Here is a 280,238-nt window from a genome sequence, read left to right on the forward strand (position 1 = left end):
AGCATACTGTCCCGCTGTGAGGGCTGCCTGTGCCTCTGCTCCGCTGTAGCTCTACTACAAGCCTCACTGGCTGGTTATGCCCTGTTTGCCCAGCACATATTCTATGAGCCCAGGGACAATCAGAGCATTATGTGTCTGAATTTGTCCCTTGTCACTTCTGGATGTAACCAAAAAGACTGAGGGTGCACCGTGCAACGTTAACAAACCCTGAAAAACCACATCATGGTAGTAGTGATAATACAAATGTCTGAATACACATGGATACTTACACATCACGATAAACAAAAAAAACAATAGTTTATAATTCTGTGACAAAGTTGACATGTTTTCCCCTCACAGGTACAGTGCTGCCCTCTACTGTCTTGGCAGAATTCTAGAACTCTTTAGTGTAGTGGAACACTAGACCCTCAATAATGTGATTTTATTATCGTAATATACTTCTACCATAGTTTATAGTGATTATCATTAAGATCATTAGGGGTTTAGTGGAGGCTAAAATGCCTGTTACACTTATAGTTAATTGTATGCTTAGACTCAAAATGGTATGAAAGCATGATGATCTGAATTGATGAATATTTGGTGATTGTAAACAGAGTGCAGTGACCCTTCAAAATAAGAGTTCTTACGTATGCAGTCAGGAGAGGGGTCACCTGCCTTGTCAGCCAAATAGTAATAATCACACAATAATCACATCTAAAATAAGAACTATGGCTGAAAGCCTGTAAGCTGAAGCAAAAATGAAATACAAGAAAAGCGAATTATGTTCACATGTGAGTAACTAGAGGCAACATTGCTTTATTTACAATCTGTCTTTTGTTATAATTTCTGCCACTGAAGTTTCAGACCTTAAGGAGCCAGTCCAGGTATGTCCTGTTAAAGCAAGTACAAGCAAGTCCACAGTGACAAAAAGCACTTTACCATGATGCACTACATATTTTTAGTGTGATGACACTTCACCCTCATTCTCAAAGATAACAATGATTCCAATCATCGCCTTTTAAGATCATGTCAGACCATCGTAATGGGGTAAATATGCCTGCTAACATCAACCAAGAATGGATAGGGGATCTAAAACCTGAGCCTATGAATTGATCTACACAGTAAAAAGCTTTTGTCACCCATGACGGAAGAGTCGACATTTTGGTACTTTCTGCCCTTGAATAGAAAATGGAGACACTGAATCCCGTCAAGAGCAAGATAGAAGGCTATTAAAGCTCTCCAGGGAAAATAATGCAAAGTAAAGAGTCTGCTACGCTAAGGGGGAGCGCTGGTGGGAATGTCTGTCAGCGAGCCACAGCCGGGTCACATTAACAACAAGTTTTCCCACAATCTGGCCTTTATTACAGGGACTAATAGCATGCCCAGAATCAGGTCTGAACTGCCCCACAGAGAGAACGGCAAACACAGACTAATTCATGCAGCGTGCCCTAAAAAATCTTCCATGTACAACAAGTCAATGGCAAACATCCTAAACCTGGTGTGACAAGCAGGACAGCCAGGATAATGACACTGCGTGAATAAAATCAAGATTGGGAAGAAATTTGTTCAGTGTGGAGGTAGAAGATGTATTGAATTACAATAAGACTAAGAATGTTGCTTTAAAAATATGACAAAAAATGTGTATAATTTATATATTTTTTGAAGTCTCAAAAAGTACAAAAAGAGCTGGTTACAAATTGAACAGGCGTATGTTGTTTCTGCACTTTTGCCCAAACCAACCTGTCAGTGCCTGATCTTGTCACATTAACTATGGCTTGGAAGAGGGCCTGATGGCAATACCAGGAGCCGCAGTGGCTCTAGTGCCAACTGTGTCCTTAGGCGTGACATTTCGCCCACCTTGGCTGTGTATGAATTTGGTGTGTTCGTGAGTGATTGGTGGAGGTCGGAGGAGCCAATGGTGCAAATTGGCTGCCTCACTTCTGTCAGTCACTTCTGTCAACTCTATATAAAGCTAATGCATTATTATTGTAGGTCATTTTACATGTCATATTTGTCTGACACTTAAACCTCAACTAAAACAGTTAAAGAAACATTTCAGTGTGATTGCAAAAATACAGAAAAAAAGAAATATATAAAATAAAGAAATAAAATGGGCTCAGAGAAGGATCTGTGACTCAACATAATCAGGTGCCAGAGGAAAGCACCGCTCCCACAGCCCCTGCACTTTATTCATGTTGAGTCACGAAGACAAATAGTCTGCGGGGAAGGATATTGAAACAAAATCACTCATTTTGTGTTTGACAGCAGTTGGTATTGCTGACTTTTAGACTAATGAACAATATTTATCTTAAGAAAAAAGAAAAAGAAAAAATGTAAGCTGCAGAGCAGACCTCCACCATGACTTTAGTCCAATCTTGCATTGCTAAAGATATAATACTGCACTGTGCTCGTGGACCTTTTGTTCAGGGTTCAGTGCTTCGCAATGTCAATAGATACTCTATATCAGTTGTTTAGCTGCTACTGTAACTAACAAACAAACACAAAGTATTATAGGTCAAAAATAAAGATTAAAAATAGAAAGTACAATATTTGTCTTCCTTTGCTAATGTTTAAGTCAAACTGAAATTAAATTAGCTGTAGAAAGGCCTAAAGCATGTTTATTTATAATTCCAAGGCTTTTCACAGTGTTATTTAGGAAACCACCCATGGCTGTAAATATACACAACAATAGTTAGGTTTTCACCATCAGGTAAACAAGGGATGTAGCTAATATTATCATCACAAAGTTAGCATTTCCATAATAGAAAAAGCAGATATACATCCTGCAGTGCCCGGAAAGAGAAGTCAGGTATGACGCTGGTGATGAGAAAGTGAAGACTGAAGACTTTTCCAAATGGAACCAGCAAGTGTAAAGTTCAGTGCAAAGGTCAAACGTTTGAAGTGTAGTAGATGTGTTGTGTATGGCTCTTATGAATGTACGTGTGAACTGAGTGCGCAGAGGAAGAAACACAGGATAAACAACGCAGTAACAGTAGCGAGAGGAAATACGCTCAAGAGAACAGGACGTGGCCTGGCTTCCCAGTCAACTTGAGTCAATAAGCAGAAATACATTCACATTCTACAAAATACTATATGTTGAGGAAATGTTTCGCAACTCACTCAATCTCTAATTAGTTCTTACCTATATTATCAACCATATTTGAATAGGTCAATCGAGCAAAATGATACAAATCTGAAATCAGGTGTAACTTGTGAAAATAGTTTGTGTTTGTAATAATCAGTGGTTTGATTGTTTCCCCCACAAAGTTCTGTTTTTATAATGCATTCTTTTTTGACTATGGTATTTTTTGTTCTACCGGTACTTGCACCAGAGTACATAAAGTACAGATAAGAATCATTGAGCTCTGCAAATCATTGAGCTCTCCTGTCACAAGTGGAGTGGTTCAAGTATGTTGGAGAGTTGGTCTATGAAGGAAAGAGGAAGTGGAAGACCGATATCAATTACAACTGTTTATTTGATCATGTGTGACTCTCTTAAAAGTAAAAAACAAATAACTTAACTGTTTGACAGCACTCATCTTAGTTCTTTGTATATCGATTTTCATTGGTCTGATCTTAAATACCTGATGCTCTCACAAGGCCTAAAGTACGTTGCAGTCCTTTGTTTAAGTCAGAGTCCAAGTTCAAGTCACTAGAACTAGTCAGAGTCAAGTCAGGTAAGGTCTAAGGTTTATATTTAAACAACATATTTTCCAAACCTCTTTATAAAATCATACAGTGGTTGGCAGTATAGGGCTTGAGAGGTGTAATTAGTGAAGTCTGAGTCCTTGGTCCAAGTCCGAGTCCTGAACCTCAAGCTGAGTCATGAGTCACTGCCCTGAGAAATGCATCGTCCATAGTCAAGTCACCACTCGAGTCAAGGGACCTGGAATATGAGTCACAATTCTGGGTCCAGGACTCAAGTACATCTCTGGTAAATTGTCTGTACATTTTTTTGTCGGGAAAAATTATTCCAGCAATATCAATCCCATGCATGACTTTGTTAGTGTTAATAAGCTGAATCTAATCATCCCAGTTTCAAGTGGTGCTTGTTAAATACTATGAGATAAGCAACGTCTAATAAAAAATGCATTGGAGATTGTCAGATTGCTTTACTTAAAGTTCAGGCCCGTAAGACCTTTAACAAGAATTTGCATTGATCAGCTTTGCCCCTGTTTGTTTATGCCTTTATCTCATGTCAACCTTGCACACACTTGCGGGCTTGTTTCAAATTGGTTGACTAAGCAAATTGCACAGACAAGGGGGATTTTTGAGTATGACGTGCATCGATGAGCAGTGTTACCTCAAAGAGCCGGCACTGAGAGAGAGCAGTGAAGTAGAAACGTCTGTGAGTCACAGTTTGAGCAGTGGCAGCTTTATGACACTTTACAGTCTACAACGTCTACAAACATCCTCTATAAATTGCCTATGTGACTTTGCCCTGACTCATCCTCAGTGAGACCCCAGATGCACCTGTATATGAACATGCACTCTCAGTAAATACAAATGGATGAGAGCCAATTTCGTTTTTTCTATTAACTCTATTAACAGTTAGCTTCCAATAGAAAAGTCTGCTTGGATATAATATATATTCCTGCATATAACAAACAACATATATACTGTATATCAATTAAAACAAAAACAATAGTTATTTCTGCAAACAGGAAGGTGATCATCCCAGGATCAGCAACCAAAGTGCACTTCCCAAGACCAGAGCTGTTTACAAGCTGAGGAATTTCTTAATGGAAAATATTTAGCCTTGTTGGGCGCATAACAGTCTTTGTTAACCACACAAAATAACATAGGCTTTAGTTTGAACCCAAAATTAGTGCATCTCTTTGGGAGGTATGCATGATGAACATAAAGGAACAATCATTAAATTACCCTGTGTAACTTTACAAACTACATCAAGATGTCTTTGATTTTATACCTTACATTGAAAGAACAAGGCAAAACTTCACTGTAATTGTAAGGGTTGAATGATTTCCAACTTCTTATACAACGGTAAAAGATTTTTAGCCCTGGCACAAGTTTGAAATACTATTTTTTTTTTTAAATTTAGCCGATTAAACCACTCTGCAACCACTAAAGAGAAGGCCAAACTGCCTGCACCACTAATTTGCCTGGGCTGCATATCAAAGCTATTCAAATTAAATACTTTGACATGTTGAACAAGGCCACTGCCACACAATGTATAATTTCAAATTCCAGGGGGAACAATTATTTTGTTCTTGTTATAAACTATAAATAATATAATATGTTGTATTGTCTAAAACTTTAATTAAAAAAAGAACAACACAAAGAAGCACACAATTGTGAAGTGAAAGGAAAATGATACATGATTTCCAATTGTTTTTATTGTTATAAATAACTGAGAAGTGCAGCGTACAGAAATATTCAGGTCCCTGAGTCAATACTATCTTCTCTGCAATTACAGCTTTGGGGTATGTCTCTTTTTTGTAAGCTTTGCTCACCTACACGCTGTGACATTTTTGCCCATTCTTCTTTGCAAAACAGCTCATGCTCAGTCAGATTTGATGGAGAGCATTATGTGAACAGCAGTCTTCAGATCTTGCCACAAATTCTCAATTGGATTTAGGTTTGTACTTTGACTGGGTCGTTCTAACACCTGAATATGTTTTATTTTAAATCATTCCACTGTAGATCTGGCTTTATGTTTAGGGTTGTTGTCCTGCTGAAGGTGAATCACCCCACAGTCTTTTACAGATGCCAACAGGTTTTGTTCCCAGTATTTGGCTCCACACTCCCATCAACTCTGAGCAGCAGTCCCTGCTGGAGAAAAGCAGCTCCACAGCCTGATGCTGCACCACCATGTTTGACAGTGGAGATGATGTGTTCAGAGTTATGTGCTGTGTTAGTTTTCTGCAACACATAATATTTAGCTTTTAGGTAAAAAAAGTTAAATTTTGGACACATCAGATCAGAGCACCTTGTTGCACATGTTTTCTGTGTCTTCCATGTGCCCCCCACAAACTGCAAACAGGACTTCTTATGGCTGTTTTATGAAGGATTGAAGAGTCCTCCGATTCAAAGCTTGGGAATATTTTTTATAATTTAACCTTTCTTTAAACTTTATCCCTGATGTCTGGTGTGTTCCTTGGACTTCATGATAATTTTTGCTCTTCAAACTTCTTTTAACACACAGCTGCATTTACACTGGGATTAAATTACCCACAGGTAAACTCTATTGAATTATTAGGTCAACATTTAATCTTTCAACATCATCAGGCAACTTCTGATAGCCATAAGCTCACCGAAAGGAGCCTGAATACTTTTGCACGCTGCACCTTTCAGGTTTCAGGTAAATCTGTAAATCAATTGTGTTCCACATTGTATTGCTCTTTCACAATAAATGCCAATGCAATTAAGTTTGTAGTTGTGACGTGATAAAATGTCCCCTCTCATTTATATTATAATCATTTTTTTTATTTTATTTTCCAGAATGTATGTATTTTGTAATATTTTAGTTATTCATCTATTTTTTGTGGATGCTATAGACAGATGGATATATTGAGATATTTGTGGTAATCTGGTAGGGTAAAAGCAGTAAGGAAAATGTGACTCGAATCGATTTAATTTATATGAAAAAATATGCTATTTTAAGTCTGCCCACAGTCAGTGTAAAAGAGATGAGTGATAGGAGGAAAAAATAACTCATGTGTATTCTTTGTTGCTGCTGGCGTAATTATCCGTCCAGCTTGTTTTAGCATGATACGTACCATCCGCCCGTGTTTGCACGCACAGAAAGAGTGTCTGACCTCGCCGTGTGTTGACTCTTCCCTTTTGATAACCTTCACTCTGATAAAAGAGTCAGAGGTAAACATTTAGTCAACAGAACAACAGTCTTGTTCAGCAAAGGGAGCTATGCAGCAAAGTGAACAGTGGCTTGCATAGTGAAGTCTGTTCCTTCTTAATTTATAGAAAATAAATATAATTATGTCCTCTCATCAAAAGGTTGACAATCAGATCTGAAGTTTTGTCAACAAAAACATTAAATGTACTTGTAACTGTGTGTTCTCTTTGGTTTATAGTGAAATGCATATCACACATATTGGAGATCCAGCTGCTTCTCAACACCCTGAAAAATGTAAGTAATTCGTTTGTGGATGTGCATAAAAGTATTAATCATCATTTACTCTGCAGTCTCATCCAATGACCACTGACAGACCACTGTGTTGTCCTTTGGCAGGGCACAGCCCTGAGCAGGACTCCAGCACGCACAGAACATCTTCCATGCTCGGGGCCCTTTCTCACTTGTGGCTCACGCTGCCTTTTCACTGTGCCATCGTGTTTTCATTAGTTTATTCACAATTTTCCACTGCTGGGCATCTCCCATCTACCACTGAAAATTTCTGGACAAGCTGCGTTGCATTATGGGCACACTGGTCTTTAACTACAAATCCTCTAACGTTGTCTCTGTGATTAAGAGCAGTTCTCTAGTTAGTTTACTGTTTGAAGTCTTTTAGTTGAAACTGAACAGATCTCTTTCAATTTAAATTCAATGACAACTTGCAAGTGAATAAAAAGTACAACTCATGATAGTTCCATCATATGTTATATGATTACAATTAAGTACACAAGTGAGCTAATGATAAAGTGGAATAAAGAGTGTAATATTGTCGCATGAAGGTGGGTTAAAACGTTCCGGGTCATGGCAGCGCTTTGAGCTGACGCACCTCCCACCGCTGCTGCAAAATCGGCTTTAAAATTATCTTTTGACACACCTAATCCTAAAGAAGAAGAACCAAAAAATAGTAAACAAGGAAGAAACAAGTCTGGTAACACTACGGGGCCCCTCGATCCCACTGGAAAAAACAGCCTGCTCCAGATGGAGATTCTCACGACTTCTTTGCATCGGAAGGGGGAGAGAATATGACGAATCATCAGACGTGAAATGCAGCGTGATATGGCGTCTCTCAGAGTGGAATTGATGGCGGCCATTGCTCTGGCCGTATCTGCTGCAGAATCTCCTGCGGTAGCCACTGAGCTGAAGGCAGCGGGAGTAAGTGGGGCACATATGGGGGAAGTCGAACAGCGTATTTCAGATAATACGGACGATCTGCAGACAGTAAGGGCCGAGATGGAGGCGCTGCAGGCCAGGGTGACAATGCTCGGGTCGGTGAACAATAATATGAAAAATACGATTCTGGATTTGGAGTCCAGATCACGTCGTCCTACCTAACTTGAGTTGTAGACATAGAAGAAGGAGAAGAAAGAAAGGATACAGAAAGCTTTTTGGAAAAGATTATTCCTGAGCTCCTTGATGACTCAGGAGTTGAAGTCCCCACATCACAATCGAAAGAGCTCGTCGGCTGGACAAACCAAGACCAGTTTCTGATAAACTATGAGGTTTGATAATGAGGTTTCTTAATAATTGCGTGAAGGAACGTGTCTTGAAGGCTGCAAGGGTTAAAGGAGACCTCCAGTACAAAGGCAAGCGCGTCTTCTTTGCTCCAGATATTCCATGCGAGCTTCGTCAACAACGGCAAAGGTTCAACCACATCTGTGAGGAGCTCAGGAAGAGAAAACAGAGACATGGGTTCTCTTTCCCTGCAACTCTTCTGGTGACTTTTGAAGGTAAAAAAAACACATGCTCAGAACACCAGGAGAAGCAGAAGTGCTCCTAAGGAAGATGCAAAACCCAGATGATGACCCAGAGATGGAGCCCCCAGCGTGGGATATGAGTTCGGGTTGTGGTCACACTGTGATACACTTGACATTTTTTAATTATTTGTTTTTAACATCAGACTTTATGCCCCATGTTGACTGTCTGCTTTTGTACATAAACTGGCTAAATACATCTACTCATCATGTGCCATCATGAGGTCCAATATCCAGTTCTTTCTGAGGATTGGTGTCAGGAGTTCCTGGGGAGTATTTTTGGGGGGCCCTTCATTAGGATTGGACTTCCTTCCCTTTTCCGATCTTTTTCTTGATCAGGTTTTGGGTTCTATGCCTGTTTCCAGCATTTCCTTTTGTTATCTATTTTACCCTTTCAGTGGTTCTGTGTTCCAATGGTTCTTGTGTATGTTTAAGTTATCAACGGTTAGATCAACCCAAAAAACAATATACCTCTGAGGAGAAATGGGTTCACCTCAGAGCAGCATTAAGCTTTAAAAGACACACTCACTCCTTTCCTTTTGGCAACTTTTAACTGGGCACTTAAGAAAACTCTGAACCCTCCTAATTGGAAAGAAACCATCATATCCCTGAAACCACCTCATACAGACCTATATCTATTCTGAATGTGGACTATCGTATATACACCTCAATTATGTCTAAAAGAATGGAACAGATACTCCCAAACTTAATCCACAATGATCAGACAGGATTGACTACCAAACGACACACACACACACACACACAAAACAAAGCCGTAATAATTAGTTTAGGTGCTGAGAAGGCTTTTGATTCTGATAGTTGGCCATATTTATTTAAAGTGCTAAACACATTTTAAATCAAGAATTTAATTATAACAAATATTGGGGCTCTTTATGATGGTCCAACATCAATAATTAAAATTAATGGTTATCTGACTGGTCCACTGACTCTGGAAATGAGGGCCAGGCATTGTGCCTGGTCACCCCTCCTATTTGTTTTGTATTTGGAACCATTGGCCCAATTTATTAGACAATCAAAAACAATTCATGGTGTTCATGGGACGGAACATAAAATTGCTACGCAGTTGATGTTCTATTGTATTTGACCAAACCAGAAATGTCTATACCTAATGTGATGCATTTTCTCTCAAAAATTAGGCCAATGTTTTCAAATTCAACAAATTGAATGTACAAAAAACTGAAAGTATTTCATTCTGGCATCCCCCTCTGACCTTTAGAAAGACCCATTTAATTTTACCCATTTAATGGCAAACATAATTGGTTAGATATGTAGGTGTGGTACTCAATGGAGACCTATACACACTATATCAAATTATACCCCTCTTTTTATTAATATAAACAAGATCTTGAGAAATGGAACCTTATCCCCTACTTAAATCTAAGTCAAAGGATTGAAACTATAAAAAATATTTTTTTACCCAGATTTCTCTATCTGTTCCAGACTCTTTCCATCCCCAACTGTTTGATGAGTGGAATAAAACAATCTCGAGATTTATATGGTAAGGGGGAAAAAACTGTATCAAAACTTGACTTCTGCCTTACTGACAGATTACAGAGTCATTTGGGGGATGTGGAGAACCCTTGGGTGAAATGTTCATACAACATGGAGCCAATTAAAACATACAAACTAAACAAAGATGTTACAATCTTTGCTTAGTTTGTGTGGTTGGCTTACAATCCAAATGTCACACCTAACCGCACACTCAATATTTAAAGTCTGGACAACAAAAGGTATAAAAATGTTTTAACAGATTGTAAAGAATAATCAACTGAAGAGCTTTGATGAGTTGAAAGAATCCTTTGGCTTGGACAACCAAGAAAGAAGAAAAAGAGTCAGTTGTAGTCATATGTTTCGACACACATCCGAGAGTCATTCTCAATCTGCGAATCAAGACCGGGAATGCAGATATTTATGCCTACTCTGGGTAGGCCCTGCCCATCGGACGGGACCTCCTGATAAAAAGGTATAACCAAGAAATGAAAAAGAATGATGACCATCATAGCCTTTTGAAATATCTATTAAAGCGTATAAATCGGAACTTTCAAGGGGATTAATATCTAAATTTATCCAAATGTATTTACAACCAGGGGAAGCCACTCTACTGATTACATTAAGGGACTGGGGCTAATAATGCACTGCAGACAGTTTTCAACATTGCCATCCCACTTAATCTTAAAACAATGTGTTTGGGCCTCAGAACTCCTGCCATGGGCACAATCATTAGATACTTTTAGCATTGTACTTCTGGTGGCAGGAAAAAAGGCTATCACAAATAAATGACATGGAAAGCACTGAACTGACATTGTGACAGACGTTAGACAAATGGAAAAAAAGACATTTGGACAACATTTTTGGATTTAATTATGGAATTTTAAATGTATTTAGGTTTAGTCGATGTCTGCTTGTGACAGCAATTTTACTTTTATTTTTCATTATACTCTAGTCTTTTTCTATAATTCTGTATAGACGAATGAGGGATTACACCGACTTTTGTTCTGTATATTTGTATATACAAAAAAAGGAAAAAACTAAATATTTTTTAAAAGAAAGTAGGCTAAAACATTCAAACAAGGCTTGAATGATTTGACAAAAAATAAAGCAGAGGCGTGCTGCTGTGGTAATTTGCCTTTAAACGTAAGCGCTGGTGACATGTTTGATGGGGGAACTTTTACGAGGGCTACCACTGTGCAGCTCATGAGATTAAATCAGAAACAGTATTAGCATGCAAATTGAAAGAGGGGTAGTATTTTCTTTGGATTAACTGCCACCGGCTGCACAATGAAGTGAGCGCAACACTGTAGACCTTATCAAGCACTAGCTGTAGCAGTAAGTGCCTATGGGCATCCTGGCTTTGTCATAGAAGTCATTAAAATGTGCTGTTGGTAACAATTTCAAATAGACGCGTGTACAAGCGGCACTATGACACAGCAGTATGCATCAGCGTAAGATACAGTATGGTGAACAGTGGCCATGTTCTGTTTTATACATTTTGTGTGCACCGTTTTATCCATTCACAAAGGAAATGTTTTAAATAGAATATAATTGTATGACTTTAAGACACACTTGGTAAATGTATACTGCACACCAAATATATTTTTATGTTGTATTGCCTGGTAGTTACTGTAGTAGTAGTAGTAGTTAACCTAAAGAAAAACAAATAAAGGTTCTCTAGTAATCTGGTTTGATTGGCTTTTGGAATGGAAAGGGTAAAAGGATACTCTGCAAGCTCACTTCATTGAATATAACTTCTGGATATCGCTAAATAGGTTGCATTATAGATTAGATTAGAATAGAACAGAACAGAATAGCTTTATTGTCTGGCCGTGGCTACAGAGCTGCGAGCGCGGTCAAATAGTCCAGCAGTTTCAGGAGGCACGGCCATTGCCTCATGGCTAACCCTAACCCTAACCCTAACCCTAACCCTAACCCTAACCCTAACCCTAACCCTAACCCTAACCCTAACCCTAACCCTAGCCTTAACCTTAACCTTAACCTTAACCTTAACCTTAACCCTAACCCTAATCCTAACCCTAACCCTAACCCTAACCTTAACCTTAACCTTAACCCTAACCCTAACTCTAACCCTAACCCTAACCCTGACCCTAACCCGGCGGGGTCAAATAGCCCATCAGTTTCAGGAGCCGTGGCACAAAATAGCCTAGCAGTTTCGGCCGCGCGCCGCGATTCTGTAGACACTCCCTTATTGTCTACCAAGGTTGAAATTCATCTTTGGCTCACCACCACATGAAAACCACACAAAACATAAATAGAATAACTAGACTTAGTTATCCAACTATTGTGCCTCATTAAAGTATATACAATTTAGGCGTAGCAAGTGAGTGAGTAGTGTTAACAACTAACATTACTGTCAAAAAACCTCAATCAGTCAGGTGTTGGAAACATAAAAAATGTAATAAGTGAAAACATTTGTCTGTGTGAACGGATGTGGGCACCAATCCAAAATGTATTCCTGAGATGCCTGGGCCTGAGACAGATCCAGATGGGTCTGAACTGAAAACAGATGGCCCAGCGCAGGAAACATAACCAAGGTAACACTACCACATACTCCGACTACCACTGCCCATGTTACTGTTACTATTACTACTACTGCACTACAACAGTCAGCATACATGTGTCTAAATAACAACTCCTGCAGTACAATTGGATACAGTCCTAAAGCTGCAGTCACTTCCACCAATCAATCTGGTCAGTTCTCCTGACACCGGCTCTTCAATATTAAGAGGTACAAATTGGAATCAATGTCTTGCAAAGTGTTTTTTCAGATAATGTTACAACTGGTGGGACTCATTATAATATGTCAAACAGCTAATGGAACGAAACAACATATCAGCTTATGAGATGCTAATGAAAGACATTCATTTTTGTGAATTGCAGTTTTGGGTTTAAACCTGGTGACATTAAAATAAAAATGAATACACATACGTATTGGATGGTATTGTCCATCAAGAAGGTCATTAGTATAAGATTGATCTGATGTGGCCACCATTTGTAATGTTTTGGATTAAACCGCTTCTTGTTGCACTTTTTTCTAACTGTATAATGTATCATAATATGATACATTATACATTATACATATATTAATTATACGTCATAAGCAAAAACACTTAATGCTTGAGAGGTGTGTATAAAACCATTTTTCACTAGCACACAGGTCACGATAGATGTAGGACTTTTGGGTGTCTTTTTTTCCTCTCCTTTTATATGCGCTTGTCTTATACTGAAATATTGCTGAACAAATTCACAATAATAATTTATTTGTATACTATATAGACAAAACCTCTTCGAAAGCTTTGCTTGCACTTGCTAGAGCACTGAGTTTGTATCAAGCAATATGAAGAAGCTTCATGGATTAAAATCTACTGAACAGTGAGGTGTTTTGAGCTCTGAAGAGACCAAATATGCTGCATAACTGAGAATTTTGGGTTAAACAAATGAAAGACCTTCAAACTTAAAAAGTCATGTTTGTAAATGGACCCTTTGTAATGCTATAAGCAGCGTCTCAAAACACCTCTTGCGTTTTGATTGGTTGGCCAAGAACGTGCCAGAGGAAATCAAAGCTCTATGATCTAATTCCTGAAGATCTCTGTATGGAATACAATAACAAAGTCAATCTGGCGTTGTTACTGGATCATGTGGCTACTGGGGTCATGTCCAGGTCTGTTTCCACAGTTTTCAGGCTAAGTGCTAAATAAGCTGCTGATTGCCTTATGTTCACCCACAGCAGGTTAGGGAGTGTAAAAACATGTGCAATGTAATGTTTAGGTCGTTTTGTTGTGGAGCTGCAATGTTTTCATTCCAGCTCCAGATGTATAGCCTGCAATGCTGCTCATGTTGGATACGCATTCAGGAATGGATTTCCCTTGAGTTTTAGTGTTATGTTCAAGTCATACAGCCAGCTGTCTGGACACATCACCCATTCAAGACAATGAGTGATTCTAAGAGAACATTTCAAAGTAGACCACTAGACTCTTTTAAGTATCATGTGATGAACATTTTTCTTCACAAAATAAGTTCAGATTTCAACACACAACACTGATGCATCCTCTGCATTCTCCCCTTTTCACGTACTCAATTTTCAATCCATTACTTTTAAACTTCTTACCTAGCGGCTCATATCTTATTTTAATATAATATTTAATAATAATATTTAATAATATTGTAATATTAACAATTCCTCTTAAATTACCCAAAGACTTGAAATCTTTACTGTTACAGTACCTTTTTTTTTTAAGTGGACATACTAGTGCACATACATCAGATCACAATCAAACTTGAATCATGAACTACAAATATTTAAACCAAACAATACAATCTTATATCTCTTATCAGCAATTAATATAGTCAAACTAATCCATTAAAAGTACAGTATCACATAGGGACATGCAACGTATTCTCTATTCAGAAATCATCCAACAGAATGAAAATGAATGCTCGCTGTGATGTACGCAGCAGGGCTGTCCTCTCCCTGAACTCTGCCCTCCATTTTAGGCTTGCCAGTATTGTTTGTTATAGCTCTAAAAAACAGCGAACCAACTTCTACCTGACAAAGGAATACATTATCCTTCCCGCAAAAGGACACACAACTGGTCTTCTCAAATGTGTTTATGGTATGGCTTCACTCCAAAAAGGGAAGAGCGGTCTGAAATCCTAACAAGGACAAGACAGACTTTCAGACTCATGAATAAAGTCACTTTTAGACAAGTTTACTCCCAAAAAAGCAAAAATAAACGATAAACAAAAGCTGGACAGCAGGCAGAGCATTGAGCACTTAAACCTGAATTATCGGGTGGGGCCTTTCTGCATGGAGTTTGGAGGTCCTCACTCTGACTGCGAGGTTTCCTCTGGATGCTCTCCTCTAACACTAAAAACATGTTCAATAAAGTCCCCTCAAGGGCTTGGACACCCCTGAAAATGATAGTCCAAATCTCAGTGGGACTATAGATAATGAAACACACATAGTAGCCATACCTTCTTGCCAATGGCAGATCTCGTTAGCTCTTGGAAGCTAAACAAGTCAGGGCCTGATTAGTACATGGATGGGAGCCCGCTGGAACTCTAGGTACCACAGTGGGGCAAGAGGATAGGTTTTTGTGTCCATAAGCAAGACACTTCACCTACCCTTGAGCGCATTGAAGGTGGAAAAGAGCTATAAAATTACGCTATAATAATAATAATAATAATAATAATTAAAGCCGCAGTAGAGGCGATGATGGCTCTCGCCACCCTGCAAAAAGTGTTGTTTTGAGCTCGATCGGACAAAAAACCTAGTACGATTTTGAAAAAAAAAGTCAAACGTGGCGGCGCCACTTTGATTCAACATGGCTGACTTCCTAAGAATTAAAGCCGCAAGCGGCAATGATCGGCCCTCGCCATGCCGCCGCCGCTACGCCGCCACGCCGCAAGAGGAGGGGGCGCTAACGCGCCCCAATTGTCCTTTTATTACGCCTACTGCTGAATCTGTGACGCTGTCACATCTTCTCCCCTTTGTTTTACCATCTTGGCAAAATGTGCGGACTTTGCCGCACAGAGACCGTGACTTTTTGAATAAAAATGTGGATAACTTTTGATGGTCCACCCCTGAAGATGAGTCTCACCAAATTTCAGGTTAATAGGGCTAACGCCCTGGGAGGAGTTTGTGAAAGTCTAAAGTGTAAACATGTTCTGGCGATTTCCCCATTTGAATAACGTGGGAGGTTTTGGTCATCGCTACGGCAACACCATAACAATTATGACATGGGTCTCATTGACTTTTTTGATGGGGATGCCAAAATTGAGTTGTGTGTCAAATTTCATATAATTTCGCAAAACTAAACATTTAACCTCCATATAAAATCTGTAGGGGGCGCTGTGGCTCCAAATTAATTTATTTCACTTCAAGTAGGTTTAGGGCAAAGAGTTTAACAACTGATTCTAATTTGACGCAATTCGGACTTTATCTGCGCAGAAGAAATGTTAAATTTGGGAGATTTCTGAAATTCTAGCTAAAGTTTGCGGCTTCGCTGCACAGAGACCGTGACAGGTATCAATGTAATTTGGATAACTTTTGATGTCCCACTCCTCAGTAGCATTTTCACCAAATTTCAGAAGAAGAAGAAGAAGAAGAAGAAGAAGAAGAAGAAGAAAGAATAATATTCCGATGCGAAAACAATGTTTCCCATTTTTCAAATATCATAAACTATACATTTTCGGAAAGCGCTCGTGCTTTCTGAAAATTCGCGGTCGTCATCCCAATGTAAAGTGCTCGTTTAGTGCGCACTTTTGCACGGGCTTCGCCCGTTTACAACTGTAATGTTCCATTTTCCTACTACTAATTAGTATGCACGGGGCGTGCATGAGTGGAGGAGTGCGTTAGTGAGTGTTTGGAAGTGGGCGAGCGCTTCGCGCTCGATTTTGTGCGCACTACGTGCGCACTTTCGCAGCCGTGCTTCGCGCGGCCTTACGAGATTAAAAGGCCTCTCGCCAGCTTGTGGCGCTCGGGCCTAAAAAATTTTTCAAATGTGTAACAAAGAGACAAGCCAAAATCTGCCTTTTTGTAAGATTGCCATATTAAATAATTTGTAATAGTCCTATTGTGTGAAACAGCATTTTAATCCAGGGAGCCTTTCTGATGCAAATCCTTTAATTTTTCTTGGCTTGAGGGTGGTCAGAAAAAAAAGTATACCCTCTTCTGAGCCATGTTGTATGATTCATCAATTCATCTAATTACATGTTTATTCTGTTGGAGCAGTATGTGAACTTGTTGTGTATTTGTTGCAGTCAATTCTCTTTAAAGGACACATATTATGCAAAAAATACTTTTAACCATGTTATAACATTGTTCCCTCATCAAAACATACCTGGAGTTGTTTTTAGCTTCATTCACAAATCCTGTTTAGAAAGTCCTGTCTCCTCCGAAGGTCAAAAACACTCGGAGTATGAATTCCTGAATGAATGAGTAATTTTTTTGTGCAAACTTTTTTTAAGTAATAAGAATGAGATGCCAAAGTAGATGTACTTTAGTACATTTACGAGTATCTTTAAAGGTCGGTATGTTACACCACACATAATTCATAATATTTGTCCTTTTAAGCCACCACAAAATGCCATTTAAATTGCAATGATGTTCATGGTGGAAGTATCAAAACAGCAATGATAGTGGACCATCAAAGGATCTTTCATTAAATTCATGTCTTTTCATTACAGTAGCACATGGTGCAGCTGGCTTCGACCCACATTTGGATCCCCTCAAAGATAGATAAGGTGCCAGCATGACAACAGCTTCTGACAGCTCTCTGGAAAAAACACTTCACCACTGCAAGGGAACAGCCAAAGATAGTAGACAATAGTTCTTTGGTTACAACAAGGCATTAAAGCATAATTATTGGCAAATAACACACACACACACACACACACCCAAACACGCGCACACACACACACACACACACACACACACACACACACACTGAGGTTGGAGCTGAATAGCATGCCAGGATTAATATGACTTTAATGTATGTTGTGGTATACAGACTCAATGGTTGATTTCACATTATCATTGAAATAGCATTAGATGCTACTTTAGATGCAACTTTAAGTAAATGTCCCCCACAAACTGTGCTACATTTTCTTTAAGTTATTTATCATCAATTAGTCAGAGCAAGGACGGCAAACACGTTCCCAAATGCGGCTTTGTGATTGGTCCACGGCAAAACTCGTAACATGCAGCGCTTCCATATAAACCCGGGCAGCCTTGTGACCGCTGCTATCTGTCATGCAAGTCAAAGGATAGTGAGGAGTCCAGTGAAAGACCCTGTAGCCTTCAGTAAATTGGTGCTGTACTCGCTCTCTTCAAGCTCTTTGGAGCGCTGTTGTTCTGTTACGCACGAAGCAAGAGGCACGTCTTCACGCTTACTTCTGACATTCACGTTTACTTCTGTCATCTGTCTTGAGAAGACGATGTCTTTGAGATCCGGACTTCTTCTCCTGATGGTACTGATTGCATCTGCCTATGAACTGGATCAAAACGAGTCCTTTTCGCCCAGGAGAGCCCGCTTTTCTGCTAATAGCCCTTGTAAGTACCGTGGCATCTGTCGGCTGAGCTCAGAGAGTGAAGTGATCGATTTGCTTTTAAACTGCACATCTCATCTTATTCGTATAGCCTACTCCTTAGAAAATATAAATGCATATTTGGTTTAGACCGATTTCCTATGTAAATGTGCGCTATGTTGAGCAGCCGGCGTCCTGCCGGCAACAGATGACACCTGAGGTGCAGACTGCTCGCTCAAAATGTGGTTTTGTATTGCTCATTTTAGACAGCTGGGAGGTTTAGTATGGCTATAGACTACCTACAGCTCCCATCCTACAGAAACAAAATTAAGTTTCAACTGTGTTTATTTTTCAACGAACAAACATGTTAGTATGATCATAAAAATTATCACAAAAGCCTATTTTAACGGGTGAAAAAGTGACATAGACTTCTGATTGCATGAGGTTGTTCTGATATAACTCACTCAAAGACAGATGCCTTCTTTATATATGTTGTGTTCTGCAATAACTGCTTTATCATCATAGGATTTGCAGTTTCCTAAATGTAATTTTAAGAATACTGTTCTAACACAAGAAATATTTAAAAGTTAAATCCCTCCACATTACCAGGGGATATGCTGCTTACCAGATGCATCCTACCAGAGTACAGGAGTATGTTGTGTCTATTATTGTGTGATTATTTTGCAAATTATAATAAATAAGCTTATTTGGCAAATCATAATAATGTAATAAATGATATAAGTGTCTTTGATCTGTGCTTGACATGTTGAGGTGGTTCAATGAAGATGAGTGACATACAGTGTCAATTAACAATAACAATATGCACTAAGTTGGTCAAGTGTCACTGTGCCACAATGTGCATGTATAGTATAAGCCTACATGTATGTGGCATACATTTGTCAGTACTTTGCATTTCTGCTGTTGATTATTCCACTAAATATAGGCCACTGCCACAGGAGTAGAATGCCTTCGTCTTTGTGTTTTTTTGTCTGAAGTCAGTGGTGTAGTGTGCAGTGATTCCGGTGTTGGCTCGTGCTGATGGTTTGCTCTATGCCCACAGCAGATGTGGCGCGCTGTCTTAACAGTGCCCTACAGGTTGGCTGTGGCGCCTTCGCCTGCCTGGAGAACTCTACATGTGACACAGATGGCATGCATGACATCTGCAAGTCCTTCCTGTACAGTGCTGCTAAATTTGACACTCAGGTATGCTCACGTACCATTTTGTAATGTTTAATGAGCCCTGTTGTCGATGCAAACCGTGTGAAGCATTGCCATTGTCTCACAGGGAAAGGCATTTGTGAAAGAGAGCCTTAAGTGCATTGCCAATGGCATCACCTCGAAGGCATTCCCCACCATCCGCCGCTGCTCCACCTTCCAAAGAATGATCTGGGATGTCCAGGAGGAATGCTACAGCAAGCTGGACATCTGCACTGTGGCCCGCTCAAACCCTGACGCCATTGGCGAAGTGGCCCAGCTGCCAAGTCACTTTCCTAATAGGTAGGATTAATCCACTACAGCAGGAATGTTAATGGCAGCTCAACATGCTTGAGCCATTGAAAAACACTCTTTATAGAAGGTGTAAAAATATAGGGTTGTACAAAAACCTTGATTATACTGATTTATTTGTTGGAAAAAACAATAGATTACTAAATTAGTTTTGATTTATGGTTTGGGCTTCCATATTTGGATTTACAGAAAACAACTAAACAGGTATATCAGGTTTGGATTTGCCACTGTATTATTTGCGTCATGGGTGTGGATACAATGGGATTGAAGAGGAACGCCCAGGAATGGTAACAGTCTAACAAGCATCAAATATGAACAAATCCACAGAGACAAGCTGTATGAAGTTTCTCTTTTGTGTGGTGACTGTGTGGGTTAAGCTATGACCCCATGTGCTGTTGTGTTTCAGGTTTTATGGAAAGCTCCTCCAGACCCTGATGGATTGTGATGAGGACACAGTGGACGGCATCAGGACCAGCATGGTGGCGCGTCTGGGCCCAGAGATGAGCATGCTTATTCAGCTGCTGCAGAGCAAGCCCTGTCCATCCACTGCTGTGGCCGCAGCTGCCGCCATCCCCACTGGAGTGGAGGGCCGTAGGAGCTGGCGGTGGGCCATTGGTCCCCATATGTACAAGTTCCAACCTAATCTGCGGAACAGAGACTCTGCCAATCACTATGGCAAAAAACGGTCAGTGGGTGACTCCTAACTTCACTCAGAAGAACTCCCTCCTGCGCAACCATCAACAAGCTCCTCTTTCCTGGAGCAGCCAAACCCATCCTCTGCTAGTCTGGAAGTTTCTTGAATATGCATCACTAGGTAATGCCCATAAAAAGATCAGATTTTGATAGTTGTGATCTTGTATACCCCACCCAAATCTGTCCACCTCAGTTAGTGTTAAACATGTGGCTGTTCAAGTTGTGCTAATGCCTAGTTTTCATTCTTGAAATAACAGCCAAATATGTTGATATTTTCATGTGTTTAAAGTGAAGAACATGATGATTTGGACTTTTGTCCATGAAAAAACATTTTATTAGCATTTTATTATTTATTGATAGTATCTCAACTTAGTGTTAGGTTGATCTAATATTTCAGTGATGCGTCCTGTCAAATTGTGAGCATGTGGAAAGGATTTTCATGTCATTTTGACAATAACTTAATACTTCTAGACTAAATGTACTGTAAATTATATAATCTTAGACAGCCATTGGTAGCCCTCTAGAAGAGTGCGGTCTGTATGTTTGATGATAACCTTTTTAGGGGCTGCTTTAACTGACCAAAAACTCCGAACTGCCCTAAATGCTATTCATGTAATACCAAAATCATTAATAGCTATAGCACTTACAAATGTCTGTTTATTCTGATGCTAGTAGCCATGGTCATGCGTTACAAATCAAAAAACTGCACACATTGATAGACTGAGGCATGGTCAAAGCTATGCATCAGAAAATGTCAATTTTGATGTTTATCCAGGCACTTGTAATGCATAAGACTGTTGAGCTCTTTGCATAATATGTTCGTTGTACTGAAACGATTTGTTTATTGCAGTTGTGTTTGTGCAGTAGCTTGTTAGCATGTTCACCTGTGGGAATAGAGCAGCCATTTCCTGGGACTGTTGACCATCACTCTCTGTGGTGAAGCACATACACATTAAGATAAGGAATGACTATTTTAAAAGCCTTGTTAGGATTATATTTATTTTCTTACTATATTATTTAATGCTTGTTGTTGATTCATTTGGTTTACAGATGCCAAAAATAAGAGCTGACTTTCTGGTGACTGAATGGGACCCATGTCATGACTCTGTGCTGGCCATAGGGGAACACGAATGGTCATTCAAGTCAGTGATCTACTTACAAGATCATAGCTAAACAAAATCCTACTTACTTACACTTATCGAAAAGCAACAGGTCAGATGCCAGGACTGAATCTTTGCAATGCGCACAGCCTCATCAGTAAATGGTCACACAACGCAAACACCAGCATCAGTATTATATTTAGTTACATTACAGTTTTGAAGCACTTTAGTCAGTGAAAATAAGCATTATTCAAAATCAATAATTTTTGTTAATGTGGGTTTAAAAGCAGGTCTCAGGAGAGCTTTGTGCCAGTACAAAAACTTGCAAGTAAGTGCTCAAAAGGAAGAGAGGAGATATTGAAATGGAAAGAAGAATGAAAACTTAATCTTCAACATTTGAGACAATCATTAGAAAATGGTAAAGTCACAGGACTGGTTCTGATGCTGGTGTTTATTTGACACGTTTGGCTTTTGGGGTTTGCCTTCAGCTATTTATCTGATGTGATGCTGCACAAAGAATGCTATACTGATGGTTGGAGTCAGTTCATTTTAAATACTACGTAAAAGAGCCTGAAACCGACCTTCTGAGAAAGTAAGCTCACTTATTGACATGTTATGGCCAGAAAATTGAAAGGACATTTTCTCTCTCAGTGTCTATGGCAATGGGTCTTTAAGCTATGTTAAGAATTACAAACTATGCAATAATCGCACATACAAGGATCACAGTGACACAGAAATGAATTGTTGCTTTTTTGACATGGATGTTTCTCATATAGCATGAAAGCATTTATTTTTCTTCTGATTATCCTAAATGTTTCTTTTTGGCTTTGCTTCATTTGGGTGTATGAAAAGTGACAGCTTTGGAAGGGTTTGAAGCATGAGCTTCAGTGACACTGTTCTGTATTTAGCTTATATTTTTTGTCAAATATGCACTTTGCATCTTAACCACTATATAGGGCATTGATTCATGGAGTGCATGTGCAATTAAAGCCTTTTTTTAATTTGGCAGTGAATGGAAATCCATTAGTATATGTTGCATTCTGAAGGGCCATGGCTGATTGATACAAGTTTGTATGGGATAGTTCATGGGACACTCCTATAGGCCATTAGCTGCTGCTAAGTGTTACTTCTGTATGGTGTTTTATGGATGTCCTGCTGCTGTGGCCACACAGCAAACTCAGAAACCAGTCCACACCATGCTTTGAAACATTTAATGTATACTCATGTTTTGTTTTTGTTTTTTTCTATATGCATTCCTTGTGACAAACATATTTTGGCTAGGGCAAATCGACTGTTTCTCCGCTAAGTCCACTGTAAAAAATTCTCAGAGAATGTATTTGTAAATGAATGTCTGTCTAGGATAAAAGCATGCCCAGATTTATTGAACATGAAGGAAATTAGCAAAAATACACAAAACAACACAAACTTGAACAAAGAGTTGGCTTTGCTTCTGGTGTAGATTTGTGGTACAGGATTGGTAAATTGCCCCCCATAGTGACTTTGGTGAAAGCAGTTAACTAAGATACTGAAGACTGACAAACACTTCTGGCACATATGGTACTCTCTCCTCTCAAGACTTGAAATAGATAAATGTTGTCCTTAAACTAAATCAAAGCTTCAGTGACTAGTAAAGTTTATTTTGTATTCATATGAATATATATAAATCTATATATTATAAGTGACAGTTATTTTATTATGAAGCTTTTCGGGAGACCACAGATGTTCCTGATACAGATGCTATGTAACGCATGATTGATCCTTGTGAATAACTTGCACTTTAATATATGCCCATAGACATATATACCCATACTGTGTATATGTTGGGGTTTTCTCTGTACTGAAAAAGTCATGTGTCTTTTGCTGAACTGAAATAAAATATTTATCTGAACATTTTTATGATTCGTATGTACTTAAAATTAAAGTAAATTAAAGCATTGGTCAGTCAGTACTTTCTGGCACAGAAAGTACAACTTGTTAGCTCTGATATTGATACTAAGTACCAAATGAATATCTGGCAGATACAGGAGCATTGAATGAAAATTAATTCATTAATTAAAACACAAGAATGTAGCTTGTGACAAAACTGATCCAACGGTGTAATGTAACTGTTATTTATACTTTATACTAAAAATACTTTGAATGGATAAAAGCTCCAACATTATGAGCCATTTTTGGCACAGAGCCATCATTCAACAATGGTTTTATCAATTATTTTTCAAGAGTCTGATATAAGTAGTGGACCCCCTCTCTACAAGCAGCACCATCTACCCGAGAGATGACATGTCACATTATCATCGCCAATTTACAGCCTCAACAAGGACATTCAGGATGCCAGCTGTACTTATATCTTGGAACCGATACCTTTGATACTTCCCTTACATAAACATGAAAAGTTCAAATTTGATCTCTCGTGTCATTTTCTTGGGTGACACTGACTAAAAGAAAAGAAAAAGAAAAATCTTCTAAAACTATAACAAACACATTTGCAAATTATAAATGTGCCACTAATTTCTTGATGAATTCTTCCACCTATTGGGACATTCTCATGCACACCCTGGTTACATCACAGACTCAATGTTATGTGGGAATGACACATTCTGCAGGAGTCAGACCCTAAAAATGAGAGATGGAGGCCAGCCAACAGCACCTTCAAATAAAAATGAACTTTGTGCTAAACTTGAGCATAAGGAGCTAAAACTGCAGAGCGACTGTGTGCTGGGAGAGCCTGAGGAAAAGAGGAGGCCGAACGCAAGAGGCTCTATAGACGCCAATCTCAGTCAGAAGAAGATATAATTTCATGCCTATTTAGAGACAAGTCCTGAAGGGCTTTTTCATTCTCTGCACCACACTGCCATCATAGTGGATAGGTGATGCAGCTTCTGTCCTCACACACATCCACTTATCAGTGGAGGATGTAGTCAGAGCTGTAATCTTTCAGCACAGTCAGTCAGCTTTCTGCGTCTTCTCTGTCTTCACTGCCCCCTTGCATATGTCACGTGTCAGCGATGCTCTGGGTAACTTTTCAAAGCAATTCACTGCCTTTGACACAGAGAAACATCTTGTTGCCAGGAAACATAGAAGCACATTTTTGACCGTGCCTCTTCACACAGTTGGACTGAGAGTATGGCAACCCTGACAATGAGAAAACCATTGTACAGTTGCAATCCACACCCTCTGCTTGATGGGTTAAGTCACTGTTGCCACAGACAGGGCCAATCATGAGCTACAGCAGATGATTTGTTTTGTAAAAACTACAAATCAGCCTAAAACGAAACATACAAATGCTTTAAGGTCTCGCTATATCATTGAAGAAATTGTATGGGAGACAGCCAGGACATAATAGATTCTGCATTCACATGTACAATGGGACAAATGAATAATGCATTGTGGTTAGTGTGGTGCGGCTAAAGTCTTATATTAATTACGTCTTCCTCTTCTGAATAGAACTTGTGGCATATTCATCAGTGGTGTGACAAATTAGATGTGCAGTGAAATGGGGTATGAAGCACAGTGAGAGATTAGATCCATTTCTACCAGCATTCACTCTTCCCTCATTTCTGTGGAAAAATACCCAAGAATGGCTCAAGAAAATTAGAATAAAAAAATTGCCGAACAAAGTAGCATGACAGAGATTAAAACAGCAGGTTCTGGATCAACTAAAGAAGCCTGATTTGTCTTTAAATAAATTTCGTTCAGAATATATCCAGTCATCCCTGCATCTAACAGGCCATGGTACATATTATGCTCCACACAATGAGCCTGCTCTGGTGATTCCCACATTTGCACTCCAAGGACTTAATGTAAACAAAAACACACACTTAAGAAAATAGAATTTGTATATGCTAGCACACACGGAATAAACTGGAATAAATATAACAGAAATGTGCACAGAAAGGCTGGTAATAAAGAGGTGGAGTGAGTGAGAGCCAGTGATGCTCTTTGAGTTCCCATAGTGATGCAGAGACATCTAGTGGTGGCCCTATAAAAAAACAACGGGAAATTCAGTGTAATGGAGCCTGTTTTCTATTTTTAGGTTGATTAAACTCATAATACACCATTATAAAGTCAGGAAAGAACAGAATACATATAGACCCATTAAGAATAAACAACAGCATCAAAACAAGAACAAGATATGTTTCATTTTATTTTTTTTAACATTAGGTTAATCTTCATAATGACAAAGAAAAAAAAAAACATAAGTCTGCTGAGACTTTAATTGTCACTCTCAGTTTGATGTACATTTACAGTGTAGCCAAGGGCAGGGTCAGTTACATACTGTGATGTCCTTCTTTCTCCTCTTTCAGGAGCCATCACCCTTCTATTTTCATGCATGATGAATTAGGGGTATTTTGTGGCAAACTTAACTTAACAAGTGTCTTAAATTACAGCGAGGAAACAAATGGTGGAAGCATGCGGGAAAGGTTTTGACAATACATGCAGGAGTAAGTAAAATACACAAGCCATCGCCAAGAGCACTCTCTGAACACTGATGATGATGAAGTCATTTAGCCATCAAACAAGACACCCACAATCCCCCAAGGTGTCAAACAGTTTTCTGGGCCTCCATTTGCCCCTGCTTTTGAAGTTCAGGTTTCAGAGTCCATGACCGGACACTATCTGCTGTTTGTTTGACATAAATTGACAATAGGTGAGCATAGTGTTTTAAAGTTTGGATTCATGAATTTATCAAATGTTAATTCAAAATAAAGATATATGAATAAACATTTTTGCGGCATTTGCGACCACCAAACATAAAAATGAGGCAACCCCCATAATGTTTATAAAGCTAGATACATTCATTTGGAAGGTCAACAAATAATAATTTACATTCACCATTGCATTTGAAGGGTGTCAAGCCTTGTTTAAGACTATTGTATACATTTTAAATGTTTCCCTCATATCGTCTGGGGACCCCCATGAATCATTTTTCATCCAAGGGGGTCCCAACCCCAAGGTGAGAACCACTGGCTTAGATTATTGTAAAAACATTTTACAGAAAATGTAAAATGTTTCGATACATAACTTTTTAGATAAGGGGGGATATTTTGATAATTTGAGCTAAACACGGTTTCAAAATGGGTGACAGATTATATAAAATGTAAATTTTGAATTTTTGGAAGTCAATGGTAGTTATTTTACATTACATGAAAGTTGTGCAATATCTGCAATAATGTATAATCAGTGATTGAAAGAGAACTGATATTTGTAACAATTCACTCAATTACAATTACTGCTGCTAAAATTCTAGAGAAAGTAAAAAATGTGCATGAAACAAAATACTGAAAGCAATGGTTACTTTTAACACGGGTTTAGTATGCTTTTAGAGCAATCGTTTGCACAAAACTTGACTAAACATTTAAACTGAATTAAGTTGTTATAAAGTACAATCCGCAAATTCTTTGAGCTCTAGTCAATCAGAGCAGCTGATACAGTGATGTTTATGTGTTTGTAGGTTTAGAAAGGAGCGGTACCGCGCTGTCCTCATTCATAGTGATTTAAAATGTAACCTATGACAATTGCATGGTTAGAATTTTACTCACAATTAAAAACACATTTATAAATCTACTCCAAAAAATAAAATTACCCAAATAAATGTACTCATGTAACGTGAGTGTTCGTAATTAGTTAGACTTTCTGCTTATAATATCAGTAGCCTTTAGGCCTAATATGGGCAAAATGTAATTGTCAAATGATCTGCCCTAATCTTAAATCCACAGCTGTCAGACAGACAGAAGTCGGTGCTCTCAGGCCTATAGACCTTGGTGTGCGGAGTGGGCCTGGGACAGTCTGTGTCTGGCCTTGTTCCTGTGTGCGGACCCACGCGCGTCTCGGCCTCACTCATGCATTACCGCCTGGCGCCGCGGCCTCTCCACTTCCACAACATCAGGTGTAATGTTACTGTTTGTTGTGGCCTCTAACACTAATAATGAGTCTGGAAAACAATGTTGATGGTAAAGCTGTTCAACATCACCAAAGATCACTCAACCCCTGAGGTAGAGCGCGCTGGTTAAGTGGCTTATGGACTGACCAGACGCCTGTCCGGCTGGACATTAGAGGGATAAATGACTCGTCTTTGAAAATGTCAGTAGCCGACATAGTTATAGTTATACTGAGGGTGTACCTGTTCATATTGCAGAAAGTTTCTGCGTGTTTGAGTAAAACGTAGCCCAATCACTCTGATAAAAAAACATTTTAGTCCAAATGAGGACATAAGTTGATTTTGTTCAGTATGGACTGCGTGATAGCGTGCTGGGAGAGTGGATCTTGAAAGATGAGACGCTGTGCACTGGGTGTTGGCTCGTATTGTTGAAGGAGGGTGACAGACATCTTAACCCTGATCTCTAGTTGGACCCTCGATTCCACTCAAACCCTGACACCAGTCGTGAGTGAAGGACAGCACAGCACGCAGCATCTCACACAGAGTAAAGACGACACTGGTCATTTTTCCAGTGATTGGGATGTATTCAAGTCCAGCAATCTCGACACCTTTTTCCGTAAAGGATATTTTAAATTTACAGCAAGATTTTGAAAATGAGCTTCTGATGACAGACCAAGTCGTTCCAATAAACCGTCACGTGCATCGTTCCTCACCCAATTGTTTTTACGAGCTGCAGCCGAGGCCGTGTCCAATGGAGATGTATGAAAACACAACCTTCCACTCAATATCAGCGCAAGAGGACATGCAGAAATGTGGTAAGAAATGAAGAGCAAGGGGATTTCACTTGCCTTAATGTTTGTTTGTTTTTTCAAATACACTCATTAGTTGCCCATTTACACATAAGGTATAGCACTATACATAATTTGACACACAAGTATACGTTTGAGACGAGATGTGGAAGACAAAGCAAAAGGATACAAACGACATAGAGTGGAGGACATTAAACATGTAGCCTACTTGTAGAATATATATGTTACTTGTCTTTAATAGAAGTAATGTACTAAAAGGTATAGCAACATGTCAAATGTAGGATATACAATAGTTGTTTTCAGTCAACCAGTTAACGCGTAAGAAATATGGGGCTACCGAGTTTAAATTGAATGACTCATTTGGCCTTTCCACAGTCTGAACTTAAACTGATGACTCTTTTATGTTTGACAGATACAACTCCAACCCTGGACCATTCCCTGGACACTGAGCAGACGCTGAAGAGCAAAGGGCGCGCGCGCAGGAAAGCCCGCGTGCTCTTCTCCCAGGCGCAGGTGTCCGAGCTCGAGCGGCGCTTCAGGCAGCAGCGTTACCTGTCCGCTTCGGAGCGCGAGCAGCTGGCGCACGGGCTCAAACTCACGTCCACGCAAGTCAAAATATGGTTCCAGAACCGGAGGTACAAATGCAAGCGCCAGCGCCAGGACCAGTCACTAGAGCTCGCGGGATTCTCCGGCGCACCGAGGAGGGTTGCGGTGCCGGTGCTCGTGAGGGACGGGAAGCTGTGCAGCGATGGACCCGCGGCATTTAACATGGCCCTGGGACATTATAACTCATTGGTGCATTATGGGAACGGCAGCTTTTACGGTTACGCTTACCACGGTGTGCCACAGTGTTCAGGCGCTCTGTCGGTGCCGGGCCCCGGGATGCACGGACAGATCTCAGAGACGGTGAACGTCGAAGGGCCCATCAGCAGCCAGAGACACTTTCACAGCTTAAGAGGATGGTGATGCCGCTCATATCTGACGTTTATGACATTTTTTGACTTCATATAGTGGTGTATTTTTCACGCTTTAAAAAAAATACAATTAAAGGACAAGGTTAACAATGTATGACTGTTGCAATTGTGCAATCTTAAAGGTGAACTTTATAGACAAAATAGACCTACTTTGTGACAGAAATGTAATGGCACATTTTACACAGTTACAATATGTCCATGAAGAAACCTATCGTTTACATTTTAAGTTTTAATTTTTTTTTTATCATTGTTATTTTTTACTTTTACTAGTCTATTAGGCCTACTTTCAGATAGCCTACCACTTCCAGACATAAAAACAAACACAAATTTATAGTAATAATAATAATAATAATAATAATAATAATAATAATATAATAACAAGATGGTATAAAATTAAAACAAAAATCCTCATTTTCACTTTAGGACAGTTGCTCTGTGTAATGCGCCATTCCACTGCAGTTAGTGGGGGAAAACATGTCCTATGACCGAGATCTGGTGGTAATGCAGAAAAAAAATACGTTGCAGAAGCTTTAATAATAATATGGTCGATTAAACAACAACACAACACATTTGCCAGTGATGCCGTGTTTATCCGGGACAGCCATCAAACAGCGTTAATGGACAGTAAAGACAGCTCCAGCAAACCAGCTCATTATTGTCCCATTCACTAATCCTCTGATAAGGCTGAGAGGCTCGCTCTGTCCCAACTTTGCTTAGTAAACAAACCAGCAGACTGAGTGGCTCTCTAACTTTTTCACTTTGCCTTTCAATCAAACAGATGTCAAGACCCATCCAACCCGTCAATCACAAATAATCCAGAGACACATCTGAAAACCAGTGGAAGAAGTGCTCCATTTTGTTGCTACGGATAAGGAGCAAAAAAATACTCAAGTAAAAGCGAAAGTATGGACTGAAAAAAAATAAAAATAAGTAAAAGTATTGAAGTTTAAACTACTTTTAGAGTAAAACGTATTTGAGGACTATTAACGCGGCAAAAGTAGTGATCTTAATTTAAAAAATAAAAAATCGGACTTTTGTTCTGCAGAAACAACATAATTTATATGTATTTTTTTTAGCAGTTTGCATTTTTTTATCCTTGCTTTAGAAACTATGATGGTGGTAAAAATAACCCCTCATCTCAGGTATAAAAGAAACAACTTTTGACTTTTGATCCCGTTTTTTAAAAAATGGAGTAGAAAGTACAGATACAAGCTCTCAGAACTATGAAAGTAAAGGTAAAAAGTATCCACAGTAAAATGTGAAAGTAAAAAAGTAAAATAAAAGATACCTCAATTTTTTTCTAATGTACAGTACTTAACAATACCTTCTACACATGTCCCACCAGGCTCTCCGTGAGTAAATCTTTGTTGGATTTGTCTTTGAACATCTCCAGAAGCTGTTACAACATTATGAATAAGACTTGAGGCAGGCTGAGGAGTGTAATGTCCAGATAAGACACGGGACTGAAGCGACTCTTGAGAAAGACATGATGATGAGCCTCAGAATACGTCATCTGTCAGAATATGGTTTCAGAGTCATTGTAAATGACAGATTTACTAAATTACGCACATCCATGAAAGCCTTTTTATATTTTATTGTAAATGGATGATGTTATGTTCAACAAGATATCGCGTTAGGATTATATCATGTCAATATTTGGTCTAAAATCTTGTGTTTATGATGGACACTGATAGTTCATTCATTTTGTTGGGACATAAACTCTTCTACATGTCATGTGCTTGTAATAAATTAAGATTGTTTTAATGGTGCATTCATTAATTAGAGTACTTTTTATGATTAAACATGTTAAAAGTATGTCTCCATGTGTTATTCATTTTCTCCATATTTGAATAATGAGTTCATGTCAAATTGACTTTAAAATGTGACATCTTCTAAAAGAGGTACATATTTTTTCCTGTTTTAAGCTACTTACAATTACAATTCTGCTGTAATTCTTGAGCTTAGGTTTTACTTTTGTTCACATGAAAGATTTGTGAATGAAAAGTGGGCTCTTTGTTTACATCACAGCTGTGATACTGTGAAACTATTTTTACTGACAACAATCACAATATCGAACGAGACATGCACAGGTGTAAAACGTTGTGTAATAACCAAGTCAAAAGATGCTGCAAGATTGAAGTTTGGCAATCTTCTGAACAATCGCTTGTTGGACATTGTTATGACAGAGAAACAAGGGAGAATTGATAGCACCACAACTATTTCAGCAGCAACACAGAGAAAACATTACAGACACAAATCACATGCCGACAAATACCTTCCGACACTAAAATGTCAGAGCATTTACCACGACACGCCTAATGCCACACAAAGTAACTGTTTGTAAAAAGAGTGACGCATTGAAAATGAGAGTTTTGGATTGTTGATACTGAATGAATGTTGCAAAATAAATTGTAATGTCTTAAATATCTATCAATTAAGAGTTCAAATAGCAGTCAGTACAGTCACAGCCGGGAGAGCCGGATCAACATGATAATCTAAATGCTGTGTTGACAAGACAGCAGCTAATGTCTGAAAAGAGACGTCCAGGTATTTGAAAGAAAGGAGGGAGCTGGAGAACAAAAGAGTTATTTTCATATTACACTTATATAGTAAAAACACATTTAAAATCACAAACTCAAAAACATTGTTAAGAGTACAATCCCTAATAGCTATTGAAATTATGATTACATTCAAAAATAATTATCAATTCAAACCTTTCGGATAATTATGGTAAAATAGAGAGGGGACATAACAAAAACGAAACATAAATGTGGGCATTGTACCACATTCCTGAAGCCTTGTTAAAACATCATTTGAAAAACATTATTGGAGTGGAAAGAGTAAAATCAGATCAAATGAATGTGGATATTACATTTTTATTGTTTGGACAAATCCAATAATCAAAAGTACACTTGAGCTGCCAAAGTTCACCTCCTCCACAGTCAGTGACTGTCCCGCCCCTTCACTTGTATAAATTCAGACTGTGTTGGTTGAGCGGAGACACAGCAGCCTGTAGCACTCTGGATTAGAGCTGGAAATGTCTGCTGAAGTCAAACCTCTGACCTCTTTCCTCATAGAGGACATACTAGCCCTGAAGGACCACACAGACTTAAAAAACAAATGGTGCTCACTAAAGATGGAGAGATGTTCAGAGTGGACAGAAGGGCAGATTTCAGAAGAGTGTAACTTGGACACTACATGTGACATCCAGACAGGTGAGTCACTACACACTACAGTTCTTAAACACACTAACTCAACCTAACATACTACTCTACCAACATGCTCTCATGTAAGTGATAGGTAAGTTTTTTAATCTGTGTCAACCTTCTCACAGACAGTCTGGACGTTCCCTGTCCCAGCTCCTCTGAGGCCTCGGGTCATGACACGAAACAGAAGCGCTCCAGAGCAGCTTTCACTCACCTTCAGGTGATGGAGCTGGAAAAGAAGTTCAACCAACAGAAATACCTGTCCGCCCCAGAGAGGGCTCAGTTAGCCAGTGCTCTGAGACTGACTGAGACTCAGGTGAAAATCTGGTTTCAGAACCGAAGGTATAAGACCAAGCGCAAGCAACAAACTGATTTTTCTAAAGAAATGAGTAAAGTGGACGAGATGATCCTAAGAGACGATTTTGTGAGATCAAGTGTGCTCACATCTTTCTGCAAAACCTATCACTGCAGTCCATATCTTTGGGACTATTGTGGACCGTGGGGCCTAACATTATTGTAATATTAAGGTAACCTCTGGTACAGGAAATGTATTATTACAGTGACATATTTGAAACCCTATAAAGGCTTTAAGCAAAAGATAATAATGTATGTAAATAGTTATTCAAGATTTAAATTATTCTGTATAAATATCGTTTCAAAACAGAGGGTGCTGCAGATTTTAAATAGTTCATGAATGCCTCATTCTTTTCCTTTAGTGCTCTTAAAAAAATATGATGATAAGATTTCAGAATGTGCACTTAGATAACTGTATGTGGGCGCCACAATGATTTAAATTCTTTGAAGAGTTTTGAAAGGCGATTAGATGGACAAGATTTTTGAGAGTTGAGCCTTGTGTGTACTGTAGTAACTGAACCAGTTCTCTAACATGATTCATACTGTTGAAGTGTGTATGTGCTTAATGCTCACCAATAAGAAAATGAATCCTTCTGGGCAAAACGTGAGAGGACAGACCTATAATGCAGAATAAAGTGATCCTATGAACCCTCTATGTGTGCTTTGTCGTTTTACTTCATGACAGTTTAAACAGCCTGAAGCTGGTCATCAGTGACACCTGGTGGACTCACAGGTGCTGATCTGATCTGATCAAACAAGCAAATCAAAAGAAAACCTACACTGAACTTACTTTGACGACATATTTGACAAACTTCACTGAAATAATCAAGGTAAAGCAATAAAGTGTAAAGTGGCTAACACAAAGAAATGGCTGAATTTATGAAGCCAGTAAAAGCAGCTGCTCCTCTGATTTTGGTTTTGGGGCAAAGAGGTAATTAGACATGAAGAGGGCTCAGATAGCATCTGTTTTGACGGCTGTAAGAATCTGACAGTGTCTCTCAGCCATACACAGACAGGCTCATCAGATAAAGGAGAGGCTTAAGGTTACAGGAGGCACAGTTTTTGTACTTAGTATTGTAATACCTGCACTTCCGCCAGCTAAAATGCAGTATGATGATTCAGTACAGCAAAAACACTATAATATAATAATATAAAAACATCTATCTGTTCCATACCAAGATTGGGTTAAATTATTATTTTAGTGAAGTCTTGACCCTTTGATAAAAAGTGTTTGTCTTAGGTTTAACCTTGAGCAGTGAACATATTTCCTTTCACAAGAAGTGATTTGCCTTATAAAAAGGTTGTTATTTTCCTTAATCTTCCTTAAACTTGTTCACTGTGGAACAAACTGCCACTCCTCATAAGAAAAGCCTCCTCACTGCCTCTTTTTAAATCGCTTCTTAAAACGCATCTGTTTTCTCTGGCTTTTAACTCCATGTAGTGTGTTGATTGTATGTTTTATATGTGTTGGGAGGGCAGCACCTTTTATTCATTTTATTTTGTTTATTTTTATTCCATTGATTTTAGTGTGTTTGTTTGATTTCATTTTCTATTTGATTTTGTTTTTATATCTTATTTTATTACTTTTATCCTATTTATGCCTCTGTAGTCTTTTACCTTGCTGTGAAGCACTTTGGAACCCTCTGGTTGTGTAAATCGTGCTATATAAATAAAATGGATTGGATTGGATCTTAAAAATGAACTGGTAAATCCACCATGAGAACTGGTTCTGCCAGCGGCGGGTGGTCAGGGCAATCAAGGCAAACAGTGATTGACCATACAATCTGTTACCATGTGTCACAGCTATATTTAAAGTGCTCAGAAATATATCAAAATAAGCCACTCTCCCCTCACTGCTGCAGAAGCTTGGTGTCTTTTAGTGGCCTCTACAGGCCGCTGAGCTGCACCACACTTGATCAGTCGAGGGAAGCTTGTTTCTTCTTCTGCCGCATCTGCGGAGTCTCTGGTCAGAGGCCTGTTCATGCTCCGCTCTCAAACAGGAGCTTTTACAACCGGAGCAGACAGCAGCTTGTTTTAGAGGTCTGCACATGCGCTCTGAGGACCATACAGCCTCAAACCCATGGATCTATACTCAAACCATGCTGAATAAACCTGTGTGGGAATCTTGGATGTTTGCAGTTTGTGCCTAACTGAGCATGTGCAGAATGTGTAATGAATTGATCAGTGAGTCGCACTAGATCAAGTAGTTTGGCTCCGTAGGTTCGGGTTTTTTTTCTTCACTTTTGCGTGCAAGTGTTAACACCCCAAGTCTGCTTGCTCATCCATAAATGTTATCACACGCTACTGGAATAACATCAGTGTACTCGTGTAGAGGGGAGCTGTTCTTCAAGGTGGTCAATGATGCTTTGAAAAACATCTGGATGTCCAAACAGATAACAGAGAAAACCAAAGCAAACCATAAAGAGCACCTTTGTCATTGACTCAATATGCCATGACTAGCTGACAAACTCAGAGGAGCAGATAAGAAGCAGAGACTTTTCTCCTAAACTCATTTCTAGTGTAATTTGATCTCATACGTTACAATCTTTCCATTGGTATATCTTTTTTAATCAACAGACACACATTACTGCATCCATACTTTGCAACGTTAAACAAGGGTTTTATGCTTGTCCAATCTTCTTATCCGTGGAATCAAAATGAACCAGGACGTTTAACTTGAGATTAAAACATAGGCTGAGGGTCTGTTTATTGCATGTTTTAGATAAACATGCTTTGGGTGGAGCAGGGCTAAAAACAAACATGGCAGAACAGTGACATTACACCATCAGTGTACGTGTCCCGGAGCAGGTTTGAATAGAGTTCAGTCTTCATCTTGCAATCAAATCTGTCTAAATGAGTCCTCATCATGTACTTCTTGAATTTTCAGTGTCACATTTGGGATCTTTATATAAACAACTGAACAAAAAGCAGGAAATTATAACAGTATAAACAGATAAGAACATTTTAGTTCAGTGTGACAGCGGTAGGGAATTACATGTGTTATTGTAGCCAGACTCCCAAATGCCAAACTAAGAATAAATAGACATTTAAGAAGGGCCATTGCGGTACACATTTCTGAAAATAAAACAAAAAGCAAACTCACATTCATTTTACATTGTACTTTGTGGGAATCAAACAAGCACAACTTTTAAGATAAAGATGACAACACATTCAGCAAGAGTCTTGTTAAATCTTCTCTAATTGCACATCTTTTAGGGCGGTCATGAGCCTCTTACTGGTTTAGAAAGATACTGTAATCACAACTGAACCTGAGTTGCCAGAGCCTGAACCTGCAGATAGAAGCCACTCAGTTTCTGGACAGACCATGTCTCATGTTCAGCTCAGAAGCTCTAGATTCCAGGCTCACTGAGCTGCAGAGGCAGCACTAGCACTGATGCCGCGTTCAGACCTGAGCGGCATGAGTCATGACTGGTGCAGGGGTTAGTGAGGGTTCAAACTTCCAACTAAACGTTCAAACTAAACTCGGACAGAAGAGGCATGGCCCTTTGACGGCACAGTCCACAAATGTTGCAAATATCAAAGTTTTAAAATAATAACTTTTAACCACAGGGACTTACAGTAAATGTGCAGTGGTTGTCCACAGTGCTAATTTCACATTTGACGGTGTCTGTATTGTAATGTGGCTCAAACTTACTGCTTTTGCATTTAAGATATGAACTCGCACAGGTAGTTGATATTATTTTTAAACTTTGAATTAAATATTCTACCTATAAGTTTGAATAAAATCAGACAAATTGAGAAAAGATCAATCAACATGCAAGGGTAATTAAGGCCCCAGTACGGAACTTTTAAGACACAAAATAGACTATGACCAGTTTTTATTTTCAATTTGGTCTGTTTAAAAACATGAATATGCATCTCCACAAACCTTTTCTGTGACCCGAGTAGCCTCTACCTGCATGTTTTCCTGGAGATGTCTTTAATTTTCATGGGATCATGTAGGTGACGTGCCATCTCCAAGAAATTACGTACAGTTGCTTTGATGTTATAGTTTACAACTAGGAAAGCAGACTTCGTTGTAAGACCTTTTATTTGTACCTTTTCCAGTGGTCTTGGGTCTCTTCCGGAGCCTTGGGTTTCAGACTAGTCGCGATGGCGAATCATTATGATCTCACCTACAGCTTGATATACCATCATTAACATTATCATTTTGCTGCAAAGTAAGTTTTACACACATTATAAAGAATGTTGCATTATCATCTAAATACAGTATTCTAGGAGTACAAGACCCGTGCAAAGACTCAAACAGGCTCAATACTGCCCTCTAGTGCTCATCTCGCAATACTACATAAATAATCATTTCTTCGCATACACCACAAATGTTAATCTTTGTTTATTTATGCTCCAGTGTCACAAACTCCAAGCTTTTTATGACTTTTTGGATTGCATTATTGTACAGGAAATGGCACTTTTTAGATAAGCTCAAACTTGTGCGTAACTAGCGGTCGATTAATCGATTTTCACACCCATCACATTTAATCTGTGCAGACATAACTTCAGATTATCAAATACATTTAAAGTAGATGGTATTGTACACATTCACAGACTAGTCTCTGCATTTTGATATTTTTGAAAGCAAAGTCAATACCACCATGTGTTGTTTAATAGTCTAAAAGCCCATATATATTTTTTAATTATCCATTTGCTATGAGGAATAATTAAAGAGTTTTGTAAAAGGTAACAGTAGCAACACTAACTTCAGATAATCAAAGCAAAAAAAATATACATTTATGTGTTTTCATACTATGAAATCAAAAACTAGTTGGAATGTTGATATTGTTTTTAAATAGTCCAACAAATGAAAATAAGAGTAAAAATGTTCAAGTTTTTGAGAAGAGAAACTTGATAATGCATAGAATAATAAAACGTGGTGTATTTGGTCCAAATCTGCAGACACAATCTCCGGTGTTTGTATATAAAAACTCTAAATAGATCTGTCCCTTTTCTAAATACCACTTTCAACAGAAATGCTCTCACAACCCAGTGAGAAAAGCTGAAGTTCTGGAAGTGGCTGTGAACACACAGGAAATATGCAAATAAAGCAGAAAGCTCAGCAGCTTGAATGTATACACATAAAACTATGGTGGACAGCGGTAGATGATCTACTTCTTACATGTTCGATGTAGGTGAACACTGTCACAGCTTACTTAGGTTGCTAAGAGGAAGTAAGACTATTAGAAAAGTCAGTATATTTATAATGGAACAGGTGGTGTTGTGTTTCCATCAAACGCACAGTAGTGTCAGCAGGTCAATAAGAGGACACCGTCTTTGAACGTCAGTGCAGAACATGTGTTACAACAGATTCTCAACATAAAGGCAAAGCCACCTCTGTGGCTGATGGAGCACTTTAAAAATTGCCACTGGTCTGGAGTGATCTGGAATGTGTCTATAGTCCATTATAAATACACAATGGAGTCAAACAAGCAAATAGCATTCTTAAAATATAAAATAACTAAATAAAAATAAATAAAACATTCCCCCAAAAGGAAATAAACATTTGTCAAGATTCTCCAGTTTTAACCAAACACAGAAATGGTGTTATCGACATAATGCATTTACTTAGAGAAGGAACAAGATGGCTTTCATCTTTCTGACATATTCTTCTGTGTTGCATAAAGTTAGTTGTGCCACACTAAACACTTCAGGTGTGCACAATAGAGAGCCATTGTAACACACCACCACCACAGGGTGACAATAGCCCAGTCCTTCCTTCTTTCAAAAGATACTTCCTTTTGAAAGGGACCTAGTCCTCCTCCAGGTGCTGCTTTGTTAAGAAATATTTGAAGAACTCGTACACTGACCAGGCGACAGCCGTCGAGGGCATCTGATAAATAACTCTTGCTTGGACCCCTTTAAAGAAGGCTGCCATGCCCCCCAGCCTGTACACTGTCCTGAAAGCATTAGCCATACCTGACAAGTGACCACTAATGTTCATGGAGTCCAGGGCCACATTCTCCTGAGTGTTTAGCAATGTTTTACACACGTCCATAGGAGTGGTCACTGCGGCAGAGATGGCCCCGGCTGCTGCACCGGACACTATGTGAGAGCTTGGATGGTACAGTCGGTCAGGGTTCAGCTGTTCCTGCAATAGCTCATATGTGATGAAATGGACCGCTTGAAAGGGGATGTTCATAGTCAGCTGAGTGCTATAGCTGCGGTAGAAGGCACCAACCCCTTCTGCACGGGTGATAGTCCGGACACAGTCCCAAAGGCCCTGGTAAGGAGAATTATACATCTGCATCCTTTGCTTGACCACTAAACCAAAAAGGGAACATCATTTTGTCAATTCATTTGATTCATAAAAAAAGGTTTTGCAAATCAGGTACCTTCAGCTGGATTCATTACAGCATCATGTAGAACTGTGGCCACACTACCTGCCACACCTGTGAAAAGGGGTATCTTCATTAGGTACACTTTAAAGGGTATCAAGTCACTACAAACCAGTTTTAATATGGTGTCTATGTGGCCTGGGGGTGCGTACAAGAGCAAGGGCTCGCGTACGAGAGCCCGGGGGGCGCGTACGAGAGCCCGGGGGGCGCGTACGAGAGCCCGGGGGGGCAGTGGTTCTTACAGTAGTGTTGTGGATCCACAAACAATAATCAAGGTTAATGTAAACGTGATAAGAAATACAGAATCTCGTACCATTTGCTAAGTGACTGTTGCGCCCGTTCTGAATGACATCACTTAACGGGCGTTTGACCCGTTCGTAGCAGGCGAAGTATAGAGCATGTGCTGGTCCAGCTCCCAACATGGTGATGTTGAGCCCCCTAAATGGTCTCAAGAAGCCCTCAGTCTGGATAATGCGTTTCAAGGCTTCATACACACTTCTGTATTGTGCGTTTGGATCTGGCTGCAGGCTCTGCATCCTTGTCTTAAACAGAAAAGAGACATCAGAAACATTAAATTCATTATTCTTTCGTGATGATGAAGACTCTGTAGACCTTAAAGTGACCACTTGGGAAGAACTATTCACTGTTTATTAAAACAATCACCGACACATGTCTGTGACACTGAGGGCTCTCAAAGCTGCTACAGGAGGTTGTTTGTACAGTGAGTGGACTGGGAATGAATCATCATGACCATCTTAGAGGCAAAAGTAAGTAAGTAATAAAAAAGTACATATAGTTTGTATAGTTGTTTTTTATCTAAATGTCAATATCACAATAAATGTATCACTTTAGCATTGAATAGACCTGGTCACATACTATTGTAATAAAGCATTTCAAATTTTGTTTTATTATGAGTCAACAATCACGAATAATTGTTATACAGGGATATTTCTTTCCCCGGTAATCGTAACGCTAAAATCTGATATCGTGACATCTCAAGTATTAAGCATTGATTCTGTTGTAAATGTTTGTATTGAATATTGCATTTATCAGCTGTGTAGTGTAAACTAACCTACTGTACATTAGTTGCATATTGGAGACCAAAAGAAATAGACAATCATTTTCTGGGATTTAGATCTGGTGAGATCTTGGTGTATCCTTTTACAATGAAGTGGATAAATATTCACACCCACTTACTTAGGGTGGACTCAAAATGTGCAGCCGCAAGATAAGACCACCCAAATGTAACCAACAACTCCCTGATCAACCCAGGACATGTATCTAGCAAATGTATAAGATCATATGTAACTTTGTCAAATACATTGTTGACCTTTAAGTTATGTCTAAATCGATTTGTTTTGTTGTTGTTTTTTTAATGTGAGTTTGTGCATTTTCCCCACAGAGCATTAGAGGTGGGTGAGGCGAGTGCACTTGACCTTCATAAACAAGTTTGCAAGTAATGTTCTTATTCATCTGCAAAAGACAGAAAATACAGTACACTTAACGAGGATGCTTAGTTTGCCTTTGTACACAGCTTTACAATCTATACCGCTCAATGCTGCAGGCCAAGTTAAATAAAGTTCGCAAGGCTCTTAAAGGAAAGCTCTTAAAGTGACTAAACGAGCGCTCGCGTGCCGTTGCCATGACATCTTCCCTCTTTAGCACCTGTGCACGGGGCATGAGGACCCTGTGCGGCGGAGCGTGTGCGTGAAACTGGCTAACGCGGGAGCTAACCGAGGATGGGCAGCAGCGTCGGTGGTTTCCTGTAAACGCCGCCGGAGCACGCGATCGCGGCGGCTACGCGTTGTCGCTGCACTCACGCCCCGACTTTCCCGGAGGACGTTACCTTGACAGAGTCCACGGGGTACATCACGGTGTGCTCCAGGACGCCCGCCACGGCTCCCGCTGTCATGTGTATCGTCACTGGCACATGGGGGGGCAAGCTCTCGTAGTCCACGTCGCCGTTAAAAGCCCCGTGGTGGTCCTGGCTTTTTACCTGCGACATCTCAAGCGTTGCCACCACACGCTCCGTGCGCGCCTCCATGCGTCGTGACCCGCGGGCAGAAGACGGCGTGTTCTGGGCAACTCCGCGCCAGGTTTCATCGACATGTATTTCCACAACATCGTCACTACGGGCTGCGAGCGCTTCCCCTGCGCCCAGCCACGTCACGTGACGAGGGCGTGTCCCGGACAGCGCTCGGCTAATCGCCTCGCGCATACTTGCAGAGGGGGCGTGTGCTTAGCGCGGACCGGCCAATTAGAAGTGCTTCCTTAACGGGACCCATCAAACTTGTAGGCTTGGGACTTCATGAATGGGGTTTCTACAATTAAGCGTAAACTGAGCAAACCCGACAATAAAGTGTAGGCTTATAGTTTTTTACATGCGTGGTGGTTGTTTTAATACTTTTTTTTACGTTTTATTAAAAGCCTACAGGTTAAAAAGTGTGGCATTATGTAAAATATTAACACAGTAACTATGTGGCCTTATCTGTGAAGAATTGCAAAGTCATGGACGGGAGTGCCACAGAATACTAAACACAAAGGAAACAGTTAAACCTTTAATTTTGCATTCTGTGAAAACATGTCGCATAAATAAACTGCTTGTGTTTACCTCAATAAGTTCCACTTAATGAAAGTAGATTCTATAAATGAAGCCCTCCAAAACCCATCTCTAAAGACAGTGACAAGACATACAGTATATTGCACAAGTGACTCACAATTTTAACTTAAAACAAGAACTGCAGTGCAGAAACAGGTTACTACAAGTCCTTCAACACCTTGAATTGCATTTGTTGTTTGTATAAAATATGACAAATTACTGTATTTTACAGTAATAAAAAAGACACAATCATGCAACATACCTAAAAAAGGTAAAAGTAAGCCAAGTACCATACAGATAAATAAACCAGACTTTGCAAAAAGGCTCATTGTGAATTTGTTATACATTAAAATTAAAATAAATCTAAAGTTTGCCACATCATTGAATTTATAATGCTTCAGAAATAATTTATTATCACATCCAACATTGGCTCGGATATGCCAGAGACATCAGCAAATCTCCTTTAGGTGTCTCCATAATCTGTCAAACGTCACAAACCAGCATATATTAGAGGTCGATTTTAAAAGCTTGTCCAACAAGCAAATGAGTCAAGACCAAGAAGAAGGGGCTTCAGAAAGCCAGGCATGCTGTCCAAGCTTTATGCTCTACAAAATTTAGAGGTTAATAGGCAGCGTGGGTGACCCAAGGCCTGCTTCCAGCCACAGTGAGGTAGAAGGGCTGCAATGCTGAGCTGTGCGCCGGTGGATTCGTCGAAGTCGCAGTAAGTACAGCATAATCGAAAGCAACACAATGAAGAAACAGGCCAAGAATAAGTAGTGGTTGTTGAAAAAAGAAAAGCTGTGCCGCCAGTGGGAGTGTAATCCTTTGAGGCTTTCCTGCTGGATATCCCTGAACAGAAACAAGAGTATATACTTATATATAATGCAATAATTAGATCCAGTCATTTGTTAAGACTTAAATGTATTATTGTTATATCCCTAAATAAAATATGTTGCATCGTCAAAAATCTGTTTCATCTGCAAGTTTGATAAAAGCTGAGCCCTATCAAAACATTGTGGTACTTGTACATAGACAGAGCTCACCTCAAAGGTAGGAACCTTGTTCGGTAAAGTATTGCTCCTAAAGTCCATTGGACTTCTTTATCATAAACTAGAAGGGCGGTCTTGAGATGTTGATAGTTGCTTGGGAAAGAGAAGCCTGTGTGCAAAACCTCGTACATCCATGCAGACTTGAAGCACTGGTACCTAGAGAAATAAACACATTTAAAAACTAGTTTAAAAAAAAAAAAAAAAGGGTTTATATTCAAGCTACTTACTTTAGTCTATGAAAATCAGCATGTGAGGCATACAATCCAGCATCAAAGCGCTCTTTCAGTGTCTTCCACTCAGTGGCACAATAATTCTGGAAAAGTAAAACATCTAATATAATAAATCACAATTCAGAATTAAAACAGCTGGTACAGACACCATTTACCTTGGCAGCCTGTGTATACTTGGCAGCATTATAATCTCCACCCATTCGCAGCACATCCTCTGTGCAATAGTAGAATTCAGAGAAGCCATAAAACTGGCTGTTGTTGAAGTCAATAATGGGCTGATAAACACCACTAAGAGACGTTTGAGTCTTGTTGGTGCGGTTTAGGTATGGCTGGAGGAGATGTCTGCACTCGTCAAAGTTCCCAGTCCCTCTTACAAAGAACTTCTTAGTTGAGGACCCAATAGCATCCTCCATTTCAGCAGGTAGACAAGGATCGAGGAATGGAGAGTCCACTGTTTCACCATAATGCTCATCTAAAAGCCTGGGGAATGAGGTCAAAACAAGTAAAACACAGTAATCCGCTAGAGAACAAAAACATGTTTTATGATTTCTATTTCTTACTTGTTACGCGAAATAGAAGTTCTGATTATGTTCTCCTCATATCTTTGACGAGCTGCATTGCCACCAAAACCCAAGAACGTAGAGACATAAACTCTATAAACATGCTCTGTGCGGTGTGCATCACATCCCAAGTTGAATTCAGCCAGTAAATTTTTTGCAACTTCCTCCTAAAAAAATACCGTAGTGTTAATGGAATAGCATTTCAGAGTGCAATAAAAGGCTTTGAATTTAGTTCAGAAACCATCATGCGACAAAAAATGCATTTACAAATGAACAGTTTCTATTGTTGTACAGACTTTGAAAATACAATATCCATAAAAATCCCCTAGTTTCACCAACTTTTTTAATGTAAACATATTAGCTTGCCATGCAGCAATCTCACAGTGATGGAGAGGAATTCATCTCCACAGGACAATAATGGCAGATGTGTTTTAATCAGGAAGTGACAGAGGTTGGAGAAGGACAAGAACAAATAGTGAGTGAGAAAAAAAAAACAGAATTGGTTGTGAATAATAACCTGCTGTGGAGAGGCAAAGCTTACAGTTTTGGGCACTTCATAAGCGATTTGTGTGGAGACTCCACCCATGTCCAGGACACCAGCAGTCCTTTTCCTCACCAGCGCCTCCTGCTGGTCACCACCTGGGACGTTTACCTCAACTACGGCGTCTCCTGAAATATGTCACGAAAAAAGCCTGTAACTTTTGATCCTTAAAAATAATATAAATATATTAATGCTTACCATTATGTACATGATTAAATCTTCCCAGGACAAAGTTGATGCCAATCCATGCATAAACACCTTTATGAAGAAGATAAGTGATGACTTTTCAGTAGCCAAGGTTAATTAATGAACAAATTAAAAACATGCCTTCTTGTTTCCCAGAGATTACTTCCACGTGGGAATCAGAGAAAAGGAAGTTAAAGTCAACTGGAATATCTGTTCGCAAATCCTCAAGAAGTGCTTCTTGTTGGCTAAGTTTGAACAAGAAAAACACATCAGTCAACATATCTGATCTTATCTTATAACTTTTCGCCATTTGAAGGATCTCTTCTAATGTATTTTCAGCCAAAATGAGACATACCTTTCAGGAAGTATTCTCATTCCAGCTGTACACAATATGTACAATGGTGTTTCTTGGTGCTTATGTTTGGGAATGTGTTGGACTGCAAAGTCTAACAGTGGTTTGATGTGATCACTGGCTTTTTCAGGTGTTTTGGACAATTCAGAGATGCCTGGAAAACATTTGTAAAGAAAGATTGAAAATATTGAAATATTGAGTATATTGCAATTGTTCTTTTGGAGTTGCAAAATATACAAAAAAATAGATCTTCTATAGTAAAATTGGTTACTAAAGGCTGACAAAAAGAGCAGAAAGTTTACAGTCTAATCTTCCAAACAAGACCGACATTTCGGCAGTACAGTCACATTTAGTGCAAGAAACAGGAACTCAAACAATGCAACAATATCAAGATTATACAAAAAAATATCACCTGGTTTTATCTTCATGACCACTGGTTTTCGGTGCTCATCTCTCATTTGCCGAATGTCTAACAGCTCATGGGGGTTGCCATTGTGCCGAGGCCAACAATACACAAATATTCTTGAGCCACTGCTGCCACAGTCCACCACCAGACCGTAATTCAGATTTGGGTTGCTTGTGTCAGTTGCATCGATATCAGTCACCCTTGCCAGGTGCCTTTAAAAAAAAAAAAAAAAATCACACAGATAAAGAGCAAATTTAGGAATGCCAATTGTGTCCTTAAAATGTATTAACTAGAACTTATTTATTCTTCTGTATCTCACGTACAGGAGATATTATACAACATTTCGCTTTCAGAATGTTTAGCAGAGAGACCATAATTAAAAGTAGCGATATACCTGTGAAAGTGAGTATCTTTAGAGTGCCAGATGACGGGACCCTTTCCAGTAGCAAGCAGCATGTACAGTAGCCCTACAAGACCAAAAATGACACCTACAACTATCCACTGCCTGAAAGAAGGAATCAGAAGTCGTGGAAGAACTTGTGAGGACAGACTGAAATGCCATGATGCTGGGAAAAGGCATGAGAAACTTATCCTGTCAAAATAAAAAGGCAGAGAGATGGATTAGTAATGCACTGTTCGTGTCAGGGATGATATCAAACAAACAGTGAAGAACACAAACCTTCCCATGTTGCTTACTGTCTTCGATTATATTAACATTGTTGTGAAGGGGTGAAGGGCACAACTTGTCTCCACCACTCGACCAGATTCCTGCTGTTTACGTCCATGTTCTGTAAATAAACAGACAGACAATATTTGATAAACCGAGATTACATGCAGTAATCAAAGCTCTGGCGGAGGTTTGTGATGGCATTATCGTCTAACGATGGAGGCACAGCTACCAGTCCTAGGATGAAGGCTCCGTTAAGACCATCGGGTTTATATTATTTGACAAAAACCAACAACAGCAACAACAGCCCGCTAGAACTTAACGCTCAGCTTTTCCTGCTTTATGACATAATTTGCTGTGAACATCAAAGATATGCATGGCGTGCCAAAAATACCATTGTTATTGTTACAAAATACCAGGAATTTACGTTATCCCTAATCAAACAATACGATTGTTTTATGCTGTAATGTACTTACAAAACAAATTGGCTCTCAATCGTAATCCGAACAATGTTATACAGACATTTTTGGGCCCCGGTATGCTAGATCCATGTATGCTAACCACTGGCTAAAGCGCATATGTGGCAGCTTTACCTTACGCATGGGTTTACGTCACATGGGTTTACGTCACGTGACGTGGTGGATCGCAAGAACATTGAACACAGAACACTAGAAAGGTCTTCACCGTAACCAGCATCCAGAGCCAGCAGCCATGTTCTGATTGTAACGGACGAACGGACCGCAGGACTTTTAAATTACACATTTCTCTGAACGATTCATTAAAAAAGTCCTTTATCTAATGCCCATTTACTACCATACTAATGTGAAAAAAAATCTAGATTGCAAAAAAAAAAAAAAAAAAAAAAAGCAACAACCGCTTTTATAAAAGTAACATATATTAAACAGAATTATTCCTATTTCTAATTATAAATAAATAAATAAAGGCCATTATGTGTCAACTTTACTTTTCGGCCCCATTTGCACATTATTTGCTATTTGAATTAAGCTCTACCTACCATCACAAAATGGCCGCCGCAAATGTGACGGTAATATAATATCATGTTCCTCTAGCCTTTCTCATTACAGTTCAACGCTTCCACACGGGTGCGTTCGGTTTAGGCTCTGGATGGACCGGTTCTATGTACAATACGTAAATGAAACACCGCCCAATCACTGAAGTTCACTTGGATCAGGGCCCGGAGGACAATGTAATCCTCAGTTCAATTTTTGTTTGCTTTCAAAGTTGGCCCAACAAAAAGTAGTACATTTTACTGTAAAATTGGAAAAATTCAAACATGTTTGTTATACCAACCTAATATTAATGTTCCAAGTCTTTGGAACATTAATAAAAGGTGTCGAGGCGCATCAAAACTATGTAAAATGCAACATTTCGAATGGTTGACTTGAGGCCCTCTGCTCCATATAAGTTTCAAAATGCTGCCCTCAGTGAAAAAAGTTTGGACACCCCAGGGTTAGTTCCATGCATCATTGCATTCCCATAGTGAGCCTGGATTTAACACAAATAATTCTTATTGAAAGACATTTTAAATTGTTTTAATATGACAAAAATAAAGCTAAATGAAATGTGATCCATACAATAATGTGGGTCCTTTGCTTACACAAGCATTTTTTTACATTTATGTTATTTTTCATGCTTATAAAACAGGTAGGCCTAGAGGATGCCAGCGAGATGGGGGGAAAGACAGGCAGGCAGATTTTTTGTGTCTGTACAATGTCAAATCTGTATCAAAGCGTAAAAGTGTAAAAGAGTTCTTTGGAGTTGTTACGTGTAATTATTTGTCATGCCTACATCCACACAACTTCTACTTTGCCAGATCTCACTTTGTTTATCCACTCTGACTGACTGATATTCCAGCAGAAACTGATGTTCACAAAATTCAGTCTCTTGCACTGACAAATTAAGTCATTTACGGTGTCCATCCTCACATCAGTTCTCTGTAGGTCGAGGTGCTGCAGACATCTTAGAGGCGACGAGTCAAATTGGTTCCAGTTGACTCGACGTACCAATTCTCGAAAAACACAGTTCAGAGGACAAGGCAAGGAGATCAGTGAAACGTTTTGAAGGCGGGAGGAGTGTGCCAGGAGACACGCGATTATCGTCGTGAGCAACGAGCTCTGTGTGATGTGGGGTTTCATTTGGCTATGGTCATACGAAAACCTACAAAAAGAAATGCATTGTAATGAATAAATTACAGCACAAAACAAAACTCGTGCTGAAAGATAATTTGTAATATTTGTAATTGGATATACAATGTTGTACACTAATATATAAGACTGTATAAAGAGCAAATAACAAACATAGCATGATAATACATTCTTACTGTAGTGATAGCCTGTGAAGGTCTGGCAGATGTAGTCTATTCCAATCTATTGGGCGATTCGGAGCAATGTCAAGTGCGAACGAGTGAAAAGGTTCAAGTGAGAGGGATAATTCTCTCAGCTTAGGACAAGCCTGGAGAATTGTCAGCAGAGAAGAATAAGACGAGCGGTTTGTTTTGACCCCTTCCAGAGTGAGCGAAAGCAGAGAGGAACCTACAACACACACGGTGTCGACCAGATTCAGCAAAAAGTCTGAATATTGTAAAGACAGCCTCTTTAACTGGCCTGAGAAACTCTTCAGGGCTTTAGTTAAATGTGTCACTTCAGCAGTTTGGATAGTGTGAGGATAGTCAGCGTTGATGGATACACTGCTGATTTCTGGGCACAAATGACCAAGACTTTCCAACGACTCACAAGAAAGTATGTTGACATCCTTCAGCCTCAGAGTAAACTGATTATTCTCTTGCAAATAACAGTTTTTCAACCCATCCTCGCCCTTACTGAAGTCGAGGGCATGTCCTTGCATCCAAACCGCTTTCAAAGAGGCGACTTCATGTTTGAGAGAGAACATATCCGTCTGGTCAAATCTTTCATGCAAAATAAGTTGACATGCCTGTGCAATACCTTCAACGGCTAGTTTTTCTAAGCTTGATAGTGTGAGAAGAAGGTACGCTGCGACAGCTACAGCGTCCCCATTTTGCTCCTCAAAACCAATATCTAAAGCCAGCAGGCTGTTGAGAGGTAGAGGAGGACCAGCAGCAATGACTGATGACGAGTTAACGCATGAAGTTGATGTTGAAGGGCAGCTTGTGTGAGACGACACAGAAGTGAGAAGAAGTAAATCAGTAGGAGAAACCAAATGACACTGGGATATGTCCAGTTGGCACAGCAGGGGGAGGTTTTGGACGATCACTCTAAGGACACTTTTATCAGTGTTCGTTCCAGCCAAAGAGAGGAAGCGCACTTTGGTTAAAGAAGAAAAGGTCTGTGACAGGACTTTTGAGGACAGCTGCTGTGCTCCAGAGAAATCCAGAGAGGAGAGAAGCTGCAACATACAGGAGACAAATGGACTGATCATATTTGAGGTACAGGTAATTATGATACAATATTGATTTCATATTTGTTGTGGTTCTTTAAATGTTGTAAATAACCAATGAATAAATAAAGTGAGCTTATTATTCATCTCGTGTGGTAAAAATGAGGTTACTGACCTGGCAACGCGCCGCGATCTGGTCACAAACAGCAGGTGTGACCAGGCCGGGACAGTTTGGAAGAGACAGAGTGCGTAACTGTGGAACCAGCAGCAAATCCAGGGCAGCCCGGGACAATTTCTTTTTCAGACACAGCAGCTTAATTAGATCCTCCACAAGGTCAGCGCCTGGATGCACCACAAAAGACAAAATAAACAAATATACACATACAATCCAGACATATTTAGTGTATAAAAGTGAAAACTAGTCACTGCGAAACATGCAATACTCACACAGCACATTGAACGGTCCCATTATGTGTCTGAATAAGTAGTGATTCAAGTACTTGTCTGCGTAGTCTTTCACCCACACAGTATTCATATTGTCAGCCAGACTGAGAAGACAGAGGCGGGTCAGGGAAAGAGCGCCGCCCTCTTCATCTGTGGTGCTGGAGCCGTTCATCCACCCGGGAGCCTCTTTCTGTCCGGGCGGCGGTTTCTTCTGGTCTCCCTTCGAGGCTCCATACAGAGGCATTCTGCTACTTCCACTGCAAGACATTGATCATAATCAAAGCGTCACTACGAGTTCTACAATCCATCGTCATAGAGACTAAACGATTACCGAGTATGTAACTGAATAATCGTTAACTGGTCAACACGCTCCAAAACATGCCATGATCTGAAAAGAGATAAAAATGACAGGGGGAAATGTGTAAATTTAAAATAATCTCCACCAGGACGTCCTGAGTTCAGCTCTGTGTGGGAAAAATGGAGTCAAAAATGATAATCGCTAGACTAACCGACGAACAAAATAATAGTTAGTTGCAACTCTACTACAATCTTAATGCAGCAGTGTTTTTGCTCATCTTGGATTAGTTTCTGACATTACTGATATGAATACCATAACCCAGCTATTAAAATTGATTACGATCAAAGGTCACTGAGCCTATCCCAGTCACACGCGACCTCTAATGGACAAGCAGTGGAAAATGAAAGCATGAATGAAACTGGTATAAAAATGGCATGCCGTTTACTATCTGCGAGTTATCACAAACTGTAAAGACTCACCACTGTGAACTGCACACGTTTAGTTACTAAAGGTATTGTGTGTCCGCTCCTTCCACATCTCAGCTTGTATTCTACAAAAAACAAAACAAATGTACAGTATTCTCCACGATCTCAAGACTCTGTTACTTACTGTACGGACACTGGTAAAGTGGCATTTGAATATTCTGCTCCCTCAACATGGAACGAGGTAGAAAAGATCGGGAAACTGAAAGGACTGATTTATAAAGTCAGTTTAAGTCCACACTGAAAGATTTGGAACTGGGATCTATTGTTTGTAACTGTTTCTGGGCTACAACTAATGATCATTTTGCTCATCGATTAGTCCAGTGATTATTCCCGCTATCAATCCATTAGTTATTTAGAATTAACTTTGACCCATCCATCCATCCATCCATTTTCTACCGCTTGTTCCCTTTCGGGGTCGCGGGTGACTGGAGCCTATCCCAGTGACTTCGGGCCTTAGGCGGGGTACATCCTGGACAGTGGCCAACTTATCGCAGGGCCAACACAGAGACATTACAGACAGTTCACTCCCACATTCATTCACTAGGGCCAATTTTTTTAGAGTTACCAATTTTTGCCTAACACATGCATGTCTTTGGACGGTGGGAGGAAGCCGGAGAACCCGGAGAGAGCCCACGGTAACACGGGGAGGACATGCAGACTCCACCCAGAGAGATCATGTGATGTTGGTCTGGTCCGGGAATCGAACCCATGATCTCCTTCTTGGGAGGCAAGAGCGCTAACCGCCTAACTTTGACCCAGATGAAGATAAAATGTCGCTACTTGACGTTAGCCTGATGAACTATAGGACAGACAAAATTACACGTATCCTGTGTCATGTTCATGTAATTCCTGTAATTCCTGAGTCATAAAACATCTTCTCTCACACATGGCATGTTTTGGGAATCTGTTTATAGTCCAAATAACAATTATTCAATTTCTAAATTAGTTGAAAATGATCTCAATAATCGATTAGTTTTGATGAAATGATTAACTTGTTGCAGCCCTACTGTTTGTCTAAATGTGTGTTGATGTTATGACTGAATAAAGAAATCAATAATCGAAAGATGAGCCAAATATCCTCAAACTTGTCATCAAAACATTTAACAACATTTTGAACCTTTCTATAAAATGCTCTTCTTTCGTTTTATGAAAAGCTGTGGATTCTACTTTTAAAGGTTCACTGTCACTTTACAGGTGGAGTTTGCCACCTGCTCGTCTCCATGGAGGCGTAATGCTTTGCTCTGACTGTCAGTTTCACAGTAAAATAACACCAGCAGGCCAAGCTTACAGGTCAGGGCTGTGGAGAGGCGACCCGGCTCGGTCAGAATGCAGGATCTTTCATTAAAAATAATAAAATGATATGAATAAAAGCTAAACAGATCAGTTACGTAGGCTACGTAAAATACATAGTGCACATATAAGTAAAGAAATAAAACCTGATACTTTCTTGTGTTACTTTAGGCCTGTAATAACATGGGTCTAAACTTTGCAGAAATGTGGAAGTAAAAAAACAAACTTGTTTCAACCAAATGACCGGTAATGTACCACTTACCTTGAAAGCAACTTATATTCAAAGAGATCGAGCTGTGAACGATATGAAGAAAGTGTAAATCTAAGGCTAATGTCTTTGGTCACGGCCTTTGCTCGACAAAACAAAATAGAAGCTACTTCCTGCTTCTTGTCCTGTTCAACACTGACGCCAATGGAAGGAATTGTAACTGCAATGAAACTGTTTGTGCACAGACATGTCTTTGATTGTGTGATCATCATGACAATAATGTGTGGACTATATCATTATGAGCTTTCATTTGAACTTAAATAGTCTATGGCTCCAAAAGCTGTAACTAAACCCCTTTGTTTAGCAAAAACACCTGCATCAGGAGGTCGAATGAGGATTACACCGTCAATAAAGGTTTATCTTATCTTTTATTTTTACACTTAATCAGAAAAGACACATGAAGAATATCTCCTGTCAAGCACCTGGCGAGCACCACATTTGTACGCTATATTTGAAACACTTTTAGTAGTGACAACATATTTTGTAAAAAACAAACAAAAGAATCAAGAAAGTGATAATGACAATTTATTTTTTTAAATAACAATTTTCTAAGCTATAAACGTGTAGTATATGTCCATACTGCCAGTGGCGACAGTGACTTTTGTCTATTTCTGTTCTTTTTAAAGCTGAGTGGTGTCAGTGGGTTGTGTCATTCCACGTGACAAGTCCATTTTTGAATTCTTTCTGGAATTTAGAGGCTCATATTTATTCTAAATGCTCTGACTATTTCACATTTTAATAAGGGTTAATAAGGTTAAACAATACATGAATTACTAAATGCCTTCCCTTTATTTCCGCTGTGGAACTTAAAACACTAATTACTTACTCCATATAAAGAGAAACTTATAAGCGAGCATAATTATAAATAAGAATGAGAAATGCTTCATGTAATTCAATTCCTGAGTTGAGAGTGAACAGAGCAAAGGAAACTGGTGTAGCAGTTGACACATACATGGTTTCTCACATGCACTTACTTTTGGACTAAGAAATGTGGACATTATTAAAGTCTGTTACAATAGAGATTAAGACAAGGCGACATGTAACAGAAAAAGTGACATAAATTTGCTCCATATGTAATTATTTTTTTCTTATATCAGCCTTGTCAAATTGACTATAAGCGTAGAAATGTTTTTGTGTGCCAGTACTAGGATCATTCTAGTTTAGAATCTGTGAATGGGACGACTCTTCTGCCTGCTACAAAGACCTCCACAATGTTGCGATCATCCCCTGAAAATATTAAAAGAGATGTCAACGATGATTCAAAATCCAAACAAGGGTATTCAACAGTTAAATGACCACACACCCAAATTCAGGAACTTTTCTATCAGGATCTATTTAAAAAAAGAAGCATATTAAAGAAGGAACAGAGGAAATATAATTAGGTCATTTTAATTTCAGTGGCATCAACCTTTGGCTTTTCCTTCTGGATGAGATCAATTGGTCCACCTGGTACAAGCAAATTCACCCGTAGCGCATCAAAGTCTTTGCCAACTTCAAAGTTTCCCGTTTGACTGTCTATTGATAATGCTGAAACAAAGAGAAAATATATTAAACATGGCAAGTTGACATGTAGAACACAATTCAAACACAAAGTCATTAAAAGTACTTAACATAACATGAAAATATGTATTAAAATCACAAGACAATCTGATAAAAACATAATTTATCATTATATGATTTGCTTTAAAAGTGAACTGATGTTTTCAGTCACCTGCACAGCTAAAGTTTGAACTGTTTTAAGACTAGATTTGAACATGTCTCACATGTTTGGAAGTATGGTTTTAACATTCCATGGAACCACCACAAAGACTCATCCTGTAGATTTAAAATTATCAGGTGATAAAGGTACAGACATATATTACAAAGTTGAAATGGATTTTAATTGTTTTATCACCCCAATGTTTTGTACTCTATCCTCAGAACCCTTCGCCGCTGACACTCTGGCTAGATCTTCTTAACAAGCAATCTCCTCTACTTCATGTGTTTACTGCCAGTCGGACACAACACATCATAAAGATAAGAGAACCTTTATTTGTTCCACAATGTGGAAATTCCAGTGTTGTAACACAGATTGTGCACAGAAACACAGATTAGGCACAGAAGTGGAATAATAAAAACAGATCATTTAGAAATAACTTAGAACCATAAAACAAAGCTGATCTCAGCACTGCACACCAAAGGTATCCAAAACAAACAATTTTACAGTACTTTATATACCATATGCATTATGAATTTCTAAACCTACCTTGGCTGCCGCCAAGTGTTGCCAATCTGAAGGCCTCCTCAAACGTTAGGGGGTCCAGGTCTGGATCTTGCAGGGCCAAGACTTTGGATGAGTCCTGTGCTCTCCTTAAAGCATCCAGTAAAGAGGCAGAATATCCACCTGCCACATCTACAAAGAACCATAGAAAACATTTATGGAGCGGTCTGTTCTATTTCTCTGTTATCAAAAAGCAAATGTTACTCCCAGCTATAGCTGCAACCTCTTTTGTGCCTTAAGAATAAACTGTTCAAACCTGTTCCGAGCCCCAGCTTTACATTATGCTTCAGGACGTTCCGTACATTCAATATACCACTACACAACCTATACAAAAGAACAAATACAGCTGTTATTGTTATTAATGTTTTATTATGAAAATCAACAGTGAAACAAAAAACTCACGAGATGTTGGAGTTTGGACAGTGAGACAGGGATGCTCCTGTTTCTCTGAATAAGACCAACTCCTTGTCGCTTAGGTAACAGCCGTGGGCCATTATTGTCTGTTAAATGTACAAAGGTAAAAACATAACATAATAATGATGTTATTACATTATTTAATCTAAATGCATTGAAGCTAACCTTGTCGGTAAGCAAGTTATATTTGTAGTAAACATCAGTGTAGGATCCAGACTCAGGAAAAAGTTCCTTTACCAGCTTCACTTCTTCTGGGTTTTCACTAATGTGACTCTGAAGAAAAAAACTACTATTAACTTTTATATTTCGCAGATAATTTACACACCAATAATCAATTAGGACAATGAATGACAATACATATTGATTTGTGTAGCTCAATTAGTTCTCCTTAAACATTTATAGCTGGCCTTATTATCCTGCATCCTGCATCCTATGAAATGTGTTTCTAATGTGGCGTTAAGAGCACATTTCAGGTCACAGTCTGTTCAGGTACTAGATCTCCTCTACTTTGGAATCACAAATGTATTTGATGTAATATTTTGTGCTTATGTTTCAAATAAAGTTCTGATAGCTAGCCCTTAATTTACAATAGAGTCCCATGTACAGAAGCAGCTGTCTCTGACAACAGGCCCCAGGAGGTTCTGCCAGCTTTGGTTGCTAAAGAAAAGACACCTGAATGTGCAGGTTGTTATTTTTGGCGATGGCTCCCAGCTGTCCAAGTAAGGCTCCTGTACAGGATGGAGCGAAGCGTGGGGTAACGACGGGCTTGACTAGTGGGTACTGAAAAACACATACATTAGATTTAAAGGTAAATCCAACATTTGTTTGCATTATGTACTAATGGTTTTACCTTTTTGTTCAAGAGTTCAGCAATAAACCTATACAGTAGACAAACAATAGATAATTCTTTGCAAATCAAATGAATGAAAACCCTGATTGCACTGACTCACCGACAGGTTTCCTCCTGAGACTCCTGCAGTGTTTCTTTGTATTGTTTGAAAGAATTGTTTCTGTCCATACACACTTTACCAACCAGGGCTCGTTGACCATATTCATCTATAATGAACACAAGATCATAATGCGTTACCATCCTTTTTCTACTTACACAACAATACATCACATATTTAATTAATACAGTTTTGTTTTGTGATTATTTAAACACTTGGAGCCTAAAATATCTAAGTGAAATCGTATTCTTAACACAAGTTTAAACATTGGGAAAAAGGACTCCGTATGTTTTTTCAATGAATAGTGAAAACAGAGTGAGAGTGTATGTCAAGTAAACAAGACCCATGAAGCTCTGGGACAAAGGGCACCCAGATGTCCCAGAGCTATGGAACCAAAGTGTACACAAGCACCGTAAGGCCTTCCACTTCTAATCCTAGAAAATTTGGAGGAAAACCTTGACCTTTCTCTTGACTTTTGATAGTTAGGGTTAGTCTGGACCAGGGGTGGACAATTATACCTGGCTGTATTACAGTCTAGGCCATTTCATACGCCAGGCAACCGCTATTAATCTGTTATTATTAAGCTATCAATCAGTCCTTCTGGTTTAAAAATGCAACACAATATGAAACTGCATGCTATCATACTGAGGACACGTCTTACAATAAATAACTCTTTTGGGGAAGTAAAAATCCCACTACCTGAAATCCTTGACTTAAAACCTATGACTCTAAACAACATACATTTGTATTATTTCCTCCCATAAAATAACTTTTTTGTAACATATTGTTCAATTAACTTGAATGTCCAACATGCAGCTTCACCTTAGATGACAAAACTATTCAAACCTCAGCAGGTCTCGTATTGGTCTTACTTAAAGGTGTGACGACACAAATTGAGGGTGATAAACTGCTGATTTTGTGGAACAATGAAAATGATTTCCCTTAATTATTGCAAAATACTCAGTTACTCCCTATAGCCCACTGCTTTCTGTAAGAAAATCATAAGGAACATAGTATCTATCAGCCTTGTTTCCCTACAAACATCAAACAGTGTATTTAGTGCGGCTACTCCTGATAGGTAACGCTAATTCTGCTCAAATAGATATATTAGTAAACTCATTATTGCCAACATGAGCCTCCATGATCACTGAATATCTGGGGGAAAAGTTGTGCTTCGATTTTAAACTAATTAACATGCCTACTTTTAGGAAAATGTGAAACAAAAGAAATATAGAAGACATAATGGTATTTAGAGGGATATAGTCTAGCCTGGGCATTATACTCAGTTTGGCCTATAGTTCAACTCCTTGGCCTGGACATAACTCCGGTTGAGTCTGAGCCTGCTACACTGGTTTGGGCCTAATCCCCTTATTCATCACACATAAACGTCTCCACACTGGAATAATAGAACATTCTTTCTTTTACAACAACTCAAAAGAGCAACGGTTAAGTTGAGCAACGGTTAAGTTGAGCAACGGTTAAGTTGAGCAACTGTGACATAGACTAAAACACATAAACTGCATGTGTCAGGGGTTTTGGGGTATCTATGCACTGAAAAATTAAAAAATTAAAAAACTTCAGAAAAATATCTAGAAATATTCATTAACAATTAGAAACACTGTCACGCAATAAAAAGTTATATATTGGACATTGTAGTGTAACAAACTGTGACCCATGTAGATTTCAGGTTAGTTTTCTTACTTGCGATGTGCCCCAGCAGCAGAGAGGCGTCTGTATGTATTGTGGCAAAGTAGCACGCTGTTGTTGTTCCATTTCTTAGTGTTCTTTTCTGTCAAAAACAAGTGTCAAATTACAAGGCATTCAGTTTTTAAAGCTGATAATTGCTCATTGTCAATCTTCTAGAATTGCATCCTTTCCCCAGGCATGCAATGGTAAAGGAAGGCTATGTAGACTTAGTTTTTCATTATTGGCTCAAGCCATGGAGTTCCAACGGAACGGAATGCTCGAGACTTTGTTCTTGCCAGGTTTCTTCTTCTTCTTCGTATTATTATTATTCATGATCATTTTTCCACAACTCGAGCATTTTTGACCCCCTGAACATTGATGAATGTCACACATGGGACATAGACGCGATCGGCTCGGCCCGAACTCCAATAAAATTGAGGTTGCGAGAACGCTCGCCGCAACAGTGCCGACTAGTTCATAAAAACATGAAACTCTTAATCTTTGGCCAAGGCAAATGAAACTTGGAACAATGATAGAGCTACCTTTGACCTCTGACCTCTGACGAGTAAAACACACCTGGCAGCATCGCTCTATGATAAATAGGAAATCAGCCATGTTGAATCAAAGTGGCGCCGACCACGTTCAACTTTTTTTTTTCAAAATCTTACTTGTTCTAGGTTTTTTGTCCGATCGAGCTCAAAACAACACCAATATTCAAAAGAATGATGATATTCTTTACGGTCTCCGCGTAACACGTCCTCAAAAAAGGCTTAATTTCCTGTTTTTTCAAGGACAAGTCACGCCTAATGGAATTGATCTACGGAGCTCATATTTCACTCACTAATGCGTTTTTATGGTCTGATTGGAAATAATTAATACCTATATAACAAATTTACTCTATAGCGCCCTCTACCCATTGTGTGAAAAACTCAACATTGTCTGATTTGTTTGAAACTCATGGATTATATTCTCCTCGAGACGCCATGAAAAAAGTGCATTGCAGATAATGTGTATTTTCCAGATTGGCCAGCAGAGGCGCAATTAATGCCTTCACTTCCTCTAACTCTTTTATTTTGATGGAACATTTCCTCTCGTGCCGTGGTCTTAGCATTAGCATTAGCATCTGCATTAGCAGCGGGTCTCTGTTGCTAGGTGACGGAGGTACAGGGAGGAGGGGGTTTAAAGAATAAAGTCTAAAGAATAAAGTCTGAAGAATAAAGTCTGACGAGTAAAGTCTGAAGTCTGAGGAATAGAAGAACTTTTAGGACGAAGAGCTAGTCTCCGGTCTGGAGAGACGGGAGATGGCGGAGGAGAGTGGATCGGTGGTCGAAGACGTTCTGGACGGCGTGGAGGAGCAGCCTTTTCTGGCTGCACGTGCCCGGAAACGTAAAAAGTCCCTTAGCTCATCCGAGCGTTCTGGGAATGAGCAGCAGGATGAGGCTGAAGCTATTGATGTCCGGGGTGAGAGCAGAGACTGTAAGGTGATCATAAAGCTTGCACAGGATAGTGCATCCTTTAAGGAGTGGAATTCAGTGGCATTGTCAAAGAGCCTAACTGTAGCTGTGGGAGTGATCAAGAGTGCGAGTGTCCTTAGAGATGGCTCGCTGCTGGTCGTGTGCAAGGACGCGGCTCAGCAACGGAAGGCGATTGGAACTAAACGTCTGGGTGGAAAGGACATTCTTGTGTCTGATGCTGAAAGAAACACGGTCAGAGGAGTTATCGTAGGTGTCCCTACGGCGACGTCTGTGGATGAAGTTAAGGAGAATTTGACTGGAGCTACGGTGGTGGACGCTAGGCGGTTGAAGGTGACCCGGTCTGGGGTAAGATGTGACAGCTTGTCGGTAATGGTAACACTTGAAGGGAGGTGCCTGCCTGGTAAGGTGTTCATTGGGTTCATGTGCCATGACGTTAGGCCATATGTTCCACCGCCCCTGCGTTGCTTTAAGTGGCAGCGCTTTGGGCATATTGCAGCGGTCTGTAGAGGGAGGCAAAGATGTGGTAAATGTGCAGGAGATCACGAGTATGGGAAGTGTGACGTGGGAGCAAAACTGAAGTGCTGTAACTGTGGGGAAGAACATAGCTCTGCCTATGGGGGATGCAGGTTTAGCAAAAGAGCTGCTGAGGTGCAGAAAATAAAGGTCTCTCAAGGTATATCCTATGCAGATGCAGTCAAGAAAGTTTCAAGTAACGAGTTTAGAGTAAATACAGAGAGAGGAGCCAGTGCTGCTCCCAGCCAGGGCGAAATGAGAAAGGCCAGCGTGGCTCCCAAGAAGTGTGAAGGTTTCAAGAGTGGAGGTCCCAAGTGTGCAGGTTCCAGAATCAATGAGAATTCCCTGGTTGTGGATAGAGAGAATTTTGTACTCTTTATGGTGGATGTTGTAAACTGTGCTGCTCAGACTCAAAGCAGAACTGAAAGGATCAGGATCATTGCTAAAGCTGCAGGGAGATTCCTTGGAACAAAGGAGCTTGATTGGGCAGACATAGAAAACAGGCTAAAGGCGCTAAATGGGAGTCGGAGTGATGGGGGTCTGCTTGTGGGGAGTCAGAGTGATCAGAGTGACGAGATGGGGGTGGGGGTGGTCTCCTGTCCTAGTCCAGTCTCGTAGACGCACGGCTACCAAGCAGCGACATCAGTGGAAATATTAAAGCCTATAGAATGAAGCCTAAAGAATAAAGCTGTACGATGGAAGCACCGAACGTCAAAGAAGGAGAGGAAGATGAAGAAGAGTCTCCCTGGAATAAAGCCGGTCGGTCTCTGAAACAACAACAACTATTCTAGTCACAAAGACATATCATGACCTCATGGGCTTTGTAACACCAAAGCAATGGAAGGAGTACTTTTACGGACTACGACAGTCTGAGGACTACGAAAAGTCTGAGGAATAAAGTCTGGCGGTAATTCAACAATTGGATGCAAACCGCCATAAAACAACAACAACAACAACAACAATAAAGTCTGGCGGTAATGCAACAATTGGATGCCAACCGCCATAAAACAACAACAACAACAAGAAATATAGCCGCAAGCGGCAATGATCGGCCCTCGCCACGCCGCCGCCACGCCGCCGCCACACCGCCGCCACGCCGCAAGAGGAGGGGGCGCTAACGCGCCCCAATTGTCCTTTTATTACGCCTACTGCTGAATCTGTGACGCTGTCACATCTTCTCCCCTTTGTTTTACCATCAAAAAGCAATTTTATTTTGAATTCTTGGCAAAATGTGCGGCTTTGCCGCACAGACACCGTGACTCTTTGAATGAAAATGTGGATAACTTTTGATGGTCTTGAAGATGAGTCTCACCAAATTTCAGGTTAATAGGGCTGACGCCCTGGGAGGAGTTTGTGAAAGTCTAAAGTGTAAACATGTTCTGGCGATTTCCCCATTGGAATAACATGAAAGGTTTCGGTCATCGTTACGGCAACGCCATAACAATTATGACATGAGTCATTGACTTTTTTGATGGGGATGCTAAAATTGAGTTGTGTGTCAAATTTCATATAATTTCGCAAAACTAAACATTTAACCTCCATATAAAATCTGTAGGGGGCGCTGTGGCGCCAAATGAATTTATTTCACTTCAAGTAGGTTTAGGGCAAAGAGTTTAACAACTGATTCTAATTTGACGCAATTCGGACTTTATCTGCGCAAACGGCAGAAATTTTAAATATGGGAGATTTCTGAAATTCTAGCTACAGTTTGCGGCTTCGCCGCACAGAGACCGTGAGAGGTATCAATGTAATTTGGATAACTTTTGATGTCCCACTCCTCAGTAGCATTTTCACCAAATTTCAGCTTTTTAGGGCCAACGCCCTGGGAGGAGTTCGTAAAAGTACGACGTTTGGAAAAACTCCGAAGTCATGTTTAGCCATTTTTGAAGCAATATGGCCGACATTTGGTTGGGCGGACGGCGTTGCCGTAATAATATTTTTTACTTCTCTTGTCACCATCTACCTCTGCGCCAAATTTCATGATTCTACGATCAGATTTTTTTTGGGTCATTTCCCATCTCTCAATGCATTTTTGGTACATTTGGGGGCGCTGACGCGCCAATTTTTTTAATTTTAGAAAAGGGAAATAGCCAGAATGTAGAGAGGCACGATTTTTAGAGGCGTGCAAATTTTTGTGACTTTTCGTCAATGTTCACTGGGTGAAAAATAGGGGGGTTGGTCCCGAGAAGAAGAAGAAGAAGAAAGAAAGAAAGAATAATATTCCGATGCGAAAACAATGTTTCCCATTTTTCAAATATCATAAACTATACATTTTCGGAAAGCGCTCGCGCTTTCCTACCTCATGGTGTGGGTCCCTGGTCACTGACGGGTACTTTCGATAATTTTGAGTGGGCTCCGCCCACTTTGTGTTTTTGGCCCTCTATACAGTAATAATGTTCAATTTTTGCCTTACATGCTTATATGCACGGAACATGCAAGAGATGGGGAACGTATTCGTGAGCTACTTAGCGCAAATGAGTGCTTTATATGGGGATGACGACCGCGAAGCGGTCGTCATCCCAATGTAAAGTGCTCGTTTAGTGCGAACTTTTGCACGGGCTTCGCCCGTTTACAACGGTAATGTTCCATTTTCCTACAACTAATTAGTATGCACGGGGCGTGCATGAGTGGAGGAGTGCGTTAGTGAGTGTTTGGAAGTGGGCGAGCGCTTCGCGCTCGATTTTGTGCGCACTACGTGCGCACTTTCGCAGCCGTGCTTCGCACGGCCTTACGAGATTAATAGGCCTCTCGCCAGCTTGTGGCGCTCGGGCCTAATAAAGTCTGAAGAATAAAGTCGAAGAGAATGCAGTGTCGGGGCAATTGCCATCAAAACGCGGGCGCGCGGGAAGGCGGTTGTGCAGGTGGCGAGAGTCATCATCGCCGCTACCGCGTCTTTAATTGTTATTATTATTATTATTATTATATCTATTATCATTTTCTTTTCTTTTTTTCAAATTTTACAAATATGAACACGCTCAAATCAAATATTGTTTTTACTGAGAACAATTGTAATGTTAATTCTTAATTACAAAACATTGGTCATGATACCAAGTTGTTAATGTTTTCTCATCCAATAGAAAAGCAGAATGAGTCTCACATGAGTCTGGGGTATGAGTTTTAATGCCAAAACCCAGTAAGTTTAAACCTGTGCGTCCTCTCTCTGATGTGAATGGACATCAGAGAGACACCTGCAACAGTCATGACTCAGTGCAGGCACTGCAGCTCAGTGAACCTGGAATTCTGGAGCTTCTGAGCTGAACATGGACTGTGCTTAAACTGAGCATGAAACACTTATGTATCCTCTGTACGCAGGTTAAGACACTGGCAACACTAATTCAGTTGTGACAGTATTTTTTTAAACAGTAAGAGTGCAAACTACATGACCTCTCTTTATGCAATCTGTAGACGGCGTCAAAACATACCACTACTTGTTCATAGACCTTGCGAGCAAAGTCTAAGTCTTTGAACTGTGACTCCACTGGAAACGTGTACGCACTCAGCCACTGCAGCAGAGGCAGGTCCAGAGCGGTACCCGCATAGCTGTACTGCGGGGCATGGATGTGAGTGTCCACAAGTCCTGGCATAAAGAACTCACTAGAGGAAACAGTAATACAGTTTAATTGAGATAGTAAGAATAGTTAATGTACTACTAATACAAATGTCTCCTGTTTGAGGACCAAGAACCAAAAAGAAAATGTTTTTTCCCCACTCAGTTTAAAAAAAAATGGTTTTATTCACCTATGGGACTATTAGAGGGCACAATAAAATAGTTAAGTTGGCCTATATGCAACATGCCTTTGAATTGCCAATGCAGTATACTTCAGAGAATCCACATTCACATAACAGAAATAAACAATAAGAATCATCCTACTGTTGGGAGAGTTGGATGACATCGGATGGTTTGAAGTCTGCAGCCAGTCGGCCCAGGTCCTCACCTTTTTCAAAGAAAGCAATCTGACGAATAAAAATATTTGAAATAGTGTTTCTTTTAAAACGTTTCTTTCAGGACAAATTGCACATTATTTATTACTATCAATAGTGGCAGTATTAATAATACTAATAATAACAAGATTAATAATAACACATTTAGCCCAATTATTGAAACAGCCGATTTCTCCACAAATTCAAAGCGGACTCGTTTTTCAAACTTGAAACTAAATCACTAAAATCCCCTACACAGGCCTGTAGTAGAGAAGGATATACAGTATGTTTGGTCCAATTCAATTAAAGGTTGTAACAAACCTTTCCCTCCGTGTCCACTCCCAAAAGAGCATCTTCCAGGATGTGTAGCGCGCAGTGAGGGGTCGAGTGCACAAACGTCCCCCTGAATACGTGCTTAATGCCGGCTCTGTCACTGGTGCCAGTCGCCATCTCCTCTTTGCGTCGATGTCAGCGGTGACAGTGTAAACACAGTTGTTGTTGTTCTTGGTGGTGTTTTATGGCGGTTGGCATCCGAGTGTTGCATTACCGCCAGACTTTATTCCTCAGTGGGAACACTCCGGAGATTTATTTGCACGAGCTACTGACAAGATACTTAAAGCACAAGCCTCCCTCTAATTGGGAGGACACTGAACAGCCAATCGGAGCGCTCCAATATTGTGCGCGCTCTTGTGCTCGCCTGGCCGTCACCGTGCACATGCTCCATTTCAGCTTTTTAGGGCCAACGCCCTGGGAGGAGTTCGTAAAAGTACGACGTTTGGAAAAACTCCGAAGTCATGTTTAGCCATTTTTGAAGCAATATGGCCGCTTTATCCTGTTGTCTGAAACACTTTGCCTTGTGCTCTATTAATAAACTTACCTTGTCTTGGAGGTAACTGCGGTATGAAGAAAAGTAGCATACCACAGCTACAGGAAGGCCAACTGATTCCACCTAAACGAGGAATGCAGTGAGACATAATTATGTGTTTCATCAAATCTTTTTAGTCACAGAAGAATCACACGCTCCAAATGTTTATTTGCATGGAATGTTTTAGCCTAAAATAAACACATAATGTAGATATTAACGTGGCAGTTGAAGTGTCTTGCCTAAAGACAACACGGCAACGCTGTCAAAGCAAGGACTGAACCACAAACTAACTTTAAAAGTTAAACTGTTTACCATTGCATGACTGCTGTCCCAAGTCCACCTTTATGGACACCAATAAAGTGCCTATAATAAAGACAAGCTACATCGTGGACATTACACTGCAGGCAACAGTGCGAATAGCTTTCCCTCTTTAGTCATCGTTGTTTCACTTATCATAGAATTGCTCTCAGCTTTTGGAAACATGTTAACATCCAATGGAATGAGAGAACATGTGAATAAATTCTAACTTCTTGTGGCGGGTTCGTCATCTTCTTACATCCATGGTGACGTTATTGCTTTGCCAAGAATGCAAAGACCTGATTTATGCAAGATGGATATTTTGAAACACTGCAGGAAAAGCAATAATATCTCCAAGAAGTCAAGCAGGGTGTGGACTCGTCTCCAGAAAACATACAAAGTGAACCTCCAAGGAAAAGTAAAAAAATGTAATTAAAAAAAGCCCAGAATATTTACATGGACTGGGCCATAGACTGTGTTACATACAACTAAAAACAACTCACATACTGGAAAAATCAATGTTTAATATAAAGAGATGACGAGATGCTGCGAGGAGGAGTTGCATAATACGTTGATTTTGTTTTATGCACATAACAAATCCTGTTGAGAGCCTACATTATGTGCTAACTGAACTTTACTTGCATCATATGTATTCTAGTTCATAAATGCTTTATGAAGTATTCATTATAACGTCTTTATTGAATGCAAATCAAACACAGACTTGAATGAGAAACCATGCTTTACTTCACCAAATTGCTGATCAAGTTTTAATCATTTCTTGGCATAACCAGTCTGTAAATGATCTTTGTTTCCAGGCATGTGTGGCTATATGGTTACTTAAGAAAGGTAAGTTCAATAATGTCTACACAAGTCATCATGGTGCTCAAAGTTTAACATGAGGTCGTAATGGTGAATAATAGTCATGAGCATAAAACCTTGTGAGCAATCATCACAGACTAAAAGGGAAATCCGGTGAGTGAACTGAGCTATTATTCATAAAACAGTCCGTGAGGAACTAATGCACTCATATGATTGACAATGCGGAATTAGCAACAAACATGCAATCACCAGTCTAAATCTAATATGGAGAAACGGAACAATTGTCATCGCCTTTTAGACAGAGTTCAGTCAATGATTATTGGAGTAGGTCAACAATTGTAGAGGGAATATATCCAAAATACATGATTGTAAACCAACCATTTATTGCCCAGTAATCAAAAAGTATAATGTTCAAACAGAATACCATGGGACATGTATGACGCCATCATTCATCAATGTGTTTGATGTTGTGATTGATGGTGGCAGATATTGGGGACATTTCATGAAGCAAGAGTAACCCAATTCGGACAATCCAGGTTCATCACATCCTCGGTACAAGCACCCAACCTGGTCAGGACTATTAACTCTACAGATTATTTTAGCTTTGTCTCCAAAAACGTTTTGAAATCATTAGGCTACAACTATTAAATTATTAATATGAAATCCTCTTCGTAGAAAAGGATTCAGTTGTAGGGATCTGGACATTGTTTTTGAAAAACAAGAAGATACTCAATGAGAATAACTCTCGGGTGAGAGTAGAATTGTCTTGTTTTACAAAACAGTGTCCAGATGATTATAACTGTATATTTTTCCACAATGAACACTCCTGGACGAGGGATTACACGGACTTGTTTCTTGCGCATGGACTCTTTTATGATTAATCTAAATATATTTGATCAATATTTGTATCCATTAAAATGTTAAGTCGCATTTACGGCGACAACAGAAAGTATGGACATGTTTTAAGCCTCTTCCTCTCCCTCGTGTCCATCTCTAGGCACGTTGAGGATGAATAAAACCTGCGCAGATTCAATTGGTGTCGGAGATTCCAGTTGAACCCTATTGGTCTGCACGAGGCCGCTGGGCATTTTTTCTACGTCCTCATTGGACACTTCAGCTTTCGATCATCCAGACAGGCGGAGCTAAACCCTAACGTGCCTAATATGGTCCATATCAAAGCTCTCATCCATGAAAGAGCGGCCAATTCTGTTCCATGCTTAAAGGTCCGTTACAGTACGACAGAGTCTGAGGACTACGCTGACGGTGGATTATTGAGCGTTGTTTGGATATTACGGCAACATAGAGGAACGCCTCGGTCCGTATGACGAGGAAGAGGAGGAGTGACCTGGTCGGTGACGATATGAACAGCGGGGAGGACTCCCCTGGAGCCACTGGTCCTGTGCAGCGTAGGGCATCCTCTTGCTCGTCTATGGAGGACTCTCTCAGTGAGGAGCAGGGCGGGGGGGTTGCAGATATCGTGGTTGTGAGTTCAGAGTGTAAGGTGTACATAAAGCTTGCGCAGGATAATGCGTCCTTTAAGGGGTGGGATCCGATGGCGTTGACAAGGAGCCTGACTTTAGCTGTGGGAGTGGTCAAGCATGCGAGTGTCCTTAGGGATGGCTCGCTGCTGGTCGTGTGCAAAGACGTGGCTCAGCAAAGGAAGGCAATTGAAGCTAAGTGTCTGGGTGGGAAGGACATTCTTGTGTCTGATGCTGTAAGAGGCACGGTCAGGGGAGTTATCGTAGGCGTCCCTACGACGACATCTGTGGATGACATAAAGGAGAATTTGACTGGAGCTAAGGTGGTGGATGCTAGGCGGTTGAAGGTGACCCGGGATGGGGTAAGGTGTGACAGCCTGTCGATAATGATTAGATTTGAAGGTGAGATCCTGCCTCGTATGGTGTGCGTTGGGTACATGCGCTATGGCATATGTCCATATGTTCCGCCGCCCCTGCGTTGCTTCAAGTGCCAGCGCTTTGGGCATATTGCAGCGGTCTGTAGAGGGAAGCAGAGGTGTGGTAAATGTGCAGGAGACCACGAGTATGGGAAGTGTGACGAAGGAGCAAAACTCAAGTGCTGTAACTATGGGGGAGAGCATTGCTCTGCCTACGGGGGATGCGTGTTCAGCAAGAGGGCTGCTGAGGTGCAAAAAGTTAGAGCCTCTCAAGGCATATCCTACGCGGATGCGGTCAAGAAGGTGTCTGGTAGTCAGGTGAAGGTGGATGCAGTACGGGCTGCCAGTGCTGCTGGTGACCTAGGCGACAGGGGAGGGGGCAGCGTTGCCCGCGGCCAGGGGGAGGTCCCCACTGGGATCCCTGTGAGTGTAGCTTCCACGGGCAGAGGCCCTGTGGGTGCGGAGGATGAACTGGTTGTGAAGAGGAAAGATTTCTTCCTCTTTATGTTGGAAGTGATTAACTGTACTGGTCAAACCGAGAGGAAATCCGAAAAGACTAGGATCATCGCTAAGGCTGCAGGGAAGTACTTTGGAGCTGGGGGTCCCGAGTGGGCGGAGATAGAGGATGCGCTGCGGGAAGGCACCCTGCCCCATTCTGGCAGTCGGAGTGGGGGGGCTCCCGATGCGCCGTCAGGTTCCGGGGGCTCATAATGGCGGTGGTTGTCTTGCAATGGAATGCGCGTAGTCTTCGTGCTAATGGCCAGGAATTTAAGCATTTTGTCTCTACCTTGTTGAACAAGCCTCACGTTATGTGCGTGCAGGAGACTTGCTTACAACCTAGGTGGGTTTTTGGGATACAAGGGTATGTGTGTGTTAGGAATGATAGGGAGCAGGGTAGAGGCGGAGGTGTGGCTGTGTTTGTCCGAGATGACCTAAATTACGTTGTTGTCAGTGTGAGTAACGCGCTGGAGGCTCTAGCGGTGAGGGTCTGGCTGGGTGGTGAAGCTGTTACTGTGGTTAACCTTTATAATCCGTGTGGTGAGTTAACGTTAGAGTCCTTACATAGTATCGGTAAGGATGTTCGGGGAAAGGCCATGTGGTGTGGGGATTTTAATGCGCATAGCGCTTTATGGGGCGGTAGTGGTACCGATAGGAATGGGCAGGTGGTAGAGGGTTTTATCAATCAAAGGGAGTTGGTTTGTCTGAATGATGGGAGTGGGACCCGCTATGATATGGGGACCGGTACGGAAAGTGCAATAGATCTTACGCTTGTGTCCAAGGAGTTAGCTGGTGTTTGTAGTTGGGAGGTTCTTGGTAATCTTTCGTTTGGTAGCGATCACTATCTAGTCCGCACCGAGATTGGCTTTGGGAGCTGTGTGGTCAGGGGGACGAAGATCCAGAGGTGGCAGTTGGCAAGGGCGAACTGGGGGGCTTTCCTAAGGAAAGCTGATGATGGTTCTAGGGTTCTGCAGGAAGGAGGATTGACTCAGGTGGATGATCTCAATAGTGCAATTGTCTCGCTCATCACGCAGTCAGCGGTAGGCACGATTCCTAAGAGTGGTGGTAGTGGACATAGGAAGCGGGTGCCGTGGTGGAATGAAGCATGTGGTTATGCTGTTAGGGCAAGAAATTCGGCGTTTCGCCGGCTAAGGGTTACCCACACTGAGGGCTCCCTCATTGACTACAAGAGGCCCCGCGCTGTTGTGCGGAAAACTGTAAGAACGGCCAAGAGTGCCTGTTGGAGGCGGTATTGTTCCAAAATTGGGAGAGAAACGCGTCTCTGGGATGTTTGGGGGATGATTAAGCGGATGCATGGAGTTGAGCACCGTCACGGGACCCCAGTCCTAATACAGAATGGTGTTGAAGCAGTCAGCGACGTTGACAAAGCTGAACTGTTGGCCAGCACCTTTGTGTCGGTGCACAGCTCTGACAATCTCTCACCTGCGGAAAGGCACTACAGGGAGAGTACTTTGGCCCAGAATTCTGAGCTGAAGGGGCACCAGCCTTCGACTCAAGATGACCTTGACCTTCCGTTTAGTTTGTTTGAGCTAAGGAGAGCACTTTCTAAGGCGAAACAGACAGCCCCGGGTAAAGATGAGGTGTGCTATGACATGCTCTCTCATTTGACTGATGACACGCTTGGGCTAGTCCTGGGTCTTTTCAACCGTGTTTGGGATTCAGGTTGTGTTCCATCTGCGTGGAAACAGTCTACGGTGGTGCCGGTTCTGAAGCCGGGTAGGCCAGCGTCTGACCCTTCAAGTTATAGGCCGATTGCCTTGACGTCGCAGCTCGGGAAAACGATGGAGCGCATGGTTACCGAGCGGTTGGATTACTTCTTGGAGAGTCAGGGTTTGCTTCCCGCGCACCAGAGTGGTTTCCGTAGGGGCAGGAACACCATGGATTCCGTGTTGTCTTTGGAATCTGATATCCAGCTGGCCAGGGCTCAGAAAGAAAAGGTTATTGCGGTGCTCTTTGATGTGGAGAAGGCGTACGATATGGTTTGGAAGGATGGGCTCCTCATTAAGCTGCGGAAGTGTGGTGTGAAGGGTAAACTGTTTAACTGGGTCCGGAGCTTTCTGTCTGGCCGGCGTATTCAAACCAGAGTGGGCGCTGCTTACTCTGGGATCTATGAGGTAGAGAATGGGATCCCGCAGGGGAGTGTGTGTAGCCCTATCTTGTTCAATGTTATGATTAAGGACATCTTTGACGACGTGGATGGGTCTGTTGGGAGGAGCCTTTATGCTGCTGCTGGCGCTCTATGGGTGAGAGGGAGGAATCTCCGGTTTTACGAGGCGAAACTGCAAAGGGCAATACAGCAGGTGGAGCAGTGGACCCTGAAGTGGGGGTTTAAACTGTCCGTACGAAAGTTTCAAGTGATCTGTTTCTTCAATGGGCATAGGGACGTCTCCCTTCGACTGCATGGGCAGGTACTCGAACAGGTCAGGGAGGTGAGGTTCTTGGGGGTCACCTTTGACGAGAGGCTTAGTTGGCGTCAGCACATTGATGAGGTCAGTGGTAAATGCAAAAGGGTGAATAACTTGCTTCATTGTCTATCCGGCCAGGACTGGGGGGCCAGCAGAAGGTCGCTCCTGGGTATTTATCGGGCCATCATGAGGGCGGCTATTGATTATGGCTGTATAGCCTACATGTCTGCGGCTGAGACTAACTTAAAGAAGCTTGATGTGGAGCAAGCCCAGGCCTTGCGCATCTGCTGTAGGGCTTTTAGGACCTCCCCTGTCTCGGCGCTGCAGGTTGAGTTGGGGGAATTGCCGTTACGGCTCCGGAGGCTAGAACTTCTGTTGGCTTACTGGGTGAATGTGCAAGGTCATACGAGCTCTCACCCGGTGAGGGACTTTCTCAGGGTTGATGGGGGGCAGAATGAGGCTCGCAGTATGGTTTTTAGCCAGGTAGGAAATGCGAAGGCGCGGCTTGCGGGGGTTGGTGATCTGCGTGTGAGCCCGAAGTTTGTCCCGGCTCCTGTTGATGTTAGCTTGCATGGCAAGCTTAGAGGAGTCGCTGTGAGGGCACCGCAGTTTGCCGTTCAAGCGCTCATCGATAAGCACTCCGGTGATGTGTTTATTTATACCGACGGGTCTAGGGATCCTGAGAGTGGGCGTACTGGCGCTGCTTATTTTGTGCCTGACCTGGGGCTGGCGGTCAAGAAGAGGTTGACAGATCGCCTTTCTGTTTTCACGTCGGAACTCGGAGCGATACGGTTGGCATTGGAATGGGCGGAATCTGCTTTGCAGTGTTGCGGCATTGTGGTGGCCTCTGACAGCCTTTCTGCATTGCAAAGCATTAAATCTGGGAAATCGGATTGCAGACAGGATGTGTTGAATGGCATCTTTTGTCTGATGCTCTCCCTGTCCAGGAAGGATGTGAGGGTTTCCTTCATTTGGGTCCCTGCGCATGTGGGGGTGGATGGTAACGAAATGGCTGATACACTGGCTAAACGTTCCCTTAGGCGGCCATCAATTGATGTGGCGGTTGAGTTAAGCAAATCTGAAATCAAGCCCGTTATCAAGAGTCATGTGGTCGGCCTTTGGCAGGAATTTTGGAGCCACTGTGTTACTGGACGGCATCTCTTATCACATACAGGGTAGTGTGGGTCCTTGCAGGTCTATGGGCAGGAACGCGTGGGAGGAAAGGGCCTTCGCCCGCATGAGGATTGGCCATGCTGGACTCAATTGGTCACTGAGTAGGATAGGCAAACATCCGACCGGTCTGTGTGGTCACTGTCGGGTGCCAGAGACTGTCGAGCATGTGCTGATTTGCTGTGAGGCTTATGATAGAGAAAGGGCCGGGTTGGCCTTGTGGTTTCGGAATAATGGGCGGGAGTTCAATCTGCGGAACGTTCTGGCGATCCAGTCACAGGGTTTGTGTCAGGCTGTGGTTGCTTACTTATGTAGCACAGGGCTGGGTAAACGTTTATAGAGTTGGGGGGTGTTGGAGACTGAGCCGAGGATGAGGAGCAAGAGGATGTTCTAACGCGCTTTGACTTCATGTTGTTGTTGTTTTATGGTGGTTGGCATCCAATTGTTGCATTACCGCCAGACTTTTCGTAGTCCTCAGACTTTTCGTAGTCCTCAGACTTTTCGTAGTCCTCAGACTTTTCGTAGTCCTCAGACTTTTCGTAGTCCTCAGACTTTTCGTAGTCCTCAGACTTTTCGTAGTCCTCAGACTTTTCGTAGTCCTCAGACTTTTCGTAGTCCTCAGACTCTGTCGTATGGGCCTAGAAACGCCAAAGTGATGGAAGAAGGACTTCTAAAGGATAAAACGACAAAGACGTCCCATGACCTCATGGGCTTTGTAAAACAACAAAGACGTCCCATGACCTCATGGGCTTTGTACTTCCAAAGCAATGGAATAAGAATTTTTAAGGACTACAACAAAGTCTGAGGGGAGGAAGAACTTCTATAGGATACAATGACAAAGGCATAAAGTCTGGCGGTAATGCAACAATTGGATGCCAACTGCCCATGAGGTTATATCATGACCTCATGGGCTTTGTAACACCAAAGCAATGGAAGGAGTACTTTTACGGACTACGACAGAGTCTGAGGACAAAGCACTGGAAGTCAAGGCACTGGAAGAAGAACTTTTAGGACTACGACAAAGTCTAAGGAATAAAGTCTGGCGGTAATGCAACACTCGGATGTCAACCGCCATAAAACAACAACAACAACAACAACAATGACAAAGACATCTCATGACCTCTTGGGCTTTGCCAAAGCACTGGAAGTCAAAGCACTGGAAGAACAACTTTTAGGACTACGACAAAGTCTGGGGAATAAAGTCTGGCGGTAATGCGACACTCGGCTGTCGACTGCCATAAAACAATAACAACAGTCTAAGGAATAAAGTCTGGCGGTAATGCAACACTCGGATGCCAACCGCCATAAAACAACAACAACAACAACATATTTTTACACACAGAAGAGCTCTAGAGATACATCGGCATCGGGAAAGAGTCTGGCAACTTTATAAGTGCAATAATAAGCCCGTCTCTGTCCTCAGTGAACAGGAGAGAGGAGGCACAGCGTTCCTCTGATCAGAATCAATTGACTGAAAACTTCCGCGTTACAAATCAAACTATTGCGCACTGTCTCCTCTCTCTTTTAGTCAGATCATAAAAATATCACGACTAACTTTCTGAGCTCATTCTCAGTGCATTTATTTGTGGTCGTGGCTACAGACCGCGTCGCGGTCAAATAGCCCTGTAGTTTCAGGGGCCGCGACACGGCCATATAGCCTCATGGCTAACCCTAACCCGGCGCGGTCAAAAAGCCCAGCAGTTTCAGGAGCCGCGGCACAAAAAAAAACAGCGCCGCGGCTCTGTAGACACTCAATTTATTTGTAGAGTGACATCACATCTGGTGCTGGCCGAGAAGGGAGTGTCTACAGAGCCGCAGCGCGCGGCCGAAACTGCTAAGCTATTTTGTGCCGCGGCTCCAGAAACTGATGGGCTATTTGACCGCGCCGCGGCTCTGAGAAATGTGTAGCGGTATTCTGGATCCCATGACACTGTTTGTATGCCATAGTGTCTAAAAATAATTTATGTAAAGACACATCTGGGATGTTATTTGGAAAATTTAAGTATTTTAATTAAATGTCACTTTTCGCCAAAGACAGTGGTATAGTAGCGATAGCTCAGTCAGGTAAATGAAGAAATTAGAAGAAAAATAAGTGAAATTATTCAGTGACACAAAAGTAACATTACTTGTTTGAGATGACAAATTTCGTGTCCAAATCTGACAAAGCTAATTGGGTGAGATTTCTAGTTGACTATGGCTCCATCTAGAGGACAGATGTGCATAAAGGTTTACGTTTCTCAGTTCATTGTGCATACAAATGAAAATGCACAAGCAACCAAAACGTTATCAGCTTAATAGTTCAATCTTTTATATGAATTTTGGAGACATCAAGAGGGCCAGTTTTGTCCTTCACGTTCATTAAATCTGAGTCACTATCAAAGTCTTCCTCACTGCAATTATCTCCAAAGTCAAGGTCATCCTCTTCTTCCCCACTCTTCAGCTCATCTTCTTTCTGTTGTCCGCTCTTTTTCTTTTGACAATCAACTTCTTCTTTTTCTTCTTCTTCATTGTCCAGATGAGAATTTATTCTACAAAAGTAAAGATATTTCAATTACTTAAGTTTGGAGAGTAAAACCTACCAACATAGTGAAAATGAAAGGATACATTTGTATTGTGTGCAGTGTATACAGTCAACTGGAAAAACAGATTAAAACAATTGAAAAATGCCCTCAACTCTGGACCATTGGTTACCAACTCGATACATTCTCCCAAATATCACCCAAGAAAATATTTGGCTTTCTGAGTACCATCAGATTTAAACCAGGTCTAAGACAGAAATACTCTGTTGTAAACAAGGACAAACCAAAAGAGGACCAAATTGACTCTTAAATGCCAATATTTTCCCTGCAGAAGAATCTGTGCACTACATAAAGATACACACTGGGACTCCCCAAGTTCAGCCTTTTGTTACAGGGTGGGACTAGCACGCCATGTCCGTAAGCCATAACCTTAACTTTCCCAAGCCTAAAACCCAAACTGACACTGATTGTGAAATAATAAAATTGTAAAAATAAACATTTGCTAAAATTAAAAAAGGAACTGTGTGTAGACTGCACTCTGGTTTGAAAAATGAACTAGCATTACAACTATACAGTGATGCCAGTGACTTCACTTGAAGACAGAGGAAACAGTGAGGAAAATAAGCATTTGAACACCATGCAAATTTGTAAGTACTCCCACAAAATCTAAAAAATAAGAAAATGTTAATATTTGGTACTGAAGTCTTTATTTACAATTACAGAGGTCAAATATTTCCTGATAATAGTTCTGCAGCAGGGGCTTTGGCCCTCTCCTCTACACAGATCTTCTCTAGATCAGGTTTCAGGGCTATCGCTGAGCAACAGTTTCATGGCCTGTGTCGTTCTTTCATACTCATCGTTCTTCTTCTTTTTCAACACACAGCGAGTTGAGTTAATACGTAAATGTTCTATTTTAGTCTCATCTGACCCCATGATTTTCTCCCATGACTCCTCTGGATCATCGGGATGGTCATTGGCAAACTTCATACCGGCCTGGACATGCGCTGATTTAAGCAGGGGAACCTTCTTTGCAATGCATGATTTAAACCATGACGGCGTAGTGCATTACCTATAGTAACCTTTGAAACTGTGGTCCCAGCTCTCTTCAGGTCATCTTTTTTCACCAAGCTGTTTGACAATTGCCCCGTAGCCCTCTCCAGTTTGTGGAGGTCTACACTTTTGTTTCTGGCATCTTTTGACAGCTCTTTGGATCACACTTTCTCCCCACATAAAGACTGCACCTTCAGTTGATGCTTTTAGTCTTGTTTAAAAACCCAATTTTATTCACTGGCATTTAACCCGACATGAGAATTGCGTGGTCCTCTGACTGTCTTTTATTATTTTATATATTTCATGTTGTTTTTTTTAAATTCGTTTTTATTTGTATGTATGTATGTATGTATGTATGTATGTATGTATGTATGTATGTATGTATATATATATATATATATATATATATATATATATATATATATATATATATATATATATATATATATATATATATATATATATATATATATATATATATATATATATATATATATATATATATATATATATATATATATATATATATATATAATTCAACATATTTTACTTGTGCTTGTTTTGTACTCTGTGCAGAACTTTGGAGACTTTATGTTGGTAAAATGTGCTATACAAATAAAGTTGGATTGTAGTTTGAATCTGACTGTGGCATGGAAAGGCATCTTTAAGCAGCCAACAAGCTCAAACAGGTGCTACTAATTATTTTTGTCTCACAGTGGAAATGCACCTACGATCAAAATTTCAGACCATTCCATAATTTTTAAGTGGGAGAACTGCAAAACTGCTGGGTGTTCAAATATTTATTTTCCTGACGGTATGCAAGGTTTTACAGGTTGAACTGGCATCAAGTAATGATAAGCAACAGGTGCTGGTCAATGGTGGATTTAAACCAACTAGATTAGGCAAAGTTACCACAAATGAGAGCCTTAATCTGCTTTTGTGATTGGATTGAGAATCAAAACATCAAATTACAACATTGGCCATCGGGTCATATGTTCATGTAATTAAGAATAAGTCAGCGTTACAATTGTTACCAGAGAATTCTATATTTTATTTGAACAAGTTTATCTTGTATCAGGGGATGCAGATTGGTCAAATGTATGTAATTTGAAATCCAAATCTCACATTTGGTTCTCTTAAACCCTTCAAATCTGCCCCCATAGCAAAATGGTAAACTTTTGGTGAGTCAGCTTACATACCACTACAGCCCACGGCTACACGTACCACAGTGAGTGGCAAAATTAAAAGGAATAATAGAGGATTTTCCGCCGATTTGAGAATTCAAGCGACTGTTGGTCCCTTTTTAAAAAATGCGAATGCGCACACTCACCCCCCTTCCTCCTGTTGTTTCCAAGACGCTGCCAGCCCCACTGCTACACATGCGTTTGTTTATTGGCCGTGGCTGGAGAGCCGCGGCGCGGTCAAATTGCTGCGCAGTTTCAGGAACCGCGGCATTTCCCTTATAGCCTCATGGCTAACCTTAACGCGGCGCGGTCTAAAACGCGGTCAAATAGCGGCGCAGTTTCAGGAGCCGCGGCGCGCGGCCGACACAAAAATAACATGGCTTTTTTGGCCGCGCGCCGCGACACTGCAGACACTCCCTTGTTTATTAGCGTGACGGATCGCATCGCATTTCTCGTCTCCGCAGATTTCCGTCTCTTCTGAGCCAGTTTGAACGGTCTTTCTCTGTTGTCATTTTTTTACCGTACACTGAAGGAACTCACTAAACATACACCGGCATATCAGCCACGCATGCCCAGCCAGGGAAACATGCTGCAATCCTGGGAACGAGGCTGCAGGTGTGCAGTAGGACGCAGGGAATGATTGACATGTGGCTGCCCACACCACGAGGAATCTATTATTCCTAATTAATTCATTGATTTCAAAGCCTGGAAGCGCTTAAGTGGGCGTATTAAATAAAGACTTGAAATTAACTGGAAGTATATCCATGACTGAGTTGCAGTAACGAGGAAGTAGGCTTTGGTTTGTGTGAAATCAGAAGATCTGCGCAAAGACATTTAATAAATATACTGGTTAAAATCGAAAAACGTTCAGACATTGGTTGGAAACCTTAAAATCATAATTCCCAGTAGATGGCAGTATTTTGAGACTTTTGAGTCTCATAGTTCTGACTTTGTTTCCCATCAATAACAGCAGTTTGAGAACCACAGCCCCAGCCAAGAGACAATGGGTCTCTAGGCTAAAAAATGAGTGAAATACTTACGGAATTACGATTTCTTCTTTCTTGCCACATTTGCAGCAGACCTCTAGTTGAAGGGAGCAAGGTTTGCAGATCACGTGATAAGCGTCCTTTATATTCCTCTGAGAACACTTTACACTATAAACAAACGATGAAAACGTAGGTTTATGCTTTTTTCATGTAGCTGTGCATCAACAGAAAATTAATTAGTCACCCACCATTTGCGAAGCTGTGTTAAAGGTTTGTATTTGCTGTATTTGACTTTCCATTCAAGAACACCTTTACAATGCTGGCAGAGCCCGTCGTGAACCTGTGACTTCGCCTTCTGTAATGAACAATCTTATTTAAACACCGTGGCTGACACAAGCTAACTGTGGTAGCATGTGTCTCACGAGCATACCTTCACTTGTACTGTAGCTCCATACTTGTCATTTCTGAAGGCACTGGCATTTTGGTGTTTTTGAGCACGCGAACGAGAAACATTACCTTTTTGAGAACTCATAGCGCATGCACAGCACTTGGAATCTACCTATAATAAACCTATAATACACCTATAATCGACACATGTGTTGGATCCGGTTTGAACTGCGTGTGGGAGCTGCGACCCGGAAGTACTTCATCCAATTTTGAAACGTCAACATGAGCGTCACATGTAAACGTTCTAAATGTCAATGTCAATTGAAATGCGAACAAGCAACTGAAACATATACATTTTTACCAATTAACATTTTTTTTTCTCATTAACTAATTTTTTTTTAGGACGTCAACAGAGGGGCGTGATCAAGAAAACTAGCCTCAAACACGAGTTTCCTGTTGGTCCACAGCGCTGTCGATCACCGTAGTTCGTCCCGCCTTAGCCAAGATAACAAGCAGCCTGTGTGTTCAGAGACAGCGGTGATGTTCTGTGCCAAAACCATAGTGTATCTTGGCAGAAGCGTTCGCGTGAAAGGAGACGTTTTGCCATAACTAGCCCATGTTGCTCTTTTTGTATTTGAACTCACACTTTGGCGTTGGTCGGGATCGATTTTGGTTATTATTCATGACCGTGTGTTCTCAGTGGAAAGAGGACCAATAACGACACTACTGCAGTGCCTGGACCGTCTCTCTTAACGTACACATTCAACAAGGAGCGGTGGATAATCTGGTCGAAGATAACCTTGTCAACCTTGCGTTGTGGAGAAGACAAGTTTTGTTGGTCGAAGATAGCGCGACCCTACACTACACCGCGACATCCAGACGGTCACGAAGAGAGGCTCAGCAGCGATCCTCCTGGTAATAATAACTTCTATTGGATGCTTGTTATACTCTGGTAGATGTCAACATTGTAGATGGTTTACCTTTGTCTGGCGAATTTAGCTACTCCTATCCTAATTATTACTCCCTGTTTTATGCTGCTAAATCAAGATATGTACCAATATGTAACCACAGTGTTTATTCTGTTTCTCATGTCTTGGTATTTATTCTAATTATTTGAAACCAAAGTAAGTTATGTTCACTATTTTGCCTTTGTCATTGTGGTCATTGCATCTGTGGTGTGTAGCCATACAATTCACATTCACACCACCAGTGATACACCAATCCTTGACATGGTTTTCAAAAGCCTATTTCCTGGTAAAGAAGGACAGATCAAATGAACATTGTTACATTTTTTCTGTGGCAACTTGTGGCAAAAAACTGCTGGATTTTTACTGTCGATATTTTCATTTTGACACCATTTACAATTTAGACTGATCCAGTTTATGCGTGGCTTGCTTACATTTAAACAAATACATGATCTGTTTCTTTCTCAGTTCGTCAGGATGAACCATTTATCAATCAGTGAGCTCTGTTGCCTCTTCTGCTGTCCACCGTGTCCCAGCAAGATCACCTCAAAACTGGCCTTCCTGCCCCCTGAGCCCACCTACAGCCTTATGTGTGATGACAGTGGCAGCCGGTGGACACTGCATCTCTCTGAGCGCGCAGACTGGCAATACTCGTCCCGGGAAAAGGATGCCATCGAGTGCTTCATGACCCGAACCTCAAGGGGGAATCGGATTGCCTGTATGTTTGTGCGGTGCTCGCCCAATGCACGCTACACACTACTGTTTTCTCATGGCAACGCTGTGGACCTGGGCCAAATGAGCAGCTTCTACATCGGCTTGGGGTCTCGCATCAACTGCAATGTCTTCTCCTACGACTATTCGGGTTACGGAGCCAGTTCTGGGAAACCCTCTGAGAAAAATCTCTATGCTGATGTAGATGCCGCCTGGCAGGCATTAAGGTCACGGTGAGTGTAATTGTACTTGTCCACCTTTGGCAGATTTTCCTCCTCTCTGGAATAGAGCCAACAAACATTTTCCCCATTTTGAAATCGACCATATGACCCCGCAAGTTAAAAGTAAATAAAATTATGTAATTGTGTAAAACTAGTCTTTTACAGTCTTCTTCTCTACTTGTTTTATTTGGGAGAATGTCTGCCTTGCGCGGTGTGACCTACAAATTAAGCCGTCAGCTGCGTAATCACATGAAATGCTGCTCCCAGTTCACATCATTTTCTGGCGCTTTTAGAGCTGCTTTTGAGAGATTATACCTTAGTTCAATACAGCATCAGTTTTATAAGGTTTTACTGTCTTTTACCCTGGATGACAAAATGGAAATTGACAACATTTTGAGAAAGATAAGAATATTTTTCAACTGCTTGAACAGTGCGTGTTGCTAAGATTAGGCTATCCATATTACTGAGCTTGTGGACCTTTCATTTTATCCCTACAATATATGAAGAGCCTAAAATGAATTCATTATTTTCATCTTTTATCATTTCAAAAGCTGTAGATGTACTGGTCACAATCACAGTTAGCTGCACATTGCCACAAAAAAACAAAACGAAACAAAAACTTATCTAAAAGGAATTGGGGCGAAAACACACAGTCCACACAGTTAACACAAGCTGGAGATACTGTATATCTCCACTTAATACAATGTTGGGTTAAAATAATGACGTTGGCAAGTTAAATAGTAAATCCTTGCTCAAATATTACACATACAGGAAGTGGTACCTTTCCTGTATGTGTGCGCGTCCTGTATTCTGTTATGAAGAACCTGATTGTCATGTGTCGACTATCCTTTCTTAATATACAAAGTAAAAGTGCACAAGAGGAGCACATTTTCTGCCCTGCTTTAACTCTAATGGCACCAAAAAAAAATGCCAAACACGCAACTAGTTTGACCACTTTAAATCGCTAAATGTTCAGTAAGAACCACAATAACATGCACGCTGACTTTAAATTGAGCCAGTGTTTAACATGCATCTCCTGCAGACAAACCTCAAACTAAAGCTCATTGTCATTGACTTGAGTGATGTTCAGGAGCGATGAATGGCTTGTTTGCTTCATCGTTTCAGGCATTGTCACAAGACCTATTAAAGAAAGGCTTCGCACAAAACACTTCAAGCTACCAGGAAATGACTTGATAATCAAGAAAAGCCACTTTCGAAGATACTGTGTCTTCTTGTACCATATGATGTCATGATTTACAGCCTTTCAACAAAGTCAACTTTTTAATTGCTTTTTAGATATCATGGTTACAATCGGAGGGAATCACATGAGCAACCTCAGGAAACAGAGCTGCTGCTGTTGTTTCTGTGCAGTATCAGTCTTAAACCTGGGGCTGTTTGCTGTATGTGAAGCATATACTTTTATTTATTTTTCTGAAGAAGACTAAAACCTCAAACAGTTTTGAAGTTATGGATGACTTGACTATGAAGACAGTAGTGGCAAGTTGGTGCAGCTATTTACAATTAGTGTTGCATAACTTCTGATATTACCTGTTATTTTCATTTTTGTTTATCATCAGCCACAGCCACACAGTCTATAACCACGGCTGGGCTGATCCGGATGAGGCACTCCTTTTACCTGCACAGGCAGGGAGTGTTGTATGCAGGTGATTCACCTGTCATGAGTCAGCGGGCTTAACCAACACCATTATAAAAGCTGGGACATACCACTGGTGGTCATTGTAGATACAACCTGCTGCAGTGTAAACAGTAATATGTGTTGGCCTTCTTAGGAACATGTCATTTGGGAAGTTTATTCTGCTGTTGTCACTGCCTTTCACCTCCAGTTAAGTCTTGCCAACAATCAAAGCCACCCTATATTTAATTGTAGCCTAGCAACTGTTTTCCAATACATTTTTGAGCTGAGCTCCCACAATTACCCACAATGATGGTAATCGGAATAAACAGGAAAGAGATTACTCCCTGATCGAAGTTATTGATCCAAATTAGAATGCCATTCTTCTTTTATAGAAGAATACTGCAGGCTCTGAAGACGAGGACTGAACTGTTTAGTTGGTGAACTGTGCTACTTCATATACTCATGTCACTATATCACATTATATGAGTGAATGTGTACTATTTTCTACAAAAATGTGAATAGTTAAAGTGGCACTGAAATTACAGGGCCGAGATCCCCCTCTGAACCGCAGATGGTACAATCATCTGTTTAAATGCCTGTGCAATATGTTCAGAATATCCTATAGTATCTTAGGATTGGAAATATTTTGATCTCGAGCTAGAGGTGGGCACTGAAGAGGCGGCTGTGGGAGCCGGAACAAGGGAAGGAAAGAGGATGTGATGCATAATACATTGGATTTGTGTCAGGAGGCTAAATTGATGAACATTTGGGGGAGGGTTTGTAACCATGGAGCATCTCTGGGCCATGGCTTGATGGGTCTATTCAGGCTGAAATGCAATGGAGGAAATTGTAGCCTTGTTGTTGGTGGGGGGTTTGGTCAGTGAGTGTGATGGTGTCTACAACATCTTTACCTCCCGGGAGCGTGTACGATGCGAGCTATAGTTTGATTAGTGTGACCTAGCTGCTCGCAGAGTCCTGTGAATGGTGTTATTATGTGTGTTCAGTCATATATTAATTACCTAGTCGCCATGAGAACCTAATCATACTTTTTAGAATTTCATATGTACAAAATCGCAACAATGGTTTATTTGCCATCTCTGAAATGTCATCATTCTATTTCACCAGAAGCTGTGAAACGCTTCAGCGATTGCACACCTGCTAGCTTTTAATGGCATGACAGGAAGTGGAAAGACCAGAGTGGTGAGACAATGAGATAACAACAACAACAAGGTTTTTACTGATACCAGATAATTGTTCTGGGGTTTTTTAAAGATTTTATTTCCTGTAGGCGTGATTTGACAGGAGAGGACAGGTTGAAATTGGGAATGAATGAGAGAGAGAGAGAGAGAGGGGGGAAAGACATGAAGGGATTCGAACTCGCGACTCTCACGACTGTGACTTAACCTCTCAACCACTAGGCAGTGCACAGCTAATTGTTTTTAAATGGCTAGAATGGAAGAATGGAGTCATCTGTAAGGGAACAGGAGGAAAACATAAGCACTTCCTCATGCCGTGCCACAGTATTATTGTCACCACTATTTATACTTTGCATATGTCAGCTGGTGAGAACTCTGTGTTGTTAGAGTTAAGTCGGAAAATATAGAAGTACCTGCCGGGTGTAGTTGCAGTAGTTGTTGCGACTGCGATGGTGTGTAATCAAGTTTATTTTGGGCTTTAGTCACAGATCCTTTAATAGCAGGGCTTAAACATATATAAAAGACAGGCTGTGGGGCTCTGCTTTCTTACTGCACAGTTGCACACACAGCGACGCCATGTTGTTTGACTTGGTTTCTATCGGTCAGCTGACGGCTTTCCAGAGTGGGTCACATTCTCCATAATCAGCTGCGGAATGTAGTCCCTTCCCTTTTTTCTTCTGCAACGTTTCTTTAATCCAACCTCAAACTAGTCCTTCTATCACTTTGTTCTACTTTTGTTTCCCCTCTGTCGTCACGGGACACCACTATTTTTCATATTGCTTTGAATAGCACAGACTCCAGCGCTTATGCAGAGTGAGAGGCTGGGATGTGGTTTCAGAAAATATATCAGCTGATCGCAGTGGTGGAAGAAGTATTCAATTTAGTCAAGTAAAATTAAAGATACAGAAGCAAAACAATGATATCACGTCGGTTTTGAAGTACCGTACCAAATATATGTGTGAAATGCTTTTGCTTTTTCCCCGTAAAGACTTTTTTTGGATGATCAATTGTGCTGATCTTCAGTCAGCAAGTCAGAAGTGAAACTTTAGAATTCTTGTACTGTACTGTTCAAAGTTATTGAGGAACTATTTTTGATGTGTAAGAAAAAACAACAACTCTAATACTGAAAAATGTTTTTACTCACAGCAAATCCATTACCTTCCAGTATTACTGTGTAACCACTACTGCTACTACACTGTGTACACTTTAGTGACATTTGCCATGGACAGAATCTAGTTACGCGGTGTATTTATGTCATGTTTGTGTTCCAGGTACGGCATTCGGCCTGAGAACGTGATCGTGTACGGCCAGAGCATTGGCACTGTACCCTCGGTGGACCTGGCCTCTCGCTACGAAAGCGCTGCGGTCGTCCTCCACTCCCCGCTTACCTCGGGAATGAGAGTGGCCTTCCCCGACACGAAGAAGACCTACTGCTTCGACGCCTTTCCCAAGTGAGCGAACGTGACATACAGCCGGCACGTGTGAAAGCCAGTCTTGAAGTGTGACATACTGATCATGGCACTAGTCCACATTCACACAGACGTACTTGTCGGTGCCTCCATGAGCACGTAGTCGTTTATAGCTGTTGATATGTAAACTATGAGGAGGGGCCCGAGTGTTTGTTTTTTTGAGCTGACACTGTAATCTGATATTTGGCTTTCTGATGCGGCTGATATCAATATTTACATTTTGAAATCCATAAAGACAATAACAGGATGTATTTTTGTGGGATGTGAAATAATGTGCGGCACGGCTGTGTAAACGTATGTCCATATTTGTGGCCTAATTGCTCTTCTATGTTCATTTTTACTCATTAGTCTGTTTAAGAGGACAAATCTGATGCACTGAGGAAAAACTGAGAAAAATATCTGTGCTTAAATCGATAGATACTGCAAATGATATATTGCCTGTCCCAAGTAAAATGTTTAACATGGACTTGTTTTTTTCCTGTTGTGACTCACTTGTGCCCTCTGGTGGTCAGAATGGCGTCTCCGCCCTCTTCCACAGTCTTTACTGTGTAAAGCATTTCCTGATAATGCATGACTAACTACTCCTTTTCTCTGTCTCCAAAGCATTGATAAGATTTCAAAGGTCACGTCACCGGTCCTGGTGATCCATGGCACAGAGGATGAGATCATAGACTTCTCCCATGGGCTGGCCCTGTACGAGCGCTGTCAACGTCCTGTGGAGCCCCTGTGGGTGGAGGGGGCGGGACACAACGACGTGGAGCTCTACGGACAGTATCTGGAGAGACTTAAACGGTTTGTTTCAAATGAACTTGTCAACTTAGGTTCCTGAGTGACTTGGAGCTGAAGAAGCACTGGCTTTTTGAAGAACTTGAAGAACTTTAATACAAGTAATTTTGTTGGACAGTTTGTCAAAATAGTTGTGAGTTTTTGGTGGTAAACATTCATATCAATGACCTCTTTTTAAGCTCTGGTTCGCCTCAATATATTGTTCATTCCATCTCCGGCAGTTGTAAGATGCGAAACTCGCACAAATGGGTTGCGTTCACAGTAATCTGTAGTTTCAAATTGAGCTGGGAACGGATAAGAAAGTGCTATGGGATAATTATTATTATTATTTTTTCTAACTGTCAGATTCTGCATTTGTTGGCCTGGATTATTGTTCATATCTCTGTACAAGTTTAGTTTATTGTGGAGAGGCCCAGTAATTCCAACGTTGAACATCTTATCTGTCAATATAAATAAACAAAAGTCACATTTTGTCACGTCTTCAGTGAGTGGTAATACTATCCAACCCCCAAAACCTGATTGTTGTCAGTTAAAAGGACTTTAAGCCATACATTTAACATGACAGGTTTTTGGAGCCAATTTGCCCCTGCCCTCCTCCATTTGAAATTATGACAATTATAGAATGTGAACGCAGCCTATTTAGTTTTATATTTTATTTGCACATATTTAAATGCTGTGTAATTGTGAGTAAGTTGGTGAAAGATTATAAAGCCAACCTAAAAATTGTGTAGTTGTTGAAAAGAGTGAGTACATTTTGTCTGCCTTAAAAAAAAAAAAAGATCTGGTCCATGTCTCAGGTCCCGGTCTTGAACCAGAGTGTGAAGTTTTAAAACGGCATTGGTGGTTTCGTATGTGAACTAGACAGTTTTGGTCATGCACACTGTACTTTTTTCATTATTATACACGAAAGCTTTTATGACTCTTATTTGCACATACCAGTTGTCAAAAAAATAAAAAAATACATTCTTTACTATGCCAGTGATGCCAAATGTGTGAGGCCGTTACATGCGAGTGATTTGTCACACAGCTTTCAACAAATACAATGCAGACTCATTGATAGCGCTATAATTTAGTATCGATGAGTACATTTGACAAATATCGAAGGAAAAATACAAATTCAAACAAAAGTGATGCAGGAGAGAGATTTGTGAATAAATGAGTTACCTCACTTTGAAAGTATTGCCTTGATAAAGTACCAGAAAAGCCCTGAGTCTGATATGAAGACGTTACATGTTTGTCAATGTGAACATTCACTGCTGTGTCAATCTACAGTCGTACAACTACTGTCATGCCATTTGGGACTGAAGTTCAAAATGATTTAGTAACTATTTTGAGCTGAAATGTTCATTGTTGCTTATATACTGTGTGTGCAAAGATAATTAGTCCACAGATGAGTGGATAAGTGCCACTGTAACACCTCAAAGACATGTCTTTATGTTTTTGTGTTATCTGTGTTGTTTTTGACTGTCTCTTCATGCTGACAGAGGGTTTGGCGAGCTGCATTCAGTGCATGACAATGGGCTTGATTTCCTTGTCCATGTCCATGTTAGGCTTTTTGAGACCTCATCATACTTGAGCTTGTTTACAGGTTAAGTGATGTTAACAGTAATCACTGTAGTCAGTCGGTGCTATTATACACCTTGAGGTCTGATTTCTGACAGGTTTCCCATGTTCCAACTCTGTCTAAACATTTGTTTTACAACTTTTTTTTTTGTTCCCACTTGACTACTTGTAGATCAGGGCAAGCCACTATTTAGGCTTTTCACTTATGTCCTCTTTGATTTAATTGTATGTATATCCTATTTAAATGATATAAAACATCTACGTCCTAACAATATTTACTAATCTGTTGGTACTTTTAACATGATTAAAGGAAAATAAAATATCAAAGCGTCTTTATATTTGTACTTTATATTTGTATATAAATTGACCTGTTTAAATGGCCTTTTGTTGTTGATTGTTGATATTTTCTTACGGTCTCCGCATAACACGCCCTCAAAAAAGGCTTATTTTCATGTTTTTTCAATGGAATTGATCTACAGAGCTCATATTTCACTCACTAATGCGTATTTATGGTTTGATTGGAAATAATTAATACCCATGTAACAAATTTACTCTATAGCGCCCCCTACCCATTGTGTGAAAAACTCAACATTGTCTGATTTGTTTAAAACTCATGGATGATATTCTCCTCGAGACGCCATGTAAAAAGTGCATTGCAGATATTGTGTATTTTCACAAGTGGCCAGCAGAGGCGCAATTAATGCCTTCACTTCCTCTTCCTCTTTTATTTTGATGGAACATTTCCTCTCGGGTCGCGGTCTTAGCATTAGAATTGGCATTAGCTGCGGCATAAAAAGTCTAAAGGCATAAAAGTCTAAAGGCATAAAGTGAATGCAGTTTCGTGGATCTGTAGACACTCCCAATAATAATAGTCCAGTAGGCCCTTTTCACGAAGGGAGTGTCTACAGAGCCGGTGCTGGACTATTTGACCGCGCTGGGTTAGACCGCGCCGTAGGGTTAGCCATGAGGCTATATGGCCGTGCCTCCTGAAACTTCTGGGCTATTTGACCGCGCCGCAGCTCTGCAGCCACGGCCTTTCACGAAACCGACCAGAACACCCTATTAGTATGTCACTGAAAAGTACATGCAAATACTTTTTACAGAAATTCAAAGAGTTCTCAAAATTGTAATATTCAAATAAAAGTATGCGTTTATTTTCAAAGGCAATACATTTCAAAGTCTTGACTGAGAATTAAGTCACATTTTTGCCTTTCACGCGATGATGTGTCTGAAACCAGCTCATGCCGCGGTGTTCTTACTGCATTTGTCAAGTTTCCTACACCCAGCGCTTTCAGCAGAGAGCCCGTCCCCTACAGGGCCCCTTTACCACTCAACATTACCTGTAGCCTCGATTTAAGTCTCTTTTTACTGAACTGTTCGACAAATATCGGTCCATAACTTCTCATTAAGTTGTTTTTAGCGCAAGCATCTTTTGGTAATTTGGCTACATGCAGTGCCATTTTGACGCTTGCCACTTGCTGCACAGACTGCCAAATCTGCCCTGTGTTTGAAGCCTAAATAAACCTAATACGTTTTATATATTCTGTACTTGTGTTATGAAATTATGTGTATTATTTCAACATTAGAAGGAGTACTATAGTTGAATCGTTATTTTAATTACAGGCCAATAATGACATGCTACAAACCTATACAGGTGGTGAAAAAGGTTAGTTAATTGGACTTTAAGGGCTCTTAAAAATAAGTACAACTGAGACGGCTGCATTATCACATCAAAACGACACTTCCCTGAATAATACACTTTATTTGTGCATATTCTCTATCTAGAAGTTGACATATTTCAACCTTTATCTGGTAGCTTGTGTTTATAAGTCTCAGTGTACAATAGTTGACTAGTCGACTTCTACAAAGATACATGGAAGCTCTAGTTAAAATCGAGTGCTTTTGCCAGAGGGGGGCGCTGTTTGCAAACAATCAACACTTCTTATGGTACGTTCTCGTTACCTCCAAAATTACACTATCCAAACAATCACAATCACTGCTACCGCTACTGGTAACCACCATGAATCTATAATAGGAGCTTAATATACGTCCACGCTGATAACTGCACGTAAAATTATCCAAACTACAACACAATACGGTAAATTCAACTGAATAACTTAAAAATGAAACAAAAAAATAAGGTTGTCACTGAGAGGAAATGGAGCAAGAATCGAATAATTGTTCTGCAAAATGTAGCATGTTGGCGGATTTATTTGAGACAATGTTTAGAGTTTGAAGGTAATAGTTCATTTCCAACTATTAATACGTCGAAGCATTTAATTGTCGCGTTTAATGGTGTGAGCGGACTTTTCCCGGTGACCCAGAACGCCTGTCTGCCCGCCCCCCGGTCTGAAGCCTCGCCCCCCGGTCTGAAGCCTCGCTCCTCGCCCCTCCGGTTCCTCCTCGCCGTGACTGAACGACAGCTTTCCCTGCGAAGAAACACCATGTGAAGAACAAAAACCGAGCACAAGAGATCCTGAGAGGTTTAGAGTGCGGGCGCACACGTCGTCCGTCTCGCCACAACCGCGGGGATTCGACGGAAAGTGGATGGAAATATCACGGACGCGGAGCAGCACAGCGCGAGTGTGAGCAGCGGTACGTCCGTGGGCTGTGGGCTGTGTGCATTATGTGTATGTGTGTGTGAGATGAGTTTGCATGTCTGCCGCAAGAAAAGTTTAGGATGAAGGAAATGCACATCAAATGCAACTTCTGTAAAATGTGCATGTTGTAATTGCACACATGACGTCGCAGATGCCACTTCTGTGTCTGAAGTGGCAGCTGCGTGTGTGATTGTGCCACTTTGACAATGATTTGACTTTTTAATTTAAAAAATGTGTTTCCTCGTATTAAGTAAGCTACTATTCTGATTTCCCACAGGGTTATTCAAGACTATGATAGCTCAAGCAATCCTTTATTGAATCATTTATTTAAATAATAACTCTACCAATCAACAAAGGACTGATTTTAAATGTAAATAAAGTTCTTTATAAATATGTATGATGACACAACAAGCAAAAAGCGTAATTCTTAACTCAAATGTATTGCTTTGCATGTTTTAGACTAAATGGCCAGACTATGGGGAGCCTCCAGTCTCATATTCTAATGGGAAACACTGGATTTGCATTGTCAGAAGTATTTAGTCATGAAGCTGGTAACCGTAAATGATGATTCACCGGTCCAGATGATAGTAATAATAATGTAATGATAAATTGTGTTCAGTTACTTGTGTCTGTAAAAGAAACGACAACCTGGGTTTTAAAGGAACTGCTGCTTGTCATTTCCAGTGTATTGCGTTGTGAAATACCCTGCTTGACTCATTTAAGCTGATCGATTCACACAATGTTTGTGTCTGTGCCAGCATCGTTTAAGTCAGACCTTTGGGTTCCCTCACATCTGTTTGATATTCAGTAGCCCAATATTTAGGAAAGTTGACATGCTTGCCTATGAGGTCCAGAGCAGCCCAGTGATTATGGTCATTTCCAGATGTTGAATAGCCCCTTCGGTGTGTAGGTTCAGTCAGTGCACTTCAGCCTTCACATGACAGGCAGTAGAAGAGAGCAGGACTTTTCTGGCCACGAATGAGCGTCAAACCTGGACAGCGGTCGGATTAGGACAGGAAAGGAAACGTGTCAAATGTGTCAAAATAATCCTTTGGATGGCAACACTGCATTAATAAGACCTCATGGCATAAGTGAGTCTTTGTTGCACAGTCATTATTACATCAAGTGCTTTCTGCTTCAGGCTGAAGCAATGGCCTATTGCCTTGATAAGACAATGGTCATTTGTGACCTTGGGGCATTGTTGGATATCAAGAATGTGATCGCATTGACACAGAAAACGGTCTACGAGAAGAATAAACAACATTTCTAACGCAACTCATCATGATACTTAAGTGGACATGTTTTTCTTTCTATTATTGACTGTGAAAACATCGGACAGAAATGTGGCGCATGCTGTTCTGATTTTAAAAGTGCTTTCAAAGCCCTTTTTGTGCCGTGTCATTTCCTTCAGCCCCATGTGCAGGTGTTCCCTAACATGACCTCTGCCTGTGTCCACTGCCGGAGTGACTGTTTTACATTCCTCACGGGTGAAAATATCAAACCCTGGCACTCTTCTTCTATTACACCCTTATTGTAATTGATGGGTACCACCTGTTTTAGCTTTGTTTACGTAGTTGGAAGTACCAAGTGACTGAGAACTCTGGCGGTTACAAAAGTAGCCAGTGTCACTGTATCCAATTGAAAACTGCCCAAGGGTAAGTGGCTTGTTTAGGAGGAAGTAGTTTAATAGAGTTTTTAACAACTCCCAGGATTGTTAGCTGGAGGTACTGACGTGAGATAAGTGTTTTTGTGTTTCGCAGTCAGCCCTTTTTTTCCTCTTTTGCTTCCATTGTTTCACCCTCTTTAACAGGCACTCATAGTGTCGTCTTCTTTCTTTCAAACTTTGCTGGTTCATTTATTTTCTCAAACTCTACAGGTGGCAGACACATAGACAATGCCGACGATCGATGGCCAAGGCAGATACCCAGTTTTTGTGGCCCCGCCCCCTGGCACCCACCCAAGATCGCCTGGTTACGTGCCCGGACGGGTGGCACCGGTCCGGGCTCCGCCACCGACCAAAGCGCCACCGCCTCCACCAATAAAGCCTCATGGCCCACCCCCACAAAGACCGGCCCCGTACAGCCAGGCGGAGGACAAACATCGTGTGGAGCGTGCCCAGAGTCTGCAGAGAAGAAAGAACACGCTCATTTGTTTTGGGGCCTCCATGTGCACTTTCGTCTTGTCACTTATTCTCATCTTTAGCTTCTCAAAGCATGATGTTCTGGATGGTGAGTATTGCAACATATGAAACAATCATCACGACTAAAAGGCAGTGCTGAAGTCCCATCAATGTTAAATATGAGAAATTATGAAAAGCTTCTGGAATGCATAGAAATGTAAATAAAGTCCCTGGTATCTTGCAATAAACTATATACAAATATAAGCCAAGCTTCAAGATTGTCAGTGTGTTTTACACATTACTGTATGCTGTGTGTGAGAAACTCCACTCCAATTGTGTGCATTTCTTCACAGAAAATTGTCCAGATCATCATCCTTCTCTGAGCAGCTGGAATCCAGGTCATCAACCAGACAAGTCCATTGTCGTGAGAAAGGGACATTTATTTAGACTGGAAACCTCGGCTACATTTCTTTCCCTAACAATCCAATCAGGAGGTAGGAAAATGACCAGCTACCAATTACTGTTACACTGTTTTCTTTGTAATGTCCATTCAATCAAGGGTTTCACAATTCCAAAGGGGAAATTGATTAAACAGAAAATGTCATCAATTCAATTTGATTTATTTTTGTAGCGCCTGAAATCACACCTGCAGTTGCCTTGAGGGGCAACGGTGAAAAAACAGATTATAGGGACTTGGTAATGTCCCAGTGCCCCATGTCCTAAAAAATCAGATTAAACCCATGTTTGAAGTGGGTCATTCTTAATAACATTTGAAATTGTGCCATTGCATATGGATTGAAACAATTTTTTGTCTTTCTGTCCTTTATTGGCAAGTTTTGACATTGCAGCACTTTTTTCCTAGAATTGTAGCACTTTGCAACCTGTTACTGTTAAATATCTAATCTACTTATTTTACTGCAGGCCGGGTAGTTTTTGCAGACAGCCCTGATGGTGCCAAAAACATAACGCTGAGAACTGGATACATCCTCATAGAAGACGGTGGAGCCCTGCACATCGGTGGCCCCAAATGTCGCTATCGCTCTAGAGTATCTATCGCACTCATGGGTCGCTCTGACAGCCAAACGCTCGCCGATGTCCCCATCTTTGGTCGCAAATTCATTGGCGTCAAGTGTGGTGCAACACTGGAAATGCATGGCATTGAAAGCGTCTCCTGGTCTCTGCTAACACGCACCGTCCCAGCCTCTGGTTTATCCACTGGAGGTCATGCTTTTCAGCGGAACTTTATCCGGGGCATAAACCTGCGTGTTGTGGACCAGGACACTTCTGATGTTCTGTTGTCAGAGCGATATGACACTCATGAATCCATGAATGACAGTCGCCGCCTGACCCAGTTGCTCCGGACGCTGCCAGATGGACGCATCGTGGCACTGGCTGTGGGGGATTCGGCTGTAAAGAGTTTACTGGATGAGACTAAGAAGGCCATTGAAGAGAGGCTGGGGAGCAGCTATGTCTACGACCTCAAGTACAGGTAAATAATCCCTTTGCCTAATGCGGGGATCTTGTATCATCTGCAGTGCAGTTTTTCTTCATGTTCTGTAATACTATATTATGTTGTCATGGGTCATCCACTTCATCCGGGCTTTGTGTGCGCTGTCAAAGCCCTTTTGAAGTTCCAAGTTTGTTATGTTCTTGAGGCCTTGAGTGTTAGTTTATTTGAGATCCTTTGGGATAGATTAAGACTATTATAGTTCATTATGGGATAGAGCATTTCCCCACCTCCATACTTGCCTTAAGTGCATTTTCTTTAATCTGAAAAGCCTCCACAAGGACTAGATGTTTGTCTTCCTGTTTTTGCAGAAATACAGTCTGCCAGGACGGGAAGCACGCACTGGGTTACGGGGTTATGGACTGGGAGTATCCAGGATTTGCGCAAAATATGGCTGTTTTTTTACACACACTGGAAACAGTTGCAAAATATATATATATTTTTTTTTTTTTTTTTTTTTTTTTTATAATGGAAACCAGTTTATATGCTACTCTTAGGTTAGTTATGTAAAAGCCGAAGCTAGATTCTCCAATATCATGTTGCGCTATTGCGGGCTGGTTTCAAATCAGTACAGCGGTCTTCTTATATAGTCTAATAAGACAAACTAAGAATAATATCTATTTTTCTATCCGAGTTGTAGAAATGGTAAGACTCACGGCTCATTCATCACTTCATTTCAATGAGAGGTTTTAGTCTTTTCTCACCGTCTGTTGTCGAGCAAAGACGGCAACAAAACACATTGTTAGAATCCAATTGTTTTTGTAGATCAAGGACAAAATATGACACTGAATATAATTTTTGACAACACCCTTTTATCTTGTGCCTTGAATGTTTTGCTTAAACACTTTATGGTTTAACCCCGCGGCAAGCGGGCCCCTGTCCAGGGTGTAGGCCCAAAGTCCGTGGGATAGGCTCCAGTCACCCGTGACCCCTAACGAGAACAAGCGGTAGAAAATGAATGAACTTTATGGTCTCCAATGACACTGGCAGCAAACAAACATTTCCTGTAGTTGAATCAGCAGTGATATCGTCCCTTCCTGACCAGCCCTGTGTGATTTGACCCTCTGTTACAAATTATGAAGCCTCACTTTGATAATGTCACATGCATTTCTTGTCTTTTGACTACTTAACCATTTCTGATCTAATCAATAAATGTTTGCTTTATGTTGTCAGATGATACTTTGGTGTATAGTATTTATTGTATTTTAAACCAGTCTCTGTTTTCAGAGTGGTAAAATGTAACTTAAGATGTATGCTGTGTGTATTGCGGATATTATTTGCTTTGTAAAGTGTGGAATAATACCAGCAAAGGTCAGGAATGTGAGGACACAATGTGTTCTTGAAGGTCATTCATGTCAGGGTTTAAATAATTGCTTCAAAAACAAAAGTTTGCTCCCACGACTTCAACTGAATTATTTAAAGACTTTTGACATTTAAAATGTGAATGGCATCCTACCCACACCCAGTCCCTCTTGGCACCACCAGGCTCCTCCTAAACAATGTTAGTATGTTTTACTTGAAAGTAGAAGGGGAAAGTGAGCTGGAAACAATTAGGATTGCATTTATTTACAATTTATCATTGCAAAAAAGAAAAAAACACATTTGACCCCATAATGTCCATTGTATTTGCAGGCAGGCCTGGGCCCTGGTGTCAGTTGTTGGTGGTGGTAATGCTTCTTGTTCAGAGGATGTAAAGGAACATGAAAACCATGAGACTGTGGGTCAAGCTTGGGCAATGCGCAACTTCACAACAGTCAATGGAGTGGGCTTTTCCGTCAGTGCTTACAGCGAATGGAAAAATGGTAAGAATCAAAATAATTTGATCAAAGTCAATTCTTGACTCGTGTTTATATCCATAACAATACCTTCTGTTTTGTTCAGGTGTCGCCATCTCAGGCTTCCAGATCGACGCTCTTGACCAGGTTGTGTTGAATCTCCAGGATGAAGTACAGAAGAGTTGGAAACCCGGGGATCAAGTGGTTGTGGCCAGTACTGACTACTCCATGTACCAAGCGGAGCAGTTCACCCTGCTGCCCTGTCCTCACTGCAACAGCAGACAGGTCAGGATACAAGGTGAGAGAGGTCATTCTCCCATTCAGTGCTTCTAATACTGGTTTTTCCCTTCACATATTTACACATACAGTTGGAGATCATTTCAGTCAACTCCTTTTTTATAAATGTTTCCATTACATACTTGTGGTCACTCCTTATCCAAATTCATATTGCTTCCTGACCTCAGGGAGTTCTTGTCAACAGACAACTCCCTCTCTGCAGAGAAGATGGAACTGTGTTTTAGCTTAAACTATACACCTATTAGTGTGTCTCTCCAAGGGAACATCCTTCTCATTTCTATCTCAATTTGTATTTTCTTATGCACAGTGTAAATGTTCAATTATGTTTTTGCACATCTAGTTTTGATATACTTTTTGGCAGGATGCCTTTTCAGTATTTGAAATTTGACCTAAATATGGTTCTGATCTGTGTGGTCATTCGTCTCCTAATATAAAAAAGTTTGTCAAAGCAAAGATATTTACTAGTTACTAGTTAGTTATAAGACTTATTGGTTGACTGGTATTGGTTCCCTTTCTCGTTTTTTAAGATTTTGTGGCCCATAGGCGTTATTGAAATGGGGGACGAGCTCACGACTTGGCCGGCTGCACTTGGAGCTGTGTCTTAACCGCTCGACCACCGGGCAGCACGTTATTAGTTCCCTTTCATCTCCTGACCGGATCAAAATAAACTTTTTACAAATCTCGGCTGACCCACCCACATATAGACCTACTGGATGGCCAAATTAGGCCTGGGGGCCCCACTGTGCTCATCCCTACTTTAGTCATCACTTGCAAGTCGAATTGGGTTATGTTTTTATTCCTGGAGTCTGTGTAATATTTTTAACTGTATGTTTTCTAGGAAAACCACAATATAACCATGTGGGAGAGATTATAGATGGGATTGATATGCGGGCTGAGGTGGCTCTACTCTCCAGAAATATTCAGATTTCTGGAGAAATGGAAAACTTCTGTTATGGAGACAATCTGTGCCAATTCTTTAACTATGATACATTTGGAGGCCACATCAAGGTTTGTTCTGTGTTTATTCTATTTTATTTCAACTTTTCCGTCCTTAGTCCTTTAGTAATTTGGTAACTCCATGTAAGTCAACTGAACTGTTTCAATATATCCAATTACTAGCTAATGCAAAATCTATGCTCTTCTTTTCAGATATGTATTGTATATAACAAATATATATATTATATAATATGTATGTATATTATATGTATATAATATGTGTGTACACACACACACTGTAGATTTCATGTGCTGCTGCAGAGAAAATAAATACAATTTAGGGCAGTGGAGCAAGGACTTTGCCAATATCTTCTTAACAGGAACCAGACTGTGTATATTCCATATCCTTAAAAGACCTTGTTCTCAGCATTGTTAGATATGAAATACAATCTTCATTTTTGCATTTATCTTTGTGAGCATTTTTTTGTTGGCTTGTTTACATCTCCCAAAGATCTATGGTTTGGTTATTTCATGTAACAAATGCCACTGCCAAGTAAACTGATTAATTATCTACAAATGATTTAAAGAATTCATAGTCGACCCATATACAGTATGCATCTGAAGCTGTGACTCAGCCAGTGCAATTACTATACAGTTTGGTTTTAGTAAAGTGATTTATTATTTGCTCCCTTTTCCCTCTGATAGATCCTTGGCAATTTTTCTTCAGTCCATCTTTCCCATGTGGAGCTCAAGAACATGGGCCAGCAGCGAGAGAGGGGCCGTTACCCACTGCACTTCCACATGTGTGGAGACGTGGACCGGAAAGGAGGCTACTGGGAGCCCACATACGTAGACGGACTCTCCATACACCACTCTTTCTCACGCTGTATTTCTATTCATGCCACCAATGGTTTGTTGGTTAGTAGCATTTTGTCTTTTCAATTTGTGTATGTTTTTATATACACGAATAGTACTCAAGTGAAGCTGTCATTAGCGGTTTGAATTGTACCATCTTCATTTGAACAGACATCTTCAACATCTACAAATTGATGATACTGGCCTAGGGTAAATATTCAGATATGATTCCTTGTAGATGTGGTTATTTGGCAGTTGTACCTTTAGGGTTCATAACTTTCCCTGGTTTAATCCTAGCTTAGACCCAGTTTAGTCCTGATATAGACTCTGTTCTAGTCCTGTTCTAGTCTACCCAATTTTCATGGTGGTATGTGCTAATGTGAGCACAGCCTTAAACGTCCTGTTGAGATAAAGCAGTGAAAGGTCAAATACTGACCTTGAAGAACCGTAATCTTCCTTAAACCATTTTGAAGTGTGATCTGTCAATTGTCAGATAACATTGTTTAAGACTGTTGACTTCAGCAGTTCGGTTTCTGCTTGCCCCTCTGTTTTTGTGCTCCTTATACTGTTCTTACAACTCAGAATGGAGGATATGAAGAATGTTGAGTTTGTAACTTTTTTTAAAACTTTTTTTAGGTGAAAAACACTGTAGGTTATGACACTCTGGGACACTGCTTCTTTCTGGAGGATGGTATTGAACAACGAAACACTTTCTACCATAACCTTGGCATGCTCACACGACCTGGGACTCTGCTGCCTACTGACCGCAACGAGACGCTCTGCACAAGCATACGGGACAAAGTCTATAAGGGATATACTCCATCTCCCAGCACAGAATGCAAGTAAGTGATTTACAAAGTACTATTTCTTATTATTTAAATATTTCTTGACAAGCTGTAGTTTTAGGGATCACATGCTATATATCGGCCCATTGTAAATCATGGCAACAGACAAATAAACGTTTTCTTTATTTAGTTGGGTCGGTGTAATCCCTCATTCGTCCAGGCGTGTTCCATAGTAGAAAAAGCTTCAGTTCTTATTTAGTTGGAACAGTTCGTGTCAATGAACATTAGATCCTTGACAAGATACAAGAACACACTGGATTAAAGCTGGGGTCAGATCCATCGGCCTCTTTCCTCAGAAATGTAATTACAATACACCAGGGTAGTGTACAGATACTGGTCATTTACATTAGAGTGAGAGCGTTTGATATGATTGGAACATGTTTTTCTTGGACTGCCATCTGTTGAATTGGTTTTATTAGTGTAGCTTCCTTAGGTGTTTTTGTTGGGACAGTCTGAATGTGGTTAAATCTTCAAAAGCTCTCATCTTTGTTCTTCTGTATTTTTTGTTCTACGGTATTTTTCTTTAATCAATCTCAAATGTGTATAAAATGTGTTTTTCATGCATGTTTTTGACTTGTCTGGGGGTTGTTTACAGGGCAGTCTCAACATTCTGGATTGCCAACCCAAACAACAACCTCATAAGTAATGCAGCTGCTGGTTCACAGGTAATAAAAGCAGAGTTACAAATAACACCTTGTTTGGGTTCCACAAAATGACAAGTAAGGCCCATGTGATTTGGAATAAGCTGTGTGTCCTGTACTGCTCATACATCATTAAAATGGGATTTAACATTGGAGTCTTTAGTTTTAGTCCTGACAGGGTACTGGCTCTGCTTATCCAGTCGGGGCATGTCTGAGGTATTTGGGTTGACTCCAGGTTATAACTATAGAATTAGACTTTTATGAGCTGTTAAGCTCCTATAAATATTCTATCTTAGCTTCATTTTCTGTGATTATGTGCATGTTCTGTCCTTGGGTAATGTTAAACCCTTGTTGTTGCAGGATGCAGGCATATGGTTTGTGTTCCATAGCACTTCCACTGGTGACTCTCACAGACTGGTACCAGAAACCAAAGCAGAGCTCACTCCTCTTGGTGTTTTCTACAACAATCGGGTACACTCCAACTTTAAGGTATGCGCCCACCTATTCTGAACAAGCAATAAACACGCCAATTAGCTGTCATATAAATTGAGTAACAGTGTTTGTATCAGTGCACCATTTACCAACTTACATAAGTATTTCTCCCTGTGCTTACTACTAAGAGGAGAAAAGTAGTATTTTGGCTTACTTGCACATCTGGGTTGCACAATAGCACCTTGTTGTGTAATGACAGACGTCAGACAGGTAAACTGTAGTTCTTTGTGAAGTCTTAGCAGCTCGGAGTGAAGCTATGACCAGCTTATACCACTGGCCAACTTAGAGCACAGTGTTCAATACGAGCGTATGTGCTATTTCTGTTCCACATTGAATGCAGTATTTTCTTCTCCGTTAGTTTTATAGATTATTCACAGATGTTTCCCACTTCCTCATTTTCAACAGTCATTCTGCAGCTATGTTAGCTAAAGATTTGAGTGTAGTTGTTTATTAGTATGTCTTAAACCAAAATAAACTCCTGGTCATCATTCGTGGTGCAAGAGTTAAATGTTTGTCCTCCGTCTTCAATCTCGGTCTCTAATATTATGAATATTTGCATAACTTGCTTGTAGGCTGGCCTCTTCATTGATAAAGGAGTGAAGACCACCAATGCGAGCGCTGCGGACCCTAGAGAATATCTGTGTCTGGATAACAATGCTAGGTTTGTACTATATACCTTATGTACATTATGTACACAAGTCCACTGGACCACAAACAATACTTCCATTGAATTGATATTGCTAACTTACAAACATGCCTATGCTTCATCCAGTGTCTGTTTACATTTCCTTCATATGCATAAGCATTTCCTCTGTTTTATGTTACACTCTGCAAATATTTAGGTATTTGTGGTTTACTAATGTATTTGTGTAAGCCACTGCCAATAAATAAAAAAAATACATCGAGCAATAGTTATGCATTCCAGAACGTCCAATCCATTAAACGGGCTTAGAGTAGATACTACTACATTTAAAGGGAACCTCCTTCGGTTTTGTGTTGACAGAGAAAACAAGGCTTCACAGATAGTTTCCAGTCTTCGGCACCTTACCCAAACATTGCTCTGTGCTAGACGGAAAAAATCTTATGTGTCCACTGAGACTGCTGACTGTGTGTGTGTGTGTGTCAGTGTAAATGTGTAGTTGATGTGAGCAGAGTGAGAGAAAGAGTGGCCTTATTGTGGCCCAATAGATATACATTTAATACTTTCCTTTTTATAGATTTCGTCCTCATGAAAATGCTGATCCAAGTCGACCTCGAGTGTCAGCTGTGATTGACACACTAATCTCCTTCAAGAACAATGACTTGGGTGCATGGATCAGAGGTGGTGACATTGTCATTAAGAACTCTGGGTAAGATGAACAGACAGGACACATAATAAAATAATATAAATTGGAGATTAATGTCTTTGTTTTCCTATGTACAGTTTTGCAGACAATGGAGTGGGACTATCCTTTGCTAGGTAAAAAAACAATTAAGTCTTTTTGTTGTCAGCATAATAAGTCATTTGAATTTTACAGTGATGGAAGTTACCCTAAAGATGAAGGCTCTAGTCAGGAGGTGACACAGTCCCTATTTGTTGGTGAAAGTCCAAACAGGGGGACCCACGGGGGACAGAATAAATACTGGGGCCAAGGAGGAGTGGATGGAAAGAATAGGACGTTGCCCAAAAACAGGTGAGAGTCGACGGGGAGCAGCAAGTCAAACTATTTTAAAACATATTTATGTTAGTGGATCAGTATCTAATGTCTGGCTCATACAGTTAAGGTAAACGCAGACATCCAATCTGTAGGAGGGTGTTTGTACTCAGGGAAGTGTTTATGCTGCAGTACGTCATTTAAAGTGGTACTTTTTACCATTATATTGTAGCCAACATACAGCTTTATCGCTTTCATCATACATAATTTATTTTTACCTTTTAGTTTAAAATAGTTTGTGGTTTCTGTCAATATATATTTGTCATTTAAATGTATCTTCAAGAACACTGCATTTAGTTGGACTTTCTCACATCAATTTTTCATCTTTTTTTCAGGACATTTCCGATACGGGGATTCCAGATTTATGATGGCCCTGTGCGGGTAACACAGAGTACTTTTCGGGGCTTTGTGCCCACAGCTGAGCGCTTCACCAGTGCTGTGGGATTTAACCTGAAGAATACTTGGCAACTAACTCCACGCAACAACTTGTCTCACCTGGCATTTCACAACACTGTAAGCACACAGACACATTCATTGGTTCTCTTTGTTTTGTATTTGAGATTGCAGCTCTAATCAAGTCTGACTTTGAACACATTCACTATTGTGTTAACAAAAAACTGTCAATAGTTACTGAGGTGGCCCTGGATTGTGTGCTTGATGGAAGTAGTGAGGGTCACCCCAAACAGACTTTAAGCAATTATGTTGGTAAAGCAGTGAGGCCCTCTAGTTACTACCATATTCCCATAATCTTTGGACTTTCTTTTTTCAATTACTATTTAATGTTTGTTTTAATTTTTTTAATGTATTTTGTACATCCAAATTTCCCACAGGTGAGTCTGCGAGCATTCTTTGGGCACCCAGGTCAGTGGTTTGAGGAGAATGACCTGGATGGAGACAAGAACTCAATTTTTCACGATTTGGATGGTTCGGTAACGGGCTACAGAGACACATACGTGGGAAGAGCAGACAACTACCTAATCCAGCATCCGGACTGCATCAGCACACTACAGTGGAACGCAGTGATTTGTAGCGGCCGATACTCTCAGGTACAGTTTCTATGTGCAGCATGTTCGGTTTGCTTTTGTGCATGTATCTTGCTACACAAGTCTATATTTTTCAGGTGTACATACAAACTCAGGGGGCCCCCAGTCTTACCTTGTCCATCAGCCGTGATGAATATCCAAATTCACCTTTGGTACTGAGAGGGATTAACAGCCAGGGGGCACTGTCACAGCAATACCAGCCAATCCTGATGATGAGCAAGAGCTACACACTGCACTGGAGCGGACCTGCTCCCAGAGAGGTGGTCCTTTCTCTGATCAACTTTGACAAGTGAGATTTTCAACACTATTGGAAGAATAATTTTATCTTCAACCAAGGAATTGAAACCATTTTCAATTTAAAATGTTTAGCTAAATGCTAGTGGACTTTGTTGATTTTCCTCCTTAATGTCATTTGTTTTATGATGCCAGTTTCGTATCTCTATATGTCCCATACAAAATTCTTCTTCTTTGTTTGTCTTCTAGAGATGATTGGGTTCTTGTGGGTTTGTGTTATCAACCTGACACGGCCTTTCAGATTATGGCTGACATCAACGACCGACAAAGCAACACATTTGATGACCTTACAGACTATGGCACGGTGTCATCCCTTGAGGTTCTGCAAAAGAGACCAACAGAAAGAAAATATTTCTTTGATCAAAATGTGGGGTCGGTAATTGAAATAAATTGTGTACTTGATTTAGATTTTAAGTATATATTTCCAATGTCTTATTACTGTTCCTTCCACTGTATGCAGCTTGTTATGGCTTTACCTTCGGGCACAGCACATCAGAGACGGTCACAGCTATTGTTCTGTAAAAGGCTGTGAGAGAGTAAAAGTTCTGGCCACCACAAGCTCCAAACAAACCTGCAACTGTACAGCCAAGGCCTACCCCAAGTATGCAAAGCCAGCCTCAGCTACAGTGACCATGCCAGCTCTCGACGTGCAACCATGCCAGAACTGTGGAGCGACACAGGTATCTGCTGTTCAGTGGAGTAGAGCTTGTGTAGATCTCCCATTTACATTTTTAAAATGTTTGTATCTCAGGCAGTTTTTACCAGTGAGCCATGGACAGCCTATCTCCAGACCCAAGTCAAGTCTCTCAGCAGCAGTGAGCAGCAGATGGGGGACAACAGCTCTTTCATCACAGTAAGCAGACCTGGTAGTCACGTATAGTAAAAATCCAGCCACATAAGGTTTGCCTGGAAGACTTAAGCATTTTTGGATTCAGTCTGTGTCAACAATTATTAATTTTCCCTGCCAGGTGAACAAGGTGACTTTGCCCTTCTCTCAGCCTGGCTATTTTGTGGTCGCTGTGGATGCCTGTTCCGGTAAAGTGATCAAGAACACCTTGTTCGGAAAAATAGATACAAAGATGGAACAGTATCTAAAAACAGGAATACCAAAGAGGTAACGAGAAAAAGTTCTAATTTGTGTCCTAGTTTGATCAGAACTAACGTCCGGTTCACCCTCCAGGTCAATTGTACTTATGGCTACAAGAGGGCAATTAGATGACATGGCAAGGCTTGCACAACATCTAGTCTCACTTGGTTTAGCTAAAGCTGCTCATCTACACAATAAAGGTGTGGTACACAGATTTATGCAATTAAATATAGATGTTTTATACATTTTTAATTGTCTTTCATTCCTCCACAGAGAGCGTGGCGTTCTGGGCTTTTCAAGGCGGTTCTACACGACCTCCGTGGGTTTGTCTTCAGGCCAGTCAGGGAAATGATTTCCTGGGCGTGCAGCAGCGATATTTGCCTCTTGCCTTGGAGTCGTACGGCTGTCCACAGTCTGCAGCCCCGACACGCAAAGACCTGGAACTACTCAAAGCAGCCACAGAAACGCAATAACCAATGTGAACTACAGATACTGTCGCACAGACGAAAACTACCCCAACACACAACCAGCTGATGAATGTGAACTTCTGAACCCTTAATTTATTATTTAAAAAAGAGGAAGGCATTTATAACAACAATTATTTTTGTGTTATGATTGAGTTTTTTGTATCTTTGAGCCTCAGCGCAAATAACTTGATGCACTTTCTTTTTTAGAACAACTTACCCTTTACAAACCAAAGCAATCACATTATTTATTAAATGCAACAAAGTCTGCAGTAGAATACTTGTTTCCAGTCCAGCAAAATTGGATTCAAAACAAAACCAGCTATTCAGAAATTGTATTTATTATGAAAGAGATTTTGGGCTGATGAAAAGGACTAGTACCACTACAAAAGTGTTGTTTTACTCTGTCTTTCCTTTAACAAGTGATACATTTGTAGTTGTAGTCAATGACTAACCGCAAAATGTTGGAACTGGAAACCTAATCATTGTGTAGCTGCAAACTTTGTTAAAGCACCTTTATGGATTCCTACATGGATTTACTGGATCTCAAGATTATTGCAAAAAATGTTTGTTTACAGTGCTGGCCACATAGATGCAACACTGGTGAACACACTGGCGTACTCACTTTGTTTTAAACAATAAGTGAATGTTTTTCCTTTCAGCTGCCTCATTCTTTTTATTTATGTGCCAAACCATTGTGATGTAATATAACTGAATCAAGCAGGAACTTAATACTTAATGTTTTAACACAAACTGTATATCATTGTAAATGCTTTTACTTGCAGAGCATTGCAGTGTGTCCGGATGTGAGCAGGGCTCCCCCACTGAGCAGTGATACGCACCATATGTGTAGCTGAAGGTGTCTGAACGTCAGTCAGCAGTTGCTCTGGTGGACAGTAACCTTTTGCCTTATAACCACTCTACCCTTAAATGCAGCAAAATGATGAAATCCAAAGACCTATTTAGATATCGTGGCAGTCCTATCCAAATGTACTTTGTAAATTGTTAGGATAAAGTTGATATGTATAGTCTTGTTTTTAAAAGTTTCATTTGCCAGTTCAATAAATATACTTAAAAACATGTGATTTGAAATTATTTCCCAAAGTTCTGTCACCACTGGGGGGCAGTCAAGTCTTTGATTCTTTCCATAGCTAATTTATCTCTTGAGATACTTATTAATAATGTAAAAATCTATGTTTGCAAACCAAGACCTTAAAACACGTGTCTCATTAAACAGCCCAAAAGTAAAATTACAACCATGTCATGTTATATATTGACACAGATGTATCATATACATTTGCTCATCTCCTACATTGGCAAGTGGCCAAAAGGAGTCACTACTTTTGAGAACATAAAATATATATATGGATCCATTTTTAACCTCTATATCATATACAAAGGGGCTGTTTGCGGTCTGTCTTCATAAATCATAAATACTCCAGCATACACTTTTAGGATTGACATGGTGGAGTCTGGTCATTTTAGAGCGCTCATGTATGACAGGATCTCTGACATGGAGGTTGCAAAAACTGTCAACTTCTCAGAAAATGGATGGCCCTCACAGACAGCAGTCCTCACATGCCTCACAGAGGATTTATTTACCATAATGTGCTCTGTCCATGAAGACTGAATGTTCCTCCACACTTGGCACAGTTCTGGAAATTAAATGTGACAGATTGGTGGGGCACCTCTTGCCAGAGGTTCTGCTGCTTGTGAGAACACAAAACCCCTTCACATGACAGCATCTGCTGTCAAGATGCTGTCTACCACTGAATATCAGTCATCCAGTATATTTGATTTGATGGCAGTGTGCTTTTTTTGTTTTTTTTACAGCTGAGCTTTAATTGTGTAATAGGTAGAGTTTTGAACTGTGCAAATACAATTAGATAAATGCCAAGGCTAAAAATATGACACTGTATCTCACTGTAGGAGAGCAGGCGGGAGCTCTTAGCAATACATTATCTCAACAATTGTTAAAAGGCAAAGCTATAGCATGTGGTTAATGTGAACATATGGCCTTTTTTGTAATTCGTATGAGCTGCTTAATTACAAAAAGAATGAAATAGTGGTAAATGGTGTAAAATTATATTTTCAACATTATCTTTATATCTTTCTATGTTTATATGTTCAAGAAATCAATTTGGTAAATGTTGAATACCATTATGTAAAATAGAACATGTTTTATGCTCTACTGCAGATTTGTTTATTACTGGGAGAGTTCAGAATTGTACTGCACATACATAGTTTTATCGCTCACCACAGGCCAAAGTTGATCATAATTCTCCACCTCTGCATATTTTTTTTAATCTCCGTTCACACCCTCTTTTATCGGTGCCAGTTGAATCCCTGCTGATGCTCCGTGATGGTGGTCCTGAATAATTAAACAATCCTGACAGCCTTGTAGGGGTCCGTTTCCATGACAACCCTTCTCCCGGTGTCCTCTTTGCCCTGAGGAGTAACGTAAATCCCCTGTCTACTTAATGTCACTGGATAACTGCGCAGCAAAGTGGAGCGCAACAAAACGCAGGTGGAAGTCAAGGAGAGATTTTAAATGACATCGTACTGCTACTAATGCCCTCCATCAATGATGTCATAGGGGAAGGTACTGGTGCATCATGGGCTCCTCAGCTGCAGACCATTCAATCTCGATGAAATAAGAATAGGTAGCGTAAATTCATTATCTGGCGGCAAATGAACGGTATAGATTTGTAATAATCTTATCAAGTACAATCTGGTTATGAACATAAAAAAACAGGACATTTCTTTTCATTAGATGCTTTCTAAAGAAGCAAAACAATTGTATAGAATGATATATTTGCACATCAGATCACGATGTACATAATCACAATAAGTAAATAAATCTAATTTGGTAAATAATGTCATCATGGAAACGATATTGATATTACAAATGATATACAGAGGGGTCTGGTGTAAAAGTCAAATCAGCATACAAATCATACAGCAAGTCAGGAAGTCCTAGGACTAGAAGATTTATAATAACAAATATAAGACATATAAGTTACAAATGAGCCACTTGTGAGAAGGAATACTTTTTTCTCTCCTATTGAACGCTAACAAGCATTAAAATGACATGGTACACAGAAGATGGAGCGCAGAAGGGGCGGTGCCACATTAAGGTCACTGCAGAATCACTTGACTGATGCCTATAATGATTCCCGATGGTTTATGGACGTGTTATGCTCCATAGAGTGACTGATTCTCTGTCTCTGGACCAACACAAAGTCAATTACTCTTTGACATCAAATGATTCCTTCCTCCCCTGCCTATTAGACACTGAATTAACCTTCTACCTGTAGATGAGGAGGCATGAGGGGACAGTTATAGCCCCGCTGTACTAAAAAATTGGTCTTGTACTTTCCACACACCACCAACTGAGCTAATGACTCCTCAGAAATGTAATAAAAAGAGGATTAGCAAGTAGCTGTTTTGTCAGAGGTGCTTATGCTCTGCTTTAGTACAAGGACTCACTGGCTCACATGTTTATTGGCAGAACACAGCATGCCATTTTCAACTCTGGTTCAGAAATAATTCAGTTATTTTTGTTTTTGAAGGAAGTTAGATGTCAGACTTTCTAGAGGTCATTGTAGGCCAAACCAGCTTAAACAGGACATTTATAGCGTAGTGCTTTTGCCATTTCAACAAATTGCAGCTGATATGCATAAATATGGCACCTCTGAGGCCGTATGTTGTTGGATGGCCGTTATGGAATAATATTCATGATTACAGCTACAATGATGATGTTTGCACCGATATGCTCTAAGTGAATTCTCGCTCTTGAATAAACATTGTGCTAAGACCTGGACCACAAGAGAAGCTTTAAATTCAGACTTTATTGAACAGCTGTAAAGCTGCCCAAATCAGGTATTATAGCTACAGCCCCACATCAGATATAACATCAGATATAATATCTGACATGGAAACACTGTCCTCTCCATCTTTCACTAAAGCCCAGGTAGATCTTTACGTAAATCTTCATGGAATAATTATCATGTTTAGCAAAATAACCCTCCAAAACAGGCTGTAGACACACTACATTTAATTTTACTACTGTTTAATGTGACATTAGCTTAAACAATATAGTATGTGGATCTGGTTCTGATCAGATTAGATTGTTTGTGCACCTCTTAATGTAAATTGTAGTTATAAGTCCTTGTTCTGAAACAGTCCAATCTCAAGCTTGTTTGGAGTATTCTTGTTCAAACTGATTACAAATCCTTTGTGATGGCAAACCCTTGTGCAGATTCAGTTCCAAGCTACAACAACGCCCATACCATACCACAACACTTCATTTTACACACACAAGTGCAGCAATCAATACTTCACATCCCAGGTTTTTGTAACGAGTCATCACGAGTTTCATTAGAGCATTGTTCTGAGGCAGAGAAAGCTAAAAATAACTCTCAACTCAACAGAGTGTTTAAAATTCTAATATATTTCACATTAACATTTTTAATTTATTGTACAGAGGTTTCTTTTCAAACCTGAGTGGTTTTGTAGACATAGAATATCTAAACAAAGATATGTGATGATCAAGACACTTTAACTTTAAACCTTTTGTTTTAAATATAGGGACCACAGAATTTAATTGATTTATTTGTATCCCTCAAACAGAAAAACAAATGTTCAGATTCAGATAAATAAATACATTTAATGTTGGACCAAGAACTAAATTTGTTCTTGTGAACAGAATGTTGGTAAAACAGACTATCCAGCAGCATAGATTCCCACTTCACAGGGAAACATAATGACTAATAATTATGAAGATGAAGCAACTTTCAAGTGAAACCATTTCATGAAAAAAATGTTGGCACTAAAATGTAGACTGCCTTTCATCTCATCTGGCCATCCTTGTTTTAACTGTAGCTGATGATGACGCGGGCAGTGTGCAAATCGATGAGAGTCAAACCTGAGCCAGGCTGAACCTGACGTGACAGACTGCAATTAGGCCAGTCATTTCACAATCTGGGCATCACACCATGGCCGACAGACTCTGACAAAACTGTTAAGAGGTTGACAGAGGTGCAGAGAGAGTCCACAGTAAAACCCCCGCTGAGATTGAGCATAAGGAAGTGAGTAAGAGAGTCAAGACATATAGTGGATCATTTTACATTATGTCATCATAGCCATGTTTCCAGACAACAGAAAGCCCTAAAATGATTACAAGCTCTTAGGGGCCTCTCTCAAGTCAGTTCCGCCTCACTGTTGCTGTGGCATCCAAGTGATCTCTTCATTAATTCATAACGGAGCAGCGGACCAAATTAGCACTCGTTAGCCGCCCGCTGTTTACTTTTCTTTATTTGCTATCATTAACTCCAAGCCTCCCTTTTAAAACTGTGTGTGGACATGTGCAAGATGGGGTGGCGCTGCAGGCATTTAAGGTGGGTCGCCATTGCGCGCTCACCTAGCAACCTGTGGCCTAGGACAATTCTCAAAGGCAGGGCATCACTGGGGGGTCACACACACACACACACACCTCCCCTACTCCACAACCTTACCACATGGCGATCTGGGGCTCAGGTGCATTTGCTCATGACGTTTTGCTTGGCAGAAGATCCACCGGCTGGAGTTTAATGGACAACTGCTACCGCCATTAATTGAACTTGGACACGGTCAACGGAGACGGGAAACGAGAAATTCAAGACGTCAAATGGCTCATTGACCTGTCATAGGTTTTTATAACTTATTTGCGTTCAACTAACTTTAGCTTGTTCTGAAGTGACGATAATTTTCTTTGCCCGTCTCGCTATCATCCAAGCTTGAGACTCAAGTGGCTGTGTGTCACATTGCCTTCTACCCACCATATATCTTTGGACAAACAGATGTATTGCCATTATGTGCTGGTGACTGTGACATGAAGACCTACCCTGGCTGCGTCATGCCCTGTCGTCCAACACGCCTCCACAGACAGAGGGACGTCTTGCCCACCTGTGGCTTCTGACTCCTGGAGGCTGCCATCCCCTTTCACACATCATCTGCCTCCTTCCTCTGTCCTCATCTGGGTAAAATAACAAAAGAAGCGGTCCATCTGAAGGCGAGGTCAACGTGGGGAGAGGACCCATACCAAAGGACCAACTTGAACAGGGGTAAGATATTGTATTTGTGTTTGTTTCTGTCTGACTCCTCATGCCCATATTGCAGTCCAGATTTACATTAGACCAGGCGTAGAAGTGGTCAGCTATTGAAGGGTTTAATAAAGCAATTTAATTTTGTTTTTCGCCTTGTTCCATCTGTCAATGCTGGATGCCCAAAGAAACATATGCTCCTTATGTATTAATCATCCACAAAAGCCTGTTTTGATGGAATAAAACATGGCTACTGAAGAAAGCCTTCTAGGGCTGTCCTCAACTTCCTCCAATTCTCTCACCTTTAGTTTGAGTTTTAGCAAAACTCATACTTGCATTTGGATTGACAACTTCAACTTCTTTTATTTTCCAACTAAGAACAATTCTATATATCAATTGTATTTCATTTTTATTTTATTTTCCTGGTTAGCTCGATGGGCGCGCAGACTGTGTTTAGACCCTGATTAAATGGCCTTTTAATAGAGGCAGATGTCTGGATTGATAAAATTGAACATGTTGAAAACATCATCGTTGTGCTGACTGTTGTCAAACAGTGAGTGTTTGTGTGGGAGGTACAGCAGAAGAGAAGACAGTTTTTGTGACACATTTCAGTAGATCCAACAGAAGGTGGCTTGGTTTTTGGCACACGTTCTTCTTGTGAGGTAGTTTTTCATCTGAGTACGACAAGAAAATGTAATAAAATATGGTCTCTAACAAACACTTTCTCTGCTATTTTGTCAAAGAGAAAAAGCTTACATTTTGTACGTCTAAATATTTGATTACAATAATGTGAATTATTCCGGCTGACATATGACATAACTTTATTCTGGCAAAAGGAATGACACATATTATTGGTGGATTCTGACGTTGAATTATTGATGGCTTCAGCCTGCTTAAAAATGCATCCCCAACCTTTCTGTCACTGAGAGAGGAAGTCATAATTAGTGTTTGAACATAAGAGGAAACAAACGCTAATAATGAAAGGTGTAGTTTAGTGGCTCCCTACTTTTTTCTTCCAGTGACCCCTATTTTAGCCCTCATCATCACTCTCCTATGAAGCTATTGTCTGAATGGAACAGAAATGACTATACAATACTTGCCATACAGTACAAGTCATTCCTTCATTAAAAATCCCTGGGGACCAATTGAGAATATTCGGGTACTAAAATGTGGGTTCCGAGTGGACTCCCAGAGAATGTGTAGAATATGCTTCAAATCTTTATTTCACCCTCACGTGAAAACATACATCAAAATACAAATAAATACAACTAATTGGAGTATTAATAGAGGTGGGAGACATATCAAAACATTTATATTTGATGAATATTGCAATTGTTGTTTTGGAGATTTGCAAAATGTGAAAATTGAGTATAATGAACAAAAAAACAGGAAAAAAATAAAATGATAATAACCTTGCCATGTAATCTTTAAAACAAAGATAATGTGATGTTTCTGCACTATTGGGGTAATTTTATTCTTGTTTCATGTGATACTTAAACTCCAAAAAAGAAAGGCAAAGGCGGTTAGCGCTCTTGCCTCCCAAGAAGGAGATCATGAGTTCGATTCCCGGACCAGACCAACATCACATGATCTCTCTGGGTGGAGTCTGCATGTTGTTACTGTGGGTTCTCTCCGGGTTCTCCGGCTTCCTCCCACCGTCCAAAGACATGCATGTGTTAGGTAAAATTGGTAACTCTAAATTGGCCCTAGTGAATGAATGTGAGAGTGAACTGTCTGTAATGTCTATGTCTCTGGCTCTGCGACAAGTTGGCCACTGTCCAGGGTGTACCCCGCCTAAGGCCCGAAGTCACTGGGATAGGCTCCAGTCACCTGCGACCCCAAAAGGGAACAAGCGGTAGAAAATGGATGGATGGATATTGTGTGTATAATCATCATCATGGTGATAATCCTAAAAATATATATATATTGAGATATTATTTTTTTGCCAATATTGCCCACCCCTGAATACTAATTTGGTGGATCTTATTCCCTCAAGACTGCTAATGATAAAATGATTAAATCAACACAAACCTCATGATTATACCAATTTCCACACTGTTCTGCTCATTTGAACAAGCTGGCTCCCTGACAAACAGTGAGACAGACACAGACCAGATCAAATACTGTGGGGGAATGAATGGGTGACAAACGGTAATAGCTGCAAATGGGCATCCACAAATCTGAGATGTACTGCACTGTCACTCATGATAACTAAACCAAAAAAAAAAAGACTCTTGCAGTGCACAGCTCTCCCACAACAGCACGTTCCACAATCTTATTGAATACATTACATACATCTTTTTGGCTTTCCTTCCATTACTCTAAAACCAAAGGAAACAATGAGTGGATGTTTTGTCAATTGCATCATACTTAGAAAGATTTTTCCTGTAAAAACATCTAAAAATGTCACACGTTTCTCTTTTTGTTTGACCCATAAAGGAGGATGACACGGAAAGCCCATGCAAGAAGAGCCCTTGTCCCTCTGTGCACAGAAATTAAGGTAGGACAATGAGCTTTTTTGGGCTATGTTTACTATTGTACAATGGTACTGGTAAATGTTCGAAATCAGAGGTGGGTTGAGTATATCTTTAATAAAACGGTACTTCTCAGTGTAGTTCTTTCATACTTTCACTTCTACTTGAGTAATATATTTTCACAGTAGTGTCACAGTACTCTGACTTGTGTGTTGGTTACTTTTTCCAGAGTGAAAGACAAAAGCTTTATGTGAACAATATTATTTATTTTTAGGGGATATAAAATATGATTTGGTGTTTTTCATTTTTGAGCGCTATATTTTGAAAATACCTCATTTTAAGATTTAATGTCAATTACATTAACTTAAAATTATAGATCAGCAGGCTAGTTATTTACTGTAGTATTATTACAAACCTTTATTTAACCAGATAAGAACCCATTGAGATCGAGATCTCTTTTCCAGAGGCAACCTAAGCCAAAGTGCAAAATGTGCAGCGCACGGTATACAAACATTTAAACACCTGCAATAAACAAGATTTGTAGTATGAAAAGATTAAAAACATCATTTGCACTGCATTTAGAAGCACTGATAATTTTCACATGATTTATGCTCTCAGGGGTCACGCTGAAAAATCTTGATTGATTCAGGGATTGCATTTGGGACTGCACTAAGGAGAAAGCAGGCAGTATTGACTCGATGGCCGTTCCAGTGAGATTGAGCAACAATGAACAGCACCCTATCATCAGCATGAAACTGGAATATGACATTTGACAGTTCAACACAAAGATGATTTATTATACATGGAAAATAAAATGGAACCTTGATGTACTCCTTTGGACACATCCAGAAATGTAACACATTGTTATCTATTTCACAATCCAGCACTTTCCCCAAATGATTTATTGACTATTTACTACTATTTGAGTAATATCGATTTGACTACTCTAAACATGCCTTAGCCTTACATTAGCCTTACAATGCTAATCCAAGCCATTATCATTACTATCATGATCTACTGTTTAGTGATTGTTGGCTAACCTAAGACATCCAGTATTTTTTCAAGACCATAATAGCATGTTTTTCTTCTGTTGCTACATCTTAGTTCTTGACCCCCTTCTAACCCAGAAGGAATGTTCTCCTAATCAGATGGCTAGTTAAAATCCTTAACAGGGAAAATACACAAAAAGGAAATCACTTTAATTGGCTGCTATAATAACTGTTGTACCATCTTGATCACCTTATGACTGGTGATGGTGCAGTGCAACGTAAACCAGAGCAATCTATGTGTGGGCTTCTCTGGCAGAGCAGTGTGTGTGTGTGTGTGTGTGTGTGTGTGTGTGTGTATGCGTGTGTGTGTGTGCGTGTGTGTGTGTGCGTGTGTGTGTATGCGTGTGTGTGTGTGCGTGCGTGTGTGTGTGTGTGCGTGTGTGTGTGTGTGTATGCGTGTGTGTGTGTATGCGTGTGTGTGCGTGTGCGTGTGTGTGTGTGCGTGTGTGTATGCGTGTGTGTGTGTGCGTGTGTGTGTGCGTGTGTGTGTGTGTGCGCGTGTGTGCGTGTGTGTGTGTGTATGCGTGTGTGTGTGTGTGTATGCGTGTGTGTGTGTGTGTATGCGTGTGTGCGTGTGTGCGTGTGTGTGTGTGTATGCGTGTGTGTGTGTGAGTGCGTGTGTGTGTGTGTGAGTGTGTGTGTGTGTATGCGTGTGTGTGTGTGTGTATGCGTGTGTGCGTGTGTGCGTGTGTGTGTGTGTATGCGTGTGTGTGTGTGTGTATGCGTGTGTGTGTGTGTGTGTGTGCGTGTGTGAGTGCGTGTGTGTGTGTGTGTGTGCGTGTGTGTGTGTGTGTGTGTGTGTGAGTGCGTGTGTGTGTGTGTGAGTGTGAATGGGCAAGTGGATGTAAATAGTGTGAAATGAGCGCACACCGCGGTACAAGGGAGGATTATAATGAAGCAGGGATGATGCAACATCTAAGTTTTCGGGTTAGTAACCATAGCAACTACACGACCCTGTGTGGGTGAGTATTTGATGTTGTTAAAAGGGGTGGCGTTGGGAGAAAGGAGGGAGACAGATGTCAGACACTGCAGGAACTACAGCCCCAAAAACATAAGGCATGTTGTCAACTTTTTTCCAGACTATTTCTCTGCTGGAGTGGGGTTTTGGTGTCTTACCCTCAGATGAAGTTGCGGTTGTTTTTGTTTTTTACTTACACAAAAAGAAAGTTAGTTATTGTCTCCTTATGCCACCATCTGACGCCCCGCCCCTCCTACCCCTCTTCCGGTTGTATTAGTGAACTACGGCTGCCAACGCCTAGAGAAAATACGTTTTACGCAGACTAAAAAGTCGTTTTGGGCCTCAAATGGAATTGTTGCATTGTTGACTTGTTGGTCACATGAACATTGGATATTTTACACAATTCTACGTTATTTACCTTATTCCGCCCCGCCCACTTTTGGCACGGATCGGCTCTTCCGTTGTAATCGCGCGGGAACTCTGTGGAGAACGAGGCCAAGGTCTCGCTGCTAACATATGCTCTAAAGTAGACTGACAAACTTCTAATGTATGGAAATTATATTCTATCAATTGTTTATAAACGTTGGCACTTTTGGAAACGAGAAGTTTGCAAAATGTCAAAATCTTTCTGGGAGGCTATCCAAGGACCAACTGTGACTCGGCCCCAAAGCTGACAGTCACTCTTCCAAGTCCCAAGCATGGAATAATAGGCTATAATAGAGTCATGGTGCATATTATAGATTTGTGGTTGTATGAGGGAATGGCATATTCACTCATTAAACATTTTGAGCCGCTCCGTCCATGAGGGTCCTGGTCATGGGTCCTGGTTGTGGGTTCTGGCACCAACATGAGCGCAGAGGAACTGTCCCAAAACTCCTTGAACTTAAACTGACAGTCATCTTAGGTAAGTTGGAGATGGTAAGATTTTCAATAGTTTGGGCATAATAACGCTTTGGTGTCATGCGACTGTAAGCCACAAAACGTATGCGCAAGCGCTGTAACCTCTGAACCTGGTGCCTGGTGTGTTCCCGCTCTCGCTCGAGGTTGTTCACGTCACAATAAACGGGGTCGGGCCTTACCTGTGTCTCCCAAAGACACCTGTCTGGTTCCTTTTACCTCGCCTGCTTGGTAGCCACACTATAAATGAGTTGGCAACAAAATTGATTTACATTTAACCCAGACATCTGCACAACAGCTAAGCTATAGTTTTGTACTTTTTGTATGTAGTTTATTTAGGTCATAACTTTTAGCTTTGTTGTGTCATTTTCTCTTATAGCATATGCTAACAACTACATTTGAAGCTGGTCTGGTCATGGTAAATGCTTTTATTCCTGCCAGTCTCTTTGCTCAGTGTGCACTTACATTGGTCTGTGATATACTCATGGATCTAGAACACATCCATGATCTAGACTGTAGAACTGTTAGTGAAGAGGCTAATGATATAATCATCCTCACGTTTACCTATGAGCTAATCCCCAAACGGTGATCCTGTGTTGTGTTGTGGCCGATGGGAAAAAAGTCCCTGGTGTTGACTGAGGAGAAATATTTTTACTACTAACATTCTATTCTAATAGCCTACTATTTGTCTAATATTAGGAATATTATATATATATATATATATATATATATATATATATATATATATATATATATGTACTATAAGAATGTTGGCTATTATTTGATTAAATCAAATTATTTGCCATAATTTTACTTGCACAGAAAACTATTAAACACTACACTACTACTGAGGAGAAAACCAAAGAGAGCCAAAGACGATACAGAAGTAAATAAAAGCACCCTTCAGTCTCACCCAGTCTCACCCTTCAGTCTGACCACAGAAGCAGCGGCTCAGATGGCTTAACTCATGAACTGTGAACCATGTCCATCAAAGCAGAGAAAATCAGTGGCTCACCAAGGAGCTGTATGAACCCAACTGAGGTTTAGTGGCTGTGGGGATTCTTACTTAACCATGTCTGTCATTGTGGCTGTTTCATCATTTTACATGTCTGGGCGCCTTTTCATTCATCCTTACTTTACCTGTTACAAGTCATAAATATGAGAGTCATTTATGTATTATTTTTTCTGTGCCACACAGCCCCTTTCACCCAGATTTTAATGTCAGTCCCTCCACCCTCCCCATCCGCGCGTGCCTTGTTTGCCTCCCTCACACTCACTTGCTCGCTCTCATTGTGAAGAGGGGAACGGCATCCACAGCCAAGCCACAGTAACAGCACATGCAACAGGGTGCAGACGGCACCTTCTGCTTCAGCACCTCTCCTCCAACTCTCATCTCTCTCCGAGGACGCCTCCAGGGAAAGAAGACAGAAGTCCAGCCAAAGCGTAAGATTTGTCATCCTTCTAATTCTCATCATATACAGACGAAAGAAGAAAGGAAAAGTTCAAGGATTAACCGGAAAAGTAAAAAATTATTTGCTGGACTAGACAAAGTGAAGAAAAAATTCAGCCAAGACACACAAATATAGTGTGTTGTGGAAAGTAGAGTGAAGATGCCACCTGTGGCTCCAGTTTATTTGTAAAACAACTTCTCTTAAATCCACACCAATGACTTCCAAGAAGAAGTGGGCTGAAAGGAGGGAGCTGCGCAGAGACAGGCCATTCTCCACCCGAGATGAAGCTTCTGCTGCGCCTGGGACATCTGGCCCCGGCCGCTCCACCACCAGGGGGCGCTTCTCAGAGTCCTGGAAAAGGCTGAGTTCCAGAGGGGGGTCCACCAAGAGGGGAGGGCTCAACTCTCAGCAACCACCGGTAAGATGTTTCACGACACACGCATCACCAAAATGAACCTTTTGGTTGAGACAAGACAAACGGGACAGAGCACAGTTACAATTAGACTTTAATCAGTCAGAAGGCCTCTATGATTGGCTACTGTACGAGCACAGGAACACCTCCTGCACTAATAAAAACATTCAATATTCCATACAAGTGGAATGCTAGTAATAATGACTTAATTAAATGTGCTACAAAAATAATGAATTGCATCACATCTGTGTGTGAGTTTGCTTTGGTTTGTGTCACGATGACTCCCCAAATTACATTTATACAGAAAACATATACCAACATGTAAGATTGCAGAATGTATTTAAAAAATATTGATATTGCAGTATTGGCTCACACAATAGTCAATATCCCCAAAACACAAAAGGTACTGCATCTGACAGAAAGTTACTACTTTTAAATTAAAACATAGAGTTCGATAAAATAAAAATAAAAAAGACGCTGTATATGTGAAATTAAGGATTTACCTTTTTATTTTACTGAAGTTATTATGTTGAAAAGTGTTACCACAAATAATAGTGGACATAGTTATCAAATATCCCATTCCTCTCTTACATTGTGCAGCTCTATCAGAATGTGCGTGGAATCACAATCTCATCATGCCTTTAAAATTATTAACAATAACAATTAACAATATTGTGATTGTGTATTTTTGGTTCAAAAAGGTTTTTATCATCCTGAATTCATAATGCAAGTAAGACAACGATGGACTGAGCTCTCGTTTCCTCTCTCTCCTTCTAAAATATGGTGTTAGTGAATCTGCCCTTTAGCACTCTAGACTGATGGACCATTGCACACGGCCAATTTTTGTGATATGCTGTGACATTGGCTGAGAGTTCTGAGAGCCATTTTGCACACATGACGAGTCACATGTCATACCTCCCATTTTTACCTGTAATAGCTGTGCTGAATTTCAACTAGTGCACGTTGAAGTGTAGGCTACGTGTCTCCTCCAATGTGAACTCCTCTGATCTGCCATTTTGGTGTTTACATTTCTCCATGACCTGCTCCATCCTCTGGGGTTTGTGTCGCTTGGATATCAACATCAGTGAAGGGACCACAACAACACACGCAACATGAGACTTTGTATTATTAGTTGTATGAAATTATCATGGGGTTTTGTGTTGGTTGGGAAACAGTGAAAGGAATAAATTGGAAAACAAATTCAGGAACTGAAGCAGATCTATTTCAATTGTGTTTTGACACCGATTCGTGACAGAATCCTACTCTGAGCTGAGGCAAATGGGTTTGATGACCACCCACACTGACCAATGTGTGGGCTTCTTATTTCATTTGAACGCAAAAAGCAGATAAATCAATGCTTTTGTAAATAAAAAAGTTAGAAATAAATCAGTCCTTTAATTTACGTGTGATTTTTTTTCAACCAGTTTGTTTTGAGTATTGGGACAGCTTTCATACTTTTCTGAATCTATTGACAAGATGTGACAAGACGGGGCTCTTCTGACATGGGATGGCATTATACTACTGGTGTTTTCTATAATGAGCCACATCAGATCACCATAGGGACCACAACCCTCCCAGAAACACACTTTCACTTACACTACTTGTGGCTAAAATGTACATATTTAAACTCTTCAGTTGTTTTGACTGTACTTGGTGTATATGTCTTTTTAACATTAATGAGCTAGTTTCTTGCCATATTTTACATGTCTGTGCTGTGCAGGTAATAAACCTCTCTCTGCACATGGCGTGTTTTAGTCTGTGTATTCAATAATGATTATTGATAAGTTTGTAATGAAGCAAGCTTAATCAGATTAGTTGACATAGCCCTGATTCAAATCATACAGCCCTGTCAATGGAATAGTCGTTATTACATTTTTAAATGTTTCTGAAAATAGTTTACACACCAATTCTTCAAACAGCCAGAATCCCCCTGACAACCAGCTCATTGTATCTTCATAAACAGAAGCCGTTGATCTGCAAGAGCAACAAATTAGCTCTAAACACGCGCAATATAAATAACAGCTGGCTACATTCATACCTCTATAGTTATCTTCTTTACATGTACTTGTTTGCAATTAAAAGTGTTATAAAACAATTGCAAAGTAAAGTTGTTGTTTTTTCCATAGAAACTCTTCCACAGTTTCTATGGTGTTTAATACAGTTTAATATTTCATGTTGTTTTGTAAAGCTGCTTATCTTATCTACTGAAAAAGTCTATTCTTTCTTATGATTAAACATAGGTCTTCTCATTTTCATGAATACATCCCAGCTTTCTTCCGTCAGCAGAATTACTTTGGACGTGCTCTCTAATTGTGTTCACCTGCACATTTAATAGGCTGATGTCAGTGTTGTGTTTGTGACTGACGTGCGACCGCTGCATGACCAGGTGACACTGCGAATCAAATGCCCCAAATGGTTTTGTTTTTTTTACATTTTTAATGGGTCTGTTTTGTTCACACATGAGCAAAAATAATTGACTTGTTTGATGCGATTCCTCTATGACATATTATTGTATTACGTTGGAAATAGGCTACAACTATTCTTTCTTTTGGAGACATGGTATGCGTCAATGTGTGTGACAGTAAAATCTTATTCTTCAAAAGGTTCATTAAGCACAATGGCTGATAATAAAAGAATTGTCTGCAAAGTTTAGACAGAAGCTTTAAACCTACATTATACATTATAGATTCAGGGACAGAAAGGGAATGAGAATGTATACAATTAGTAATGTTTCCTCTGAGTTATAAAATATTGTAATACTTAAAAGTGACATTTCCATCTCTATCTTATGTTTAGAGTTGAGATTATTTGGTTAATCTATAATCATGATTATTCAGGTCACAATATAATCGTAAAATTAGAATTGTGTTCATTTTAGAAGCAACATTTTGTCTTTTTTATTCCAAGTTACATCTAAATACAAATAAGACTGTTTTTGTCTATTTGTTTTTGTCATTCAGAATGTTCAGGTCCATAAAGCTGACCACAAATTTGAGGAAAAGTGACGTGTTAAAATTGTCAATCCTAATTCAGAGATGCTGGCAGATTGTAAGTGCACGCTGCATCAATGCACATTTAAATTTTTTGGCAGGTTGACTAACAATATACCTTGGCACAACAAAGCCCTAAATCCCAGCATTAATCTGCTTAACACAGGTTTGAGTGGCAGAGCGGCTGCATTGTATAACTCAGCTGGTAATTAGACGGTATTGATAGAGTTTGTGAGTATGGGTGATGACTGTCACTCGCAGCAACAGTAACTTGGAAACAGTGTGAAGTCTAAAGTGAAGTTAGTTTAAGCTGCAATAGTGGTAGGAGGTGTTAAGCGGTGGGTGAATGTGCAGGGGGAACAAAGGCGACGGAGATAATAAGCAAATCTGAGAGTGTGAAGTACGTGTGACACAGATGGAAAGTGAGAGGAAGATCTCTTTTGGCATTACAAGCTAAAGTGCTGCATTTGTGTCTTCTCCTATGTGGTGCGGCGGTAGATGCCGGGCTTAGATACTATTCACAGCAATGATGTGACTGACTGAACCGACAGAGGCACAAAAAGCGCGAGACATGAACAGACAAGAGGCAGGGAAATGGAAAAAGCAGGTAAACCGGGTTTGATTTGGGCGCTTTTTGGCGGTGTCGATGAAGCAGGGAATCTCAAACTCAAAGTGGATTAATGCTATAGAACCAGACAGACTCTAATTATGCCTGTGGAAAAGTGGTCAATCTGAAAATAATTTTGACTTTAAAAGCCACGCTCTCCATTTGTCCATTTGAGCACTCACTGACTCCATGGGCATCAGTGGCCTGTTTGTATTGGACAATGCCAAAAATAAGTCCACCTCAATGTTTATTTAATATATAACGACATAAAGACAAATTCCTATATTTAAATTTGACTTGTACCAACCTGAATACACTAGAACTGAATATTGATAGATCTCATTATCATTATTTGGCTATGGCGTTTGCATTGTCATTAAATACATTTATTTTTATATTTGTTTCAAGTTGTTCATACATGTCAAGTGTATCAACATAATTAGCTTGCTTATCTTATGCACGTTATTCATTGTTTCATTGAATAAAATAGTTAAAAATAAGTACAAACACATAAGTTAAGTTGAGTTTCTCCACTACTGAGTTTCTCAGATTACTGGCATGGGTTCTGATCAAAGCTTTGGAAAGCCGTCTTTAAACTGCTTTCCCCTGATTTCCTTGGACTAATTTATTCTCAGTCAGAGTCAGGCAGTGAGGAAACAGACAGAGAGGTTTTGGTGATGCTCAGTCATGCCTCGGTCCAAACACTTCCATTAGACACAGATGAGATTTTGACACTCACCAGTGATTTCTGTTTCATTACTCTAAAATGAAAAAGTTGATTACATATTTCCCATGTACTTAATTGAATGAGAAAACACTTTTGTGGCATATTTTCACGATGAAACATACTTTATTCATGTCACACAGGTGGATGAGACCAGTTCCCGGGTAGAAGAGATATGTTTGTATGCGTTGTTTGTTTCTGAATATGTTGTTGCTTTTAATGGCGGCTGGCAGCCAACTGCAAAGGTGCATTTACCGGCATCTACTTTATTCTTTAGACTTTATTCTTTTGTTTCTGAATAGACCTGTGTTGATCACAAACCTCTGTTGTCTTCTTTGAACTACAGCTTTGAAGTGCTGCTGTCTGATGCCATGTACTCTGTGCTTTGAGGTCAATCGTACCATTGTAAGTATTTCCAGGAGTAACGGTGTGGCAATAAAAGCCATTACCAGGGGCCTGGGGCCAGTGGGCTGAGGCGTCCAAATTATTACAGCGACTCGGGACTGCGGTACACATCACCATAGTAACATCTGAAAAATATTGTTTTCTATTTAATATTTTCATCACTCTCCATGTGACCAGCTTCAATCTGCTTTGGAGCTTTTTCGTCAGTGGTGATGTGGTGAGATGATGTGCACATCTAAAACACATTCAAAAACTATAAGACAAAGCAATCAGTGTTTTTTAATCACACTATTACAGTATCCAAAGTAAAATCAGTAACTGTTATTGCTGTTGCTTCTGGCACAAGGCCATGTCTGCGTTGCTCTGTTGATTTGTCAAGATTAGATTGGCAATTGCTAATCTGCCGTTTATGGATTTGTGTGTTGTTGGATTTGTGTGTGTGGAGACTGAGCTGGCAGGGACAGCTGGACTTCAGGTGAAGCTGAATAGAAGAGTAATATTATTTGTAAGATTTCATTTATGTGTTACATTTTAGAGTTATCTATTGTCTTATCTTATCTTATTGGTTTTATAAAATGTGACCTGAGCTGCGCATGCCGCAGGGACAAGACATTTTCACTATCATAACAGATAGACAAACTCAAAACATGTTCTTGGTGGTACAGTGGATTTGTGTCTGAGTGAATGTGCACGTGTGGTAGCCCTTGACCATTTGCCAAATGTCCCTCTTTCTCCTCATTTCATGCTAAATCTGTCCTATCAAAGCTTTCAGGCCAAAAAAAAGACCGGGTCAAAATACATAAAGTATAAGAAAGCAAATAGGGAGAAAGTTTTACAGCAATAGCAAGTTTTGTTTCTCTTTTGCCTGTCCTGATTCTTGATGGGCCTCTTTAATCTGTGAATATATCTACCGTATTTTCAGGACTATAAGTACCTTTTTTCATAGTTTTGGTTACTACTACTACTAACTTACTTATATTTATACTTATATACTTATACTCCGGAGTGACTTATATGTGATATTATTTGTTATTTTCACACTTGCAACCGCATTTCATACTCCAGTGCAACTTATATATGTTTTTTTTCTTCTCTATTATGCATTTTTTGGCTGGTGTGACTTATACTCTCCGGTGCGACTTATGGTCATACTTATAGTCCGGAAAATACAGTACAATGCATCTGTGCTTTTGCTGCATACTTTTCTCTATGAGACGGGGACATTTATTAGTAAAACTTGATATGATATGTTTGGCATGATATTTTTAGTTCATCAAGGATCCTGAAGGATAAGTTTTGCATTTACATAATAATGTCCAATTCATGCTAACATTATACATATAGAGCATTTTTCTGCTCAGAACAAAGTCAAGGCCAAAGTTAAGTTTTTTTGTAGAGCACAATTTGAATGCAAGGCAATTCAAAGTGCTTTACGCAACAAGAAAACATGGATTAATATCACAAAACAGTTAAAGGCATGAAAGAGAAGAGTACAAATAAAATAAATTCATTCATATGCACAGCTAATCAAAAGAGTTTTAGTGTCTCACATCTTCAGGAAGTCTGTTCCACATTTTAGCGGCATAAAACTGAAACGCAGATTCCCCATGTTTAGTCCTGACTCTGGCACCAGCAGGAGGCCGGTCCCTGAGGTCCTCAGAGTCAGAGATGGTTCATATGGCACTAACATATCCGAGATGTACTTTGGTGCTAGGCCATGGAGAGACTTGCACACAAGCAGAGCTGCTTTAAAGTCTATTCTCTGAGCCACAGGAGCCAGTGCAGAGACCTGAGAACAGGACTAATGTGATCCTGGTTCTAGTCAGGACCCGAGCAGCAGCGTTCTGGATGTACTGCAGCTAATCTACTGGAGACAAACGCATAGATAAATAGATAAGTCTCTCCAAGTCTGGTTAAGACACCATACTTTTGATTTTGGCAATGTTTTTTAGAGGTATAAAGCTGCTGATTTGATTGATTTGACGTGGCTGTTAAAATTCAAGTCTGAGTCCATTATTACCCCCAGATTTCTAAGGTTTTAGAGTGAGACTCTGGTGGTGATTGCAAACACTTTCTCTTTGCTTCTGTGGGTCAAAGACGATTATTTCAGTCTTGTCTGAGTTCAGCTGGAGAAAGTTGTTTTGCATCCACACACTGATCTGTTGGATGCAGTGACAGAGTGAATCTACCGGTCCATAGTCACCTGCCGACAGTGAAACATAGATCTGAGTGTCGTCTGCATATTTGTGATAGGACACATTTTTGCTGCGTATCAACTGACCTAACGGCAGCATGTAGCGGGTCCCAGAATTGACCCTTGGGGCATCCCACAGGTCAGGGGCATGTGGTCTGAGACACAGTTACCATTTTCAACAGAATACTTCCTGTCTTCCAGATAGGACCTTAACCAATTTAGAGCAGTGCCAGTGATGCCCACCCAGTCCTCTAGTCTCTGTAAGATCAACAGTGTCAAAAGCAGATCTCAGATCTAACAGAATTTAGACCGTGTCAGTGTTCAGGCGGATGTCATTTCTCACCTTGACAAGAGCCGTCTCACTGCTGTGATTCTGTTGATTAGTATTTCAGTATAAAACATTTTTAACAACAAACTACATTTCTGTTGTACCGTAATTGCTTATATTTTAACTTTATGGTTGAGTTATTTTGTGCCTTGTTCTTTTGATGAGATTTTTAGCTCTCTATCATCAACACAACGTCACGGCTGACATTGTTGCTTTAATTTGATGCTTTGGCTGATCTGTGTGGGATTCACTTCTTTGGGCCCTTGTGATTCAGATGGAGCAGTGTTCCTCAGCAGAGGTTTTCCTGCTTCCTCGGGGCGAAGGTTGTGGGGGGTAACACTGAGAGTGAGTGTGTATTACACTTGCATATGGAGCTGCATATGGAGCCAGATATTGAGCTGTAACATTGGTTGGAGCCTCTGGGGATCACTTAGTTCAGACCAAAGGAACGGAACCAAGATAGACCCAAGCTTTAGTTCCCACTTTTTACACAGCAAATGAATACACAGGGAACTCGTGGATGAATAATCCGATAGGACACCACAAAGCACGAAGGGTGTTTATTGTTACAATTTTGAAGAGAGTGTGTCACGTACCTTTCTGTTGAGCAGTGCTGCTTGAAAAAAAGAAAAGAAAACAAGAATAAATTCAGTTTCTATACAATAATTTGGTTGTATTGTTTTAGATTTTGAGAGTATATTATGGCTTCCCCAGTATTATTATAATCAAATAATTATATTTGATATGTATAATTACAATTAATTGCAAAATCAAGTACAGCAACCACAGTTTATCCTATTTGCTGGTACCATGTTTCTATTGTCCTGTGAAATGCTTTTTTATGCATTACTTTGATAAAGAACACAATTATACTGTAATAACTGAATTAACTGAAATAACTGAACTCAATAGAAGCATGATGAGTTGAGTAATTTGCTGTAAGTAGTTTCTTTAGTTTTGATAACTTAAGCTCCAACTGTGAGGAATGAATCAGTGAGAGAGAATAAAATCCCATCTTGTCGAGTCTTGTTCTTTACCAATGCTTTTATTGGCGTGGTAATTAGGGCGGCCAAGCTGGGTGAGAAGAGAAAATAAACAGCGTGGGAAGCAGGTGTGGGGACCTGGTGCCCTCTGGTGGATGCACTATATATAAGCAGTACAACATATTTATTAATCATTATTACATATAAAACCGTGAATGCATGAAATTAGGTCAATTTTGTTTTGGGGGATTTTACTGGCAGTTGAATAGGGACTCAGATTAGAGAGGATGCCCCAGATAAGATGTGCGCAAAGCAGGTTATTGTGCATTTGAATGTTGCCATCTAGAGTCAAAATGGAGGTAGTGCACTAAAAGCCAAGAGGAACCGCAGAAAATCAATGTTGTTTGAGGGATTGTGAAGCCACCATGACGTGCAGTGGAGGTGAGTCAATTGGATACGTTGATATCACTGTTTACTTTGCTTCTTCATTTTTTCAATGTCTTGTATCTATTGTATGCACGTATATACGTTTTTGTTAAACGTGTGCTTCTCATTTAATTTGATAAATTTGTGCTGTTATGTACTGTTTATTTTTTTACACACATAATACTTTTTGTATTTGATATATTTTATTATTCAGTTTTAAACCAATCTATATAGAAAAAAGTGCTGAGGTTTTGATGACTGTCTCCTTTTCAGACATGTCCAAACAAGCCTAACCAATCATGTGGCAAACTGCTTCAAAAGCACAACTATACATAACATAACACGTACTGTACACAGACAATATTTACTATTGGGTTGAAAGAGCTGAGAAAATTATTAGGTTTGATAAGAGCTTTTTAAAATTATGCTACAGTTTACAGTGCCCATTTGGAACATGCCCACATTGTCTAGGGACATTAGCATGGAACATCAGAAGATTACTTAAATATCAATTGCTAAACTAATCAAAGAACCACATTTATTTATTTGAAAGAGTTTGAAGGTTCACAAGTCCTAACCCTAACCATAACCCAACCCAACCCTTACCCTTACCCCTAACCTTCGGGCTTGTGAACCTTCGGGCTTGTGAACCTTCGGGCTTGTGAACCTTCGGGCTTGTGAACCTTCGGACCTGTGGGCAGCCACCATCAGAAAACCCCTTAGAAACTGCATATTTAGTTATTTGCAGAGGACATAATTACCTAAAAATGCAGCATTTAATCTTGCAGCTCTAATATATTTCTCACACCCTTCATCTGGTTAAGAGTGCTAAAATACCTTCGATAAACATTTTAAGCATTGTTGTCAAATAGTCAAATATATCATTCCGACATAGTTTTCTGCCTCTTGATAAGCAGACAACAATCCATTGGGACCAAGTCACAGGAAACCCCCTCTTCTCATTTACTTATGTATTTACCATCCTGTTCTTCTCTCTTTTACTTATTTTAGCTGTAATTTTATCAGCTTCATCCATTGTACTGTGGGTGTATCTTAGTTGAGGCTTGTGTGTCTCTTTCTCTCCTCCTCCTCTCATCTCAGAGACTCCAGTGTTCTCAAATGTGAGCCGCTGCCTGACTGCTCCGTTTATGCGCTCCGCTCTGCGCACTGCCGCTCTGCGCTATACCGCACTGCATTGCTCTCTACAGCAGCTCTCCTCTCTGTCTCTCTCCTCTCCTCTCTCTGTCCTTCCTTTTCTTTTGTCTTTCTGTCAAAGTGTATCTTCTTCTGTGCGTTGCTTTGTTGTTTTGGGACCTCTGTAGATTTCTTTTCCTCACTAAAGCGGAGTGCGCTCCTGGAACTGGATGTGGAGATGCTCTGGGTGCTCCACGCTGGGATTGCCTCAGACTTTGTGGATCTGAGTGAGTGGTAGTCGAAGGGACAACGGCTGCCCAGGTGAAAGCTGGAGGGGGGGAAGTGGAGGTGGGTGTTCTGATCTACAATCGTCCGTTGAGGGTCATGCCCTGGGACCTGTACATTTGTCACCAGTTGGAGACACTCTCCTTTTTTTGCCCCCCCTGTGGGGCAACACTGATCCTGGAGCCACTAAAAGCTGCTGGAGATCAGTGGCTGCACCGTGAAGAGCGGGCAACATGAACCAGTTGGAAGCACCACGGCCACTCAACTGGACCATCAGAAAACTCTGCCATGCAGCCTTCCTGCCATCTGTGCGCCTGCTCAAGGTAAAGCAACTCTCAAAAGAGAACTTATCACAAGCATTCAGGCCATGGCTCTGTAAAATGTGACAGCACCTCCTCATCTTCTTAGCACTTTCACAGGAACAATAGAGGGTCTGAGGGGGTGTGATGGAGAAGACCGCTCCAAAAGTGCACTTGCCTTTAATTGAGCTATAGTTGGATTGTGTGTTTTGCTCATCATCATAGCTGAATATAATGCACAGGTAACATTAACATAAGGAGGCCAACTTAATGAAATTCACAAGACAAATTCATATTCGATAAAACTGAGGAGATGGCACAGCAGAATATAAAATGGGATTTGTCATATGGGCTAAATTATATTTTTGAAATAGGAGACTATGTAACATCAAGTGACAGATATGGAAATAGATTCCCCATTGCTCTCACATATTTCTATATCTAGGGGGAATATTGGGATGAAGATGATGAGAGCAAGAAATGTTACCATTCATTTGCTTTCATAATCCAGTTGCTGGCACTGTGTGAAGTAGGCTATTGTTGGAGGTCGTCAGTGGCTCTTCTTTACTCCACTTTGATGTGGCTTTATCAAAGTGACTAGCAGTGAAGATGCTCCTCACAATCATTATGAGCATTTGCATTTGTAAAGCCTGTTTAAATGAACGCTATTGTAAGAAGTGATTGAACAATCCGCTTTTTCGCTTCGGCTGTTGTTTAGTGGCTATGGGTCTGGAACATATGCTCCACTGTGTAAATTATCACTGAAATTTCATTAAACCTTGGGACTCACTTATTTTTACATGACACCAAGCTCTAACTCTCGCAGTTTTTTGAAGGGTATTTTTCTGTGTAGGACCACTGAGCTTCTGAAGTTAGCTGGAGGGTTGCATAAGACTTGGAGTGGTGCAGTGATGTTACTTCCACCAGGAGCTAATAGAATTTGTTTGCAGCAGTGACTCAGGAGGTACAGAGGTAGGCTTATAACTGTATGGTCGCTGGTTCAATCACCATCCCAATCTTCATCTGAGATGGATGGCCTAAGGAAGAATGTGGACTCTTTCCCAGAGTATTTATGGCTACAGAAGTAGATTGAATGAATAATGCAATGTTAAACAACTTTAAGTGTCAAGAAAGTTCCACACAGTATGTTAATATTGACGCCTGAGCCTGTAATACTTTTGCAATGGCTCACATCTGATATCTTAATGGACAGTTGTCACATCAGCAGTTACATATAGCTGTGCCTCTGTGCACAGTTGAAACATTGTTGGATGTATGAATGTTAGACATCCCATGTTGATATTAGAGTGTGTGGATTATCAAGTGTTTGTGAGTACACTTAGTAAATCTCAACTGTAAGATTTTTTTTTTCCTTTGCTGCAGGTAGTTAAATGTGTATTACTCCACTGCCACCTCTGTGTGTTTGATGGCATATTGTGTACATAACTGGAGCTGCACATATACGCTTTTTGTGACCAACGGCATCCAGAATACAGTCACATATGGGCACAATTCTTAGTGTCATTTGCAGTATTGTGCATGGTGACAGAGCTCTCACCTCCCAATGAGGAGATCATGGGTTCAATTCCCGGACTAGACCAACATCACATGCATGTCCTTCCTGCGTGACCTTCCCGTGTAACGGTGGGTTCTATCCATCTTCTCCGGCTTCTCCCACCGTCCAAAGACACTCTAAATTGCCCCTAATGAATGAATGCGAGAGTGAATGGTTGTCTATGTCCCTGTGTTAACCTTGTGACGAGCGGGAAGAAACACAGTAAAATAACTAATCATCAGTCATCGTAGTGTTCAACAGTAATTGAATCCATTACAACTGATGCAACTGATCAACCTTTCAAAAAGCTGGCCATTGGTTAAGTGCCTATTTGCTCAAGACTGAAGAGTAATGTTCCTGTAGTTTTAGGTTCTCCTGAGGTGTGCCCTGCTCTATGAGGTGTGTAATTTGCCAATGCCGCCCACTTCAGTGCTGTGGCTCAGCTTGTGTTTTATTCTCATTTTAGTGGGTTTGATTGAACAGAATAACAGAAATAGGATCCCGAAAAGTCAGTATTTGGGCTGTTTTTGTACACTAACAGACTCCATGAATGTGTATTAATTTCCTATTAGGATTTTGAAAGGATTATCTTCACAAAATGTGAACGCTCACATCTGTATCACTACAGCTGGCATTTCCTTTGTATTTTTTTTATCAATGATCTTATTTCACACATATTCTGCTCTTACTTTTTCTGTCCAGTATTTTCCCCCTGTATCTCCACACCCATCTTTATAGCCAATTTTCTCGTACTTTTTTTTTATTTAATGCAGCCAGCCATAATCACAAACACTCCATCTTATGCAAAATTCATTGGGGCCGGATGTGACGACTTAAAAATAAATATATCACTCTAAAGCTAAAAATAAATGAGTTACATAAAAGACACAGTGTTGTAGCACTTTATCTCCACATTTTAGAGAAGGGTAGCTGCACCTATTTAAATAAACTTATACTACCGATTGTTGCTTATTACTGACAATATACACAGCTGTAGCCAACATCAGAGTGCGTTCAGTGTCCTATAGGGGGAGCCACCCAGTTTTTAATCAACAGCTGTTCTTCAGTAAAACTTTTACAGATTCAAAATATGAGCAACTGTACAATTAAAATTAACATTAATGTTCAGGCCTAAATGTGAGTGATCGGCTTTGACATCAGTGTCTCTTGAAGAGCAAACAGATGGATCCTGTAATGAGAAAGCTTAGATGTGGTAGAAATGGGAAGAGAGACCTCAGGCTCCAAGAGTGTCACTGCTTTATGTCTCAATTAAGCAGAAAATACGGCATTTATGAGATTTCAATTAAACCATTATCTTACTAATGAGGCAAAGCAAGAACATAAGCTGCCAATTATCACCTCATTCCTTTATTTAGGCACACAAAATCTTTGCAATTATTCATTTGGCAATTGTTCAAGCAATATTGTGATATTTTTTCAGTGGTTTCTCTGTAGATATTTTGTGTTCCACTTATAATAGTGACATTGATGGTTGTATATTGCACGACTGTGACAATTCGTGATTGTAGAGCGTAGCAAAAGCCCATAGTTGTGAGTGCAGGCTGCAGCCATAAGCCGCCTGTAACAAGGTCAAGCAGAAAACAATTATAAACGGAAAAAAGCGTTCCAGCTTGTGCAGTGTCCCTCTGACAGTAGCAGTTAAGTCAGCGTGACATACTCTGCACATGTTTGTTGGATGTATAACTTACTCTCCTCATAAATAAATGACTTGCACCATCACGAGCGTCCAAAGCCCCTCTGGCCGTTTGCAGGTCATAGGTTAGAGGCCGCTGCCTGCGCTTGAGCAGATACAGATTTATAGAGGAATTTGTAATTGCAGTTGTAAAAACAGTGTAAAAACAGTTTTCGATAGTTGTGTACTGCATATATCCAGGGCCATGTTATGGGCATGAGGATGGAATATTGGACAATGAGGACGGGGTGGACAAGATGTATAGTTTTGAATAATATTGTGAATGTTGTTTGATATGCCAAATTTGAAATATTGAATATATCGTTTATAGTAAAAAATGCTACAAAAAATGCTAATAAAGAAAGGCATGTTTTAACGTAAAATTTGAGTTGTCACGATAGTCAATTTTAAAACTTGATTTCAAAACTCAAAATAATACTCAATTCTCAATATAGATTTTGATACAAAGATCAGCATAAAATGTTCATATTCATGTCAAGGTTTAAAACAATAGACATTTTCAGCACAAAATAATAGTCGTTTGTATGTTTTTTTTTAACTATTGATACTTCTACTACAAATAAGTATCTAGTTTCAAGACTAGTATGAGTATTGATAGTATCTGACTTTTGATACTTTTGACAACCCAATTTCAAGAGTATAATTTGTGATATTTCTGAACTTTTGTGATTCATTTTACTGGCATTTCACATTTGTTTGATAATTAAACCTCAATTAATACATTTAAAGGCATGTTTCAACACATTTGTTATAAAGTTACTCAAAATATTATCTTGATTGTAATTTTTCTCAATATCGCCCAGCCTTACAATGAAGCAAAAGATCTAATGGTAACTCTCTATCATAAAACTAAACAAGTCTATAATTTCATTCAGAAGATTACAATTACATAAATTGTCAAGGTTTCCATAAATCCCAGTGAGCCGTGGAGAGTGAGCGGTGCAACTATTTGAATAACATACGGTAGACAGGCTTAAATATAAGGCAGGTGATATGGTAAAAGAGGCACATGTAATCAATCAGGCAGTTGCCCTTATGTCACACACCCAATCACAGAGCATGTGGTGAAATGCAGAAATCAGCACCATGGACAGTGACAGCACAATCAGCTCCACAACTCTACCCTTAGCAATTATTTAACATATTTACCATTTACCAACCATTTTACGCCAATATTCACATCCGTTGGTTTACTGTTTTAATTATTAATTTGGCCTTGGTGCTGTTTTTTTGCACTGCTGCCTTAGTGAATGCTGGATGTGCACTGATATAATTTCTCTAGACTCAAACATAACATGCTATAAAGGTTTCTAGTTGACTGCAGTCTGCTTACCCGCACCCCCACTGACCCAGTTTGACACTTCACTTGGTGTAAATTTGTTATTTTGTCTGGCATGCTTTGGAAATCCATCCTGCAGTGAAGGCAATATTCTTTGTATGTATATTTTCCAATAAAAATGTGCGCATTTTCTTTTGTAAACATTAGCTGCCAAGAGTGATTCTCCAAGATCTTCTATTTTTTAATGTTTGTACTATAAAATACTTGAAGTCTGTTTTGTAAGGATTTTGTTAGACTAGTTTCTGGATTTACTTGATAAATTCAAACTGTTTATGTCATTTGAAAACGTACTATTTGTTTGTATGGGTTTTCAAAGTGCACTATCATGTAGTAAAAAATAAAAAGAGTCACGTTGATGTAGCTCATTCGATCTCTCAAAGCCATTTATCAAGGAACCAAACACTTACACATTCAATGACAAATGTTCCCAGGCGATGAAGGCAAGTTAAAGTGCCCAAGGACACAACAGCTCTCTGCTTTTGCCATATACTCTAGTTTTCCGGCAGTAAGTATTAATATCTGATAAATAAAACATCTTTGTTAATCTTTTTTTAATGAAGATTTTTGGCAGGTTATTTAAACGATTCAATGTTGCAGTGTTTGAAAGAGTGTTGTTACATTCACCAGATTAACACTGTCAGCTTTATTTTGGCAGCACTGTGCTTCATGTGACATCTATGAGAACGCATTTGTTTAAAAAAGTGTGGTGACTTCAAGAGCTTTGATCTCATTGGAGCTGCTGCAGAACATGGTGCTGTCTATTTCTCTGTAAAATATAGTTTCATTATCGCACACCTTTCTGTCCGTTTTTGTAAATTCATGAAGGTTCCTGGGTTAAAGTTGTAGTATTGTGGTTTTTATCTTCACGTGTAATCAGGAATGTAATGTGCAAGAACAGTCCATGTTATTTGCTGAATACACCGTGATTATAGGTAGGACCGGTGATTGGTGATTGGCCGCGTGTTCTCTCATGTCGATATGTTAATGATTGTGTCACAACTCGTCACAACAAGGCGTGTGTGTTATTGTGTGGATATAAATCAATAGAAGAGGATTTGCTGTCATGACTTGAGAATTAAAAAAACACAGAGAAAAATGACAGAAATGTTACAATTCAAAACAGCGCATCAGGTTACTGAATGTTAATAACCACTTCGTCATGCTGCGGTCTTAAAAAGTCTTATGTTCTTGTCTCTTTGTCTATAGAAGCTCCTCCCTATATTCTGTGCGTCATGTTGGCTCAACCTGGTCATTAGCTCAAGAGAGGTGGCATCTTAAATCAGACAGCTTTATTCCCCACAAATGTCACCTTCAGTATGCTCCTCACAAAGAAACAAGCTAGACTGGCTTACACGCTACAATCATGCATTGACTTTATATAAAGAATTATGACACACACTTTCCTCCATCAAGTGGACCACGAGGACTGTGCGGCTGCAATTTTGTGAGATGAGCTGTCTTTATTGCTTGAACTTGGAATGATCTTTTAATAGACATGACTTCCTTCAGAACAATGGGGGAAATGGATAGAAGAACCCAGTGGGGATCTTCCCTCCGCTGAAATGCATTTTTGCGCACACAGAGTGATGACGAGTGTGAAGGGTCTTTGAAGATCAGTTGTAGCATAAAGGCTCAGATCCTAAGCTGTGGAGAAACAGAGGATTGTGCCGTGTTCAATGGGCCACATAGACAGAGAGTGTTGGCAGATTCATTTAGCTCTTTAGAGACACACTTTTTATGACACATCCTATGATACAATGTTACCACAGAAACTAAAGACACATGATGGGAAATAACTTGTTACAAATGCTACAATTATATAATTATTGTTGTATGGAGCCTTCCAGGAGTGATGTGCTAAGAACTGGCACTAATTTAAGCATTATTCTATCCCATTAACTTTAATGACACAGTGGTTGTTGTTGTTTATATGTTCATTACAATAGACTCAATAGTCAATATCTAATTTCCAGATCAATTTTCTCGAGGTTCACTAAGTGAGTGTCTGCGTGATGTCACGCAGGCACTATATGTCCTATATGACCTCCTGTCCGGTACCTGTGCCTAAGACACAGCGCGCCAAAGACCTCAACAGCTTCAGGCCAGTGGCTCTCACGTCCCACCTGATGAAGACACTGGAGCGGCTGGTCCTGGACCACCTCCGCTCCACCGTGAGCTCAGCCATGGACCCGCTGCAGTTTGCATATCGGCCTGGCATCGGAGTGGAGGACGCCGTCATCTCCCTGCTGCACCGCTCTCTCTCTCACCTGGAAAAGCCTTGCAGCTCTGTGAGGATCCTGTTCTTCGATCTTTCCAGCGCCTTCAACACCATCCAGCCGCTGCTCCTGAGGGACAAGCTGGAGACGGCTGGTTTGGATTATGACCTGGCAGAGTGGATCCTGGACTACCTCACAGACCGACCCCAGTTTGTGAGAGCACGGGACTGTGTGTCTGACACTCGGACCTGCAGTGTGGGGGCGCCCCAGGGCACTGTCCTCGCGCCCTTTCTCTTCACCCTTTACACTGCAGACTTCAGACATGACACGGACAGCTGTGTCCTGCAGAAGTTCTCTGATGACTCTGCCATCATTGGACTCATCACGGACGACGATGATGCGGAGTACAGAGGACTGGCGCAGGACTTTGTGGACTGGTGTCAGCGGAACCACCTCCTCATCAACGCGGGGAAGACCAAGGAGATGGTGGTGGATTTCCGCAGACGCCACCCCACTGCCCCCTCACCAGTGAACATCCAGGGAAGGGACATTGAGAGCGTGGACTCATACAAGTACCTGGGTGTTCATCTGAACCACAAACTGGATTGGACTCACATAACACAGACGCACTGCACAGGAAGAGCCAGAGTCGGCTCTACCTCCTGAGGAGACTCAAGTCTTTTGGAGTGACAGGGCCACTCCTGAAGACCTTCTACGACTCTGTGGTGGCATCAGCTCCTGTACGGTGTGGCCTGTTGGAGCAGCAGCATCACAGAGAGGGAGAGGAAGAGACTGGACAAAGTCATCAAGAAGTCCAGCTCCGTCCTGGGCTGTGCTCTGGACTCGGTGCAGGAGGTGGGGGACAGAAGGGTCCTGGCTAGATTCACATCTATGCTGGACCATGAGTGTCACCCCCTGCAGGACACTGTCCACTCTGGAGAGCAGCTTCATTGAGAGACTGATCCACCCTCGCTGTGTGAAGAAGAGGTTTCGTAGGTCTTTCCTTCCTGCTGCTGTCAGACTTTATAACAAACACTGTTAGTCCTAAACACTCGCAATACTGACCTAACCAATGTGCAATTCCGTCATATGTGCAATTACTGTTGTGATTCATGTGCAATTACTGTGAAAATCATGTGCAATCCATGTGCCGTCGTGACACATATTCATGTGCAATTACTGTTGTGATCACATGCAATGGTATTTATGTATTTATTTATTTATTTGTCTATGGGAGTTTTTATTTATTTATAGGAGATCTTCTACTGAAAGTGTTTTTTCAGACTTCCTATAAGTGATCTGTTCTTTTCTTCTGTATCTACCTCTGTATCTTCCTGCGTTGCACCAATGAAATTTCCCCATGTGGGACAATAAAGGATTATCTTATCTTACTTTTTCCCCATTTGTTGTTGTTATTGTTGTTGTTTTATGGCGGTTGGCATCCAAGTGTTGCATTACCGCCAGACTTTATTCCTCAGACTTTGTCGTAGTCCTCAGACTCTGTCGTAGTCCGTAAAAGTTCTCCTTCCATTGCTTTGGTGTTACAAAGCCCATGAGGTCATGATATGTCGTAGAATAGTTGTTGTTGTTTCAGAGACCGACCGGCTTTATTCCAGGGAGACTCCTCTTCATCTTCCTCTCCTCCCTTGACGCTCGGTGCCTCCACCGCACAGCTCCATTCTTTAGGCTTCACCCTATAGGCTTTAATATGTCCACTGACGTCGCTGCTTGGCAGCCGTGCGTCTACGAGACTGGGCGAGGACAGGAGATCACCCCCACCCCCATCTCGTCACTCTGATCACTCTGACTCCCCAAAAGCAGACCCCCATCACTCCGACTCCCACTTAGCGCCTCCAGCCCGTTTTCTATATCTGCCCAATCAAGCTCCTCTGTTCCAAGGAATCTCCCTGCAGCTCCAGCAATGATCCTGATCCTTTCAGTTCTGCTTTGAGTCTGAGCAGCACAGTTTACAACATCCACCATAAAGAGTACAAAATCCTCTCTATCCACAACCAGGGTATTCTCATTAATTCTGGAACCTGCACACTTGGGACCTCCACTCTTGAAACCTTCACACTTCTTGGGAGCCACGCTGGCCTCTCTCATTTCGCCCTGGCTGGGAGCAGCACTGGCTCCTCTCTCTGTATTTACTCTAAACTCGTTACTTGAAACTTTCTTGACTGCATCTGCATAGGATATACCTTGAGAGACCTTTATTTTATGCACCTCAGCAGCTCTTTTGCTAAACCTGCATCCCCCGTAGGCAGAGCTATGTTCTTCCCCACAGTTACAGCACTTCAGTTTTGCTCCCACGTCACACTTCCCATACTCGTGATCTCCTGCACATTTACCACATCTTTGCCTCCCTCTACAGACCGCTGCAATATGCCCAAAGCGCTGCCACTTAAAGCAACGCAGGAGCGGTGGAACATATGGCCTAACGTCATGGCACATGAACCCAATGAACACCTTACCAGGCAGGCACCTCCCTTCAAGTGTTACCATTACCGACAAGCTGTCACATCTTACCCCAGACCGGGTCACCTTCAACCGCCTAGCGTCCACCACCTTAGCTCCAGTCAAATTCTCCTTAACTTCATCCACAGACGTCGCCGTAGGGACACCTACGATAACTCCTCTGACCGTGTTTCTTTCAGCATCAGACACAAGAATGTCCTTTCCACCCAGACGTTTAGTTCCAATCGCCTTCCGTTGCTGAGCCGCGTCCTTGCACACGACCAGCAGCGAGCCATCTCTAAGGACACTCGCACTCTTGATCACTCCCACAGCTACAGTTAGGCTCTTTGACAATGCCACTGAATTCCATTCCTTAAAGGATGCACTATCGGGCATTATGAGTGTCCGACAGAGTCTGAGGACTACGAAAAGTCTGAGGAATAAAGTCTGGCGGTAATGCAACACTCGGATGCCAACCGCCATAAAACAACAACAACAACAACAACAACAACAACAACAACAACAACAACAGTGTCTGCGGAATTCTTTAGGCTTTATTCTTTAGGCTTTATTCTTTAGGCTTTATTCTTTAGGCTTTATTCTTTAGGCTTTATTCTTTAGAATTTTGTGACAGAGCCAGTCGAGTGAGAGAGAGAGAGAGAGAGAGAGGGGGGGGGGGAGGGGGAGAGAGAGGGAGGGAGAGAGAGGGGGGAGAGGGAGAGAGACGCAGACACTCCAGCAGTGGCTTCAGCCATTGCAGATTTTCTAGTTGATGTTGGATTTGTTTTGCTTGATGATTTTGTCTGTTGTGGCCTGTACTTTTGTCTGTACTTTTGGTGCATTACTGTCCAGGAAAACGTTTGATATAAGAAATGCTTATTACAAAGTCATTAGCCTTTCATGCTAATTTCTGCACTAATTGCAACGTCAATAAACTAAGCTAAACACTTGCAACACGTGCATGCGGAAATGTTTTCTAATGAGGCTCTAGTTACTTGTGTGTGGTCGAGTCACTGTCATTCGCCAAACAGCCCTTGTTTTACACAGTTAAGGACACTAATTATCCCATTGAAAATGAATCAGTTCTGTTTACATACACTGGAAGACTCTATAGCACAGGGTAGAATGGTGGAATGTTTGTTAGACCGGTTCCATCTGTGAATTCAGCCTTTTTGGAAAATAATAGCTCAGAAACCCACACAAGGAAAGCTTCATTCATCAACGGCAGCTGTTATTTTGTAGCGCACAACTTATCACATAAAGCGTTCTATAAAAAGTCTTTAAAAAGACTTGATTTCAGTACTGTCAGTCAGTAAAACTTATGTTCCAAATATACAACCGTGGGTTTGTTAAACTGTGTAGCTGCACAAACATGCAAAAACATTGGTAGAATAAATTGTAATATTACCGCTTGAACTTCACATCTTAGTGGAAGGGCAAGAAAGTGTTTGTATTGTGTGTGAAGAAAGATGGACAAAGTATGGTTGTACAGTGCACTCAAGTCTTGTGTTTAATGCATAAAAATGAATAGTTAACCATTTTTGGCAGATGCTATAAAAAGGTGTGAAATACATGACAGAGAAGGTTTATTAATAGAAACGATTAAATTGCCTCGCGACTGTGCACATGTGAAAAACAATCTAGCAAGATTTTATCTGTCATCTTTACATTTGGCCTGGGCATGGAATAAAAGGCTTAAGTTATGTATCTTTGAGCTGCTGCTGTTAATAGACACCTACACAGAGAGACTTGTAGCAATTAACTAACTCATTTTGTCCTTCAGAAATTAATTGTCTGTATTTTTAAATTCACGTAGCTTGATGCATTTCCTATTAATATTAATAAGGTTAAGGTAAATGATTGTGGCCTTGTGTACTGGGTTGTGCACATTTTCAGTGTCAGAGTGCGTGAATATGTGGCTGTATGGGGCCGGCTGTAAATTGGATATTGGGACATGGATAATAAAAGTGAACTGCATGGTCACAAACAGCTTTTTGTCCTCTCTAAGTACAGTACCTTCCTTGTTGCCACAATCTTTGGTGTGATCTTTCTGTCAGTACGTCTAGATTATGCCCAGTCCAGCCAGTCCTCGCTCTCCATCACATTTCACACTTTTAAAACTGTCATTACAGCTCCAGCCCTGAAGGAATGGCTGCCATTTTATGTGGCGTTTATAGCACTGCTCCACTTTCGCTCCTAAAGTGGATTTTTTTTTTTCCTAAAGTAAATCTAAAATTATCTTGGCACTCTCCTCCTATAAATCATTTTCACATGGCGCCAGTTTAAATGTCTGTCGGTGCTGTCATCAAAAGTAAGAATTTTAGTCTTGCATCCCAAAGTGTGTTGCATAATGTTTATATTTGAATCAAAATGAGAATTGAAATCCTCTCACAGTATTAAGAGTCACACTCTTTTTGTAGCCCCAGGGAAAACTTACAATGTTCGGGAAATCCCCCCTCCGCTTTTCATCTGCAGTGGACAGCTTTATGGCGTATTAAAGCTGCAGTGTAAAAGTGCAACCTCAGCCAAAAACCTTTTGACAAGTGACGGGGGAAATTAAATATATCATCTGTTAATGGGTGGAGAGTGTGGATTAGTAGTGAACACTTTGTCCTCAAAGTTGATGTTGAAGGAACACTGTTTGTCCTTTCATCTAGTCACTCTTTATTCCTACTCCTTTTACAATTACCACGACTTCTTAAGGCTTATGCATGATTTTGCATGAAAATGAAAAAATATTCAATTGCGTTTTTTCTGAGATTGTGATTAGATTTATGTCTGTTCAAGCTTCACATTTTAAACATATACATGGTTTGCAGTTTTTATGGAGAATAAGGCAGTATATTTTGTTGTTTGCACTCTGTGATGTATACATAGTCTTGGTCCCGTTCTCTTGTTCAAATAGGCCCTTGAAAACAGAATGGTATAGTGACGATTGTTGACGCATGTTTACATTGAACAACTCAATATGTTGAAGAAGCTTGCGTCAGAATACATGGATTATTTGGATATACTGCTGGACACATGCAATAAGGTCCAGATAAATTACAATTAAAACAGACTTAACACAGACGGTGTATGTAGAGTACAAATATAAGGCTACAAAACTCAATATGGTTGACATCCTGTGTTGACCTCCATCTGAGGCTTAAGAAAATGTATGTTAAATACAACATTTTATAAAGAAGTATCTTCTTTATGTCTTGCATTCCATTCAAAGATACATTTCTGTACATTTAGAAAGGTTGGTTCCTCCCTCTTGTGTCTTGAGTGGGGAATAACAGACTGCAGCAGAACATCAAGAGGATTATAAACTCCATGAAGCTGGGATTTAGACATTTGCTCTGTGCTCGTGCCTTTCAGCCCTATTCCAAATGCTAAAGAAGGTGCACTATTTCCTGGAGATAAAAAAAATGTAGGCATAGCATTTAAATATGGTTAAAAGGTTTCTTAGAGACTGAATAAACGAGAGTAAAAATAGAGTGCTGGGCAGCACCATAGTGATAAATGTGTGTCCATTTCTCTGTGGGACTGTTGGCAGGTGCTGTGTGCGGAGTCTTGCCAACAACCTTATGTAATGGAGCTTTATCCCTGTCTGTCGGAAGGTGAGGAGTAAACCACACTTCATCTGTTTCCGAGCCGGCGCAGCGAGCAGGAGATCATTACTGCAGAGAACATGAATGGCTCATGCCGACTCAGCACTTCATTTTCAGCTCTCACTAACTTTCAGTCTGGTCTCATAGTTAATAAATCGGGGGTGACTAAATGTTGGCGAGCTCTAAAGGGAACACTCAGAGATGGGAGTGATTGGATCTTATTATTGTGTTCAACAAATACTGCAGTGGAAACTATGAACTGATGAAAGTCATATTAATTTAATTTAGTTATTTTTCTTACTTAAAAAGATACACAAATGGTAAATCAAATTTATACAGCTCTTTTCTACCTTCAATGCACTCAAAGCACAGCTTACTTTACTTCAAGGAAGCACTCACCCGCTCGCACATACGTTCATACACCAGTGTGTACAGACATTAGGGGTGAGACTCAGTGTCTCGCCCAAGGACACAACAACAGAATTGGCTTGTTGGAACTGAGCCCCAACCACCAACCCTGGGCCAGTGGATGCACACTCAAAACTGACTGAGCTGCTTCATTTCCAATTGCTCGGTCAATAGAGCGTTCCAGCCGCGATGTGTTTAGAACATATGTGCATGCAGCCTGGTGCTTGCCAGAACATTCACATTAATTTGAATGGGACAGCAAATAAAAACTAATTGTCTTGTGTTTGTAGACAACGCAGGCATGTGGTCGCTGTTTATATGTACATGTTAACTCCCCCATTGAAATTGTATTAGTGTTTGCTCCTGGAATAGTACTGGACTTAAAGAATGCAGCATTTTGTTTACACACACTAGTCACAAGTCTCTATTGCAGGGCAATTCAGTTATATTTTCCATGGGACCAGATTTTTCGGAGGACTATTGTCTGGGGGCAGGACTACAAAACTACTCCACAATTTTATTATTAAATCCAATATCCACAAACAACTCACCTTGGTACTATTCAGCAGAAATCTATTGAAGTAAAAGAATAGAAGAATATTGCTCTGTCCCATAAAAACGGGACCAAAGCAGGACTTAGCAAAGACCAACTCAGTGTCAATCAATAATCAAATCATTGAAGCAGATATTGTAGATTACATCAGGTTTAAACAACATCTTGAGCAGAACTAGACCACAGAACCTGAACCAGGACTGTACGGTATAATAAATATATGAATATAAATGTCATTACAACATCTGATTCAGTTGATATTAAAAGCATTTTACAGTTTTACTGAATAACAGAGCAAACCTAGTGGACTAAAGCCAAACTCATCTCTCCTTCACATATTTATCCCCAAGTTTACACCCAAATCGTAATTTATAATTTCCCTCGACATCTATTACTGACTGTGACTGAAAATCACCCTCACCTTTAAAATGATATTAAAACACATGACAAAATAGGGACCCAGAAACCTAGCATTTTGTATAACTGTTCAACGTTAAGAGTTCTTCCATGAACCAGGTCATGGGCAGCGTCAGTAATGGCACAGTGCTGTTGTTGTAGATGGACTCTTGTACTTGTTGACCACCAGAAAAAGGTCATGTTCCATTGGATTGATTGAAAAAGGCGTTCCACTTCCCTGGCGGTCACCACAGCAAATACAGCCTGCCATTACTTTTCTCTCTTGAAGCCTTTCTACACTGTCTCTTTAAAATAACTTTGTATGCTTTTATTTGTTTGAATTGTGGTTTTATATTGAATTGTGATTGTAATGCTTTTCATACAAATTGTGCTCTACAAATACATTTGATTTATTGATTTATCTTGGCTTTGACACAAAACATGCAAGCCTGTGAGCTTAGGGACAGGATTATATTAGTTTGTGTGTCTCATGTCTATGTATGACTGCTCGCTGTAGGTATATAGAGGGTCAGGTGTTGGGCTGTTGCTGCTGTAACGGCTGCCACTGCGGGCTGACAAAGACAGGCGAGACCACAGAGGCTGCAAATGAGACAGGCTATTTGAGGAAACCATACTCTGCAGCTCTGTACCACAGGTGCACAAAACCACACTGTCATTTTAGGCCCCTTCACCTAGGGCTGGGCTATACGGTGATGAAAATTGAATCGTGATCTCATCCTTGTGACTATTGCAATTTTGATTATATTGTCAACTTATTTAACGTTGTTTGTTTGCTCAAACACACCCACCCATTTCACCTAATGATTGGACTTGGCTCTGAGAGAGTGACAGTTGGATTTAGCCATTCACAGTGAAGTGTGAACTTTCAGAAGAGGGGGATGATTTCATTTACCTCTTAAAGGCAATTGAAAGATTCAAGATCGTGAAGGGCTCGACAATTATTTAGGCAATTAGTCAAGTGTTGAAACAAGTGTTAAATTTATTAGTTGAGGTTTAATGGTGCTTATAAAAAGTAATCTCAAAAGTGCAGAAATATCACATAATATCTTGAATTAATGTACATTTCTAATTTGTATTATTTATCAGATTTGATTGTAGTATTTTTTACTATAAACAATGTACTTGATATCAAAATTCTGCATATCTTCCAAACAACATTTACAATATTATCTACATTTCAAATATATTGTCCATCGATAATCGGGACAAAATCAAAATTGTGATGTAGCTGCAAGAAAACTGTGATATTGCCCACTACATTCACCCGCTCATAAGCATGCAAGTAAGCCAGCATATTTATATGAAGTTGATTTAATGTAGTTATGTCTGCGTGTATACAGCATGTGCACTCACACATCAATACACAACTGGGAACTGGGATTCTCAAAACACACAAACAATCAGTTATTGAAACCAAATTTGCTTGTTGGTATGAAGACACGGTCCCCATGGAATAGTTGAAATTGATCAAATAGCGCTACAGAGTGTGGTGGGAATAGGTGGACAAAAAGCAATTAAAGTGGCAGTCAGATGGTTGCAGCGCAGCAGAGCATCGGCTTGAGTAAGTCCCTAGTTTAATTACGCTTAGCCGTCACCATGAGAGGTGTCATCACCAACACAAAAATGAGAACATGTGGTCAGACTTTATGTTAATGAGCTATTTGACTGCACTGCCACCCATGTGCGAAAGTGTCAATATTCATGAAAATGAATATGAATATTTGAATATATTTCTAGACCAGACCAACCAGCCAATGTGAGGGTCATATTTAAAGACAAAGACATAATAAAAATATTCAGTTTTTTCTTGTGTTTTTGTGTGCTATCATATTTTCTTCTTTTTTAGAGCGATGTGATAATATATATATATAAAAAAAAAAACGTAATTGAATTATTTTTTACATTTCTTTTCTCCTGTTGCCTCTCGCCAAAACATCATGCCCACTGCATTACTCATTTATTAAAGGGGTCTTATTATCAGATCAAGAACATATAGTCCTCAGTCATAACACTGTTTTAAGATTTTTGGCATGCACCAATTTATTTCTTATTAAGTGGAAGTGTTCTTCCAGGAAAGATCACTGAATTTGTCCAGTTCTAGTTTGATCCTTTAAATAGATTGTTAAACTGTAAAAGTGCATTTCACAGCTCACTCCTGTTTAGCTCGTCCTCTCATGACCTTCTACGAGAATTTAAAGAGCAATATTTTTACATAGATGCAAAGCCATGTTAAAGACAAGGGCAGTGTTTGATGTAATTTTTGGCTTTATACCTTAAATACTCCAGCACCTGGAATGATCACTCTGTAATTTCTACAGCAAATGGAGCTACCACTTTCCCCTGGATCCCCAGATCAATCGCTGTTGCCTTGTGACAACTGTAGGTTTTATAAGAGCATGTCTGTGGGCTGAGAGAAGGAAACCAAAGGTGGACAGCTCAGAGGCAGGTGGTGGAAAGGTGCTCAAGTGCTTCATGCAAAGAGAGAAAGTTACATTTACAGTGAAACAAACGCAGGCTGAAAGCTTATGGCAGTAACGAGGCACTAAATATAAAGATGGCTATCAGCAAAGAGAATGGAGTGAATAGGCGCTATTGTAAAGCATGGGGTTAGAAAGAGATCCTGAGCACTGCAGTTCAGTCCAAAAGAGATGAAAATATGTCAAAAAGGAAGAGTGAAACCCGGTAATGAATGAGAGGCTGAAAAAGGCGCACTGTGAAACTACAGACTGACACTGAGGTTTCACTGGCTCGGAGCCTTTGCCAGCTCTCTGCCTTATCAGGGCATTCCAGATACACAGGAAAAATCATGTACTCACAATGCACTTTGGCTTTTACCAAACCCAGCTGCAGTGGCTCTTCATCTTGGCTTTAAAAGTGTGTTTTATCAGGTCGAGGCTTTATCAGATGCTAATCAAAATTAGCAGCAAGTGTCAATACTAAAATAATCACTTGAACAGGACTAAATTTGACCTTTCCTTAAAAATTTTAGAATGATCTTGATCATGATCCGAGTTAGTATAAAGCCACACTGTTTAATACAGAAATTATTATTATTTTGTATTAAAATGGCAGTCTTATGTCTAAACCTTGTCCCACCTCTGACAATTGACTGCATTTACTCCCTTCTCTTTCACCCCCACTTCACACTCAACTGTCCTGTCTAATAAAGCCTACAGCCTACAGAAACAAAGAAACTGGTTCAGAGAATGAAGTATGTTCCTTAGTATGAAAATAGAGTTTGAAATCATAGTGTCGTGACAACACTAATCAGGTCACACGATAAATGACTCTATATTACACAGAATCAACTTGTTTCATGTCTCAAACACTCGCCTATGTTAGAGTAATTCCACATATTTAGACTATTCCTCTTGAGAACACAATAATATTGCTTCACTTCACAGTAACCGGTGCCCACTGCTGTTTTGCTTGACATACATGTGTTTTTGATAGAAGTTATTTTTGTAGAGCTTGATGGACGTGTGCACCAGTTGTTGTGACTCAGCTACTCGTCTCAGGGCTGAGAGAGCAGGGTTTCAGTGTTAATGAAGGGCCTAAAATGACTCCGTGAGAGGCTAGTCAAACAGTTCACTTTCACGCTCCAGTTGTAAATATTGAGATAAAGGTATGTTTTATTATGTGTGACCCTAACTGATGAGCCCGTGATGAGTTTGCAAATCCATTTCCTCATCTGATAGGTACAAGCCGGCAGACTATGTGTCATTTCAAGTCGACCTGGGCTTGAAAAATCAACATGAAGGCATTGCAAATAATTTTTGATTTTGGATCCAGAGCATTGGGGTATAATGGATAGAAAAAACACGAGGTAATGAGAGGAATACCTTTGCACCTCTCTGAGGAAATTACAATCAGATTAAGATAGAAGAATAAACAGAGTCAAGTGAATAATCTCTCAAGGAGAATCATAATTCATGTGTAACTACGTCTGTACATCTTATGCATTATGAACAATGTTATTCTCTGCTTCTAAAACCAGTGGGTTTTCTGTTGGTGTCATGCTGTTGCAATTTTAGTAAAGTCAGCCATTTATCAGGCCTGTTGGCTGTCCATCTGTTAGATTAACTTCATGTCTGGTGGATGCCATACACAGGTTTCATGATGAGTAGACTTCAATGTGAACATTAGTGACACTCCTTTGAATGTAGAATAGACTCATGTTAATTAACGTCACAAGGAACTGTTTTACGTAACTATTCATTTATATAAATCTTGACCCAAAGGGGCAATTCCTAGTCTCCAAAGTCTCTAGCCGAGTCCTCGTGTCATGTTGCCTTCAGCGGAAATGTTAGAAAAAATAGTTTGTAGGTGATTTATGTCAAATAAGAACTAAATAAATTAGTATTTGTTTTATTGCAAAATAGAATTATATTTCCTGTACATAAAAAGCAATTGGTAACACTTAGACAATTATTAGCATTTTTAGATGGCTTATAATACCACATATGTTAATAAGGCATTAACCATAAACTATGTACAAAATTTTGTTCAGTGTGAATAAGCTGCTTATAAAGCTGTTTTCAAAAACCAAGCGATAAATGTAAGTATATGTCTTAAAAGTGCCTATAAACAAATAACTAGTACTTAGTAATGAATTATACGTTTTTTACAAAGGATTTATTTTAAAGTGCGAATCATGAGCTGTTCGTCACACATGGTGCAGGTACTGGACTTTAAAAGTGAACGTAGTGGATTGTCTGCACATGAGCACTGCTGTGGCTCGCAGTTCAGTGATAACTCCCACTCCAACGACACACATTTGAGTAAATATGGATCTGCTGACCTCAAATGTAAATGTAGGTCAATTCGATCCTACCATATATAATACGTTTAATATAAATATTCATAATATAGTGATTTATTTTTGTAACGCCCAAAATCACAACAACAGTTTCCTCTGAGGGCGACACTGAAAAATGAATCAAGTTTATATATATATATATATATATATATATATATATATATATATATATATATATATATATATATATATACATCCTATTTTCCCCCTCCATCCCTTGTTGGGAAATGTGAGGTTTTGTCTATAGGAGTTTAAGATAAGAGTGTTTTTTAAACTTCCTATAATCTGTTATCTGTCTTTTTCCTCTGTATCTACCTGCGTTGTATCAATGAAATTTCCCCATGTGTGGACAATAAAGGATTATCCTATCTTATCTTATCTTATAATATATATATATAACGTGTCTCATATAACGTGTGTTATTTCCCTTTCCTTTTAGCGGCTTCTCCAACTCTGTAGCTTTTAATTACAAAACATTTGTATATTTTGACTGCGGGAGATTTTTCTTGCTGAAGTAATGATGCATACACACAGGCCATTTACTGTAACATTCACTTCCTCGTTGTCCAATTAAAGGGCATGGCTCAAATCCCCACAGAGCAAAAACAAACAACTGCAAAATGTTCATTATTTATAAAGGAGGTCAGGATTCTGCTGGTGAGATTTTTGTCTGAATTAAATGGAAAAAGCATTATTTATTAAACTAATATGCTTCCAGATCAATGCGGTCCTCTTCTTTTCAGAATCAGTTTTACAAATGTACTTGTTGGTTGGCACCATATGAGTCACAGCCAATATATAAAAGATAAGCACTGTGTTAAAGAGTGAAAGAAAAACAGGACGTCCTGCTTTAGTCCTGCTTTCCATTATCGTTTGTGGTTGAACAAGCCATTGACCTTGTCCCTTCAATTAGAGTCCACAACAGTGGCACATGGGAAGACACTATTAATAATATCGATGGCTGGGGTGAAGTCAAAGGGAACACATTTGTTCACCCTGTGATGAGTCTTTTCTCAAAGCTACCTTGGAAGCAGTGGCGGCTGGTGGTACAAATTATAGGGGGGGGGCTATTTGACATGACCGCGCGCACGTGTCTGTGTCTCTAGCGTAAAAAGTGTAGCTCCATGGCGTAACTACTACGTTCAAAAGGGCGCTTTCTGGAGCGCCCATCAGTCGCTATTTTCCTATAGAGAAAGCCATAGTGACGTAGTCACTTTTGATTGTGATTTGATTTGATTTGGCTAAAAATCCCCATTGATTTTCTATGGGGCTCTGAGGCGCTTTTCAAACCGCCCCACGGCTACGTAGAAAAGTGGGCAGGCTGCGCCAGGCAGCAGTGCACAGTTTCATCACATCATCATTTTATAGCATTACAACCTCAACATTTTACTCTTACTTTAGCTGGCTGGACCACATTAAAATGCACCAGAAGACCCAAAAAAGGTCTGAAAATCTCTAGGGGAGGGCCCCCAGACCCCCCCCTGTTCATTAATTTAAACTGCTAATGTGGCTGTAGACCCTTAACGCCCACAAATATGCCCAAAAACATATCTGGGACGTGTGTTATTTGTTCAGGGAGTAGAGGTGATGTCAGCGGAATACCAAGTTGCATTGTGGGATTTAAGTTAGCAATATTTGAGTTTGTGAGGTGTTGAGAATAAACTAACTGGCAAACGGATGCCCTGGCGTTTTGGTGCGCTTTGTTTGCGTTGAAGAAAGTTCCCATATGTGAATTGTTTACTGACAATGGCAATAAAACTGATTCTGATGACGTGGTGAGGGGCCCCCAAAAAAAATTTCGCTTAGGGCCCCCTGAAGGCTTGGGCCGGCCCTGGGTGTAAATGTTAAGCTTATTATCTTTCATTCAGACATATTATGCGCGGGGCAGAGCTCTCTTCGCCTCCAGCCTGAGCGAACTAACTTGACAGAATCGTGTTGTTTCAAACAGCAGCATTAACCGTCTCTTTGTAAGAGAAGTTCAATACCTGGAAAGTGTTGTTGAGTTTGCAGTTTCTTTACATCGTCAAGAAGTTTCTTCTTTCGTTTTTCGGCACCAGGAGATATATTCTTCTGGACATGAGGACCACGTTCTGTTGTGTTTATGTTTTGCTCTCGTTCTGCTCGCGCACAATGAAGTTGCCCAATCAGCGCAGGTTTGGTGTCTTGGTTGCCAGATTGTCATTATAAATAAATGCGGTTTGTGCGTTATGTTACCGCTGTGTGCGCTGCCGCGCCAGCAGCGCTACTACACTAGTGGCGCACGCTGCGCTTGCACTTCGCATAAGACTGGTTGCCAGATTGGGGGCCCTATTAACGCCTCGGGGCCCTACGCGGCTGCTTAGTTCGCTTATAGGCTGGGCCGGCCCTGTATACACCTATATCTATTTATAGATATATATATGGATATGTAATATTATTTTACACATTTACACTAATAAGAATATAAGATATCTTTGAACAAATTATATTGTTTTTAGACACAAAAGAAATTGACGTAGTTGGCGGATTGACAGGGGGGGCGGCGCCCCAGCGCCCTTAATGGACCAGCCGCTGCTGCTTTGAAGGCATCATTAGCACACAAATGATCGCTCAAAAAGTTAAGCATTTCCCAGAATATTTCAGGATTTGACCAACATTGGTCTGTGCTTTCCTAAATTTCTCATTCTTGAATAGATTTAATGTTTCCTGATGCTCATCGCATTTACGCATTTACCATTAGTGATGTTCAAATGAAGGCCTTGGCTTAAAGTTTGTGAGGTGCGTGTGAATTTATTATATGAGAGAAGTGACAGGATTACTGTCACAGAGTTAACTTTTTATCAGTGTCTTGCAATTATACTGACAGTGGATTTTGACTTTTAAACCGTTTTATTAGACTTGCATATTTAATCCCTCCATGGCTGTCGTCTGCTGCAGGAGGCGGGTTCAGAAGCATTAGGGTTAAACTCACATCTATGTTGGACAATGAGTGTTGCCCCCTGCAGGATGCTCTGTCTGCTCTGGAGAGGTTCTGCAGGTCTTTCCTTCTGCTGCTGTCAGACTGTACAGTGAACCCTGCAACTAACACTGTACATGTGTCATCCTCCTGTAGAAATATGTACAATACTGTGACATAATGTGAATCATCACTGGCATTACCTGCTATTTATTCTTGCACATTGTTGCGTTAGATTTAAGTCAATTAAATTAATTAAATCATTTTTTTATCGCATGTTCCTAGTCTCCTGCTGCTCTTCAACGTTGTGTTGCAACACTGTAATTTCCACGTTGTGGAACAAATAGAAGTTCTCTATCCCTGCAAATCCACTAAGAGCCTGACGCACCTACCCACTGATCAAAAGTGAGTTTAAACATTGAAAGCTTTGGTCAAGTTTTGTCTGTTAGTTTAGCAAAATCTAAATCTAGGGAGGAGCAGGCGAGACTAGGTCCGTTGTTAAAGATACAAAAGCTCCACACATAAGATGGAGGCGTCAATGAGACAGTCATCGTAAAAGATACATACGCTCAGCACAGGCGCGCGCAGAGGCAGATAGCGTGTTGACGTCTTGGGACGGTCATGGGAAAGAATCAATCTAAAAGCAGAGACACCTGCCACTCTGGCAATGTCATGAATGTGGGAAGGAGTGTCTGGAGTGTCTGCCAGTGTGGTCCAATAGATTTGGTTTTGAATCTGGCGGATCACTAAGCACGGACAAAATGTATGATTCATGCCAGCAAAATTGTTGAATTGAATGAATAGAAATTAAGGTTTTGTGATTTCTGTCATGTCTTTGTGATTTTACAGAATTTTTTCCTGTTTGATTTGCCTTGTGTACGAATTGTGCTCTACAAATAAACTTGCCTTGCCTTCTCTTATCTTCTGTTAAAACTGGTAACTTTTTTGTCTTTGGTTGAAACCATCTCCAGCTAATTCCGCCTGTAACATTTGGCAGAATAATAAGATCCTGTGGAGAATCCTCTATTGTTTTTGAAGAGAGCCTTCTAGAAGGTGAAACTTTTTTGGAAGCTGTAACATAACAATCATACTTTTTATTTTTATACTCTCTGCAGTATAGTGCCAACTTCCTGTCTGGGAGATGTGCTCGTGGGCATTGGCTGAGACTTGGAAAGAGATTGTGTGGATTTTGAACTTAGCAAAATAGACAAGGACATGTAAATGAAGTTTACCAGGACTGTTGTTGAATTGTTATTTTACATATGCTATGTGTCTTCACTAAATGTATAATCCTGCATTATAAACGTTTGTAAAATCTATTTTGTTTCTATCCAACTTAGCAGAGTCTTGATTCTTCTAAAAGGTTTAATATATCATAAAAAAGATTGAGAGAAATGTTGTGGAGGGAAATGAGATCAGTGCAGGTTTAAAATGAGCTTTGTGCTTTAGGGTCTTTTACCACTTGTGTGTATCACTGCTGTAGCCCAGACCAAAGAGATTCATCCATGGGTCAGTCAAGGGAATGCTCTGTTTTATAGTCCGCCTATTCCAAATGTATTTAATAAATCTTCTCAGCAAATATGACAACCAACCTGGTTGTGTGGCTTATATAGGCAGCGCATATTTATTGTTTCAATTTTGTCCAGAAGCACCCTGCATAACAAAAGATCAGCATAGATGCAGCAAAGATGCATATTTGCATCTGTTGTAAGTGAAGATAGAGCTACATTGCTATAGGCAGATGATAATGTCTCTGCAGCGCGTCCATATTGAGGCTGATCCTTGTGCACAGGTGACAGACAGAGCGCCATTACTGATCCAACAGCTCAATCGACAGGCTCATAACAAATGGCTACACTGGGACACTTTTTGGAAAAGGGCATTGCTCAGAAATGTCAACAAAGAATAATTTGTTAGTCTATGTGACATGAAGGAGGAGTACGTAGGTAACAATGTGTGCACACCCAAAACCAATTCTGTGCATGTTTTATACTATTCTATAGAAATGTGTGATTCGGTGATATCGGGAATGTTTTCATATATATATATATATATATATATATATATATATATATATATATATATATATATGTGGCCAGGTGGTAAAATGATGGACACAGACACCAGCAGCTCCAAAAAATAATGTGGGTCTTTTATTTCCCGACTGTCCTCAGGAGGAGAACAGCATTAATTTTGGTTTGATTTGGCTTACTCAAAAAATATACTTTACACTTTAATATCTGTGTCAGGAACAAAATAAAATCAACAAAAAAAAGACAACAGTAGTGGGCTTAAAGTCCTATGAAAACGCAAAGAATAAATACATCTTACTTTATACATTCGACTGTGGATACAATGAAAATAAAATTACCTTAGAATCCCACAGTATGACAATGAACCTAACTCACTTGAAAAAAAAGCAAACAGACTGCTCGGACCACACTCAGCACAGAAGGACCACGAGCAGTACTGTCTCCCCTCTGCATTAACCACAAATACAAACTTGGTCAACAACCAAAAACACAATATTAAACATTAATAAACATGACAATCAATCAATATTGCAACTCACGCCGTCACGCTGTTTCAAACTACCCTTACGTCAGTAGTAACACGCTTCACATGGCTAGTAGTCGATCTACATCGATCCTTGTTCTCTACAAAATTAGAGGAAAATAATCTTAAAATATGATGCAGTTTAAAGCATTGTCTAACGATATCAAAGATTATTTTTGCACTAAAAGCTCATTTTAAAGAAAGATTCACAATATACGAACCAAATTCTGGTTTCTCTCAACGAGGCACTCGGCTGTCGCGCTGTGGTGACGTCACAGGTGCGCAAGTGTGACTGTGCTCACATTTGACCACAGTGACATCTGCTGGCTAAACGGAGACTTGCAACTAGCTTTTAAACTATTATATGACCCGGCTACATTCTCCCCTGCCAGAAGTCAATGTCTCGGTGACTTCCTAACCATCAGCCATAGCTTTTGATGTGTAAAGGACCATACCAGCTAACACCTGAGACAGCACATCTGGTGTGAAAGATACTGCATTATTGCAGGCACTCACAAGTAAGTTAAATGGGTTTCTGTTTTGACCAGCGGTTGCCCTTGCACTTTTGCGTGGGGGTGGCATAGGCGTGACTATCTTGGATGGTGCCGCCCTCCGCCGCGGAGCAGGTACTTGTCTTTCTTTAGACAAACCCGGACTTCCCACAACTGATCCTGAGTGAGGAGAATCTTCACCGGGCTCATCCATCATGTCAACATCCAACAGTTGGTCACTTCCAGTTTTACTCCTGCTTTCGCCCTCAGAATTACTTTCTAGGTCTTCCAACCTTGGACCAATGGGTTCATCAACTTGTTCCACTAGCAGGTAGTCAGGTTCCGAGGCTGTGGATTCAGTTTCTGAGTCTATATCAACTTCAGGCTCACGAACAAGGGGAATCATTTGATCTTCCTGACTTGGAGGTGGCAAAGGCCCTACACAAAGACGAAGATTAGACCTATGCACTCTTTTTAGTGGACCACCATTCACTGGGACTACTGTGTGTGTTGTCCCCTGGACATCAATGACTTTATGCACTTTTGATGACCATGAATCTTGAATCTTATTTCTGCCAATAGGACGATGGCGAAGGTACACGTACTGCCCTATTTCCACAGCTGGACAATAAGCTTTAGCATTCTGACGAGCCATTCTTTCTGCCGCTTTTCTTTCAGAAAACTCTCTGGCTCTCTCATGTGCATTCTGAAGACGTTCTCTGTGTGCCCTGAGCCAGTGTGTGTTCTCATCTTTGGTTGTCTCCTGCCCAAGCAGAGCATCAACAGGTAGATGAGGGTGTACTCCAAACAACATGTAGTAAGGAGAGTACCCAGTCGAGGAGTGTGGAGTCACATTATAAGCGTACACAAGTTCAGCTAGATGTTCAGGCCAGCGGCGCTTTTTCTCAGGGGGAAGTGTCTTCAGAAGGTCATGTAAAGTTCTATTAAACCTCTCACACTGAGGGTTTCCCTGCGGGTGATGAGGTGTGGTGCGGCTCTTCTTCACCCCATACAAACTGCATAATTCTGCAATCACAGCACTCTCGAAATTTCTGCCCTGATCTGAGTGCAAGCGCTCAGGCACCCCATATTTCAAGAACCACTCTTTCAATATGACCTTAGCAGTTGTGTCTGCCCTCTGGTTTCTAGTGGGGAAGGCTTGGCTGAACTTTGTGAAAACATCGGTGAGCACAAGAACATTTTCACACCCATCACTTGCTCGGTCAAGTATAGTGTAGTCAGCTGCAACAACTTCAAGAGGACGGGTAGCTAGAAATGGAGTTTGGGGTGCACGAACTTTGGGTTGTGGCATCTTTGTTAACACGCACCGTTGACAGTTTTTGATCCATTTTTCTACATCCTCATGCATTCCTCCCCAAAAACACCTTTGTCTCAACAGCCCAAGAGTTCGTTCTATCCCTTGGTGTCCCATCTGATTGTGCACACTGGTGAAAACTTTTTCTTTAAGGCAGGAAGGCAATAATAGCTGGTAGCATTTTCTAAGATTTACATCTTCAATCTCACGATACAAGAGTCCATCTTTTACTCTGAGACGGTGCCATTGTTTCAGTAGGGACCGTACTGGGATGGGCAGAGTTTGTCTTTCCTGTATAGAAGGTTTTTGTCTCCTATCCCAGAGCTCTTTCAAAACTTTAAGTGTTGGATCCGAAGCTTGGAATGTCTGGAGCTCAGCCTTTGTGTAACTGGGAAGAGTTGGTGTGTTGCTCTGCACTGAATCTATCTCCTCACTGTCTATGTGTAAAACACTTAGCTGCCTCACTCTGCAGTGCTCAACCCCTGCAGCAGTTAACTCAGAACCCAAAGCAATGCCTACCCTAACAAGTTGCATATAGCTACACAACCGTCAAACTCTGCATCCTCTGAATCTGGATCCAACTCTGTTAAAGCCGGCTGTCTGGAAAGGGCATCGGCTGCTGAGTAACATCAAAGTCAAACACTGCTAACTGCGCTACCCAACGCTGTTGGATAGCCCCCAACTTGGCTGTAGACAGGTGACAAAGTGGGTTATTGTCAGTTAGGACTGTGAACCTGGACCCAAGGAGGTAGCTGCGAAACTTTTCCGTTACCGCCCATTTCAACGCAAGAAGCTCCAGCTTCATACTACTGTAGTTCCTGTCGTTCCTCTTAGCCCCTCTAAGCCTGCGACTCGCATAAGCTATGACCTTTTTCTTCCCACCCTGAACCTGATACAGAACTGCACCTAAACCAAGGTTGCTAGCATCTGTCTCTAGGATAAATGGTAACTGAAAGTCTGCATAACCTAGCATAGGCGCATCTGTCAACTTGGCTTTTAGAACTTCAAACGCCACAGAGCATGCTGGAGTCCAGTTCAACTGGAACAATTGTTTGGCCTTAGCAGGACTACTCTCCTTGATACAGCCATTTACAACGTCGTGAAGTGGCCCTGCAACCTGTGAAAACCCCTCAATAAACCGCCTATAATAACTACAGAAACCCAGAAAGGGCCGGAGATCTTTAACTGAGCTTGGCTGAGGCCAGGTTTTCACAGCACTTATCTTCTCAGGATCAGTGCCTACACCCTGAGCGGAAACTTGATGACCTAAGAACTTGACTTCAGATTGAAGAAGTCGACATTTTTCAACTTTAACTTTTAGACCTGTTTCTTTCAGCCTCTGGAGGACAGTTTCAAGTCTCAAGATGTTCTTCAAAGGTTTTGGAATACACAAGCAGGTCGTCCAAGTAAACGAGAACAATCTGGAAGGCAAGGTCACTCATTGTTGCTTGCATTAATCTCTGAAACGTTGCAGGCGCGTTGCATAATCCAAACGGCATGCGTAGATATTCATATAGGCCGAAAGGTGTTGTAAAGGCCGTTTTGTTGTCTTTTTCATGGACTGCAACTTGATGGTACCCGCTGGCAAGGTCAATGCTTGAGAAGAATTCTGCACCACTTAAAGCATCTAGACTTTCATCAATACGTGGTAGCGGAAATGCATCACGCCTAGTCTTTAAGTTCAACTTCCTGTAGTCTACGCATAGTCTCAGACTACCATCGGGCTTACGGACCAAGACTATTGGTGATGCATATGAGCTTGAACTTTCTTTGGAAAATGTCATGTAATTAGACATACACCGATGCTATTCCGTAACACATCGAGAACACAATTCAACCTAGAATATGAAACGACACAGAAACATCAGACATTTGTGTGGCATGCATGGGAGAAAACGCGGGGACTGTGTCAGCCAAGCCGTTGTAAGGAGCCTGGCTGACCCTCCTGCGTCTCACCCCCGCGTCTCACCCCCGCGTCTCACCCTCTTTTTTCCCATGCTGGTTGGTTTTATTAGATATTCTGGAATAGGCGGGTCACATTTCTCATTGGTCAGCCTCACATCAAGTGTTGGTATTTGGTATTTTTCCGTAGAGATCAAGCCTTGGGTAAACATTACCCAGACTCCTCTGGGTTATCACCCCCCCTAGGGTAAACATCCTTTGGCCCATCTTTACGACCCCTTCACAAATGCAGTTTGTCACACACCCGTTCTTCTCTTAGACTAATGATGCAGATAAAATATCACTATTATGCAGATAAAATACATCACAGAAATATAATCATATATTCACATTTTATCACATTTCCCTCCTGTTTATCAAAGCATTAGTCTACTGTCTCATATGCCAAACATATTATTCTTTTCAGTTTTCAACATGTCTTTCATATAGGTGTTAAAATGACACTTTTACACTCAAAAAGTTTATGCACATTTCTCAACATTGAACACACTCCTTTTCTCTCGGCCCACAACATGTCTACAGCATTACTGTCCTAAATTTTGAGTCAGATTGGTTAATCTCTGTAATTTGACAAACAGACAATTTATCTTGTCTATAATTTGTGCGGTGTGATGGGAAATATAGAAGTACAAGCGGAAAGCCCTTAAACCCGCTGCTCTCTGGTCAGTCAGTTTGACTCGTCAGGGACCTCTCTGGACACCCCAATAGAATCAAATACGTAGTATCAGGTGCTACTGGAACCAGATTGTCCACTAACTTCTCGACCTTGACCCTGCGGTATGGTTCTGGGTGATGCTGATCTGTAATGACCATGGCTGGCCACAAAAGGGATACATAGGCACAACGTCCCACAAGTGTCCCCACATCACCATACGTCCTCGCTTGGTTTCTTAAGAGACCTTCTTCCGCTGCTCGCTTCGGTCACACCTATGACACATATGAACTGGTACATTTCCCATCTCATTTCATAATCTCATTAACATTACATGTAGTTATGTTGTAGCAGATAAAAAACTCTCTTAGTTAGTGTAAACAACTGTGGCTGTATAATAGGCCATTGTGTTTCTTCAGCTACTGTCATGTCAATTATACATTGTACAGCGCAGGACTCAGCCCCAGGCTCCTTAAGTCCTGCGCAGATGAACTGTGTGGAGTTATGGAGCATGTCTTCAACATGAGCCTGAAGCTGAGGGTGGTACCACAGGTCTGGAAGACCTCCTGTCTGGTACCTGTGCCTAAGACACCGCGCCCCAAAGACCTCAACAGCTTCAGGCCAGTGGCTCTCACGTCCCACCTGATGAAGACACTGGAGCGGCTAGTCCTGGACCACCTCCGCTCCACCGTGAGCTCAGCCATGGACCCGCTGCAGTTTGCATATCGGTCTGGCATCGGAGTGGAGGACGCCGTCATCTCCCTGCTGCACCGCTCTCTCTCTCACCTGGAAAAGCCTGGCAGCTCTGTGAGGATCCTGTTCTTCGATCTCTCCAGTGCCTTCAACACCATCCAGCCGCTGCTCCTGAGGGACAAGCTGGAGACGGCTGGTGTGGAGTATGACCTGGCAGAGTGGATCCTGGACTACCTCACAGACCGACCCCAGTTTGTGAGAGCCCGGAACTGTGTGTCTGACACTCGGACCTGCAGTGTGGGGGCGCCCCAGGGCACTGTCCTCGCGCCCTTTCCTTTACACTGCAGACTTCAGACATGACACGGACAGCTGTGTCCTGCAGAAGTTCTCTGACGACTCTGCCATCATCGGACTCATCACGGACGACGATGACGCGGAATACAGAGGACTGGCGCAGGACTTTGTGGACTGGTGTCAGCGGAACCACCTCCTCATCAACGCGGGGAAGACCAAGGAGATGGTGGTGGATTTCCGCAGACGCCACCCCACTGCCCCCTCACCAGTGAACATCCAGGGACGGGACATTGAGAGAGTGGACTCATACAAGTACCTGGGTGTTCATCTGAACCACAAACTGGACTGGACTCATAACACAGACGCACTGTACAGGAAGAGCCAGAGTCGGCTCTACCTCCTGAGGAGACTCAGGTCTTTTGGAGTGACAGGGCCACTCCTGAAGACCTTCTACGACTCTGTGGTGGCATCAGCCCTCCTGTACGGTGTGGCCTGCTGGAGCAGCAGCATCACAGAGAGGGAGAGGAGGAAGCTGGACAGAGTCATCAAGAAGTCCAGCTCCGTCCTGGGCTGTGCTCTGGACTCGGTGCAGGAGGTGGGGGACAGGAGGGTCCTGGCTAGATTCACATCTATGCTGGACCATGAGTGTCACCCCCTGCAGGACACTCTCTCTGCTCTGGAGAGCAGCTTCAGTGAGAGACTGATCCACCCTCGATGTGCGAAGGAAAGGTTCCGTAGGTCTTTCCTTCCTGCTGCTGTCAGACTTTATAACAAAAACTGTTAGTACTGAACACTCGCAATACTGACCTAACCTAATACTGATGTGCAACTCTGTCATATGTGCAATTGCTGTTGGAATTCATGTGCAATTCATGTGAAATTCATGTGCAATCTATGTGCTGTCGTGACACATATTCATGTGCAATTACTGTCGTGATCACATGCAATGGTATTTATGTATTTATTTATTTATTTGTCTATGGGAGTTTTTATTTATTTATAGGAGATCTTCTACTGAAAGTGTTTTTCAGACTTCCTATAAGTGATCTGTTCTTCTGTATCTACCTCTGTATCTACCTGCGTTGCACCAATGAAATTTCCCCATGTGGGACAATAAAGGAATATCTTATCTTTACATTATACATTATGCATTTCATAACCTTTCAAGTTGATCACTTATTTTCTTCCCTCTATATTCCATTAACCGGTATACACAGTTGTGTATGTTGATCGATTGTCCCGATTGTCCCGATTGTATAATACAGGTGTTCAGCACCCATATTACCGTCATCACTTGATGATGATAACTCGTTGATTCTTTTTCACAGAGTATGGTACTCTGCGCACCGTAGCCTCTGGCTCTCGTTCATCGTAGCAGAGTATCGTACTCTACCGTAGACTCTGGACAAAACTCATACAAACGAAGTCCTGCGTCTGCGATGTTATGGATCTGCCGCTGTGTTGTCCAGACATTTCTCTCACTTTCCCATGAGAGCACCCATGTTCTCGTCCTCCCCTGGTCGGTGTGAGGACGACACGGTGTGGCTCCGTCCACTTTGCTCCGTCCACCTGGCTCGTCTCTGTAAACACCATATCTCCAACACGTTCTCTGCGGTGATAACCAAAGTCTTTTCGACAATTCAGTGCATTTCAAACAGTTTTCTTGTTTACATTTTTTTTTTAGTAATTATTGATTCAGAATATTTGTTTACACGTACATCCCCCCTTTTGATAAATGGCCTTGCCCATTTGTCAACCTTCTACATTTAAACAAAATTCAATAATCCAGATAGTTTACAACGTTCACTAATCCAAGATGTAATCAAGGAAGAGATGGAATTGCGTCTGTCACTCCAACTCCGCAATGTCACCTCTTGACCTTTCTCAGTTCAGTGGTCACATCCCTGGCTGAGCCCCCCCTTCCACGGCGCTGGGCTCCCACCCTGTGTGTCTGTAATCCGACACTGCCAAACCTATCTGTTTTACCACCATTTGTTTCAAACTCCAAATGTTTCAAACTCTAAATGTTTCAAACTCAAAAAGTCTCAAACTCTAAATGTTTCAACCTCTAAAAGTCTGGTGTCCACGTGTGTGCGCGCATATGTATGTATGTATGTATGTATGTATGTATGTATGTATGTATGTATGTGTGTGTGGGTGATTCAAATACATCAAACAATAATAATTATCTCAATAATTCCCCCGTTGAGCTGGCCATAAGGGTCAGTTCACAACTTAGAATTCTTCACATAATTAATAATTTCACATCTCCTCTGTTTGTGTGGCCTGAACAAAATCACCCATCTAATGTAATATGTTCTAATCTTCTATATGTGCTTCAGGTGAGTTTCAAACTCGATCTCTCACACCTGCTCATGTGGTGCTTTACAAACATTGTGTATTAGTTTGTTCTAGCAAGTCTATATGTGTATTAACAAATCAAAACGATCCTAAACCTTCCCCTTGGTTATAAGGCACATAATTTTGTATCAACCCTTTTTTCCCCTTGTCTCTCTCTCTGTCTTCCTCTCGCAACGGAGGAAACACCCATTTCCAAATTTCTAAACCTGCTTTTTCTTTCTCTCTTTTCACTTACTCTTACCCTCACTTGTAACCTGCTTTTACTTTCTAATTGCTTCTGATATAACTATCAGACACTGCATCCCCTGGGATTCCCCTGTTATCCTTCATAATGTCCCTGTCATTCTGCTTCTAAACTCATGTATTGATTACCCATCCCCCTGTTTAGTTTTCACTATCTTCAGGTAATCTGCGGGTCTCATAAAATGTATTCTTCTCCTGCATTACGCTGCTCTACACTCCTCCAGAGTCTTTGCCAGTCAATAGCCCCTTATCTCTGACTATCTTTATGACCCATATCCTCCCATGTCCCCCCACTTCTGCATCAATTGCCTTAGTTAATGACACATTCATGTCTTTCCTGGGAGGGCATTGGACGTCACTATTTAACTTATTCCCTCACTTACGTCTACATGCAATACGAGGTTTCCTCATGATAATACAAATAAATAAGTTACTGATATACTTTTACTATCACTTTACTTACTACCCATTCTACTCCTATGTCCAAAAACTTCAGCAGTCACCCATTTACCCATATTATCACTTCCAGGCCTGTGCCTGCATTTGATCCTAAATTTAAAAACACTTCTGTCTTTTCGTCCTGTACTTTCATCTAGTCATGCATTATGGTTACATAATAAGTCCAAAAGATAATTTTGTCAAGTCCAAAAATAAAACAAAACAAAACGTGGCTTTGTTTGGTGCACACAAAAAACACGATACCGTAAAAACACAACTTTTGTCTTCTATGTCGGGGACAGGAAGTGTCCTGTCTGTGATCACATTCCCCAAAAAATTGGCCATCTATAAAAATCTGACTTCATCTTCATCTCTTATCAAGTTGAATAAAATCTTTATAATTGATTGTTGTCAATCAAACAAAACCCTAAATTTGTTGAAATACAGAGCTCTCAAATACTAAAATTTAAAACCAGCTGGGTTTAATTCCTAATTTCATCAGTTCAGAGCGTCCTCTGAACTGCTTTCTTCCCTTTCTCCTGCCTTGTTGACCCCCCTTATCTCCCCCTCTCTGCCACGTCATCTGAGCACACTGGAAGTCTCCCTCCAAAATCCTCTTATGACCTTTCCTTTGTCTTTTTACAGTTTGGGGTGATAATTTTGGCATTATTTGGTCTCGGTCGTCTGAGAGAAATGCTACTTGCTTTACAGTCACGGTTAATGTCAAGGTTCTAGAGAAATTCCTTATTAGATTCCTCCGGACATAAACGTGGTGTTTAAGATTCACCCGTGACTGCAAATTTTAGATCTCTCAGAATAACGCCTTGTGACCCTTGTATGATTAATTGTGATTCACACTTGTTAGTTAATCACTTATTAATCCTCATTCACACATTCATACTTCTCTCTTACTTACTTCGCTCGTGCACAGCGCTTACATTCACTCATCTTTATGTCTGTAACAACTCGGCATAAGGCTTCATGACTTTCTTTCGGTGAGAAACTTAACTCATGGTGAGCAAATTTAACTCCTTTATGTGAGAAACTTATCTACACAAAGCCACCCAATATTTTTCTTTTTTAATGAGTAAATATTAAACTCCTGTATTTTTGACTGAGAAATATTAAACTCCTGTATTTTTGACTGAGAAATATTAAACTCCTGTATTTTTGACTGAGAAATATTAAACTCCTGTATTTTTTGTCAATGAGAAATATTAAACTCCTGTATTTTTGACTGAGAAATATTAAACTCCTGTATTTTTGACTGAGAAATATTAAACTCCTCTTTATGCGAGTAACTAAACTCCTGCATAAAGCCTATGCATAAAACGTTTCATGGCTAACTCTTTCACACACAAAGTTTTGTCTGACCTTCTTCGTCGCCTGTGTTCTCCTGCTGCTTCGAAACGACGCGCTCTCCTCGCGGAGAATGAGGTGCGATGGGCGGCCACGGAAAAAGTGGACTTCCTTTAGCTGTGCAAAGACTTCACCGATTCACCCGTCAATCTCCGCGAAGGGCAGCTGGTCGTCCGGCTCGATAGGACCAGAAAATGTCATGGAATTAGACATACACCGATGCTATTCCTTAACACAATTCAACCTAGAATATGAAACGACACAGAAACATCAGACATTTGTGTGGCATGCATGGGAGAAAACGCGGGGACTGTGTCAGCCAAGCCGTTGTAAGGAGCCTGGCTGACCCTCCTGCGTCTCACCCCCGCGTCTCACCCTGTTTTTTCCCATGCTGGTTGGTTTTATTAGATATTCTGGAATAGGCGGGTCACATTTCTCATTGGTCAGCCTCACATCAAGGCACTTGGTATTTTTCCGTAGAGATCAAGCCTTGGGTAAACATTACCCAGACTCCTCTGGGTTATCACCCCCCCTAGGGTAAACATCCTTTGGCCCATCTTTACGACCCCTTCACAAATGCAGTTTGTCACACACCCGTTCTTCTCTTAGACTAATGATGCAGATAAAATATCACTATTATGCAGATAAAATACATCACAGAAATATAATCATATATTCACATTTTATCACAATAACACCCTTTCTTAACAGTTCTGAAATGTGATCCCTCACCTCTTTGTACTGATTTGGTGGGATCCGTCTGTATGGCTGGTTAACAGGCGTCTCGTCTAATACTGGGATCTCATGTTGGACATGGTCAGTGTATCCCAGGTCTTCGTCCTGCACTGCAAAAACATCAGCATACTTAAGTAATAGCGCCTTTAACTCTGTTTGCTGCTCACTGGTGCCACCTAAGTGTAACCGATCAAACAGGGCCTGCATGTCTTTGTCAGGATTCTCTTCACTCTTCTGACTAACAGTGACCTCCTCGTGTGTAGCCGATATGCGCTGAAACTTAACTTCATAAGGGTCACCTTCAATGCACTCACATGGGGTAAGAACACCTAATCTGGCTTTCCCTGGGAGCCACACATCATTTTGAGAGAAGTTGATCACTTGGACTGGACACATGTGACTTTTAGCAAATACAACAGTGGGCATAACAATAACACCACCAGGTAGAGGAGTATTGCCTGGTTCTAGCACCATAACAGAGGTGTCACTAGAGTCTCTCTTTGGGCCCCTTACATAAACTGTGGACACTGAAAGGGCAGGCAGGTGACATTTATTTTTCTGTGCAACACGAGCCAAGGCCGTCTTTTCCAACAGTTCCGCCTTCTGTACTCTTTGAAAAGCCTCTCTCCACTCTGAATCCAGTTCTCCTCCAAGTGCTGCATCAAATTCTGTTAGTATCAACTCTTTGCACCGTTTTGCAATGTTCATTCCAATTATGCCAGGTGGAGATGGATCATATTCATTTTTGTCTGTTTTACTGCCATCTCTGTCTCGTGTTATCAAAAATCCACATTCAGGTAGTGTCACCCCCATGACTTGAATATCTTGCTCTACATAACCCAGGTACGGTAGTGGTAGCTTGTTAGCCGCAGTGATTTTCAGCCATTTTGATGTACAGTGCATGTCCTCATCCTCCCCATGGAGATGGTCCCTGAAAAATCTCTGTTAAAGTGCTAACATTGCTTCCTGAGTCTATGAGGCATTGCAGGGAAACACCACCAATTTGAATGTCGACAATGGGGCATTTACCTACTGCATTTCTCAAAAAGCGCTCTTTGGTCAAAGTTTGTGGGGAGCCTTCGGACTTACCTCGCATTGCCTGGCTCATAGCAATGGAGGGACCCCGTTTCCCTGTACAGAAGAGGTAGTTGTGCTTGTCTGGGTTGGAGCTCTACATGCAGGACATTGTCTAGCCATGTGTCCAACTCCTTCACACCTTAGACAAATAGGCTGACCATCTTCAGTATATCTGGGAGTTACTTTTGGCCTATTGGTCATGTTTGGTACAGTTGACTGTCTTTTGAGCGTTAAGATCACGCACAGCAGTTGTTAACTCTCCAATAGCTTTACCTTGCTGAGCTATTATTTTCACAACTTCCTGGAGTGTTGAGGCCAATTCACTTTCTGTGTTGCTGTTGGACTTAGCATTTACAAAATATCCATCCAGACTCTCTCCCACAAGGTTTCTGTTCCTCGCCACATTGGAAGTTCTGTTACGGTCTTCGAGGCTCCACATAATGGCTTCTTCACGAACATCAAACAGGCTGGACTGTGGTTTCTCTCTGATCAGCCGTCTGAGCTCGCGGCGGAGGGCAGAATCACGCACCCCCTCAATAAACTGGTCTCTTACTGCAAGTTGCGGGTCATTAACAACATTAGGAGAAGTTAATAGAGCAGAGTTTAACAACTGTGAAAGAGCATGCGAATAGTCCCTCAAATCTTCTCCATCTGGCTGTCTACGTGCATAGAATGCATGTAACAACTGTGGTGTTGTACGTTTCTCTAAAAGCTTCACGTAAGAAAGAAAACAATTATTGGGTGCAACCGTGTGTCCATGTGTACGTAGCTTGATCTCATCTAATGCAGAACCCTTTAAATGTGACAAAATAAAGTCTATTTGGTCCCTTTCCCTTAGACCCCTTAGACTCATAGCCCGCTCAATCTCTTCAATAAACTCGTCCACAGAGTGAGCGTCTTTACCCGGATCACCATTAAAAAGGTACAATCTGTTTCTCTCTTGGCACATACACAACGGACCTCGGTTGTACTCAAAGAAGCAATACTGGACATTACAGCATCATGTTTTCGACTCAGTTCATTAAGCTGTAACTGTAACCCTAATAACTGGTTACCACTCTCGGTTAGAGGTGTAGAGGAAGCACCTCCTGCCGATTCACCTCCTGCATGGCTTGGTCCAGGAATTGAACCGCCTGGTCCGTCCTCTCCGTCTGACATCTTGCAATGTCTTTCTTTAAGTTGCAGTTTCTTGTAGTCCTCAAGTCCTTTGGAACCGTTCCAGTGGATACTCTTCCTCACAGCAGCAGTGTCTTCAGCTGAGCGGAACACCTCTTCACCACTACTGTTGTCTTAAAATTAAAAATGTTCAAAAACAGCCAAATTTACCAGGAAATCCCACTCCTGACACCAAAAAGAGGGGTGTGTGGCCAGGTGGTAAAATGATGTATGTACAGTACAGTAGTGGGCTTAAAGTCCTATGAAAACGCAAAGAATAAATACATCTTACTTTATACATTCGACTGTGGATACAATGAAAATAAAATTACATTAGAATCCCACAGTATGACAATGAACCTTAACTCACTTAAAAAAAAAGCAAACAGACTGCTCGGACCACACTCAGCACAGAAGGACCACGAGCAGTACTGTCTCCCCTCTGCATTAACCACAAATACAAACTTGGTCAACAACCAAAAACACAATATTAAACATTAATAAACATGACAATCAATCAATATTGCAACTCACGCCGTCACGCTGTTTCAAACTACCCTTACATCAGTAGTAACACGCTTCACATGGCTAGTAGTCGATCTACATCGATCCTTGTTCTCTACAAAATTAGAGGAAAATAATCTTAAAATATGATGCAGTTTAAAGCATTGTCTAACAATATCAAAGATTATTTTTGTACTAAAAGCTCATTTTAAAGAAAGATTCACAATATACGAACCAAATTCTGCTTTCTCTCAACGAGGCACTCGGCTGTCGCGCTGTGGTGACGTCACAGGTGCGCAAGTGTGACTGTGCTCACATTTGACCACAGTGACATTTGCTGGCTAAACGGAGACTTGCAACTAGCTTTTAAACTATTATATGACCCGGCTACATATATATATATATGTATATACAGACCATATTTTCCAGACTATAAGTCGCACAGGAGTATAACTGGAGTATGAAATACGGTTACAAGTGTGAAAATAACAAATAATATCACATATCAGTATAAGTTTAAGTATATAAGTATAAATATAAGTATAAGTTGCACCCCGGCCAAAACTGCGAAAAAAGGTGCGACTTAAAGTCCAGAAAATACGGTGAATGTAAACATTCCCCGATATCACCGAATCACACATTTCAATAGAATAGAATAAAACAGGCAGAGCATTGGTTTTGGGTGTGCACACACGGTTACATTTATTTATTTTCTCTAAACTGCTCTTTTTACAGAACATTAAAAAAATAAATTACAAAGCATTTGATATAATTATTGGCTATGGATAAATCGATTCTTTTTTAACCTTTGGTTCAAGCCGGGCGCTCTCTCGACATCAGTGCTTGTTATACTCTAAATGCTGGGACATGGTGTGATGGGCTTGCATTCCTGTGAGGCCTGTCACTTTTCACCTGACACACACTATCATGGATGATGGACAGAGAGGAGGCTGGCTGCACCTGTCCCCTCATGAAGTCTCGCTGCCACACTCCTCACACATTTCCTGCATAATCCTCCTCTTTGGTCTTTGGGGTTCTTCTGTGAGTTTGAGTGTTTGCTTGCTGTTGTGCACACTGCTGCACTTGCCATGCTCCAGAGATCACCACTCCAGTTTGCAGTTAGACCTAAGGGGGTTACGGCAGGGGGCAAAGACAGCACGGAAAGGGGGGTTCCTTCTGGTTTCCCGTCACCATGGTAACTGCAGCCGGCTCTGGCTCGACTGGGATGTGTGTCAGGAGTGCTGACACATAGGAATGCACAGGAAAAGGAAAAAAAGAAAAGCAGAAAATGGTGCCAAACGAAGTGGCTGAGAGAATAATAAAATGTATATAGAATTTATGGTGATGTGTTCAGCTGACTAATGAAAAGACTGTAATGACATGGAAATTAATTTAGTTTATTGTGAAAAAAGAATGTGCCCCCACTTTCAAGAAATCTTTTAATATGCCACTCAATATGCTAACACTGAACTACGTCAACAATTATAATTTTTGAATACATTATGTTATATTAAACGCCATCTATTTATGGCTCAGAATGGTTTGAATAAATTGAATGTAGCAAAGCGTTATTGTCAGACCATTTGTTGTTGCTGTAGAAATATCATAATGATTTTAATATCTCTTTGTTGTTGTTGTTGTTTTGGTTTCTGGTTTTGTGTGTTTTCCCTTGTGGAGTGTAAACTTCCTCAGTCCTCTTTTTCCCCATTATGATCTCTGGGGACACTTTCTCTTTCTCACTAATGTATAATTCATGCTTCTTTCAGGAGACATCTCAAATGCTTATTGATTGGTTACCAAGGGACAACAGCTGTAAATAAGAATATTTTAGATTTTTCAGTATTATTTTTGTATTGCAGTGCCATACTTTGATTTCATTACAGTTTAAATACCAGTTACTTATCTCAAAAACACTGACAAATATTTTACACTTTATGTTGTCAAACTCAAATACATCTATGCTTGCACCACACATAAAGATAATTATACATATTTTTTTTATTTTGGCTCTAATAATAAGCATGTGCAGCTGTGTTTACTGTGGCCCCTGCACTCCTCTGTACATCTGGCTTTGTAGGGTCCTTGAGAGCCAATTGACATTTTGTGGTATTTCTCTGCTTCTTCAGGCAAATCTCTCACACGTGAAGTGTGAGCAGCATAAGTGGCACCGCATCACAGTCTCAGTGTGACCGCTGCGCTGCTTACAATATTAAAAAATGGATCATTGACCATGTGCACTTGGCCTGACAGCTACACTGGAGCAATGGGAGAGTGAGAAGAGGCTGAAGGATTGAGAAGGACAAAGTGAGCTATGAAGCTCAGTGTCAGTGTCAGTCATTTAAAGACTCCATGACAGACATCAAGTTCCCAATACTGACGGACCCTCCTCTAGTGCTGGACAGTACCATCAATATTTCTTTTTGTCGTTATTGAGTACATGCCAAATTGACTATGTTTACTTCTTCTATGTAAATTGCTTCTGAAGTACAACCAAGTGTTTGAGTATGTTAATCTTTGTTTAGTCTATCTGTCTTCTTGCCAGTCTTCTGTAGCCCTCAGTGCAGCGGTTGCACAAACAGCAGTTTCACAGCCCTTGGCTCAACTTGCTTCAGCCCAAATACAAATTCACAGCTGTAGCGAACTCAACCGCATGCAGGGAACCAGGGCCCACAGCTTCTCTTGTGGCCTTGAATGCACTTCTTCTTGTGGATTCAGACGGCAGTCTTCACAGTGAAGCCACTGGTCTGGCAAATAGATACTGCAACAACCGCCTTTTGGTAATTGTGGCCTAGTGGTTTTCAATAGATGAAACTTTAAATACACTGGGTAAACCATGACTTTGTCCCATACACTTTCTGTGTGGCATTCATCTATTGACTTTTAACACATTCATTTACCACATTTCTAATACATTCTATATTTTATTCTGTTGTAACCAAGTTGTAATGCTGTTAAATCATCAAAAGATAACTGGATTTGTTTTTTCTTTCATCACTCAGTAATCCTGCACTAGGTCATCACTAGGAAAACCCTCTTTTCCACCTTATGCAGGGAAGTGAATTGTCCCCCATTCATTTATCTTTTATCCACCCACCTTTATCAGACTCATTCTGATCATTTCAACACTCACATTGCCTTCACTAAGATGATTTTCAAATTTAAAGCTGGCAGTTGTGTTTTTTAACCACATCTATGCATCACGCTTAAGGGCTTGGTATATTTAAATTAGGGCTGAATCCGGTGCCCAACTGAGGCTGTCTGCACACTATACGTACAAGACAATGGGTGCCTGGCGCAGATCGACAGTTCAGATTGGCGGTTGAAAAGTTGGATAGAAAGCCACAATCGTAAATATCCTACATTTATAGAAACCTTTTGATCAAAGGCACATTGTGAAGCACTACTCAGGTCATGCCTTCCTGAACTTGTGGAGAGGCAATTTGGGTTAAAATACGTTTGTGTGCAGATACAGTGGGCCTTATCTTTTCAGTCAGGGCCCTGTGTCTGCCAAGTGTGTGATGGCAATTTCTCTTCTATCTCTTAAAGGTAAAGGCTTAAGTGCATAGTTCTGTCCAGCTCATAGACCGTGTATCCGCAGCATTCCCCTCACCTGTGTTTACTCTCCCTACTGTCACCAGCCTTTTATATACCCCTGCTCTAACCCACACCCTCCTGGCCCCCCATGGCCGCCCGCCACCGACAGAATGGCCATGCCACTGTTGATTAACACTCGCATGGCCAGACGCTCAGCTAGGCTTAGGGAAGGCCTGTGGGAAAGGGAGATGCTTATTCTAGCCCCAGGAGATGGATTGGAAATGACGGCGGCTAAAACAAGCTAGCATTCTCTCATTACTGCAAGTCGTTCAGCACAGTAACGCCTGCGCATACGACATAAACACCAGAGTACATGGCGCAGGGGATAAACTGCTTGCTGTATGTATCAGTATGCTGCAGAAAGGCCATCACTTCAATACATTCTTGAAAACAAGTCGATCTTTATTTATTTCATCCTAATTTATATTTTGCATTGACAGATATTTGATAACTGTTAATAACTATTTCAGTAATATGATTTAAAAACAAAACAGTATAGTGAAAAGTAAATTGAATATTTAAACAGAGAAAACTGGCTAAACAGTATAGCAAAATGTATGTTAGATATTCACAAAGACAAATATCCAAGGCAGAAAATCAAGAGCCTTTATTCCAGCATGATTATTGCAAAGTGAGCGCATTTCAGCCCAGCATGGCCTTTGCAAAATGTGCAAATATTAAACTATTCTCATTTCTTGACATGATGTGTGCACGATTAGAATGTAATAGAATGCTTAACTCGGATTTAATGCACGTATGCAATAGATGAATCACAGTAAATATAGAAAGGAGTGAAGTGAACCTGAGCTGTTGAGAACAAATTACACTTTATAGGACACAAAACATGAATTTGATATAAGTCCTGCTATAAGTGCATGGGCAGCCAGCCATGAAGTTTGCCATCAGAATCTCATAGATCTCATTCTCCATCATTTTGTTGAAGGTTCTGTGAAGAGCAGCAACAGCAGCAGCAGATGCTCGACGGGCTCGACACAGGGAGCAGTGATAGGAGCTTTGTGTCGTTAAATGCTTGTAGATCCTTACTGATCAGAGCAGACTTGACACAGTCACATACATCATAGAAACAGCCTGTAATTTTGAGCCCCTCCATGTGCCATAACTCTACACCTTCATGTCAAGGCCAGGACTGCACCAACTGTGCCGCCAATGGAAACATGACTTTTTGTACAATAGTGTGTGCATTTTAAAGTGATAAATAATGTCAGATGCATGTGTTGTGCTTGTAGCCTTGTTGCTCATGTAATTGCTTTTAGCATTGATGTATGGGGAACTACGGCTGCTGCTGATGAGCAGTGACCGTTGACACCATTTGCGATAATGTGCTGCAGCCAAGGGCACTGACTGAAGTATTATAAAGATTTATGTTTTTTCTGCTGACTTCTTTGAGCAGACAGGTGACTACAGTTGTATTGGCTGAGTCCTACCCACCACTTATGCATTCAGTGACCTAGAGACACAATAGGATTATCATGCTCCAGGGAAGTGGCATGCACAAATACTAAGGCACAACACCCACGCTCTGTCTCTGCAGCAAACACTCAAAAATGAAGTTTATACTTGTTTTACCAGTTTACAGCCATTCCAGTCTTAACCTTTGTCCCTGAAGAACACCACGGTACCAGAGTTCATTAACAGACTCACTTAAAATGCACTGCTCATTGTAACTTGTACTGTCAGTGTTGTCTTGGCCAGGATAGAGGGATCAAGGTTATTTTTCTTGTATATGCCAAGTTCATATTTTTGGAAAGCAATCCAATACAATAGCAAAACAAACAATTGCATGACAACAGATGGAAATGAGCTCATGGCTAAAGTTCAGTATGTTTATTCCATCATGTATCTTGTGTAGTGCTGGGCAATGATTAAAATTTTTAATCACGATTAATCGCATTTTTACGTACAAAATTCAAAATGAATTCAAAAGAAGTGTAAAGAGCATCAGCATTTTTATTCAGCAGCAGTTAAATAAAATATGAAGTATTCACTTGCCACAAAATCCTGAGCCACAATCATTAAAGTTGAAGAGGCCACTTCAGAGGTAACGTCAGAAACAACAGAGACATTAGACACTCATAACACATTAGGAGCAGCATAACCAGTCTAGTACCAAATGTCCCTAAACCAGAAAACACTTCAGTACAGTTTGTACATTCTTAGAACTTGACACTAAAGCATCATAACATTAGTTGTGCAAACAAACTCTTAACCAGTTAAATACAAATAAATACATTGTGTACATTTTAACTTAAACAATGTTATCAAACACAAAACTAAAGCTTATTGCCACTGCCAGGGCATTGAAGAGAACCAGAAAAGTTTGTAGATTCCTAAAACTGGGTGTTTTTTTTTACTCCTCTGCACTAAGCCAGTTGCTAAGGCGCCAGATTATTCACGTTTTTGCGGATCTCCCCAGCTACAGCGCCCGTCGAGACCTGCTCACGCGGGCCCCCGGCGGGACCTGCTCACGCGGGACCTGCTCACGCGGGCCCCCGGCGGGACCTGCTCACGCGGGACCTGCTCACGCGGGCCCCCGGCGGGTCCCGCGGGCCCCCGGCGGGACCTGCTCACGCGGGCCCCGGGCCCCCGGCAGGACTTGCTCACGCGGGCCCCCGGCGGGTTGCCTCGGCTGGCGCCTATAGCCGCTGACTTTGTAAAGTTAATAAACCAAAGCCATGGTCCAACATTAAAATCCATTTACACTACGAGAAAAGCAGCACAGCACAACTCCTCCACTGAGCATGTGCAGGACGACTCAGACGCACGTCTTTTGCTGAGTGTATTCTACGGACGTGAGTCCGGCGCGTCGAGAACGCGCGTCCGGTGCGTTTCTTTCTAATGTTCACGCGCTCAAATTCTGCGTCGGACGCGATTTGTCCGCAGCGGTTTGTACGAGGCTTTAGAACTGGTGCGGACCAGGGGAATCCGACCTGCGTTAATGCGCGTTAAAATAATTGATTGTGTTAAATAAATGATTGTGTTAAATAAGTGATGAGTTATAACGCGATAATAACGCGTTAACTTGCCCAGCCCTAATCTCGTGTGTATTCATTAACATGCATTGTCCCCCACTAAATGCTAAACAAATAATAGTATATAGTTTGATTTATTTATTTTATTTTTTATTTTTATTGAAGCCTCATGCAACTTCTCCCAATGGGAAATTGATTTACAGCAGTTTTATCGAACATAATGATGAACATGTAATACAGTACAGCAATAAACAGCTTGAGCTCATGCCTGAAGATGCAGAAATATATAACTCAACAATACTCAGGTCAAGAAAAGTCACATTGTACCACCAATGCTTAAGCTTGCTTGTGTGTTTCAGTGAAGGTAAATTGCAGACGAGACCAATAAAGTCCATAATAGGCATTTACATCGACTCATTATACTCATTTCATTGGTTAGAGTCAAGAAGAGATTTGTGGGGTCAAACATCTAAGTTGGTCATCAGATGAATCCAACAGAACCAACAGAAATAATAGAATGAAAAAGTTATTTATGTAAATGTTGAATTTATGTTTGTTTTTTCATTTAACTGAAAAGGCTCTTTGCAACTGTAATCTTATGTGTTGGTAATTGAAACAAATTATGGTTTTATATTGGTCTAAAAGATAAGACTTCTATACCTCTGCTTCTATCATCAATTCGCTGCACATAATGCATCTGTCCTAGCGATAAAACCAGTTCAACCAGTTTTCGAGAAGAGTCGAAACTGACTAGTAAATAAACAAACAAGTCTGAAAAAAGGACCTTACAAATACATTCAGAACAGTTTTTTGCCCTTAGTGAATAGTTTTGCTTTCAGATTTATTTACATTTCCAGGAATTGTGCCAAAAAGATAGAAAATTGTAGTTTGGCTTCTCATGTCTCTCAGCCTAATTTATTTGCTAAACGGAAGTGGAAAGTATTATAGTTTCAAATGCATTTCAACATTCTCTAATATTACCCGTGTGACGCTGCTGTGTGTCTTTTAGGCCAAAATAATGGGGCATGCTCCAGACGACTGTCACTGTGTTTCACCTAATAGGCTCCTGTGCCATTCACACAGACTACCTGGTCTTGATCTCTGACAGAAATACGCCCCGAACACATGACAATCGGACAGCTTGACGGGACTCTCTCTGATTTGAATCCCAAATAAAACTTTTGTTATTAAGTCAAGGGCAAAAGTTTTAATTTGCTCAGTTTTTAATAGACTGCTTCGTTGTGGGTCAGAAAAAAGGGGAGGAGACATCGGCATGGAAAGCCTGTCTAGTTTAGTTATCGGGGCGGCTCTGTCTGTGTCTTCTGTAGCATGAGCCCCCACACATTGTAGTACCAACAGGCATTTGAACAACTGCTTTGAGATAATTAAGTTTTTAGCGTCAGTTTTTGTATTGAAGGCAAGAGAAACGATGCTAGAGGAAACAGGTAAGTTGCTGTCGTTTATAGTTCAACAAAAATCTAGAGCACTATTATTTAAGTGGCGTTAAGATATTGCTGACAATTTGTTCTTACGTCATCACCATTGTATTTATCGTTTTTAATAGACAAAGTTTGATTCATGGATTGATTGTGAGATTGCTTATTTCAACTACCAAATGCATTGTTGATTGTGATCAGTTTGTGAACTGCAGCTGCCGGGTCATTTGTGTTGAGGAGAAGATGTGGAAAAGGTAAAGGATGAGACAGAGAGCTGGGAGATTAGGTTGCTGATTGGATATGGTTCTCGATTCAGCTCTCTGCCAGTGTCAATAACAAAGAGGAGATACAATTGTAAAGGCTGGGAGAAGGGGTGAGACAGAGTACTTGAGGTTTGGGTGTAATGGAGTCAAGACCCCTAACAGGCTGTCAGATGCTGCTCACTCTTCTGTCTCCACACTGCCCAGTCTGTCCCTGTTTGTGTGCTACAGTAAACAGTGTGCCCTGCTGATAAATCTTAATTACCCAATGGAAGGCAGGCTGTGTGCCATCTCTTCATGAAATGTCCAATCTCACTGTGTAACTTTTCTGTTTCCAAAGGTAAAGCATGGAGATAAGCCCTCCACCAGAGAAACTATGCAGTGCCTCTTTAAATACAGTACCTATTGTAGATATCAGAGAAAGCCAAGATTTGTATACCTCAGGTATTGTTACTGTGATATTGAGGTAATATTGGTAAATGCAAAAACTATAGAGCAAGAATTAGATTATTATTTATTTTCATTTAGTCATTTTTATTTTAATTGCGGGCAATTGTCCAGAAGCCCCATCCCTGTTAGGGAAAGTGGAAGAAAAGGAATATTTTCAGGTTGCCCTTGAAAAAGACATTTAGATCTTCTTTTTTTCCCCTGGTTAAATATTTTTTTTTTATAAATTTAAGAAAATATGAATGCTAATAATTCAAACTGATTTTTAATGCCATACCTGTTTGATCTTGTCAAATTTCTGAAGCTCAGCCAGACCAGGCCTGACTATTACTTGGACGGTAGACCGCTGGGATCTATCTTCGCCTATATATTCATTATTTATTTATACAGGGGAAAACCCAATGAGAAATTGTCTCTTTTTCATGGGTCCCTGTTAAAACACAACACAAAGTAAACAACAAACAATCACAAAACAAATTAACAGATACATAAAAACACATTTACACATACATTGTGAGAAAAAATTATACAAAACATACGTGCATCAGCACCAGTGCTTTAAAATCATTAAATTATTTTAAAAGTCTCTATGTTCCACAGAGAGGGAGCAAAGTTGTTTTTAACACTGTTTAACACTGTTGCTGTAGAATGGATATATATATAATATCATCATAATCTAGAACTGAAAGAAATATAGCCTGGATTAACTGTTTTCTACAATTAAGAGGAAAACACATTTTATTTCTAAAGAAGAATGACAATCTGGCTTTAAGATTGTTTGTCAGCTCTTGATAGTGTTTGTTGAAGGAGAGTTTATCATCGATCCAGAGGCCCAAGTATTTGTAATGGGATACTTGTTCAATCACATTACCATCGAGCATAAGAATAGATATATTTTTGGGGTTACTAGAGTGTCTTTTAGAGAACAACATACATTTTAGTATTAATGAATTCAAATTTTGAATTCCTTAATAATTTTAAATTAACAGAGTTTTGTTGGATGGAGTGAAACGCCTCTTGAATATTTTGAATACAGATGTGCCTTAGCACACAGAATTGCATCATCTGCATACAAGTGGATGCTACTGTCTTTTTGATTATGGCCAGTTGAGTTTATATAAATTGTAAATAACAGTGGTCTACGGACAGGGCCTTGAGGAACACCTTTATTAAGGTAAGAAAGCCATCAGCAGAAGGTAATCTGCAAACCATTTTTTAGAATGTGTATCAAACCCAATCACATCCAGACGATCCAAGAGAACACAGTGACCCACTGAATAAAAGGCCTTTGACAAATCAACAAAAACAGCAGCACATTCTTCATCATTATCCAATGCAATAGCAATATCATTTATAACTTTGGTAGCAGCTTTGATAGTGCTATGCCCTGGTCTGAATATGTAGTTAAGAAAGCACTCACCTGGTTACTTATTAGCCTCTCCAAGAGTTTTGCTTGGCAGGATAGTTTTGAGATTGGAAGGAAATTATTCAAATAATATTTCTGGCCTCCTTTGTTCAAAGGGAGAACAAAAGCAGTTTTCCATTGTAATGGGATATATTCAGTGTGAATTGTGAGATAAAAAAGGTAACATTGGTTCAAGGGTATCTATTATTGTTATTAAAACATAAAAAACTAAAGCCTCTGTACAGATTGATTGATTTATTTGTTGATTGATGATGCAGGAGGAACTAGTTTGTGCCCGGATGTACAAGCGGATGGATACAGTGTTTTGGTGTCACCAGGAGAATGGGGCTGGGGGCGCTGGTGTGGCCTGCCATGTGATAGTGGTGTTCTCTAAAAGCAGCCCCTAGCCCCAGAGTAATGGTTAATCATCGTGGGAAGTGTGGAGGCAGGGTAAGTGTGCTCCTGGCCTGGTCCTTGTGCTGGGTTTTGCCGTGCCGTAGTGTGACAGGGCAGTCAGGCGGATGCGGCGTGTGTTGTTGTAGCGATGTTGGTGGAGAAAGTCCTGTACAAGCACTCTGGCTGGGAGATGAGCCTGGGCAGCTCTCCCAGATTGGACAGCAGGCGTAAATGCAGTCAGTTTTGTTTTAACGGCTTTGTGTTTCCTTTGTTGTGGGTTTGAAGTCTGTTCTAAAAGTCGCTGCTGTTTCCGGGTACAAGCTTGATGGGACGTTCTCTTGTTCTGTTCTACACAAGTCTGCTCTCTCAACGCATGGCCCCACTCAAATAATCCACTTCCCGGGACTGTAGTGTCAATGTCAAAAGTACACATGAGTGAACTGCTTTTAGATTCAAGAATTTAAATCTGGGGAAAAGGCCACAATGAGAGCAGAAAACTACAGGAGAAGCACATTATAAAGGCATACCTCCACCAAGGCATTGACATTATAGTGAATTATATACTCCTGTTAAGTCTAATGAACTTGTTATTTGATTCAGCATTTAGTCAGTCACTTAACCCAATTAGGTCCTGAAAAACAGTTTTACACACATTTTAAAGTGTAAAATGACTATTTATGTATGACCTGGCCATACCTGCTTGCCAATGTCCAATCTCGTCAGTTCTCAGTTAGTACGTGGTGTTGTGTATGTTGTTGTGTTCTTAGGCAAGACACTTCACCCATACATTGCCTAGTGAAGTGCTTTGAAGTGCTATATAAATACACTATAGTTATAAAAATGATAAAACACTCAATTCCCCTGAATCAAATACTGACCACAACTGTGAATTATACTAGTATTCACTTTTATTTCCTTAGTTACAATTAGAAATATTGCTTCCTACGTTGGCTTGCTAACAGTCAGACAAATCAATCAGTTATTGCTGTCTTTCCACCTTTGAGTTACAACAGAAAGTGTTTTAAGATATCTTAATAAAACCAATGATGGGGCACTTACACTGTTTGATGTTCAAGGACATTAAAATACATCAACGTCATTATAAACCTCTTTCCTCCCAAAAGTATTATGCAAATCTAGAAGAGAAAGAAAAAGCTGTGCCTTTAGAGACAGCTTCCAACACATTTAACAGCACGATACAGTGTACCGCAGGCCCTGCGACAAGTTGGCCACTGTCCAGGGTGTAGCCCGCCTAAGGCCCGAAGTCACTGGGATAAGCTCCAGTCACCCGCGACCCCGAAAGGGAACAAGCGGTAGAAAATGGATGGATGGATGGATACAGTGTACTGTTTGCAGTGACTGGTCTGGTACTATGTGCAGCACTAGCCTAAGATTGTTCATTACAGAAGACACTGAAGTGCTACCAAATCTATTTTGTGTATTGTATTTATTTTAGTGAGTTTGATGGTTTAATTTCCTTTCCTTATTGTCAAAGGGAAAAGTTTGTTAATTGATTTGCAAGCTATTAATTGATTTGATTTAGTTCTAGTCTGCATTGTTATTCAACTATTCCTGTGCCAATTTAAATTTTTATGCATGGACTTGGTTAGACAGATGCTTATCCATGTTCAGTGCAGCCCTGTTTATGTAACTCAAATTGAATCCATGGCTCTTGACTGTCTCACTGGATGTAACCATAGTGAGATAATTGGCTCTAGTCAGTCGCTCTGTCACTCAGACCTGCGACAGAACTAGAGACCCACCATCTGACAGAGGCCCTATTAAACTCTGCGCATTTCAGTGCGCAAGTCATTTTCATTTATACCTATATTTTTAAATCCCTTACCTTCCGTAGGTGGACTCATCTTTTCAAGCTCGGTTCCTCCACCAGAGGGACATTTCTGGACTGAGATGATCAAGTACATAACTGCAGGGTGAAAGGTGCTGGCAGAGAAAGCATAACCAAGTGGCTGGCATAGTGTACAGGAACATCAGTCCAGAGTACGGGCTGGAGACCCCAAGGTCAAAGTGGGAAACACCCCAAAGGTGGTGCAAAATGACCGAGCCAAGATCCTGTGGGACTTCCAGATACAGACAGACACAATGGTAATGATAAACCAACCAGACATTGTGGTGGTGGATAAGCAGCAGAGGAAAGCCATTGTGGTTGACGTGGCAACCAAGTGCTGGCAACACCAGGAAAATACCAGAGAAGTTTTCCCATAAAAACATCAGAAAAACGCAGTTCTGGGAGGATTATGTTTTTTTGTTTGTTTTTTCAAATAGAAACATTAGGTATGTTTTTGTCATTGAGTTAGTGCCTGTGTTTAAGTACTATGAGAACATTACAGCTAATAGAGATGAATGTGTTCATTTATTGACTTTTTAGTGAGACAATGTACATAAATGTGGTATACATGGTTTAAGTTCAGGTCTAAGCTCCTTCACTGAAACACAGATTGGACCAATGCGCCTTGTGTAGTGTGTAATTAAAAACAAATATTTACAACAGTGTTGTTTTTGTGTTTTGCAGGCACAGAAATCATGGATCGAAAGAGCATTCAGCAAGAGAGAATGTGTTCACATCATTGTAAGCGCCAAAGACCCCCATAGGTGAGTAACATTTCCACAAATTTAAGTACATTAATTCTAATAATCACTGAGTTCTTCTTGACCTTTCTAATCAGATCTAATATACATAATACAAACCATTTACATCAATACAAATGAGGAACATTCCTGGTCATTGACAGTCACACGCTATCATAATAATACTAATCTGGTTTTAAAAATCTTAAGAATGACATTTGCATCCAAGCACATTTAAAAACAGTTACATGTTATAGTTTATCTATTTTCAAAGGCAATTCCATTCCTGTGTGTCAATTGACATTATAAGACCCCTTTTAGATAATGAAATTACACTTTCCGCCTTGCCTCCTCAGCCTTCAGTCTTATACTGCTCCAGAGCGGCTGGTGCTGTGATCTTATTAAAATCTGTACATGAGCTAATGCTACACCTCAGGGTGACACATTCAGAAAGTCAAGTCCAATTCAGGCCACTGCCGGTGTGAGTAAGCACATTAGCATAATTGCCAGAATGTAAATGTAAATGAAGACCAGGTAAGTTTATTTTTAGTCAGTATATTTAATGTAACTGTTCAAGTGAATTTAACATACAACTGAAGCATCCTAAAGGCATTGTCTTTTCTCTCTCCTTGTGTGAAGGTTAGAAAAGACAAAATATTAAAGTCATGTTGGGTCCATTAGAGTTAGTCAGGCATTTTTACAATCTTCATGCTATTCATTCTGCAACTCCAAAAGAGAGAGTGAAAAGGAAACATTGATAGCATTGAGTGGTTTTCAATTCTGTGTTGTACTGAAGAGACCCTATAGATTCCTGTCTGTTCCTTTCACAATGATGAGATTAGAGTCATGTGATGAAATGTCAGTTCAGGATCAAATACAAAGTACAGCTGCATGTGCTGCTACAGTCACGATTATACTACCGGTACATGTATGGTACAAAAAATGACTTTCAAGTAAAGTATGTGCAGTAACAAACCCTTCTCCAGGTACTGTGTACATATTCTGTATGGATTGCCCAAGGGCACAGTTGTATTTTGGTCTTTATGCAAGGGACAGGAGGTGAAGAAAACTCAATGAAAGGATGTACTGCTAAAAGAGCCCGAGGTAGATCTGTATCAGGTCGGACAATACTATGTACCCGAGTCCCGAGTGGGCCTTGGGCTGACAGCCAAAACGTATTTATTTTTTTACACTCTGCCCACATTCGCTCACTTATGGATTGTCACAGTCAGACCTTGCACTAAAAGTTATCCTGTTTCCCAGGTGTTGTTGTGGTCGTCTGATTGGTCAGCATGTGGGTCTGCCCCCGGGCATCTCCTCCAGTCAGAATGACAAGGCAGAGCGCTTGGCCAAAAATGACAGCTTGTCAGAGAAGTGGTCAATCAGCAAGCACACCCAGCTCAGCCCCACCGATGCCTTCGGCACCATCGAGTTCCAGGGAGGAGGACACTCCAACAAAGCCATGGTGACTGTTATTAGCATTATTTTATTCACTTTTATTTAACCAGGTAAGAACCCATTCGAGATCGAGACCTCTTTTTCAAGGGTGACCTGGGGAATGTAGTTTAGTTGTAGGAATATAGTGGTTGAATTATCATAGTAGTGTTGATAATTTGATAACATTAAAATTTGGGGGAAAATATAGCACCAAATGATTCTGTTCAGATAAGTTAGAGAAATCAATTGACCAACTGATCCGTTGAGTTGGAGATCACAGACAGTTGCAGCACTGGGATTATTAGGCTGAATTCAGAGTGTTTAATTATTCAGTCTGACACATGTCATGTTGGGTGACTATGTGTGAACTAGACAGATAAACAGATGCTCCACAACGCATGTGGCTCAGCAATCATAGGAAGCATCTGCTGATTACCTTATGCAAAGAATCTCTCCTACCACATTAGATCATGATTTTATTGGTTCTTTTACTCACCTGCTTTTTCAATTGTAATACACAAGTTCTATGGTCAGTGACGTTTCCCCTCTCGTGTCCTACAGTATGTGCGGGTGTCATACGACACAAAGCCTGACTTGCTGCTTCATCTGATGACCAAGGAGTGGCAGCTGGATCTGCCAAAGTTGCTCATCTCAGTTCATGGAGGCCTGCAGAACTTTGAACTACAGCCCAAACTCAAGCAGGTCTTTGGGAAAGGGCTCATCAAGGCTGCCATGACAACTGGAGCCTGGATCTTCACTGGAGGGGTCAACACAGGTATATCCATATGCTCTGTGTGTTCTCAAGTACATATGGGAGGCAGCTGGTTGTCATCGATGTGCGTCTTGGGAGAAATCCATTGATGGTTAAAGAGAGAGCTGTAAAAAAATTTGCATTTCCAGGTGTCGAGAGGAAATGACGAACTTTTGAAATCAACAACAAAGTTAGTTGTTGAGCACTGGTCATGACAGAAACTGATGGCTATTAAACTAAATCACAAACAGTGTGATTTTGGAAAAGAAAAAAATGTTCAAGGCCAGTTTATCTTCTTTTAAGTTTATAACAAAAGGACAATAATAATTAATAGACGAGATAAGTTCTCCCAAAACAACTCAACTCTCTCTAGTCTTCACATAGTAAGCAATAGAAAGTAAGTTTTTGTGACAGAATGAGTCCAGAGTCAAAAGCTTGTGAGTGCTAAATAATAAATGGTTAGATGAATTGGAGGCATAGTTAAGGATGAACAAAGAGGAGGGGTGAGTGTCAGTAGGAGAGATGTGATTCAGTGGTCTTCACATATATTTTCAGCGTCTGCAAGCCACAGACGCTGGCAAAAGTGTTCGTAACCCTGGAATTTTCCCACATTTTGTCATGTCACTATCACAAATGTAAAGACATTGGATTGGCACATGATTGTGACCATACGATTGTGAAGTGAAGGAAAATTGTACGTGATTTGCAGATTTTAAAAAAAGTGCACTATGCAAAAGTAATTCAGGCTCTTTTCCTACCTAATAATTCAATAGAGTTCACCTGTGGGTCATGTAATCCCAGTGTAAATGCAGCTGTTCTGTGAAGGCCACAAAAGTGTGTTAAGAGAAGGTTGAGGAGCAAAAACTATCATGAAGCCCAAGGAACACACCAGACAGGTCAGATGAAGTTTAAAGAAGGTTTGCATTATAAATAGATTTCCCAAGCTTTAAATATCTCACGGAGCACTGTTGACAACAACAATGGAAACAACAAATTATAAACCCACCAAGACGTGGCCCAGTGTCCGCACACAGTGGTGTGTGAATGGGTGAGTGGTCCCTTGATGCCTTAAAGGTAGAAACGTGCTATATAAATGAGACAATTTTAGTTGTGCACTACACAAATCTGGCCTTAATGGAAGAGTGGCAAAAAGAAGCCATTATTTGAAAAACACCCATAGAACTTCTGTTTGCAGTTTGCCGGTAGCCATGTAGGGGGTGCAAAATGGAACTCTTTACCTAAAAGAAAAACGTTATTCGTGGCGGAAAACTAACACGTCACCTGTTGGCGTCTGTAAAATACTTGAGACTGGGGTGATTCACCTTCAGCAGGACAACAACCCTAAACATAAAGCCAGATCTACAGTGGAATGATTTAAAACAAAACATATTCAGGTGTTAGAACGACCCAGTCAAAGTCCAAACCTAAATCCAATTGAGAATTTTTGGCAAGATCTGAAAGACTTGCAGCTTTAATTGCATGGAAAGGCGGTTCAATAAATGATTGACTCGGGGCCTGAATACTGTTGCACGCTGCACTTTTCAGTTTTTAATTACTTTTTTTTTTTTAATCTGGAAATCATGTACAATTTTCCTTCCACTTCACAATTGTTTGCCATTTTGTGTTGCTCTTTCACAAAAAATGCAGATACAATTTATTTAATTTTGTGGTTGTTGCAAGCCACTGTGTATCATCTACTCAAATCGTTGTCACATGTATCAACAAGAGAGAACAAAATACAATGCTTTTTGACTTGTGTCTAAAAGCCTTGTATTTTGAGCACATGCCTGATCTGTCTTTATGTTCACACAGGGGTTATCCGCCATGTGGGCGATGCACTCAAAGACCATGCCTCCAAGTCAAGAGGCAAGATCTGCACCATTGGGATCGCTCCTTGGGGTATTGTCGAAAATCAGGAGGATCTTGTCGGCAAAGATGTAAGTGTCAGATTGTACAAAATGAGCAACAATATGGCCTCTGGTACAAATAAGCTGCCTCTGCACTTTGCAGGTTGTTTGCAGGGTTTTCATGTACCATGCACCGCACAGTTGGTTACAGAGAGAGTAAATTGCTATTGACAGTTTATTAACTGAGATGCTGAGTTTGCCAATTCAATCAGAGACAGTCTTCAAAGTCTTCAAACAGTCCTTCAAAGTCAGCTGGATCATGTGTGACGGAGCGCCGCACACGGACTCGAATCAACGGGAACTCACTACACTTAATAGTTCATCACATTGTGTCCGAGTGAACGAGTCAAGCAGAGACGATTAATGCTTGGTAGCTCGAACAAGATGATGAAGTACTCAAACTCTTTTCGATGCTTGATTGGTTTTTACATTGAGCCTAATGAACGAATGCCACACTGAGCCCCAGTAGCCTGCACTATATCGAAGCAAACATTACATTACTGCCAGATTGTCATTATTTTAAACGCATAATACCAATTTCAAGTATATTGTGTTTGAATTTGGATTTTTTTAATATTCATGCGTTTCAGAGTTATGGAACACGAGTACTGATTGAAATGAACAATGAATATTATATTCTTTGAATGGTGAAAAGTACTCCAATGGCAACTATAAACAGGAAGGTGAAAGCCATGAAAAGCAAAGCAACTCCTCCTTTCTTGCCAGACAGATTAGACGAAACATTTCACTAAAACATAATTAGATGCAATTTGACTAAACATTTTGCCTATTTTGCCCAGTTTGATATTTTTTGTGATGTTTATAATTGTACTTCCTGGTGGGCCAAGAGCTGCAGTCAGGTAAGTCCATAACAGTTACCCAGCAACCATATGGCAATCAGGGGCCACAATCAATATCAATTACACATTAGTTATGATTGACAAACAATAATGAGGACAACACCTTTATTTTGTTAAATGATTGTTTAAACTTTCAGAAAAATATGTCGGAATTGCTTGTGAGCAGTTTTGATGGAATCTTGCTCATTGATGACACAAAGAGGGATTCAACTTTAGAACTCAGCTCTACTTCCTTTACTTTCAACTTGTATTTTTCCATTTTATTTCACAAACTACAACTTGACTGATGTAAAATTTATAATAAAAGAACATGAGGACCTGTCAAATGTACTTTAAAAGCAGAAATTCATACCACATGAAATAGTTACAGCAAATTATGTGATCTAACTTGTGCTTTAATACAGATACAGCTCCAGCAGATTTAAGTCAATGGTACTAATACTAATTAACTAACTAATCGTAATCACTGTTCATGTTTTTTTATGTTCTGATCAGGTGGTGCGTCCATACCAGACAATGTCCAACCCAATGAGCAAACTGACTGTCCTCAACAGCCTTCATTCCCATTTCATCCTGGCAGACAACGGCACGACAGGGAAATATGGTGCTGAGGTTAAACTTCGACGCCAGCTTGAGAAACACATCTCCCTGCAAAAGATTAATACACGTGAGTAAGAGTGTGTGTACCATGACAACGCTAACTGCCCCAGTCATTTCAGATGTATTATCTGATAGTGATAATGATGAAACTTCAGCTCTTGTTTTTCCAACACTTCCGCGGGTTAATTGAGTTCACATTCTATTTTAAAACCGCAAACAGACTAAAATTATTGTGATTTGGCTTGTACCGAACACATGTTCTGAGTATTCCTGACTATAACACAGTAATACATCTCATAAAGCCTTTGAAATGGTCCTATCCTTCAGAAAATTAAGTTTTTTAACCAAACTCTCCAGTAGCTCAGATGAATTATTGTTTTATGTGACACTGTTATAATTATTATTGATTTGGCTTTTTAATAGTAAACGTAATAACACAATATTACATAATTAGCACATTAGTCAGGTCATTGTGTACTTCACTGCATGTAAGTCGTCTTTGAGTTACCTTCAAAAGCGTTATATAAAAAAACAATGTATGATTATTATTATGACAGTGCTAATCTATTGTTATTTGTATTTGGGAGCGTCTTAGTTTCACATAAACTGGGCAAACCACTAGTTGTTGAGGTCTGAGGTCTTTAAAGATTGGCAAATAACAGATAAGTTATACGGTATTTGATTAGATATTTTCATTCTCTTTTTTTAACCCAGTGATGTGACCATTGAGCTTCCCTTTGTCATCCTATGCCTGGATTCAAACAGAAGGGGCTGGGAGGGCAGAGGGGCACTCAGTCGTCTCACAAGCGTCTGACAAGTTACTCAGGAGTCTCACACATCCCATGAAATCCCATTATACCCCGTATTTAACGTTTAGCATTTTTACCCACTGACAATGAATGCATAATCAACCAGCAATGTTTCTTGTGCATAAGAGGACACGACGCTTGGGCAAATCGAAATGCTTTCTATTTGTTTGAAGTAGCATCCGCAAAATTGATTGTCTGTCTAAGGTCTGTCAAACGGCTGGTCAGGGGAGATTTGAAATGTTGTCAGAGTGATAAAAAGAGATGACAGGACTTCAGAGGTTAAAACTCCAGCTCATGCATGGCCACTATTTTAATATTGAATTTAGTTTTTTGGTTTAGCTTTTTACTCATCGTACAGTCTCTCGCTTTCCCCAGAAACATGAAAGACGTGTGCTGGGTAGATATGCGTAATCTCCCCCTGTGGTGGTTTTGTGATGACTGGGCAATCCTGCAGCTAATCCTGCTGTGCCACCATGTGATTTTCTATGAAGCGGGAAACACTGTAAGTCTGTTAAAGCTATTCTCCCCGTCATTTAAAGGACATTTTTAGGTAGGAAGGAAGCAAGTAATTTTGGTCACGGACGTCTGGCATTCTTAAGGTTGTTAGGTTTGTAATTTGGTATTCTTGTAGCCACTGCTCTCATGTCCCACATAACACCTTTTCATTTCACATTAGCCAGAGTGTTTCCCACCTGTCAGATCTCATACTGGGATTACACTTGTGAGTGTCCCCTCCCATTGTGCCCTACTGTGTTTTCTCCACACAAGACAAACAAGTTGAAGGACAGCTATCAGGGTAAAGCATTTACACTTTAATTACCACTATTGATACGCCATTGTTTACATACTGAAGTATTGCAGACTGTGCAGGTTGACAATCTACTACCTGTACTGCATCTGTATTGATTGGTTGATGCTCTAATGCAGGAGTGTCCACTTTTTTCACTGAGAGGCGCATTTTTAAACTTACACGGAGCAGAGGACCACAGACATCTCAACAATGAAGTGAACCATTCTAAATTTTGCATTTGACATAGTTTTGATCCTCCACACCTTTGATAAGACTTGAAACATTAATATTAGGTTGGTGTAAAGTAAATTGCATTTTTCCAATTTTACAGTAAAAAGTTCTACATTTTGTTGTTCAGGCCAACTTAACAGGAAGCTTGAGGGCCAACAAAAAGTTGGTCTGAGGACCACATGTGGCCCCCAGGCCACAGTTTTAACCAGTGTTGGGAAAGTTCACTTTCTACATGAACTAGTTCAGTTCATAGTTCACACATTTTGAAATGAACTAGTTCAGTTCATAGTTCATAGTTCAAAATTTTGAATTTTGAATTTGAAATTTTGAAGTTCAAAGCTCCAAAAAATGAACTGGTTCAGTTATTTTTTTCAATATTAAGCTATAATGTTTCTAAATCATTTCCACAGCCCATGTACAACCACAGGCAGCAATTATTTTATTAGTTTAAAGCTGAAACTGTGTGTCAGATTTCGTCTTCATATCCAATTTTGAATCCTTACCCAGGATTTACATTCACATTGAAGGGACAGACGTCCCCAGAGGCAAAGTTTGCACAGAAATTTTACATTGTTCCCATCCTCACCAACCATATCATAAAACTCACGTTACTGGTCATAGGGCAACTCGTGCTGCTCTGTTGCTGTCGCATCCATGCTGCTTTTTGTTTTGATGCGCATGTGCAGTGCCGTGCGTGCGACACTTGAAATCTCTCTCTGTCTGCAATAGCGCTATCGGCCTCTACAACTTCAGAGCTCTCACACTTGCCAGGCTCTGGTTGGGCAACATAACGGTGTGTTTTTCGCCTGGAAGTCTCTAGAAATCTGACACCTTATTGAGCAAAATTAAAAAGAATAAACGTGGCGTTCACAGACACCAGAATGAACGCGTTCACAGTATCGTTTGTCGCAGTAATACAGTGCGTTCAGTTCACGTTCACCAAAATTATGAACGCGTTCATGAACTTTCGTTCAATGAACATGTTTAGGCACAACACTGGTTTTGATACCCCTGCTTTAATGTAGACACTTAATACTTTAAGACAGTAAAATCTGTCCATGAACATTTTTGTCTTTTCTACCTCTCAGTCATAAAAGGTGAAAATCAGTTATTATCTTTGATAGTTATTTAAATGCATCAGTCATTTGAAAGCACACATTAATAGATAAGTCTATTCAAATGAAAGTGCCATCTTGAGTGTCGTGTCCCACAGTCCGTTTAACTTAAGAGACATAACTACTTCATGTATGAATGTGCTATTTAAATGCCTATATTTACTGTGTGACCTTCACTGACCTTTGTATAGAAGTGATTTCATTAATCACCCCATAGGTAAAAGATGAAGGGACTGCGCAGTAATTGAATCCAGGAGCCGTAAGGTCCATTGCAGATTAACTGTGACATTGTGACCTCCACTGTGGAGCCTATAGACAAGAGATTATATCAGTTGTTAAGCAATGGACAGGAGCTGTTTTCAATTTGGGGATAAAGCCTATATACATAACTTACTTTTTATAAACCTATTGTAAAAATATACCAGGTGCAAACAAACATTGTTTTTTGCAATTCATTGGGCTCATGAGGTCCAGTATCGACAAAAAAAATAAGCAAACCAAGTGTAGGACTTACCTCAAATAAATTCATATTTGACATCTGAACAAGAATTGGAAGAGAATGTCTGTTCATGCACCAATAGTCTGAAAAAAACAATGTCAAGATGATCAGCATGAACTTGTGGATTGTTTGCCCTGTGGAACATTGGTAAGTGACGTTGCTCCCAGAGTTAGCCCAGGTTCTGCCTTTGCATGAATGACAACGTGCTATCTAGTGTGGAAAGAATACAGATGCATGTCCATAAATTAAAACAAGAACGTTTTCAGAGGTCAAAGCCAGTGATTTTTTGTGGTTAATATCTCTCTGTGATTACGTGGGCTTATCATTATAAAACTAAAAAGGTTAAATGTCTGAGAAGATTTATTTCCACCAAAACTCAAATCCAAAATTGGAATCATCACATCGAGCTTCAAGTTTAAAATGGCAAGTTTGTGGACTCAATATTTAGCAAATAATAATCTGGTTCAATGTTTGTATATTTTCTCTTTTGGGGTTATTTTATTTCAAAACTGTTCAACTTCCAGCTGATTTAAGGTCTTGCAGGATGAGCCCATGCGATTGTTTTAATTAGATGTACCATCCTCCTCCTTTCATTCTCCTTCTGTTTGTTTTTAATAGAGAATGTACATTATAGATAGAAATGTATGGCCTTGGGTTCTGATTAAACACCTCGTCTTGAGTCCAGGCTTTTGTTGTTTTGTGCATGGATAAATTGAAAACAGAAAAGCTTCAGAGAAAAGGCTTACTTTATAATGTCGAGGTTTGCGGCTGCTCTGTTCTCTCTTATCTCCATCTTGGGCGTCCAGTGTGTTGGCGCTGAATGCTCCGATGTCACCTTGAGCTCTGAGGGGGGCAACTGACATTTCACAGACTAAATGATCAATCAAGAAAGTTATGACTGTTTGAAAATGAAAATAACGATTAATCCCTGACATTGAAAGGTCATCTTCTGTACAGTTGCTAAAATTACTTTTCCAACCCACATTTCTGAAAGTTTTAATTTAAAAATCTCAACAATGTTGCTTTTCATTGAGCAACTATGCAATTGTGCAGGGACAAATAGAGGGCATCTTGAAAATTAAAAAAAAATCACTGAAGGCTAATTTTTAGGGTCAACACAGTAAGTATTTATTGTATTGTCTAGCACTGTAGCATATAGTATTAAATGTGTTAAAGTCATTATTTATTACAAATATTCAATGCCATTCAGATCAAATTGTGAATCATAACAGGACTTCTGCATACATGTGGCCAACAGTGACATTTTGCTTTTTGTTTTAATTTGATTTTGTACCGCTAGATTTGATTCCCTACATTGCAGTTTGTTTACATGTGTGTGCGCCCTTCTGTATGGGATGATTTTGCTCCAAAAAAGAGCTCTTAAACCAATCAACCATGGCACAGCTGTGCTCTCCCCCCTTATCCGCTCCTCTGCAGGCTTCCATTGGACTAAATTCTGCTTTAGATCGTACACTGTGAACCTCATAAGTCATCAATATCAATTCTTCATCTGACATATACACAGATTGTGACAGAAAATACAGAAGAAGGAAAAAAGAGAAAATGCATTTCTTTAACCTGCTTCTTTCACTCAGCACTCTCCTGATTTGAGGTTGTGAGATGTGTTGTGGCACAGTGTTTTACCTCTTTGAAGTATACAAGGCCCCTAAAATATTTGCCTTATGTAACTGTCCCTGTTCCACGGCTGCACAAGGCTGTGTGAGGCAAAGCGTAATGGTCCTGCTGCGGATGCGCCTCCAATTCTGTGTGTATTGTATGCCACTTTAACACAGCTTTTGAATTAGGAGACTCACAGCACCTAGCAGGAAAGCAGGAAAAAACAATGTCGGGTTAAAAGGTTTAGGCTATAAATTGGGCCAGCATAAGGCTTTGGAGGTACAGTAGCTCAGTGAGAATGGCTTAATTGGAAAAAGAGAGGAAAAAGAAAAAGAGGAGTTGAGCCAGGAATGTAAAACATTGATAACTCCATTGAGGATTTAGAAAATGATGTTAAAATCTACAGTAGCTTCTCCTGTGTGTAGTCCTATGTGCTGCTAACCCACCTGCTAATTATGCACAATTATCCTAAAGAGTCTGTGATTAGCAGGCGCAGTGCCAGAGTCAGGTTTATTCGTGCAGCGCACACAGCAGAGCCACAGGAACGACACACAAAGTAGGCTGGTTATTTTTGGTCCAGGTGCTTTATAAAAAAGACTGGCTGCCATAATTAGCAGCATTTTTTTAACAAGTGATGACAGCTGTCACATTTACTGTTTCTATTTATGCACCAATTGTAGCCTTTTTGTGACTCTTTGCTGTCAGTTTTATATAATCCTGTTATTGTTATGTATGTGTGTGATGGCAAGTACATGTTTTTCTCACTCTCACTGTGTCTTTGTGCAGGTATTGGACAGGGTGTGCCTGTAGTGGCGCTGATCGTTGAAGGAGGACCTAATGTGATCTCAATAGTGCTGGAGTACCTCAGGGACACACCTCCAGTCCCGGTGGTCGTTTGTGATGGCAGTGGCCGAGCCTCAGACATCTTGGCCTTTGGACACAAATACTCAGAGGAGGGAGGGTATGGATTCTCCATAATTCATGGGAGTACCAAAAGTGAATGGCATTTCATTATACAGTGCATCCGAAAAGTATTCACATCAGAATCAAAATCAGAAAGGGGTTTATTGTCATTGTCAGTGAACTTGTCAGTGACTTGCTTTGGCATTAAGGTGCATCATACAACAATGAATACTGGTAATAATAGTAGCAAAACATATACGAAAAATGACCTGTAAAACATGTCATGTTAGAATTTACAAATAAAATAGAATAGACTTCTGAATATATACATAATTTACAGTTGGTTGGAATCATGCAAAAAAAATGTGCAGTGCAATAATTGGTTATTGGTTTGAATAATCGTAAAAGTGGCAGGTGTTCATGAGTCCAACGGACTCTTTCAGAGGGAAAGAAACTGTTCTTGTGGCGGGAGGTTCTGATCTGGATGGACTGTAGCCTCCTGCCTGAGGGGAGTGGCCTCCTGCCTGAGGGGAGTGGCCTCCTGCCTGAGGGGAGTGGCTCAAATAGTCCGTGTCCAGGGTGAGAAGGGTCGACTGTGATCAGACCTGCTCGTCCCAGAGCCCTGGAGATGTACAGGAGGAAGTCCGCTGCCGATCACCTTCTCAGCAGAACGCACAATGCGCTGTAGTCTCTGTTTGTCCCTGGCTGTGGCTCCAGTGTACCACATGGTGATGGAGGAGGTGAGGATGGACCCAATGATGGCCGTGTAGAACTGCACCATCATAGGCGCTGGCAGCTTGGCTTTCCTCAGTTGCCGCAGGAAGTAAATCCTCTGCTGGACCTTCTTGATGAGGGAGCTGATGGTGGGCTCCCAGTGATGCTGGTGCTGAGGAAGCGGAAGAAGTTTACGGTGGAGATTGGGGAGTCTGTTATAGAGAGGGAGGTCTGGGGGGCTGTTGCTTTCCTGAAGTCCACAATCATCTCGCACTGCACCAGGACACCAGCCGGTCCACCTCCCTTCTGTAGACAGACTCATCCTTGTCCGAGATGAGCTCGCTGAGTCTGCAAACTTGATCAGTTTTACGGAGGCGTGGCTGGAGATGCAGCAGTCTGTGTACAGGGAGAAGAGCAGGGGAGACAGTACCCAGCCCTGTGGAGCTCCTGTGCTGATAGTCCGAGTGTCTGTCCAGTCGCACGCACTGCCTCTGATCCGTCAGGAAGTCAGTGATCCACCTGCAGGTGGAGTCAGGCACGTTGAGCTGGGAGCAGAGCAGGGAGGATAGTGTTGAGAGCAGAGCTGAAGTCCACAAACAGGATCCTGGTCTAGGTTCTCGGGGAGTCCAGATGCTGCAAGATGAAGTGGAGTGCCAGGTTGATGGCGTCATTTTTCCCCCCACATTTTGTTATGTTACAGTCTTATCCCCAAAATGTATTAAATGTATTATTTTACTCAAAATTCTATAAACAATACCCCATAAAGACAACGCTAAAGAAGGTTTTTGGAATTCTTCAAGTTATTTAAATTGAAAGCAACTTTTTTTTTGATAGCACTGTCCATTTAATTTGATCCTCTTTTGACTTATTCATTGTTTTATGTTGCACCTAATTACCAAGACAAGTTCCTATGTTTGTGAATTTTGTTCATTGACAATGGTAATAAACACTTTCTGATAGTTATTTACAGCCTTTGCTGAATATTTGTTGAAGCACCTCTGGCACAAAATACAGCCTCAAATCTTTTTGAGTATAACGCTACAAGCTTGGCTTTATGGGCAGTTTCTCGCATTCTTCTTTGCAGAACCTCCCAACCCCAATAGGTTTGGTTGGTGAGCGTCGGTGCTGTCCAGAAATGCTCAATAGGGTTCAAGTCTGTGCTCTGGCTGGGCCACTCAAGGTCTGAGAGTCCTTCAGATGCCTTGTCATGTCATGTGCCTTTCACTTTTACCGTCTGGCCACTCTACCACAGGCCTGATTGGTGGAGTGCTGCAGAGATGGCTTTTCTTCTAGAAGGGTCTCTTCTCTCCACAGAGACACCCTGGGGATCTGTCCATCGGGTTCTTGGTCACCTCCCTGACTAGGGCCCCCTCCCCCGATTGCTCAGTTTGGCCAGGTGGCCATTCCAAGGAAGAGTCTTAGTGGTTCCAAATCTGTTCACGGATGATGGAGGACACTGTGCTCATAGGAACCTTCAATGCTGCAGAAATGTTCCTGTACCCTTCCCCAGATCAGTGCCCTGATACAATCCTGTCTCAGAGGTCTACAGACGTGTGCTTTTCCAAATCATGTCCAACCAACTGAATTTACCACAAGTGGACTCAAGACAAGGTGTAGAAGCATCTCAAGGATGATCAGTGTAAAAACAAATGTACCTGAGCTCAATTTTGACAGTGACATGGCAACCACTGTGAATGTTTCTGTACAAGTGCTTCTTTTTTTAAACAATCTTCTTTCAAGTTGTCCTTATGGGGTATTGTTTGTAGAATATTGAGGCAAATAATGTATTTAATGCTTTTGGGAATAAGGCAGTAACTTGGAGTTTATGTGTAATGTGGAAAAAGTGAAGCGCTGTGAATAGATTTCTGATGCACCGTATACTTTTATTATTCTGTTGGTTTAGTGCCAAAAGCTTATAGTTCTTCAATGTTTTATAATTCATTTGATTGCCAATCAGATGTGTATTGTGTTCACTCAGAATGTATAGTCAAGTGTAGTACTTTCATCAGTTTGAGTACAATTGAATTAATGAAACTAGTTTCCACTGTGAAAACAAGATCAAGAAAACCAACTTAAATGTGGTCATCATACATTAGATGCAGTGGTCCTGGACAAACTCTTTTTTCTCTAAACTTTGTTTCTATTTCTGGTTCCTGGCTTATCTGGCTCCCGGGCTCTGGTTTCATCTTCTCACATCTCTACTGCTCCAGGATAATTAACGAATCTCTAAGAGACCAGTTACTGGTGACCATCCAGAAGACTTTCACCTACAGCCGCACACAGGCACAGCATCTGTTCATCATCCTCATGGAGTGCATGAAGAAGAAGGAGTTGGTGAGTGTGCACTCGTATGTGATGCTAATTAACAAGACACTACTCCATTGTAGATTATTTGATATGAAAGAAACATATTCAAGATTATACATACTATTACTGACTACAGTAGGCTCTATAAATATGCTGTTTGTGTTTTTATTCCCTTAATGAATTGATTGTCAAAATGGAGCTTTGTCATAATTATATTTATATTGAACCAACTACTAAACCATCTCATGAATAATATATGATGTTAACTCCATGTAAATGTATTGAGGTGACCTTCACCTTGAGATTGTGCAATCAAAAAAGAGGACTCATGTCGTTCCAAACACAGCACTGACACACGTGTTCCTCAGGGACTAGACCCAAGGCTTTTAAGTAACAACCAGCATCTTATGGTGGAAGTGGATGTTTTATATGTCACCATGTGTGCATTTTCATAAATGTGTTTGCCGTTTACTCTGCATGAGTTAATCACGCTTCACAGATTACTCTAGTATAGGCTGTCGACACATTTGTGGACATGAGACTGAAAGTGCCATTTCAGCATGCAATCTGCACATAAAACGCTCTGCCCTAGAGATGAGGAACACGTCTCTGTTACGCTCACCACGTTAGCCAGATAAACAGCTTGCTGCAGTAATTGCTTCTTAGCTCTTCTGCTAACCAGCACTGTTTTTTAAAATGAGTTTTGCCTTTTGGCCATTTGTTGTACATTTAATAGATGATAGCTTGTTCCTCTGGAGTGGACAAGGTTTTCCTCCTCTTCTTTTAGAGAACACTGCTCTTCAAATGGAGATCTATTCTATGATAACAATCTATTATACAGTTTGAAAGCATTTATTTTCTCATTATCGTGTCCATGTAGACAAGCACACTGTTTGGACCCTGCAGGGCTGTTCTAAAGACAAGATGATGGTGACTGAAGCGCTGTCCACAATTGTTTTGACATTTTTATTCTTTACTTTGAGTTTTCTGAAAAGCACCATAGGAGCTTGCACCCAGAAACAAACAATGGTTCATTTGGAGAAGTGGTAAAACTGACAGTGTTTAAATTGCCTCCTTTTGCCTGTGCACATTTATGGCGAAAAGGCAAAAAACCTGATGTGCAATGTCATGTCATGGCTATTTTTTTTTCCCTCAAACATTTGTCACCATTCTTAGGGGAGTTTGTATTCCTCTTTACATTATTATTTTGATACAACAGAACAAATGTTAATATATACACTACATAATTGTGCGTGTAAATGTGTTTTTGCCACTATATTCTTATCAATATTGATGATATTGATCAATGAGGGTTGTGTCTATTGACAAGGCTCAAATTGTTAGCATCAGTTTGTTTTAACAGAAGTAGTTGTAGAAAGACATACATATTACTTATTACTATTTGTCAAATCATAACTGTTGTGTAATTGATATGGGTTTTTGCCCTTGTTTACAGTATGGTTGCTAGGTAACAGTTGTGGAATTACCTCTGCTTCTGCCACATCTATCGATTTAGTGGATTTTTCCATGTGATTGTTTTGTTTTACTTGAGTAATTTTATTGTTACTGTATCTGTACTTTTTACTCAAGTAACAGAATTGAGCTCTTCTTCCACCCCTGGATTATGACCTACAATTAGCAACTAGCTGAACACAGTCTGCTTATTATGTACAGAACATTTAGACAAATTAGATGAACATGACTTGTTTGTTTTAAACCACATAATTATTTTGCAGTGAATGTTTTTGAAGATTATCCAAGGGCTGGTATATCTTAAATCACCTGAGCTCATGAAAAGAAGAGTGAAGAGGAGAAGTGTTGTGTTTATCTGTGTTCTTGAGAGGCAAAGTGGAGGAGCTGGTGGCTTTATTTCCTTATTTTCAGCATGTTGGTTTATTCATGCAGACGTGTTGCGCTTCAGTTATTTTCCTGCTTCCTTTTCTGTGTTTGTCATACTCGCAACTGTTTATTCCCATGGGACACAATATGACCACCGTTAACGTTAAACTTTATTTGTGCAGCCCATCTCTTAATTTCCTCACGTTGCTTCACCTTGTGACAGGATCCCCCATTTGTGTTTGAATTATTCAGCTGGCAATTGTCTTTATGTGTTTAATTTGGATTAAATATGGAGGAGGTACTGCAGACCCACTGTGTTCCCCCGCCTCCCGTCAACAGAGACTAAGAAGGAGTAGGAGGAAGATGAGGAAGAGAACAAGTGACTTAAATGGACCATGAGCGAAGGAGGGCTGGGAAGGAGGGCGCAGCGTAAAAGAACCAAGATAAAGCAGATTATTTGGATTTAAACAACACATTTCAGCACAAGAGTTACAGGAAGAAAAAGAAGGGGCACATTTATTCTCCAACATCTTCTTAATATTTAATGGTCATATCTATTTCATGCACACGACATGATTAGCACTGTGTTTTTTTTAATTATAGCATTCACGGCACTCAACACTTGGACCACAGAAGCTGCTCCCCTGCGTGTAGAAGACGTGTGCCTTGTGTACGCGCATGTCGCAGCATGAGTCCACGCCTGTTAAATGAAGATGAATGTTTTCTAATCTGTGTGGCTCATTGCTGCGTGAAGACCACTTTCCCATTCCTTTAAGCATGGAGTTCCTTCTTTCTGGCAAATGTGCACATGATCTGACTTTCCCTTCCACCTCCTTCCTGCTCTGTTTTCCATTGGTTAAACAGGCACAGTATGGTGACATTAAATCCTGCTGTGTTTTTGGTCTTCCGTTGCTAAATGGGGTTGTAAAAGTGCAAGTCCTGATATAGAATAGGCCTTCGAACACTCGTGATGAGCATCTTGCATGTTTGCTGGGACAAAAGCGATGGCGCACAAGCTCAGTGTTTGCTCTCTCTGGTAATGAGTCCCTGAACGGTCATTGGGATTAAATTAGTAGCCCTTTATTGTCATAGTGATTTGGTTGCTCTGCCTATGCTGCTGTAGAGGCTCGTTCAAAACAGGTTGCACTATTCCAAAGGGTCACCTTGGGGATACGGCTTAGGAAGAGAGGAAGTGGGGGAGGACAAGGCGGTGATGCATGTAGCAGTGGGAGGCTGTTGCTAGATTAGCGTCTGGAGGCGGGAGTGAGGCTGTGGGATGAGGTGCAAACGGATAGTGCTGGAGGTAAAGGTGAGCGGACCTGAAGGGAGAGAGAGAAACAAAAGACAACACCTGCTGTAATCATTACTCTCCTCCACTGCATCTCCATCCATCTTGTCCTGATACAGCCAAGACCTCAGTCGATGTGGAAGCGTACTGTATGCTGTACTATAGAGTGTATCTAATTGTAAGGGCTGTTTTCTGTAGGTAGCTATATCACTATACTATTTTAAATACCGTTTACTAGGATACAAAAAGGATATGTGACTTACAATTAACCTCTTCTAGCCCATATGGCTCGATCTGACATATACACATGTAATCATGTTAAATGATATGCTCTGGTCCATTTCAAATAAAAAAATAAATAAACGTTCACTGATAAATCACATGTAGTAAAGATTATTGTGTCTGCTCCAAAACTATTGTAAAGTTGGCATTTGCTTTGCATTTGAAATGACATCAATGACATCATCTTAGTCATATGATATTTTGTGTAGCTTTTGTATTATAGTTAACGTCTTATTTATTTATGGTTTTCTTGCTAAAACATTTAAGACATCTCAGCTCAAATTCATTTTACTCTCCAAAGCTGAGTCATTTACTCATGCTTGAAAGCACATGGACTTGGTTAGATCATGTTATTGCACGAGTGCTAAACAGATGCCTCCCTAAATGTGTTGTTAACATCAATTAGAATGAAAGCCGAGGCATTCTACCAAAGACTAATCTAGCCACTGGCACAGTGTGACTAAAGTCCAAAATACAGAAGAAATTACCCACTGCACAATACACTTATTGGTCTGTGTGCTCATAAGAAATCTCAGTCGATATTTTCATATCCCATCGCACCTCTATTTCACCTGGGGAAAGACCGCCTTATTACACACGTGGCTACACACACATCTAACTCCACACACCCGATGCTATTAGTGATTGATTTTGCAATGCATGAAACTGAAGGAAGATATGAGATGATCTCGTGGTCTCGTTAATCTGTGGGGGCGGAGCCAATGTATCATCGACATATGATTTACAACAGATGAATGAGCATCATGACAGAGACTGAATCATCAGTGGAAACTATAACACTTTTACATTGTGATGTAAGGAATGTGTGGAAGAGGAGGGTTATCCCACAATGTTGCAACATTCCCGAGGGCGCATGCAGCTGCAGCAAATCCCACAGATTCCTGGAGTTACACAAAATGAAGCCATTTAGAGGGAAAGATGAGCTGCAGGGAGGAGAGGAAGGTGGGAGTAGATGGATGTGTGGATGTTAAGATTAGAGAAGTGCTCGTTGGGCATTCAGAACACGCATCCTCCGTACACGGTTCTCACAAGGTGCCCTTCGCGCATGCACGAGCGTACAAGCCTTTGTGCTCATGTATACATATGTCACTTCTGCAATGCCACACAAGCTTCTTTACATCAGAAAGATTATCCACCAAAGCTGTGCCATAGCTCACGGTGCCCTCCTTGCTCTGTGGCTTTGATCCTCAAGAGCCATTACACACATGGCACAAATTACATCCAAAATGTCAGTCTGCGTGCTGTCTTAACCGGCTTTGGAATTATACAGCCTAATGAAATATATATTTTCTAACTCGTAGTGGTGTATTAATTGGATGCGTTTGTCCACATTTGTGCAGATCCCAATGTTTGCACCTTTGGACTGATCAAATAGTGTGCACACATTTTTACAACTTTTCTGTACTTTTTTTTGGAGGGACATTCAATCAATATTGTGCATATGCATATTCAGGAAAGACTAATTTCCTGCATAATTTTCTTTTTTTGAATGAAACATCCCATTGAGACAGAGGTACAAATACTGTATTGTTTAATTTGTTTCAATTGGTCTTTCTGTTTGTCTTACAATGTGTCAGATAACAGTTTTCCGAATGGGGTCAGAAGGTCATCAGGACATCGACCTGGCCATCCTTACTGCATTACTCAAAGGTGAGTGTGTATGTGTGTGTCTGTTTGAGGACTGCCACATGGCTGCAATGGCTCCCATATCGCTATATCTCCAGGGATGTTGTTATTTAGTTCTGTAGATTTGAAACTTTTACTGGCCCACGTTCAGTATCGAGCACAAAGGCGGTATGTATTTTTGGTCCAACTTTAGTGCTTTGCAAATAACATCAAGGAATACATATACAATAGATCTAAGCCAACCATTAAACAGTCCCATGTGACATCGGAAGGATGATACAAAGTCTGGGGACAATCCAACCCGGATACAACAATTTTTTTCTGTAACTAATTGGTTTAGTTCATGCTAATGCTGTTCTGTCTTTGGGATTGCTGCTGTGATATTAGGCCATACAAATACAGTCACAAATGCCAATGACATGGCAACCCTGGTACACTATATATATATTCTACACAACATTTTAACACCTATTTCAAGTTCACTTTTGTCAAGTTTGAAATCAGGTAAGTGTTTGAGTATGCATCAAGCTCGCAACAGCACCTGGAGCATTTTCATTTCGCATCAGGAACACAGCTGCTCATTAAATCTGTTTCTACAGATGACTGATTACTGACTAGCGGTAACAAATAAAACATGTCGCTCATTTTATCACATCAACTTTTATTTAGCGTTATATTATGTACGCAACCATTTTCAAAAACAAAATGTGAACCTGGTTCTGCAATACAATAAATTATTTAGGTTTTGTAGCTTTTTAAATGTCATTGTGAAAGTTTGAAATCCGTCACACTGTAGATAGTTTTAATACAATTTGGAAACCTAATCCATCATTTTTTTTCATCTAAAGCAGAACACTATGAATCTTCTTACATGACAAATTGATATATAGTCCCCCATATTGAACTAGTTTAAAAGTTTAGACATTGTAATTAAACTCGACCAATGCTTCCTGCGATGTTACGCTTCACTGTTCCCCTTTCATCTCCGGCCCTGCCCAAGATCCATTCCTTTGATTGGTTTTTCAGTGGCTCATATTGACCACTATTGCATTTAGCTCTTCAGGCAATGCCGCGTTCAACCCGGCGCTTTCAAACGTCCACCACACATACCTGTGCATGTGGACAGAAAGCCAGACTAGACAGTGACATTGATCTTGTGTTAATGCTTAACAAGAATTATTGCCTGACAGGTCTTTCTAGCATTTGTAAACACTCACAGTGACACTTTTGAAAGTATGAGAAATTACTATTAACTACAAAATGCGGTTGAATTAGCAGTTTTATATTATCTTGCCATGAAGTATCGAAATCAATGAGGAAAAAAGCTGCTTCGTCTTCAAACTGCGCACATCTGTCACTTGTGGAAGAGTGCTGCAGTTATGCTCATTTTCTGTGGGGAAAGGGCAACTCTTGTGCCTACTTAGAGAGTAACATTTCCTTGCATTATGTATGTGCAGCAGCCTGTCTGCCTGACTTAATTGCCCTTTTGTACAACAATGTCTTTTTTGAAGAAACTGTTTCTGTTGCGTAGTCTGTACATTCTTATTTCTATCTCATTGGTCATGTGACTTCCAGGGTCTTTTTCGCACTCTGTTTTTCTTGCCCTTTTTGATTTTTGCCTGGCATGACATTTAGATAAATGAGGGGAGGAAGAAGAAGCTGAATGCAGTTGAGGCGGAGAAAAGGGAAGATAAATGTTTCTTTTAAACGTAAACTGCATGAGGCCTTCTCTGACTGCCTCAATGAGACACTTTAAGGCTTTTAGTGTAGAATAAAATCAGTAGCATCCTGCCTGAGAGCCTTTTAAAACACTGGATTAGACTTCTTTGCTGAAGAACCAAGCCACTGCCTGCAGCTCAACGTTGCAGAGCAGAATAGAACTCGGAGAGGAGGCAGTGTAAGAGCAGGAAGGAAACAAACTACCAACACGCAAAGCTAATTAATGGCCCGTCATAGGTAGTCAATAAGATGAGAACAGCTGCCGCATAAAGTCCCCACCCTCAGTCCCTAAACGAGCTCACAGCACGCCCCGAATGTAAGATAACACAAGACCACACTCTCCTTTTAATAGAGCGCTGTATATCTATCTACACAGCTCTTATTAGTTCGTTCTCAATCTTTCCAACGTGGCTGTCTGAACTCACACCATTAAGCCACATTAATGTTGAGGGCCTAAGAGAGGAAGTGATACCAGGGCACTTATTAAAATGTCTACTACTAAGGATTATTCTACTTCACATTAGTCCAGATTTCTCTAAAGGCAAAGACAAACCTCTTCCCCCTCCCACATACTTTTTGCACTCCTCCTAGTGGGTGTCTGATTAGTTTTTGTTGGCAGCAGAGCATGTTTTCTTCTTCTTGCACATGATTTTAACACGTTTAAGAGTCTAATCACACTATTGATGGCCTTATCTTTCCCAGGTGCCAATGCCTCCGCGCCTGATCAGTTGAGTTTAGCTTTGGCTTGGAACCGGGTGGACATCGCTCGCAGTCAAATCTTCATCTATGGACAGCAATGGCCTGTAAGGAAAAGAATGAACTTGTTGAGTCCAAATTGTTCTCTACACTATTTGCCTTTTGCGACGTTACAGTTGATCATGAAATTGTATCTTATGATCTGTATGATTTGGATTTTAATGCATGGAATCTACAATATAATAAGTTATCTAACAATCTGTTCGGCAATGACAGATATGATCATAATAAGGTTGGCAGGTTATGTATTGATCAACGTGTAACAAAGTAGAATTGTTGTGATATTACCAAATAAAGAAGTGAAAAAAATCCTGTTCCCATAGCCCTCTCCTCTACTGTATGAATTATGAAAACCTCTGCAGAGACTGTGTTCACTGTGCATTATTTACCGTGTCTTTTATTCTATTCATACAGGTTGGATCTCTGGAGCAAGCGATGCTGGATGCCTTAGTTCTTGACAGAGTGGACTTTGTCAAACTCTTAATTGAAAATGGAGTCAGTGTGCACCGTTTTCTAACCCTTTCCAGACTAGAGGAGCTTTACAACACGGTAATGACATAACAATATTGTTCCCTTACACGTATCAGCAAACCTATATACTGAGATAAAATAAACAGAAAACTGTATATAACGACTGTCATCACAACAAATGTTAGTGCTACCATTATTGTGTGAAGAAATATCAATGTTTTTTGAATATTCACGATAGACATTCCTCGATTTTGCTCGATACAAGCAACACATTTCAATTACACAAGATTATTTGGTAATTAATTAATTGATTATTGTGATTCATAAGCATCAACATAAAAATAATTGTGACTATACTTGAACTTGTAATTCACTATCCCATCAAGTTTCCTGTATTGTAAGCTGGTCACATACTAGAAACATGTAGATCTAAACATAGAAAATGTTATGCTTAATATATTGCTACAAAAAAAATCTCGATAAACAGCAATATTTAAAAGATTGTATGCCACTGACACAAAGCTGGATTAGGCCTGTAAACCTTTTATTAAAATGTACAGTAACGCTGAAAGGCATGAGTTGCAACAAATAAAAAGCAGACTGAAAGCCTCTACACTTCCTTCCCCACTAGTGTAAAGACAATTTAAATATCATGCCCCAAAGTATAGTGTTCCCACTGTTATGTTGCCCCTTCGAGGCAACTACTGTTGTGATTTTGGGCGTTACAAAAATAAATTGAATTGAATTATTTATTCAACGAAGTCAATATAGTAGTTATCGTGACAGGCTTGATATTGTTTAAAGAAGAGGATATATTTTTCTGTCATTCTTCCGTTACTGCCTCTCTTTGTTGGTTGAATAAGGAATGGCTTCTCACCATTCATGGCCCTGAGGGGATTTGTGTCTATGGTGTGAAAATTTCACACAATCGAAAGTGGGTTGCCCTGAAGCATGAAATAAATAAAATAAGTCTTAGTCAAATATACATGCACAGATCTTACTGTGTTGATAAACGCTAACGGCTAACCATTTGTGTTGTATTGTTTTGTGTTTTACCAGAGACACGGGCCATCCAACACGCTGTACCACCTTGTCAGGGATGTCAAAAAGGTATGTACATTAGTGTTGTCAGTCTGGGAATGATAACTTCTGCGTGTGTTATAGTGGCATAACACAGTAGAGTTGATGTTGCTTTGTTGCTGTGGGTTTTATTTTGTTGGTGTAAGTGCAGTAGAAGCTCGCTTTTCTTTTTCAGCTGGAGTTACAGGCTGCAGTGGCTGTTTAAAGCTGTGCACGACCCTCATCTGTAGAGCTGCTGCAAATTACCCCATTCTTTCTGTACATTGTTTTTGTTACACTGTTTCCTTCACAGAGTACCATATTAAGTGAACTAATGGATCTGTTGTGAGGTTGATGTTGTTCTCACAAACAACATAAATTTGCCTCAATTTGAAAATTGCTATCGTCCGGTTCTTTCTTGAGATTGATACAAAAATACATACACTAAAAACATTTGGTATTGCATGGCGTAGCAGCACCATCCTCAGAGCTTTGTGTACTTGCTATAGTAAGTCTATAGCTGATTGTGTTGCGTAGATGGCTAATTTGATTTACCCATGTTCATGTCATCTTACATTGCCTCTTGGTTTTTTGAGTTATAGTTGATGTGGTTCAAACACAAAGGTGTTCGCTGCAAGCAGGTTTGGAGGGTAACATCCAGGTCTTATCAGATCTTGCTCAATACAAATGCTGAGTAGGAAATACCCAGAGATTGGATTGTAGACTGCTGCAAAACAAAAATAGCTTTTCTGAAAAAATAAGACTCAGCTTTATTGACAAAAATTCGGCGCAACTTTCTGTAGTTATTTAATCTGAAACAAAAGTAATTCTTGACTCACCAGTCGGACACTGCACTCACACAGCTGCCTGTTGCTTTAATATAATTGGTTTGTGTTTTGTATGTGAGTAACTTGTTTTCTTTTTTTCTTTTTTCTTTTCAAAATAGTGAGTAAGCTAAAACTTTGTTTTAGAATTAAAAGGGTTTATTTTCCCTCAAAAGTTGTAAACATTTATTAGCCCCTTTTTACTGTCAAATGGAGTTTAAAAGGACTATGCTGACTACAACGCATTGTCTTTGAACGTGTTTATCGAGGCAATTAACAATAAGAAATGGCTATCTTGGCAAGAAATGTAGACCCTTTTCCTTTCCAACTGCATTATTTTTCACAGTTACTATACCTGCAAACGGCTGATGAAAGCCATGTTTCTTTACAGAATCAAAGGAAAAATCTAAGTCAAATTCCATTACAATTCTTTCTATGTTTTATCATTCTCTTGTTCTTTCACATAAAAGGTCATAGGACCTTGGGGTTTGTGGACAGATCAAAGTATTATATATACTGCATGAGGGAATAGAAGGATGTACAGAGGTGACGTAATGATAATATGAGTTAGAATCAGAATCAGAATTACTTACCCAGGGGGAAATTATTTTTGTCACAGACATGCAGCCGACTAGAAGAACAAATACAGTTATAAAAAATAATAATACCGGTAAACTAGATTTATATCAGTATTACGGTAAAATAAAATACAATAGATCTGTTTTTTTTATCTACTAAACCTGTGGTTTAAAATTGTATGTTTTATAACTTAACTTTTAAAACAACATGTTGAAATACTTTTTAAAACTCAATAATACAACCACAAAAAAGACATGCCATAATCAATAAGTCAAGAACATCTAAAATAAGGATATACTCAATCTCTTCATATTGACGGTCTTACAAACTTTTGACTTTAGAAACTTGTGTGAGACTTTCTGCACATAGTTCAGTAACATAACAAGTTTTGAAAAAACTTGAGTCTGGAAAAGAGTGATATTGGTAAATCTGGGTGTGGTCCATCTCCCTCACGATCTTCCTTATACTGTCTCATTTATTCACTGATATTGTGTGTTTTTTTCAAGCGGGAATATCCAGGGTTCAGTTGGATCTACTTCAAGGTGAATGCGATAATGATGTTTTCTTTCATAGCCAAGAACAGTTTGATTTGGATTTGTATCTGTGTATAACTGTTCGTTCCTCTTTGGCTTTCCTGAGTTTAATCCCTTGCCTGAGACTGCTGTCAGTAATATTCTCCTTATTATTTTTTTTTTTCCAGGGAAACCTGCCTCCAGACTACCGCATCAGCCTCATCGACATTGGATTGGTCATTGAATATCTGATGGGCGGGGCTTATCGTTGTAATTACACCAGGAAGAGGTTCAGGACGCTATACCACAACCTGTTTGGCCCAAAAAGAGTAAGTGGAAGGATAATAATGAGCAGATCATTTCTAGCTGGCATTTTGATTTTATTTCAGCATTTAGTCACATTTTGTTCAGGTGCTTAAGGCTTGATAAAGTCAGCTCATGCAACATGAGATCACATGTAGAGACCTGAAGACTATATGCCGTTTGTGCCGTGTGTGCACATATGTTTTCTTGCACACAGACACACGTTAACTATGAACAAAGCCTTGCAATAGATGCAGATATCCAAATCCCCACAGGAGGCCTGGGCTATTTTTACCATCTCAGATGATGGCTCATGAATGCATAATTCATACATGCCCTGCTTTAATATAGATACACAGTACCAGTACAAATGTGCTTTTCCTTAATACGTGTGCACATGCAAACATATTAATGTATGTATGAATGCCATCATTGCATTATACCTTCAATAGGAAACACACACAAAATGCTGCTTGGAGTTTGTGGTGTAAACTGTAAAATGTTATATATTTCCGTGTGTCAACGTCCCAGTTTTCAAAGATTACATTACTCTACACGTTGTCTGTATTCTTGTCTTTTCAGCCTAAAGCCCTAAAGCTGCTAGGAATGGAGGTAAGTTGTTTTTTTCTGTGTCCTAGTTACACTTGTATTTATACTAGTAACTATAATTGAACTAAACAATGTACTTCAGAAAATAGTAGAATTTGATTTAAAGAGTTGTCAAATTACGTCATGTCAACTCTTGCTAAATAAAAACTGTTGTTAGGAAGTATTCTTAAATTGTTTATTCATGAAGATTTCAACATCCCTTGTGTTTTTCACTATGGATTAGGAACTCTCTATTCCCTGAGAACATACAGTATATGTACATCTCAATGGAGGGCCACAAAATCACATTTTTGGAAAGGATTCTGTTCTGTGTGTTACTATATTTGATAACACCATGTCAGAAAGCGCTCAGAGCAGTACTAACCTGGCTCACTTCAGATTGATATTTGTGGCACTCAAATGAGTTCCATAAAAATCACGATAATTCCTCTTGCTGACAAGGTTAGGGAATTACTTGTTGCTGGAGAAACTGTGGCTGCCAAGTGGCCCAGCATTTCCATGTGTTTTGGGACTGACTGTTCAGAATCATTGGTGCTGAGATTATTAAAGCCCTGCGCATTGTTTTTGGCATTAGCATCCCACTTGACTTCAGAACTTTGGGCTTTTGTATTTGGGCCTCAAAACTCCTGCCATCGAGTCTATAAATGGGTTCCTTTGGAGCATACTTCAGGCATCAGCCCACCATCAAAAAAATAGATGACACAAACTGAACCAACAATCAAAGCCTGGACCGACATAGTAATAGACATTAGAAAAATGTAAAGAAACTCTATTGTCCCAAAATAAATCCACACACTTATATATTTAGCACCGTCTGTGTCATAACTGATATTATGCTACAGATTAATGTCAGATGGAAAACTATGTCTTAATGGCTTCAGACAGTGACGCGAGGCTACATGCCAGAGTAGCTCAGTTCTAGTTGAGTGAATAGGTAATGACTGACCTAAAGGGACTACATAGAAGATGTTATGTGTACGCTCCTTGAAGCATCCACATCATAAAGCTTTTATCACAGTGTGGCTCCTCAGTCCACCGCAGTATTTATATCTAACATCCAAAGATATCAGTCCCTTTATGAGCAAGTCTTTTGAAATACAGCCCACGTTTTTTGTTCCGCTTTTTTTTCCTTGGTGTCATATACTATATTGTTGTCACGTCTGCTGTGTTACTGGTGCTAAATGTAGGGTACATTGTGACAGTTTGAAAATAAAAAGTTTGTATTTATGTGTAAAAATAAGGCGGTGCTAGTGAAATTAAATAATTAACGGTAGCGATCTGTGAATTAAAAATCAATTAAATGCCAAGTAAATACAATGGCAAGTATTGCGTTATCGATATTATTATCTATATAGTAAATGCATTTAAATTCTTCCTACTATATCTTACTATAAATGTTAATCTTTTTACATTTGCTATGATTATTTTCTTTTATTTAAAATGTATTTAAAAAAAAAGGAGGCATTTTCAGTCTCAATGTTTTGCACAAATATCGATAGTGTTCGATATATATATGGTCAGACTTTATGTATTGATATTTGGTATCGATACGCCCATCACAAATAGGAATATTGTTTAGTTGTCACACAGTGTATACTCATCATTATACTTTATCATGACATGAAAAGAGTAGGAATATTTATTGTCCTACATTTTTCTTCAGTGTACTAAAAACAAAATTAGGTAGTTATTGTAAAATATCATAAAAAGGAGGCTGATATCTAATTTAGTTTACATAAGCCTATTTTTCAATTCATACTGTGTGTTCATCAGGATGACATGCCCATTCGTAGAGGCCGACAGAAAACAACGCGAAAGCGCGAGGAAGAGGTGGACATTGATTTGGACGACCCTGAAATCAATCACTTCCCATTCCCCTTTCATGAGCTTATGGTGTGGGCAGTGCTCATGAAGAGACAGAAGATGGCGCTGTTCTTCTGGCAGCATGGGGAAGAGGCAATGGCCAAGGCTCTGGTAGCGTGCAAGTTGTGTAAAGCTATGGCACATGAGGCGTCCGAGAACGATATGGTGGATGACATCTCCCAAGAACTGAACCACAACTCCAGGTGGGACACAACTGAGCCGGTCCATTGACATTTTGCATTTACTAATTAATGGCAGCTTTTCAGAACACAAGCTTTGATTTGTGCATAAATACTCCACAAGTTACTTTAATATACCACAAATGTTGTGTAGCAGTAACTGAGTTTTGATGATGTGACCATATTTCCCTAACACAGCGACAGATATTTGAACTGACAAACAAACCACTTTTAAATAAAGAGTCACAGTGTGAAGTCGCTAGCGTCAGCGGCTTACCTTAGCTTGTTAAAGAGTTTCAATCACGGATAAAGAGCTTAATATTTCAGTCCGTTTTCTTCCTTAACATGAGATCCCTGTTAAATAATCACATCCACTCACTGTTCGTACTTGTTCATAAATACTGCAGTGTCACTACTAGTGCTATAAATCCATTATAACAAGTTCAGCAAACTTTCTTTTTCACTGAGAGTTGTATAGGGGCACTTGTGCACTCTCTGGTGGTGCAATTGTGTATTCCAAGTAGCGGTATACATAGAAGACAAGCCATATGAAATGGTCTGTTAATGGGGTAAAATCTTTTCTTTTCTTTTTTTTAATGACCCATAGGCTTTATTAGAATGGACAGTTTTTGCGTGAAATGGGGAAAGAGTGGGTATAGACATTCAATACATGGCCGAGCCTGCGATGGCATTATTAACCACACATGTGCAATCCCTTACCCACTGTACCAACACGTAAATTGTTTTTAATGGCGGTTAATGGGTTAACCACTAACACCAACGATGAAGATGCCGTACCTTGCGATGTTATACAGTTACATCCTTATCGAAGTCATACTGTCACCTAGAGATGTGAGCGCTGGCAACTGAAATGTTATAAAGAAGTTAATTATTCACACACAACTGATGCTGTATAAATAGCTGCGCATCGTGACACACATTTTCCACAGAGTGTAACATCTGTTTATCTCCAGTTAGATGGTGGTAGACTTCTGATATGATACAAAACATTGGATATGGTTAATTGCACTTATCAGAAATGTTTAAATAGTGGTTCAACTTAAGCTGTATAATTACAGTTGAGTACAATAGTATCTTATTTCCCAGCGTGTGTATATCGTTTCTTGTTAATCTCTTTGAGAATCTCACCAGATGGCTAGTAATGCCTTAACAAGTGTAAGCACATCTATCCATGGATGATTATCATAATGTTGATATAGTTAGTATTTATAATAACACATTGCGCTGCTGTGTGTGTCCCCGCGTATGCCCTGTGTCACATTGACAGAGAGTTCGCCCAGCTGGCAGTAGAGCTCCTTGACCAGTCCTATAAACAGGACGAGCAGATGGCCATGAAGCTGTTGACTTACGAGCTGAAGAACTGGAGCAATGCCACGTGTCTGCAGCTGGCGGTGGCGGCCAAACACCGAGACTTCATCGCTCACACCTGCAGTCAGATGCTGCTGACGGACATGTGGATGGGACGGCTCCGTATGCGCAAGAATTCAGGCCTGAAGGTAAAGGACGTTTGTCAGGTTCTTTCAATGGCTCTTGGGTAAAGTAGACTCATAAAGCACATTATTCAAAGGCTGAGCATCTTGCAGCACTTATGGCTTTTGAAATTTATGTTTTTTTCAAATGCTTTGGATCTCAAGCATCCTTGGAATAGTTGAGTGTAAAATGAAATAGGAAACATCTAACCTTTCTCTAAGGACAGAAAGTACTCCTGGACATTTGCTGCGTAAATACTAGAATTGACTGGTGGTACATGGACTTTTATATGCAGAGACGGTAGACTGGGAAGGATTGTAAGATAAGATATTAAGATAAGATATTCCTTTATTGTCCCACATGGGGAAATTTCATTGGTGCAACGCAGGTAGATACAGAGGTAGATACAGAAGAACAGATCACTTATAGGAAGTCTGAAAAACACTTTCAGAAGAAGATCTCCTATAAATAAATAAAAACTCCCATAGACAAATAAATAAATACATAAATACCATTGCATGTGATCACGACAGTAATTGCACATGAATATGTGTCACGACAGCACATAGATTGCACATGAATTTCACAGTAATTGCACAGTAATTGCACCTGAATTCCAACAGCAATTGTGGTTAACCTTTTGTCAGTAGACACTGTTACACTCAATACACAGAGGGAGACTGGCTGTAAGATCGATGTGCTGCACTTAGGAAATATTTTCTCAAACATATCCCTCTACGGTTAAGTCAAATCATAGGATTTCTTTAACACAAACGTCAAACTTACATATTATGATCAAATATAGTGAGAGTACTCTCTGTGTCAGTTCTTAGGGTGGCTGGTTCAAAAAAGCCATCCAGTCAGACTTACAGTTGGGACTTGTTAACCTCAAAGAATAGGACCTTAGAAGTAAAAACATAGTGATTTATAGACTTTTGTATATTGCCTGTTGCATTTACAAGTGGTTTTTAGACAAGAGGATGACCAAAAACTCAGACGTGTTGGGTTTCTGTGCTTTTTGACATTACTTTGACTTTCATTCATTTCCTGGAGACCGATTTTAACCTTAAGCATGGTGCCTAAAGGGTAAATGGTCACATTTATATAGAGCTTTTTTACTAACAAACCCATATAAATTAGACAATAGTTATAATTTGACAAATAATAATACCCGATAACACATTTATTTTGTTAAATGATTGTGTAAATTGTCCCTGCATTTTCAAATTTAATGTTGCTTATTGATGACAGAGGGATTCTGTTTCGGCTCTACTTCCTGTAATTTAAATGTTTGTTTTTTTCAATTTTCATATTTTTAATTTGCCACTTGATTGATGTAAAACTATGATAGATATTTACCATGAAGACTATCCCACCAAACTAAGTCATAATTGGAAAAACATGAGAACCTGTCATTTGAACTTTAACCAGCGCATATCAAGGATTTACATCCTGGAGTCTTCAGTTTTGGCTCCATAAGGATGGCAGGTCAGGAGCACAGATTTTAGTCCCAACAATGTGATAAATACACACATTGGTTGAGTTTCTATATCTGATAGTGGACTGTGTTTTGGGTAAAGTCCGGCCTCTGCAGGTGGGGAAAAGAGAGCAGCCAATGCAAGTAAAGTGAAGTAAACTGGAGTAGAAATAAGAGTGTCTCCGCAAGTGTAACAAACAAGATTCTGTTCCCTCAGGGCTGATGACATACACCAAATAACATTGTCAGAATAATATGTTTTCCCTAAAGTTACTACAGCTGCCAGCTTGTACTGCCACAGTCCACCCCATAGGAACAATCCCTCTGCACTACATGTTTTCCTTTTTTTCTAAGCTCTCAGTAAATGTCACTTAACTTCCCTCTGTACACTGAAATATATGTTATTCTATACTGTTATTCTGCTGTTCTCACGTGTTAATTTTGCCCATGAAATCACCTCATTGTCATGGCTTATTTAACCATGAATTGGTTAAATAAGCTCTAGTTTCAGCTGCTTGTTGAGATATGGGTGACAGTTCTCTACACTTCTCTCTTTACCCGTCTTTGTTCTTGTCCATTGAGGTAATGTTTCTGCCTGTTTAACTATTATGTGTTTGAAGTCTTTCCTGCACACTTGCCCTCTTTATCTGCTGCAGCTGTGCCCCTCTCATGCTTTGTAGCACCTCACTTCACTTACTCCATTTTCACACTGATGCTTTCATAATGGACTTGGCTCTGTGTGAGTTGTCACAGGGACCACAATTATAGATAATCTGCCTGCACGAGCCAAACAGTAATGGCCACTATCAAGTTACTTTAGTTTTGCAGGTGACCCATTTGGCATTACATGACGACACACTTCTGGGAAGCAACACAATGCACTATTCAACACCTTTCTATTGGACTGCATAAGACTGATTTCAATCCCTTGTGGCCTAACATGCTAGGGTGTGCTTCAATTCCTTTCTCTGACCACTATTAAGAGGTACCACTGTCTAACAAAGACTCAACTGTAAATGCAGTTTTAAATGATACTTTGATCAGGTGGAATACGCCTAGTTTCCTGGTTAATTACAGACATAATGTTCACTTTGCTATTACTGATTGCTGTTATGTTTTGGCACTACCAACACTTTAATCTGTATTTTAAACAAGGTGATACTGGGTCTGCTTCTACCACCATCTATCTTGAGCCTGGAGTTCAAGAACAAGGATGAGATGTCGTACATGCCTCAGGAACAGGAAGAGTATCTGCAGGAGAAAGAGGAGGAGGAGCCTGAGAAGCCTGTGAAGGAGAAGGAGGAGGAGGACATGGAGTTCACAGTAAGATCTTACTGTGAGACGCAGTACAACTCCGTGGTGAGAAAACCCACCCTCCTATCGCAGAAGTCACTTTTAACACATTTTCAGATTTGACTAACACTTTGTGGGCCAAATGTTTAATGTTGTTTGTGTCCACAGTCAGACCGTAGAACACACACATTGACATAGTTGATCTTATACACAGACCCATACATGTGTTCACTTTGTTGGACATCTCCAGACAATAGGCCTTTCCTGTTCCCTGTCATCGTAGCAGAGACATTGGTGTGGAGTTGTAGCGTCTCGTAGTCTGTCGCCGCCTGTGGGTTTCCCCCCTGTTCGTCCCTCTCCCCTCTTTGGCTTTCATCACTATTGTTCTGTACCCCATTCCTGCCTGTTTTTCTTTTGCTTTCAAATTTTCCCCTCAAACTTCCCTCGAAACCTCTTTCCTCCCTCTCTCTCTGAGCTCACTACTGATTGAGGTACAGTACTGAATGCCCAGCCGATTGCTTCCCCATACACTCTCCCATCAGTGATGGCTTGCTGCAGCATACCACTCAGCATGAAGGCCATGAGCATGGGACGCTTATGCGTTTGCATTATATAACCATGTCCGCCTGCTGCAGAGCTTAAATCAAGCAGCGTCGGAGCACCTACCTCCAGCTCGCCCTGTGAGTTGGGACTAGTCCATCTTTATAGAGGTACAGCAGGATTAGGACACGTTCCATTTCACTCCAATCAATTTGGGAGAAGACACCTGGATCCAGCAAGTGTACTATAACATTGACCGTTTAAATGCAATTTCTACAAACACACAGGATCCAAGGTTGTCTCTTTTATTGATTGAATTGAGATTGAATGCCCTTCAGCCCCAGTGTACATAATCTTCATCCGCATTGAGTACAGCCAGCAAGCCAGTGCAAAGACTCACAAAATGGGCCCTTTTACACATGTAGTCATTTAGGTGGACTGTTGGCTGCTGCTTGATGACACATTTGAAATGGGCCCTATCATTCACTGGCTTGCAGCTGTACAAATGCACTCACCGATACATACAAGTTTCACCAAAATCATACAAGACTCACAGTGTGCTATATCCCAAAGGGAAGATGACCTGCTGTAAATGCTGATAATTTAGACAAAAGCATTTTTAAACAAATACTTACGTTTAAACTAGGGCAGTGAAGTGCAGTTACAGCATTGTTTGCACACTCCTGTCCGTATCCCTTAATCTCAGTCAGATATCTGTTATAGGCTGCTCGACAATCAAGGAATCAATTACAACATGGCACAAACCATAGGGACTTTTTATTGTACATATCTTAAAAATCATATATTATATATATAGGCATATTTATTGTTATTGTATATACTACTGCTACATTTTTTATATTTTAGGAAATACAATTCAATAGAAAATCTTTAAAGAAAGACATTAAACCATGATCATACAATGGGCTTTTCCAAACCCGCTCTCATGGATAAACACGTGTCCCAGATAGAATCAAATATCTGTGTCTCTTTCTTTCCCTTCCCTCCTTCTGTCTGTCTATCTATTCTACCTCTTAACTGTTGTCTGAGACACAATCCATGAGCGTCTGCGTCCACATCATCTGTTTTACAACCTCCACCTCACACACACATTTTGACATTTTGGAATGATGCTTGTGCTTGCTTCTTATTATAACATTGGACCATTTTGTACCCTGCAATTTAATAATCACCACATTTCACTTCTCCTGTTCCCTCCCTCCCTCTCTCCGCAATTCTACCTCTAAAACTCAACCACTGCTGCACTGTTGATGTGGCCAATTCCTGTCTCTCCACATCTCATCTTTGGCTACTACTTTGCTCCTGTGGGGTTCTCCCTCTGCCCCAGGCCATGTTGGGTAAAGTGTCCACAGAGACGGCCAGGAAGAAGGACGTAAAGGAGGTGCAGAGCCGCCATCGACTCATCCTCATGGGACGAAAGATCTATGAGTTCTACAACGCACCCATAGTCAAATTCTGGTTTCATACGGTCAGTGTTATCACCCCAATGGCTCTTTTCAGTTAATCATTAGCTCTTATATTATGTTTGTAAGCACAAAATGTATAGCCTCTAAAGAAAAAAATATATATCTAAAGTTATGTATTTCAATTACATTGTGTCTTTGTGAGCCCATTAATTAATATACATAGAATACATGGTACAATTTTAGTTACTGATAGGTGTTCGCACTCATAGTAATTAATCCCCCCATTTAGTCAGAGGAACCTTCCAGTTCCCCTTGCTTGTGTTCACATAGCAACAGTACTGGTAGTTACCTGTGCTTGTAAACGTTGTCAGTGGCTATAAACGGCTCTGACTGGCTTTAACAAAGCCACTCTCACCAGAAAAAAACCAAAGTGTGGCTCCAATCCCTAATTTCTACTCTGTGTGAACACGTGCATTCAATGGGGACTGGTGATTTAAAAAATAAAATACAGTGGGAAAAAACAACATAAAGACACATATCTTCTTTAAGAAGATTATTTACCATGATTATTATTATGGAAATTTGTTGAAGCATGTGTTTTGAGTGTATGTATATTCACCGACAATGCACAAAAACATTAAAGTTATATAAAAAAATATGTTGTGACAGGTTTTAGCAAAAATGTTAGTTTCTGGACAGGTTGATGAGAGTATCATAAATAAATCCTCGCCTGTCCTGTCTGTGTTTACCCTGAGGAGAACACATGGCCCTTTGCATCTGTTGGTACAACTCTAGATCCATTTTTTTTGTGTGTATCATAAACTTGTACGTGTAATATTTGATATAAAATGATCTTTTGTTTGCCTGCCTTGTATTGGGTTGCTTCAATTTGCGTGCTTAGAGAATCATCTTGTTTGATCACCGGCAGGGATTTTTCAGTTTGTTTATGCTGAGAAAATATTTTCTCTGGTTTTGTTTCATCACCTCTCATGCTATTTACTGTTCCCCTCCTGCTCCTTATTCTTTGAGCCCTGGAGTTTAAAGGGAAATGTTCGACTGTGAATTTCATTATTGAGCTCTCTGAATACAGTGGGGAATTTCTCCGGGTGAAAATGTGCATTTTACCTCATTAGCAGATTAGCATTTATTTGCTGTACACTGTTATAGTTCAGCGGCACTGTTAGTGTAGGATTAGATATGTGTGTACCCCTCCTCCTTTGTGCTGTGGAGGTCATTTCTTTGGTAGAATCATTTAGCCATCTGTTCTATTATTTACTGTGTTCTTTTAATAAGACGAGTGTTTGAAGATTTTAGTATGTAAGGAGTACTTCTGCCTTTATGCCTGTCCATAATCATAAATCAAATTGAAAGACAATTGACCATACTGAATATAATCATTACAAACATGCACAACATGTAAAGTGCCAGAGGTTTATAAATCATGCTTGATATACCTGACCTGGGCATTAATGCGATGCATAGATTGTTCAGGCTTTCTCTCTTTTATTTAATCACATACAAGTTTCAATTTAATTAGATTTGTACCAAGGTGAAATGTACAAAAGACTGCTGACATTTATGTTAAGATGAAGCCAGGCTTCAGATTTAAATACGTATTCAAATTAGATTAAATATATAATCCTTATTTGTCCATTTGAATTCATAAAGAAAGATTATTTTAATATATATTGTAAAAATAAAACATTTATTCCAGTTTTTCTATTAACAATGTTTCAAGGTCCTTAAATGTATTAACTTGAAAATACTAATGGTTTGACTGAATGTTTGTTATAACAAAATTCTACTAATAAACGCCTCTTTAGATAAGAGGAAAAAACCTGAGAGCCAGGTTCCATCCAGATGTGTATCTGAAATACAGATTACGGTTTGCATCAAAAATGGCAACATAAAAATATTGAAAGGATTAATGCAACTTGCTACACACTTGGGGGCAGATTTTGCAGTATTACTCTAATGGCACATCATTTTCTTTTGTGGATAGCGTACACTATAAGCTTAAAGGCATCTAACAAAGCTTACTTTCCTCTTTGTGCACTGCAGTTGGCGTATGTGGGCTACCTAATGCTGTTCAACTATATAGTCCTGGTTAAAATGGATCTGTGGCCATCCCCTCAGGAGTGGTTCGTCATTGCTTACATCTTCACCAACGGCATTGAGAAAATGAGAGAGGTACAGTAAAGCCTTGTGCAAGGCATACATACAATAATCAATACTTCACCATCAGATTGTAAATCATGTGCAAATCAGAAATGGGCCATAGTGTTTATGTTGTGAAGCAGCGGAATAAATTGTGTATTGGTGGGATCTGTTCTGTGGACGCCAAATAAATTAGATTTGGCAGTCGGATTGAGGCAAAAAAGACAAAAATGTGTTCCAAAAGCATAAATATAGAAACTGGTATTTTTTGTACGGCATGTGTATCAAAGCCATTAATCATAGTGTCAGGGGCATTTTTAGCTGCACAACAATGCTGTCTGTAATATCCACTAGAAAATGTGAACTCATACTGCCCTCTAATGGGAGACTTGAAATATTGTCACTCGTACTGTGTATTTTATGATTGACATCTCTCTCTCTCTGTATTACTCCGACCCTATTGCAGATTTTGATGTCTGAGCCTGGGAAGTTGTTGCAGAAAGTGAAGGTGTGGTTACAGGAGTATTGGAATATCACAGACCTTATGGCCATCCTCATATTCTCGGTCGGGATGGTCCTAAGACTTCAGGAGCCACCTTTCATGAGCTACGGCCGCGTCATCTACTGTGTCAACATCATCTACTGGTACATCCGCCTGCTCGACATATTCGGGGTCAACAAATACCTGGGTCCTTATGTCATGATGATTGGAAAGATGGTGAGAAATGTGTTTTTTCAATTTTCTATTCTATTTTCATATTGCGCTTGGTTATTATAATTGTGTTGTTGTTATTGTTAATATAGTGTTAATAACTATATCCATGATCAATTAATTTGGCTAAGGCTAGCTGTTGTAAAAGGTTATTTTTACTAAATTAAATCCATGTTAAAGTGCACTACATCTACAAAACATGAAGGGCACATGAGGGATCAAAAGCCCTAACTCTGTCTTTTGCCTGTCTTTGAGATAGACAATCATTCTACTTTGATATGTAAATCAGCTGTTAATTAGTGCTGGGAAGGATTTCGATTAACATCTAGTGAGTCAGGCAATTACATGAGGCCAGCATCATGACGTGGCCCTCTTGGTTCAAGATATGAAAAAGTACCAGCAAGTCGAATGAAAATAATAATAATGATTGAGTACCCTGGTGAGCCCACCCCTCCTACTTTGTCCCAGACCCCCGTGCATTTGATGGAAAGTAGAATTACTCACGAGGTTGTTATATTTATTTCCATTCATATTTCTTTGAACTAAAAGTAACCAGGTAAACCATTGAGAACTAAGATGTCTGTGTAGTCCCTCATTGAGAACACATTTTCATTTACAATGGAGATCTGGCAGTGGTTGTAAATTGTGCATTTACATTGTTTGTCCACTTGTTTTATTTCTGTTTGTCTTGTTCTGTCTTATTTTTGCTCACCCTCCTTATTCTGTCAGATGATTGACATGATGTACTTCGTGATCATAATGCTGGTGGTGCTCATGAGCTTTGGTGTGGCACGCCAAGCCATCCTCAACCCAAATGAAGATCCATCCTGGATGCTGGCGAGGAACATCTTCTTTATGCCTTATTGGATGATCTATGGTGAAGTGTTTGCTGACGAGATTGACCGTAAGTTCGACCAAGAATTGTTAAAGCCAATCATACTGAAAGACAATCATTGAGAATATTGTTTTCATATTTTAACATATGAGTAAACAGATCCACATGGAGTTCTTTTATTTGCAGTATATATTGAGTAAATCCTTATTTTATGTATTTGTTCGAATCAAGTGTCTGTTGTTATTATGTACAGCAGTATAAACATTATCTTAATGTGCACACTGCGAGGAGGGGCCCAAAGAGAAGAGATCTGAAATAATGTTTTCATTCTTTGTTTCAGATATGCATAGTAGGAAGTTTCAGCAAAGGCAGAATGAAAAAGTCTGGTCTGGTCTGGCCATAAATAACATGCGAACTCATGGAGGCTGGCGTAGTAGTGGCCCATCCCACTTTCCCCAGAGCAGTCATACCCCCAGTAAATCATTAACTATCTTAGCGCTGAGATTAACTGCATCCACAACCCCCATCTCTCCTTCCTCATGACCTTGTCATGCCCACTGTTAACACGGAGGCTACTTGAGACCCAAGTGTGCATGCGGCTTCATTTGACTAAATCCAAGGATAAAGTTGCTCTCCCTCGTTTGGTATCTTGGGTCAGCTGCTGCAGTTTAAACTTTCAAAATACATAAGATAGTAGCTGTATTCTATTTCACATTTTTGTTTGAGAATATCAGTAGCCTGACTGAAGAAAAAGCAACTTTACCCTAGTCAGTTTAGACATTGTTTGGTAAATGGCACTGTAAACATGGCGGCAGCATTTTTCAAATGTATTAACTTGATGTCCTCATTTTGTACCTCAAACAAAGATAACCTTCATTTGGAGAAATGGCTGAGCCATGTGGACAATGTTTCATAAATCTATCACCATCCCCTTGATACTGGTCAGACTGTCACGGTATGCACAAGATATCTAGACATGAAGCAACATGAACATGCAAAAACATGCTGTACTGCCACATTCATCAGGTGAAAGTTGTTTTTTCATGTGGTTCAGTTGTCAGAGTTTTATCTTTTAAAAATTATGTTAACAGAAAAATTATTTCAGTTCTCTTTCCTTGGGCTGCATTGTGTGAAAAATTGAAAAATGTGCATGAAATGATTGCATTTAAAAGGCAAACAAACCAAGAAAAATATAAAATGTCCTTCACTAAGCTTCAGCAACTGAACCATCACAGATGGAAAAAACATACGACATATGCTAATGACATTTCACATGACTCCACCATGGCTGAACTTGGCTTTGGTACAAATTAGTGTTGATATATTTAAAACATCAGAGATGTGTTTAAATATATTGGAAACACAACTACGGATGAATGTGTTTTTGTTGTAAATTATATTTTCTCATTCATTAAAAACGAAAGTGGCTACAGTAACTATAGCCATTTTTAAAAGAAGCATAGAAAAAATGCTTCTTCTTTGTTTGCTGATTTTGCTGATTCCTTTTTCCCCCTCTTACTCTCTGTATTGTTTGTCTATTGAGTTGTTTAAGTGGCATTTTGAATTTTGTTTTGTTTTTTGTGTAATGATGTGTGGCATATCACTCATTGTTGTGCAATATTTTATCATTTATTTTATAGGGGTAAACTTGTTTAGCTTTGTACCCGCTGATAACCTGTGTATATTTTCTGTGTGTGGTAAAACAGCGCCCTGTGGGCAGAATGTCACGACTGGGGATGGGGTGGTGGTGACACTGCCTCCTTGTAAGACAGGTGCCTGGATTATCCCTGCTATTATGGCTTGTTATCTTTTGGTAGCCAACATACTACTGGTCAACCTTCTCATAGCAGTGTTCAAGTATGTCATTTCTTTTTATGTAGAATTGTAGTTATTGCTGTTTAACAGATACATTAATCTGTCTTGATGTTGTTGTAGTAACACATTCTTTGAGGTGAAGTCCATCTCTAATCAGGTGTGGAAGTTCCAGAGATACCAGCTAATCATGACCTTTCATGAACGTCCAGTGCTTCCTCCACCCCTCATCATCTTCAGCCACATCACCATGGTTCTCAAGCATTTGTGCTGTCGCTGGCGCAAGCCCGACGATGATGAGAGGGATTATGGATTGAGTGAGTCTGTTCTTGATTTTTGTATATGTATCACACATTAGACAACCCATGTTAGTCTATAAAATACAAATTGTATAATTTTGTGGCATTATTATTGAACACTTTATTAAATATTATTACCCTCAGAGCTTTTCATCACTGAGGACGAGCTGAAGAAAGTACATGACTTTGAAGAGCAGTGCATCGAGGAGTATTTCAGAGAGAAGGACGACCACTTTCACTCCTCAAATGATGAACGCATCAGAGTCACCTCCGAGAGGTGTGCTTTTCAAAACCTTGTATTCACGCATTGTTTCTTTGCAATGTTACTCTTTGTTTGATTCTATTTTGTGCCTTGTTAGAGTGGAGAATATGGCAATGCGTCTGGAGGAAGTTAATGAAAGGGAACACTTCATGAAAGCCTCACTACAGACTGTGGACATCCGTCTTGCTCAGATGGAAGACTTGATTGGACGCATCACTGTAGCTCTAGAGAGAGTGACAGGTGTAGAGCGTGGGGAGGTGAATAAAGCTCGCTCCCGGACTTCCTCTGACTGCACGGACTCTGCGTACATGCTGCGCCAGGTTGAGTGCCCGGACCCTTCATACATTCTACGTCAAAGCAGCTTCAACAGTACAGAGGGCAACGCCTACCGACTACCAGAGGAGCTGGAGGGAGCTGTGGGCTCCATGTCCCCCCCCTCTCCCACCACCATTTCCACTCGTGTCAGGAGTCACTCTTTCTATGTGGGAGGGACCCGTGCAGTGGAGCGCCCTAGTGGAGCAGAGCGGGGTGAGCGTTTTTTTAAAGAGCGCTCCTTCAGTCTCCATCGTGCCAACAGCTCACAGTCAGTGTCTTCAGCCGCCGCCCCCAAGGAGTCTAAGCCCCTCCCACTGGCCACACTGGCAGTCTCCCAGCAGCACCGTCCATCTTCATGCATAGACATTTATGTGTCCACATCTGAGGAGGTGGGGCCTACAGAGGTCTTCCTTGATCCTCTTCGTGTGGTCCCACCTCTCTATAGGGGCCTGTCACTGCAGTCGGATACAGTGGAGATGGTGCTGCCAGGAGGCCGGGACTTCAGCAGTGCTACAACCAGCGGATTGGGCGACAGGCCTTCGGAGGGCGGCACTGGCTGCACTGGGACAGGAGCCATGTATGATAGTGCAGCAGCAGATCTGTCCCTGTGCTCGGCACACCTCTTACCAGACACAAGCTTACCTCCCTGGGACACAGACCCGTCACCCCCGCCCTCTGCTGGGCTGCTGGAGCGCTCCAAGAGCAGCCGCTACCTCTCAACTGTTGGCACAGCGTTCCTGGATGAGCCCCCTCTAGTTAAATCTCACAGTCTAATGTTCACACCACGAGGCTGCTATGGCGGGCTGGGGCCGGGCGTCCAAGTCAAAGCTGCAGAGTACACCAGCATCACTGACTGCATTGACACGCGTTATGTGTCAGCCCCGTACACTCCTATAGAGCGCGCCAACTCTCCTGGAGCCTCCACCTCTTTCCCTTTTGATAAGCCACCAGAGATTGTTGCATCTCACCCTGAGAGAGAGGCCGAGCTCAGCCACACAGAATCAGACCCTGAGGACCCGGATGAGCTGATCCTGGCCCCAGGCGCACCTCGTGTGGGCTTTAGTGGACCGAGTGGGGCCCCCCTCTGCACCCCCTCCAGGCTGGAGCGGGCCAATAGCTGCTCCTCAGATGACTCCCATCCTTCGCTCACACTGGCTCCTCCGCACAGGAAGAGCCTGTCAGTGAGTGAACGGATGGAGAGGGGCCCAGCTCTGGGGGCAGACAGGGGGGCTATGGTCGGGCCTGTGCCTGAGGGCCGGGGTCTGGCGGGATCCAGAAACCCTTTCCTCAGGAGCAAGCCTGGCTCTCGGCCTGAAGCAGCTAAGACTGACAGCCTCTCCATGAGGAAGCTGGCTCATCCCTCAACCTTCCGCAGCTTTGATAGACAGAACTACACATGACACGATGTGAGGGGGCCACGGAGGACAAGTCCGTAAGTACTAGTTACCACAGGGAAATGTTGCCTGTAAACTACTCTTCTATTGTGAAAGAGGCCTAGAGTAAAACCCTGCACCAGGAGCTGTTAATAGAAGAGTCAAGCTCCTGCTGTTCTAAAAAACAAAGAGCTATGAATCTAGACTAGTCTGTACCTCCTCTTGTAGCTAAAACACTCTCAGTGGTGTCATGGCAATGGAAGGTGTTCCTGTACTGTGTCTTCCTTTCACCACTTTTACACAAAGTAGACATTTGTCCCTCATAAATAACCTTTTGTTTCACTTCAAACACAGCTGTTTCTTCTTGATTCTATATGGTAGAGAAATATGATCCCTGCACTGTCTTGTTTGGTAAACATCTCTGATCACAAACTTACAACAACTTACCTCGGGACATGTAATACACATTTTAAAAATTCATATTGTTCGTTGTCAACAGTTTTCTCACTTATACTGTTTTGATCAACTTAGTTGAGGGTGTTGGGTACTTGAGGTCCAGTGCAAAAACTACTGTTTTATCATGTTAGTAAGCACCTGAAATAAATTCTTAGTTGCAGGCATGTACTTTGTCTACTACTTGACCTATACATGCATTTTAAAATATATACATTGGGATGCACATATCATGATATATAGTGCAATTGTTAGAAAAGAACACTAGAGGGAACCATAGTCATAACAAAATGATCCCTGATGACCTTAAAGTGAACCTGCTTTAGACCCCAAAATCATAGTCGTATAGTTCAGCCTCTTTACAGTCATTTATTGAACACCTACACATCAAGCATCCGTCCGACATATGTTTTGGGTATTTACAATTGTGAATAAAATTAGACTCTAGAAGAATTTTAAAAACTCATGTTAGGCTCATCCCCTTTCTAATTGGATAATAATTTAAATACCAAAACACCAAATGGAAACACCAACAATATGGCCATTGTACCCTATGTTTTTGTAAGAATAAATCTACATTACAATTGTTAATATTTTACCTTGTATTTGGGGACAAAGGAAGGTCATGTTTACATATCCAACCTTCAACAAATGCAGTTTATTATAGAACCCACATATTCAACCACATGATGCACAAATCAAAAGAGAACAACAAAAATTTAAACACAGACATGTGCGTGATTAAATAAAATAATAATAATACAGCATTGTAAAGCAATGCCCTTTGCCAGCTTTGTAAAAACACATTTACAAACCTTGGAAAGTATTACTTTTATTTAATGCATCGGTCATTCAGTTGACTCATGTTGTATTTATTTTCAGATTGATTTTGATGATTATTTTATTTTTAAAAAATGCCTGTTCAATCTATGAAATGGATATGTATATCTTCTCAGTAATATTTTTGTCAATAATAAGTATTTTCTAATTACTCTTTTAGATTTAATAAAATATTATCACATACATGCACTAAATACTGATGTATTATATTATTTATTACATTTAATATTGTTGAATTTACTGTACATTTTAATCATATTTAAATTACTTTTTATTGTATGTTTTATCTGAGATTTTTCTAATGTATGGTTGTCACGGCAGGACTATGCCAATATACCAAACAAAGGGTGCCTTCTGGGCATGGATGGTGTATGTAGTTATGAAGCTCTTTGAAATTTACATTTTTTTCCCTTTCCCTGGTTTTACGCTCATTCACTCATTACATACTTTGTACAAGAGTATGTATAATTGTCTTTTTTAAATACATTGGATGTACAGAAGGGGGTTTAGTGCAATTACTGGATTGTAATATATGCCTGTATAATTATAATATAATTGTACCAAAAATTCTAAGATAATTTACTCACTAAAATATTTGCTGGAATAAAATGTTTGCACATAGAAAATGCAGATCATCTGCATATTTATTAAAAAATAATAGTCCCAAGTTTATTCTGTCCGACAATCCAAAAGCTTAAGCATGTTAAGTTGACAGTTTGTTCTTTGCTTTGATCAGACGTAAAAGAGCACAGAGTTTATGGAGCGGTTGACCCAAGTTCATACTCAGGGACAACATTACCTATTGATGCACGAGGGAGCAGAAAAGGGACCGGCAGTTTACCAGTAATATCACTGTGCTTTAAGAGTCTAGCCACATTGTTTGTGGGATTGTGGGATTGTGTGAAGTATCCGGTGTATTGGTTTTATAGCAATAGAATATTTAACAATTAAGTTGTGTGAAAAAATACAAAATTCTTCAAAATGTGTTTAAAGTCACCATGTTGAACACGTTGACCCGCTCAAAAGATAGAATGATCTGTTTTGAATTGTTAAACACAGTCAAACATTTTGTGGGATCTACACAGCTATCACTGAGGGAGAAACTGATTGGACAAAGAGATGTCCTTATATATATAAGATTATAATTATTTTTTTCAGCAACACATTTAAATTATTGTGTGATGATTTACATATCTGTCCTGCCTCAATACTCTTTTTAACTCTTTTTATTTATCCATGCTTAAAACTAGCCCAACATGAAGCTTTTTGATCAGTGATCAATCCGCTGTGTAGTATTTTCATTATAGTTTATTTTTCAATACCATCCATGACCAACATTTTACATTATTGATGAGCATTGCCAGCATGGGAACACTTTTGCAACGGGAAATTTGCAGATTTTGCTCCCTCTTATACATATCCGGGACAAAAAATTTCACGCACACGTTTTTCTGCAATAATAGCTGATTAAGTGCTTTTTACAACTAAAAGGGAAGATAACTCCTTTGACAGATCTTACTTTTGTTAATGTTACTTAAATGCATGTGGTTCTTCCACTCAGCGTGTACAGAGGTGACCTGCAAAGAGACTGAGAGAGAGAGATTGATTTTGAGTGCGTACCAATCAAAGTAGTGAGTATTTGGATGCAAATACAAACCCTGTATTGTTTAGTGTGTATAGGATCATGTCTGGCATGCATTGTTAAATAAACAATTCCATAGATTGGTAAACAGTGTCTCATGCCTGCTTTACTTACCCATGTATTGTCAAGTTATTCAAATGAAAATGTATAAAATATATTTGAAACACCAGAATCCGATGAATGGTGTCAAAACATACTTTGCAATCAATCCGTACATCCCTAAAAGCAACTTAAGACAGTTTCATATTGATATCTCAAACTTTATTATTTTTAAAAATTCTCCTGCAGTGGTTTGTCTTAAAGGTACATTATGTAACTTTTGGGGTGAGGCTCCACCCCCTGCTTGTCTTTGGGAATGTTTTTGCGGTGTCTGGAATGTTCCACAGTGTGGCTTTCTCCATCTATCTCCACGGAAACTTGCAGGTGTCACCACCAGGCATTACTTGTCTGATTTCAGTCGACCGCGCTCACAGCAAAAATTCTCAAGGTATTTTGAGCAATAAATACACCTGTAATTGAATAAGATAAGTTAATGTCATACAGTGAAAAATGTCATCAGTTGGCGGACCCACCCTCCAGAAAAGTCACATAATGCACCTTTAAGGCAAACCACTGCAGATGAGTTTTTTAAAATGAATATGTTTTGTGGTATAAATCTGAAACTTTCTTAAGTTGCTTTTAGGGATGTACAAATGATTGTAAAGTTTGTTTTGACACCATTCATCTGATTCTGGTCTCCATCTTTTGGTCAATACAAAACAGAAAGTGTTTCTTCTTTTGAATTGTTCAAATGTGGACTTCTGTGGCTTCAGAAGTATCAAATTAATTCAGAAAATGACATGATAATTTACCAAAAAATGTATAACACAAACACCTCATTAGGCCGCAGTTATTTTATTACTTGGTTACGGATTTTTAAATGAAATATATTGAACAGGCGGACGAAATAATATAATTTCAATTTCAAAAGATTTTTTTTTTGCCCAAAACGCACCACGGGAGGAGTAGGTGAGTAGATTTAGCGTGTTTTGCATTGGTAGAACTGACACTTCTAAGTGTGCACCCGTAGTCACAGCAAAACGTGCTGGAGAAAATTTGGTAAACGGGTTTAAAATGTGTATTTGCGATATAAGGAATTTGGCGCGGCGCGCAGCAGACAGGGAAACGGGCGCGCGCGTCTTCACATGCTCTCCCCGGGATGCGCTGGGACGGACCCGCTCCGTCACAGACTCCCGCAGGATTTTGGAGAAAAATTGCTTCACGCGCTCTTATCTTTTGACTTAATACCGCTTTTTTAAATTTAATTTAATGCTATTTTGCGTTGTCGGCAGTAAAAAAAAAAAAAAAAGATAATAATTAATTTTATTTATATTGTAGAAATCAATAATCTAAGTGCGGCGGATCCGTAAACCAAGTAATAAAATAACCGTGGCCCTACTCAAAAGTGTTAGCCATCTCAAACCAAATAGCTTGACCCTTAAATATGAATAATTGATAGAGCTACATTTCAAATTCTTGGTTCATATCTTTGACATAATACATAAGCTACCAAACTTTTTACAAAAGGTATTTTCAATATCCAGTTATCTGGATATTTCTAAAAAAATGTGTATAAAGTCAAAATTCTTGTCTTGTAATAATGAGGAATGTATATATATGACCAAATCAAAATGTTCTACAAGAATTAAAAATGTGGTTTGCACCTTATTTTAGTAGATCCGTACTTATTTCATAAATATTTCCCCACATAAATCTATGGATAAAAGTTAAAAAAAAAAAAACAGCTTTCTGTTTTTCGAAATGAAATTTGGTTGTGGTTAGATCTTTAGTTTTTCCGTTTTAAACCCATAGCCAAAATTACACAAAAATTACATTAAAAAATGTTCAATTCAGTTTGGTTTATTCCATATGATTATATAACATTATCAGCCAATTGATATTACTTGGGACTGGTGCACTTCTGGTCACAGATTCAATAATATTTCAATTCAAATCATTTTTGTAAAGCCCAAAATCAGTTGTTGCTGACAGCTTTTTTATTTTACCAACAGAACATTTCTATTTCTGATGCACAATGTGTTGTGTTGTTGTCCAGAAGGCCCATGATACATTTCTTGTGCTGTGGATTCTGTGTGGGGTTTGATATGATGATGATAAGCGTGTACGTCATTGATCCATGTCTCTATGGAAAGGATGATGGATTTGTCAGGGTGAGAATAATATTAATCAAAGCCGCGGTAGCGGCGATGATGGCTCTTGCCACCAGCGTGACCATGTTTTGATCGCGATTGCCCCGACACTGCATTCTCTTAGACTTTATTCTTTAGACCCACTTCTCCCTGTACCTCCGTTACCTAGCAACAGAGACTCACCGCTAATGCTGATGCTAACGCTAATGCTAAGACCACGGCACGAGAGGAAATGTTCCATCAAAATAAAAGAGGAAGAGGAAGTGAAGGCATTCATTGCGCCCCTGCTGGCCAATTGTGAAAATACACAATATCTGCAGTGCACTTTTTTTCATGGCGTCTCGAGGAGAATATAACCCATGAGTTTCAAACAAATCAGACAATGTTGAGTTTTTCACACAATGGATAGGGGGCGCTATAGAGTAAATTTGTTACATGATTTTAATCATTTTTAATCAGACCATAAAAACGCATTAGTGAGTGAAATATGAGCCCCTTAGATCAATTCCATTAGTGACTTGTCCTTGAAAAAACTGGAAATTAAGCCGTGTTACACGAAGACCATAAGGAATATCAATTTTTTTGTGAATATTTATTGATTTACAATGTCTTTAGAATTTAGTCTTTAGCAAAAAGTGTTGTTGTGAGCACGATTTTGACAAAAAAAAGTCAAAAATGGCAGTGCCACTTTTGATTCAACATGGCTGTCTTCCTGTTTATCATAGAGCGATGCTGCCAGGTGTGTTTTACTCGTCAGAGGTCAAAGGTCAAAGGTAGCTCTATCATTGTTCCAAGTTTCATTTGCCTTGGCCAAAGATTAAGAGTTTCATGTTTTTATGAACTAGTCGGCACTGTTGCGACGGGCGTTCTCGCAACCTCAATTTTATTGGAGTTCGGGCCGAGCCGATCGCGTCTATGTCCCATGTGTGACATTCATCAATGTTCAGGGGGTCAATAAAGCCAATAAATCTAATCTGGGGGCTTTTAGTAGTTTAAGTTTGGAAATGAATGGTGATGTGTTGTCATGAAGTTTGTTTATGGATATTTTCTGTTTACTTAGTTGATTTAACTGTATTGGAAAATAGACTAAGGTTATACCTGTGTTTGAGGAGGTTCATGAAGGCTCAGGGAGGTTGCTCCCCTCTCAATGTCTTAATACAGAATGTGATTTTTTGTATTTTGAACATTGGGGTTGAACTCAGTTGTGACCGAGGATTTGATTGACTTTCCACGATGCAGAAAGGGTGGTAATAATTGGGGGTAATGTGGAATATTGTTCTGTGCAGATTGATTGTCTTTAAAGGGGAGTGTAAGAGTGAGAGACGGCCACATGCTGTATGTGATATGTCAAGGTGGGATTATAGTTTAGGAGCCATTGTACTCAAACTGGTTTGAGATTTGCTGCACCTTGTTCGCTGTATTTGGATTTTTGAAGGGTTGACTGTTTAATTCTGACTTTTTTTGCCTTTCCAGTGGATTGCTTGATTTCAGAGTGAGCCCTGGGGTGGAAGAATGCAGATCATTAAAAATATCTAGTAAAAATAAATAAATAAATAAATAAAATATATATATATATATATATATATATATATATATATATATATATTATATTATATATATATATATATATATATATATATATATATTATATATATTATATATATATATATATATATATATATATATATATATATATATATATATATATATATATATATATATATATATATATATATATATATATATATATATATATATATATATATATATATATATATTTGTAGTGTCCAATGAGTGATAAGAGTAATCATGTGGTATTGTTAAGTAGTGAGATGAAGTTGAGATTGAAAAGGTCTTTGAGGTTGTTTGAGATGAGGATTCCTGGGTGTTTAATGGGATTAGATGTACATTTTTACATCCCTGATCTCAGCATCCCAGTTTAAATTTGACAGGGACAGACAGATTTTGGCCGGTTTATGGAGTAACCAGATACCTTATCAAAGTTCTCAAACAGTCTGGACTGGCGGGAGAGAGGGTGAAAGGTTGGTTATGTAGAATAGTATGTTGTCAGCGTATAATGATATGTTGTGGTGGTATGATATGGTTTAAAACAATTTGTTTTAATCATAGGAACTAGCAACCCAAATGTGAAGCTCAAATGAAAGTCATTATGCTTGTTTATTGGATAATTGACTGTTACCTTGCAACCATTCTGTAACACTGGCCAAAACTAATTTACATTTACAAATTTGATGAATAATGATAAATTACAAAACCTTTATTTTGCTAAATAAAGGTTAAAACGCAAAATGTGTTACTATTTGCATAAACTGTGTTTTTGGATAGACTTGTGTAGGCTATGGGTGTCGTAGATCGGAGTCCTTTGTAGGACCCAGTGCTACTTCCTGCTATTTGTATTCCCAACTTTTCTTCACAAACTGCCAAACTTGAATACCTGTAATATGCACAATCCCACATAACCCTAATACAACTGTGGTCAATTGTTACGGTAATTTATGAGTGAAAGGGAAACATTTCTTGGTATCTCTTTAGACCATCCAGAGTACACCGTTTCAACATGAAGAAATATCTAAAGCAGGCCAAGCTGTAGTTTCAAATGCAGAAGGATTTGCAGCAGAACTCTGAAACCTTCACATTTTAAATTACTGCAACATCAAGAACATCTGCATTTGTGCTTTTGATCGTGACAGTGTAACGCCATAAAAGTCAAGTGTAACTTCAAACACACTTGCAGAGAAGAGTGATGGACAGAGCACAGAGACTGGAGCCTCACAGTGACTGAGCTCAGGGGCACTTAAGGAGAGCGACTGGTGTTTTTGGACTTCATTTCTCATGTTTAGAAATGCATCTTTTATTCTTCTGAGAGTTTAGGAGGTAATATTACCCATTGAATGTATTCAATGCACGTGTAAGTTATGAATGCATTTTCAGGCTAATCAGTTTATCAGCATCATCTTGTCAGATTGTTATTCTGGACAGAGCTCTCCACCACGTGGCCTGAGTGTTCTTGAACAGCTGTCTTTACTCTTTGGGCTCTCAGTATCAGGACTGCAATCTGCCACTGCAGAGGATTTTTCACAGGACGTCATCAGTACAATGTACACCGTAGATCAGGGGACAGCCTCGGCACGTAAAGAGAACATTCAGTTCTGGTGTAACAGATCCATGGTGTAATCTCACATGTAGACGCGATTCCAAACACAATTCACTCACGATGAGGGGAAATGGTACAAATGTTCCGATCAAACTATTTGTGTTCTGAAGTAGCGGCTAACCTACTTTTAACCGGATATGTTTTCCAAGTAATTTAGGGGTCTGCTGCCACTTAGTGGCGGTGAGTTTCCAGGAGGGACGATGAGCAGTGAGTTCAAATGTGGGTGAGGCGGGGTGAGGGCTTTCCACGCGAGGATGCCACGGTTTAGAGAGCGATTTCAAACACAGGCTCAACCACAGGTTACACACTTTCAGTGACCCACATTACTCTGTACGTCTCTGTTCTATGTTATAAGAATGTTATAAACAACTGCACAGTTGTTTGTCTGGTAAGGACCGCCCACATGACTCGGACCCGCCCCCACATCAGTGCTTTTCTAGGAACTGCAGAACTGCACCATGAATGAACCACCCACCGAGCTGTTTAAGGCGCGTGTTCTATTTAAGCAGCCTCTGCACAAAAACATTTGGCTTTGTGTGTGTCAACGTCGATTCAATATTTAGTGCGCATGCACTTTACAAAGTTTAAAGATCGTGGAAACATTTCCACCAGTTTGTTATACTCTTCTCATGTGTTACGTCACAGGCTCACGCTTTAACTCATTTAGCTGCGTTTTCAGCAGTTCTTAAACTGTTCTGGGCTAAACTAGGAGATAGTATTGAGTATTGTTTACTGAACTGCTGCAATCCAGAGCGGTGTCAGGTGCAGTTCAAGTATAACCCGAGGACAGTCTTCTGTTAAGGCCACGCTGCAGTGTGGAAGTGTGAACCTTGTGCACATGCGTCATACAGGCTCGGTCCATTCACTTCTCTTTAAACTTGTATTAGTTTAGTAAACCTGTCAAAAGATTGGCGATTGATGTGTAAATAGTTCATTTTAGTTTGGATGCATTAAGTGCATGTGTCTTTATTTGAAAGAAGAGACATGACGCACATGTGTTTTCCTATTTCCTTCGAGTCTTTGAAGGCACCATATCCAGACCCGCCCAGTTTTCCCCATCGAGTTTTTGATTGGACGAGCTTTTGCCAAGGCAAAAGTAACAATCATTGTTCACGTTTGGTTCTAGCCAATGACAGAGCAGCTTTTTGATGACGACGTGGGATTCCGCGAAAGCGTTTCTTGGGATTTGGGAGAAGTGTCTCACAAATGAGGACAAACTGAGGCGCGCGGCAGACAGAAGACTCTGGCGCAGTGACGGGAGTGACTCAGTCACAACGACACAAACTGCGTTAGTGACATAAATAAGGTGGCTCAGGTCTTCAGGCTGTCTCTCCCGGAGGGTGTTTATTTACTCTCCTCACCTTAGCGGACCCGTCACATCGAAGACGACACGTGTGGAGCCGTAACCGCGTGTTTACCGTGAAGCCTCCTTTAGTGTGAAGCCTCCTTTAGTGTGAAGCCTCCTTTAGTGTGAAGCCTCCTTTACCGTGAAGCCTCCTTTAGTGTGAAGCCTCCTTTAGTGTGAAGCCTCCTTTAGTGTGAAGCCTCCTTTAGTGTGAAGCCTCCTTTAGTGTGGGCAGTAGCTTTACTGTTATAGCTGCTTCAATCTGTTTGTGTGACCGTGATGTCCGAGTTCTCCACAGACTGCGTGTCCTTCCGTCCAATGGGCTGCGCAGAGGACACGCTCAAGGAAAACCAAGAGAACCGGACTTTGTTGATGGTGGCAATGATTTTACTGGACTTGAAAAAGTGTAACCCCGTCGTGAAGGGCGCGTCCGGTGAGGTTTCGTCACTCGGCCTTACAGAGAGGAGAGAATGCCGAGTAAAGGCACCCAAACTGTCCCAGGCAAAGAGGAGCGAACCTCGGCACGAAACTCTGGAGAAGAGGCACAGCTGTCCCTTCCCCGGCTGTGCCAAAATGTATGGCAAGTCGTCCCACCTCAAAGCCCACTTAAGGGTCCACACTGGTAAGACACAAACACTCACAGAACACATGGAGTGTGTGGTGCACTGAAGCTCTGCTAACATGACCCATGAGATGTTTTCTTTACAAATGTCCAACGTGTGCATGCTGTGGGTGGCGCAATAACACATTATTGGCTCTCTCAGGACTTCAGCCTGAGTAACGTGCTCTTCAGCCCACGGCGCGTGCCTGACTCCACCATTAGAGCAGAGTTTTGTGCGTTTGCTTCATATTGAACCAATTTACACATTTGACCTAATTACGCTTAATGCACATTAATGCACATTAATGCGCATTAATGCACATTAATGCACATTAATGCGCATTAATGCACATTAATGCACATTAATGCGCATTAATGCACATTAATGCACAATGCGCATTAATGCACATGAATGCACATTAATGCACATTAATGCGCATTAATGCGCATTAATGCACATTAATGCGCATTAATGCACGTAGGGCCCCAGCCACGCACTGTTGCACACATCACTTATAGTCGAGTATCAGATCCAAATGTCAACGTGACATATTGGCTTCTGATTAACATCGGTCACTGCGACACGTTCTTGTCCGGGCATAACCTTGTAACAGCTTCCTCACACGTCACCGCTGCCACTTCCCCTCGCGACGGTTGTAAACACGAGCAGACACGTGGCTCAGTGGCGCACGTGGAGGGCTGGAAGGAGGAGGCTCGCCGTGGACTCAGACCAATCTCATGGTCTGTTTCTTAAAGCCCGAGTCAGTCATGACGAGTGCTTTCCCATGTGTATTTCTTTTTTCCAAGATAAAAAACATGTGCTCATACAGTGCAATGCCCATGAATGGATGCACAATGTCCTAATGTGGCTTATGGCTGCAGAGGTGTAATAGAGATTTGCTTTCATGTTTTCAGGTGAACGTCCATTTGAATGCACCTGGCCCAGCTGTGGTAAGAAGTTCTCCCGGTCAGATGAGCTGACCCGTCACTTCCGCACCCACACAGGAGAGAAGCGCTTCCATTGTCCCCTGTGCGACAAGTGCTTCATGAGGAGTGACCACCTGACCAAACACGCCCGCAGACACGAAGGCTTCCAACCCAGCATGCTCCAGGGTTCAGGAGTGGCGAAAAGTCGACGCAGCTCTGTGTCAGTGTGTTCCTGAGTCTGGAGACCGAAGCCCCACTCGACCTGAGTGAAGTGCATCATACACTTGTATACACTTAATCCACAGGCACATGAAGAGACAGGTTTACACAATGCACACCTCCTGGGTGTGTGCACTTGACTAACGTCCAGACTAGTCGAGCTTGACCACTATGAGTTTGTATGCATGACAAACATTGTGCACACAAACTCTAAATTCCTCCTCAACTTCCTTTACAGTTTGTGTGTATTCATTGTAAAAACACCATACTTCTTGTTCAGTTACATGTTACTAACATGTGCCATAAGGACATAAGTAATAGATCAATAATTTGGAATGGCTTTTTGAATTTTTTTTAGATAAATGCACTGAGAAAACTGATGTAATGGAAGCAGTTTGTCAGTGAAGCTCGTTGCATATTTGTACAGTCCCGTCCAGGTTCATGTAGAATAGTGTTATGTAAAGACCCAATAGATTACCAGAATACCTAATATACTAACAGATAGTCTAGATTAATTCTGTTCATTATATATATATATATATATATATATATATATATATATATATATATATATATATATATATATATTTGGCTAAAAGCATGTGGGTAGGTTTAATGAAGATGTGGTAACTTCATAATAATGGTAAATTATAGGGATTTATTCAAATGTTTACAGTGTGCTTGACTTTGACTAACAAAGCAGGGCTAAGAACACATTTTATAATTCTCAGTTGCTCTAGGAGTGTAAACCGGAGCGAGACAGTTTGTGCCTTTCTATGGGACCTGGAAATCTAGCTTATATAAACCTGTTATGCAGAAAGTTGTTACACAAAAAGACTGGTCTTAAACACCAATAGTGCCATTTATGAAGCGTCTACCATTAAAGCAGAGCATACTTGATCATTGTAGCTGTTCTTGCGCCCCCATGTGGTAACACAGGAGAACTTTATTATAGCCTATCTGAAACATTCTTTGTTTGCTTTCAAAATGACTGTAATCTATGTCTCTTATACATTTTGTCATGGAATATTTTGTGTTAAACAGATATTTAACATTCACAAATGTGGAATATAGTTTAATAAAGCATTTTATGGTTGAACTGACTTTTGAACATAGTGAAACTGTGATACATGTGTTGCTGGTTTCTTTCAGGTCAAAGTTCTTATTTTACTGAACTAAGGCTGCCAGCACAGAGTTCATATTATTGCAATATAATATTTTATCAGATTTATTTTATTTTGATGCAGATATTTGAATAATAAAACTATTTTCCTTTTAATGTTCTATCTTGTATTACTCTTATATTGACTATAATTATGTGTAACGATACTGTTATCACATGTTTTATAAACAGAAAATGGGCAGTTTACACATTATGGAGTAAGAAATAACTTTAAAAAGCACAGTTTAGACCAATGAAAAGGGAACAAACGGCAACACAAACTAAAGACAAATACATTTTTAGCAATGCATTTATTATGTTTCATACACTCTCAATTTTAATAATAACATTATTAAATGATTTAATAGTGGAAGAGGTTACATCACAGTTAAGTCAATAATATTATTAAAATGTTGAGAAACATGTGTAGTAACAACATAACTAAAAAGAAATAGATGGCAACATCTCAATAGTTAAGGCATTCTGCAAATGCAATTATTCAAAAATGAGTGCTTTAAGTCAGCCACATTTTGTTAAATTGCTAAACAACTGAAACAAACTGAATCTTCATCTGGACATTGTACCACTCTGTGCATGCATGTGCATACGTGTTTGATACGTGAGAACATTCTCCCACAAGAATCATTGTTAAAGAGGTAAACCTGGGAAGAGGGAAACATTGCCGGGGAGAACACAACAGTGGACTTTGGCCTTGTTAATATCATTTACTATTAGGTGACATAGTTTGTGCAACAATTCACTTTTCCGTTTGACACAGTATAGATTAGATAAGGTACTTTTATTGTTTTGCCTGAAAATGTGCAAAAAAGAACCAAAACAAAACATGGGCTTCCGAGTAACAGCATTCTCTCTTCTCTTATTCAGGTTGTGTCTTCGCCCCACTAACTTGTATATACGCATCCCTCACCATAGCAACAACTGTAGGCATGAGCAGAAAGAAAGTATGACATAAAGAGTGAAGATGATATGAAGTGTAATGGTCAAGCCTGTGCTACATTACAGATTGCGTGCCATTCTCTTTTTGTCCTCAAATGTTATCGCATACACTCAAACTAATACATATGATATAAAGAGTTAAATAAATACTAAAAAAAAGTTATGAGTGAGATATGCTTTCACTTAAGCCTCAGTTACAGTTCTATTCCCAAATAATAACAGCGGAAGGGTTTAAAACAGTGTTGTCCTGCCATAGGAGGAAACCCCACTCAAACACAATTAATGTAATATTATGATCTCTCTGTGTTTCTTGTCCCGCACTCAAACAAATGTTACAACTTAATCATTATTTTTTCATTGTCGTTATTATCATAGCACTGAACTGTTTTTACAATATTCTACTGACGCTCTGCTGCGGCTCCTCCAGCAACAGACCGAGTTATATTATGTATTTATGTGTCTATTCAAAGTGTGTGTTACTGCTTGTGGTTATGTCGCTTCGGGTTTGTAATTAGAGGTCGACCAATATGTTTGTTTTTGGAGTAGTTTTCAGACTCTCACAGATACTGGAGCGATATACAGTGTAACAGTGTACTTACTCGAGTAACAGTTGTGGTTCCTCTTCCCAATGACAAGTGACAAAAGCCCTATGTTGACAATATGGAATGGTTTGAACATTTGTGTTTCTCGCACCGCCCCGTCAGATATGATTCACTTTTTCTCATTTTTGTTTCTAACCCTTGAAAGTACCACATTTTGTCCCATTATTATTATTATTGTTATTGTTATTATTATTATTATTATTATTATTATTATTATTATTATCAACTTCAAAATCAAATGTTACCAGACAGTTACTCTTACTTGAGTCATCTCTTTGACCTCTACTTTGTGCTTTGACTAATACTATTTTGAAGTAGTCACTCTCACTTGAGTAACATTTTTGGCAACTCTACCCATAATGCAATGATGATTAGACTTAGCCTGATTGGCACAAACCCATATACGTATTGGTCCATCTCTAATCGTAATGATGTGAGTCTGTATTTATGTTAGTGTGGTGTCTGACATGGCTGTTACTGTATGTGGCAGGTGGTGGAGGAGGTGGCCTGACAGCACATGCACGTGGGGTTCACAGATTTGGGCGGGATCAGGTCTAAGTCCTCATCGTCCGGGATCTCATCGAGGCGGTAACCGTCTTTCAGCAGCTGGATGTTCAGATCCTGGTTGATTTGCTGGCGAGAAGAGCAAAACTGTATTTGAAATGACAACTATTGATTTCAAAAGGTATACTGTAACTTTTTTCTGGTGGAGGGTCCATCATCTGCTCTTCTCCATGGAGATGTTATCACTGTGCTTACAATATTTCACAGTACGGCATTATAAGTGCCTGGAGACAAAGAGGTGACGCTATCAGGCCACTTTAACGTTAAGGTTAAGGTTAAGGTGTACTTTTTTAATCCCTTGTGAATGAACTTAATCCTCAGCGCGTACAGCGCTCGCTTCTCCAGATTTTGAGTTCAACATGTTCAGGACCACTGTAGCTGGAGGTTTTTCCCTATTGTACATGGAAACTGGCGCCACCCACCCAGCCCACCTCCCAGATCCGGGGAGAAACATACAAACTCCGCACAGTGAGGCCCAATCCGGCCCGGGACTCAAACCAAGGACCTCCTTACTGTGAGGCATTCTAGCCACTCTGCCACCGTGCCTTTACAGGTCAGATCTATGAAGAGGTTTCACTGTAAAAATGCATTTGTATTGTAATGGTCCAGCTATAAGTGCAAGATGGATACGTTTAATGCCGTACTGTGGAACATGCAGGGCACACACGCTCTTCACATACGCTACATAGCATATGTTAAAAGCTCTTGTATTTTAATAATGATTTACTTTCTTTGCTGTATATTGCAAATGAAGTATGTATGACCTTGAAAAACATGCAATTTGTTCAAATCCAAAAAGTGAAGCAACTATAAAGCCAACAGGAACCACACTTAAAGAATAAAGAATAAAGAAAGGGGCATAAGAGCAACTACACCATTATGCAAATCTACAGTTTGATCGAATGTGAGTTGCTGTGGCGACCTCAGATTAAAAACGTCAGTGGGGAATTACACAATATTTGAGTTGGGTGAAAATTGCCAGCAAATGATTTCTATTGTTATATGTAGTTGAAGTTGTATCCATAATTATGGAAATGAGCTTTCATGGCTATAATCTGATACGAGCATATTTGCCCTTGGGCGTCATGTAACTGTACGCTGTCCTGTTAAATAAATAAATACTAATACAAGTAAAGATAATTATCAGATGAAATACATTATGCATATGTTGGGTTCAAGAGCAGTTATTGTATGCGTCCTGAATCGATCTAATACAATACTTACTTCAGCAGATGAGTACCCCGATGAGGAGTATCTTGACATGTCAAAATCATCATCACTGAAAAAGAAAATGCATGTTAGCAGTATTCAGTTATATTCAGTCTATCTGCACAGAATGCTTCTTATTACCTGTCTGTGTCTAAGGCCACCAAAGGCTTTTCATCTGGGCTCTGGTCTAAAGAAGAATATCCTTTATTTGGCACTACCAACCTGTGAAGGAGCAGAAATAACAGAAGATTATATCAGACCCAACCCAACTTCTCATTCACACCTCTAGTTGAGCAGGAACATGGCACATATTACATTAAAACAATCATGATTATTATTATTATTTGTTTATTTGGTCAGGACAGTGCATGTAGATTTATTTTAAATGTAAAAATAGTCAAATTTTTGCTTCGAAGTCTAAACTCTGCTCCAAACCACAAGCCTTTACTGGCACAGGATTGGCTGTGGACAATAGAAAAGACCCAAGGACATTGTTTAAAATTTAGACATTTGTTTTATTTATTGCTTTTTGCCCACCATCTAATAAAAGGGAACGATGAAGCTCCAGGGCATTTAAGGTATAAAACGTCTCAAACATTTTTTTTATTCAGGTTTTTATTTTTGCTTTACAGCGGATTCCAAAAAGTCCTTTTAACAGGAAGACTTGAATGATGTTAAAGGATTCTCTCTGGGCTGGAAGAGTACAACACGCCACTACTCTAACAATATTTTGGGTCGCAATAAATATTCCCAACACTGTAGAAAAAGAACAAGATTCAGTTGTAGTCATCTGAGTCCAGATGACTACATCTGAGTCTTTTTCTACAATGGAACACTCCTGGACGAATGAGGGATTACACCGACATATTCCCAACACGCCTCTGTCTCCTGTGTAGAAACACATATACTTGAGTATTTTGTGGATCGTATAATAAACGTCGACATTGGGCTGTTTCCTTTGAGGACACCCTCTAGCGGGTCAATATAGACTGAGTTGTGAGCCTTGGAGGGCCTGATTTGACCTTATGTTGAATAGCATTGCTTTATAGCAAGTCCCTAAATCTCAACTTTAGTGAAATGGGCTTCAGGTTTAAAAAAGGAATTGTGAAAACCCAGCAACAATCAATTGTACTCCAAAGCTTTCAGAAACTGTGTTTAATGCCACTGTAACGTGTAATTATGTTGAAGTTGTCTCAGTACATCCTGCATGGGCTAAAGGTGAATCAGCTCTTGACAGGAAAGCAGAGTTTCTCACCGTGTTCTGGCCATGACGTTGTTCTTCTTGGGCTGCTGGTTGACTGGACTTCCCACAGTGTTTGTGTTCTTCAGTGAACCCTTTCTCCCAAGTTCTCTCTGTTTCTCTACACAAGAGATCAAACTCGAGTTAGCCAAGTGAGGAAGACCAGTGGTGCCAGTTGTATTAGCCTTTTATGAAGCCTGGGGATATGGCTTTTTCCTTGTAATGATCAACCACAATTTAATTTATTTTTTCTTATCAAATACATATATGGCATTCAACTTTTAACATCATAAACAAGGCCTAATGAGTGCCATTTAACTCCAACGACAGTATTATGTTGTAAGTAAGCTGCAAGCCACTAGGGCTGTGCTCAATATATCAATAGTGTGATATATTGTGATGGACTTCTTGGCAATACGTGTATCGATACAGAGATGGGTATTGTGGTACTTTTAAACAACGTAAAGTCAGTAGAAATTGCCGCATTCTACACTTCTGAACTACAGACTGCTGCATCAAGGCCAAATCTGAGGAGCTGAACATGTGACTTCATCATAGGAAAATTGTTATTCTACTTAATCAAAACACAATTTTAGTAAACTTTTAACACCAGTTTTAAGGGATATCCATGAATCAGGAGGCGTATCGTATCAAGTTCCGTGTAACAGTATTTGTATCGTATTGTGGACTCTGTATCGGGATACGTATTGTATCGTGAGGTACTAGGCAATACTCAGCCCTACAAGCAACCCTTTCATTCATTGTTTTGTCTTGAGACACATTTACTGTCTGTCGATCAAAACTGGGAATGAGCGAGTTCATTTTATTTGATATTGGTGCAGATTTCAATATAAATGTTTTGAGCCTAAACAATACAGACTTTTATTCATTGCCATATACTTCCCAAACTACAATAAGATGGCACCGCTTGATTAAAAAGAGTTACAAAGTAGAACAAAAGTATTGTTCCTTTTTGACTCTGTCCAAGGTGCTGAAATAAGTTACAGATAGTTATAAGAGTCATAGAGAGAAGATCAACTCTAAATTAGTTTGATCAAAGACTTTGCCCCCCTTAACTAGGCTTTTGCTCATATGTGGAGTTTAAACATGTTTTTCTAACCTATTTTCATCTGCAGAGGGGAGGGCTTGTAGTTGATGGTGACAGGTTCACCCTCCCTGGGGTCCGAGTCTGCCTCTGAGGCGGTGGAGGAGGCTGGGTCCTGGAAGAATGGCATACAACGTGGCACACGCATTACAAAAACATAGCATTCATATTTTATGTAAGCTTTGGATTTTGGCTATGAGACACAGACCTGAACACATGCAATGAAAACGAACAGATAAACAATACTGAATAGCACAGAAACAGCCATGACAATTAGTTCGCTATCTCCGTGGTTCCCGCACAGTGCCTGAGTGTTAAGTGTGACGCTGGGACTAAGAAGATGCAGTCCTGCTCTGGCCCCCGCAAAGGCCACATCCAGCCTCCTTTCTCGGGTCATCTGTTCATCCATAATAACGGTCATATCTCAGTGCGGAGTTTATGACATCAAAGTCGAAATCCGCTGCGTAAGTCCAGGCCTTGATGCTGACGTGGAGGTGGAGGCGACAGACATGATGCAGCTCTACACAAACACCACTGATGCATCACTGGCCCGATCACAACTGTGCACACAAACAACCATTGACAAATCATGTCTCCACCAGCGCAAATGTAACGTGAGTAACGCCAGGCCAGAGGATGCGAAAACAGGCGATGACCGTGTCAAAATCACAGTTCGGAGCTGGACGCTAACGGACGTATCGCGAGGCCCTAGACACGGGATAAGATTCAAACTAACATCGGCCTAAACAAACGGCAGACTCGGTGTCAGATGGTCCACAGAAGCTCTGCTCACCAGCGGCTGCATCTCCTGCATCTCCGCATCCTGCACGACGCTGGGCACTTGGAATCTGTCTATTTCTTCCATCATTTTGGCGGTGGCTCCTCGACCAACCGACCACGAGACGCGTTACGGACGATCAGGAGGCTCGAGGTTTGGGTGGTAACTCTTCACTATGGGATTCAACTATGGAGCCTTCAGATTCATAACAGTCTCATCCAGGCAGTCGATGATGTGACCACAGTGCGCGGTGACGGCGACTCCCACTTCCGGGTAACGGGTCCCAAGCTGAGGTACGCGCCCCAGAGGTCCCACTTTATGTGTTTGTGATGTGACAATATGACATTTTATAGGACCAAACGCTAAAGACTGTGTGGAAGTCTTCTGGGACCAATAAACAGGACTATATGTAAGCTTTATTATGCTTCTACACATTAGCACGATGGGTCCAGTTAGGTTTGATATCAGATTTCCACATACATGTCATTACACTGTTATGTATCATACCATATAAACAATAGGGGAAATTATCAAATTATCAGTATTGTAACCCACTGAACAATTGTGTATCCCTCATCTAAATATTAATTAACTGTTTATCCTTGTAGTTGTAGTGGAAAAGTAGAACCAGTGTGGGGCTTTACCATATTAAAATACAGTTGGCTATAAGGTTACATTTCATTATAAGTGAGGCCATCTGCACCACCATGTCCCACCAAACCATCCATGACCTGTCCAACTTCTTCCACTTTTTGAGGGGATCACCTTTTAAGTCATTGCATTAGTGGTTTCCCTGCAATACTCACAGTCTCCAGCAGGGGGCAGCCGTGCACCGCTGAGCAGAGCACAACAGACAGTGTGTTGTGCTCTGAGTCCTGGTCATAACATGGGTCAGAGTGAAACAATCAGCAGTGACACGTTCTTGTTTAGAGACTTTCCCTGGAAGAGGACGACCATTGTACAAACATGTTATAATACAGGTTTATGTTAACGATACTAAATATAAATGCAAGTTATTAGGATTAGTGCGTTTGTTACTTTACCTTTAGAAGAAGAAAAAAATAACGTTTCTATTTGTCAATAATTTATCTCTTCAGTTTGAATACAATTTGAATAATAATAATTCCTCTTTATCTAAATTGGTCAGGTGTTAAAATCACTGTAATTGTAAACCCATGTTCTTTTTATACTTGTGTTTTGGTGTTCATGATTCAGAAATTGATTGCAGAGGATTTTAAACTGCCCAGCTTGTTACAATCATGTAGTGTCCGGATTAACATTGGATCCATGGTTGACACAAAACAACTGCTAGTGAGTGTGATGTGTGTTATGTAACTCCTCCAGCGGTGCAGATGGACTGGCAGATTGACAAACTCTTATGTTTGTACTAGTAATCTCCCTGTGAGCAATATTTGACCTGATTTTACACACATTTGCATTTGAGTTTTCTGATCATTTAACCACAATTTAGACATTTTAAAATATGTGTTGTCTGAATGTTCAAAATTCCCAAAAAATAATGGAGACTTATTGCCATGTTGCCATTATGGAGGCAAACGTGAAATACCATTTAAAATTATTTTAAGTCGATTAAAAAAGTTGATTAAAAAAGAAAATAGCAACCATTTTTAATTTCCATGGTAGAAATGTCAAATACTTTGCATATCTATCACAAATGATGGAGAAAATATATATTTATGGACTAAACATTGATAAAATTATGGGGTCCAAAATCAGGATTCTATCATAATCTCCTATTAATTAAGAAGTGGTCAATGAATGAGTAAGAGTCATCTCAGTGCATTGTGGACAATTAGATTTTAAAATTGTTGTAACAAATGTTTCAAAAAGATGTTTCAGATTAAGACATTTTGGTTTCCATCCAGATGCTTTTCAGTCCTGAAACCATTGCTGTGATGGGACTTCAATCTGATGAAAATTTTTTGAAAATGTACCTTTCTGATTTAAGTCATTTTACATACTGCATGTTGCATGCTTTATAGCTTGAACTTAAAACATCACCCACCTGACACACCATTTCCTTTTAAATACATGACCAAATGAGCTGGAATGGGGGATCAGAAGAAGACAAATGCTCATGGATTGTGTGAGGCAGATTACACTGACCCTCTCACACAGGCCTCTCAGAGGAGCAGCTCGTGTTTCTGTGCTGGACACTTTTCACAGCTCTGGCATCGGTGTGGGGGGGATCCAGAACACACATGACAAAGATGCTGAGAGAGAAAACTGGCATGAAGATAAATAGAAGTTGATAAAGAGTAGACAGCCAAAGCAGCCTCTCTGACCAAATCAGCAGCTCACCAAGGGCCCCAACCATCTGCCTCCACAGCATGATTACACATGCACTGCACACAACTGCTTTATCAACACACATAAACACTCCAGATGTATTTGAAGTGTAAGGACTTACACCCGCCTCTACAGGCAAACCTTTTTCTTGAGGGACAAGTTGGATGTGACTACGCGGTTAATAAAGATAACTTTCAAAATATGAATAATAATAATTGAATTAATAAGCATTTATTTCTTAAAGCTGGTTATGTACTTGAAGATTATTTCACATGATTAAAATCATTCCCATTTCAGAGGTCGTTGGTGGTTGTCCGTGAGCAGTAGCTGACAACCACAGCAGAGAGTAAATGTGTATTGCAAATCACCTTTAAGAGTCCAAAAACCTGTACCAGTTAAATTCATATAATTATTAGAGCTTATTTGATGAGTACTTCTAGTTATATCCATTTAAATGTGTGCTTCTTACACAAAGCACAAAGTTCCAAAGCTGTTGTTAAAAACAGGAAACTGTTCATTGCTGCGGCCATATGTTCAGCACTGATAACTCCTGAGTCACAAACATCTTAAATGTTAAAATAAATGCAAATATAGATATATATTTTTAAAAAATGTGCAGAGAAAGCATTAGACTTAGAAAAGAGTATAATGTATTTGTCAGTATAACAAAATTGTATTACTAAACACACAAAGTTCTAGTTATTACAAATAAAAAAATAACTGCTTTGAAAAACATGTACTGAAAATGTCATTAGTTTCTTTTGCTTGTCAAAGCAGGATTGTTTGTCTTGATGTTTCTTGAGGCACCTGTGGAAGTCAATTTACATAACATACAACTGGAAAAAGTGAGAGATTGATTTACAATCTAAGAGCTACTTCATTATTTTCAATCCTCTTTGTTACAGCCTAAAGTATTCCAGTGTCATTGAACCTGTGGGGTAGTATCAGCTTGTGCCTCTGTGCGACTTGAGTTCTCGCGTCTGTCATCTCTTCTGACCCACATGTGGCCTATTCCTCAACTCCAATTCACTGTGCGTTCACTACTCCACCACTTTCACTCGGCTGCTACATCTGAAGCGATCTGAGGAGGAGTCAAGAGGATCAGTTCTTCCATGTGAGCCGCAAAGCAAACAGACTGACAGATGGACAGTCACACAGCGGAGATAAGAGGATTCAGCTGCGTGATGCCGTTGTCAGTCCTGCCACAGTCCTCATACTTCTAACAAATATGCAGTGTGCATTTATAAGTGTCTCAATCAGGCCGCAGACAGCAGGTACTTTTCTTCGACTGTCCGGATGTGCGACTCAAGTGACGGAACAGGCTGTTTTTCTTGCTGTGAAGGCACCTTGCAGGCTTTGTACAGAATAACAAACAGGATCAGAATGAGGACGCCCACCGCGGCGTTGCACACAATGGCGGCGATGGCCCACACGGACAGCCCCATCCGGAGTTCATGCTCCATGGTCCAGTGGATCAGCTCCAGTCATTCAGATAGAGTATACATCATCAATTTATATAACGCTTTAGTTTATCAACCAGAGACTTGTCGGTCCCCCCAGTCCAAAACTGTGGCCTCGACAAATGCTTTACTTGATAACAATGATTGTTAATAAGGATTTATTCCAAACAAATAAACAGCAATTGGTGTGTATATGATCCAACACCCGATCAATTTTGGGGGATTTTTACTGTTTAATTTCATTTTTTGATGACCTGACCCTCTGACCAGACACAGCTCTGAGGACCCCCTGCAAGCAAAACAGTTTTTGTGTGTCTTATTTGTGGAAAAAATAGGCTAAATCCATGAATGAAATCAAAGTTAAGTTTCTCACTCACAATAGCCTTTATGTTATGTTAGATTTATTTTTAGCCACAAACATTTCACTACCAATATGACAAACAAAATGCATGATATCCATTTGAAGGTTTTGTGCTGACATGGCACATCCTGAGTTAAGCTGCTGTTGTCACAGGTTACTCTCAGAGCCAAAGTGGCCCTCTGAACCAGATTGTCACATACACTGTATTTACTACTTATGTGTGGGAAATTATACAATGATAGACAACTATCGTATGGGAATGCCTATTACAAATAAGGAAACCATGATTGGCTTGTTCCCTAACTTTATAAATGACTTGTTTTAAGCCAAAATCAATCGTATCCAGACATGGCAAAACCTTTACATTTAAAAATGTAATGTGCATTATATTATAAATGATATTGTGTATAGAATGAGTGTTAGAATGGGTGGTAGACGTGGGGTGCTGTGCATGTGTTCTGTTGTGTTGGCAGAGACAGAGATAGAGAGGACACAGAACATTCCTCATGCTCTCCAGTTTCTTCAAATCGATTGCTAATGAGATTGCACACTTCCACTTCCCTCCCAGTTAGAGCCAGGGTAACACTTAAACTCAGCTCTTAAGATCTCTTAAACTGTGGTTTCCTTTTCCTACAACTTATGAATAATGAGAAAAACATGTTTTAATATTCATCTGTTGTACTTTGGTCTGCTCACAATCACATGCATTGTCTGGGAATGATTTGGATTGCATTAGGATGCATCATGCTGGTAAAATCACTGTGAAGACAACTACCCCATCATTATTAATCAGGATAGCTGTCGATGCCCTTTAAGCTTTGCAAACCACGTTCTGGGAAAAGGTTTCTGATTGTAACATGGTGTGGCTACTGTCAATTTTTACGGCCTATTCAATAAATGTTTATTGGATAAACGGTTTCAAACTAGAAACCATTGCAAGCTCAATGAGAAAGTAAATTACATTAATCAACTTTCAATGGAAGACACAACTTTGTGTTGTAATTGTTTCAGCCAATTCTTATCAATATATGTATTTAAATTATAGCATTGTTACAATGTATTCCAACATCCAGTTTTAAAGGTTCAAAGTTTGAAACATTGTCGCACAAAAAGGAAATATAGTTAATATTTTCTAGAGTACATTCAAAGCAAACACGTGTGTAGATTATGCATAATGTGACCACAAATAGACTGTCTGACCGATTGAGTCACAGCTCCTGAGGTGGAAATGTCTCCACTGACTCATCTGTAGCAATAATGGCAGAGAAGTCAGATCTTGCAGAAGCAAAGCTCTGTACGCTTGTGTTTGTAGCAGCAGGTGTCATCAGTTTGACCACAGAGGAAAGTCTACTCCCATGCAAATACAAGCAAATGATGCACAAGCAAATCACACAGCAGAACGCCAAAAAAACATTCATTATTTACTTATTTAAGAGGACAAATGCACATGAATGAACAACAGTATTGGGCAAATGTAAATATGTTCTATTGCATCTTAAAAACTGAATAGTATATAAATAATGTTCTCTTATTTTGTGCAAAGATTGGTGTTTAGTTTAGGCAAGACTTTAATTTAAACTTTAAAGAAAGCGTCACATACCTTTCCAACTGGGGTCCATGCACTTGGCAGTAAATGGCGTGAATGAATTATGAAAGAAGTAACTTTAAAAAAAAAAGAATAATAATTGCAGAATGGTTGGTGAGCGCACGCGGAAACTTTGGTGCTGAAAAGTGGGTCACACGGACACGTCTCCGGGAATGCGACCCGCGGGAGCCGCCAAAACCCCCCGCGGTGATTGATCAACGGACACTGTAATTCTGAAATAAGTTGAGCTGGTTCTGTCCCGGCTAGTTCTCCGGCTCGGTCCGTCCCAGCCTCGACTGTGCGTGGTCTGACGGGACAGAGACGATCATCTGTCACTCCACAGTCCCCTCCTCTTTCAGCCGGGCGCGCGCTCTCTCACTGAGCTATAGAGAGAGAGGCCAAGCGTCAAATCCATAACAAAGACATCTCATGACCTCATGGGCTTTATAACACCAAAGCAATGGAATAAAGTCTGGCGGTTATGCAACACTCGGATGCCAACCGCCATAAAACACCACCAACAACAACAACAACAACAAATCCCATCAGCGCATCTTGGTCGCAAATTGAAATCCCCAAACAACTATAATCAGCAGGCATACAAACTGTGAGAGCTGCAGTCCTGCTCTGAAAAATGAGCACCCTCTTTCTGCAGCCTAGTCCTGAAAATAATTGGGACCAGCAGGATGAAAGTGGCAGAGTAAAGCAGGACATTGTAGGTCTTTGTCAAAGAGGGACAGGACTAAAAGGTGAGATTTGGCTCGTCATTTTGTTAAAGAAAGGAAAAGATGAAGAAACAAACAAAAACATCTTTGATTCATATTGCTCACGGCAAAACCCACTGTGTGGATCAAGTTAGCTAAGTCAAAACACCTAAAGTATTCTTGATGTCTCGATGTGGAGCCGCTGTTGGACATAAGTCTATACTTGTTGATGCAGGCTAGGCCCATTAAGCTAGTGTGCAAGGAAATGATCCAAAACTACTTCATTCTTGTAAAATAATCACGAACACAGTATTTAAACAAACAAACAAACAAAACACATTATAAGAAGGACATCCATTAAAACGTATCCTGGTTTTGTGTGAGTGTGAGTGATGAGAGAAAAAAGTGACTACAAAGCTCAAGTTTATTCCTTGAGAGAGGATTATTTTCCAGACTGCTTAATTCAATAAACGCCTTAGTGGTAGAGCTGCAGCTCAGTGTGCGTCACCTATAGCTTTGTGACGTGGGAGTGTATCTATCCTAAATATCTTTCCCTGTTATGCAATGAATGACTTTGAGTGATGCTTTGAAAAGTGACTTTGCAGTTGTGCATCTGCCTCTTTAACACTTGATATTCCTGCTGCAGCCGGACTTGGCAGAAGTCTCTGTGAAGCCCATGTGTGGAGGGATCAGGGGTTACCCTGTGCCTCAGAGCTCACATACAGACAAAGCATTCTTTTAGCCCTCTCACCCCCCTCACACTCTGTGCTGGACAAAAGTCTCCCAGAATGCATTGCTCCAAGCAACATCTCAAGCTTTAATAGAACTCATTCATTGTATGCATCTCTGCTCTGAGTGAGAATTGTAAGATGCGGTCCTTAAATCTTAAAAACTAATAAACATAAACATCATTGATTAACCCATCATCATTGATCAACCCATCATTTCATCTTTTTCAATCAGCTGTATCTTTTTGGCCTTGATTTTTAACTGACCCATTGTGATCTCATGTGATTTCAAGGGCATTTTAAGGGCAACATTTATATTCAAGGCAATTCACAACTTTAGCACATCATTTCCCTTCAAAAGACTACTGGTGGTGACTTCCAAATTAGCTGGGAGTGTAGTTAGTTACCAACAAAAAGCTCAGAGGGCATGAGCGTCCAAGGGACACGTGACAATGTAAAAGGTGAACACCAGTCAGTAAATGGGTACATATTGACTCGAATGGAAGATAGTTGTTGTCTTAGATTGACACAGAGGTATGATGCAAGTCAATATATAAAATGAGAGAATGGTGACATCTGCTGGACATTCTTTGACACTCTTTATATTTGACTCAGAATGCAGTAATGCAGTTCCTTCATCTTTATATAGTACACAGAAACATAAGAACAGCCTTTAATTGCGTTCCTCCTTAGTTGGTCATCATAACCTGCAAAAAAGACATAGTTTGGTGTCAGATCAAACTTTCTAATCTTATGTTTTGTTTGTTGTTTGTTGCCCTCTCTCACCTCATCAATCCATTCGTTAAAAGCAGAGACGCGGGTGAACACGGTGGGCTTCCGGATGAAGTTGCAGCCAAGACCGGAGACAAAGCTGGCGATACCATGGACCTCCCAGGAACCATCAGGGTTCTTACAGTTCAGGGGACCACCAGAGTCACCCTGTACAAGGAGAGTACCTCTTTTATTAATCATACATTCAGCTAAGTATACTTTCAGTAAATGTGTGTGTCTGGCAAGAGCTGTTGTAAGTAGGAATAGGCCCAAAGGAAAAAAATGCAGATGATGAAACCTGGAGCTGCAACATGCTCTGGAGCGGTTTGCAGCTGAGTGTGAAGCAGCTGGGATGAGAATCAGAACCTCCAAATCCGAGGCCATGGTTCTTAATCGGAGAAAGGAGCCTTGCCCTCTTCAGGTGGGTGGGGTGTCCTTACCCTAAGTGGAGGAGTTCAAGTATCTCGGGGTCTTGTTCACGAGTGAGGGAAGGATGGAGCGTGAGATCGACAGGCGGATCGGTGCAGCGGCTGCAGTGATGCAGTCGCCGCATCGGACTGTTGTGGTGAAGAGGGAGCTGAGCCGAAAGGCAAAGCTCTCGATTTACCGGAATCTATGTTCCTACCCTCACCTATGGTCATGAGCTTTGGGTAATGACCGAAAGAACAAGATCGCGGATACAAGAGGTGGAAATGAGTTTCCTCTGTCGGTAGCTAGGCGCTCCCTTAGAGATAAGGTGAGGAGCTCAGTCACACAAGAGGAGCTCGGAGTAGAGCCGCTGCTCTTCCAGCTGAGGTGGCTCGGGCATCTGTTCCGGATGCTCCTGGGCGCCTCCCTCGGGAGGTGTTTCGGGCATGTCCCACCAGGAAGAGGCCCCGGGGAAGCCCCAGGACACGCTGGAGGGACTCTGTCTCTCGGCTGGCCTGGGAACGCCTCAAAACCCCCTCGGAGGAGCTGGAGGAAGTGTCTGGGGTGAGGGAAGTCTGGGGATCCCTGAAGTTCAAACATGGCTCTGTCAGGGTGATCAGAGTCCTGAACGATACAAAGAGCTCCAGAGCAGGCAATTCAGTTTTTTAACATTGTTTAAAGCTTTTCTCTCTTTGGATGTGATACTACTGAACCACACAGTGAAACAGCTTTCAATGGTGCAGAAATACAAGTTTTTGTGCACAAAATAAAATACGCTGATGAGCTTTCTTCACAATGTGTCTTATGTCTTTCACTATTTGTGCTTCGGAGTCATTTCGACATGTTCAAATCAAAGACAAGTTCACACGTTTTAGAAGTAGGTTGTTTTCTTTAACAACAACCTTTTGTACTTCTGCTACAAAAGAATTCATCGTTTTCACAGATGAGACCAATGATAGCATTTCAGCATATGTAACAATCAGATTACTACCATGGGCAGCAACACAGTCATATGTATATAGAGTGAAAAGTATTGGACATAAAATGCACTCTTGAGTACGAGAATTCATTTTATTTGTCTTGTATGTTGCTGTTTATTCAATTCAATTTATTTTTGTAATGCCCTCGGATTATATAAGTTCCTTTGGTTAATAAGGATAAATGTAAGATTTTCCGGACTTACATTACATCCACCCACGATGCCATCTCCTCCGGCACACACCATGGAGGCCCTGATAGCGACGCCCCACCAGTCATTCTGAGAGCAGGTCTCGTGGTCGGCTACGGGCATCAGAGCCTGCTGCAGCTTGTCCGCAATGGGCCCTCCAGCTGGAACACACACACACACACACACACACACACACACACACACACAGTCTATTACTCGCCTCCACATACTGTACAAACTACTACCAAACCTTGCACATTCTAATTACCAGTAATCCCTGAGAAGAAAGCCAGGCCCAACAGCTTTCTTTGAATTTGATTTCTTTTGCGCAGCAGCCACTAAGCCGCGTCCAGCTTTCTACAGGGCATTTGAGATGAAACTACTGCTGAGATGCTGTGATAGGCTTTTAAAAGACAGATACTTTGGACTTACTGTAGACCCTGCCCCAGCCGGTGATGTAGCAGGGGTAGAGGTTGGGCAGCAGGGTCTCGGCAGCGGGGATGCACGCCAGCTGAACGTGATCACTCAAAGTCACAGGGTTTGACAGTTTGATCATGGCAATGTCGTTACTGGACAGAGTCAGATAGAGATCTACAGTGAGGGGTAATTTAAACAACCTTTATCTGGACACAGTGAGATCACAAAACACTATTGCCTTTTCATGGAGATTTATCATAAATACTGAAAGACACTTTTCATAAATGACATACTTGTCACAAAGGAGAGATGTGCACTGTTACTTCTAAATAACTTACTCATTCACTGTATGTATGTATGTATGTATGTATGTATGTATGTATGTATGTATGTATGTATGTATGTATGTATGTATATATATATATATATATATATATATATATATATATATATATATATATATATATATATATACTGTTACTTCAGTTCAATTTCAATATAAACCTAATTATTGCGCTTTTGCTTCAGACACAGAAATGTTTCTCCTGCGCTGTCTTCTATATGACCACTAGATGGTGGTAGAGGACTGCAGCTTGCCTTTGAACTGCACGCAATGCATAGTGCCAATGTTAAACATCTTAATCTATTGACCAATAATTATGGCTTATTCACCAGATTAGTACTCAAAGGTCTTTACCCGATGGCCACAAGGATGGGGTTCCACTGTCTGTGGACGATGATTTTCTCTGGTAAAATAGCCATGGCGCCGGATTCCTCCTCCACCAGGTTGTGTTTTCCCACCACCACTCTGTAGGACAGTTTGGTGCTGGAATGACAGGAAACATTATTAGCGGCCAACACCGCAGATTTTATTTTGGCAACAAAGAACTAAATGTAATATAATGTGATCGCAGTATATGAATATTATCCTTTGTGTTTCAGGTCTCAGTGCTGTTCCTACTTGATGCAGTGAGCCGCTGTCATGACCCAGTTGGCAGCAACTAGAGACCCTCCACAAGTGTGCCTCCATTCTCCATCCCTTTCGTATTGCAGGGAAATCTGTTGGTGCAGAAAAGACAGATAAAAATATACAGTAGAGGGGGCTACAGATGGAAAGGAGCCAATAGGCTAATTCTGGCATATTTACATGATCATATGTACTCTGTGTTCATTGATATGCTCTGTCCCTTTTAAATAAATAAACCTTAAATACATCTTAGTAGACCCACTGCTGTAGAGTGCTGATTATTTAGTAGTTAGTCAGCTATTGGTTTTCTCAGTAATTGATATCCGGTGGGCCTGACTCCTAAGAAGCAGATGTTGTGTCCTCAAGGTTTGCCAGAAACATGAAAAACATTGACAGGTGTGTTGGCATCAGCAGACCTGCCAGGGCCAGCTGTGGGGTATGGCATCTTCTCCGTTGACCACACGAGAAGTCAGAGGTTGGATGGGTGGGCTACCGCACCCAAGGGCTAGAGGTAAAGAAAGGTAAAATGTTGTTTTGTTATGTGCACGGCGTAAACTATGGAAATGTGCTCATTCCCTGTTTGGAGACACCCATATTGTCTCAGTCAAATCAGTGCAGAAAACAATAACATACTGAATTAGACTCAGCCAGATGTTCTTACCGCTAGCGATGAGCACGGAGACCAGCACAATGGGGATCATGTTGATGGATGCGTCTGCTGAGGGACGCCGGACACTCTCAGTCTTTTTAACTCGTCCACCTCGAGCAAGACCATCCTCGAATATGGAAACACACTCTGTAATTGGTTTAGAACGTCCTAGGGCCACCAATGGAGTCACTGCAGCTTTAGAACGCTAGTGCAACAGGTGAGCAGCAGGGGACATTTCCCATGCACTCTGAGAACATTGTGAGCATTTAAAGTAGTGCTCAGATGTGGACAATATGTGATATAACGGTCTTTACATTTACAAGGTTTTGCCACCTGCTTGCCTCTATGGAGATGTTTTTGCTTGGCCTGGAATGTTTCAGAGTATGGCTTTAAACTTGTTTATGTCTATGGAGACAAGTAGGTGACACCAGCAGGAAAAAATACAGGTTAATCGTGGAGAGCCTCTTTTTCAATGTATTTTTGAGGAATAAAAACACCTGTAATTAAATAAATACGAGATGTGTTTATTTAATTCTATACTGTGGAATATTTCAGGGAAAGCAATTACATGGAGACAAGCAGGTGGCGGCCATTTCTTAGGAAAAGTTACATAGTACACCTTATTTTATTCTGCACAACATTCACTGCAGAGTTTCACTGTAATTACAGAACCTTAAAGGTCAGCTACTGGAGCTAGACAAAAGTTTGATAAACATGATTCAGACTTCATGACTGACTTGAATCAAACTCTAACTTTGAATTGAGCACTCTTCATTCAATCTTTATTTTTACTCTGGAGAGGGGGCTGCGGCAAAAGGGAATTTCAGCCTTTCACCTTCATGTCTTGCCTTATCTCAGACTTAAGATTAAACATAACCTAAACTTGAACTGCTCATAACTCAACTGTCTCAACAACAATCGCAAAAACATGGATATTTGTCTATAATTCTTTTTTGAAACTGTAATGTACCTCTCTGTTTGCATACAAGCATGGGAAGCCAGCATCTGGTTAGGTTCTGGAAAGTCGGATTATAAAGTCTCAACTGTCACTATGATAAATAAACATCTTTATTAACAGCAGATGGTGAAATTGGTTGTGAATTATGTGACTGTTAAACATAAGATCTCACTGCTGCAGTGAAGCCAACCAATCGGATGAGAATGTGTTAATTGCTCCCAGATAAGTTGGGGCACCTCACTTGTCTTCGCCTGATAAGACAGTCCTGTTGCTCCATAGCACAAGGTTGCACTCAAACAAAGTTATGTGGAATAGAAAGGTTATGAGCATCGGAGGTGTGAGAGTGTGAATACATGTCAGGGAGAGGCCCAGAGTGACTCAGCACGCACACATTATCAATCCGTCAAATGATGAATAATGTGGTTTAAAATGTAGGTGTATGAGCTGTGAACTGCCAGTGGTAAGATGCAAAACTAGGACATGTGTGTGTTTTTATCAAATCGTTTGTGACTATGAGTCGACCTTGCAGGTGCTCTGTGTATTTAAGTTAGACTCAGGCTGACAGGACTCTTAATATCATTTTAGAGGTGACTGCCTGGTTGGGCTTTCTACTGGGACGCCACATTTGGATACATTCTGCAGTGAAATGTTTTTTAGTTTGTAAAAACACATATATGCATGTTTTAGGTGTCGGTTTTTTACTGAGGTACATTTCCAGTGGGCACTTAGTACATTTATAGGTATCTGTTCTTTCTACTACACAGTTTTGAACTAGACTAAAAAAATAGGCTATACGGAGAAAAATTACCTGAAAAATTGCTTCTGATGATGAAAATATTACTGAATTACTTTGACTTTTTACTCTTAAAGTTAATTTTTAAAGGTGTACTTTATACTTTTACTGAAGTAACAATATGGAGCATCTTCCACTACTGTTAGAATCATGAATATGGATGAGGCACTATCACCAGACATTCGATTTACCTGTGACAAGAACAATGTTCAGAACATTTACTTGAACATTTCTATCTTTACCATTGAGACACTGGGCCAGGGCCTTGGAGTGTGCGGTTACTACTATTTTGTGTGCTGAAAGACGATACAAACCACTCAAAAGCCAAAGCAAAATAAAAAGCATATATGTGTGTGTGTGCATTCCTTCTACAAAAGCCTCTCACTATTGTGAAACGCAATTAATTGGAAGCTAATTAAAATGACTCTTCAAACTCTGTCAAACATTATTAAACTTATTACTGGCTAGTTTCTTGAATGAATGCGTAGCTTTTTCCATTTTCTGATTAAACCTCTTGTATTCATTAATTCCATATGAGGCCAGATGACAGAAGATAATGAACAGAGGTGCTCTTCGAATGGAGGCAACAAAGAAGCGAAGAAATAGATTAAGTAAATTAAATCAGTTAATGGCTATTTCGGGCCACACCACATTTGGACGGTGGGGCGGTTCATCCAGTGCCCCAGTGTGATGTGTTAGTTTTCACTTGAGTGCAGTCTGTCATGTTGCTACAGTTTCAGAGCAGAACAAAGCTGTGCACCTCATTTAGTGAAACTCCCTCCAGGCCTTGTAACATCTAACTCTGGAGCATGTTTCTGTGCCTGCGCCGAGTGCCACTCTGTGTGAGCTTTATGCGAGCGTTGAAGCACTTTGAGTCAGTAAACACTCCTCTGCCCATTACCATCTCGAGTGCGGCGCAAAACAGAGACATTTTTGTAATATGTAATTGTTACTCTGGAGGATCTGCCATCTGTGTCAGGACTGAATTCATTCATCTACATAATTTGGAGTTATAAATGCAGACGACTTTGTGGAAAATATTTTTATTTTTGTTTGGTCCATGATGCCAAAGATGATGCGTTTCAAATCTATACCTTGCTAGTAGCTATATTTCTTATTGTTATGATTCAAGAAAATAGTCCCTGCCCGCGACCTCTAAGTGGTAGAAAATTAATGAATGACAATTATAGAAGCAAAATTATGATTCTAGTTCAAACTGTAGTCCAACATTTTCTTTATTACTTTTTAATCTGTCCTTTTTTGTCACATTAACACTGCTTTATTATTCCGAAAGTTCAATTTTGTGAAGCTTGTCTCAAACTTGAAGAAATGAATGAAAGAAATTTAAAAGATTTTTGGAGAGTTTTTGGTGGCGCTCTCAGTTATTGTGAATAATCCTGAAATGTGATATTGTGAAATTCCTCACATTAATACAGCCACTCTACTGTATAACGTTTACAAAAGCATGTCCTTCTCCAGTACAAATAGTAATAGTCGTATGCTTTGTATTTTAGCAGAAATGAAATGTAATCGTCTTGTTCCGAAAATACATCCCAACATTTTTCAGGCAGGCACAAACAATTACAGTAGGACACAAAATCTGATTTAATTAGATCTTGAGAGCACTTCATGACTCGACTGGTTTTCCTCTGCCCTGTATCAACATGTCAGGTTCACATTTTTGAGCGCAGAGTTTGACTGAGGAAGGTTTGGGGTCTGATCGACATCGTCTGATTCTGTGTCTAAATGAACACGTTTCACAATCATGTTTAAATATTAATGACGCACAGAAAAGGGTCATCATCACAATCCATTTGATTAATGTTTGAGTTGAATATTTAGTTAGTAGTATTAGTGGTGAATTGTTTATTATACAACAAATTTTGAGTTTTTTTTGTAGGTGCATTGTTTTGTGACTATTGTATAAAGATTAAAGAAAAAACACAGTGATTTAACACAAACGTTCACAATTATTAAGGCCTTGACCAAACCGCAATGAAATCTTACGTTTTCTTTGATTCCCATTGTCTAGCACCTTTGTCTGACATGTTTGTGTCTTATTGTGAATGTCAAAATAAAGTTAATGTGACAAAAACAACCAGATATTTTTTATTAGAAATTGAACTAAAAACAAAACAAATCTTGCTTCCAAAACTGTGATTATATTATATTTAGGTTCTTTGTTATTGTGACTTGAATTATCACGATTATCGATTAACCTAATAATCTTGACATCCATAACCGTAGATGAAATGAGAGGAATAATATTTTTAATGCACCCAAATTTGGCTTTTGAATTCACTGCAAATTTTCAATCGCGGAACACAAATGATTGCTTCCTTCGTATGTTATCATGTCACGCCATTGTGCAGCACCTTTCCATTTGTATTTGGATCCTTAATTGAATTATATTTAATAGTTAATTGAATCAGCCAAAACGTTTCAGCAGCAACATTACTTTGACTGAATTACTTTTGTGCCATTACCGATAGGAGAGATTAGATAGAAGAGGTTGAGGGACTCAGATAAGTGCTAAAAACAATCTAGTGATCATGTCCTACGTTATCACATACAAACTGTCCTCAAATACTGCATGAAATCACATTTAAGGTCAATCACATGATAAGGATATAATCGCAGTAAATGTGCTACTGCTTTTGTGTTTTGAAACAGACCGCCTTTCTTCAACTTCCTGAACTTGTGGCCCAGGGTTCAAAGTTCTCAAAAGATTGTGTATAAATCCTGCACTTGCTTGATCACATGCACAGAGCTCCGCCATGTCCAAGGCCACAAAGATTGCAACTCAGAGTAAGTAGAGAGCATTTTCTAATATTTGTTTGCCTTGAAGGCTTTTTGAGACAGGACAGTTGTGGCGTGAAATGAGGTGAGAGACATTATAGAAATGATGATTGATACAAATGATTGAGGAAGTGTCTCCAATATGCCATAGTGGTGCAAGTGCCATGCCTTTAACCACTGCACCACCCCCAGGACAGGGGGACAGGACAGAGAGTTAGACATTACCAGAAACATACTATACAGCAACAAGTGATAGACTACTTTTAAAAAATATATATATTATTAGAAAAACAAAACAGAAAGAACAAACAAAACAAGACCAGACGGTGAAAAGATAATAAAACAATACAATGTTTGAATTGCCTTATGTATAAATTGTGCAAAGAAATGTGCCTTTCCTCAAAGTTACATGGAATATCGGAGTCGAAGCCAGTGTGCAGTGGCTCATTGATCTCAGTCCAGTATTGATGAATAAGAGAACAGTCCCAAAACACATAATGGTCATGAGACACTTAACAACAGCACTTTCTCCATCCATTACCTTCTCTTTCTCATTTTATTATGTCCAGATTATTTATGTATTTGTATAGTTTATTTATTATTCCCCTTGAAAGTTCTACTTTATATGCCATAATAACAATTACTGGTAGAGGATTATAGTGGTCATGTGTTGCTTTGTTTAATTTAGTTTAACTCCTTATGTCTAAATAAATACTTATAAAAGTTTCTCCAAACCAAAGGATTCCTTCAACACATCAAAGCCTTTCATTCCAAATCTCTCAGGTCAATGATATTTGTTGCAAAACTTTGGTCATAAGCCATAATGACAAAGTTATTTTATTTAGCTTGCATGTTTTGAATAGTTCTTTCTAGGTCGTAAGCACAGATTTCACCCATGGATTCTCTATTCCCTCCAGCTGACCCAACTGTTTGTCGTCTGCCAGTAAGGCCTGCACAGGGACCTCCAGCATCACATAACTTTCAGTATTTTAATCTGAAATGAAACATTTTTCAACTCCAACCTCCTTTTTCTTTTGATAGTTGTAGAGTTTTGAATTGGATACAAGGTTTTTTGCAGTGTCATACACCTCTTGAGATTTTATTTCCCCACTCATCAAACAACCGATTGTTGATGGAAATTGGGGAAATTTGGAATAGATGGAAAAAGCATACATTTTGATAGTTTAAATCTTGATTTAGACTTAAGAATAGAATAAGATTCAACTTTTCAAGGTCTTTTATACAAAAAAGAAGGATACGATTTTTCTCTAAAATTGTTGACAGATCTACACCCAAATATTTAAGAGATTCTGTTTGTCATTTGAATAGGTGGGTGTTTGTCAGTAAGAAAGCATCCACATAGCAGGCAATGTTATGTTCCATTCCATCAGTTGTGACCCACTGATTACAAAACATACATACCAGTATATGCTATTGCAAATGTAGCCCTTTCCCCCATTCACTGCTAACATGCAACTGGAATAACATTTCAAATTATACAAACAAGCTGCTTTAAAATCTATCAAAAGAACATGGATGGCATTAGGATTTGGCTACATTTGAACAGCAATGTTTTAACAGCATCCTCAAAGCCTCAGCTGGCCGTACACATGCCAGAACAGAGACGTGCAGAGCTTTTGTTTTAAACCCAATGCTTTTCTTACTCATTTGCCTTCAGATCTACAAAAGAGACATGTTGGCGTTTCCTTTTGTCCCCCGTCCTCCCGTATTTTTCCTGTTGAATATGAGCTTTCTGAAAGAAAATGTACAATGTCTCATTAATAGCTTTTAGTCTGACTCAGCTGGTTCCAATGACAGCCAACTGGCATATTTCTAAGATAGAAAAAATAATTGCAATACAACGATAATGAATCTACCAAGGTCATGTAATTTTTATTGATGCTGGGCTGAACCACAAAAATATGTTAAAACCACAGTGCTCTCACACAAACTGTGTTTTCAATTGCTACTGCCAGAAAATAAAAATATACAGCATGGAGCAATTCATCGGAACATGATGTTTTAGTTTTGGCCAAATAACACAAAACAAATGTTCAAGGTTCATTTGCCATAAACACTATAAAATACAGAAACAACACACTGAAGCCTGGAGTGGTTATCTTTTATGGCACACTGTCCACTTTATTGTCTGTTTCACTGGTGTCATGGGAGAGAACATTTCTTCTGCCTCGTTGATTGGCTGCAATAACTATTCATCCACAGTCAAAATATGGCCTGTGGTGTTATAACCATCTCAGCTTGTGGCTGCCATCATTTGATTTAGTTAATCATGCCTGGCTCATATATATTTTACAACCCCCATTACGTGTGCAGATATAAGGTAATGAACACAGACTGGTTATTGGATAAACGTTAAGGCAGCAGATAGTACGGGTGTCATCCACAGGCTATGACCCCTGAGAGCCCCCAGACCAAAAGGGTGGTTCTCTTATTATTATTATTATTATTATTATTATTATTATTGTTATTATTATTATTATTATTATTATTATTATTATTATTATTATTATTATTATTATATATCTATATAGTATAATATATATATATATATATATATATATATATATATATATATATATATATATATATATATATATATTATAATAACAGGTTCATTGGGGCATCATCTTTTCTCGCCGAAGCCTAAACACAGAGACAGGATTTGGCAACCATGAAAGGAAAAAGACAAAAGAAAAGGAGATTTACAAAGATAAAGTCACTTTTACACTCACGTCTGTGTTAAAAGAGTCCAAAGTTGCGATCTTACACAGGAGTAAAGCTCCTCTTATAGAGTGTAGTGAGAATGTGCACTACCTCTGAGCAGAGGGGTGTGTTACCGCAGGATGATGGGGTCAAAAGTTCAGTCATCGCTCTGGTTCACTGCTGGATCGAGATAGTATCTAACAAGTTCCTCTTTTATCTATAGGATTACATGATGTTGTTTTTGAATGTAGCTTATCAATGACTGTTCTTGTGTTCTTTGCTCAGTCCCCAGCAGGCTGCGGTGCCCACAGGGCAGTGGGCTGGAGAGCCTGGCACCCCTCGTGACCTCTGTGGAAGAAACACCCAACCCCATCCCCACCACAGTCAGTGGCAACATTCCCTCATGGATCAATGGGAGCTTCCTCAGGAATGGCCCTGCAAAGTTTGAGTTTGGAAATGACAGGTAAAATGTGATATAAATACAAGCAATCAGCGCAGCAAGACGGTTAACTCAACTCAATTAAACCAAGTTTTGAACATTAATTTAAACTTACTTTAGTTCACTTAATTCAGGCTTTTTTGCATGGATCCAACCTGGAAGACTGAGAGATTAAACAAAAGTTGCATTTAATTATTTTGTATTTTAAGGCTGCCTATGCAACCACCTCCATTAATTTGTTGCCCTCCGAGACAACCTCTGTTGTGATTTTAAGTTATTATTATTTTGGGCAAAAATAAATTGAAGTCAATTGTAGCTATAAATGATCTAAACTGCTTTTTCCTTGTGTATTCTCAGATATGTGCACTGGTTTGACGGCATGGCAATGATGCACAGGTTCCATTTAAACGATGGAGATGTCACATACTGCAGCCGCTTCCTCAGGAGTGACTCCTACGTCCAGAACTCAGAAAAGAACCGTATTGTGATGTCAGAGTTTGGGACGTTAGCTATGCCTGACCCATGCAAAAACATCTTTGCTCGCTTCTTTTCACGGTTCCAGATGCCCAGTATGTATATCTCCATGACTCCATTTATGACTGTACATCAGACTATATGCAATACACAGCCATACTGTTTCATATCAGAGTAAAACAACAGTATTTACTTTGTCCATTGAACTTAATCCAAAGGTTCTTATACATTTCTTTTGAGGCCTAATGGAAGGCAAAGTCCCATTATAGCATGGTATTATTTAAGTGAAGGAAACACAAGTCAATAAGTGTGTTTGTGGGTGCATTTGAACAACAACGTGCATCAGTTGTCTGAAAGGGAAAGATCAATTCCAAGCAAGACTCTGCATCTGAGAAATAACGGGGGAAGGAACGAATGTAAAATACATTTCACTTATATCTATAAGATGGATGGGCAAAGGTTAATTTAACATATTTCTGCTGCCATCTAAATGTGTGAGCAGAGACTACAGATAACGCCAGTGTGAACTTTGTCAAGTACAAGGGAGACTATTATGTCAGCACTGAAACCAACTACATGAGACGGATTGACCCACAAAGTCTGGAGACAAAGGAGAAGGTGAGACAGTAACACCTGACTCAACATCAATATAACTCTAATAATAAGAACAAGAAGAAGACCAAACTGTCCTCTCTATCCATTTAAGGTGGACTGGACCCAGTTCATTGCTGTCAACTCTGCCACAGCCCATCCCCACTATGACCAAGAGGGGGCTTCATACAACATGGGTAACTCCTATGGCAAGCAAGGTATATTCCTAAAACAGAATAAATATGTATAGTGCATGTTTTACTGTATTATATTTTGGCACATGCATTACTTGCTTTTCTACCTGTATCTAAAACCCGTAGGTAATGTTTATGAGGACCAATAAAGTTTATTTATTGCATGTACTTATATTCTATGGCAGTACAGTATAGTTAGAAATAGTTAGTGAGTCATTATTATAGTCAAAATATCTTTCTGATGTTTGGTTTGAACCATGTTGCTTGAATAAATACACAGAGCTTCTGCTGTCTTAGATCACCCACTGTGCCTAATAAAGTGGCCTGTTTATATTGACTTGCCATCCAGTGCACAGCCTGAATATTTCACACAGTAAAATGACAAGTTTGGCTGTAAATTACCCAGTACTATAGTGAATTTAACTATAGTTCTATAGGATTTAGTATTGTCTGTTTTTGGTCCAATCAGGCTTTTTCTACAACATCATTCGCGTGCCTCCTCCGGATGAGACAGCAGCAAAGACAGACTGTGCAGACCTGAGTGGGGCCAAAGTAATCTGCTCCATCCCTGCCGCTGAAGCCAGGAAACCTTCCTATTACCACAGCTTTGGTGAGATAAACAGCACATAGGCTATCTCAGGCCGCACAAAATTTAAATGGACTGCATGCTGCTCCTTTTGCTGTAAATGTGTAACATTTCATAAGATAGTTTCTCAATCCCTACTTTTAATTACTCATGTGAATTCTTCTGAAGCGCATGCTCTTACTAAACCTGGCTTGTTCACCTACTTTCAAATGAAAGCTCGTATCATAAAAGCAGGGCAGTAGCATTCCTGCTGAAACATCTCCAAATCTAATCGAAGTGGAGAGATACAATATCTTTGATTGTGAATAAAACTCAAGTTCATGGAGATTGGTTTCCATTTTACCCCATGATGTAATCATAGACAAAACACTTACATCGATTTCATTTTAATGTTTTCTTTTCTGGCATGGCAGATGATTCATATAAATGTTTAATTAAATCTAGAGGCGACATATGGATTCTTCAGGGCCATAATGCTGTTTAGATGTGGCTAATTGTTTTCAGGGAGTGCCCAATATTAACTCAAAGGGACAGAGCTTCTGCCAATCAGCACATGCGACTTCCAGGCTCAGGCTAAATGAGCTTGTTTTCATTCTGGCCCAGTATCCTGATTATATCACTGTTTTTATTTCCAACAGACCCTACTCACTTCCAGACAGTCTGGCTGCATGAAATCTTACAAGTGATGGAACATTGAAATGCTCATAGAAGAAACAACGTCACCTGTATCAGTCAGAGCAGGAGACGCACCCGAACCTATATGTTTTCTTCTTTCATAGATGGTCCATGTTCAGAATATATATAGAATATATATATATATATATATATATATATATATATATATATATATATATATATATATATATATATATATATATATATATATATATATATATAATTTCATCATTTTGAAAGACCCTCAGATAGAAGTCTGTTGCCCTATTCAAACTAACTTTATACAACCTCAAAGCCCCAAATGAACTGGGAGTAAATGCCTGGAGTAATAGCTTAACTTTAATGGTTTGTTTGTGGTATGATTTATGATTTTTACTAAGATCTAGAAGATTATTAACGTCATGTAAGACTTGGATGTCTAACCACATGATGCAATCTTTTTGCCATTGCCTCGTACTTACATTGTGCTTTTCATGCTTGAAAAGCTTCTCTAAGCACTTGACAGAACTCCAATAATTCTCTACACTTGGTTAGCCACAGCTGCCCTCGGTCTAACTGACAGGAACATGGCTGCATTTTTTTTTGCCAGCGTCTGTGATTACCTGCACATTCCTTTGTTGAGCCAACCTTCTGTTGCACCATAAGATAAAAGATTATAAGATAAGATAAGCCTTTATTGAAATCTGTCTCGGACATCAAGAGCATTCAAACACAGTTTCATACATAAAACAACACTCAGTACGTCCAATCCTCTGACCAAAAGCACATCAAATATATATACACATTACACACAAAACACACCCCTATATGGCCTTAAAGTGCAGTTTCTATTGCACTCTCCCATGTACCATGTTAAATTACTAACATTAGCAATCTGATGTCAGTATAGAAACAAAGTATTAACCTTTGGTGTGGACAATTGTAAAATATATAGTAGAAAAAGATTAAACACAGGAAGCAGAAATAACATTGCTTTTGAAGTACTGTCTAATCTTCATTATGGTTGATTATTACTTCTGTATAATTATACCAGCGCCATTGAGCTTTGATAACACATGCAGACGAGTGCTGACACGTATGGCTTAACATCTTTTACATTATACACCTACTGTAGTGTAAAACATTGCGTGTGAACTCCACTTGTTCTTGTACAGTAAGTCTTTGTTTGTTCTGTCTTATAGTCATGTCCGAGAACTACATTGTTTTTGTGGAGCAGCCAATCAAACTGGACCTGCTCAAGTTCATGTTGTACCGGATCCAGGGCAAAAGCTTCCATAAAGTCATGACCTGGGAGCCCAAACACAACACTATCTTCCACCTGGTCAACAGACATACAGGCAAGGTGAGTCGGAACAAAGAGAGCTTTGCTGTATATACAATATCTGGGATGTGTAGGGGGCTAATAAATGGGAAAAACCAGAAAGAAAAAATTGCAAGCTAATCTATTTACACACCCTTATTTATTTTGATGAAACTGCACTTTGTTGTTGTGGCCTTTCCTCGTGCATTGTTACTCACATCTCATTACACAGCAGACCCATTAGGTGCACAATGGCTAAATATGGATGCACAAAATAAAGGCTCAATCAGGGAGGAATTGATTTTTTTTGTTTTTAAACTTACCTTTATTTGATAGAGAAGCGAAGTGAGATACCAGTGCGGCCCCATGTTCACCCTGCATCAGATCAATGCATATGAAGAGAATGGGTTTTTGGTTATGGACATGTGTTGTGGAGATGACGGAGCTGCTATTGGAGAATTCACTTTGGAGAATGTTCGGAGAAAGTCTGGAGAAGAAATGGATGCGGTAAAAAGCAAACAAACACACAAACAAACCAACAAACAAACACACAAACAAACAACCAAATAAATAAACAAACAAAAACAATCAGCTATTCAAATAAAACACAAATAAGACACACCTCAAGAAGACTAAAGCAGGGCATGATTGTCCATGGCCAAATTGTGAATAAAATATCACTTAATGGGTCAGAGCGTCTTCACAAATATCTGCTCTGTAGAATCAGTCATCATTAAAAAGAGTGGGACAGTGACTGGGAGAAGCTCGTCCCGATCAGATCTCCTAGATGTGGCTGAGGTAGGGATGTCAAGAATGTCAAGAATGTTGGGTTTATCAATAATCCCAGTATAACCATAAGAACTAAATAATAATACCCTTGAGAATAGCAGAAGCAATGATCAATATTATACACAAAATTGTGAATAATTGTAACATCGAAAGGTTCTCATCACAGTGATTGTAACACACTTATTTTATATCATGACATCTTTAGTCTAAGGTGTGCACAAAATGTCATCAAATATAAATTAAATATGTTTACATAAATAATGTCATCAAAAGCATTTGTTCTCAAAAGAAGTCGGAGGAAGTTCCAAGTACTTACAAAATCTTTTATAAGAAATAACACAATATAAATACGTTATCCAAGAACTGCAGTAGAAACATTAATAAGCCTTAATATCTATGAATCCTTTATGGTTCTTCAGAAAACCAGCAAAACACGGCAATATTAATACATCTGTTTAAAATGTGAGTGTAATATGGTCTGTCTTATTTTCAGTTTTACAATGACCTATGCAGAAACCTGCCAAGGAGATATGTCTTACCACTGAACGTGGACGAAGAGACGCCATTGGACCAAAATCTGGTGACACTCAGCGGTTATACAGCCACAGCTGTGAAGACCAAGTCCATGGAGGTACAGAATATAGACATTTAATCAGAAAAGCTTTTTGTCTGTCCATTCTCACTACACCAAGTAAAGACAGAACTATAACTCTGTCAAAAAGGACCCACGGCCTCCCACACAGTCACTCACTGCAATTATCCACTGTTAGTGACAGTGAATCCAGGGTGTGTAAATGTAGTGCATCGACGCACAACAGAGAGAAGCATGTCATGTTGAGAGCCCACTATTCTGTGCTGCAATTTGCAGTTTCTCACAACATGTGGGGATTTTATAGCTTTAAAGGGCCACTATGTAAAGTGGCATTGCTTTTTCCAGTATGGAAAACACTTTCACTTACAATGATAAAACATAATTACTGCGACCAGCTGTGAGCTAAATGCTTACTGTGTTTACCCTCAAAACACATCCATAGACATTAATTAATATTACTAACATATTGAAATACAATATTTTCCATTGCAAAAATAGAGTAAAATAGAATGAACTTGTTTTAAGTCATCTCTACAACACTTTTTCTCTTTTGCTTGATAAACGTGTGGGGTGGTCTACGTCCCCCTTAGATTAGTTTGAGGGACTCTTATGTTTTGTACTGTACATAAAATTAAATGCAAGTTTAAATGTATATATCTCCATGGAGATAAGTAGGTGATGCCACATGTTCAAGTTACTGGTCAGCTCTGTGGAGAGGCGATCCCACTCACAGTTATAATGCATTTTTAATTTACAAAAAAAACACCTGTAATTGAATAAATGCAACATCAATGAGCTAAATTTAGAATACAGTTAGTCAATTACCATGAATAAAATTAGAATACATTACGCACTAGATCACATTCAATTTGAAATGGCAAAATGAATGATATACCTGACTTTGGCCTGATGGATGCGATGATGGCATGACCACTGCACAGACTGTAAACAGAACTGTTGTCAGGTGTTTCTGACCCATGAGGAGCTGTATGACGACACACTGCTGCAGTACGGTGGCCTGGAGTTCCCTCAGATCAACTACGCTCAGCACAACGGCCGGCCCTACCGCTACTTCTACTCCTGTGGTTTTGGGCACGTCTTCAGTGACTCCCTGCTCAAGATGGACGTCCACACAAAGGAATTAAAGGTCACTTTCCGTGCAACCGGCCATTTTCGGCAACTGTTTGTGTGACGATTTTATGGCACGAAAAATCTCCAAAATAAATTGTAATATATGTAGGTGTGGCGTTATCCTGGCTTGTACCCGTCTGAGCCTGTCTTTGTAGCTTCGCCCAAAGCTACTGAAGAGGATGATGGAGTGGTCTTGTCTGTCATCATCACTCCTCGAAAAGTAAGTCGTAAAAGACTCAAACTTTTTCAACATAGATTTTTATGATGTTTGTAATTATGAGAACAGCTATTACAGCGAACGGCACTCTGTGATCTCAAATATTTTGTTCTTCTTCCAGGAGAATAGTACTTTTCTCTTGGTCCTGGATGCCAAGACCTTCACAGAGCTGGGCAGGGCTGAGGTGCCTGTCAATATTCCGTATGGGACCCATGGCGTGTTTAACGAGATGGGCTAGACATGCGCCTGTCTCCGGCAAATGTCAGAAATAGAGCCACTGTATCTCTGCTGATATCACTTGCTCTTGTACTGTAAATAAAATAAGTCAGTGATGTCCAGATTTGTCTTGCCATTACGGTTAGGAAGATGACAATCTAACAAGACGGGAAGTCCAAAGTGGCCTCTGACAACTGATAAAGTTTGTCCTCTGTCCTCTGTTTCTTACTTCAATCCAGTCCTGAGTGAAATGTTCCAAATATGGGGCTTTTTGGGAAAATACATAATAAAAATAGTCAATACAGGACATTAAAAAAATATCCATTTCCCTGTTTCTGTCTAAAGCCTAAAGTGTTTTTGTATCATCAATCCAGACGAAATGCTATATTCCCAGCGAGAACAGACAGCACTTAGGATACATAAAAATGCATCACAGGAAATTCAATTTCTGTCAAAGTAATGTGATAGAAATGGGCAATGGCTGAAATGCCTGGAAAACAAATAGATCTCACTGGTCAATCGCCTCCATGCAGTCTAGTAGAGGTCACATCAGAATAGTGTTGCAGTTTATTTGCTCCAAACAAACCAGAGCAACGTTGACACACACAGTTAGACTCAAACGCACAGGGAAGTGTAGTTAGCTGCCACAGTTACTACTTCCCTAAAGAAAGTGTTAAATCAGAGGTTTTCCACTCAATGTAAAATATCTTAAAGAAGCCGTTCTCAGTCTACTGTGTTTGTCATTAACTATGTGTTATGTTTGTTCCTATCACAGTTTTGCTCTTGTATAATTGATTGAGTTACACACCAAACAACTCACACAGCTACATTTACAGACGCTGCATTTTTCTATCTCATGTAATTCCAAACAGTATTTCTCCAGCCCGGTCCCTGTTTACTTTATTGGTCTCCCTGGATGTTCACTAATTAGCCCATAACTGTTCATGTTATCAGTATGATCAGGTTCAGCAGCACTTCCAAAGGCCAGCGCTGACTGGAAGAAATATACTGACTTTTGACCCAAGATAAAGCTTAATTTTTTTGAGCCGAGTGAACCTAATCTATAAAAGAAACTGTAATCAATGCATGATGGAAATGCAGGGATCAATGCATCTTTCAAGGTGTTATTTTGATAGTGAACATTTAGCTTTTGCAAACACGAAGTGCTACATCTAGGCACTACTTTATATGTAGAGAAAGCAATTTGACTGCACGTGTCTATTGATTTATACATATTATATACTAACTGTATGTTTATCACAATATTGAGAATATTTCACAGAAATATATTTGCTCCAGAAGTTTGTAAAAATGAAAGAGGAAAAGAAAAAGGGATGTCTATTTAAATATGAACCTTTTTTCAATGTAGTCACAAAATTCCCCGTGTGTCACTGTCAATGGCTGAGCACATGTTGGAGGTTCAGAATTTCAGGCCAGTTTGTAAAACACAATCTTCCTCACTTTAATAAAATGCAAATGATGCTTTATAGAGTCATTTGCCCAAGGTTTTTGATGTCTTGAGGCTGTAATGCACATGTAAATGAAAATGTTTTACAATTAACTAAATAACTATATCTCAGTGTAAATGCAAATGTATCACAGTTAACTAAATAACTATCTCGGTGAGTTGAATACATAACTGTGGAACAGTATGATCATGTGGTAGTGAGGAAGGATGTTTTGTGCTGTTTTTTCTGTGGCCTCATCATGACAGAGCTGTCCAGCTCTAGAGGGACATGAGCCCAGGCCAATATAGGCAGAATCAGGCTGATTTTAGCTGTATTGCAACAGCAGCTTTCCCCTCTTGGTTCCCAGCCTGGGTTGACAGTCAAACATCATTATGAGCCAGTGGCCTTGCAGTTTGTCACTGTCACTGCCTCTAAATAGAGACTTTGTTTTCAACTTCTCTGAAGATTTATGACATTCCAGGCAATATTTAAGCAGTGATGCACAACAAAGTCATTTTTGTTAATGTGAGGACACACTGACAAATGGCAGATCCTGTGGTTTGTGGGCTTCCTTCATGCACATGCAGGACATAATGTGGAGCATTGTATTATTTATTTCAAATGTCAGAAAGGAGTGAGGAGATATTACTGATAACCACAAAACATTTTATCATCCCTTGCCAATCTACTTTTTGTTCAGTCACATTAGTGTGGCCCCAATGGTTTATTTCATGAGAAGAACAAGTGAACTGAGCCAGTGTCTTGACTAAATTATCTGTCTGGCTGCGAGACTTTTTACACAGTTACTAATCGCGTAGGTGGAATGACCTTGTCACTGTTCAGCTCTATTGGATTGAAGAAAAAGAACAATACGAAGTGTTTCATGAAAAGATGTATAATCTGTCCAGATGGAAACGATACATAATTCACACAAATGGTTATAGTTTCTAAAATCTTTTTAGTTTCACAGGAAATCCCATGGCCATATCACAAATAATCAAAGATCTTCGAATCGGGCCAAAAGGGGTCAGAGCAATTATTTTAATAGTTGAGTCCCGCGCTTGTGCCCTTCCTGCAGGAACAGCCTATTCCAGTGATTTCCCCGGCTCTGGGCCACTCTGAGAGCGAGAGATAGCCCTGCTTTTCCAACAGAGATACAACTTACAGCGCCCTCTTTCGGCTTCGCACGAGCCTGACTTTATAAAGTGCCGCGGTGCCTGGACACGCACACAGACGCACACAGAGCAAAAGGAGCGTTCAGAGCCGCGTTCAGAGCCTGAAGAAGAGTGCGCAGCTTTGTCAGCGGCTGGACGAGCCTGCGCGCTGAAGCTCACTTTCACAGAGTTGTTCCTCCTCGTTAGAGCCAGAGAAGACAGAGTGAGGAGGAATGCTTTAGGGACAAGTGTTTCTGAGAGCAGCTGGATGCGTGCTTATGATGCAGAGAGTACAAGTCTTCCGAGTTTGTGGCAATGATCGCTCCAGAGACGGACGCTGAAACCGACTGCATGGATTCACTGACTGACTGAGAGGCATTGGTTTGCTTTCTATCTACCACAAGGAATTATTTTGTGTCGTGGCCAGTCTTCTGAAAATTGTGGAATATTGTTGGGGCCCTAGGATTTGAGGCGCATATTGTGTGGAGTTGAATGGGGATATTTATTTGTCACTCTTAGTCTCTGCTTGGATCAAGGATTCTGCCTGAGCTGTCTGTCCGTCAAGGCGGGATATTTATCAAATTGGACCCAAAGTCTTCTGCTCATCACCATCAAGTTCATGATGAAGTCTGGCACGGTGTGGATGTGCACCTATGTCTGCGTCCTGTTCTTAGGTGAGGAATCCAAATGAAGAAGAGTCACAGTGCATGGAATATCCTCCTTAGCCTAAGACTTTTAAACATCGTATAAAAGGGAAATGCAAAACCACAACATATTAGATTATAACACTATATTCAAATTATTAACATTTGAGTCTTTTAAAACATTTATATTCGCCATAATGCAGCTTTTGAAAATTCCTTTACTGTGAAAATATCTTGAAATATATAATTTAAAGACAGAAAACACACCCTTGTTCTACCAACTCCGTGATGTTTTAAGGTAGGTCGATTACGTTCTTTCACATAATAATTACCATAGCCTGAAGGGTTCATGAAAAATTCCTATTGCCAACTTTTCACTTTTCCACACACGAATGCGGTTTTCTCCCAAACGCAAGGCTCTTTGTGACCACCAGGGGGCGCTCTTGTCATGTCCCAGCGGTCAGTGCGGGGATTGGAAGTGTAAAAAGATGCGCTTGAATCCAAACCGCTGTCGAGCACCAGCACCTCTGGTCCCTGTCCATCAACCTTTTCACATGACACCCATGAATATAAGCACGAGGGTAATTCATATTCATTTTACTGTTTGAGGAGAATAATGTGTTGTGGGAAATATTTGATGTAATTTGACTGAATAAGTATAAATGTCACATGACTGACACTGTATTTAAACGCAATGTAATTCAACAGGTCACGAACTTGAACCGACTTGAACAATCAAATGAATTTGGAGAACAGACTGTACATTTATTCCAGAATCATTTAGACTATTACAAACCTATTGCCTGCACATTTGAACGTTTACAAAATGCAAGACAACTTCATGTTATTTTAGACCCTTTTCCTTTGTTTTCCATGCAGAGGAGGCTGTGAGTTCCTGGGATAGCCCCTCTTCTGTGTCTGTGTCCTTGCTCAATGACAGCCCTGTGGCCGTCGGACCTCTTCCCAGCGCTCAGCCAGAGTGGGTGGACTGCATCCAGGCCAGCGACATGTGCAACCAGAACCCTCACTGCAGCTCTCGGTATCGGGTCATGCGCCAGTGCCTGGTGGGTAAGGAGAAGGAGGCCATGCTGGACAACAACAGAGAGTGCCAGGCCGCGCTGGAAGTGCTCCTGGTCAGTCCATTGTACGGCTGCCGCTGTAAAAGGGGCATGAAGAAGGAGCTGCAGTGTCTGCAGAACTACTGGACCATCCACATGGGGCTCATCGAAGGTACGAGCCTGAACCTGCTTAAGGCTGCAGCCTGACTAAACTCACATCTCATCATTTATCAAATGTGGTGTAATTGTATCTCAGAAAGTAATAGTCTTTAAGCTTTAAGTGTTTTAATGTGAAATATTGTCAAATCCTCAATCAGTTTTGTGGCATTTCAAAGACAAATCTATTACAAGGCTGTGCTAATGGACTCTCATAATGTATTTGCTTTACCGAAACTCCTCAGCGTAAATCGTAACATAGCTTTGATTATCTCGGCTTTTCACAGGGATTTGAAAAAAATTATTATTATCAAAGACATTTTAATAACATCCATGAATTAAATAAAAAAAAAAACATTTGAATGAGGGCATCAAGTAGAATGATAATCATGGACAAAAGCTGACAATGGTGGAGTAAGTTCTGACACAGATGTAATACTCAGTAAGCTGCCTTCAGTCACTGCTGTTGAGATCATTCATTGCGGGTTTGGCACAGTCTGTGATCTGTCATGCAACAATTTTCATATTAATTTGGTATAATTTTTTGGCAGATGCCCCTCTAGATACAGAACTTGTAATCAGCACGGAGTATTCTGTGTTCAATCGCCACAGTATTCCTAGACACAACAGCATAAATAGAAGAGCATGCACCTATGGACTGCCAAATCGTTTATCTTAATTAACTTTCCATTGTTAAGAATTGGCCCTCTGTAAGTGGCAGACTGGGAGGAGGCACCCCTCCGCAGCACACACTATTCCCCCATGCCCTCTTAGTGATGCCCAAAAGCCCTGATGAAAAATATATGCTTCCCTCCTTTCCTCTGCTCACGCACGTGAAGGTATAATGGAGCTGTAATGGAATTATATTAGGCAGACCTGTTATGGTAGACTTATTGGTTTTCACCTAAAGTGTTCCATATTACCATGTAATTAGGTTAGGGCCGTGAGCGTCCAGTGGCCCTTATGTGTCCACTTAGCCCGAACGCAAAGTATATTTCAACATACAAAGATCCCAGCGCCACGCCCTGTATCCTCTAACCACCAGATCGTACCCACTCTTGTTTGTTGAGCTTCATGCCATGTAAACACAGAGGACCCTAATGTTTTCTGCTGTTTGAACTAATGGTTGGAAAGAGGGCAGAGTCTGTGCAGCTTTGTGCTCTCTGTGCTTTTGTGTGGTGATCCATGAAGTTATTAGTGAGGCTGACTGCTCATAGCACCAGCCACACTTCATTGGTCTAGTGACAGCAGAAGGTCCCTGACATGAGCTCAAACAGAAATGTAATGGCATGGATTCTCCGCAGGCCTCTCTCCTCCAACTCACACACAGTCCTTCCTCCAGTGGTGATGTCTTATTTCAGTTTCAATTTCCCACACTATTTCAATGAAATATATGTAGTTGAAAATATGATGCTTTTCAAAGTCATGGGAAGATTTATAAGAAGCTACGAACAAAGAAACCTGCAGTAGGGAGGTAACAAATAATATCAAAAGTGTCACAATAATATCGTCACAATATATTGAATTGCCAGCTTCCTTACTTATTTTTTCTTTCGCAGCAACAGAGGGAACTAGATGCTCAGACCATGATCCTTTGCTCCATTTCAGACAACATGAGGACATAACTGTTATTATGCACTTTTAAATCTTAAGTTCTTTAGAATATGACACTAAGGATTTGTACCAAAGTCTTGTGAAGGCATTTCTACAATTCTCTTAGCCTTTCCACAACATCGCTATAAATATTGCACAGTGAAATAAGCACATTGCATGTTGCTACATCCGAACAGAATTGCAATTTGAAGAGGGACAAGAACGAGAATTTGCCAAACAGAGCAGACAATTTAATGCCCAGTGATACTCAGAATACAAAATAAATGAGGAGATTAGAATAATAGAAGATTTATAATAGAAGAGGTGGATTGTACATTTACTCATATTTACAGAAGTAACTATGAATGTAAATCTCAGAGTACTTTTCAGACACAAATGTATGTCCTTTGTCATAGTAGGCCACTCTTACCTCAGTGCTTGGTGGGTGAGGATCTGTACTTTACTTGAGTCGTTTTTAGCCAAGTACTTATTACTTTGACTTTACTACATTTGAAAGACAAATATAAAACTGTCTGTGCTTCTACATTTCACACCAGAGACTTGATTTGGGCAGCTGTTTATATCTTTCTAATCTAATGATTTATACACTAGTTTTACCTGGTGGACTGAATGACTAGAATACAATTTGCATCTTTTATTTTCAATACTTAAGTAGATTCTACAGAAACACATTGGAAAGAAAAAACAAGTTTGCGTGTTCTCCCTGCGCCTGTGGTTTTCCTCTGGGTGCTGGGTGGTTTCCCCAACCATTAAAAACGCTCCGTCCCTCTAGGGCAAAGACTTCTGTGAAAAAGAGACTCAAAGATCTGTGGGACTTTCCTGGTTAAATAAAGTCCATCAAGTGAGCCTGGCCTCCACAGATCTGGAGAAAAGTTTGATGAAATGTTTAATTCCAGGCAAACCAATGACTTATCCCAAAGAGAAAAGCTTATGGTGGACCTTACAGAAAAGTGACATAGCACACCTTTAAAAACTCTCGTGCCCTCACGGCCTGGGCATGCTCGAGTCCGTGTCCTGTTTTGGCCCCTGGTGTCTTCAGAGATAAAAACCCACTTTAACTGAAAAGAATGCTCTTACAGTGAAGCTTTAATCTAATCACGATCCATTGTACAGTCAAGCAGGTTTTGTTAAGTGGAAACGATCTATGTACAACATCCATCTCAGCAAACACACACCCAGAGCCCGATCCCTGCAGACCCAAGGCAAACGGGGCTAGGATATTATTGCTAGAGGGCCAAACAGGAGCATTTGAACAAGAATGTTGGGTCAGGTATACAGTGAATATTACTTTTATGGGAATACTCAAGAGAAGATGAGAAGATGAAGACAGTGATATGTAAAGACAATTCCCAGGAGTAGGATGAAGGGAGCAGTTCATTTCTCTTTTTGTGCTCTTGCCATGTGTTGACAATGCCGTGACAGAAAACGTGTCAACTACTTACAGGACAGTAATGTTGGTTAAAAAAAACTATTGCTGAATTGTCTAATAATTATAGTACATACATTATTTTCACACAGAGTTTCAAACACTATTACATTTTTACCAACGAATGCCATAGCGTGTTTGGATATGTTGCTCTCATCCTCATGTAGTAATAAGGGCTCAGATGTTTCTACCCTGTCATCGTCTTTCTCCACATTTTAGTAAGTTTAGTTTTAACTTGGGTATTATTATTATATTTATTATAAGCTCTCCTGTTTGTTTTGTATCTTTACACAACTCACAATGCATTTAAATCCTATTCATATTTGTTATCATTTTTTGTACTGATGTTGGCATGTATCAAGGCCTATAATTTGTACTTAATGAAATTTCAATAATGTTACATATACTGCTTGGATTTAATTGTTTCCAACAACAAAAATCTGAGAGCTGTACTCTATCTTTGACTTGTGCTTTTTCAGTGCGTATCAAGCCACTGGAACGTTGAGCTCTGGTCAGCCTTATCTTCAATTGGTGGAGGCTGTGTTACCTTTCGGCAGTTGAACTGTGCTGGTACTGGACCTACAAACATGTGGAAAAGAGTCATATAATAGTTTGCCCTCAGCTACCCTTTATGGTGCTAATGAAGGCCAATTCATTGTGTTTTCAAATGAAAATTGCCAGTTAAATTCAATGCATCAATGTAACCGTCCTTGGCAGATAATGGCTGGCTTTGCTCTAAACAGATCTGCATCTGTGAATGCCAATGAAGCCTATAGGTCCTATACAATTTATAATAGAAGTAATTACTAGGAAAGAAACATTAATTCAAAGAGCGATTAGGTGACTATGGCTTTGCTTAGTTGTACCACAGACCGTATGTGAATACAGCCTCAGGAAGAATACTTATTTAAACCACACATCACACCTCCACCATACAAAATCACTGTTGGTTATGGATTTGCATACTGTGCCTCAGAGTAAGAGAAGATTCCTCTGAAGTCTTTAATTAACTGAGGTTGTGTACTTCTGTGAAGGAAGAGGAATTTTGCAAACAGTAATTGTAAAAACAGATTCCATGGAGATCTCCAGACCCATCATAGTGTATGTCAGTGCATCGTCATGATAAAAGCACCTTATGTCAGAAGATGTTGTGTGCAGAGTCTTGTGTGAAGACCTGTGCTCCAGAGCAGACGAGTGGAGAGTTTTAGGCTGACAATTGACAGCACAATGTGCATAAATGATGGTATGGGCAAAAAATGTGTGGAAGTGAAAGAGAGATTGCCACAAATAAAAATCAAGAGTACAGGGCGGGAGAGAGCGAGGACAGGGAGGGAGAGAGAGAGGACAGGGAGGGAGAGAGAGAGGACAGGGAGGGAGAGAGAGAGGACAGGGCGGGAGAGAGCGAGGACAGGGAGAGAGAGAGGACAGGGAGGGAGAGAGAGAGGACAGGGAGGGAGAGAGCGAGGACAGGGAGGGAGAGAGAGAGGACAGGGCGGGAGAGAGCGAGGACAGGGAGGGAGAGAGAGAGGACAGGGCGGGAGAGAGAGAGGACAGGGAGGGAGAGAGTGAGGACAGGGAGGGCGAGAGGAGAGACGGGTTCAAACACAGAGGAAGTGGAGAAAGTGGGGTTACCAAGGTACACAGTATTCCTTGGTGAAACTATCATTACTTTGAGCAATGGTAGCAGTCACCGGCCATTACCTTAGCCATCCACTGTCATAAGGAGCACATTTTTTCAGCTGAGCCGTGTTGGTGTGTAGAGGAGGCTGCTGCATGCTGAATATGTCCTTTTCACTTTCCCGCCTCTCTGTGCAGTGAGGGCCCTAAAACAAGTTCATTTCATCATCAGAGGAAGGGCTTGTCGATACCTACGGGACAGGATCAATACGGACTCACATCTCCTCCCTCCTCGGCCCATTCACCCTTTTCATCTCAAGTCCCAAAACCTGAAAGCGATGGGTAAAATATGATGACAAAACAGGGCCATGGTTTGTCAGGGCAAATCTGCTCAATGATTTCCTGTCGCGCAGTCGTCCACAAACTTTATACAGCAAGTAGCACATGAGAAAATCTGGCTTTTTAAATGCTGTTGTCTGTGGATCAACTGAATGCTAAATGCCTAAAACTAATCATCTGCAGCCTCACGTGATAATAAATAGATGTAAATGATCATAAAGGGGCTTTACATCTTAAAATCCTAAAAAAATAACTAGTTTATTTTAAATGTCACATGTGTTGCTCACTACTGCATTCCTGGTATTATCAAAATCATTCACTGTGATGAGGTTATAAGCCTTTTTCACAACCAGCAGAAGCGAGCGAGTTTTAGCTAACAAACATTAGTATGCCAACAGCACTTCCTGCTTTGCAGAGAATCAAATGCTCATACTTAAATGAAGAGACTGAAATATAATTGACTGCTGAAAGATGCTCTAGATTCTACAATGTATCTGTACTGGTACTTTTAGACAAGGGCACTATAATGGCCTTTGCATGTTATTATCACAGTTTTGTTCTGGTGATTGTGTCTTGTCCCAGATTAGGTTGTACCAGATTGTAGAAACATTTGTGAAGGTTTATGTTGGTTTAGGATACCTGGATGATTGCAATATGAAGGAAGGTAAAACCAGAACTCAACCTGTTGTAAGTAAACATTGAATCAGACTCTGCAGAAAAGGAACAAGTTCCACCTAAAGAAGTCTGCACATCACACTTTGCCACAGGTTGGGAATGGCCAGTATTTGCCGGGGCAGTGGAGATGAAGACTTTATAGTTGAGTGTGTTCAACTCTCTCAGAGGTAGTGAGTGAGTGAGTGATGGGTCATTCTGTCTGCTCACTGAATACTGTCATGATGTGAGCATTAAAGCTCGACAGAGGAGAGAGAGGCACGAGGCGCACCTGAATGATGTCTACAGCTCCACTCACAGGCTGCTCACAGCTCTGCCACCTCCATATCCACTTATCTTAGTTCTTAATTATCTTATTAAGGTCATCACACAAATATGTTATTCTTTATGTCAATACAACTACTTATTGAAGGAAAAAAAAAAAAAAAAAAAAAGGGGAAAACAAGTATTCGTGCTTAAAAATGTTATATTGTGGAAAAATCCAGGCAAAGTGACGACATCTCCAGGGAGACAACAATAACCAGCATTCAGGCATCACAATAATACTGGAATAATACTGTAAAGATGTAGTCGTTATGTGGCAAATACATAGGGTTGTCTATTGAAGGATGGGTTAGGTAAAAGGTATATATATATATATATATATATATATATATATATATATATATATATATATCCATCCATCCATCCATCTTCTGCCGCTTTATCCGGGGCCGGGTCGCGGGGGCAGCAGTCTGAGCAGGGACTCCCAGACTTCCTCCTCCCCAGACACTTCCTCTAACTCCTCCGGGGGGATCCCGAGGCGTTCCCAGGCCAGCCGAGAGACATAGTCTCTCCAGCGTGTCCTGGGTCTTCCCCGGGGCCTCTTCCCGGTGGGACATGCCTGAAACACCTCCCGAGGGAGGCGCCCAGGAGGCATCCGGAACAGATGCCCGAGCCACCTCAGCTGGCTCCTCTCGACGTGGAGGAGCAGCGGCTCTACTCCGAGCTCCCCCCGTGTGGCCGAGCTCCTCACCTTATCTCTAAGGGAGCGCCCAGCCACACGGCGGAGGAAACTCATTTCGACCGCTTGTATCCGCGATCTTGTTCTTTCGGTCACTACCCAAAGCTCATGACCATAGGTGAGGGTAGGAACGTAGACCGACCGGTAAATAGAGAGCTTTGCCTTTCGGCTCAGCTCCCTCTTCACCACAACAGTCCGATGCAGCGACTGCATCACTGCAGCCGCTGCACCGATCCGCCTGTCGATCTCACGCTCCATCCTTCCCTCACTCATGAACAAGACCCCGAGATACTTGAACTCGTCCACTTGGGGCAAGGACACCCCACCCACCTGAAGAAGGCAAGCCACCCTTTTCCGGTCGAGAACCATGGCCTCGGATTTGGAGGTGCTGATTCTCATCCCAGCCGCTTCACACTCGGCTGCAAACCGTCCCAGTGCATGTCGCAGGTCCGGGTTTGATGGAGCCATCAGGACAACATCGTCTGCAAACAGCAGAGATGAGATCCTGTGGTCCCCAAACCGGACACCCTCCGACCCCTGACTGTGCCTAGAAATTCTGTCCATAAAAACTATGAACAGAACCGGTGACAAAGGGCAGCCCTGGCGGAGTCCAACATGCACTGGGAACAGGTCTGACTTACTGCCGGCAATGCGAACACAGCTCCTGCTCCGGTCATACAGGGACCGGACAGCCCTGAGCAAAGGGCCCCGGACCCCGTACTCCCGGAGCACCCCCCAAAGGACACCCCGAGGGACACGGTCGAAAGCCTTCTCCAGATCCACAAAGCACATGTGGACTGGTTGGGCAAACTCCCATGAACCCTCGAGCACCCGATGGAGGGTATAGAGCTGGTCCAGTGTTCCACGACCGGGACGAAAACCACTCTGCTCCTCCTGAATCCGAGGTTCGACTATCGGTCAGATTCTCCTCTCCAGTACCTTGGAATAGACCTTACCCGGGAGGCTGAGGAGTGTGATCCCTCTGTAGTTGGAACACACCCTCCGGTCCCCCTTCTTGAACAGAGGGACCACCACCCCGGTCTGCCAGTCCAGAGGCACGGTCCCCGAACGCCACGCAATGTTGCAGAGACGTGTCAACCAAGACAGTCCTACAACATCCAGATACTTTAGGTACTCAGGGCGGATCTCATCCACCCCCGGAGCCTTGCCACCGAGGAGTTTGCGAACAACCTCAGTGACTTCAGCTTGGGTGATGGATGAGCCAGCCTCCGAGTCCCCGGTCTCTACTTCCTCTTCGGAAGACGTGACTGAGGGATTAAGGAGATCCTCAAAGTATTCCTTCCACCGTCCGACGACATCCCCAGGCGAGGTCAGCAGGCCTCCACCCGCACCGTAAACGGTGTTGGTGAGACACCGCTTCCCCCTCCTGAGGCGCCGGACGGTTTGCCAGAATTTCTTTGGTGCCAACCGATATTCCTCCTCCATGGCCTCCCCGAACTCCTCCCAGGCCCGGGTTTTTGCCTCTGCGACAGCACGAGCCGCGGCTCGCTTGGCCTGCCGATACCCGTCGATGACCTCCGGAGACCTACAAGCCAGAGTGGCCTGATAGGCCTCCTTCTTCAGTCTGACGGCATCCTTTACTTCCGGTGTCCACCACCGGGTTCGGGGGTTGCCGCCACGACAGGCACCGGAGACCTTGCGACCACAGCTCCGAGCAGCCGCATCAACAATGGAGGCGGAGAACATGGTCCACTTGGACTCAATGTCCCCAGCCTCCCCCGGGACATGGGAGAAGCTCTCCTGGAGGTGCGAGTTGAATACCCTACTGACGGAGGGCTCCACTAGACGTTCCCAACAGACCCTCACAATGCGCTTGGGTCTGCCAAGTCTGTCCGGCTTCCTCCTCCGCCAGCGGATCCAACTCACCACCAGGTTGTGATCGGTTGACAACTCTGCCCCTCTCTTCACCCGAGTGTCCAAGACACGCGGCCGGAGGTCAGATGACACGACAACAAAGTCGATCATTGACCTCCGGCCTAGGGTGTCCTGGTGCCATGTGCACTGATGGACACCCTTGTGCTTGAACATGGTGTTCGTTATGGACAATCCGTGGCTAGCACAGAAGTCCAATAACTGAACACCGCTCGGGTTCAGATCGGGGAAGCCGTTCTTCCCGATCACCCCTCTCCAGGTGTCACTGTCATTGCCCACGTGGGCGTTGAAGTCCCCCAGTAGAACAACGGAGTCCCCGGTCGGTGCACTGTCCAGTACCCCTCCCAAGGACTCCAAGAAGGCCGGGTACTCTGCACTGCTGTTCGGCCCGTAGGCCGCCACAACAGTGAGAGACCTGTCCCCCACCCGAAGGCGGAGGCACGCGACCCTCTCGTTCACCGGGGTAAACTCCAACACGTGGCGGCTGAGCTGAGGGGCTATCAGCAAGCCCACACCAGCCCGCCGCCTCTCCCCGCGGGCAACACCAGAGAAGTGGAGCGTCCAGCCCCTCTCGAGGAGATGGGTTCCAGAGCCCAAACTGTGCGTGGAGGTGAGGCCGACTAAATCTAGTCGGTATCGCTCAACCTCCCGCACAAGCTCAGGCTCTTTCCCCCCCAGCGAGGTGACATTCCATGTCCCCAGAGTTAGTCTCTGTGTCTGGAGATCTGGTCGCCGAGGCCCCTGCCGTCGACTGCCGCCCAGATCGCTCTGCACCGGCCCCTTATGGATCCTCCTGCGGGTGGTGGGCCCACTGGGAGGGCGGCCCCACGTCGCTCTTTCGGGCTGTGCCCGGCCGGGCCCCGTGGGGTAAGACCCGGCCACCAGGCGCTCGCCATGGAGCACCCATCCCAGGCCTGGCTCCAGGATGGGGCCCCGGTGACGCCGATCCGGGCGACGTAAACTGCCTTGTTCGTGTTGTCATCATAGGGGGCTTCTGAACCGATCTTTGTCTGACCCGTCACCTAGGACCTGTTTGCCTTGGGAGACCCTACCAGGGGCATGAAGCCCCTGACAACATAGCTCCCGGGATCATTCGGGCACTCAAACCCCTCCACCACGTTAAGGTGTCGGTTCAAGGAGAGGTGTATATATATATATATATATATATATATATATATATATATATATATATATATAATTTAAACGTTATTTAGTATTGTACAAGCGCAACGAGGCAGAATTTAAACCACTTTGCAAATGTTGCACCTGGTATTAAAAGGCTGATTTTTTTGCGTCACCATGGAACCATTTCTATTAACATTTCATTTACATAGCCAAAGGCGAGGACGGAAAATCCAGTTCTCATTTTCTCAGCCATGTTTGCCCCCCCTCCTCAACGGATTGGAATTGTAACTTAAAATATTATTGCGAGTTAATCCAATATTTCGTTTGTGTGGTGGAAATTGAGTTTAAAATGTCAATACGACTTCAAAAGCAGGAGTGTGTGAACACTATTTGAAATAAGCAAAAGTTCAAATGTGTTAAACCTACAAGTGCCTGACAAAAAAGACATACAATATTAAAAGTCTCCTGTGATTTTCATTTCAACAGAATGGCTAACAGGGAGTTCACACAGAATAGTGTTTGCACCTTTTGTTTCAGCAGGTCTATGTAAAATGAGCACAAAATGAGCTGGCCCCGGGTCGGTGGATGACTCGCGGCCACGCTGCAGGCTGTCCAGACTCCACTGAACTCGCTCTTGTCTGTATAATTAGTTTAAGGCCTGAAAAAGTGCATCGATGTTAAATAACTACTGTGCACTAAGAGAATTTTGACATTGCCTCAAGCTACAGCCTGTGATTCTTCAGGATCAAGTCTGGGTTTAATAATGTACTTATGACTACAAATCAATGACTCACAATGAAACTATAGCCAGTAACATTCTAGAGTTCAGATCATACACATGTCACCGTGTACGTCCTCTAGACAAAAGGTGTTTAGCAAAGCGTTTTCAAATCAAAAATTCAATTCAATTCGATTCAATTTATTTTTGTAAAGCCCAAAATCACAACAGCGGTTGTCTCGGAAACATCTTTAACATTTTGAACCAGCACAATTACTACAGGGAAAATGCTTGTAATTAATGTAGTAACTGATGCTGTGCAAATTAAGGATTTCAGTTGTGCAATAGTTTTGATTTCAAGTCCAATTAAAATGTATAATACAAACTACAATATAAAATCAGCTTTAAACACGGATACAATTAGAGATTAGAAACACAAGGATCTGGATGACAGTTATTAAATTTGACTTTGCTCCCAACCATAAACGACATGCCAAGTGTGACACTAAGAAAATCCATAGGACTGTTTCCATCACCTGCAGAGTTTGGGCTCATCGATAATGCATATGAAAAGGATGAGTGATGGCTCCAAACGGCTCCTTCTAAAGCCCCTCTGTCACTCTCTGCCTGGTGAATGCTGGTAAAAGCTCTGTAACGCTGGTGTGGTCTCAGTGAGCCGGCCAGTCACGCTCCGCACTGTCAGAGCAAATGGAGGCGTAATTACACCGATAAGTTGTTGCCCTGTGGCTAAAAACATCTTAACACTAAATAGCTGGGAAGACATTTGTATGAGGCGGAATGTGTAATTGGGTGACTGTCAGAGAGCCATTTGTTCAAATACAACAAGGCGTCCCGCTGTGAGCTTTCAGGACGTCCTCAGGGTGCGCAGATTGTTCTTTTATGTTTTAGTGTTCAGTTTAAATTAATTAAGAGGTGCTATGG

General features: G+C 40.5%; 16 protein-coding genes across 32 annotated transcripts in view; 9 read left to right on the forward strand and 7 right to left on the reverse strand.

Moving 5' to 3' along the window:
* Window positions 1-17,874: 17,874 nt before the first annotated feature.
* Window positions 17,875-23,352, forward strand: stc1 (stanniocalcin 1). 2 transcript variants are annotated; one of them, XM_072433454.1, is made up of 4 exons: window positions 17,875-18,190; window positions 19,226-19,368; window positions 19,451-19,662; window positions 20,078-23,352. In XM_072433454.1, the coding sequence occupies exons 1-4, from the start codon at window positions 18,076-18,078 to the stop codon at window positions 20,373-20,375; spliced, it is 768 nt and encodes a 255-aa protein (XP_072289555.1). In that variant the 5' UTR covers window positions 17,875-18,075; the 3' UTR covers window positions 20,376-23,352. The 2 variants fall into 2 exon arrangements, with proteins under 2 accessions (XP_072289555.1, XP_072289554.1); XM_072433453.1 differs by having other exon boundaries at window positions 17,906-18,190; window positions 19,229-19,368.
* A 4,570-nt stretch (window positions 23,353-27,922) lies between these two features.
* nkx2.7 (NK2 transcription factor related 7) lies at window positions 27,923-29,117 on the forward strand. Its single transcript, XM_072433866.1, has 2 exons — window positions 27,923-28,154; window positions 28,564-29,117. The coding sequence occupies exons 1-2, from the start codon at window positions 27,923-27,925 to the stop codon at window positions 29,115-29,117; spliced, it is 786 nt and encodes a 261-aa protein (XP_072289967.1).
* A 3,029-nt stretch (window positions 29,118-32,146) lies between these two features.
* Window positions 32,147-33,340, forward strand: nkx3-1 (NK3 homeobox 1). Its single transcript, XM_072433154.1, has 2 exons — window positions 32,147-32,340; window positions 32,460-33,340. Exons 1-2 carry the CDS (start codon window positions 32,163-32,165, stop codon window positions 32,849-32,851), a joined length of 570 nt encoding a protein of 189 aa, XP_072289255.1. The 5' UTR covers window positions 32,147-32,162; the 3' UTR covers window positions 32,852-33,340.
* A 4,149-nt stretch (window positions 33,341-37,489) lies between these two features.
* On the reverse strand, window positions 37,490-41,169 carry slc25a37 (solute carrier family 25 member 37). Its single transcript, XM_072433152.1, has 4 exons — window positions 40,882-41,169; window positions 39,349-39,577; window positions 39,033-39,089; window positions 37,490-38,961 (listed from the first exon to the last, which is right to left on the reverse strand). Exons 1-4 carry the CDS (start codon window positions 41,077-41,079, stop codon window positions 38,450-38,452), a joined length of 996 nt encoding a protein of 331 aa, XP_072289253.1. The 5' UTR covers window positions 41,080-41,169; the 3' UTR covers window positions 37,490-38,449.
* Window positions 41,170-41,580: 411 nt separating this feature from the next.
* Window positions 41,581-46,179, reverse strand: entpd4 (ectonucleoside triphosphate diphosphohydrolase 4). 2 transcript variants are annotated; one of them, XM_072432745.1, is made up of 13 exons: window positions 46,102-46,179; window positions 45,638-45,746; window positions 45,353-45,550; window positions 44,965-45,170; window positions 44,556-44,706; window positions 44,342-44,445; window positions 44,213-44,272; window positions 44,015-44,142; window positions 43,474-43,640; window positions 43,069-43,393; window positions 42,911-42,996; window positions 42,678-42,839; window positions 41,581-42,483 (listed from the first exon to the last, which is right to left on the reverse strand). In XM_072432745.1, exons 2-13 carry the CDS (start codon window positions 45,643-45,645, stop codon window positions 42,249-42,251), a joined length of 1,830 nt encoding a protein of 609 aa, XP_072288846.1. In that variant the 5' UTR covers window positions 45,646-45,746; window positions 46,102-46,179; the 3' UTR covers window positions 41,581-42,248. The 2 variants fall into 2 exon arrangements, with proteins under 2 accessions (XP_072288846.1, XP_072288844.1); XM_072432743.1 differs by having other exon boundaries at window positions 43,991-44,142; window positions 46,102-46,178.
* A 1,050-nt stretch (window positions 46,180-47,229) lies between these two features.
* LOC140347169 (uncharacterized) lies at window positions 47,230-51,879 on the reverse strand. The gene is made up of 5 exons (XM_072433518.1): window positions 51,780-51,879; window positions 49,448-49,701; window positions 49,176-49,342; window positions 47,967-49,009; window positions 47,230-47,803 (listed from the first exon to the last, which is right to left on the reverse strand). The coding sequence occupies exons 2-5, from the start codon at window positions 49,686-49,688 to the stop codon at window positions 47,431-47,433; spliced, it is 1,824 nt and encodes a 607-aa protein (XP_072289619.1). The 5' UTR covers window positions 49,689-49,701; window positions 51,780-51,879; the 3' UTR covers window positions 47,230-47,430.
* Window positions 51,880-52,369: 490 nt separating this feature from the next.
* On the reverse strand, window positions 52,370-63,484 carry gda (guanine deaminase). 2 transcript variants are annotated; one of them, XM_072433771.1, is made up of 14 exons: window positions 63,323-63,484; window positions 62,952-63,034; window positions 62,503-62,674; window positions 57,108-57,195; window positions 55,410-55,515; window positions 55,310-55,337; window positions 55,132-55,239; window positions 54,625-54,732; window positions 54,448-54,545; window positions 54,302-54,369; window positions 54,031-54,177; window positions 53,194-53,312; window positions 53,089-53,116; window positions 52,371-53,012 (listed from the first exon to the last, which is right to left on the reverse strand). In XM_072433771.1, the coding sequence occupies exons 1-14, from the start codon at window positions 63,449-63,451 to the stop codon at window positions 52,936-52,938; spliced, it is 1,359 nt and encodes a 452-aa protein (XP_072289872.1). In that variant the 5' UTR covers window positions 63,452-63,484; the 3' UTR covers window positions 52,371-52,935. The 2 variants fall into 2 exon arrangements, with proteins under 2 accessions (XP_072289873.1, XP_072289872.1); XM_072433772.1 differs by lacking the exon at window positions 62,952-63,034 and having other exon boundaries at window positions 52,370-53,012; window positions 63,323-63,465.
* Window positions 63,485-73,253: 9,769 nt separating this feature from the next.
* Window positions 73,254-77,262, reverse strand: cunh9orf85 (chromosome unknown C9orf85 homolog). Its single transcript, XM_072433136.1, has 4 exons — window positions 77,140-77,262; window positions 76,958-77,064; window positions 76,764-76,877; window positions 73,254-73,498 (listed from the first exon to the last, which is right to left on the reverse strand). Exons 1-4 carry the CDS (start codon window positions 77,239-77,241, stop codon window positions 73,270-73,272), a joined length of 552 nt encoding a protein of 183 aa, XP_072289237.1. The 5' UTR covers window positions 77,242-77,262; the 3' UTR covers window positions 73,254-73,269.
* A 576-nt stretch (window positions 77,263-77,838) lies between these two features.
* On the forward strand, window positions 77,839-85,975 carry abhd17b (abhydrolase domain containing 17B, depalmitoylase). Its single transcript, XM_072433377.1, has 4 exons — window positions 77,839-78,011; window positions 78,530-79,005; window positions 83,097-83,276; window positions 83,898-85,975. The coding sequence occupies exons 2-4, from the start codon at window positions 78,539-78,541 to the stop codon at window positions 84,121-84,123; spliced, it is 873 nt and encodes a 290-aa protein (XP_072289478.1). The 5' UTR covers window positions 77,839-78,011; window positions 78,530-78,538; the 3' UTR covers window positions 84,124-85,975.
* Window positions 85,976-88,028: 2,053 nt separating this feature from the next.
* On the forward strand, window positions 88,029-103,368 carry cemip2 (cell migration inducing hyaluronidase 2). Its single transcript, XM_072433150.1, has 24 exons — window positions 88,029-88,238; window positions 90,120-90,471; window positions 90,716-90,856; window positions 91,284-91,851; window positions 93,502-93,671; window positions 93,751-93,942; window positions 94,780-94,949; window positions 95,583-95,795; window positions 96,369-96,574; window positions 97,173-97,242; window positions 97,579-97,707; window positions 98,283-98,371; window positions 98,928-99,059; window positions 99,134-99,169; window positions 99,228-99,383; window positions 99,740-99,917; window positions 100,235-100,450; window positions 100,525-100,736; window positions 100,931-101,113; window positions 101,202-101,421; window positions 101,493-101,594; window positions 101,710-101,855; window positions 101,922-102,028; window positions 102,102-103,368. The coding sequence occupies exons 2-24, from the start codon at window positions 90,138-90,140 to the stop codon at window positions 102,299-102,301; spliced, it is 4,170 nt and encodes a 1,389-aa protein (XP_072289251.1). The 5' UTR covers window positions 88,029-88,238; window positions 90,120-90,137; the 3' UTR covers window positions 102,302-103,368.
* An 11,945-nt stretch (window positions 103,369-115,313) lies between these two features.
* On the forward strand, window positions 115,314-220,322 carry trpm3 (transient receptor potential cation channel, subfamily M, member 3). Of its 14 annotated transcripts, none has more exons than XM_072434154.1 (27): window positions 115,314-115,622; window positions 176,897-176,976; window positions 178,216-178,417; window positions 178,951-179,164; window positions 180,953-181,077; window positions 182,403-182,574; window positions 188,355-188,529; window positions 191,396-191,519; window positions 196,500-196,572; window positions 198,970-199,070; window positions 199,438-199,572; window positions 200,554-200,604; window positions 202,463-202,498; window positions 202,657-202,797; window positions 203,354-203,383; window positions 205,154-205,446; window positions 206,711-206,939; window positions 209,546-209,713; window positions 211,572-211,712; window positions 213,712-213,840; window positions 214,274-214,525; window positions 215,249-215,423; window positions 215,695-215,829; window positions 217,061-217,211; window positions 217,290-217,483; window positions 217,610-217,742; window positions 217,825-220,322. In XM_072434154.1, the coding sequence occupies exons 1-27, from the start codon at window positions 115,419-115,421 to the stop codon at window positions 219,440-219,442; spliced, it is 5,481 nt and encodes a 1,826-aa protein (XP_072290255.1). In that variant the 5' UTR covers window positions 115,314-115,418; the 3' UTR covers window positions 219,443-220,322. The 14 variants fall into 14 exon arrangements, with proteins under 14 accessions (XP_072290255.1, XP_072290252.1, XP_072290258.1 ...); XM_072434151.1 differs by having other exon boundaries at window positions 115,315-115,622; window positions 209,546-209,749; XM_072434156.1 differs by lacking the exon at window positions 115,314-115,622 and adding an exon at window positions 125,384-126,015 and having other exon boundaries at window positions 209,546-209,749.
* An 8,964-nt stretch (window positions 220,323-229,286) lies between these two features.
* klf9 (Kruppel like factor 9) lies at window positions 229,287-232,085 on the forward strand. Its single transcript, XM_072433463.1, is given in 3 exon segments — window positions 229,287-229,681; window positions 230,576-230,819; window positions 230,821-232,085. Coding segments are annotated over 3 exon segments (624 nt in total). The 5' UTR covers window positions 229,287-229,338; the 3' UTR covers window positions 230,858-232,085.
* A 177-nt stretch (window positions 232,086-232,262) lies between these two features.
* On the reverse strand, window positions 232,263-238,704 carry fam219ab (family with sequence similarity 219 member Ab). The gene is made up of 6 exons (XM_072433546.1): window positions 238,439-238,704; window positions 237,661-237,760; window positions 236,556-236,661; window positions 235,442-235,522; window positions 235,316-235,370; window positions 232,263-234,160 (listed from the first exon to the last, which is right to left on the reverse strand). Exons 1-6 carry the CDS (start codon window positions 238,511-238,513, stop codon window positions 234,002-234,004), a joined length of 576 nt encoding a protein of 191 aa, XP_072289647.1. The 5' UTR covers window positions 238,514-238,704; the 3' UTR covers window positions 232,263-234,001.
* A 7,536-nt stretch (window positions 238,705-246,240) lies between these two features.
* ela3l (elastase 3 like) lies at window positions 246,241-250,089 on the reverse strand. The gene is made up of 8 exons (XM_072433153.1): window positions 249,964-250,089; window positions 249,719-249,807; window positions 249,297-249,394; window positions 249,033-249,161; window positions 248,351-248,487; window positions 247,934-248,079; window positions 246,358-246,510; window positions 246,241-246,278 (listed from the first exon to the last, which is right to left on the reverse strand). Exons 1-8 carry the CDS (start codon window positions 250,001-250,003, stop codon window positions 246,261-246,263), a joined length of 810 nt encoding a protein of 269 aa, XP_072289254.1. The 5' UTR covers window positions 250,004-250,089; the 3' UTR covers window positions 246,241-246,260.
* A 4,361-nt stretch (window positions 250,090-254,450) lies between these two features.
* On the forward strand, window positions 254,451-264,551 carry bco2l (beta-carotene 15, 15-dioxygenase 2, like). The gene is made up of 12 exons (XM_072433151.1): window positions 254,451-254,510; window positions 257,511-257,688; window positions 258,022-258,233; window positions 258,641-258,756; window positions 258,845-258,947; window positions 259,393-259,533; window positions 261,366-261,526; window positions 261,821-261,991; window positions 262,767-262,904; window positions 263,830-264,012; window positions 264,106-264,216; window positions 264,335-264,551. Exons 1-12 carry the CDS (start codon window positions 254,480-254,482, stop codon window positions 264,449-264,451), a joined length of 1,662 nt encoding a protein of 553 aa, XP_072289252.1. The 5' UTR covers window positions 254,451-254,479; the 3' UTR covers window positions 264,452-264,551.
* Window positions 264,552-267,155: 2,604 nt separating this feature from the next.
* Window positions 267,156-280,238, forward strand: part of LOC140346776 (GDNF family receptor alpha-2-like) — a 51,818-nt gene continuing 38,735 nt past the window's right edge. Inside the window, exons 1-2 of the mRNA XM_072432971.1 lie at window positions 267,156-267,705; window positions 268,555-268,905. Coding sequence (XP_072289072.1) covers window positions 267,651-267,705; window positions 268,555-268,905 — 406 coding nt within the window. The 5' untranslated portion in view covers window positions 267,156-267,650. The remainder of the gene's footprint in view (window positions 267,706-268,554; window positions 268,906-280,238) is intronic.

This window comes from Eucyclogobius newberryi, unplaced genomic scaffold, assembly GCF_026437365.1.
Source record: "Eucyclogobius newberryi isolate DKJ021-1_F unplaced genomic scaffold, fEucNew1.0.hap1 SCAF_6, whole genome shotgun sequence".
Lineage (NCBI taxonomy): Eukaryota > Metazoa > Chordata > Actinopteri > Gobiiformes > Gobiidae > Eucyclogobius > Eucyclogobius newberryi.

Bases quoted from the DNA above. Each gene is read 5' to 3' on its own strand.
- abhd17b (XM_072433377.1), top strand. From the start codon at position 78,539: ATGAACCATTTATCAATCAGTGAGCTCTGTTGCCTCTTCTGCTGTCCA. The intron at 79,006-83,096 runs GTGAGTGTAATT...TTTGTGTTCCAG, and splicing joins TGGCAGGCATTAAGGTCACG to GTACGGCATTCGGCCTGAGA. The intron at 83,277-83,897 runs GTGAGCGAACGT...CTGTCTCCAAAG, and splicing joins TGCTTCGACGCCTTTCCCAA to CATTGATAAGATTTCAAAGG.
- bco2l (XM_072433151.1), top strand. From the start codon at position 254,480: ATGTCCAAGGCCACAAAGATTGCAACTCAGA. The intron at 261,527-261,820 runs GTGAGTCGGAAC...TTTATTTGATAG, and splicing joins TCAACAGACATACAGGCAAG to AGAAGCGAAGTGAGATACCA. The intron at 262,905-263,829 runs GTACAGAATATA...AACTGTTGTCAG, and splicing joins TGAAGACCAAGTCCATGGAG to GTGTTTCTGACCCATGAGGA.
- nkx2.7 (XM_072433866.1), top strand. From the start codon at position 27,923: ATGTATTCAAGTCCAGCAATCTCGACACCTTTTTCCGTAAAGGATATT. The intron at 28,155-28,563 runs GTGGTAAGAAAT...TATGTTTGACAG, and splicing joins GCAAGAGGACATGCAGAAAT to ATACAACTCCAACCCTGGAC.
- cunh9orf85 (XM_072433136.1), bottom strand. From the start codon at position 77,241: ATGAGTTCTCAAAAAGGTAATGTTTCTCGTTCGCGTGCTCAAAAACAC. The intron at 77,065-77,139 runs GTATGCTCGTGA...TGTTCATTACAG, and splicing joins GAGCTACAGTACAAGTGAAG to AAGGCGAAGTCACAGGTTCA. The intron at 76,878-76,957 runs GTGGGTGACTAA...GTTTGTTTATAG, and splicing joins TTAACACAGCTTCGCAAATG to TGTAAAGTGTTCTCAGAGGA.
- gda (XM_072433771.1), bottom strand. From the start codon at position 63,451: ATGGCGACTGGCACCAGTGACAGAGCCGGCATTAAGCACGTATTCAGG. The intron at 55,240-55,309 runs GTAAAACCATTA...TGTGTTTTTCAG, and splicing joins CTGAACTCTTGAACAAAAAG to TACCCACTAGTCAAGCCCGT. The intron at 54,546-54,624 runs GTTAGCTTCAAT...TACATTTAACAG, and splicing joins ATAACTTGCTTACCGACAAG to ACAATAATGGCCCACGGCTG.
- entpd4 (XM_072432743.1), bottom strand. The intron at 44,707-44,964 runs GTGATATTTTTT...AATGTTTTCCAG, and splicing joins GGTCATGAAGATAAAACCAG to GCATCTCTGAATTGTCCAAA. The intron at 42,997-43,068 runs GTAAATGGTGTC...TTACTTTTCCAG, and splicing joins AGTATACACAGGCTGCCAAG to AATTATTGTGCCACTGAGTG.
- nkx3-1 (XM_072433154.1), top strand. From the start codon at position 32,163: ATGTCTGCTGAAGTCAAACCTCTGACCTCTTTCCTCATAGAGGACATA. The intron at 32,341-32,459 runs GTGAGTCACTAC...ACCTTCTCACAG, and splicing joins TACATGTGACATCCAGACAG to ACAGTCTGGACGTTCCCTGT.
- LOC140347169 (XM_072433518.1), bottom strand. From the start codon at position 49,688: ATGCCTCTGTATGGAGCCTCGAAGGGAGACCAGAAGAAACCGCCGCCC. The intron at 49,010-49,175 runs GTCAGTAACCTC...TGTATGTTGCAG, and splicing joins AGATCGCGGCGCGTTGCCAG to CTTCTCTCCTCTCTGGATTT. The intron at 47,804-47,966 runs GTAAGAATGTAT...TTCTTTTTGTAG, and splicing joins CTTCACAGGCTATCACTACA to GTTTTCGTATGACCATAGCC.
- ela3l (XM_072433153.1), bottom strand. From the start codon at position 250,003: ATGATCCCCATTGTGCTGGTCTCCGTGCTCATCGCTAGCG. The intron at 249,808-249,963 runs GTAAGAACATCT...CTTTACCTCTAG, and splicing joins CTCCGTGCTCATCGCTAGCG to CCCTTGGGTGCGGTAGCCCA. The intron at 248,488-249,032 runs GTAAAGACCTTT...GACTCTGTCCAG, and splicing joins CCCATCCTTGTGGCCATCGG to TAACGACATTGCCATGATCA.
- slc25a37 (XM_072433152.1), bottom strand. From the start codon at position 41,079: ATGGAGGCGCGCACGGAGCGTGTGGTGGCAACGCTTGAGATGTCGCAG. The intron at 39,090-39,348 runs GTACGAGATTCT...CCCTTTTCACAG, and splicing joins CAACAGTCACTTAGCAAATG to GTGTGGCAGGTAGTGTGGCC. The intron at 38,962-39,032 runs GTACCTGATTTG...TTTTTGGTTTAG, and splicing joins TGTAATGAATCCAGCTGAAG to TGGTCAAGCAAAGGATGCAG.
- stc1 (XM_072433454.1), top strand. From the start codon at position 18,076: ATGTCTTTGAGATCCGGACTTCTTCTCCTGATGGTACTGATTGCATCT. The intron at 18,191-19,225 runs GTAAGTACCGTG...CTATGCCCACAG, and splicing joins CTTTTCTGCTAATAGCCCTT to CAGATGTGGCGCGCTGTCTT. The intron at 19,369-19,450 runs GTATGCTCACGT...ATTGTCTCACAG, and splicing joins CTGCTAAATTTGACACTCAG to GGAAAGGCATTTGTGAAAGA.
- fam219ab (XM_072433546.1), bottom strand. From the start codon at position 238,513: ATGATGGAAGAAATAGACAGATTCCAAGTGCCCAGCGTCGTGCAGGAT. The intron at 236,662-237,660 runs GTTAGAAAAACA...TCTCTTGTGTAG, and splicing joins CCCTCTGCAGATGAAAATAG to AGAAACAGAGAGAACTTGGG. The intron at 234,161-235,315 runs GTAAGTATTGTA...TCTTCTCGCCAG, and splicing joins CGGGGTACTCATCTGCTGAA to CAAATCAACCAGGATCTGAA.
- cemip2 (XM_072433150.1), top strand. From the start codon at position 90,138: ATGCCGACGATCGATGGCCAAGGCAGATACCCAGTTTTTGTGGCCCCG. The intron at 90,472-90,715 runs GTGAGTATTGCA...ATTTCTTCACAG, and splicing joins AAAGCATGATGTTCTGGATG to AAAATTGTCCAGATCATCAT. The intron at 99,384-99,739 runs GTGAGAGTCGAC...TCTTTTTTTCAG, and splicing joins AGGACGTTGCCCAAAAACAG to GACATTTCCGATACGGGGAT.
- trpm3 (XM_072434151.1), top strand. From the start codon at position 115,419: ATGACTTCCAAGAAGAAGTGGGCTGAAAGGAGGGAGCTGCGCAGAGAC. The intron at 176,977-178,215 runs GTGAGTAACATT...CCTGTTTCCCAG, and splicing joins AGCGCCAAAGACCCCCATAG to GTGTTGTTGTGGTCGTCTGA. The intron at 191,520-196,499 runs GTGAGTGTGCAC...ACAATGTGTCAG, and splicing joins GCATGAAGAAGAAGGAGTTG to ATAACAGTTTTCCGAATGGG.